General features: G+C 44.9%; 1 protein-coding gene, 1 long non-coding RNA gene, 5 other non-coding genes and 4 pseudogenes across 14 annotated transcripts, besides 12 other annotated features; 5 read left to right on the top strand and 6 right to left on the bottom strand.

The window, feature by feature from the left end:
• Nucleotides 1–25887: 25887 nt before the first annotated feature.
• LOC112268228 (translation initiation factor IF-2-like) lies at nt 25888–26912 on the top strand (annotated as a pseudogene).
• On the top strand, nt 26474–26547 carry TRN-GTT9-1 (tRNA-Asn (anticodon GTT) 9-1). The gene has a single exon. It is a non-coding gene; the product is annotated as a tRNA-Asn (tRNA).
• Nucleotides 35709–36250: an enhancer, noted in NCBI's record as "NANOG-H3K27ac-H3K4me1 hESC enhancer chr1:145969331-145969872 (GRCh37/hg19 assembly coordinates)". NCBI's record gives its function as "activates a minimal SCP1, AML or CMV promoter by ChIP-STARR-seq in naive and primed H9 embryonic stem cells {active_cell/tissue: H9 hESC(naive and primed)}" and the evidence as "EXISTENCE:reporter gene assay evidence [ECO:0000049][PMID:30033119]".
• Nucleotides 35709–36254: a biological region, named in NCBI's record as "NANOG-H3K27ac-H3K4me1 hESC enhancer GRCh37_chr1:145969331-145969872".
• Nucleotides 36075–36254: a silencer, noted in NCBI's record as "silent region_1261". NCBI's record gives its function as "represses an Ori minimal core promoter by ATAC-STARR-seq in GM12878 lymphoblastoid cells {active_cell/tissue: GM12878}" and the evidence as "EXISTENCE:reporter gene assay evidence [ECO:0000049][PMID:35858748]".
• On the top strand, nt 36148–36311 carry RNVU1-31 (RNA, variant U1 small nuclear 31). Its single transcript, NR_189289.1, has one exon. It is a non-coding gene; the product is annotated as an RNA, variant U1 small nuclear 31 (small nuclear RNA).
• Nucleotides 36415–36464: an enhancer, noted in NCBI's record as "active region_1609". NCBI's record gives its function as "activates an Ori minimal core promoter by ATAC-STARR-seq in GM12878 lymphoblastoid cells {active_cell/tissue: GM12878}" and the evidence as "EXISTENCE:reporter gene assay evidence [ECO:0000049][PMID:35858748]".
• On the bottom strand, nt 42199–42270 carry TRQ-CTG3-1 (tRNA-Gln (anticodon CTG) 3-1). Its single transcript has one exon. It is a non-coding gene; the product is annotated as a tRNA-Gln (tRNA).
• A 16303-nt stretch (nt 42271–58573) lies between these two features.
• On the bottom strand, nt 58574–72594 carry LOC105371288 (uncharacterized). Of its 4 annotated transcripts, none has more exons than XR_001737728.2 (6): nt 69544–72594; nt 68544–68641; nt 64596–64911; nt 62812–62896; nt 59776–59965; nt 58574–58728 (listed from the first exon to the last, which is right to left on the bottom strand). It is a non-coding gene; the product is annotated as an uncharacterized LOC105371288 (long non-coding RNA). The 4 variants fall into 4 exon arrangements; XR_007066562.1 differs by having other exon boundaries at nt 59776–59991; nt 62812–63015; nt 64596–64867; XR_922089.3 differs by having other exon boundaries at nt 62812–63015; nt 64596–64867.
• RNU1-154P (RNA, U1 small nuclear 154, pseudogene) lies at nt 70235–70401 on the top strand (annotated as a pseudogene).
• Nucleotides 75874–75973: an enhancer, noted in NCBI's record as "active region_1608". NCBI's record gives its function as "activates an Ori minimal core promoter by ATAC-STARR-seq in GM12878 lymphoblastoid cells {active_cell/tissue: GM12878}" and the evidence as "EXISTENCE:reporter gene assay evidence [ECO:0000049][PMID:35858748]".
• NBPF20 (NBPF member 20) lies at nt 76325–212028 on the top strand. 5 transcript variants are annotated; one of them, NM_001397211.1, is made up of 143 exons: nt 76325–76605; nt 77030–77148; nt 78497–78614; nt 81172–81440; nt 89038–89179; nt 96364–96518; nt 96621–96830; nt 98610–98712; nt 99547–99761; nt 100797–100869; nt 101334–101539; nt 102828–102879; nt 106787–106950; nt 107993–108044; nt 108682–108854; nt 109574–109625; nt 110226–110398; nt 111108–111159; nt 111812–111984; nt 112699–112807; nt 113438–113610; nt 114330–114381; nt 114982–115154; nt 115864–115915; nt 116562–116734; nt 117449–117557; nt 118186–118358; nt 119078–119129; nt 119738–119910; nt 120620–120671; nt 121316–121488; nt 122203–122311; nt 122942–123114; nt 123834–123885; nt 124490–124662; nt 125372–125423; nt 126068–126240; nt 126955–127063; nt 127692–127864; nt 128584–128635; nt 129244–129416; nt 130126–130177; nt 130816–130988; nt 131703–131811; nt 132440–132612; nt 133332–133383; nt 133992–134164; nt 134874–134925; nt 135576–135748; nt 136463–136571; nt 137200–137372; nt 138092–138143; nt 138752–138924; nt 139634–139685; nt 140330–140502; nt 141217–141325; nt 141954–142126; nt 142846–142897; nt 143505–143677; nt 144387–144438; nt 145077–145249; nt 145964–146072; nt 146701–146873; nt 147593–147644; nt 148253–148425; nt 149135–149186; nt 149839–150011; nt 150726–150834; nt 151465–151637; nt 152357–152408; nt 153017–153189; nt 153899–153950; nt 154611–154783; nt 155498–155606; nt 156235–156407; nt 157127–157178; nt 157787–157959; nt 158669–158720; nt 159369–159541; nt 160256–160364; nt 160989–161161; nt 161881–161932; nt 162541–162713; nt 163423–163474; nt 164119–164291; nt 165006–165114; nt 165743–165915; nt 166635–166686; nt 167297–167469; nt 168179–168230; nt 168875–169047; nt 169762–169870; nt 170499–170671; nt 171391–171442; nt 172050–172222; nt 172932–172983; nt 173642–173814; nt 174529–174637; nt 175266–175438; nt 176158–176209; nt 176810–176982; nt 177692–177743; nt 178390–178562; nt 179277–179385; nt 180016–180188; nt 180908–180959; nt 181560–181732; nt 182442–182493; nt 183152–183324; nt 184039–184147; nt 184778–184950; nt 185670–185721; nt 186330–186502; nt 187212–187263; nt 187924–188096; nt 188811–188919; nt 189548–189720; nt 190440–190491; nt 191098–191270; nt 191980–192031; nt 192680–192852; nt 193567–193675; nt 194279–194451; nt 195161–195212; nt 195863–196035; nt 196750–196858; nt 197462–197634; nt 198344–198395; nt 199032–199204; nt 199919–200027; nt 200656–200828; nt 201548–201599; nt 202208–202380; nt 203090–203141; nt 203794–203966; nt 204681–204789; nt 205418–205590; nt 206310–206361; nt 206974–207146; nt 207856–207907; nt 208552–208724; nt 209439–209547; nt 210159–211923. In NM_001397211.1, exons 7-143 carry the CDS (start codon nt 96656–96658, stop codon nt 210400–210402), a joined length of 16938 nt encoding a protein of 5645 aa, NP_001384140.1. In that variant the 5' UTR covers nt 76325–76605; nt 77030–77148; nt 78497–78614; nt 81172–81440; nt 89038–89179; nt 96364–96518; nt 96621–96655; the 3' UTR covers nt 210403–211923. The 5 variants fall into 5 exon arrangements, 3 of the variants coding, with proteins under 3 accessions (NP_001384140.1, NP_001265196.1, XP_047301971.1); NM_001278267.1 differs by lacking the exons at nt 76325–76605; nt 77030–77148; nt 78497–78614; ... (2 more) ...; nt 96364–96518; nt 199919–200027 and adding exons at nt 96150–96246; nt 108194–108206 and having other exon boundaries at nt 107993–108067; nt 199032–199111; nt 200736–200828; nt 210159–212028; XM_047446015.1 differs by lacking the exons at nt 76325–76605; nt 77030–77148; nt 78497–78614; ... (113 more) ...; nt 208552–208724; nt 209439–209547 and having other exon boundaries at nt 210159–212028.
• Nucleotides 85573–86232: an enhancer, noted in NCBI's record as "OCT4-NANOG-H3K27ac hESC enhancer chr1:148357173-148357832 (GRCh37/hg19 assembly coordinates)". NCBI's record gives its function as "activates a minimal SCP1, AML or CMV promoter by ChIP-STARR-seq in naive H9 embryonic stem cells {active_cell/tissue: H9 hESC(naive)}" and the evidence as "EXISTENCE:reporter gene assay evidence [ECO:0000049][PMID:30033119]".
• Nucleotides 86233–86894: an enhancer, noted in NCBI's record as "OCT4-NANOG-H3K27ac hESC enhancer chr1:148356511-148357172 (GRCh37/hg19 assembly coordinates)". NCBI's record gives its function as "activates a minimal SCP1, AML or CMV promoter by ChIP-STARR-seq in naive H9 embryonic stem cells {active_cell/tissue: H9 hESC(naive)}" and the evidence as "EXISTENCE:reporter gene assay evidence [ECO:0000049][PMID:30033119]".
• PFN1P3 (profilin 1 pseudogene 3) lies at nt 93512–94293 on the bottom strand (annotated as a pseudogene).
• Nucleotides 214035–214244: a silencer, noted in NCBI's record as "silent region_1260". NCBI's record gives its function as "represses an Ori minimal core promoter by ATAC-STARR-seq in GM12878 lymphoblastoid cells {active_cell/tissue: GM12878}" and the evidence as "EXISTENCE:reporter gene assay evidence [ECO:0000049][PMID:35858748]".
• LOC101060170 (uncharacterized) lies at nt 214087–219577 on the bottom strand (annotated as a pseudogene).
• Nucleotides 214089–214162, bottom strand: TRN-GTT2-7 (tRNA-Asn (anticodon GTT) 2-7). Its single transcript has one exon. It is a non-coding gene; the product is annotated as a tRNA-Asn (tRNA).
• Nucleotides 220096–220435: a silencer, noted in NCBI's record as "fragment chr1:148241842-148242181 (GRCh37/hg19 assembly coordinates)". NCBI's record gives its function as "represses an EF-1alpha promoter that drives an FKBP-Casp9 reporter gene in an ReSE screen in K562 erythroleukemia cells {active_cell/tissue: K562}" and the evidence as "EXISTENCE:reporter gene assay evidence [ECO:0000049][PMID:32094911]".
• Nucleotides 220096–221061: a biological region, named in NCBI's record as "NANOG-H3K27ac hESC enhancer GRCh37_chr1:148241215-148241940".
• Nucleotides 220337–221061: an enhancer, noted in NCBI's record as "NANOG-H3K27ac hESC enhancer chr1:148241215-148241940 (GRCh37/hg19 assembly coordinates)". NCBI's record gives its function as "activates a minimal SCP1, AML or CMV promoter by ChIP-STARR-seq in naive H9 embryonic stem cells {active_cell/tissue: H9 hESC(naive)}" and the evidence as "EXISTENCE:reporter gene assay evidence [ECO:0000049][PMID:30033119]".
• Nucleotides 220603–220892: a silencer, noted in NCBI's record as "silent region_1259". NCBI's record gives its function as "represses an Ori minimal core promoter by ATAC-STARR-seq in GM12878 lymphoblastoid cells {active_cell/tissue: GM12878}" and the evidence as "EXISTENCE:reporter gene assay evidence [ECO:0000049][PMID:35858748]".
• On the bottom strand, nt 220649–220812 carry RNVU1-14 (RNA, variant U1 small nuclear 14). Its single transcript, NR_104075.1, has one exon. It is a non-coding gene; the product is annotated as an RNA, variant U1 small nuclear 14 (small nuclear RNA).

Here is a 225646-nt window from a genome sequence, read left to right as displayed (position 1 = left end):
GTTTCCCCGTGTTGGCCGGGTTGGCTTTGAAATCCTGACCTCAAGTGATCTGCCTGCCTTGGCCCCACAAAGTGCTGAGATTACAGGTGTGAGCCACCACACTGGCCTGCATTAGCTTTTTAATGTGCTGCTGGTTCAGTTTGTTAGTATTTTATTTAGAATTTTTGTGTCTGTGTTCATTAGGGATATTGGCCCGGGGTTTTCTTTTTTCATTGTGTCTTTGCCAGGTTTTGGTATCAGAATGCTGCTGGCCTCATGGAATGGGTTAGGGAAGAGTCCCTCTTCGATTTTTTGGAATAATTTCAGTAGGATTGGTACTAGCTCTTCTTCGTGTCTGGTGGGGTTTGGCTGTGAGTCCATCTGGTCCAGGGCCTTTTCTGATTGGTAAGTTTTTTATTTTTCATTATTTTTTGAGACAGGGTCTCACTGTGTCACCCATACTGGAGTTCAGTGGCATGATCACGGCTCACTGCAGCCTCGACTTCCCAGACTCAGGTGATCCTCCCACCTTAGCCTCCTGAGTAGCTGGACCTACGGGTATGTGCTACCACACCTGGCTGTTTTTTTTTTTTTTTTTTTTTTTTGAGAGATAAGGTTTCGTCATGTTGCCCAGGCTGGTCTTGAACTCCTAGGCTCAAGCGATCCGCCTGCCTTTGCCTCCCAAAGTGCTGGGATTGTAGGCATGAGCCATGGCCCTGGCCAGGTTTTTTATTACTGATTCAATTTTGGAACTCGTCATTGGTCTGTTCAGAATTTCAGTTTCTTCCTGGTTCAGTCTTGTGAGGTTGTATGTTTCCAGGAATTTATCTGGAATTTTAGGTTTTCTAGTTTGTGTGCATAAAGGTGTTTGTAATAGTCTCTGAGGGTTCTTTGTATTTCTGTGGGATTGGTGGTAATGTCAGTTTTGTCATTTCTGATGGTGTTTATTTAGATCGTCTCTCTTTTTTTCTTTATTAATCTAGCTAGTGGTCTATCAATTTTATTTTTTGAAAGAACCAACTTTTGGTTTCGTTTATCATTTATTTGTATGGATTTTCACATCTCAATTTCATTCAGTTCAGCACTGATTTTGGTTATTTCTTCTGCTGGCTTTGGGGTTGGTTTGTTCTTGTTTTTCTAGTTTCTCTAGGTGTGATGTTAGGTTGTTAATTTGAGATCTTTCTAGCTTTTTGATGGAAGTGTTTAGTGCTATAAACTTTCCTCTTAATACTGCTTTAACTGTATCCTAGTGATTCTGGTATGCTGTATCTTTGTTTTCATTAGTTTCAAAGAACTTTCTGATTTCTCCCTTAATTTCATTTTTTACTGAAAAGTCATTCAGGAACAAGTTGTCTCATTTCCATGTAATTGTATAGTTTTGAGAGACCTTTTTAGTATTGATTTCTATTTTAATTGCACTATAATCCGAGAGTGTGGTTGGTATGATTTTGGTTTTTTTGCCTACGCACTTCTCAAAAGAAGACATATATGCAGCCCAATAAGCATATGAAAAAATGCTCAGGATTACTAATCGTCAGAGAAATGCAAACCAAAACCACAGCGAGATACCATCTCACACCAGTCAGAATAGCTATTATTAGAAAGTCAAAGAATAACAGTTGTTGGCAAGGTTGTGGAGAAAAGGGAATGCCTATACACTGCCGGTGAGAATGTAAATTAGTTCAGCCACTGTGGAAGGCAGTTTGATTTCCCAGAGAACTTAAAACGGAACTACCATTCTGCCCAGCAATCCATTACTGGGTATATACCCAGAGGAATATAAATCGTTTTACCAAAAAGACACATGCACTTGTATGTTTATTGTGGCACTATTCACAAGAGCAAAGACATGGAATCAACCTAGATGCCCATCAGTGGTGGACTTAATAAAGAAAATGTGGTACATATACATCATGGGATACTATACAGCTATTTAAAAAAAACAAAACCGAAATCATGTCCTTTGCAGCAACATGGATGCAGCTGGAGGTCATTATCCTAAGTGAATTAAAGCAGGAACAGAAAGCCAAGTACCACGTGTTCTCACTTAAAAGTGGGAGCTAAACATTGAGTACACATGGGCATAAACATGGACACGAGGGCTTACTTGAGGTGGTGAGGGTAAGAGGAGGATGAGGGTCAAAAAACTGCCTATCTTGTACTATGGTCAGTTGCTGGGTGACGAAATAATCAGTACACCAAATTCCAGTGACACAGTTTATCCATGTAACAAATGTACATATGTGCCCCCAAACCTAAAATCAAAAAAAATATGTATAGAAAACAAAGAGCAAAATGAAGGACCTAAAACCTAAAAACCATTTATAGTCAATATATAAAAAGGCTTAATACCCCAGTCAAAATCAGATATGGATAAATTTTATAAAAACAAAGTAAACAAAGAGGGTACTGACTCTTGTGATAGTTGGATACCAAGAACCATCCCTCACTGGGGCATGCTGTGGCTCACACCTGTTATACCAACACTTTGGGAACCCAAGGCAGGAGAGGATTGCTTGAGCCCAGGAGTTTGGCACTAGCCTGGGCAACAAAGTGAGACCCTATCTCTACAAAAATTAAAAAAATTAGCCAGGGGTGGTGGTGTGTGTCTGTGGTCCTAGCTACTCAGGAGGCTGAGTCGGGGAAGATTGCTCAAGCCCGGGAGGTCGAGGCTGCAGTGAGCTGTGATTGTGCCATTACACTCCAGTCTGGGTGACAGAGCAAGAGCTTATCTCAAAAAAGAAAAAGACTCCATGATTTAATCTAATCAACTTCAAAAACCCAACTCATTCCTCCACACGCCCTGTGCCTTGGCCATAGCATTTACCTCACCATTCTCCTATGCATTATCTATTTTTAGACCTCTGTCTCCCTTTGTTTAAAATGTTCTCCCAGCCTGGATAACATAGCAAGACCCTGTCTCAACAAAAAAAATAAAAATTAGCTGGGTATGGTGGCATGTGCTTGTAGTCCTAGCTACTTGGGAGGCTGAGGTGGAAGAATTACTTGAGCCCAGGATATTTGAGGTTACAGTGAGCTATGGTTGTGCCACTGTACTCCAGCCTGGGCAACAGAGACCCAGTCTGGATGAGAGAGAAGAGAGAGGGGAGAGAGGAGAGAAAAAAGAAAAGAAAAGAAAAAGAAAGAAAGAACCCATCATCTATGAGTGCTGTCCTCACTGAACACCAGAGGCTGGGTATTGAGTTTACATCAGCTTTTAATGAGCTCTCACTAGGTTTCTTCACCCATTCAATGGGAAGGTCTGCTTCAGAGCCATAATTGTGTTCAACGGGACTAGGTTGCAAGGTTTAATAACTCTTCTCTTCTTTTTAAAATTTAATTACTTTATTATTTCACCTTTTTTTTTAAAGCCACATGTAGGCTGAATTCATTTAATTTGACAGAATAACACTCCTTACTGCTAATCCTGATCAATTTTAGCTTTGTGTGTCTTTGGGTTGGATCCACTCAGATAAGAGGACAAAAGAGGGCCGGGCATGGTGACTAGTGCCTGTAATCCTAGCACTTTGGGAGGCCAAGGTGGGCGGATCACCTGAGGTCAGGACTTCAAAACCAGCCTGGCCAACATGGTGAAACCCCTGTCTCTACTAAAAATACAAAAATTAGCCTGGCGTGGTGGTGGGCGCCTCTAATCTAAGCAATTTAGTGATTTGAGCTGGGCTCGGGAGGCTGAGGCAGGAGAATCGCTTGAAAACCCAGGAGGCGGAGCTTGCAGTGAGCTGAGATCGTGCCATTGCACTCGCAAAAAGAGCGAGACTCCATCTCAAAAAAAAAAAAAAAACCATTCAAAAAGAGGACAAAAGGTTCATTTGGAAAGAGGACATTAAGAAATAAGGAGAAATCATGAAGGGAATTTTAAAATGAAAACATATTTAGTGGCATTGTTTTCTGTTAGGTTTCAAAAAAGTCTCCATTCCAAGTGAGTATTGGTTTAGGAATTTCTTTCTCCTTATTAAAAGTGTTTTCCTATTTACAGTGAAAATAACTTTAGTAAAATTTTGTGAGTACTAAACTTGGATTTTAAAATCAGAGATTTCGATTATATAGTCTGGAGCCTCAGGATTTTAAGTTTCTGTAGGATTGGGTAAAATGCCATTGTAGATTTTTTGGTCATCAGATTATAGAATAAATACTTAAAGTAACTTCAGATTATTATTTTCAAAACCATAGCAGAAACTCCTACCTTACCTATCTTATTGAGAGACAATGTGAAGCCAAGACTAATGGAGTTAGTATGCCACATTGATGATGAATGACTGGGTAGTACACCACAGAGGGCTGTGTCATGGAGCGTAAAGGTGTTATTCCATTCCTACACCCTACCATCCGTCTTTCCCCATTAAATCAAGGTCAGGGAATGTTACCTTATGTGATTAAATCTGGTAGAGTCATCATTAAACAGGTGAGATAAATCATATGCAGAGTAACCTACTTTTGGTATTGATGAGACTAGGGTGGTTCTTAAGTATTTTATGGAGATCAGGGTATCTTCCTAAATCCAGATGAAGAGATCAGGTTAAGGACTGCTCGCTTTCAGGCTCCACCTGAAGAAACTATGTAGTAGGCTTCTCTCCCTCTATCTTCTTATTTTATCATCTTCTTTGATCTAATAAAATGTTTTCCTTATCAATAAGTAATGTTATCTAGGTGCTAGAGAAGGCATTCATCATTGTATTGTACTTGCAATAACTCTAATACAGGAAAATGTTCAAACCACCCATAATAAAAGTAGCTAAAAAGCAGATTTCTTAAAGACTTTGTGACCGTTTAAGCTCAACTGACCTTTCTAAGTTGCATGATTCTTAGAAAGGTCCCAGAGAGATGTCTATCTGGTGCTATATAGCAGTTGCTAATTAAATGTTTTTTAATTGAATGATTTATATGAGTTGAACACCCAGTAATTATATTTAAAAAGTGATGACTTCAGTGTTTTGACGCCTTTAAAAGGCTACAGTGGTACAAAATGTAGGTGCTACCATGTGAAATTTGAACGTACAGTGAAGTACATATATTCACTGCAATATCTAGAAATAAATATGTATTCTTATAGGTAGAGGCTAGTTTATCCTTGTAATTCTACTGATAAATATAAATGTATATATTGGGGAAATTTGTGGGACTTTTTCAGTATAAGGAAGAAAAAAATCTGAAAATTGAACTCACTGCAGAAGAAATTTTTTTGTATTTTCGGGGGAAGTACCAACTAGATGTGCTAACACTTTGTATTTCTTTATGTTTAGTTGCCTCTTTTTTTTTTTTTTAAACGGAGTTTCCCTCTTTCACCCAGGCTGGAGTGCAGTAGCACAATCTCGGCTCACTGCATCCTCTGCCTTACAGTTTCAAGTGATTCTCCTGCCTCAGCCTCCCGAGTAGCTGGGATTACAGGCGCCTGCCACCATGCCTGGCTAATTTTTGTATTTTTAGTAGAGACGAGGGTTTCACCATGTTGGCCAGGTTGGATCTCTTCACAGCCTACTGAGCAATAAATGAGATAGCCTAGAGCAGTGGTTTTCAATTTCAGGTAGTTTTGTTTCCCAGGGAACATTTGGCAAAGTCTGTAGACAATTTTTTATCTTTTTTTTGGAGACAGAGTCTGACTTTGTTGCCCAGGTTGGAGTGCAGTGGCGTGATCACGGCTCACTGCGGCTTCCACCTCCTGGGCTCAAGCAATCCTCCCACCTCAGCCTCCCAACTAGCTGTACCACCACACCCGGCTAATTTTTTAATTTTTTGTAGAGACAGAGTCTCACTGTGTTGCCTAGGCTGGTGTCAAACTCCTGGCCTCAAGCAGTCCTGCTTCGGCCTCCCAAAGTATTGGGATGGTAGGTGTGAGCCACCACACCCAGCCTGTAGACATTTTTGATTTTTGTAACTAGGGGCTAGAGGAGGGTTGCTACTGTCATGCAGTGGGTGGAGGCCAGAGATGCTGCTGAACATGCTGCAGTGCACAGGATAGACCCCTCAAAACAAAGAATTATATTGGGCCCAAAAAGGTAAGAGGGCTGAGGTTGAGAAACCCTGGGATAGATAGAGGGATAGTCAGTGTCATCTTGTGCTAATTGTGTTTAAGGTTTTGTTTTGGTGTAGGTTTGATTTTTAATTTTGGGATCCCAGTGAATTTTCAGTAAGAAAATTGAGACCGTATAATTTTAGGCAAACCTCTGATGGGAGAGAGGGTTTAGAACAGGAACTAGGGCTCAGTTAGTGGCTGCAATTCCATTATAGCAGTATCTATTGGAGTTACTTTCTGTCTTTGGAATTACTGAGACCAGAGGAATTGGATTACCCCTCTCAAGTTACATACTGTAAGAGCAACTTATAAAAGAAAACTATCCACATTTTTTTGTCAGTTGGGAATTAATTGAGATAGAAACACTGCATGTAATTTAGTAAGACAGCTGGAAATCCCAGTTTGAAAACAAAATGAAAAGCAGACAACAAGCCTAACTTTTAGTTTTACTTTCTGTGTTTCTCTTATACCTCTCAGAAGTTTCATAAGCTCCAGAAATTTTGTGTTTAACCTTTTAGTTTCTTCAAATTCTTGGTTGAGAGGGTATATTGGAGTTATTAATCTTTGTTCTAAAATTCTTCGGGTGACTTCTCGCTGAGTCATCTGACCGTCTCAGTTTACCTAAGTATATCCCATTGTAAAATGATACTTAGGTGCACGTATTGGAAGCTTGAATGAGGAATGGAGCTGTATAATCCTAATTGAAAGGCAGTGTAAGAATCGTGAGCAATCCTTATTTGCAGAGAAATAGGGCCATTACCGTATTAGAAGCATTTTAGGTTGTTGTTATAGTTTCACATACAGAAGTTTAGGTGCTGAAAAATTATTCTTTTTTAGAAATTTCTTTTTTCAATTGTTTGCTGTTCAGAGTTTCTCAGAGGTCCCCAGATGCATGTATATCAGTTAGAAGTAGGACAGGTATGGTGGCTAACACCTGTAATCCCAGCACTTTGGGAGGCAGAGGTGGGTGGGTAACTTGAGCTCAGGAGTTTGAGACCAGCCTGGGTGATATGGCGAAACCCCATCTCTTAAAAAAAAATTTAAAAAAGAAGTGAGTTGGCGCCAGTGATTTTTAAACCAGGCATACTTTTCTTGTATGATAAGTAGACTGTTGGTGACTCTTTTCCCAAAACAGACCAGTTAGATTTTGTTTTTTGTTTTTTTTTGAGACCTGAAGCCTCACTCTGTCGCCCAGGCTGGAGTGCAGTGGTGCAATCTTGGCTCACTGCAACCTCCGCCTCCCACGTTCAAGCAATTCTTGTGCCTCAGCCTCCCGAGTAACTGAGATTATGGGTGTGCGCCACCACACCTGGCTAATTTTTGTATTTTTAGTAGAGGCGGGGTTTCACCATGTTGGCCAGGCTGGTCTCAAACTCCTGACCTTGCAAGTGATGCGCCTGCCTCGGCCTTCCAAAGTGCTGGGATTACAGGTGTTAGCCACCACGCCTGGCCAGACCAGTTAGTTTTGTCTTCCTTGAAAATCTGTTAGGACAGATTAATCTCTCTCCTTGATAATTTGAACAAGTGTCACAGGAAACTTCTTAGTAGACAAGGTAATGTCTACCTCCTTGCCACTCACTTTGATGTTGTACAGATTTGAATAGACTTTTAACCCATAGTACCATCTTCCAGAAGTTTCATCTTGCTTACCTTTCACCATGCTTAGAATTTACATTCTCAAAAGAAAAAACAGTTATAGTTACATGCTCTTTCTTACCTTTTGCTGGATTAACTGAGACCTGCAGGTATCCTACAATGATGCTGATCTTCTAGCCCGTTAATTCTCAGACCTCTCAGATTCAGTGCCCTCTTCTTATAAGTATTTTGAAATACTCTCTTTAGTGAAATGAAATCCACAGGTAATACAGCTTTTCTACATATATGTGTGTGTGTGTATATATATATATATATATATGTTTTTTTTTTGTTTTTTTTTTTTTTTTTTTGTGAGACAGAATCTCTGTCAACCAGGCTGCAGTGCAGTGGCGTGATCTTGGCTCACTGTATCCTCTGCCTCCTGGGTGCTTCAAGCGATGCTCGTGCCTCAGCCTTCCAAGTAGCTGAGATTACAAGCGTGCATCACCACACCTGGCTAATTTTTTTGTATTATTATTTATTCTTTGTAGAGACAGGGTTTCACCATGTTGGCCAGGCTGGTCTCGAACTCCTGGCCTCAAGTGCGCCCACCTCGGCCTCCCAAAGTGCTGGGGTTATAGGCGTGAGCCACCACACCCGGCCCTACATATATAATTAAAAAAATTATCTTGCAGTAAGATAAAGGATAAATAGAAAATATTTCTGACAGATTAGCTTGACATGACAGCTACCTGAGTAGACTGCTATAAGGGTATTTGCAACTTAAATACCAGGAGAAGCAAACCAGTACAGTGAACAATTCTTTGCAAATGTACAAATAAAACTCAAGTACAACTTCTTTCTTCTTCTTCTTTTTTTTTTTTTTTTTTTTTTTTTTTTTGGTAGTGATGGGGTCTCACTTAGTTGCCCAGGCTGGTTTTGAATTAGGCTCAAGCTGTCCTCCTCCTTGGCCTCCCAAAGTGCTGAGATTACAAACGTGAGCCACTGCATCTGCCCCAAAGTACAGTTTTCTCTTACTTTATTCAGCAGTTGCTTTTCTGGACATTTAGTACATATTAAAATTATGGACTGGGCACGGTGGCTTACGCCTGTAATCCCAGCACTTTGGGATACCAAGGCGGTTGGATCACTTGAGCCCAGGAGTTGGAGACCAGCCTGGGCAACATGGTAAAACCCTGTCTCTACAAAAAATTTTTTTAAAAATTAGCCGGGCTTGGTGGCACGTGCCTGAAGTCCCAGCTACCTGGGAGGCTGAGGTGGGAGGATTACCTGAGCCCAAGAGGTCAAGGCTGTAGTGAACCGTGATCACACCGCTGCACTCCAGCCTGGGTGACAGAGTGAGACCCTGTCTCAAAAAAAAATAAATAAATAAATAAAATTATGCAGAAGGACTTGGTGCTTATACGTAGAATGTAATTAGGTTCTAGGCTTTGGTAATTATACAGATTTTAAAAATCCAGTTAACTATTCATAAGGAAGTTTGAGAATAAAGACATTTTTTCTTTGTGCTGGACTTGCCTATGCTTTCCTGGCCTCTGCCAATTGAATGTCAGTAACACTTTTTTTTTTTTTCTGCAACTTTTATTTTAAGTCCCGGGGCACATGTGCAGGATGTGCAGGTTTTGTTATGTAGGCAAACCTGTGCCATGGTGGTTGGCTGCACAGATCAACTCATCACCTAGCTATTAAGCCCAGCATCCATTAGATATTCTTCCTGAGGCTCCCTCAACAGGCCCCAGTGTGTGTTGTTCCCCACCATGTGTCCTCCTCATTTAGCCCCTACTTACAAATGAGAACGTGTGATGTGTGGTTTTCTGTTCCTATGTTAGTTTGCTGAGGATAACGGCTTCCAGCTCCATCCACATCCCTGCAAAGTAATCACTCGTCCTTTTTATGGCTGAATGGTATTCCATGGTGTATATGTACCACATTTTCTTTATCTAGTCTCTCACTGATGGGCATTTGGGTTTATTCCATGTCTTTGCTATTGTGAATAGTGAGAAGCACTTCTTAACTGCTGTGACAACCAAAGCACTTCCATAGATGTCCCAACTATCCCCTAGATGATTGTGTTGTCCTCATTAAGAATGACCTCTAGTCATACAGGAAAACATTTTTCTGTTTTATCATTCACTCTTCTTTTTTTTTTCTTGCTTATTATTCACTACTTTAGCACAGCCTTTTAGTCTAAAAGACAAAGATTTACTTGGCCTTTAGACAATTCCTATATGTCTTTAAATTTCTTATTTCCTCACCACTCTTATTATTGATGTTTTCTTTTTCATAAGTGTTAGGACAGTGCCTTGGTACATAGTAGATACTCAATTAGTATTTGTTGAATGAAGGAAACTTAACTGTAGGCTTTTTCTTCTTGCCACTTTCTGCTTTTTGTACCTGTTGAAAATGATGGAGGTACCAGTGTTCATAAAAACCTTGAAAACAGGCTGGGTGCAGTGGCTCATGCCTGTAATCCCAGCACTTTGGGAGGCCGAGGCAGGCAGATCACTCGAGGTCAGGAGTTCAAGACCAACCTGATCAACATGGTGAAACCCCGTCTGTACTAAAAATACAAAATTAGCCAGGTATGGTGGCGCATGCCTGTAATCCCAGCTACTCGGGAGGCTGACGCAGAAGAATTGCTTGAACCTGGAAGGTGGAGATTGCAGTGAGCCAAGATCGCACTACTGCACTCCAGCCTGGGCAACAAGAGTGAAAGTCTTGTCTCCAAAAAAAAAAAAAAAAAAAAATTAGCTGGGTCTGGGTGCAGTGGCACACGCCTATAATCTCAGCACTTTGGGAGGCTGAAGCGGGCAGATCACCTGAGGTTGGGAGTTTGAGACCAGCCAGCATAGTCTGGAATTCAGCCAGTATGTGTGTGACCAGTGGTGGGTGTTGGGGCCTTCCAAACCCTTTCCCCCCAACCTTGACAAAAACATCAGTACTTTCCCCAAAAAGGCCTTCAGAACCCAGGGACCCCGGTTCGGAAAGCTGGACTCTTGGCACTATACCTGGGATACTCCCGGAGACCTGGGTGATAATTGAGCTTCTTTCCTCATATACCTATTTCGAATTCCTGGAAAACTCCGAAGATCAGATCTTGCTTTTTAACTTCTTATGCCTTACAGAGACCAAAACAAGAGCAAAGAAATGGACATTGCACTCCAAGATTTTTTCCCTTCACCATGCCCTGGTTGGCCACCCAAGGAGGCCAGTTCAGGGAAAAACAGTTCCATTCGATTCCATTCGACTTTAGTTAGATGCTAGGATATTACTCCTTTAGCTAATATAAAGCATTGTTTTGCTGTTTGCCTTTGTCTGATACCCATGTTTTCACTCTCATTCTTTTGTTTCCAATAAGCCTGGTACAGATTTGCACCACTCTTTTTGTTGTTATTGTTGTTGTTTGTTTTCTTTTCTTTTTAAATGTTTTACTTCCAGTTTTACTTTAAATTTAGGGGTACATGTGCAGGATGTGCAGGTTTGTTCCATAGGTAAATGTGTGTCATGGTGGTTTGCTGCACGGATCATCCCATCACCCAGGTACTAAGCCCACCATCCATTAGCTCCTCTTTCTGATGCTCTCCCTCTTCCCAGCCCCACCTTCTGGCAGGCTCCAGTGTGTGCTGTCCCCACCCCCATCCTATCTGTCCACATGTTCTCATCATTCAGCTCCCGCTTATAAGTGAGAACATGTGGTATTTGGTTTTCTGATCCTGCATTAGTTTGCTAAGGATAATAAGCACTGCTTTTAATATTTAACCCTTTTCTGTCCATTAAACTGTTAGAGCCAGCATTTCCTTTTCTATCCAATCTGAGAGATTTAGATTCATTACAATTAGCAGTAATTAGTGTTATGTTGGAGATGATGGGCATAGTCTCATTCCCAGCATCTCATTGTATGATTTCTCTGTTTTTGCTTTGTTTTTTAAAGTCTCTTCCTGCCTTTCTTATCTAGACTGGTCTGTCTGGGTGAACTTTCTGTTTTCAAAATTCCATGTCCTTAGCACAGGGCACAGTATGGTGGCTGCTCTGAGCAAGGCCCTTACTGTCTCTCCTTTTCTCTGTTTATCGCATTCCCATTCCCTTGTCCACTTCCAGAAACTCGTTCTGAGATGTTTAGTATATGCTCTTTTATCCCACACTTTCTCTGCGTATTTCAATAAGGGGATGTCTTTGGAAAACATACATTGTTCTTGAACAATGTGTTAACCATAAAATGTGAGTTGGTTCCCCAAACCCATTCCAGCCTCTTTACTCCATTCTGTGTACTAGCTTCTCAATTTTTCTATTCTAACAGTAAAGTTTATGTAAAAATGGGTGAGGGGAAAGAGTCAAGCCAATTTAAAATGAACAAAACACTTGAACAGTGTTTGTTCACAAAAGAGGATTTCTTCATGTCCAAATGTCAAAAGAAAGAATTATCAGCATCGTCACTCATTCAGAAAACACAAATTTAAAATGCCGTGATACACCATTACACGCCCATCAGAATGGGCAACATTTAAGAGACAGGGAAAACCACTAGCTTATAAGAGTGCGGAGCAAATGTATTCCTTGTTGCTGGCAAGAGAATATGATAGTGCAACCATTCTAAAAGAGTGTCTGATAGTTTCTTTCTAATAAAGTTAAAAATATGCCTGCTCCATGACCTGGCCATTCCATTACCAGGTTTATACTCAAGAGAAATGAAGGCACAGGTCCATAAAAAGGCCCATAAACACCTTATTCACAATAGCCAAAAGTAGAAATATTCCAATCTTCCATCAATGGTATTGTATTCATCAATAACATCAAAAAGTTGAGATACATGCCATAAAATGAATGTATCTCAAAACCATTGTTGCATTCAAAAAAGAAACAGAATCAGTATATTCCTTTACGTGAATTTCAAGAAGAAGCAAAAGTAACCCATGGAGATAGAAATCAGAATGTTGATTGCCTAAGTGGGGATGGGGTGAGGACTGACTGGAAAGGGGCTCTGATGACTTTTTGGGCTGGTGAAAATGTCCCGTAACTTGATCTGGGTGATGGTTTCTTACGTCAAAATGCACTGGGCTGTGCACTTCAGATTGGAACACTTTGGTCTGTGTGGATTATACTTCAGTCATTTACTGATAGCAAAAATACATAAACAAATAAATAAATAAAAACAAATAACATTTGGGTGTTGGGGAATGACATTAAGTTTAGATTTTATTGTATTCTTTAGGCTTTACTTAAAATTCCCAGTTGGAGTGCAAACTAGCCTCATGTCCTCTCGCTTGTTTCTGATTCGGCCTTAAAAGGCCCCACGGATGTTTGAAATATCTGAACCAGAAAAACGGTTATGGCCACATCGTGGTAATAGTGGAGGATTCCAATAAGGCTGACTGAGAGGGAGCACCTCACCTTTTGGGTGCTGCACTTGCTCAGAGAGGGGGCAAAAGCCCAGCCTTTCAAGATGACTGGACCCCAGCATGCAAGGTAGGGGTTCCTTCTATTCTCACCACTGCACAGAGCTCCGAAGGCACTGGTAAGTTGTAACCTCTCTAGTCGCAGGTAAAAGCGCAGCCTAGGCAGAGGTTGGAGTCTAAAGGAAAGGAGGAGTGCCACGCCCCAGGAGGGACACTGCCATGACTGGGATTCCACCCTTGGCCGCGATGCAGAGTACTAACCAATATACCATCACAGGAAGCCGCCTGCTTTCTTCTTTAAACTTAATATAGGGCTGCTTCGGCCTAAGGGTCCCCATGATTTTCCTTCTTTCTTGGTGTCTCTCCATTTTTCCTGGCGTTCTCCCCACTCTGCTACAGTAGAAAAGATGATTTTTGTCTCTCAGGGATCCGGTCCTTACCGCTGAACAAAGCTACTGGGAAGTTTCCTCGCCAGGGTCGCCGCCTCTGCCGACTTCCTTGCTCTCCTCCTTGCAGTTACCCGTTGGACCCACCCAGTGCCCCGCTCCCGCCCTAGTGCCCCAGGCACCCACCCAAAAACAGCGCAGCTGAGCCCCCGCAGCTCCATCGCGCAGAAGGTTTACTGGAGGCCTCAGCCCGTTGTCTGCCCCACGGGATGCCAGGAAATCCATCGGAATAAACGCTTTTTAAAAAGAATTTACCGCCGGGCGCGGTGGCTCACGCCTGTAATCCCAGCACTTTGGGAGGCCGAGGCAGGCGGATCACGAGGTCAGGAGATCGAGACCATCCTGGCCAACACGGTGAAACCCCGTATCTACTAAAAAGAAAGAAAGAAAGAAAGAAAGAAAGAAAGAAAGAAAGAGAAAAAAAATTAGCCGGGAGTTGTGGCGGGCGCCTGTAGTCCCAGCTACTGGGGAGGCTGAGCCAGGAAATGGCGTGAACCCCGGAGGCGGAGCTTGCAGTGAGCCGAGTTCGCGCCACTGCACTCCAGCCTGGGCGACAGAGCGAGACCCTGTATCAAAAAAAAAAACAAAAAAAACAAAACAAAACAAAAAAAAAACTTACTTTCCCTTCGCGACCAGCCTGGGCAACACGGTGAAATCCCGTCTCTACAAAAAATACAAAAATTAGCCCATCGTGTGGCGCACGCCTGTAGTCCCAGCTCCTTGGGGCGCTGAGGCAAGAAAATCGCTCGGCCCCAGGAGGTCGAGGCTGCAGTGAGCCGTGTTTGCATCACTGCACTCCAGCCTGGGCTACCAAGTGAGACCCTGTCTCACAAACAGAACAAAACAAAACTTCCCCATGGAAAAACAGTTCATGATTTCTATTTTCAGAGCTCTTCAAAAGACTAAAAACTGAATGCGACGATGGATTAATTCAAGTCCTAGTCGTGCGCTCTGGTGAGTGCCATACCCTGTTTCCCGCGAGGGGACCCACGAGCGACCCTCACCATCATCACTGCCCTGGTGGAGCCCCCGTGCGGGACACAGGATCCGAAGATGGCAGCGGAAGCTCCGCAGCGGCCCCGAAAGCGACTGGGCAGGGTGGGCACAGGCTCCCTCAGTGGGTGAAGGCGGCGCAAAGAACGCGAAGATGCATCCCAGGAGCCCACCGAGCGTTCAGCTTCCCCTGAGCCTCGAGGCGGCGGCTCGGGTCGCGGACGAGGGCGTTTCCTCGGGCTTCTGAAGCAGGCGAGGGGCAGGGCGGGCGAAGGCCATTCGGCTGTCCTTCGTGCTCTAGAATATCCCAACGCGCAGGTGTCCAACACTACAATTCACCGCTCTAATCTCTCCGGTTTTCCAAGGACCTGGAACTTGCACAGTCGTCCTGCCAGGAGGGCCCCTGAAGATTGAGGGGATGGGGAGTTTGCTGAGTGCACCCTTCCTATAGCGCCCAGAAGAAGGCACGGAACGTGTACCTGCAGCGCAATTCGTTAGAGCATTCTGCTGTTAATAGAAAGGTTGGTAGTTCCAGCCGGGGCCCTGGGGCTTTATTTTAACCTGTTTCTGTTGATGGGACAACCAACTCCTGATTGATCACAAGACACACATGTCCCCACTTCCTATCCACCTTAAGTCTGAGGCTTGGCAAGGGCCACCGCGCGTTATACCTATCAAACTCAGGAATCCCATAGACCTTAGAAAGGATCTCACCTGTGGTGTGATAAAAATCTTCCTTGCTCCCATGACTTGGGTCAGTTAGGTGGACATTTTGTGCTTCAAGTTTTTCATGTTTAATAATAGGAGGCCTATTACAGTAGTATCCTATCCCCAGGATGTGCCTGGGTTTACTGATTGCTCTATCAATAATGTGACCAGTGGAATCAGTCATCCTCATGGTGATCATCGCCAGTGTTTGTGAGAACAGCATTTCTTCTTGAGTTTGTGCATGATTTATTTAACCCTTTTCAAAATGTTTTTGAAGTGAGGTGCGTTTCATAGTTTTAGGATTACAAATGATGCTGCAATCACCATCATTCTTGTACACATATCTTCGGTCACTTGTGCAGATATTTCTATAGTGTGGACAACAGGATGTGCTAATTTTACATTATAGAATTTATTTAATGTTTCCAATTTGAGTACATTCTGCAAATTTATCTTTCGTGGGAGCGGTACCAAATCGTATTCCAATTTGTTTCTCAGTTCTGTTAATGTCCCCTTTGTCATTTACTTGCCGGCACAACAAACTTTCTACACATGGATGTATGATATTCCAGCCTTGGTCACCCAGGTTGGCATGCAGTAGTGCAAACATGGCTCACTGCAGCCTCGACCTCCTGGGGCCGAGCGATTTTCTTGCCTCAGCACCCCAAGGAGCTGGGACTACAGGCGTGCGCCATACTATGGGCTAATTTTTGTATTTTTTGTAGAGACGGGATTTCGCCGTGTTGCCCAGGCTGGTCGTGAGGGGAGAGGCACCCTCCTGGCTTAACTGAGGGGTTGTACAACAGAAGGACATGGTGGACATTGCACACAGAAACTCTGTGACATAGGATGAACTGCTAAACTTCTAAGATATTTTAAAGTCCTCCAACATCTGTGATTGTTTTCTGTGATGACTAAGTCACACTGGTCCAGAGAAGATGGGCCACAGCGACCTCTTGGAAAGCTTTCTGTCAAGTCCCTTACACAAGGGGAGCAAAATCACAAAGGTCCCAGGCAATTTTTTTCTTCTCCCCTTTCCTCTTTTCTTCATAAATCTTGGTTTTTCTTTTATTTGCCAAAACCAATCTAATGCCCTTTCTCCCTCCTATACAATGGTAAATTACCATGCAGATAGCTGTCCCTGTATTATTATTTGATAGATTTTTTCAGGGGCTATGTCCATAACAATTAGCACATCTGAGAAACATCACTGGAGCCAACAGAACCCTCCACCCAACGGGCATCTTGTGTAGACCTGAACCCTCAGAGCTATTAGCTCCTGTTTCCTTGCTTCTTTTAATGAATATCATGAATAGAAATTGAGCTCTTTGGCTTTTAATCACTAAGTATGGCTGTAGTACATGTCTCTGTCTCCCTCTATGTCTTCTCTCTCTCTCTCTCTCTCTCACTGTTTCTTTCTCATTTTTGCATTATTATTTTCTGTCATCAGTGGCACCAATGTGGGTTTCTGGTTTTGATGTTATGGAGTGAACTTCTGGGGACAATCTCTGTTAGGTGGTGGTTGACAAGGATCCATTCCCTGATTGGCAGTACATGACAGCTAATCTAGTCTGTGAGTCTTTCTTGATTGTCCATTATCCTAAAGATTCTGGTCTTTCCTGACATTTGAGACTGCAGCAATGAGAAGGTTTTCATATCTTGTCTATCTGATGTTTGGTAAAAGTCTTAGGGACACATTAGCTGTCAATATCTGCAAGAATGGCATCTCTGTAATAAGGATGATCTTAATACACACTATGCCACACCCCATTTCATAGGAACTCTTGGCTCCAGGAAAGTGCTATACCTAAATGGATCTTAGCACAGGAAAGAAACTAAATTCCTAGCATGTGAGGGGAACCTTTCTTTGATTGGCATATTCAAGTTTTTCACAGCTGAAAAGTATCAAATTAATCTCCTCTAAGGATTGTGTAAATTACAGCACAGGAAGGAGAAAAAAGACAATTATAACATCCCAAATAGGCAACTGAGTCAGCAACATGAGCACTTGTGATAATTATACGAATCAAGACCTCATAATTTCCTGGAATTTAAGCAAGTCCAGCCCTTAGTAAAAATGGATGAAAAGCAATGACCTGTAAAAGTTGTCAGAATGAAAAATGGAGTCACGTATGCCAAATCCTAACAAAATTCAATCAGGAGATCATAAAGGAGGGGTGCTCACACACACATGCCTGTGATAAAAACTATTACAAGAACTCTCTGAAAACCATAACTTTGCACAAAGGCCACCACAACCTTACCCAAAGAATCTCTCTGCAATGACATCTGCCCAGCAACTGCCTATTCATCCTTGGACTGATGCCACCCTTGTGATTATTCCTTGTGGCCAAGGATAATTGTTTCAAAACAACTATGTAACCTTCCTCATTTTCGCTGTTAAAGGTTCCCCTTCTCAGCCTGCCTGGTTGTGCCTTTGGGTCCTCATACGATAGTGCGCATATCCTGGATTGAAATCCTCTGTTTATCCCCAAACATTCACTTCTTTGGAGAACCACTCTCTCTTGGTTGTTCTTTTAGGTTGGCAACTTCGTACTCTGGAAAAGAGAATAACCTGCTAGACTCAAAAGTGTATCACAGAATTACTGAGATTTTTGGCAGAGGGGCCCTTCAGGTATCCAAGGGTGCTTAATGATTCCTTTTGTTTCCCTCACTGATAAGCATCCTTGATAGACACCACTGCCTCTGTTTCCACTTTAAATGATATTACTTATGACATTTAGATGCTTTAGAATGCCCAGTATTTTAATGGATTTTTTTCATATATAAATACACAGTATTTTCTCAGGAAACAAAGTAGAATACTTTGTCTTCCTCTGGAGGGTATAGACAAATCGAGTATCTGATCAATATAAAGGAGGTACTGCCCCAATTGTCTTATTATTACTATATGATTATTATTAATTTTCAGAGACGGGGTCTCTATTCCTCACCCAGGCTGGAGTGCAGTGGCATGATCTAGCTCACTGCTGCCTTGAACCCCTGGACTCAAGTGCTCCTCCTGCCCCAGCCTCCTGAGTAGCTGGGACTGCAGGCACATGCCACCATGCCTGCCTAGTGTTTTTATTTTTCATAGTTACGGGGTCTCACTGTGTTGCCCAGGCTAGCCCAATTAGCTTAAGAACAGTAATAACCATGTGTTTAAATTTACAATAAGAAAACTAAGACTTTTTATGAAAAAAACCCCACCTTTTTCTATGTATGCTTTAAATGTGATGTTTCTCTGAGGGAAAAATCCTGCTGCTGAGTTTCCCAAGAGGAAAAACAAGCTGCAGGTCAGCCGAGACAGAGATGGGGTTGAGGTGATCTGTGCCTCTGGTGCCTGCCAGGGGCAGAGGGGAATTCATCTTCAGAGACAGAGAACACGACTCAGTCCTTTCATAATTTTTCACAGAGACCCACCATTCAGTCATAGTATTCTAGGCATATAAAGAAGCAGAGGCAAGAGAAAACAAACTCAAAACAGGAAACAGTAGGTTTTTCACAGATGATGGAGACATCGAGGTTATAAGACAGTACCATTCAAATGATATGATTTAGATGTTCAGAAGAATGGAAGAGACGGTAAAAATTTTCACCAGAAAATAATAACCTATTTTGAAATAAAATGGAAATTATACAAATAAAATACGGTAATGGTAGAAATAACATAGAGATGTAATAAATACTTATAATTGGAAAGAAAATCTATTAAAGTTAGAAATAAAATGCAATAGTTATTATTTTAAAAAGTCAATAGATTGGTGTAATGGCAGTTTGGATCCATGTGAAGATGGATTACTAGCCTGAAGATAAGTAAGCGGAGACTTTCCAGACAAGCGGAGAGAGAGCTAGCAGGAAGGAAAACTAAGAAACAAGTGTGTGTGTATATATATATATATATATATATAAGTTATGTCATAAATGCTTAAAATAAATTGTCACTAATGTCCTGGAAGCTGGAGGAGACAGAAAATGGGACAGAAGCAATACTGAAAAGAAATAGTTGTTACCTATGGACAATTAAGAGAAACAAACCCAACGAGGCATCAAGCCACATGTGCAAGAAGAGCTATGAACTCCAAGCAGCATAAGGACAAACAAACGACACCTAAGCATGTCATCAGGACACTGCTGAACGCCCAAGGCACATGGGAAAACCAGAGCAGCCCCCAGAGGGGGAAATTCCTATTGTGTCCAAAGGTCAGGTGCTAAATTCACAGCAGTGAAAAAGTAAGACATCATAGAGTTCTAAAATACTACCATTTTCAACTGACTGCTGGCTCCTAACCCAAGACTACAGATCTTTCAAGTGAAGGTGAAGTGCAGACCTTTCTGGAGAAGCAGCACATGCTAACTAAGGGAAATGCAAAAATGTGAAATATCCCCGGGGAATGTGGAAAGGGAACGAAGGAACGCAGGGCGATGTGTAGGTTTAATGTGTGGCTCAGTCAAATAGTACGTTTTACTAATCCAATGATCATAATGATGTCCATGTGACTTAAAATATATGGTGCCTTAAAATTAATGAGAGTAACTTGAGAATCACAAGGAGGGTAAATGGAATTAAGATGTTCCAGACTTCTAGCATTGTGTAGGAAGAGTAAAAAGGTCTAATTTACTCCAAACTTTATTATACAGATTTTACGTATGTATATAAGTAAAAAATATATCTCAGGGTTAAACCAATACTAAAACAAGTATTCATTTTGGGATTTCGGCAGTTTAAAAATAATTAACATTATTTTTATATTAAAAATGTAAATGTAAAAAGTGTACCATGAAGCTTAATAAATGTATAGACCCTTGTAAGTATCAACTAGACCAAGCCACATAGAACATTTCCATCAACCCAGGAAGTTTTCCATCAAAGTACCTCAAAGAGGGAGCCACTGTTGAGTCCTGATGCTTCATATAAATGGAATTACACAGGAGTATCAGACAGGTACATTAAGATAAATTTGTTTTAGATGTTCAAAGGATACTTTTATAGGAAACTTTTGCTAAGTATAGTGTTTGGAGGGTTTTACCCATGTTACTGTGTTTTTTCATACTTTTCCTACTTTTTTTTTTTTGCTTGTTTTTGTTTGCTGTGCATGAGGTCATTTTATGACTATATAACAGTAGGTATTAAATTCTTCTGTTGATGAAGACTGTGTTGTACCCAGTTTTTCCTTAGTATAAAAATAAGGTTGCTATGAGCATTTTTTGTAGAAGCCTTATTGGATGTATATGTTCATTTTTCATGGGTAATGAATGAAAGTAAATTTGCTTCCTTATAGGGTAGGCTTAACTCTGCAAGAAACTGCCAAATATTAGAAAAGGTGTTGTGCTAAATTGCAGTCCAACAAACACCGCACAGCAATATCGTACACGCTCTGAATGAGGAAGAAGGAGAGGCGGCAACTTTCAAAATCAGGTTTTCTGTGTTTCCTTCCATTTTCTCGCAAGCCTTTAATGACATTTTTGAAGGTGGCTATGGGGACATCAAGTGTCATCACCAGCCTATTCAAGTCTTGCCACAGAGCCATGGAGATATACCCCAGGGAAGCCCAGCCAAGTGTCAGGCTTATAAACATCAGGCAGGAATAGATACCTACGAAATGAAAAGGGTCAGGTGATCCCTCCCTCTCCTCCCATGTCTGTGCCTCTCTTTGCAGCTGCCTTGTCCCTAAAAATCATCGCTCCACTTATTTTGTCGAAGATAAAGCCAGACATTAGTTAAAGCAGAGAAAACAGATTTTATTCAGTAACTACTGATAGTAGAGAACGGGGCTGAGCTGTGTTCCCATTTGTACAGAGGTGATGGCATTATAGGGGGAGAGGGAGGTAGGGGAGAGGGCAGGGGGCAGGGCACAAGTGAAACATTGTGAATGTCTGCCTCATCAGGCCAGCTGTGTCTGCTAGCTGACAATATTAGAAGATAGGATTCTAACCTCCCACAGAGACTGGAAGACAGAGGCTCAGTCCTTCCTGAGAACTACAGCTCAAAGGAATGGCTTTCAGATCCTAGGGAAAGACACACTGGAGTCCCTAGGAGATACAAACACATCTCAAAGGGATGGAGGAAGGATTCCCTTCTTAGTAAGTGCTATACAAAAGGGAGATCCTGAACCTACCATCATCAGCAGGTATTGGCTGGAACTAAAGTAAGTTCCTCTGGCAGCCTTGAGCTTTCTGGGGTAGGCATTGTCATGGGAGCCTACAGTCACCCTCCGGACAAAGCCTTATGTCCCAGAAGCCATGATAGATCTCTTAGCCCAGAGATTTAAACTGAGTCATTGTGTGCTGAGTTTGGTGTTTCTCACTTTCCATCCCCCCATTCCATGGCTTAGATTTTAGTCCACTCTGTCAGATGTACAAGGCCACGGGCCATTTTCAGTGGCTTTCAGGCAGCCCAGGCATATCTATTGAGACCTGAATGAAAATTTAAAAAAATTAAAAAACCCCATGAGATTGAGAGTGGGCCCCACAATAGGTATCCATTACCCATATTCAAGGAGATGGACATGAATATTTCTAGGCTTTATCAAAATGGAAAGTGGCTTATGGAGTCAGGATGAAATTCAAACTTACATTAGCACTGCATATAGCTTATTGATATATTTTTATATCAAAGCCATGACAAAATGACAATCCACAAGTGCAAAGGTATGTAGGGGTTGGGGAGAGACTCCATAAGGTCAAAATTAACCTCACTCTATTTATTTATTTTTATTTTTAATTTTTTTGAAATGGAGTTTCACTCTTGTTGCCCAGGCTGGAGTGCAATGGCGGGATCTTGGCTCACTGCAATCTCCACCTCCCGGGTTCACATGATTCTCCTGCCTCAGCCTCCCGAGTAGCTGGGATTACAGGCATGCGCAACCATGCCCGACTAATTTTTTGTATTTTTAGTAGAAATGGGGTTTCACCATGTTAGCCAGGCTGGTCTCAAACTCCTGAGCTCAGATGATCTGCCCGCCTCAGCCTCCGAAAGTGCTAGGATTACAGGGGTGAGCCACTGTGCCCGGGCAACCTTACTTTCAATGAAACTGTTACATGTTGCTTCTGTAAGAGAAAGGAAGACAATGTTGGGCTGGAATACATTAATTGTCATGGGATAAACAGGCAGGACATGATGCTACATTTGTTAGTCACTTTTATTGAGAGTATTTGTGAAGATGAATTTTTCTGTCAGTTTGAACGGGCCATGGGGTGCCCAGATATTTGGTTAAACATTATTTCTCACTGTGTCTCTGAGAGTGTTTCTGGATGAGATTGACATTTGAATCGGTAAACTGAGTAAAGCAGATTGCCCTCCCCAGTGTGAGTGGGCCTCATCCAACCCACAGAAGGCTTGAATAGAATGAAAGGCTAAGAAAGAAGTCTCTGCTCCACTGTCTTTGAGCTGGGACATCAGTCTTCTGCCTTGGGCCTTGGACTTGGTAGAGAACTATATTCCACTCTCCTGGGTCTAGAGCTTACTCAGTGTAGACCTTGGACTTCTCTGCTTCCATAATCACATTAGCCAATGTAAATCTCTGTGTGTGTGTGTGTGTGTATGTGTGTGTGTATGTCTGTGTGTATCCTGCTCGTTTTCTTTTTCTGGAGAACTCAGACTAATGTAGTAATATATACCACTTGCCAGTCTTTGTCTCTATGCTTTTAAAAGGTGTGTAATAAATAAATAAAACCCTGGAGGTTTCTCAAAGAAGAACAGCAAAGGAAATGAATTCTGACAGGTTTTGCACTGAGGACATTCAGGTGTGAGGAAAACATGAAAACCACTATGCTAGGGAAAGCAAATGCTGTTGAGAATGTCTCACAAACACAACTTACACGTCAGTAGGTAGGTTTGACCCTCAGAGTGGGCACATTTTACTCTAAGTGCACTTTCGGTGAAACTTAAGATGAATCTAGGACTCTCACGATGGACATATTTCTCTCTGTGTGTATACATATATCTATAGAGAGAGAGTGTGTGTATATATTATATATATATAATATATATACACAGAGAGAATGTGTATATATATATTTTTTAATATATATATATATACACACACATATATATATATACACACACAGAGAGAGAGAGAGAGAGAGAGAGAGTCTTACTATCTAATCCAGGCTGGTCTCCAACTCTGGGCCTCAATCGATCATCCCGCCTCCCCCTCTCAAAGTGCTCAGATTACAGGCGTGAGCCACCTCATCCAGCCCATTTTCATATTTTTAATTTAGTTCAACCATTGTGCAAGACACTGTGGCGATTTCTCAAGGATCTAGAATCAGAAACACCATTTGACCCAGCAATCCCATCACTGGGTATATACCCAAAAGATTATAAATCATTGTACTATAGAGACACATGCACACGTATGTTTATTGCAGCACTATTCACAGTAGCAAAGACGTGGAACCAACCCAAATGCCCATCAATGATAGACTGGATAAAGAAAATGTGGCACATATACAGCATGGAATACTCTGCAGCCATAAAAAAGAAGGAGTTCATGTCCTTCACAGGGACATAGATGAAGCTGGAAACCATCATTCTCAGCAAACTAACACAGGAACAGAAAACCAAACACCGCATGTTCTCACTCATAAGTGGAAGTTGAAAAATGAGAACACATGGACACATGGAGGGGAACATCACACACTGGGGCCTATAGGGGGGTGGGGGGCAAAGGGAGGGATAGCATTAGGAGGAATACCTAATGTAGATGGTGGGTTGATGGGTGCAGCAAACCACCATGGCACATGTGTACCTATGTAACAAACCTGGACGTTCTGCACATGTATCTCAGGACTTAAAGTATAACAATTTTTTTTAAATTTAAGTACACATTCCAAAAATTATATAACAAGTACAGGAAGCCTCCTTTATGCCAGTTTTACAAAAACAGAAAAGATGATATATCAATGACAAGGCATCAAAGTGGCAACATAAAGTAGTGAGAGAGAGAAAAAAAGTTATTTTGGAATTCTATGCCACAATGAAAAATCTCTAAAAAATGTGACTGAAATAAGGACATTTAAAGACATACACATGCGCAGTGGCTCACACATGTATCCCAGCACTTTGGGAAGCCGAGGCGGGCGGATCACTTGAGGTCGGGGAGTTGGAGACCAGCCTGGCCAACATGGCAAAACTTCGTCTCTACTAAAAATACAAAAATTAGCCAGGTGAGGTGGCACATGCCTGTAATCCCAGCTACTCAGGAGGCTGAGGCATGAGAATCACTTTTACCCAGGAGGTGGAGGTTGCAGTGAGCCCAGATCATGCCACTGTACTCCAGCCTGGGTGACAGAGTGAGACTCCATCTTAAAAAAATACAAATAAAAATAAAGACATACAAATAAATGAAAGCATTCACCGACCCACACTACAAGAAATGTTGAAGGAGTCCTCCAGGCCTAAGGATAAGGATACCAGACAGAAATCTGAACCTACACAAATAAATGGAGACGACTGGAAATCGCTATGTATGTACTTAGATGTTGGGGTTTATAACATGTCTAAAATCAAATGACATGGCAACACTAGCATAAAGGCCAGAAGGGAAGGTATAATGTCACTTGAGGGCAGACTGATAAAGATATATTCTAGAAACCTTAAAGCTATCACTGACATAACAAAAGAAAGAATTATAGCTAATAAGCCAAAAAAGGAAAGAAAATGGAATGATATAAAAAAACATGTAATCACTATGCTGGAGCAGCTGCTCTCCAGGCCTCTATCCTATAGAAATACACCAGTGGCCAATGAGAAGTGTACAAGAATGATGACTGCAGCATTGTTTGTAATCATAAAGTAATAGAACCAACGTAATTTCTTTCTTTCTTTCTTTCTTTCTTTCTTTTTTTTTTTTTTTTTTTTTTTTTTTTTGAGACAGAGTCTCCCTTTGTCGCCCAGGCTGGAGTGCAGTGGCGCGATCTCGGCTCACTGCAAGCTCTGCCTCCCAGGTTCACGCCATTCTCCTGCCTCAGCCTCCCGAGTAGCTCGGACTACGGGCGCCCGCCACTACGCCCGGCTAATTTTTTGTATTTTTCAGTAGAGACGGGGTTTCACTGTGTTAGCCAGGATAGTCTCGATCTCCTGACCTCGTGATCCGCCCGCCTCGGCCTCCCAGAGTGCTGGGATTACAGGCGTGAGCCACCGCGCTCGGCCAAACCAACGTAATTTCAAAGATACATGAAAAGGTTTTATTTATTAAACAAACACAACAATTTAACAAACAAACAATGGAAGCAAGTCCTTATGCCAAAAGGAACACAGAGGGTCATGATGATGCTACTCCTCCAAGGATGTCAGGGTTCCCAGACGCCTAGTTTTCGGTCTAATTTTTCTGGAAGATCTTATTCTTGGGGAGTTACAGATTCTCACGTTTGGGGCTCTTTCAGGTTCTATCTCCGTTTTCCCCTCAATTCCTCCCCATTCTGCTACAATAAAAAAACAATTCTCACCTCCGGAAGATCCCGCCTCTGCCTCCGCACGAGCCTTTCAGGTCTAGATGTCTGGTCCACCGCTCTCCGGCTTCTTTCCCCGCTTTTGCTTTTCCCTTCCCCCGCTCCCGCCCTCCAGCCCCACGACCCGACCACTGTCCAGCTGAGCCCCCGCGGCTCCACTGCGCAGAAGGTGCACTGGAAGCCCTGCCCGTTGCCCTCCCCGCGGGGTGCCGAGAAATCAATCTGAATAAACGTTTCGTAAAAAGAACTTCCCCCATGGAAAAATCTCTCATGATTTCCATTCTCAAGGCTCTTCAAAGGACTAAAAGATAAAGGCGACGACGGATTCATTCAACAAGTCCTAGTCGTGCGCCCTGGTGAGTGCCAGACCCTGCTCCCCGCGAGGGGATCCACGAGCGACCCTCACCACGATCCCTGCCCTGGTGGAGCCCCGGTGCCGAACGCAGGATCCGAAGAAGGCAGCGGAAGCTCCGCAGCGCCCCGAATGCGACTGAGCAGGGAGGGCACAGGCTCCCTCACTGGGTGAAGGCTGTGCAAAGAACGGGAAGAGCCATCCCGGGAGCCCACCAGGCGTTCAGCTTCCCTTGAGCCCCCTGGCTGCTCGAACCCGGGTCGCAGACCGGGGCGTTTCCAGGGGCTTCTGAAGCAGGCGAGGGGCAGGGCGGGCGAAGGCCATTCGGCTGTCCTTCTGGCTCCAGAATCTCCTAACGCGCAGGTGTCCAACGTGACCAGCGCGATTCACCGCTCTAATCGCTCCGGTTTTCCAAGGCCTTGCTCAGTCATCCTGCCGGACGAGCCCTGAAGCTGGAAGGCACAGGGGAAATTTGTTGAAGGCGCCCTTCCCATAGCGCACAGTAAAAGCAGTAGTTCTTGTCTCTGTGGCGCAATCGGTTAGCGCGTTCGGCTGTTAACTGAAAGGTTGGTGGTTCGAGCCCACCCGGGGACGCTTGCTCTAGCTTTTAAAGCGTTCGTGTATTATCAATCACTAGAGAATCTCCCCCGTTCGTGTATTATCGATCACTAGAGAATCTTCCCTTTTTCTTCCCATAGTCCTAAGTCCTATAGGTTCCAGGCCAGCCAGGGATGCTTACTGCAGGGAAGGTTTTATCTTCTCAGGATTCTAGGCACAGTTAACAGAGATCCCTGTCAAGGGCCATTCCCCACACTCCCCACACCCTCGCCTCACAGATCCGATTCAGACAGAGAATCTCCTGAAATGTCATGCTGTCTTGTGCCTGTGTACAAGAAACAGAGACCAAATGAGTCACTTCTGGTGCCGACAAAATCCTCATGCTGCCCCTTATAGGCTTGGATGGGTTATATGCCAACCTTAATTTTTTCATTGTTAATAGGAGGCCTAGAGAGATATCCTATCCCCAGGATGGGCCTGGATTTACTGGTTGCTCTATCAATAATATGGATAGAAAGTGGAATCATTCATCATCATAATGATCCTCTTCATCATTTTTGAAAACAGCATTTTTTTATCAGTCAGTTTGTGCATGATTTATTTAACCGTTTTCAAAATGTGTTTGAAATAAGGTTGGCTTCATGGTTTTAGGATTTCAGAGAATCCTGAAATCGTCATTCTTGTACACATATCTTTGGCCACTGATAGTTCTATAGTAGCGTAGAGAACTGGATGTGCCACTGCTATATTACAGGCTTTTTAATTTTAATTTTTAGTTTTTGTGACAGGGTCTCATTCTGTCTCTAAGGCTGGAGTGCAGTGGCCTGATTGCGTCTCACTGTAGCCTCAACTTCTCAGGCTCAAGCGATCCTCCCATCTCTCAGCCTTCCAAGTAGCTGAGACTGCAGGAGTGGGCCATCATGCCCTGCTAATTTTTATTTGTTTTGTAGAGAAGGGGTTTCACCATGTTGCACAGGCTGGTCTCCAAACTCCTGGGCTCAAGCAGCTCCGCGGCCTTGCAAAGTGCCAGGATTTACAGGCATGAGCAACTGCAATGGGTCTTATGTAATGCCTCTAACTTCAGCACTTTTAGCAAATTTATCTTCTGCGGGAGAGGTATCAAATCATATTCCAATTTATTTCTCAACTCTAATACTGTCCCTTTCTTCATTTACTTGCTGGCACAACAAACTTTCTCCCCCTTCCCCTGCTTTTTTTAGACTAGGTCTCACTCTGTCACCCAGGATGGAAGGCAGTGGCGTGATCTCAGCTCACTGCAGCCTCCACCCCCTGGGCTCTAGTTATCCTCCCACCTCAGCCTCCAGAGTAGCTGGATCTGCAGACATGCACCACCGCATTCAGCTATTTTTTTTTTTTTTTTTTGTAGAGATAGGGCCTTGCTATGTTGCCCAGGTTGGTCTCCAACTCCTGGGCTCAAGAGATCTATGTGCCTCAGCCTCCCACAGTGCTGGGATTTCAGGCGTGAGCCACTGTGCTAGCCATGAGCCCATGATATTCTAATAAGGGGACAGGTGCCTTCCTGGCTTAACTAAGGGGATGATACAACAGAAGGACATGGTGGACATGACACATAGATATTCTGCTGCATAGGATGGACAGCTAAACTTCTAAGACATTTTATTTTATTTTATTTTTTGAGACAAGGTCTTTCTCTGTTGCCCAGGCTGCAGTGCAGTGGCACAATCATAGTTCACTGTAGCCTGAACCTCCTGGGCTCCAGTGATCCTCCCACCTTAGCCTTCCAAGTAGCTGGGACTGCAGGTATGCACCATCATACTTGGCTATTAAGAAAAATAATAATTCTGTAGAGATGTGGTCTCACTAAATTGCCCAGGCTGGTCTCCAACTGCTGAGCTCAAGTGATCCTCCTGCTTCAGCCTCCCAAAGAGCTGTGCTGAGATTACAGGCATGAGCCACCATGGTTGGCCCTGTTTCTTTTTAAAATTTAATTAATTTATTTTGAGTCAATATTTTATTTTCTCTGGAAAGATAAAGGGAACAAGTTTTTTCCAGAAACACACATATGGTATGGGCCCAGTGATACCCTGATCCACCCCTTAGGCTTCAATTACCCATTTTAAAGTAGTTCATAAGCTGACTCGTTGGAATTCAGACAAAATGATAGCATGGGGAAAGCAGTGTATTGAAAATCATCGCCTACCATTGTGCAAAAGGTTTATTCTTGCTGTACTTTCTGTTCTGTCCCAAACATAATCCTGGAAAACCCCTTCATGTGTCACAGGGACATTGCATCTTTAGGACCTTTTGAGACATGGCAGTTAGACTTTATCCAGCTGTCTCCATCTCAGGGTCACAGATACTTTCTGGTGCTAATTTATATGTGCTGTCGCTGGAGTGAAACATTTCTGTGCCAATGAGCCACAGCCCAAGCAGCTGGTAGACTGTGATTAGAGAAAATCATTCCTCATGGGGAGTGCCATCTGATCTCCATAGCAACTGAGGAACACACCTTATCAGTCAGATAGTTGGATCCATTTGTAACGTTTGACCTATGTCCCAACATTTCCATTGTGCCTATCACCCCTAATCCTCTGGACTAGTGCAACTTAATAATGATAAGATAAAAACTCAATTGGCAAAGCTAACAGAAGTTTTTAACCTTCTCTGGCCAAAGATCCCCCACTGTTTCTGGAAAACTTTCACTCCCTCCCTTTGAAATTAGAACAGGAAGACCCATGCAGTGGTTAGATGAAGGGGCTTATGAACCTGCACTGCACTTCTTAAAGGTAACATTCTCCATTATTTCTAAGGTCTCACAAAACTTCTTATGAAGAGCTCCAAATTAATAAAGGATGCCTTTCATAATGAGCTGATGGGAGATGAAAATATCAAAAACTATGCCTATAAACTGGAGATGTCGCTTACTGGAAACAACATCAAATAAAATACTCCCTCCAAGTCCACTGGAGGGCACCACGTAGGTATTATTAATATTAATTTATTTTTTTGAGATGGGGTCTCACTCTGTTGCCCAGGCCGGAATGCAGTGGCGTAATTATGACTCAATGTAGCCTTTATCTCCTGGGGTCAAGCCATCTTCCTGCCTCAGTCTCCCAAATAGCTGGGACCAGAGGTGTGGGCCACTGCACCTGGCTCACATCAGGTATTATTGCCTCATCTCTGTGGCAGTAAATATAAGGGCATTGACACACAGATTCATGTTTCTCATATCTAAAAGGCAACCCTACCAGAGTGGACATCTGTCAGTGGAGGTTTTCACTTAAAGGTGACCTGCCATCTTCCTGACGAAGATGGCAAGTAGCTGACATCTGTTGTAGCCCACTTCCACCCAAGATACTGGCCTGTATAACCAGCTGTTCACAATTCCAGTGCTCACTGCACCTGGAAGAGTTAGTCTCTTTTTCTCTTGACTGGAATACATACACCATCAGGGCTCCTTTAAGTTGTAGGGGTCGTATCCTATTGGTTTTGGTAAAATCACCCTATATGTATATTCTCTAAAGATATGACACACTAGTCCTATTGCACGTACATGTATATACATATACATACATACATAGCAAAATGCCTATGATCAGATTTCTGTTTTACTGTCCTTAATTAATTTGATTACATCAGGGAGGGATAATTCTCTGATCAGAATCTCACAAACCATTGCCACTGTGGGAAATGTGACAAGGTGCTGGGTTTGCCACCTTAAACCACCAACCACTTTTGACCATAATGACCCATTGGTACATCCTGTGCCAAATTTCACCTGTATTCCTCCTGATTGAACTCACGATGCAACTCGGGGTTACATCAAGCAAAACCTGTTTATCGAACCTGTCTGACTCATCCTAACCTTCCTGCCGTACGTCTCAGTTTAACCCATCATAATTGTACTGTCAAAATAACTGCCTGTAATCCCAGCACTTTGGGATATCGAGGCAGGAGGATCACTTGAGCCCTGGAGTTTGAGACTATCTTCCTGGGCAAAATGGTGAAACAATTTCTACAAAATATACAAAAATATACAGTTGGGTGCATGGTGGCACCCAACTGTAGTCCCAGCTACTCAGGAGTATGAGTTGAGAGGATGACTTGAGCCCAGGAGTTCGAGCCTGCAGTGAATCCAGATGACACCACTGCACTCCAGACTGGGCAAAAGAGTGAGACCCTGTCTCAGAAAGTAAATAAATAAGCTGGGCGTGGTGGTGTGTGCCTAACTCCAGCACTTGGGAAGCTGAGGTAGGATGATTCATTGAGCCCTGAAGGTCAAGAGGTCAAGACTGTACTGGGCTGTCATGTTGCCACAGCATTCCAGCCTGGGCAACAGTGAGACCCCGGTTGCAAAAAAAACCAAAGATCAGAAAGAAAACCAACAAAAAATTGTTGTCTCACTCTGAAATGACAGTGGTAAACACCATGATGCTATTGGAAAGTTAAGAGAAAAACACTCCCTCCTGCTATCAGGATCCAACCTGCCCTCTTGCTCTAACATGTCTGACCCATGCATGGTTTAAATGCCGAAAGCTGATGTACCCAAATTATACTACACTTACCTGTTGTGCACCAGCATTTATTTGGTCTGTGGAGGAGATCACCATCCATGGCCCTTAAATGTCTAAAGACATGGAATGATGAAGTGCAATGTCTTTTAGGATATTTGGTCATGCCTATATATATATATATAGCTCTGAAGAAACCCAACATTGGATGAGTGGGGAGGCCGAGGCGGGTGGATCACCTGAGGTCAGGGGTGCAAGACCAGCCTGGCCAACACTGTGAAACCCCGTCTCTACTAAAAATACAAAAATTAGCTGGGTATGGTGGTGTTCACATGTATTCCCAGCTACTCAGGAGGCTGAGGTAGGAGAATCACTTGAACCTGCGAGGCAGAGGTTGCAGTGAGCCAAGATCATGCCACTGCACTTCAGCCTAGGAGACAGAGCGAGACTCCATCTCAAAAAAAAAAAAAAAGAATTGGATGAGCGTCCTCAAACTTTTCACTAGGCATGCCCACCACTCTATTTTATTAATAGATGGAGATCCTATTGGGAGAAAACTTGCTAATTACCTGCCTGACCATTAAGAAAGTAGCTCCATACATTTTTGGGGGAGCACGCTTTTGCTTTGATGGGATGTTGTTTCCCGTGGTTCGAAATCCTTCTTTAACCTTAGGTAACATTGCTGATAAAAACCGGGCATGGGAGCTCTGGCCTATAATCCCAGTGACTCAGAGGCTGAGGTGGAAGGATCACTTAAACCCAGGAGTTCCAGGCTGCAGTGACCTATGATGGCGACAGTGCACTCCAGCCTGGGCGACAGAGCCACTCCTTCTCTCTGAAAGAAAAATAAAGAGTCCAGGCTTGGGGGCCTATGCTTGTAATTCCAGCACTTTGAGAGGCTCAGCTGGGAGGATTGCTTGAGCTCAGGAATTTGTGACCATTCTGAGCAAGATAGCGAGACCCTGTCTTTCAACAAACAAACAAAACAATCAAACAAACAAAAACAAAATTAGCCAGGCATAGTGGTGCATGTCTGTAGTCCCAGCTACTCGGGAGGCTGAGGTGGGAGGATTGCTTGAGCGAGGGAGGTTGAGGCTGCAGTGAGCTGAGACTGCACCACTGCACTCTAGCCTGGGCAACACAGCAAGACTGTGTCTTAAAAAAAAAAAAAAGAAGAAAGACAAAAGAAAGAAAGAAAGAAAGAAAGAAATATTGCTGATGAAACTGTAGCCTCTTTCACAGCTCAACAAAAAGCTATTTATTCACTGGCTAAGATTGTACTAGATAATTGCATTACTTTAGATGATATATATTTTCAAAGACAATATTATTCTTATTTAAAAATGGTTAGAACCTGGGCACGGTGGCTCATGCCTGTAATCCCAGCACTTTGGGAGGCCGAGGCAGGTGGGTCACCTGAGTTCAGGAGTTCGAGATCAGCCTGGCCAACATGGTGAATCCCCATCTCTACTAAAAATACAAAAATTAGCTGCACACAGTGGCGTGTGCCTGTAGTCCCAGCAACTTGGGAGGCTGTGGCAGGAGAATCACTTGAACCCAGGAGGCAGAGGTTGCAGAGAGCCGAGATTGTGCCACTGCACTCCAGCCTGGGAGACAGAGAGTCTGTCTCAAAAAACAAAACAAAACAAAAACAATGGGTAGATACAGCAGCACTTACAAGAGTTCATAAAAGGAATTGTACATTGTCAAGTGATAGTGTGGAGAGAGCAGCCCCCTGCCCACCTGGTTGTGATCTCTGCATAACGCTTGCCCACAACCACCTTCTCCACTTAGTACAACGCAGCCCAGAACACCAAGGGGAGAGCCCCAGCAACAGCAGCCTCCGCAGCCCGCTTTAGATGATAGATTTAGCTGAGCAGGGAGGTGGATGTGTGGTGTTTACAACCTCTTGTTGCATATACAAAAATAAATACTCCCATGACATAGAACCTCATCTAGAAAAAATTAGAAGTCATTTGGCTACAAGAAATCATGAAAGAAGAACTGGGATGTCATGTTTTCCCTGATGTTTTTTCGTTGGCTCCCTAATGGAATAGGTTCCCTTACTGTTCTGGCATACGGATTCTCTTTGTGATTCTCATTCTTGTGTGAATTATATCTGTGCTATTCAAATTATTAATGTTATATATTTCCTGTTTTACTTCTGAGAAAACTGATTTTATGGTATCTGAAGACGAGAGATGATTAAACAAGTGACAGCTGTAGATTTAACTGAAGTCTCTCTCTCTTCTTTTCTTTTCTTCTTTTTTTTTTTCTACTCTGTGACGTACTTTCAATTGGGCTTTGGGGCGCTCTTAAAAATTCCTCAGTGAGGCAGCTCCTTTCCTCCCCTGCCCTCACCGTGGGAAAGACTATCCGGGAATGAGTGTTCCTGGCAAAGAGGGACACCTTGGCTGAGCTTTTGATCATCAATGCTTTAAAGAAGAAAGATTTTTAAAAGAATTTTTATCTGAGGAATGTGAGCCACTTCACATGATCAGAGAGACATTAAATCAAGACAGCAACCACTTTCTGCTTCCTTCCTTTTGAGCTATGTATTCATCTGTTGAAACTGCTTGCTATCACCCCAGGTAGCTGTAAATTAATCTAATAATGCCACACCAAACACTGTATCCCACACCCTATAACAAGGGATAGCCAAGCTCTCATCAATGCTATTTCTGAAAACCAATGAGAATTCCTGACAGGCACCTTTCTGTCAGCCCATTGTGCATCCCCCCTTTTGACCTTTAAAAACCTGCTTGTGACAAAGGCCAAAGGGAGCTCAGATCCAAGGTTCTTTTGGTGTGAGTCTTCCAGGCAGCTGTCTTCATGTTGGCTCAAGTAAACTCTAGATTCTATTTTGTGCTTCAGCCTCTTTCTTTTAGGTCAACATGTTCAGCAACAGTAGAATAAATAAATAAATTGGCCTATATTCATACAAAGGAATACACACAGAAACAAATAACCACATGAATAACATGAAAAATTCATAGATGTAAGACTGAGTGAAAGAAGTCAAACCTATGCCTCTGCTCCTGAGACCGACTTTGCAAAAATTATAACTGGGAGAATTATCACAGCGAAAGAGATCTGACCTAACTGCTTCTGTCTTGCTTCCAGCATCCAAGCTGTCCTTGTTCATTCCTGGGCACAGGCCAAAATAACTTTGAGAGGAACTTAGTTTATGGTTTAGCTGTGAAACAAAGATGATAACAGCCCTTTCCCAAAACAAATCCCCTTCCTGCCTGGGGAGTAGACTGCCTTTTCAGGACTAACAAATTAGCCACAAGATTAGAAATGATGGTTTAGGATCATGCAGCCTCCAACTTATGAGATTCTAAACCTCCCTGAATTGTGCCTGGGGATCACATCACTATTGTAAAACCTAAGACCAGTGCGTGAGGTATTTTGTAGCCCTGCACTTGATGCATCAGCTGGCACCACCCAGATGGATAAACCAGCTCATCTGATCTTGTGGCCCCCACCCAGGAACTGACCCAGCTCAAGAGGATGCTTTAGCTCCCTTTGAGTTCATCTCCGACCTGACCAATCAGAACTCCCAACTCACTGGCCCCCAGCCACCAAATTATCCTTAAAAATTCGGGTCCCAGAATACTCAGGAAGACTGATTTGGGTAATAATAAAACTGGTCTCTCACACAGCTGGCTCTGGGTAAATAACTTTCTTTATTGCAATTCCCCTGTCTTGATAAATTGGTTCTGTCTAGGCAGCAGGCAACATGAACCCATTGGGCAGTTATATTCCCCCAAAACCCACTATACACTTTATGATTCAGTTTATATGAAAGCAAAGGACAGGAAAAACTTGCCTGATAGATTTGGAGTCTGTGGAGTATTGTCAGAGTTTGGTGTTGTATTCTACAGATTAAAAGTAATCTGTTAAGCACCTCAAATAAAGTTTCCCCCAAATATATATATATTTTTTCCAAATTTGGACCACTTTGTTTCTGTCTTTGCAGAACATAAAGTGCTAACATGAGGTAAGTGCTAAGGTCTGGAGAAGGCCGTGGAAGAGATGACAAACTCCAGCATCATGCCTGAGTGTCCAGTGTGCTCTGCTGGGGCAGCATATTTGTACATTGCTGTATTTGAAAGAACCCTACAAGATTCCTGAAATTGGACCACCGTCCTTATAACACTACTAGTGGTAAAACAAGTAAGGATGGCTGGTTTGCAGTCATCTGAGCAGCCTCTCTAGTTTCATAGATATGGTTTCTCTGATATCGAACGGCTTCCAATTTCAAGTAGAATGCTACATCACAAGGATAATGATGTGAAGTGAACCAGTTTCTTGTGTAATCCTCCATGTTTTAGTCTGCGCATTACAAGCCATTATTTGAAGAAGGGTGGACAGGCTCCAGATTTCTGCCAAAGAGGTCCTCGGCAACACAGGCTAAGAACTGGCTTCTGGGCAGTCGTGATGGCTCACGCCTGTAATCTCAGCACTTTGGGAGGCCGAGGTCGGCGGATTACCTGAGGTCAGGAGTTCGAGATCAGCCTGGCCAACATGGTGAAACCCCGTCTCTACTAAAAACACAAAAATTAGCCGGGCTTGGTGGCGTGTGCCTGTAATCCCAGCTATGTGGAAGCCTGAGGCAGGAGAATCGCTTCAACCCGAGAGGCGGAGGTTGCAGGGAGCCGAGATCATGCGACTGCACTCCAGCCTGGGCGACAGAGCGAGACGGCGCAAAACAAAAAACAAACAAAAAACTACAACAGAAACACCCGCTTCTTTGGGGAAGACCATGGGCGGGGAAGAGAGGGAAAGGAGGCAGAGGCAGACATCACTGCCCCCGCAGGCTCTGGCACCATGTTGGTCGGCTGAGTGGCGGAGGGTGGGGCAGAAAAGCAGACCGGGACGAGGAAGGCGCTGTCGGTGACATCACGGATAGGGCGACTTCTATGTAGATGAGGCAGCGCAGGGGCTGCTGCTTCGCCACTGGCTGTTTCACCACGAAGGAGCTCCCGTGCCGTGGGAGCGGGTTCAGGACCGCTGGTCGGACCTGAGGGTCCCAGCTGTGTGTCAGGGCTAGGAAGGCTCGGGGGTGCGCGGGGCAAGTGACCATGTGTGTAAAGGGTGAGGTATATGGGGCTGTGACAGGGCAGAAGTGTGTGAAGTCATACTTACCTGGCAGGGGAGATACCATGATCACGAAGGTGGTTTTCCCTGGGCGAGGCTTATCCATTGCACTCCGGATGTGCTGACCCCTGCGATTTCCCCAAATGTGGGAAACTTGACTGCATAATTTGTGGTAGTGGGGGACTGCGTTCGCGCTTTCCCCTGAATTTTTGTAATGAAAAAATAGACGGCAAGGGTTATTCTTAAAACTGCAGTTTTGTAGCTTGGGTGGCATGTTAAGTGTTCTCCTTACAGTCGCAACGATGGGAAACAGAAAGTAACGTGTTATCCTCTCCGCCGCCGTGAGCTCTTTTAACACTAGCTAAGTGGCCGCAGGGCTCTTCTCTTTCCTTTCCACTTGGGGCTGCTTTTTGCAGATCGCTTCATAGTCTCCAGTCTTTTGGGTTCTCATGCTCTGTGAAAACCTTCGTGTTTTTTCATAGCCCCCAGAGTCACCCTTCACACAGCCTCTGCTTCTAACCGCAGCCTCCGCAGGAGTTTGTAGGATGTCTGTGCTAGCGGGGAATGTGTTCTCACCTCCTAGAGCCAGGGAAGAAACTACGCAGTCGGGTGCTGTTCTTTGGGATGAAAGCAGGGTCCCCGTTCGGTTGTTAACATAACACGCTTGCTTTCTGTAGGGGAAGGGAGGTCTCTCCCGGCGCCCAGGTGCCCTTGCTCATGTTCACCGAGGCCTGCAGGTCAGAACCGCAGTCTCACCTGTCGCCAGAATGTGCTGCGATCTACCCCAACTACCCGAACTACCCAGCAATAAAATAGGACACATTACGGAAACATGAAATAGCGTGGATCATCTCAAAAACATTATGCCGAGTGATGAAAAGAGTGCACCCTGTGTGGCGGCATCAAGGTGAATTTCTACAACAGTTAAAACTAACCTGTATAGTGACAGAAACTACATCATTGACTGCTGGCCTCAGGGGGAGGGCGGAACTGACTGCAAAGGGCACAAGAGGACCTTTTAGAGTAATAGACACGTCATCAAACTTGAAATGGATGCATTGTACCAAAGTCAACTCACACCTTAATCAACCTGATTGTAAAAAGGAATAAGAAAACCACTCCAAATCTTAATGTCTTCTACTTAATTTAGTGTACGTTTATCCTTAGAAGATTCCTTTAGAAAAATATCTCTCTAACTGTAATCGGGAGTTGAGGAATTCCTTCGTTTCTGTTTCTGTCTCTTTGTCTGCAGTTAAGTTCATGCACTATTAAATGGAATGTTTGTAAAATAAAAATAGAGTCTCAGCTAAATTTTATAAAGGCATACATATATGCGTCTTTATTATTTTATTATTTTTTCAGGTATATATATCCTTCTTTATTATTTTTTCTTCCTTTTTCTTTTAGGGACAGTCTAGCTAAAATATACATTCTTCTCCCTGTAGATGTACCACAAGACTGTAACTCCAGGGTTGCCCAAATGTTATGAGAAGTTATTTTTGAACGTAAGGTTTTCAAAAATTTTACATATGTTTACATCTTCTCTACTGTTAGTATGGTCTATGCTTAGCATGTGTAGTTTAACAATGATTTGGAAGAAAAATATGTAGGTATGTTAACAGTAGTTAATTCCAGGAGGTGGGAATATGGATGACTGGTTATCTTCCGCTTTATGAATTTTTTATATTTTTAAATGGAAAATTCTCAATGACCTGGAAGTTAAAGAACAGATTAGATATGGAAGGGGTGTAGGGTAGGTGAGAGGAAAATGTAAAGGGAAGGACAAACCCAGTTCTGGCAGGACCATGTTTAAGTTGAAGGTTTCTGGGGAGAAGTTGTTGGGATAAGAAGGATACGAAGGAGGCAGGAGAATCATGAAAATATTTAGGACAGTGTATTTATTGCCTGTCTTATCATTCCTCCTCCTTTTGTGTTTCTTCCAAAGAAATACACAGACTTATATTTCTTTTCAAGCATGCTTACCATTTGTGTTTCTCTTTTATTAATGTAACTGCCTGGTAGGTTTATCTTGCCCATTGCCCAGGTAAGCCAATGGAGCTGAGAACAGCAGGCTTTCTAAAATAGAGAAAGAATTTAATAAATGCAGAAGCAGCTGAGGGACCACGACAGGGGTTTATTATTACTCAAATCTGCCTCCCCCAAAATTCAAAGACTAGGGTTTTTTTTTTCTTTTTTCTTTTTCTTTTTTTTTTGGATAGTTTGGCAGGCAAGGGGCTAGGGAATGTGCAAAGCTGATTGGTTGGGTTGGGGATGAAATCACAGTGTCAGAGCTTGTTCACTGCACTGAGTCAGTCCCTGAGTGGGGGCCACAGGACCAGATGAGCCAGTTTACCGGTCTGGGTGTGCCAGCTAGTCCATCATAAGGCAGGGTCTGAAAAATACCTTGAACACCAATCTTAGGTTTGACACCAATAATCTTATATACAGGCACAGTTGGGGAGCTTAGGAATCATGTGGCTTCTGGCTGCATGGCTCCTGAGCAATAATTTCCAATCTCGCACCTAATTTGTTAGCTTTGCTAAGGAGGTCTGATCCCCAAGATAGGAAGGAGTTTGTCTCAGGAAGACATCTTTGTTTCAGACTTAGACTTGGAACTAAACTTCTCTCATAGTTAGCCTGGCCTATGCCCAGGAGTGGACAAAGGCAGCTCAGAGGTTAGAAGTAAGATGCAGTCAGTTAGGTCAGATTTCTTTCACAGTCATAGTTTTCCTATGTCAGGTTTTTCTCACTGTCATAATTTTTGCAACGGTGGTTTTGTTAGGAGCAGTATAAATGCAGTGGTTCTGAGAATGTCTTCTGGAGACAGGCTGCCTTCACTTCAAATTCCTGCTTTCAAATCCTCCTTTGCTGGCTGAGTGACCCTGGACAGGTCACTTAACGTCTTTGTGCATCTCACATGGAAGATGAAGGTGATAGTGTGACCTCGGCCTGAGGTAAGGACTGAATGAGTAAACACATGCACATAATCAACTGTGCCTGACATGTGGCACTTTGTGTTGCAGACACAGCTGATGATGTGCATGTGTTACTCATGTGCATGTTAGCTCTTGTATTTTGCCTGCAACACTGCACAAAGAGCAGATGTGACGAAAACCAGTTGTATTGAAGTTACAGCAGTGATACTTTCCAGTGGCCGTGCACCCTCCCAGGGAGACTGCAGCAATCTTCTCACCAGCAGTAACCTCCTGGGCTGGGAGATCCCAGGAAGGCCCCTCAATCTCCAGCAGGTTTGACCCTCAAGGAGCTTCGGGGAATGAACTAGAGAAGTATTTCTATCTGGGAGGAACTGGGAGTTTATTAGCTCATGTGTTCAGCTCATCCAAAGGGGAATAATGATTCAATTTCTTGCTTCAAATCTGCCCCAGTAAAATTCTTATAGTTTTGCCCAGGTGCAGTGGCTCATGCCTGTAATCCCAGCACTTTGGGAGGCCGAGGCGGGCGGATCACCTGAGGTCAGGAGTTCGAGACCAGCCCGGCCAACAAGGTGAAACCCCATCTCTACTAAAAATACAAAAAGTAGCCGGACGTGGTGGCAGGCACCTGTAATCCCAGCTACTTGGGAGGCTGAGGCCGGAAAATGGCTTGAACCCGGGAGGCGGAGGTTGCAGTGAGCTGATATCGTGCCATTGCACTCCAGCCTGGACAACAGAGTGAGACCCTGTCAAAAAAAAAAAAAAACATATAGCTTTACAGTGGAAGACATTTGTACATGTCGGGGAGGAAATATGACTTTTTCTCACCCAGCCTAGGTTCGCTGCTGAGACCCTCACAGCAAAACACAGACTAACAAGAGAAGAGCATACAGATTTATTTAATGTAAATTTTACATGACAGGAACGCCTTCCAAAGGAAATGAAGGCCCATGGAAACAGCTAAACCTCAGTTTTTGTTTTTGTTTTTTTAACAGTAGGTTTATTCAAGAATGAATAGTCATGGAGAAGTATGATAAGTCAATAAAAGTATGATCTAACAGTAACAAAGTGGGGGAAAGGTAGCCAGGCCTCTGCGTTCAGGCTCTTCTCTGTGTCCCTGTGTCTTCAGAATCAAGGATGCACCTTTCCTCTGGGTACAGAGAGGGCACCTCTCACATAAGAGTCTTATACTGGACTTCAGGGAGGAAGGGCAGGGGGAGGGTGACAGTGACCTTCCTGCTTCTGTGGTTTACTCATATTCCTTTAGCATAAAATATTCAATACCCCAAGATGTTATACTTTGGAGTAGCATGTCCTGAATCCCATCATGCACATGCAGCAAAACCCAGAATCTTTGAAGAGTGATGACTACAAAATATTTAAATTCAAAATACAAATGATGGCCAAGTGGGGTGGCTCATGCCTGTAATCCCAGCAGGGAGGTGTAGGGAGGCCCAGGCAGGCGGATCACTTGAGTTCTGGAGTTCGAGAGCTGCCTGGCCAATATGGCGAAACCCCATCTCTACTAAAAATACAAAAATGAGCCCAGCACGTGGTGCACACCTGTTGTCCCAGCTACTTTCAGGGGGTGGGGAACGGGCGGGCTGGCGATCAACTGAAACAATATCATATTTAAGAATGATTCTTTTTTCCTATAGGGCTAGTCAAGTGAAGCAGTGGAAGTGGAGAAGGAACAAAGAAACCTGTAACTGGTTGTGATCAAATATTTGTGAACAGGAATGAATTTTTATGCACTATACACTGTTATCAAAGTTACATATGCTGCAAAGCTGGTGGTGAACAGCAGTGCCCTGGTCCCTTCCTACACTTATCTGTAGGGATAACAATTTTTAATGCACGCAACCCACCTCTACATAAATATTGTTACTCTTTGACTGTCCAATTTTCCATCCCAGGTCCTGCAGTTCTGCCTGCAAGGGGAAACGGAGTTTGTGTTTCCTTACCTGCCAGTCCACTCCAAGGAGCCAAGAAGGCGTCAACCCCCCTCAACCCCGGCTCGTCCTCCAAACTGAGCCCCTCAAAGACTGCGGTATTTTTCAGTCCTTTGTAACCGCTCTCAGCCCCAAAATATGAAAATGAGAGCGATGGTCCTGAGCGCCTGGAGTGACATCTTAGTTCGCTCCCAAGACCCATCAGGAACCTCATCCCAAGTGCTCTGAAGAGCAGGAGAAAACATTTTTAACTAAGGCGTCTTCTCCTTGGGGCAGGGTCCTGACGGGAGAAGGGGGAGCCCCATCTTCAGAGACTCGCCCCTCAGAGCTGCTCAGGTTCCTCTTCCCCGTGGCCCTGAGGGAGCTCGGCCGGGGCGACCCAGGATCAGAACCCGCGCTCCCAGCCCGCGCGCTTGAAGACGCCGCCGCGCGGAACTCTCTTTCTGGCTGAGATCTTGGGACGAAAGAATGAGATTTCCCGGAGTCAGGTTCCAAAGCTTAGTGAAACAGCGACTTTTAGGGCCCGCAATAGAGACGCAGGAGCTAGAAATTCGGCATAAAAATCTGAATATGAAGAACAGAGCAAATTAACATTCGGAATAGGATGGGCCATCTGAATAAAGCAGTGCTACTGCCAAGTTAGGTCTGGAACCATCGATCCTAAACTGAGACACACTCTCCAATGACTGAGCTAACCCCATCAGAATTTCTCACGCCACCGTTTACTTACCAAAAAGACAATGGGTGCCATTAGGAGATTCCCGAGTGAAAGGAATCTCGGGGTGTAGGATAGAGGGGCAGCAGCCTTTTTAGTGGAGGAGACCTGTCAGCCCGAGGCCCAGGGTCGCTCTGAGAGGGGGTGGGGACTTCCTGGGTCGCTGGGTCCCTGGCGGGGGTGTCCGGGCCTCCGATTGCTGGGTGCCAGGAGGCTCGCCCAGGAAGGGGACCCTGCAGGCTCGCTGATCCCGACTGGATGACTCGGCAATTTCCCTGTGGTCCGGGCCACTGCGAGAACCCGGTTTCTGGGACCCCGAACACCGAAGAGGGAGACGAAGAGGGGACGAGGAGCGCGGGGTACATCGCGAGGCTCAGACAGCGGGAGCAGAAGGGACACGGAGGCCCACAGCGCAGAGTTTCTGAACGTCAGCGGAATCCCCATTCCATTTAGGGAGTAAAACACAACATTGCCGTCCTAATTAAACAGAAAGGTTCCACCGAGACTCGAACTCGGATCGCTGGATTCAGAGTCCAGAGTGCTCACCATTACACCATGGAACCTCATCGTGCAAGTTTGCCGGAAGCGTCTGAATTCCCAATAAGTAGCAATAGTTCCCACTCAACCATGTCAAGGCATTTCTATTATCCCACAAGCAACACTCGAGGAAGGTGGACCTGCAGGAAGGAGCCATCCTTCTTACTTTCTCTCTGCCCTCTCCTTTGATCGACTTCCATCATTTCATTTGCACCTCGGAAAATGAGGCAAAATCCACTGTGAGTTTAGGGCCAGAGAAGAGCCCTTGAAGCCTCGGTCATAGAGTTTCCTGTGCCACAGTGAAATTTCTTTCTTCCTTTCTTTCTCTCTCTCTTTCTTTGTCTCTCTTGTTTCTTTCTTTTTCTTTCTTTCTTTCTTGTCTTTCTTTCCTTCTTTTTTCTTTCTCTTTCTTTCCTTTCTTTCTTTCCCTTTCTCTTTCTTTCTTTCATTTTCTTCCTCCCTCCCTCCCTCCTTCCCTTCTTCCCTCCTTCCTTCTTTCCTTCCTTCCTTCCTCTCTCTCCCTCCCTTCCTCCCTCCCTTCCTCCCTCACTTTCTTTCTTTCTTTCTTTTCTTTCTTTCTTTCTTTCTTTCTTTCTCTCTCTTTCTTTCATTGAGACAGAGTCTCCTTCTGTTGCTCAGGCTGGAGTGCAGTGCAGTGGCAGTGGGCGATCTCCCCTCACTGCAACCTCTGTCTGCTGGGTTCAAGTGATTGTAATCCGCAGTAGCTGGGATTACAAGCGTGGGCCACCATGCCTGGTTAAATTTTGTATATTTAGTGGAGATGAGGTTTTGCCAGGTTGGCCAGGCTGGTCTTGAACTCTTGACTTTCAGTGATTTGCCCACCTTGGGCTCCCAAAGTGCTGGGATTACAGGCGTGAGCCACTGCGCCCAGACCGGAGATGAAATTTCTGCAAAATTTCTGTTATTTTCTTTATGCTTTCCCTGTTTTCTGTTTGCCCAAGGAGGCCAGATGATTATCAAAACAGGACGTGGGACTTCCTGGGCACCTTGCCCCCTTCCTCCCTTAGTATATAACAGAAGACAGCAATCAAGTGAGATTGGGAAGCAGGGAATCCCTTATTTTTTTATTCATATTCTTCTATGTTTGTTTGTTTGGTTGGTTTTAAAAAAATTTTCTCACCAGAAATGGAGATATGTTGGATTTAAAATAAATGCGATCAGCCATATTTTATATTTCTATAAAACACTGAAACCAGGCCATACTCACCTGCTATGACTCAAAATCAACCATATACTGTCGAGGTCAGGAGGCAGGGCCCTGACATTTAAGCACAGTGTGTTTTCTCAGAATTGGCCAAGTTGATGCCATTCCAATTTCTCAATATCTCATGACCCATTAATTGCAGTGTTTAAAAGTGTACATGCATCGTTACTGAAAGCCCAGGAGTTCCGTCTAGGCCCTGCTGCTCAGCTCACAGAAAGCCAATCATTGAGACATTGAGTATTGCCGAGGAAGAAGGCTTTAATTGGGTGCTGCAGCTGAGGAGATGGGAGATCAGTCTCAAATCAATCTCCCTGATCAACTAAAACGAGGGGTTTATACAGCAGGGAAGAAACGTAACTGTGTGTGGGAAAAGAGGAACTAGGGAAGGGTGAGGAAGCACTCATGATGAGTGAAGGGACTGGCAAGTCATTGTCTGGATGCTGTGATCTGCTGAGTTTCAGGTCTATGATGCTTTTTGAGAGGCTGAGGGTCCTTTCCTGAGGAAGGAACTCAGATAAAACAAATGTAAGTTTCAAGCTTTAAGACCAGAAGGGTCCATTTTTAAGTCTATCCAAAAACACTGTATGTGGGACTATTGGGTCGATTTCAGTCCCCACTTTCTATTTGTCAGTTCCTCAATCATGGGGAATCTGGTCATGCATCTTTCTGGCTTTGTCATGAGGAGAAGGGGCATCCTGAGCAGCTCCACACCATGGGTGACCGCATGGCCACCCAGGAATCAAACATTCATCTAATACTGTAGTTTCTCCTGAAACACAATCTTCCTCTGTCCAGTTCCCCATTTCCACTAAAGACAAAACACAGCAGGACCAACCTACCTGCAAAAGAAGCTTCAGTCCCATATACTTGGCCTGATTACCCACACAAAGTGCAGCAAGAATCCTTGTCCATATAGGCTCTCCTAAATGGGCTTTGCTGGAACATTTCACAACACCATTTCAGGCAAAGCCCTGAGAAGATTACCAGTTCCTCCACCTGTGTCCTGTTATAAAAGAAAACAGAATCTTATTGAACTTATGCAAACAAACACATCATCATGAGTTAAGAATATTCAGTTTACAAATTCTGGAGAAATTCGGCAGAGAGAGAAAAATATGCCTCAAATTCTGTTTAGAAGACTATTCTACTCAATTGTTGCAGGCTATAAATAGCTCAAAATGACAAAAGTTCTCCAGGCTTTGAAGAATAAACAATGTTTTAAACAAACAAACAAAGACCATAAAAACTTACTTCAGTCCTCCATTAGTTCAGTCCATACAATCAGCTCCTGCTCTGCTTCATAGTGGGCTAGCAATCTTTATGAACATATCAGCCTTTCTATTAGTGCCCTGGGTGAAATTTTCTTTTTACTTCAATGGCACAATCTCCAAAGTTATCAGAAACCTGCATCCAAGAGTCCTTTTCGTGGACTTCCCCAAAGAAGCAAGGCCTGGACTGTAACTGATTATAAGTCACTTTTTGAGAAGAATCAAAGCAAAACAACAATTGTGGATAACAAAAGCCTTAAGACAGCCATGGTTATAGACACAGTTGACAAGGGAATTCTGTTGCTTCTGTGGCACACACAATTTAACATAATAATCATAATTATTACTGACAGCATAGCAGAACTCTAGGAATCTCATACTATCCTGGAACACACATTAACAACACATCTGTGTCAATAGAACCCAAAGGAAGTGAAACACCACCTCAGATTTGACAATGCTTCTTGCAGAATTCTACATAACAAATAAGCCTAAGAAGCCTAATATATCTCTCTTGGACTTCAAGAACCTAATATCCAAAAAGTTAATTTGAGGCCCAAAAGGCTCAATATGAAAATTTTACTCTTAGAAAGTTAGCCAAAGTTTTGAGAGACTTGATATCACAAAATAGAATCACAGGTCACCTTAAAATAGTCAATCATTTAGGCAAAAGGTAAACAAAAATATTTTATTTTATTAATATTAATAATTTTTATTTTTTAAAATAAAATTTAAAATAAATTTTTAAAAAATTTTTCAAAATAATTAATAATTTTTATTAATATTACACAAACATTTTGATCAAGAGAAAACCAAATTTTGCCTTTGTGTGATGTATTAAAATGTTAAAGCTAATTTTAATGAAACCTTATACACAAATTTAATTATAATCAGTTCAACCATAAGGTAAGAGTTTCAAAAACCTTTCATGACCTTTTATACTTTTCTATGAAAAAGCAGATGAATGCTCAAGAAAACCCTGTTATTCTGACACACGGGCCCAGTTGCTGGCCTTGCATCAGTGTGTTTCTGAGTGTAAAGTCTAATTTATAGAAAAATCTCTGAATTTGAGAGGCCAGGGTGGGTGGATCACTTGAACTTAGGAGTTTGAGTCTAGCCTGGGCAATATGGTGAAACATTGTGTCTACCAAAAAAAAAAAAAAAAAAAAAAAAAGAGAAAGAGAGGAAGGAAGGAAGGAAAAGAAAAGAAAAGAGAAGAGGGAAAGAAAAGAAAGTCTCTGAACTAAACTTATCTCTCAGACTCCAGCCTTAAAATTCTCATGTGCCCACCTCTTCTGTCCAGAGGAAGAGGGGGCATGAGGTGGAAAAGGGTGCATGTGGGATTGTTGGGCCTAGAGGGATGGAATGGTTTCAATTTCTGGTTCTGTGTCTCATGGAAGCAGTTCATTTTGATTGTCATCTTCCCCAGGGTCTGAAGACGAGGCATTCATTGGCATCAGTATTCAAGATTTAGCAGAAGTATGTGCCTTTTTCAGACCCAGGAGTCTAAGCCCTGTAAGCTAATAGCACAAGGATTAGTTCACAGGACATTTGTACTGCAGAAAGTTCTATTTCTCTCTCTCATGTCACTGTGATCTGCTGTCCAGTAGTTACTGCCTGCAGCACTTCAAACCATTGTATTAAAGTGGTTAGGATATTCCTTGCATGTAACTAGTTGCCAGCATTCTAATGACAGAACTGTGATCGAAAGCATCAAAAATGTGACAGAACCTATGCCAAACTTTTCAAAGTAAGACAATTAAATTTTCTCTCCATCATTTAACAAAATGCTAAATGCAAATATCACTTTTAGAAATTCAGTATGAGGATAAATAATCTCCTTTTATTTAAATACTATACAACAAAACAAGAACAAAGTGAGAGTAAACACACTGTCATTTCTTTTCAGCTATTTTATTTATTTATTTTGAGACAGAATCTCCCTCTGTCACCCAGGTTGGGGTACAGTGGCAGGATCTCAGCTCACTGCAGCCTCCACCTTCGAGTCCAAGGTTCAATGGATTCTCTTGCTCAGCCTCCCGAGTAGCTGGAATTACAGGTGGGCACCACCATGCCCAGCTGATTTTTGTGTTTTTAGTAAAGACAGGGTCTCACCATGTTGAACTCCTGGCCTTCAGTGATCTGCCCACCTCGGCCTCTCAAAGTGTGGAATTATAGGAATGAGCCACAACACCCAGCCTTCTTTTCAGCTATTTTAAAAGAGCATAATCACATATTTCCAAGATTCGTTTCTAGATACAGTACTGATTACTGATTAGGTCACTTCCACCATTAAAATCTTCAAACCAGTGCAACAATTGTACATGTTTTGTTTTCAAGTACACACATGAAGACCCAACAGTGATACAAGGCTTGGGATCAAAAATCACTAGAAATTCTCACAACCTGTTTGTATTACCACTTCTTCCAAGTGAATGTCACTTAATTTTAATAATGGTAAACACAACTTAAGGAGGTTGAGAGAAATCCAATCAATATAATATCTGTAAGGACAAGGCCGAGTCGGGTGAGGCGGCGGCGGCTGCGGCGGTGGGGCCGGGCGAGGTCTGCTGCGGTCCCGGCGGCTCCGTGGCTGCTCCGCTCTGAGCGTCTGGCGCGCCCCGCGCCCTCCCTGCCGGGGCCGCTGGGCCGGGGATGCACGCGGGGCCCGGGAGCCATGGTCCGCTTCGGGGACGAGCTGGGCGGCCGCTATGGGGGCCCCGGCGGCGGAGAGCGGGCCCGGGGCGGCGGGGCCGGCGGGGCGGGGGTCCCGGGTCCCGGGGGGCTGCAGCCCGGCCAGCGGGTCCTCTACAAGCAATCGATCGCGCAGCGCGCGCGGACCATGGCGCTGTACAACCCCATCCCGGTCAAGCAGAACTGCTTCACCGTCAACCGCTCGCTCTTCGTCTTCAGCGAGGACAACGTCGTCCGCAAATACGCGAAGCGCATCACCGAGTGGCCTCCATTCGAGTATATGATCCTGGCCACCATCATCGCCAACTGCATCGTGCTGGCCCTGGAGCAGCACCTCCCTGATGGGGACAAAACGCCCATGTCCGAGCGGCTGGACGACACGGAGCCCTATTTCATCGGGATCTTTTGCTTCGAGGCAGGGATCAAAATCATCGCTCTGGGCTTTGTCTTCCACAAGGGCTCTTACCTGCGGAACGGCTGGAAGGTCATGGACTTCGTGGTCGTCCTCACAGGGTAGGCAAGCTGAGGCCAGGAGGCCCAGCGTGTGCGGCCCGGGCGTGTGCTCTCTGAAGCTCAGTTGCGCCGTGGAGCTGGGGCAGCTGCAGTCCCTTCACTGGGGTCCCCTCACAGCCCTGCTGGAGATGAACGAATGTGAGACAGTCTGTTTGCCACCCTGTGTGCTATGGGGGTGCTTCTCCCAGAGGTGCCAGTGCTGTATTTCTCGCTGACGGAAGGATCACAGTGACCTGTCCCCAGGAGGCGCTGGCTTGCAGAGCGCACAGGCCAGGGGCCACCAGCTTCCATGGCTGGCCTGAGCCAGCATGGTGCCTGTTGGAGGTGGCTTTGCTGCCCAGGTGAGGGGCTTCCTAGCGAGGAGGAGGGCTGGACTTCTGGCCTCACCCAAGCCTGTGGTCTGGGAGGGGCACTTGGCGGTTTGAATTCTGTGCCTGCCTGAGACGCTCACCTGTGGTGTCCACCTCGCTCAGAGCCCTTGTGCTGCCTGGGATGAGGCTGTGTGTGTCGAGTGCTTTCACAGTTCCTGTGCCAGGAAGGTGCTTCGGCAGTTTCTCCTCAACCACTTACCCTAACAACAGCTTGTGATTGCCAAAGTAACCAGCACATCTAGAAGATGGACCCAAGGGGCCTGGATGGGAGCTCAGGTCCAGTGCTCTGCACCCCACCCTCCAGGGTGTTAACTCCCCAACCTGTGCAGTGGGCACTGTGAGGTCCCCTTTCCTGCTTCCCTGACTGGCAGGCGGAAGGCTGGGCTGGGCTGCTGTGGCTCTGGTGTGGAGAGTGGTGGCTGGGGAGTGAGTGCTTGGGGAGTTGCCCCCACAGAGCCTGTTAGCGCTTCAGTGTCAGAGGCCCTGTGCTGGGCCAGAGACCACTGTCTGCTCTTTTCTGAGCCTTATGGTTCCGAGGCTCAGAGCCCAGATGGAAGAGGAGGGAGCAGGCCCCACAGCAGGCGAGAGCTCTCCTTCCAGAGCCCCATCCTCACCCAGTGACTGCCCCAAGATGCCTGGTGCACAGGAGGGTATATGGAGGGGTGTTTGGGCTGGTGGCAGAGGAGGAAGGAGATGGCTGTGGAGTCCTCGAGTCTGGGGCTCATGCCTTCAAGGTTCTGTGTGTGTGAGGAAGAAGCAGTCGGCTACATGGCCTCTGGTCTCTTGGGTGAGGCCCTCAGAGGGAGCCTCGCATTGCCTGCCTGGATCCCGGGGTGCTGCCCCCATCTGCTCTGCCTGCTCCTGAGCCTGGGGCTGGCCCCTGCTGGATGAGAGCAGCATGTACAGAACTGGGCTTGGGGGTGTCGCATGGAAGGCTCAGCCCCCAGAGCTGTCTGGGCTTGGGAGTGTCACACGGAAGGCTCAGCCCCCAGAGCTGTCTGTGATGTGCTGGGCACAGCAGCATTGAGGTGGATTCTGTGCCTTTCTGCAGCACGGCCCTGGGGTAGAATTTATGGAAGGCCCTGTGGGGGTCTGTGGCTCCACGGCCCTGGGGTAGAATTTATGGAAGGCCCTGTGGGGGTCTGTGGTTCCGCTAGCAATGCCCGTTGGGGGCTGGGGTGGGAGGTGGCTGGTGGAGAGTGTGGCCTCTCAGAGGACTGGGCGCTCCCACATCCAGTGGGCACTCCCAGAAGCAGCCCAGGAGTCATGGTAGCTGTTTACCCCTCTCTCTCCCTGTGGACCCAAGTCCCTGAGGACAACGGTGCCTTATTTTTTTCAGGAGGTCCCTAGAGCCTCACTTGGAGTGGGCACCCAGGAGGGGCAGTGTGCCTCTGCTGAAGTAATGAATTGTTGGGGTGTAAGCAGTGCTGGGGGGTGCGGGCCAGCGGGCAGCTGGGTAGAGGCGGCAGGACCCGGCCTCATGGGGCGCTGTCCATGGTGCTGAGTGTGTCGGCCCTTGAGGGCCAGGAGAGGAGGCAGGAGGAGTTGTACCAAGCCCTGGGCAGGACCCCTGGATCTCCCAGCACACATAGACTGGGTCCAGGGCTGCTCCTCCTTCCCCTCCCCTTCTTCCCCCTCCCCCTCCTCTTCCCGCCTCCCTCTTCTGTTTCTCTTCATCTCTCTCCCTCTCCCTCCTCTCCCATCTTTCCCCCTCCCCCTCCCTCCTCCTCCCACTTTGCCTGTCTAGCCCTTTGTCTCCTCTCCACGCTCTCTGTCTCTGGCCCTCTTGGTGTCTTGGTGTCTCTCTGCCTCTCCCTCTTTTCTTCTGCCCCTCTTTCCCTTGGCTTGGGCACGTCTCTGCTCGCCTGTGTCTGCAGCAGGGCCTGGGCGTTGCTGGGGTGGCTCCCAGGTTCCTCTGCCTCCACACGTCTTCCCTCCAGGCAGCCTGGGTTGTGCAGGGAACCCCGGGTTGGAGGTGATCTGTGTCCCACGGGGCCACATGCTGGCTCCAAGTCACAGGAGGGAGCCGCTTTGCTGCTCTCGTGTGGGGCACCTGGGGACACGTGAACCCCTGTGTGCGTATCTGTGTGTGGAGGGGGCTGGGTCTGCTGTGGGGCGAGTGCTGGTCCATGGGGAGCCCAGGGAGGAACCCTCACCTCACCCTTGTGAGCCAAGGGCCTGTGGGTAGTGGGCGGTATTTCTCATTAGTTTGTTGTTTTTAATTAGAGTTGATTTAATTGGTGCTCAGAGGGTTGGAGGGAGAGGCAGACACCCTGGCCTGTTGCTTGGCAAAGCCTTGAGCACCCTCAGAGGCCAGCTGGGGCCGCTCTGCTCCTGAGGCTGGTGTGGAGCTATGGAGGAGGCCCTGGGTCCATGCCTCCTGCTGCCTGGAGAGGCTCTGAGCCTCCGTGTTCTCACCTGGGAGGGAAGGCGGGCGCTCTGTCCCCTTGTCTCCGCTTTGCTTCTCTCCCAGGACTTTGGGGCACCCTTTGTTAGCCTGCGTGAGTGCGTCTGGGCTGTGGGGGGGCTGTAGTCGGCTGTAATGCTGCCGAGCTCCTGCTGCCCTGGGGAGCAGCTGTGGGGCCTGGGCTGGGGTACTGTGAGGATCATCAGAGTGTGCTTCTGAGAAACCCTAGGCCTGTGAGGGCTGCTGGCAGCTTCCTGCTCTTGTGTGTGCCCAGGGCCTCCAGGCCCTCAGTTCCCAGCCATGCTCTTGACTGGGTCAGCCCATGTGTGGCCACCTGGAGCTCCTCTGACTCGCTTGGGCCGGGGTGAGGTCACAGTGGCTGGGTCCCTGCCACAGGACTCTGCCTCCTTTCCAGGAGGGCTCCTGGCGCCTGGCCGTCTCCTGTGGTCGTCTGAGTGGATCATTTGCCAAGAGAGATTCTGGGCCCAGGAGTGAGGCTTCCCTTCCCCGCTTCCAATAACACCGTGCTACCAGGGTGGGGTCGGGGCTGAGCCGGCTCCCCACACAGAGTGGGCCTGGGGTGAGGACAGGGGTCCGGTTGTGTCTGACATGGGGGCCTCCAGCAGTTCACTCCAGCAAGAGCCCCACTGAGTGCTAGGGCGCAGCTCTTAAGGACCTCAGGCCACGGGGAGGAGGTGGGAGGAGGCGGGAAGGCCGCCACTTCCCTGCCTCCGTCTGCCTTCCCGTCCATGCCCCATCCACCATCCTGCCCTCTGCTCAGCTCTCTGGCCCTGTGTCTGTCCAGCCAGGTGGGCAGCCCTGCTGCCAGCCCTCCCTCCACCTGTTCATCATTCATTCATTCAGTGTTCATGGAGCCTCTGCCAGGTGCTGAGGACTCAGGAGTGAAGGAAGACAGCTGAACCTCTGCCCGGTGGCCCATGTTCTGGGGACAAGACACCTCCCGGGCCTGGTCTCTTTGCAGCCTGGTGTGGTGCACAGCGGCATAGGCGTGCCCCAGAGAGCAGTCGGCGGGTGGACGGATGACCAGAGAGCAGTCGGCGGGTGGACGGATGAGTGGATGGTGATGAGTTGCGGCATGGGCGTGCCCCAGAGAGCAGTCGGCGGGTGGACGGATGAGTGGATGGTGATGAGTTGCGGGCTTTTTTTCCCCACATGTGAAATGAGATAAAGCATGCAGGTTGCAGGCCTGGAGGTGCCACTTTGCATAGGGTCTTCAGAGGAAGGACTGGAGAGCGTGAGGGGTGAGCCATCTAGCAGCCTGGGAAGAGGTATGGCTGGAGGTGGTGATTCGAGGGACATGGGTGTCCCAGTCATCTTCAGAGCTTGAGACCACCCAGGATCCCCAGGGAATGGGAAGTGTGGAGGAAGAGCTGCCCTGTGATGGAGACCAGGGCACCTGGACTTACAAGTGGCAGCTGGCGGTGAGGTTGGCGGAGCAGCGGAGGTGTGCCTGGCGTAGACGGTGTTCTGGGAAGGAAGAGCATGCAGAGGCCTCTGCAGAGGCCACGAGAGGACCCAAGGCTGTGCACTGCGCCCCGTGGGTCTGAGGCAGGAGCTGGTCCAGCCATGTGGTGGGGGTGAGGGCTTGCTGGGAATGGGAGGAGAGGGGTTGTGGTGGGCACCTGTAGGCAATGCTTGTCTTTTAGAGAGTTTTGCAGCAAAGTGAGGCAGAGTGACAGGGGCAGGGGCAGGAGGGAGATGGAGGCCAGGAGAGTTTTATGAAGTTGGGGGTTTACAGCCCGTCCATGCCACGTGCATAGTCCAGGAGGGAAGGACAAGTGGACAGTGTGGACAGAAAGGGGACAGCCCTGGAGCCGTGAGGGAAGCAGAGTCCAGGACCTCCGGGAGTGCGGGCCTGTGCATCTGCATAGACCAGCAGATGCAGGAAGGGTGGCGTGGAAGTCCTCTAACTGTGTCCAAGTTTCCACTGAATTTGGAAGCACGTCCATCAGCCAAGGTGGGGTGCGAAGTGAGACAGAGGGAGAGGGAGCGAGTGAGTGAGTGCGTGGACTAGAAGCCCCTCCATCCGCTGCCCCAGCCTCTCACTCCCCCTGCCCCACCCTCCATCCACCCCTTCTTTGTCCCCTTGTCATCCATTCACTCATTCCTTAGGAAGGGGCTCGTCGAGCGCAGCTACTACCTCCTCGTCCCTGTTCCAGTTGCTGGGGACACAGTAGTGCACAACACAGGCCGTTCCTGCCCTCTCAGAGGCTGCGTCCTCCTGGGCGAGGCAGGCAGTGAGTGTTGCAGGGCAGTCGGGGTGTAGTGTGTCCTTCCACTGGGGTGGGGTGGCCCCTGGGGAGCAGCTCCAGCAGGGGAGAGGCTGGGAGGGTGGTGGGGGCAGGGGGGCCTTGGCTCGGGCGTTGGAGGGCTCTGAGCACAGGTGTGGCCCAATTGACTCGTGATGGGTGCTGGGGGCACAGTGTAGACGGTAGGGAAGGAGAGTGGGAGCCGGAAGCAGTGATCCAGGTGGGAGTGGTGAGGGTTTGTACCAGGGAGTGGCGCTGGAGAACGTGGCAGGTGGGCTCTGACACCCAGAAAAGGTAGAGCCCACGGGAAGCCCCGTGGTGCCTCCGGAGTCTGTCACCCATCGGCGCAGGTGCCTTTCCCCTTCCGTGCCCCAGCCAGTCTCACGTGCGTCCATGCTCCCAGTCCTGTCCCCACGTCACTGCCTCTGCCCTCCCGGGCCCCTCAGGAAGCCCCTGTCAAGCCTCTGGCCCTGTGGGGCTGGTTGCACCTGGGGGTCAGGGACATGGGCAGGGTGACAAGTCAGGGCCCCCAGAACCCCAAAGCCCTGGGCGTCCCCACCCCTGTTGTGGCTCCAGTCTGGTGCTACCCTCCATGGCCCTTGGGGACATCAGAGAAACACATCCTGGCTCAGGCAGGTGGCTCTCCGGGGGAGCTTTCCAACCACGGCTTCTTGTTTTAGTCTAAATTAAACTGGGATTTCTTTCCAGGACATGTAATTAGAGCCCAGCTTTCTCCCTGGACCCGGCCTCCTGTGGGTTGAAGAGAGGGTGTGTGGGTGTGTGGCCGCTGCACCAGGAGGCAGTCTGGTCAGCGGAGCTCAGGGGCCGAGGCACTGCTGACCCTGAGCTTCCTGGGCAACCACTGTGGCCTCCTGTTCTTTTGGGCTTTGTGGACGCAGGCCAATTCAGATGGTGGCAGGCACTTCTCAGGGAGAAGCCAGGCCCAGCTCAGGGCCCCACAGAGGGTCCCCATGGGCAAGGAGGGTCCACCCAGGGGAGCAGCAGCCCATGTGCAAGTGTGCGGCTCAGGGATGACCTGATGCTGTGTCTGAACACAGGTGACAGCCCAGAGACGCTGCCTTCCCACAAGGCGACCTGACGCTGTGTCTGAACACAGGTGACAGCCCAGAGACGCTGCCTTCCCGCAAGGCGACCTGACGCTGTGTCTGAAAACAGGTGACAGCCCAGAGACGCTGCCTTCCCGCAAGGCGACCTGACGCTGTGTCTGAACACAGGTGACAGCCCAGAGACGCTGCCTTCCCGCAAGGCGACCTGACGCTGTGTCTGAACACAGGTGACAGCCCAGAGACGCTGCCTTCCCGCAAGGCGACCTGACGCTGTGTCTGAACACAGGTGACAGCCCAGAGACGCTGCCTTCCCGCAAGGCGACCTGACGCTGTGTCTGAACACAGGTGACAGCCCAGAGACGCTGCCTTCCCGCAAGGCGACCTGACGCTGTGTCTGAAAACAGGTGACAGCCCAGAGACGCTGCCTTCCCGCAAGGCGACCTGACGCTGTGTCTGAACACAGGTGACAGCCCAGAGACGCTGCCTTCCCGCAAGGCGACCTGACGCTGTGTCTGAACACAGGTGACAGCCCAGAGACGCTGCCTTCCCGCAAGGCGACCTGACGCTGTGTCTGAAAACAGGTGACAGCCCAGAGACGCTGCCTTCCCACAAGGCGACCTGACGCTGTGTCTGAACACAGGTGACAAGAGACACTGTGCCCGAGGGGCCAGGACACGTTGGAGCATGGACCGAGCTGGGTGTGTCCATGCTGTGACGGGACTCTTCTGCCACAGGCTCTGCTTCAGCCTGGGGTCCTTGGACTGCAGCCCTGCGGGAGGTGCAGCACCCCGACCTCCAGTGCCGGGTCGGGCTGGGGTTTGCCAGACATTCTCTCCCTTTCCCTACCAGAGGCTGGAAATGGCCTTTGTAGGCCCTGACCCTCCCTCCCTCACCCCTAGTGTGGCTGGAACCGGTGGAGCGGGGGCTGAGTTCTGACAAGTCCCTGGAAAGCAGGGAGAGCCCCCGTGTTCTGGGGCTGGGGCTGGGATCACTCCAGGCATTGCCTGACTGGGGGCTCCACAGCCCCCCTCGTGTCAGTGAGAACCCACCAACTCCACCCCACAATGCAGGGCCCTGGCCCACGTGCAGTCCATGTGGTGTGGCTGTGAGGACCAGGTGGGGCGGTGGCGGGTGGCTGCTGATCTAGGACCCTGTGACCAAGCTCTGGTGCCCCTTCCTGACAGTGGCCTCCCATCGGGCCTCCATGTCCGTGGGGACAGGCCTGGCAGCCATGCTGGGGATGTAACAGCCTGAGGAGGTGCTGCTCTGATAGGGTGGGATCCTGGCCCCCTCTTCAGCACACGCCCCTGGCTGGGTCCTTATGGAGGGCCTGGCCCATGCCCCCGCTCTCTTTCTCTGTGTCTCCCCCCTCCCTCTCTGCCTCCTTCCTGCATTTCAGGGTTCTTAACACTCTCCTGGACTGGGGGGCAGAACTGGGCCCACTGAGAGCCCCCAGGGTCCCCTGATTCTGTGCGGGGTGAGGGTCCACACTGCCCGGGCGTGAGACCTGGGGCTTGGCTGTGCTGTGCTTGGGAGGCTGACCCTGGCCTTGGGCTCCAGTCCTGTGGGGTCTTCTCTGGGGTCTCCGCGTCTCCATGTGTGCTCTGCTGCCTGAGGAGCCCAAATCCAGAGACTCCCTGGATAGAAGCAGCATGGGGCTGGCTCACTGGATGGGCATCGGGCCAGCGTTGCAGACGCCTGGGGCCTCTCATATGCCCGCCTGGCATAGCCGACCCAAGGGAGGGTTGGCCTCTCTGCGGATCTTTCACCATGGGGACTGGAGAGCTGAAGGAGCCCAGGGCTGCCCTTGGATACCGCAGACTTTCCCAGGGGGACGGGGGACATGGGTGGGAGATAAGGAAGGGAGGTTTCAGCTCAACCCAGAGAAGGACTTTCATCATTCATGGGGGTCTGGGCTGCTGTCCTCAGGCAAGTGGGGACTGGACCAGGTGGTCTGTTCTTCACTCATATGTCCCTGATATGGGCCAGGTACTTGCTGGGCACGATGGAGCCAGGGCCCTTCCCCCCAGGGTGCGTGTTCTGCCAACGGCAAAGTCCCCATGCCCCAGGATCCACTCTGTGCTCCAGGCCTCTCCTCTCGACGGTGACTGCAGGCCGGGCTCCAGGGATGGGCGGTTCTGCAGGTGTGCAGAGTCCCTCTTACGCAGGTGTGCACAGAGTCCCCCTTACACGCCTTTCTCTTCAGGGGTCCCACCAGGAGGGTCAGTCGGAGGCTTGATTTCCTGCCCCAGCAGCTGGAGGGGTGGGGGTCCAGGGAGAGTGTGGTGGGGACAGTGAGCGGCAGAGCTGGAGGCCGTGAGGCTGGGGTGAGCTGTGTGAGAAGCCTTGAAGGTCACAGTTTGGGGAGTCTCAGCCCAGGACCCAGCTCTGAGGGGACAGTGCGGGAGGGATGGGGCAGGTAGGCAGGGCGGCCTGGGGACCTGGGACTGGCCATGCTCGTCTCTCTCCGTGGTGCTGATCTTTCCAGCTCTGCCTGTGGGTGGGGGATGGAAGGGAGGGACACAGCTGTGTGGTGTCGGGGGCACACGCCCACTCCTGGGACCATGGCTGGCCTGTGCGTGGCCAGGCAGGTTGGGCTCTCGGGGCGCATGGCTACTTTGAATTTTGGGTCTGTGGCTGTTGGGCTGATGGAGCACAGCCAGGGATCTGAGATGGGCTCTAAACTTGCTGTCAGTATTTAAGAAGGAACTTTCACGCAAAAAAAAAAAAAAAAAAAAAAAGGACAAGGCCAATCTTTCTGAACGTGGAAACTTTGTACCCACATCACAGTTTTTCCTCATTAGAGGAAAGGGTCTGCAACCAACTCAAATGATTGGTCGAAACCAACTCACATTACTGATTGCACTGAATGTGTATCAAGCCTCAGGCCATGGATACCTGGGTCCTAGTGTTCCTGTGACATCCCCTTGGGGTAGCGGAACACTACCTTTCAATGATGGGAAGTCTTGGGCAAGAGCAAGTCTCCTCCCCTTGTCCAATACAGACAGTTTTTCTGTCTAACCCTACCTCAGCAGTTGCCCTATCCCTGGGGCCAAGGGTTGGACGAGTTCCTAGCTCCAACATCAGTGGTAGATGCCTTTTGTTTTATGTGAGAAGCAACCAGGTTTTGTGCCTGTACTCTGGTGGTGGTCGATCATGTGATCATGACTTTTATGCCTACGCCACTGTGGCAAGCTTGAGAAATCCTCTTTCCCTGTTACATGTGTCTTGTCAGCACTAAGGATGTGGGAGGAAGGACCCAGCAAATGGGCAAAACCATGCTATGTATCTGGGACTCTCAGAGTTTCTAATCTGTCACAATAGTTCACACTTGGCCTTTAAGAAATGATGAAATCTTCAGTGATTTTCTCCAATGAACATTTATGGCTGCCATCTTTTCCTTCCATTATCTGTCAAAGATGAACTGCTTCATGTGTTTGTCCTTCTATAGGGGGTTTTCTCACGCTTTGGACTTCAGCTGACTCAGGGGCCTTGCAACTTCAGCTCTCTGGTGGGATCAAAGCACGTATGATTTTGCAGACCATACAGCTTTTTCTTGTCATTAGAGTGGGAACAACTGTCTCTTACAGCTTTCTGCATCTTAAACAACTGTTGAATCACATGTCTGTTTTAAAAAATCCTTATCTTTTCCTCTATATCTGGATTAATTTCCCTTCAGGATACTACACAAATTCTGTTAGCTGATCACTTCTTTTGAGGCTATGAGGTAGACATAGTGAGCATCTTGACGATCCCTGCAAATGAGTCTATTCATTAGGTGCTCACGGGAAACCTGGGCCCAGACCAGTAGTGAGACACACAACTGTCACCCACAGCTCTAGTTGAATTTTTGTCATGAGGCTCTTTCTCCTCAGTCAGCATACAAGTCTTAGAACAAGTTTGAGATTGGGACTATCTTAAAATAGGCTTCCTGAGTGGCTAGTAAGATTTGCTGGGACTCCAATTTCTGGTCAAATGTGAGCCAGCAGAGTAAAGACAACATTCTTGACCCAGGAGAAGGCAACAGTACATGGATACACCATATTTTTCATCAACCTCAGAATAATTACCTCAATGAATATTTAAATTAGTGATTGAAATACTTGTTTTCCCAAGCGTGTGATGCTGAAAATTGGAAAAGTTGCCTTGGTTGTCTAAATGATTGTGCGCTCAGATTGAATTTGAGTGTACACAAGGTGCAGTCTCCATTGGAAAAGATTCTAAGAACTGGATGTGGGTAGAGGATGCAATTATGGAACTTGGTATCTTTCCCACTTTCTTTTCTTTCTTCCCATTTCGACTAGTCTTGTAATGCTAGGCCCAGGCATCAATATACACACAACTAAAAAAGGCAAAATCAGTGCAAAAGACACAATATCTATACAATGAAATCAAATGGTGCCTATTGCTAAAGTTACTTTAACTTCTCATCATGTAGCCCAATAAGGTGAATGCTGCCCACCTACCAAGGGTGTTAGTCAGCTCAGGCTGCCATAGAAAGATACCAAAGGTTGGGTGGTTTAACAGCAGACTTTTATTTTCTCAATGTTCTAGAGGCCAAAAGTCCAAGATCGATGTGCTGGTAGAGTTGGTTTCTGGGGAGGCCTCTCTTCCTGGCTTGCAGAAGGCCACTTTCTTGCTTTGTGCTCCCATAGCCTTTCCTCTGTGCCTGTGTGGAGAAAGAGAGAGATTCTTTGATGCCCTTCCTCTTCTTATATGGACACCATTCTGACCAGATTAGGGCCCCACTTGTATGGTCTAATTAACCTTAATTACCTCCTTAAAGACTCTATATCTAAATACAGTCAAGTTGGGGGTTAAGCTTTCAACATATAAATTCAGGGGAAAACAATTCATTTTATAACACCAAGCAATAGGGACGAGCCTAAGATTCCTTTTTTTTTTTTTTTTTTTTTTTTGAGACAGAGTTTAGTTCTTGTTGCCCAGGCTGGAGTGCAGTGGCATGATCTAGGCTCACTGCAACCTCTGCCTCCCGGGTTCAAACGATACTCCTGCCTCGGCCTCCCAAAGTGCTGGGATTACAGGTGTGAGCCACTGCGCCTGGCAATCCTATGATTCTTTACCTATTAAATCCTATGACATTTGCCTGGTGGTGGGGCCAGGAAGAAGTTAGCAAGGCTGCTATTATTGCTCATTCTACAATTAGGAAAGCACACCTGAGCCGAAGTGCCTGGCTTATGGGAAAGAGTGCGGGTCAAACAGGTATGAAATAAAAATAGGGGAAAATGGTAGTAAACAAAAGCAGTGCTCTTACGTGAGTCATGCATCCAGGAAGGATTAAAATTGTGCAATTTCATGGAAATCCTATTATCAGGAGAATGACTTTACAAGTTTTATTAACTGGGGGGGGCGGGGTGAAAAGGATGGTGTCGATTAAGGACAACACCTGATTGCCCAGCATAATGTGAATTCTTGACTAAACAGCTATAGGATGTGAAGGAAAGATCAGCAGTCAAAGAAAACTCAAAGATTTTTAGACTGAGCATATGGAAGGGTGGTGTTTCCATCCACAGAGGTGAGAAAATAGCATGTGCTGCAGGTTGTAGGAAGAAAAACAGAGATCAGCTCAGGGCCCCAAAACCTTGCTAGAGTTTTCCATTCACCCTGTCCCCATTTCTACATCCCCTTGAGATTTTTGTGAGGCTGAATGCAGAGGTGCTTGGCCACTTCTCCCCCTGGGCACCAGTCCTCTCACCTCCTCCTGACAGCGTCTTCCATGGCCCTGTCTCTGATGACCATCTCCCAACAAGATGTCATCCTGCAAAGGTGATCTGAGCCATAGCTGGGGCAAGGCCATCCACTCCTTGACTTGTGTGGCCTTGGTGGGCCCCAGGAGCACTTCACCGCTTCTCAGGGTAGTAGATCTTTTGTTTGGAACTCTTCTTCTGAGGAAAACAGGGAGGGAAACAGCCTGAGGGGTGGAAAGGGAGGGCTGTACCAGGGAGCCTAGGAAAGTTGAGCCTAGGCTCTCAATGCAAAGAACATTTACCACCTGAGAAGTTCTACTCAGTTACTATTGTTAGTTTAGAATCTCATCAATGAAAATGGTATAGAAATTTGCCTTCTTCCTGGTTATATGTGCACCTACATAATATCCTTAATTTTGCCTCTTGGCTCACAAGCCTAGAATATTTCCTATCTCCCTGGCCCTTTACAGAAAAAGTTTGCTGAACTCTATAGACAACAATGCCCCACACTTTACAGAAAAAGACACCCAGGAATGTCTTTTACTAATTTTCATTTGTTGGACATTTTTCCTGGTCACCAATAAGTTCCCTTTCTTGGCTTGTAATGATTAGTCTGTGGTTGGTTGTCATTTGCAATGACACAATATATACTGGGACCTCAAAGCAGAAAAAGTGTAGAAGAAAACCTAGGAAATATCATTCTCAACATCAGCCGTGGCAAAGAATTTATGGCCAAGTCCACAAAAGCAATTGTAGCAAAAACAAAAATTCACAAGTAGGACCTAATTCAATGAGAGAGCTTCTGCACAGTAAAAGAAACCATCAACAGGGTCAACAGACCACCTACAGAATGGGAGAAAATGTTCACAAACTGTGAATCTGACAAAGGTCTAATGTCCAAAACCTATTAGGAACTTTAAAAAATCAGCAAGAAAAAAAATAATCCCATTACAAAGTGGGCAAGGTGACATGAACAGGCACTTCTTAAAAGAAGACATACAAGCAGCCAGCAAACACAGGAATAAATGCTCATCATCACTAATAATCAGAGAAATGCAAGTCAAAGCTACAATGAGATACCATCTCACACCACTCAGAATGGCCATTATTAAAAAGTCAAAAACCAACAGATGCTGATAAGGCTGTGGAGAGAAAGCATATAAACACTTGGAGTGAATGTAAATTAGTTCAGTCTCTGTGGAAAGCAATTTGGAGATTTCTCAAAGAACCTACAACAGAGCTGTTTTTCAACCAGTAATCTCATTACTGGGTATATACCCAAAGGAATGTAAATCATTAAAACAAAAAGACACATGCGCTCCTATGATCACCACCAGGCTATTCACAATAGCAAAGACATGGAGTCAAACTAGGTGCCCATCAATGGTGGATTAAATAAAGAAAATGTGGTACATACACAACATGGAATACTGCACACCCATAAAAAAGAATGAAATCATGTCTTTTGCAATAACATGGATAGAACAGGAGGCCATAATCTGGAAGAAACTAATGCGGAAACAGAAAATGAAATACTGAATGTTCTCACTTAGGAATGGGACCTAAATATTGAGCTCACATGGACATAAACTTGAGAACTATAGACACTGTGGACTACCATGAGGTAGGTAGGGAGGGAGGGAGAGTGGGTTGAAAAACTAGCTATTGGGTACTATGCAAACTATCTGGACCCAATATACCCATGTAACAATGCTACACTTGTACCCTTGGTACACAACAAAAAACTGAGATTTTAACAAGAACAAAAATTATAGTACACTAAAAAAATTATTGCACAGAAAGTAAAATAATCATGGATTTTAAAAATTAAATATTACAAATAAAGATCTAAAATCAATAATCCAAACTTACACTTTAGGAAACTCAAAGAAAACAAGAGCAAATTAAGTCCAAAGTGAGTGGAAGACAAGAAACAATAAACACTAGAGCAGAAATCAAGGAAATTGAAAACCAGAAATCAATAGAAAAAAGTCAAAAAAACCTGAAGAGTGTTCTTTGAAAGGACCGATAAAATTGATAAACCTTTAGCTGGTGAACCAAGAAACAATGAGAAGATACAAATTACTAATATGAGAAAGAAAACAATGACCCTCACTTCTGATCTCGTGGACATTAAAAGCATAGTAGAGGACTATTATGCACAATTCTCTGCTCACAAATTTGATAACTTCGATGAATTGGATCAACTACTTGAAAGATAAAGTTGACCAAAACTCTACAAGGAGAAATAGATACACTAAATAGGTCTCTATCTATTGACGAAATTGAAGCAACAATTAATAACCTTCCAGAACAAAGCGCCAGGTCTAGATGGTTTCACAACCAAACACTTAAGGAAGAAACTATATCAATTCTCTCTAGAAAACAGAAGCCGAGGGAACACGTCTTAACTCTGGTCTAGGAGGCAAGCTTCACCCTAGTAGCAAAACCAGACAAACGATTTTGAACCAGGATGTTGAACTAGCCTGGACTGCTGACCAGCTCCTGAAACTCAATCCTGGAAGAACTGTAGAAGCGAGAAGAAAACATGGCTTACGGGAACTGTAAAAAATGGTAAACCGGCCGGGCGCGGTGGCTCACGCCTGTAATCCCAGCACTTTGGGAGGCCGAGGCGGGCGGATCACGAGGTCAGGAGATCGAGACCATCCCGGCTAAAACGGTGAAACCCCGTCTCTACTAAAAATACAAAAAATTAGCCGGGCGTAGTGGCAGGCGCCTGTAGTCCCAGCTACTTGGGAGGCTGAGGCAGGAGAATGGCGTGAACCCGGGAGGCGGAGCTTGCAGTGAGCCGAGATCCCGCCACTGCACTCCAGCCTGGGCGACAGAGCGAGACTCCCTCTCAAAAAAAAAAAAAAAAAAAAAAAAAAATGGTAAACCTCCTGTAGAGACCAAGGCAGTATTGACCCGGTGTGTGTGGAAGGTTAATGTTCACCGACAGCAGAGAGAAAACAAGATGGAGAAAAGTATTTTCGGTTCTGCTCTTGCGTCTCTCTCCATGGCTCTGGGCCAGCTGCGCTTCTTACCCCTTCCCGAAAGAGATTTGTCAGCGGCTCTTAACCCTCCAATGCGGTAGCTGCGATGTGACATCGGGAACCCATATAGGCTTCGCTGAGGAAAAGAGTAGATGAAAACAGGGGTGAAACCGGATGATCGCGGGGCTTTCCTCTTCAGAGTGTCCTCCTCAGGCCTCCAGAGCTAATGATTGCCATGGCCTCCCCACCACACTGCTTAAAGAGAAGTATTAAAAAGAATCCTGTGGACGGAAGATTTGCCTGGTGGAGTGTAAAACAAACAGGGCTGATAGAAATGAGTTTTGGGGACGTGCTGCTCTCCACTTGGGGCCCATTCTTCATTTTGCCGAGACCACCAAAGACTGGGCCTTCCTCGACAGGAAGGTCAGAGGCCCCTCTCCGCAGCTCCCCTCATCTGCACTCGGGTTCCTCCTCACATGCCTCCCCTTTCCCTGGGCCCCAGTTCCCCACCACTGCTTGTGTCCGCCCCACCCCACAGCTTCTCTCCTTTCGGGGAGTCTCGCTCTGTCACCCAGGCTGGAGTGCAGTGGCGTGATCTCGGCTCACTGCAAGCTCCGCCTCCCGGGTTCACGCCATTCTCCCTCCTCGGCCTCCTGAGTAGCTGGGATTACAGGCGCCCGCCACCACCCCCGGCTAATTTTTTGTATTTTTAGTAGAGACGGGTTTTCACCATGTTAGCCAGGATGGTCTCGATCTCCTGACCTCGTGCTCCGCCCGCCTCAGCCTCCCAAAGTGCTGGGATTACAGGCGTGAGCCACCGCGCCCGGCCGGGAATGTCATTTCTTGAGCCGCACTCCATCGCGAGATGTGGTCTAATGGTCTATCCAAGGTCCAAGTAGAGAATCAGTGACCAGGTACCTCTTTGTATTGCAGGGATCCGACAGCAGAGACGATAAAGTCGCGCCGGTTTTAGGGCCAAATACGTAGAAACGCAGAGACCAAGCAGACCCACTGGCTGCTTCAAAGACAGTCTCTGCAAAGTCTCGGCTTAGATAAATTCCTCTCCGGGGCCCGGGCTCACGCCTGTAATCCCACCACTTTGGGAGGCCGAAGCTGGTGGATCATGTGAGGTCAGTAGTTCAAGATCAGCCTAGCCAACATGGTGAAACCCCGTCTCTACTGAAAATACAAAAATTAGCAGGAAATGGTGACACGTGCCTGTAATCGCAGCTACTTGGGAGGCTGAGGCATGAGAATCTCTTGAGCCTGGAAGGTGGAGGTTGCAGTGAGCCAGGATCGTGCAACTGCACTCCAATCTGGGGGACAGACAGAGACTCTGTCTCAAACGAACAAACAAAAATAAATAAAAGAAAAATAAATTCCGCTACGGAAAGAACCCAAGGACTATACAGTAGTTCCCCCCTTCCCCTCCTTTTTTTTCTTTATTAGCGCGGCACAGTAAGTAAATGTAAAAACCACAGGGCACAAAGACAGGACGCTGCATTTGCCGGAAATGGAATCCAGGTCTCCCGGGTGGGAGGCGAGAATTGTACCACTGAACTGCCAACGCCTCCTGACCCCGAGCTGTGCAGCCTTGGAAAGAGTTAAGACACAGACTTGGGAACAGGAGTCAAGATTTTCACCGTGTTCTCTTTGCAAGATGTGACAAACAAAAAAGACACCTAGAGCAATGGCTCGCAGTGGAGAATTGCCATCAGGCAATACCACAAAGTTATGGCTTCACATTAAAAGAGCTGACTTGAAAAAGCCTTATTCTGAGTAGGCTCTGAAGCAACTGCATAACAAACCTCTGTAGGAAAATATCAGAAACTCACCCAGCTTCTTGTCTCTGGTCCTGTATCCAGTGTGAGCCTGTGGAAAGTTCTTGCCTCGCTTGTTGATGTCTTCTCTTTGCCTCCCTGTTGCTTGGTTCCTCCCAAACCCTTTCTTCCCAACCTTGACACGAACATCAGTACTTTCCCCAAAAAGGCCTTCAGGACCCAGGAACTCGAGTATGAAAAGCTGAACTCCTGGGACTGTGCCTGGGATACTCCAGGAGACCAGGGTGATAATTGAGCTTCTCTCCTCCTACACCTCTTTTGAGTTCCTGGAAAACGCCAGGGATCAGATCTTGCTTTTAACTTCTTATGCCTTACAGAGACCAAAACAAGAGGGAATAAATGGACGTTTCACTCCCAGAATTCTTCTCTTCACCTGGCCCTGGTCGGCCACCCAAGGAGGCCAGTTCAGGGAAAAACAGTTCCATTTGATTCTAGGTAGATGCTAGGATATTACTCCTCTAGTTAACATAAAGCGTTCTTTTGCTGTTTACTTTTGTCGGATATTCATGTTTTCACCCTCATTCTTTTGTTTCTAATGAGCGTGGTATAGATTTGCACCGTCCTTTTTGTTGTTGTTGTTTATTTTCTTTCCTTTTTACATTTTTTATTTCCAACTTTTATTTTAAGTTCAGGGGTACATGTGCAGGATGTGCAGGTTTGTCTCATAGGTAAACCTGTGTCATGGTGGTTTGATGCACAGATCATCCCATCACCCAGGTACTAAGCCCAGCATCCATTAGCTACTCTTCCTGATGCTCTCCCTCCTCCCAACCCCCACCCTCCAACAGGCTCCAGTGTCTGTTGTCCTTGCCCCCTAACCCCATTTATCCATGTGTTCTCGCATTCAGCTCCCAGTTATAAGTGAGAACACACGGTGTTTGGTTTTCTGTTTCTGTGTTAGCTTGCTAAAGATAATGTGCACTGCTTTTGACCCGGTGTGGTGGTTCACATCTGTAATCTCAGCACTTTGGGAGGTCGAGGTGGGTGGATCACGAGGTCAGGAGTTCGAGACCAGCCTGGCCAATATGGTGAAACCCCATCTCTACTAAAAATACAAAAATTAGCTGGGCATGGTGGCACGTGCCTATAGTCCCAGCTACTCGGGAGGCTGAGGCAGAAGAATCCCTTGAACCTGGGAGGTAGAGGTTGCAGTGAGCCGAGATCTGGCCACTGCACCCTAGCCTGGTGACAGAGCGAGACTCTGTCTCAAAATAATGATAATAATAATAATAATAATAATAATAGGCTGGGTGCAGTGGCTCATGCCTGTAATCCCAGCACTTTGGGAGGCCGAGGTGGGCGGATCACCTGAGGTCAGGAGTTCGAGACCAGCCTGACCAACATGGAGAAACCCCTTTTCTACTAAAAATACAAAATTAGCTGGGTATGGTCGCACATGCCTGTAATCCCAGCTACTAGGGAGGCTGAGGCAGGAGAATTGCTTGAACCTGGGAGGCGGAGGTTGTGGTGAGCTGAGATCACACCATTGCACTCCAGCCTGGGCAGCAAGAGTGAAACTCTGTCTCAAATAATAATAATAATAATAATAATAATAATAATAATGTGCACTGCTTTGAATATTTAACCCTTTTCTGCCATTGAACCATTAGAGTCCGCATTTCCTTTTCTATCCAATATGAGAGACTTAGATCCATTATAATTAGCAGTAATTAGTGTTATGTTGGAGATGATGGGCATAGTTAGTCTCATTCCCACCACCTCATTGTATGATTTCTGTGTTTTCGCTTTGTTTATAAAATCTCTTCCTGCCTTTTTTTTCTTTTCTTTCTTTTTTTTTTTTTTTTGAGACGGAGTCTCGCTCTGTTGCCCAGGCTGGAGTGCAGTGGCATGATCACGGCTCACTGCAAGCTCTGCCTCCCAGGTTCATGCCATTCTCCTGCCTCAATCTCAGGAGTAGCTGGGACTAAAGGCACCCGCCACCACGCCTGGCTATTTTTTTTGTATTTTTAGTAGAGATGGGGTTTCACCATGTTAGCCAGGATGGTCTCGATCTCCTGACCTCGTGATCCGCCCGCCTCGGCCTCCCAGAGTGCTGGGATTACAGGCATGACCCACCGCGCCCGGCCTCTTCCTGCCTTTCTTAAGTAGACTGTTCTGTTTGGGTAAATTTGTTGTTTTCCCGTAGTGTTTTTGAAATTCCATATCCCTGATTTGTTAATATATTCTCTTAGATCTCAGGTGCACAGGAAGAAGGTAATCATGTACCTTAGCTCAGGGCACATTATGGTGGCTGCTCTCAGCAAGGCCCTTACTGTCTTTCCTTCTTTTCTCTGTTCATCCCACTCCCATTCCCCTGTCCACTTCCAGACACACATTCTGAGGAGTTTAGCATATGCTCTTTTATCCTACACTTTCTCTGCATATTTTAATAAAGGGATGTCTGGGGAGAACACACATTGTTCTTTGGGGGTGAGGGGTGTTAACTTTATTTTATTTTATTTTATTTATTTATTTATTTTGAGACGGAGTCTCGCTCTGTCACCCAGGCTAGAGTGCAGTGGCCCGATCTTGGCTCACTGCCAGCTCCACTTCCCAGGTTCACGCCATTCTCCTGCCTCAGCCTCCTGAGTAGCTGGGACTACAGGTGCCCGCCACCACGCCTGGCTAATTTTTTGTTTGTATTTTTCGTAGAGACGGGGTTTCACCATGTTAGCCAGGATGGTCTCGATCTCCTGACCTCGTGATCCACCCACCTCGGCCTCCCAAAGTGCTGGGATTACAGGCATGAACCACCGCGCCTGGCCTAAAACAACTTTAAAATGTGAATGGTTTCCAAAAACCCATTTCATCCTCTTTACTCCATTCTGTGAACTATCTTCTCAACTTTTCTATTCTAATACAAAAGTTTGTGTATAGGCCGGGCGCGATGGCTCACGCCTGTAATCCCAGCACTTCGGGAGGCTGAGGGGGGCAGATCACGAGGTCAGGAGATTGAGACCATCCTGGCTAATATGGTGAAACCCCTGTCTCTACTAAAAATACAAAAAATTAGCTGGGTGTCCTGGCACGCACCTGTAGTCCCAGCTACTCTGGAGGCTGAAGCAGGAGAATCGCTTGAACCCAGGAGGCGGAGGGTGCAGTGAGCCAATATCGCACCACTGCACTCCAGCCTGGGCGACAGAGTGAGACTCCATCTAAAAAAAGAAAAAGAAAAAAAAGATAGAAAGCAAGCAAGCAAGCAAGACAAAACCAAAATATCAGAGATGATAAATTCGCTGGATGGGATTAACAGCAGATTAGACGTTGCAGAAGAAATGATCAGGGAATATGGAACCATGAATAATTGAAAATATGCAAAATGAAACTCACAGACAAAAGATTTTTTTTTAAATGAAAAGATTATCAGTGAACTGTAGGGCAGATTTAAGAGGCCTAATTTATGAGTAATGTGAGTCCCTGAAAAGGAGCGGGGAGGAAAGGAAGCATTTATTTTCTTTCTTTGTTATTTTTATTACGAGTGGGGTTTCAGCATGTTGCTCAGGCTGGTCTCCAATTCCCGGCCTCACTCAACACCTCCTGACTCCTGAAGGTGTGAGCCACTTTTCCCAGCCAATTTTTGAAGAAACAATAGCTGAAAAGTTCCCAACCATAATGAAAATTATAAATCCAGTGACCCAAGGAGCTGAGGAAACCAAAGCACAAGAAACATGAAGAAAACCACTGCTAGATACCTCATAATAACATTGCTGAAATCCAGCCAGAAGAAAAAGACATTGTACCTACACAGGAACAAAGATGAGAATTGCCATCAACTTTCTTTCTGCTCTCGCCGGCCCCCACTGGGAGCAGCAATGCAATGGGAGCAGACAGAGAAGCAACATCTTTAAGGTACTGAGGGCAGAGGAAGTTAACCTAGAATACTCTGCCAGAAAAAATAAATTCCCAAAACTGGAAGTGAAGTAAGGACATTTAGAGACTTACATAAGCTGACCGAATTCACTACCAGCTGACCCACACTACAGAAACGTCAAAGGAGTCTTCCGGGCAGAAGGAATCCAATACCAGATGAAAATCCAGATCTACATGAGGAAATGAAGAACACCAGAAATAGGTAACTATACTAGGTATTTTCTTATTTTGTAAATTTCTTTTGTAAAAGTTTGACCATTTAAACAAAAGCAATAACAATGGGTTGTGGGTTTATAACATGCGTAAAAGCAAAGTACATGTCAGCAATAACTTCAAGGCCAGAAGGCGAGGTTTAATATCACTTGAAGGTTGACTGTGATCAGTTAAAAAGGTTTGCTATAAGCCCTAAGGGAATTACTAAAATAACAAAAGAAAGAGTTATAGCTAATAAGCCAACAGAGGAGAGAGAATGGAATGATATAAAAACCGTGTGAACACTATGATGGAGTAATTGCTCTTCCTATAGTAATTGCACCTCTATCCTATAGAAATACACCAGTGGCTGAAAACGCCGAAAATGCCCGTACAAGAATGACTAGAACATTATATGTAATCATAAAATCACAGAACCAATTTAACTTCAAAAGCGTATGGAAAGGGCTAAATGAATGACAGTAAACAAACAAACAAACAAACAAACAAAATAGAAGGCCGGGCGCGGTGGCTCAAGCCTGTAATCCCAACACTTTAGGAGGCAAAGGCGGGCGCATCACGAGGTCAGGAGATTGATACCATCCTGGCCAACATGATGAAACCCCCGTCTCTACTATAAATACAAAAATTAGCTGGGCGTGGTGGCGCGTGCCTATAATCCCAGCTACTCGGGAGGCTGAGGCAGGAGAATCGCTTGAACCAGGGAGTCGGAGGTTGGAATGAGCCGAGATCGCGCCACTGCACTCCAGCCTGGTGACAGAGAGAGACTCCGTCGAGAGAGAGAGAGAGAGAGAGAGAGAGAGAGAGAGAGAGAGAGAGAGAGAGAGAGAGAGAGAGAGATCCTAGAATCCTAGCGGACCTTGATTTACGTCCTCATGTCGTATGGGAGACACGGAGGAGAGGCGGGTAAAGTTGGTCTTGCTCTGCCATTCCATGAGAGAATGTGCTGGGTAGAAGAAAGTTGCCAGCGGTTTAAGCATTTTTAAAATGCAAGAAACGCTCAGTAGAACGAGCTTGAACCAGCCAACTCCAGACTTGGAAGCAAGCACACCACCCGACTGCGACAGACGGACAGTCGACCCTCGCTCCGGCATCACCATGCAGAGCAAGCGCCCATCCAATGCTAGGCGGAGCCACCGTCTTTTGCAGAACAATTGTGCAGGTTCCAAAGCCTCGGAAAACCGGAGAGGCGCATCTTGCCGGCTACGGTTGAAACCCGTTCACTGGGTGATTCTGAAGCTAGAAGGGCAGCCGAACGGCCTTTCCCCCGTCCTGCCCCTCGTCCACTGTAAGCTCAGGGGGGAGCGGGACCCAGGGAGGTGAAGTGCACAGACTCGGCAGAGGCGGCGGGCAGAACCGCGGGGGTGAGAGGGCGTGGTGGCTGTGGGGCGGGAGCCGCTGCTGAAAGGAGGCCTGGGTTGTTGGGAGGGTGACTGTCCGTGGAATCTTTGGCGGAGGGTGGTTTGGAAGAATGGCGAGGGGAGAGCAGAGGAGAAGGTGGTGACCCTGATCGTCCGCCAGGGGAGAGTAGGCTGTGCTGTCCCTCCTCTCCCCTTATGTGGCGGGGGACATACAGTGGTCAGGAAGGGGGTTCTCCCCGGAGGAGGCTAGTCCACCACACTTCGGCTCCGCTGACCCCTGCGATTTCTCCACATGCGGGGCCCTCGTCCGCGGTGGTGTTTGCGCTATCCGGCGGCTGGGTTCGCGCACTCACTCTCCTGACATGCCTTGGCTCACCGCCGACGCGGATATCGCCGCCAGGGACCCTTCCCGCCCTCCTACGAATCTTGAGTGCGCTTCCTTGGTGTTCTCACCGAAGCTTACGAACAGACAGATGTGAGCTCTCTGTCTCTTACACGCTGAATTTGGCTATAGCAAAAAAGCCTTGACCAAGAGCTTGGGTCTCCTTCGGACCTGCACACGACTCCCCAACTCCCGCCTGCAACGGCGGCTCTTGGATCCCGGGCAGGCAGCGTCCACCCAGCGTGGAACCGTGGCAGCCGCAGCCCCCGCAGGTTGGAGGGCAGACACTAGCAGGAGAAAGGCCACAAGGCCTGCGTGGTGGGAAAGCATGGGAGACGTCGCTTTCCTACCGGGCGAGAAGGTCTCCCTACAGTCTTTGGAGACAAGATGGAGGGAGGCACCCCTTCCAGGAACAAGGCGGCTGCTCCTGAGGCCTGGCTCCGCACGGAGGCTCCTGGGTCCCGCGCGCCCTCTCCCTACCCGCTGTAGCCAGAGCTGCTTCACACATCTCAACCGGCCTCGTCAGGGGAGGGGTTGGTGGATTGGTCCTTTCATCATTTTATAACGTCCCTCTCTCTCTCTGATTAGTTTCTTTGTTCTGAAATATACTATATCTGGCATTAATATAGCCAGTCTTACTTTCCTTTAGCTAATGTTTGCATGATATATCTTTTTCCATCCTTTTGATTTCAACTTGCCTGTATCATCATATTTGAAGGTAGTCTCTTTGTAGCCAGGATGTAGTTGGGTCATGTCCATTAACCTACTCTGCCAATCTCTGTCTTGTAATTGGTGTACTTAGCCCATTGATATTTAATGTGATGATTGATATGGTAGGGCTTAAGTCTGCCATTTTATTTTTCCTTTTCTGTTTGTTCTCTCTGGTTTCATTTTCTGGATATGCTTTATTTTTCTTACCTGCTGTGGTGACTTAAGCATCTTTGAGAATGGTGTTTTGCCTTATCCATAGTATTTTTTAGTATATGTGTTTGTATAGCCCTCTTGGTTTTTCCAGGTATATATATATATTCATATGTCTGTGCATCTATATCTGACCACACAGTATACTGGTGTCATTGTTTCACCAGTTGAGTGAACAATAGACAAGCAACCTCCTATGTAGGTCTCTTTACCCTTCCAGTTTATAATTGTTTCCAACATTTTCTGTATGTAGAGTTAGAACCACATCGGATGGTGCTATGATTTTTTTCTGAAACCGTCAGGCATAGTTTAGAAAACACAAGAGGAGAAAGAAGGCCTATTTTGCTCACTGTTTTTTAAAAATTTTCTTTCTGACGTCCCAAGTTTCCTTCTTTAATCATTTCCTTTCTGTCTGGAGAACTCCCTTTTGCTTTTCTTTTAAGGCAGAACTGCTGGTCAGAGATTCCCTTAGCTTTTCTTAATCTGAAACTGTTTTGATCTTCCCCTTAATTCCTGAAAGATGTTTCTGTTGGACAGAGGAGTCTGGGCTGACAATTATTTTCTTTCACGGCTTGAAAAGCACTGCACAACTTCTTTCTGCCTCCATGGTTTCTGATGAGAAATCCATCATCACCAGAATTGTTTTTCCTTTCTAGGTAAGGTGTCACCTTTCTGTGTTGTTTTCCAGATATTTTCCTTGTCTTTCTTTTCCAACATTTTATTTTTTCATGTCTTGCCATAGACCTCTTTGGGTTTTTTCCTATTTGGGGTTCTAACAGCTTATTGAGCCTGTAGGTTTATGTCTTTTGCCAAATCTGGGTAGCTTTCAGCCGTTTACTTCTTTGAGTATGTTTTCAGCCTTGTCTTCTTCCTCTTCCCCTTCCAGACACTGATAGCAACATGAAAGTGAGAACTTTTGAGGTAGTTTCACAGGTCCCTGAGGTTCTGTTCACTTTCTCCCCCAGTCTATTTTTTCCCTGTTAGGATTCTGTAATTTCTGTTTTTCTCATCTGCAGTATATGGATTTGTTTGCTTCGCACCATCCATTCTGCTGCTGAGCCTATCTGCTGGACTTTTTATTTTAGTTGTTGTATTTTTCACTTCTAATACTTCCATTTGGTTCTCATTTATGTCTTGTATTTATTTGCTGAGTCTTTCTACTTGTCCATTTGTTTCAAGTGTGCTTATAAGTACCACTAAATCATTTTCATCAGGCTTGCCTGCTTTAAACTCTTTGTCAGACAATCCCAACACCTCTCTCATCTCATTGCCAGTGTGTAATTGCTGTCTATTTTCATTCAGTATGAGATTTTCCTAGTTCTTGGTATGATGAAGGATTTTCAATTGAAACTTGGACTTTTGGGTGTTATGCTATCAGAGTTTCAATTTTATTGAAACCTTCTGTTTTGACTACCTTTTTTTTGAGTCTGTTTCTGCAGGGGAAGAGGAGTGGTGCCATCTCATTGTAGCCAGATGTGTGTAGAAATCCAGGTTTCTCATCTGACTGACCTCTGTTGACACCCTGAGTGGAGGAGCTGCTAAGGTAGGAGAGGGAGTTCCAGCAGCCCACTGCTCCTCCACTGCTACCTCCCTGGCTGGGTGGGTAGGAAAGCTACCTCCACTGCTTTCCATGTGGCCTCCAGTGACACCACAGGACAAGAGCAGCCTTGTTACTGCTGGGTGTTGATGAAAGTCCTGACTCTGCACTAGGACTCCTCTGATACCAGCCTAGCAGACAGAGGGAGAGGTGCCTCATGACCATCTAATGAAGTCTAGGCTCCAAATGTAGTTTCTATTGACAGGGAGGTAAACATATTATCACCTGGCAGGGATGATGATGACAGCCCCAGCTTCCTCCTCTAACATCTGTCATTGACATTGTTTTTCCCCTCTAGGTAAGATGTCATCTTTCTCTGTTGCTTTTGAGGTATTTTCTCTGTGTTTAGTTTCCAGCATTTTAGTCATTGTGTGTCTCATGATAAATAAAATGCTGGAACCTAAAGAACCCCTGGGCAAGGTGGGGGTTTAGCATATGTCATTATACCTGTGCAAGTGTGAAACCCGAAGCCCCTCACTGGGATTTTGCTAGCTTTTATGTTGATGCAGCCACAGCTTTTCTTCCACGGTGCTTGACCTGAGGAAACTGATGATCGTATATAAGTGTCTTGTCTTGCTAGACTGCCTCTTTGCTGATCCTTTGCCTAGAGAGAGCAGGATCGTATTGGGGTTTGTTGGATCTGTAGCCGTTGGTATTTCTGGGTTGCCATCTCCTTTGGCTCTACATCTAGGATCTAGTGGGGGCATGGAGGAATCCTGGGAACCCATCTCCTGGCTTTCTGTGGGTCTTGAGGAAGCCAGATGGCCTCCTATCTTCCCTTTGCCCTTCAGTCTTCCTATGTTTGTTTTATATACAATGCCCAAGGTTTTTAGATGTAATGAGCAGGAAGAATAGGGCAAAGTTCATCTATTCCACCTTCCCAGTGTATGCCTTTGATTTCCTTGTCTTGCCTTATTGATTTGGGTAGGATAGTCATGTGAAATATCAGTGGTGAGCGTGGTCTTCCCTGCTTAGTTCCCAGTCCTAGAGGGAAAGCATGTAGTCTTTCACCGTGAGTAGGATGTTAACTGTGAATTTTTTTGTAAGTGGTCTTTATCAAGCTGACAAAGTCCTGTATTCCTATGTTTCTGATACTTGTAAAACATTCCGTTTCTTCCCTTCTTTCTATTTTGTCTTATTTCTTTTTTTGTTTGTTTTGTTTTTTTGAGACGGAGCCTCGCTCTGTCACCCAGGTTGGAGTGCAGTGGCGTGATTTCGGTTCACTGCAAATTCCGCCTCCCGGGTCCAAGCAATTCTCTGCTTCAGCCTCCTAGTAGCTGGGATAACAGGCGCCTGCCACCATGCCCAGCTAATTTTTGTATTTTTAGTAGAGACGGGGTTTCGCCATGTTGGCTAGGCTGGTCTCGAACTGTTGACCTCAGGTGATCTGCCCACCTCGGCCTCCCAAAGTTCTGGGATTACAGGCATGAGCCAAAGAGCCTGGCCTCCTTTCTTTATTTCTATCACGAATAGATGTTGAATTTGTCAAATGATTTTTCTTCATTGACTGATAAACGTTTTTGTGGTCTGGTTTTGGAGTTGGGGTAATCATAGATTTACAGAAATAGTTGAGAGGTGTTCCTTCATCTTCTATTTTCTGGAAGAGATTGTATAGAATTGACGTTAATTCGGCTGGGCGCGGTGGCTCACGCCTGTAATCCCAGCACTTTGGGAGGCCGAGGCAGGCGGATCACAAAGTCAGGGGATCGAGACCATCCTGGCTAACACGGTGAAAACCCGTCTCTACTAAAAATACAAAAAATCGGCCGGGCGTGGTGGCGGGCACCTGTAGTCCCAGCTACTCCGGAGGCTGAGGCAGGGGAATGGCATGAACCCAGAGGGCGGAGCTTGCAGTGAGCCAAGGTTGCACCACTGCACTCCAGCCTGGGAGACAGAGCAAGACTCTGCCTCAAAAAAAAAAAAAAAAGGAATTGATGTTAATTTTTCTTCAACCGTTTGGTAGAATTCTCCAGTGAAACCATCTGGACCTGGAGCTTTCCTTTCTGGAAATTTTAAAATTAGGAATCCAATTATTTTATAGTTACAGAGCTACTCAGATGACCTATTTTGCTTTAGGTAAGTTGTGGTAGTTGATACTTAAGATGAATTTGTCCAATTCATCTGGGTTGTCAAATATATGTCAAATATTATTGATCTTTTCAAAGAGACAGCTTTATTTTCACTAGTTTCCCCTTTTGTTGTTTTTTGTTTTCAATGCCATTGATTTCTGCTGTTATCTTTATTATTTCCTTCCATTTGCTTTAGGTTTTTTTTTTTTTTTTTTTTTTTTTTTTGTAGATTCAGTCTCATTCCCATGGCGCAGGCCGGAGTGCAGTGGTGCGATCTCAGCTCACTGCAACCTCCACCTCCCGGGTTCAAGCGATTCTCCTTCCTCAGCCTCCAGAATAGCTGGGATTACAGGCGGGTGCTACCACGCCCAGCTAATTTTTTTGTATTTTTAGTAGAGACGGGGTTTTGCCTTGTTGGCCAGGCTCGTTTCGAACTCCTCACCTCAGGTGATCCACCCACCTTGGCCTCCCAAAGTGCTTGTATTACCAGCGTGAGCCACCGTGCCTGGCCTGCTTTAGGTTTCTTTTACTTGCCTATTTCTTGTTTCTTGAGGGGGGAGCTTAAGTGTATTCATTTGAGACGTCCCCTCTTTTTTTTTTTTATCCCTTTTTAAAACTTTTCTATACAATTATTATTGTAGGAAGTTAGGCTTGGGCCCGCAAACTATGGAAGGACAGAATATACTAGGCCGCTGCTTTAATAGCTGGTGCCTGCTTGTCGCCCACCCCCACTCCCCCACCTTAGTTGCCTATTTCTTGGTATTTCCTAATCTTGTTGAAAAAGAAGAAGTTTTTCTTTTTCTCAAAGGCTTCAGTGGAAGCCCATCTGCAAAATCTGTTATTAATTTAAATTAGAAAATAACTACAAGTGCCATTGACATGCTGGTTATTGTTTTTTCGAGTGACCTAAGGTCACCTCTCAGGGGAGCTGGGGGTTGCCTTCCGATGTCTGCGCGTCTGCACCGCATGCCGGGGCCTGGAAGTCAGACTCGGGGGCGGTGCTGCAGCGCCAGCCTGCACTCCTAAGCCCGGGGTCGCTCCGGGCCCCCGAGGGGGTGTGTCTTCTGCCCCTTTAACCTGGCAGGGGCGGTTCAAGTGGCCCTGGAAATCAGCGATTTGCAGGGTCAAGTGCTGGTGCCTTGAAAGAGAGGCGGAGCGGAGAGAGGGATTTCCCGGTCTCTGCTGCTCTCCGTCCATCCGCTCCCTTAATCCTTTTCTTGGCCCGCGCGAACCCGCTGTGCGGCAGAGGCGGCCAGGTACCTTTAAGGCCCCGCTGCGCCTGCGCCTGCGCCTGCGCCTTGGGCTCTCTTGACGCGCCCGGCGAGACCCTGAGGATCCAGCTGGCCGCAGGCTATGGGCTGGGCGGCGGTTGAGACAGCGGCGATATTGGGAGGGGTAGGTGAGGGTCGCGAGGCTGCGTGAGCTTCTGAGTGAACGCGGTGCTTTTGGGAACGCGGGACGGGCGACCTGTGGCGCCAGGAGCGGGCCGAGGCGCGGCGGCGCGGCTGCCGTCTGGATGGGAAGTTACGGTTTACAGCGAAGTCCACCCAGCGTTTCCGAGGTGAAGGCGCCGCGCCAGGCCGGGCGGGCGGTGAGTCCGGGACCCGCGGGTACACAGCTGGGTCGAGCTGCGGCTGTCGCAAGCTTTGTTGCGAGCGACGGAGGGCGAGGCGGGGTGGGGGGTTGGGGGGGGCGTGTGTTCCGGCCCCGCCGGGGCTTAAGTTCCATGCGTTGGATTCCTCACTTGCCGCTGCCGCCCGCAGCCCTCATCTCTTGGGCGCTGGGGAAGAAACTCGCTGGCGGGTGTTCTGTGGCATCCCAGGGGGTGGAGGGACGAGCAGCTTCGGGGGCACGTCCTCGTGTATCCTGTGGAGGACCCTGACCCCGCACCCCACCCTCGAGGCCAGACATCGGTTGCCTCTGGGGACCTGAGAGGCGAGACCACTCGCGCCCCTGGGTTGCAAAGTTGGGGTCTTTATTGGCCTCCGGGATTCTGCTCCTGGCGGTTTCTCCAGGCTGGTGATGGGCAAGCCGGGTGTACCAAGTCCATGATGCACATGAGGAGCATTTGTAGCCATCACTGAATCACCTCATGACTAGCGGGACAAGCCTCAAATTCACCGCAGGATTTCCGGTAGGTTGGATTGTGGGGTTGGTGTTTGCACTCCAAAGAGGTGCTGTGATTTCCCTGTGTCTGTCTGTCTTTCTGGCTTGTTAGATCTTCTCATTTGGCGTCCTTTCTCCGAAGAGTTAACCAAGACGTTTGGCATGGTTTCCTTGCTTTCCTCCTATCTTTTGCTGCTAGAGCTGCTTTCGAAAAGAAGTCTTTTCTTGCAGTGATACCTTTTCTTTGGGTTACAGTGTTGTTCATCCTTTCTTTGCCGAAAGAATGAATCCCAGTGCTTCACGAAGTTAAAGAAAAGATCTGCTGGTAGTGTTTAGTTTTTGTTCTGAGCTGATATGTGTTAGTAGCTTTTTGTTTTTAAATTTTATTAGTAAAATTTCACCAGTGAACCAGAAGCTCTTTTTTTCTATTGTGAAATGCTAGCTTTAAGATTTCTGAGAACTTTGTGTCAAAGAAATCTTTGAAAAGTTACTGAAGTATACAGAGAGGTTCACAATTTTAAATGTGCAGGTGGTCCGGGCGCGGTAGATCACACCTGTAATCCCAGCACTTTGGGACGCCAAGGTGGGCGGATCACTTGAGCCCAGGATTTCCAGACCAGCCTGGGCAACGTGCCAAAACCCTATCTCTACTAAAATTACAAAAGTTAGCTGTGTGTGGTGGTGTGTGCCTGTAGTCCCAGCTACCTGGTAGGCTGAGGTGGGAGGATCACCAGAGCCCAGGAGGTTGAGATTGCAGTGAGCCGTGATCATGGCAGTGCACTCCCGCCTGGGTGGCAGAGTGAGACCCTGTCTCCAAAAAAAAAAAAAAAAAGTACAGGTAATGAATTTTTACCAAGTGAACCACCACAGATCAAGAAATAGAGCATTACTAGACTGGGGTATATTTGTAGGAGTGGCATTGTTGGTTTTAGAGGTATATGAATGATAAAACTTAGTATTACATATTGTTGAATGTTTTCCCAAAGTGATTGTACCATTTAGCAGGGATATTCTGGTTACCCCACATCCTTGCTGATGCCTGTCAGTTAAAAATTATTTTGCCATTCTAGTAGGGGTGCAGTAATGTATCAGTGTGATTTCATTTTGCATTTTCCTGGTATTGAGATTGAGTATCTTTTATTGTCATTTGTGTGTCCTCTTTTGTGAAGTGCCTGTTAAATCTTTTTATCCAGTTTTCATTGATATGTTTGTTTTTCTGTTGATTTGTAATACTTTTTTCCGGATATGTGTCCTTTCTACGATATATATGTATTGCATTTCCCTTTTTTCAATCTGTAGCTTGCCTTTTCGCTCTTTTAATGGTGCTTATTCATGAATGGAGATTCTCTAACTTTTTTTTTTCTTTTTGAGACAAGATCTCACTCTGTTGCCCAGGCTGGAGTGCAGTGGCACAATCACAGCTGACCGCAACCTTGACCTCCCAAGGCTCAGGTGATCCTCCTGCCTCAGCCCCCAGGTAGCTGGGACCTACAGGTGAGCACCACCACACTCAGCTCTTTTCTGTATTTTTAGTAGAGATGGGGTTTTGCCACATTGCATAGGCTGGTCTGGAATTCCTAGGCTCAGGTGAGACATCTGCCTCGGCCTCCCAAAGTGTTGGGATTACAGGCATGAGCCACTGCACCCAGCCTGAGATTCTTAATTTTAATGAAATTATACTTTATCAATCTTTTCCTTTATGGTTACTGCTTTTTGTGTCCTGTTTAAGAAATCAATGCCTAACCTAGGAGTATGAACACATTTTTCTGTGTTAACCTTATAGCAATTTTATTTTAGTTTTTGCATTTCTTTTTTTTTTTCAGACAGGGCCTCACTCTATTGCCCAGGCTAGAGTGCCGTGGCAGGATCTCAGCTCACTGCAACCTCCACCTCCTGGCTCAAGCGATCCTCCCACCTCAGCCTCCTGAGTAGCTGCGACTATAGGAGTGTGCCACCATGCCTGGCTTAATTTTCATATTTTTTGTAGAGATGGGATTCAACATGTTTCCCAGGTTGGTCTCAAACTCTTGGGCTCAAGTAATCTTCCCACTTAAGCCTCCCAGAGTGTGGGGATTACAGGCATGAGCCACCCCACCCGGCTATGATTCACTTTTTACTACGTGGATGTGTCTGCTTGATCCAGCACCATTTATTGAAAAGACTATTCTTTTCCTTCTGCACTGTTTGGCACTTTTTTTCTTAAATCGGATGACTGCATGGTCATCCAATTTATGAAATTAGTGTGGGTCTGTTTCTGTTTCTGGACCAACCTGGGCAATATAGTGAGATCCCATCTCTACAAAAAATAAAAATAATAAATAAATGAGTAAAATTTAAAAAATAAGTGCATAGAGCAGATGGAGTCATAGGTGATAATTTATAAATGATTGTCAGTTTCTTGGCTACATACGGGTGTTGGTAATTCAGATGTGTTGGGCATTCAGGGAAAATGTATTAAGGGAAGTATGTGGTGTTCACAGTGATTGCTAGATGTTCATTGTGACTTGAATTAGATGTTATTTGAGCCTCACAGAGCTACAGTTTTGACTCTTTATTTATTTATCTTTTTACAGTTTTTACAATCTTCCTGTCAAGGCAGTAACTCTTTTATACTTCATTGTTCTTAGGTATACTTAATTACCAGGAAAACTTTATGGATCGTACCTAAATAAGCGTTAAGCCATTTAAAGGGCCGACGTGATATGATGTAAACAATAGTATTCTACATAATAGTTTTAGGACTACATCGAACCATTTTTTTTTTTTTCTTGAGACAGTGTCTCGCTCTGTTTCCCAGGCTGGAGTGGAGTGGTATGATCATGGGTCTCTGCAGCCTTGACCTCTCAGGCTCAAGCAGTCTGCCCACCTCAGCTTCCTTAGTAGCTGGGTCTACAGGCATGCACCACTATGCCCGGCTAATTTTCTATTTTTTGTAGACAGGGTTTTCCTGTAGTGCCCAGACTGGTTTCAAACTCCTGGGCTCAAATGATCCTCCCACCTTGGCATCTCAAAGTGTTGGGATTACAGGCATAAGCCATCACCGCTGGCCATTTTAGTTTTAATAATTTTTATGTTTTTCTAATTTAAAAGATTTGCTAAAATCTCTTACAGCTATTATTTATGAATATAGTATTCATTGTTGTTATTATGATTATTTTGTATGTGTTCAATCTCATTTTCAACATAAGCTCCTGGAAATTTGAGATTTTGTCTCTTATTCACCACTGTATTCTCAGTACTTGACCTTGCCTGGCATGAAACAGATATTGAATAAATATTTGTTAAATGAATGAATGAATGAACATACTAATACCATATTCAACAATCTCCAAGTGTCACAGTTTTCACCATGTAACAAATAAAATAGCTTGTATACAGCAGAGTCACAGTCAACCTGACATAAAAGGAAATGTCAATGAAAAATAAACCTTTGTATGTGTTGCTGCTAAGATTTTGGGGCTTTTGTTACTGTAGCATAACCTAGCGAAAGCTCAGCGAGACAGCCTGTAGAATATACGTGTACAGATAGACCAGATAGACCAGTAGATGCGATTCCAAAGAAGCATTAACTACACCCACACACTCTTAATTCCCTAACAGAAAGAATCGAATTCTTGTTCACTAAGATCTGCCTCAAGTATTACTTGGTGAAAACTTCCCTGGCTACTCAAGTATTTAGTCAGGACTCTTTATTTTTTTTTCCCCCAGGCTGGAGTTCAGTGGTGCCATCATAGCTCACTAACCTCTAATTCAAGGCTCAAGGAATCCTCCTGCCTCAACCTTCCGAGTAGCTGAGACTACAAGTGTGTGCCACCATGCTGGGCCAATTTTTCATTTTTTATTTTCAGAGATGGGGTCTTACTATGTTGCCGAGGCTGGTGAGGACTGTTGATTACATATGACAGGAACCCAAACAATTCTAGTTCCCCACCACCTTTCAACCTGCTCCTCCCTGGGTCTTCCCAGTCTCCGTAAACGGCAGCTCCATCCTTCAAGTTGCCGAAGCCCCAAATCTCAATATTAACCATGATTTCTCTCTTTTATCTCATAGGCAATCTGAAAGCAAATCCTGTTTAGATGCAGGCGAAGGTTCCTGGTGACCCAGGCTCTCACCTTACCGTCCCTTACCGTCCTCCTGAGGGTGTCCTGGAGCTTCAGTGCTGTGTGTTCTTGGCCTCCACGCTGGGGGTGCCACCAACTCCCACTGTCCAGGGCTTCCAGTGGACTCTCCGAGGTACTGATGTAGAAACTTCCCCATTCGGTGCACCAAGAGCAACCTCACACGGTGTGGGCCGAATGAAGAGCTGCCAGATCCCACAGGTAAAAACCCTGAGGCATTGCCAGCTCGATGGAGTCAGAGAGTCCTTTTTCTATTATGACTCAGATGTGAAGGGAAGATGCCAAGGGCCCTAAACATCGCAGGGCCTTACCTGGCATGAAACAGATACTGAATTAATATTTGTTAAGTGAATGAACAAATATTCACAGCGTGTGCCACCCTCGACCTGCAGTGCCGTTGTCAGGTGGAAGTGATTTTACTTCAGGAGAGGACAGTGTTCTCTCCAGGACTTTTCCTTAGTAGCTAGATCTGCATCCCACTCCTTGCTCTTCCCCTCTTACCCCCCATTCTCTGCCCCCATTTCCGTCTCTTGTTTCCACCCTGCCGTCCCCTTTCACCTGCTTTCTCCTCTTCAGCTTTCATGGCTCACCCCCTCCCTGTCCACCCGCATCCCCCAGGCTAAGGCCCTGCACTGTCCTGGGTGGGGAGATGTGTGTGGTTTTAGGCAGTGCCCTCTAGATGTGTCCAGGATGGGGAAACATGGCTCAGTTGCCAGTATAATGGGTTAAAAGAGAGGCCACTTTTGAAGGCCGTTCCCATCTCCCATTCCAGAATCCTGTAGGACTTAGAATTTATGGGCCACAGTGGAATTCTTGGTTCCCCAGGACCTTGTGGTGGACGCCTTCTTTCACTGAGCATTCATGGGGTGACTATTAGGTACCATGCCCTGCTCTGGGCTAGAGACCCCATAATGAGTAAATCTCAGGTCACTACCCCATGGAACCCACCACTGCAGGCATTGAGAGGGGGAGAAAGAAAGGGGCATGGCCTGTTTGTATCCTTCTCACGTGGCCGTCCACCAGGTCCTGGGGGAGTGGGAGCCAGTGCGAGGAGGGAAGTCCAGTGAGAATGACAAATGGACGATGTCAGACCCAGGGGCTGAGGCCCCCACCTGCAGCTGGGCAGCTTCTGGAGTGGACAAGGAGCAGCAGGAAAGGTTGCGGCCTGGTGTTCTGGGATCCACTGTCTCATCTCATTCTTTTGGGCACCAGAACTTATCCAAAGACAAGACTCAGTGTCTCTGGCAACAGTGGGCCAGAGGAATTATGTGTTTCAGAGGAGGAAGAAGGGGTTGTACCCCATGGAAACAGTATATAGTTTTACAGTAGTGCGTCTGTCTCCAATAACTAGTTAGCGTGTTCCTGTTAATGGAAAATACTGGTGGTGTAAGTTCCCCTGGATGTTCTCATCTTCATGTAAATTTGTTCATTTCCTTCCTTCCTTCCCTACTTCTCTCCTTCCCTACTTCTCTCCCACTCTTTTTCTCTCTCTCTTTATTCTTTCCCTCCCTCCTTCCCTTCCACCCTCCCTCCCTTCCTTCCTTCCTTCCTTCCTCCCTTCCTCCCTGCCTCCCTCCCTCCCTCCCTCCCTTCCTTCCTTCCTTCCTCCCTCCCTTCCTCCTTCCTTCCCTCCCTCCATTCTTTCCTTTCTTCCTTTCTTCTTTTCTTTTTCTTTGTCTCTCATGCTCTCTCTTTTTCTTTCCTTTTTGTTCTACTTTTTTAAATAGACCACACTGCACTGAAATCTACATTACTTACCAAAACCTCTGGAGCTGCTTCTGTCTTGTAGGCAGGGAGCTCGTCCTGTAGCCCTTAGGTCCTCCCAGCCTCCTCCTCCTCTGATTTGTGGGTGCCACTGGGGCAGCTGCTGAGTCTCAGTGGTTCCTAGTCATCACCAAGTTCTGCCCACCTAGATGGTTTGCACCTGTCCTTACCAGAACCCTGCACTGTCTAGATGACTGAGGCTGCTTCTGCCTAACTGATCTGCTATCTGTGTTCCGGGGGCACCCCAGGGTTAGAGGTAAATGGCACAGGCATTGAAATCTCCAACTGCTCTGACTCCAGGTTGGTGCACTTCAATGCCAAGTACTAACCACACAATAACAGGATGCCACCAAAACCTTGGTATGGGGCTGCTGCATCCTAATTAAAAAAAAGTAATAGATGTTATTTTTTAGAACAGTTCTAGGTTTACAGAAAAATGGAGTGGATAGTACAGAGAGTTCTCCTAGGCTCCCCTGTCCTCCAGCACACAGTTTCCCCTATTAGTATGTTGTATTAGTGTGGTCCATTCGTTACAATTGATGAACCACTATTGATACATCATTATCAACTAAAGTCCATAGTTTACACTAGAGTTCATTCTTTGAGTTTCACAGATTATGGGTTTTGGCAATTATGTAATGTCCTAAATCCCCAATACAGCATCATGCAAAATAGTTTCACTGCTGAAAATTCCCTGTACTTCACCATTTCGTGCCTCCTCCTCTCCTCCACCCCTGACAACCACTCATCATTTTACTACTTCTATCTTTTTGACTTTCCAAGAATGTCCTAGAGTTGGAATTACAGTATGTAGGTTTCCAGACTGGCTTCTTTCTAGCATTATGTACTTTAAGTTCCTCCACGTCTTTTCATGACTTGACAGCTTGTTTTGTAAAATCACTGAATCAGATTTCATTGTATGGCTACAACACAGTTTGTTTATTCATTCACTTGGTGAAAGACGTCTTGGGTACTTCCAAGTTTTGACAATTATGATAAAATTGCTGCAAGTACTTATGTGCAGGATTTTGAATGAACTTAAGTTGTCCAAAGTGACTGTACACTTTTGATTTCCACTAGCTATGGAGAGTTCTGGTTGTTCCTCATCTTTGACAGCATTTGGTGTGTTCACCGTTTTGTGTTTTAGCCATTCTGATAGGTTTACAGTGATATCTCGTTGTTTTAATGTGCAATTCCCTCACAACAAATGATTTTGAGCATCTTTCTCATATGCTTATTTGCCATCTGTATATCTTATTAATGAGGTGTTGAGATCTTTCACCTTTTTTTTTTTTTTTTTTTTGCTTTGTGTTGTTTAGTTCTCAGAATTCTTCATATATTTTGGCAGCAGTTTTTCCATCAGATTATTTTGTAAATATTTTCTCCCAGTCTGTGACTTGCTTTTTCCATTCTCTTAACAGTGTCTTTCACACAACAGAAGTTTTTAATTTTAATGAGGCTCAACTTAATTTTTTTTTCATTAGTAGATTGTGCTTTTGGTTTTGTATCTAAGAAGCCATCATTGAACCCAGGATCCCTCAGATTTTCTCCTATTTTATCTCTTAGGATTCTTATGGTTTTGCACCTTACATTTACGTGTAAGATTTATTTTATAAAGGGTATATAACATGCATACCTGGATTTATTTATTTTTTTTGCATGTGGTTGTCCAGCTGTTCTAGCACCACTAGTTGGAAAGGCTATCTTTGCTGTTTTAAATTGTCTCTAAACCTCCATGGAAGATCAGTGGACTGTATGTAGGCCTGCTTCTGGGCTCCGTATTCTTTTCCATGCATCTATATGTGTGTGTTTTCTCTTTTCACCAACTTCACACTATTTGGGTTACTGTAGCTTAATGTAAGTCCTGAAGTTGGTAGTGCCAAACCTCAGGGAGTTTTTCTGAACTTCATCATGAGAACCTGGTTGAGATCATTGTAGTAACACTTGGAAATGTGTGAGATTCCCCCTTAGTCTGGTCTTCAAGGAGTTTTTAATGTTCTAGCCAGGCTACCCTCAGCTTCTAGTAATCTGTCAATACCATTTAAGTGCTCCTCCCACTTGCTGTCCCCAGTAGCTTCTCTTCCCTGTGAGCTGTGACTCCTTGTGTGTTAGCCTGTGTTTCTCATTTTTAAGGTGGCAGTTTTCCCTGTGACCTCAATTCTCTGATCCACCCTAGAAGGGTTGACTTTCAGTTTGTTCAGCCTTTTTCTAGCTGTGAGGACAAGTGATGACTGCCTAGCTCTTTCCATGTTGAAATAGAAACCCAAAAGTTTGTTTAAAGAATTACTTGTTATAAAAGTCCCCCATTGTTAATGTACAACTCAATGATGTAAGTTGATTTATCGAATTGTGCAGCCATCAGCAGAGTTCTACTTCAGCATATTTTGTCACTTCCCAAATTCCCTTGAACCTGTTTGTAGTCATTTCCTAATCCCTGGTCCCCATGACTGGGTCTGAATAGAATAAACATTTGGAAAGCAGATTTCATTATATTTACATTTTCCTGTGTTTGGGACTTTATATAGTGGACTATTGTGTTCGTTTTGTGACAAGTAGAGAAGAGATTGCATTCTAGGGATGGTTTTTGGGGAAACATAATAGTAGTCCTGTTTATGGCTCTCCTTGAATTGGTTCATCTGTGCTGGTGACTGGTATTTGTTACCAAACCTTGTCTGGTGAGCACAAGAAAAGGAATTTTTTAAAATCTGCTATTAAAATTGAGATGATACATTTTCACATAATAATATTTGGAGTTAAGTAGTGAACCGTCTTTATTTTATCTTTTTTTTTTTGGAGATGGAGTTATTTCTCTTTTCCTTGGGCTCAAATGCAACGGCGCCATCTCAGCTCACTGCAACCTCCACCTCCTGAGTTCAAGTGATTCTCCTGCCTCAGCCTCCTGAATAGCTGGGATTACAGGCGCCTGCCACCGCACCTGGCTAATGTTTGTATTTTTGGTAGAGACAGGGTTTCTTCATGTTGGCCAGGTTGGTCTCTAACTCTTGACCTCAAGTGATCCACCTGCCTTGGCCTCTCAAAGTGCTAGGATTACAGACACGAGCCACGGCCTGACCTGAACTGTGGGGAAAAGAAAGAGAGATCAGATTGTTACTGTGTCTGTGTAGGAAGAAGTAGACATAAGAGACTCCATTTTGTTCTGTACTAAGAAAAATTGTTTTGCCTTGAGACGCTGTTAATCTGTAACCCTACCCCCAACCCTGTGCTCCCTAAGACATGGGCTGTGTCAACTCAGGGTTAAATGGATTAAGGGCTGTTCAGGGTGTGCTTTGTTAAACAAATGCTTGAAGGCAGCATGCTTGTTAAGAGTCATCACCACTCCCTAATCTCAAGTACCCAGAGGCACACTACACTGCGGAAGACTGCAGGGTCCTCTGCCTAGGAAAGCCAGGTATTGTCCAAGGTTTCTCCCCATGTGATAGTCTGAAATACAGCCTCGTGGGAAGGGAAAGACCTGACTGTCCCCCAGCCCGACACCCGTAAAGGGTCTGTGCTGAGGAGGATTAGTAAAAGAGGAAGGAAGGCCTCTTTGCAGTTGAGATAAGAGGAAGGCATCTGTCTCCGGCTCGTCCCTGGGCAATGGAATGTCTCGGTGTAAAGCCCGATTGTATATTCCATCTACTGAGATAGGAGAAAACCGCCTTAGGACTGGAGGTGGGACATGCTGGCAGCAATACTGCTCTTTAAGGCATTGAGATGTTTCTGTATATGCACATCAAAAGCACAGCACTTTTTTCTTTACCTTGTTTATGATGCAGAGACATTTGTTCACGTGTTTACCTGCTGATCTTCTCTCCACTATTATCCTATTGTCCTGCCACATCCCCCTCTCCGGAAATGCCCGATAATGATCAATAAATACTAAGGGAACTCAGAGGCCAGTGCCGGCATGGGTCCTCCGTATGCTGAACGCCGGTCCCCTGGGCCCATTTTTCTTCCTCTGTACTTTGTCTCTGTGTCTCTTTCTTTTCCAAGTCTCTCCTTCCACCTAATGAGAAACGCCCACAGGTGTGGAGGGGCAACCCATCCCTTCACTGAACCATTTTTATTCTTCCAGAAATGTGATTGATAACAGTAAAGCCACACTCCTCAAGTGCCTGAAATACCCCTCATTGTCTTCTTCAGGTGGCAAGGGCTCTGGAACAGCCACATAAAGGTGAGGGCAATATTTTTACTGTAGTTCTTTCATTGATTGGTTGATTGATTTTTTTCTCTTAGAGGGTTAGCATACATTTATCTGAAATTGAAATTCAAGAGGAGAGACAGGCACCTGTACTAGTTTTCTCTTGCTGCCTATTATCACATTACCACAAACCAGTGGTTTGAAACCACAGAAGTCTGGAATGAAGTGGCCGGGTTCTCTGATCAGAGTCATGTGAGGCTAAAATCCGGGAATGGGCTGGCTGTGTTTTTTTCCTAGAGCTCAAGCTATTTTTCCAGGTTCACTACAGATAATGAAAGAGTTCCTATTCTTGTTTGTGGGGGACTGAGGGCCCTTTTTCTGTGCTGGCTGTCAGCGGGGAGACAGTCTACTCTGACTCCAGAGGCCACATGCTTTCCTCCTTACCTGTCTGTTTCATCTTTCAACCAATAACAACTCATGGAGTCCTTCTCAAGCTCCCACCTTCTCTGACTTCATCTTCTCCAACCAGCCACACAAAGCTCTGTCATGTATGGAGTGATGTGATTAGATCCAGTTCATGCGGTAACCTCACCATCTTAAAGTCATATAACTGGCATATAACAACATAGTCACAGGAATGGTGTCTCATCACCTTAAGAGGCTTTAGAGACAAGGGTGTGGCATGTTTGGGGACCATTTCAGAAATTCCATCTACCACAGTAGGACACTCACATTCCCCCATCTGCAAAGTGCATTTACCCTCTCCCCTGAGGTTTCCAGATTTCATGTCATTAAAGCATTAGTTCAACATGAAAAATGTCATGTAGACCACATCAGATCAAAAGTTTAAAATCCCATCTAAAACATCCACACCAGGTGTGAATGAGGCTTCCGAGAGTGTCCATTAAGTGCAGATCCTTGACATAATTCCCTTACCTCTGTCGACCTGTGAAACTGAACAAACAGCTTATCTGCCCCTAATGTGAAATGATGGGACAGACATAGAATAACCACTACAGTGATTCTAGTTCAAAATGAGGGAACATGGAGGGGATAAAGAAGTCAATAACCCAAAATAGTTTGGAAATGGAGCTGGGCAAAATCCAGCAGGAGTTTCTTAGTTAGGATCCACAGCCTGGGACTGACCCTCTGTCCTGTGGGTCTTTGCCTCTGGGCTCTCTGCTCTGCATTTCTTGAAACCATTATTATTTATCATTTTTCTCACACTCTTTTGCGTATGGCTCCTATTGCACTCAAAATGTTTTTGAGATTCATCCATCTTGTTTTGTGTGTCAAAAGTTTGTTCCTTTAGCCGTTCCATGGAATGAATGTATCACAGTTTATTGATCCATTCTTGTATTGATAGATATTTGAATGTTTCCAGTTTTTCCTATTATGAATAAAACTGCTATGAACATTCTTGTATAAATCATTTTCTGGACATATGTTTTAATTTCTCTTGGATAAATGCTTAGGAATTAGTGAGTCATAGAATAGGTAGTTGTTTAGTTCTGTAAGAATATGCCAGACATTTTTTCCCAAAGTGTTTATACTATTGTACATTCCAACCATTAATGTATGAAGGTGAGAAAGCTTTTGCTACTTCCAAAGAGGCTTCTCTATATACATGTAATTTTTTCTAACTGGAGACAGGCTGATGACTTCAGGGACATGAGCATGGGATACCTGTCATCACCACCACCATAAAGTTGGGATTCAGGAAGGAGGTTAATCATATAAAGAATCCTGTGACCAGTATGAGCTTCTCTCAGGCCACACAGGGCACTCAAGTGAACAGGGCATGGGGGCCCTGGGGTCATGGTAAGAAAGTGTCTCATTGGTAAAACCTTTTCCTCTGGGGAGGTAAATAAATGATTTGTTTCTTCTTGGTAGCCCTTGAAGATAAGGATGGTCAAACAAAATAATATCATACCTGGAGAAACTCAGATCTTGGTAAGATTTACTGGTTGGGAATCCAAAGTTAATGCCAAGAAGCAGCCGCCAGTTGGGATCAAATGTGAGCCTATGGATCAAGGTGCGTACTCAAACACAGAGAGCTTTGTGAAAGATGCTACCAGTAGTTTTTCCAGGGCAGAGATGGGTCCTTTATTTTTCTCTCTAATCTAGCCCATATGCTTAGCTGAGTTTTCTTCGTATCACTTTAAATGATGATGTCCCTTGTTCAACAATTTTCTAAACATTCTTTAGATAATAATTTTATGGGCATTCTTTACTGCATTAGGCTTAAATTTAATGCATCTTAAGGTTTTATTGCAAAATATTGCCTTGTTTCCTTTTTAAGATGATACAGTTTATAATATGCAAATTTGTTGTGTCCCCTCCCTTTATGTACATAGAAAATGAGCAAACAGGTGGCCATGAAACAGATGGTCATAGAATTGGTTCAGTGGTTGTGAGTGCAGCAACCCAAGGGTGTCTTAATCTGAAATACCACCAGGAATGTCTGGACACAGTAGACAAAGGTTTTTCAACTGGACGCCTTAGGATACATGCTTCCAAAAACAAAGTAGCCGAAAAGAAACCAGAGTCACAGAATATCAGAGCCAGAGGAACATTTGGAGGTAATTCAGTACCTCCTCCTTTTCAACCTACAGGGGAGATAGTGGAAGAGAAGCAGGGATGGGTCTGCCTTCTGTGCCCACAATTCATTGGAGATTGTTGTGGTGAAGAATTTCTTTTATGATGAAGGAGAAATAAACTCCCATCAGCTTTAATTCAGGCAGGTTTATTGAAAAGGTGAAGAAGCATCTTGCAGAAGCAAAGCATGGCTGAGGCTTGTGGGCTCTGTCTGGACAAATGAGCAGCCGACAGTGGCTGATGCTGCCCCTGACTCTGGGGCCGTGCGGTCTGTGGTTCTCTGTGAGCATCTCTTCTATTCTCTTGCACCTTCCCTCAGCCTGGCAGTCTCTGTGTACTCTTCAACCCATAATTGAGCGAGGCTGTACCAGCCCCAATGCCATGTAGCACTTTATGTCAAATTAGAAAGGCATGAGCATTTGGAAAATGAAATAAGAATACAATTTCATTTAAAGTAACATCTAAATACATGTTGTGTTTATAAATAAATTCAACAGACTGGGCACCGTGGCTCACACCTGTAATCTCAGCACTTTGGGAGGCCGAGGTGGGCAGATCATGAGGTCAGGAGATGGAGACCATCATGCCTAACACAGTGAAACCCCATCTCTACTAAAAATACAAAAAATTAGCTAGGCATGGTGGCATGTGCCTGTAGTCCAGCTACTTGGGAGGCTGAGGCAGGAGGATCACTTGAACCTGGGAGGCAGAGGTTACAGTGAGCCGAGATCGCATCACTGCACTCCAGCCTGGGTAACAGAGCAAGACTCTGTCTCAAAAAAAAAAAAAAAAAAAAAAGGAAAGTCAACAAAATTTATGTAAGGCCAGTAGGCCAGTACACCAAAAACTACAAAAAATTGCTTTGAGAAATTATGAAAGAACTAAATTAGTGGGGAGATAAACCTTGTCATGGATCAGAAGAGTTGTTATGTTTAAAAAGTCAGTTCTTCGTAAATTGATCTCCAGATCCAATGCAATTCTAATAAAAATTCCAACCGGCATTTTGGTAGAAATTTACAAGCTGATTCTACCATTTATATGGTAATGTCAATGATCAAGAATAATAAAATAGCAATATTATAAAAGAATAATGGTGAATGAATTCACTACCTATTTCCAGAATTACTCTACAGCTATGAAAATCAAGATTATGTGTTTTGTTGAAAAAAAAATGGAATATATATCAGTGGAAGAGAAGAGAGAATCCAGAAATAGATACTCACATGTATGTCTAATTGATTCTTAGGACATATATATATGTATACACACACACACACACAAACGTGTGTGTGTGTGTGTATACATATATATATTCACCGTTTTGAAGATTATTATCTCCAAATAGGGAATATATATATATATATATATACGTATATATATACATATACGTATATATATGTGTGTGTATATATATATATACGTATATATATATATGTATATATATATACACAGACAGGCACACACACACACACACACACACACACATATATATATATTGCAGTCTGATAAGATAAACAGCACATTGAAACAATTTCTCAAAAGACTTAGATACTTCAGAAAAGAAGATACATGGGGCCGGGCGCGGTGGCTCACGCCTGTAATCCCAGCACTTTGGGAGGCCGAGGCGGGCGGATCACGAGGTCAGGAGATCGAGACCATCCCGGCTAAAACGGTGAAACCCCGTCTCTACTAAAACTACAAAAAATAGCCGGGCGTAGTGGCGGGCGCCTGTAGTCCTAGCTACTTGGGAGGCTGAGGCAGGAGAATGGCGTGAACCCGGGAGGCGGAGCTTGCAGTGAGCCGAGATCCCGCCACTGCACTCCAGCCTGGGCGACAGAGCGAGACTCCGTCTCAAAAAAAAAAAAAAAGAAGATACATGAATGGTCAATTAGCATAGGAAAAGATGCTCCACTGTTTAGTCATCAGGGAGATCAATCAGTGCAACAATGAGATACCAGTACATATCCATAAGAATGGCTAAAATTAAAAAGGCTGAAAATAGCACCTGTTGGTGAGGATATAAAGCACTTGGAAGTCTTATACTTGTAGGAATGAAAAATGGTATGGCTCCTTTGAAAATCTAACAGTTTCTTAAAGGTTAAACGTAACACAAATCAGATAGACAGTCATTCCATTCCTAGGAATTTACACACTGTGTCTGCACAATGATCTGTATGTGTGTTTCCAGACCAACCTGAGGGGCGGGATGCTGTTTCTCGTGGCTCCGTAACGAGACACAGATGAACTGGGGAGGAAGAGAGTTTTGACTTCTGCAACTGGTTACAGGGAAACGGCCTGGAAATTATCACCAGACCAACTCAAAATTGGAAAGTTTTCCTGAGCTAATGTACCTTCTAAGCTATATGTGTATGTGGAAGTGTGCATTCATCTAAATACATAAATGATTAACTTCTTTTAATCTATAAGTCTGAGTCCTGAAGACCTTCCTCTGGAACCTCAGTTAAATTCAGTTAATCTAAATGGGTCTAGGTGCTGGGGGCCCTTATCTTGTCTCCTGCTAAATCACAGAGGTTTGGAGAGTCCCTTCAGATCTCCAATAAACTTGTTTGTGGAGGCCTGGGGAGTTTCTTCAGACCCCCAATAAAACTCGTTTAATACTAAATGGCTCCTGTTAAGAATGCCTTCGTTATTTCGTCATGCTTTAAGGCCCAGGAAAAACCTAGGCAAAACTCTTGGTGGGCTTTTGTTACATTCCAGCCTTTGTATAAGGGCACTGGCTTCTTTTTTTTTTTTCCTCTTAATATTTAATTGAACCACTCAGTCGGTACTGAAACAGTTGTTAGGGAGGCCTGTGTTAGTGAGACCTGGCCTGCCACGTATGGATGCTCATGATAGTTTCTTCATAATAGCCCAAACGCGGAATGATAGAAATGTCCAATAATAAGTGAAAGTACAAACATACATGGTATAGCCACACGAAGGAATACTACTCAGTATTTACGAGACATTACAGATGGATTTTAAAATTACATTGATGCATGAAAGAAGGCAGACACAAAAGAACACAGGTATCATTTCATTTATAGAAAATGGTTAAAAATGCAAACGGACCTGAAGTGACAGTGGCTCCTTGGGGCTGAGGGTTGAAAGGCTGATGAACTGCAAAGGGGTACAAGAAACTTTGGGGCATAGGGAATTTCCTCTATCTTGGTTGTGGCAGTAGTTCCGTTAGTGTATCCATTTGTAAACGTGCATTGAATTACACATTTTAAAGTGGTGCAGTCTGTTGTACCGAAATTATGCCTTTATAAAGTTGATTTCATCATCTTAATTTCTCCATACTAGCAATTAGCAGCTAGAAAATGAAATTCAATAAAACATAATAGAGATTAATAACCAGAATCATTACATGCTTAACAATACATGCAATGAAGCAGGTACGAGGCCCCTAAAAGCAATTGGTGAGAAAAATTAAGGCTAAATAAATATATATCATGTTTATTGATTGGAAGACTCAATTTTGTTAGCATATTACATCAACACAATTCTGATTAATATTTCTAGTAGGAGATTTTAGAGAAATTTGAAAGCTAGTTTCAAAATGTATTTGAAAATCAAAGAACCTAGAATAAGCAAGTCGGTCTTGAAGAAGCAATAAGTTGGAGGACTTACTCTGCTAGATTTCAAACCTGATTTTAAAGCTACAGTAATTTTAAAACAGTAGTAATGGTGTAAGTATTCATAAATATATCAAAGTGAAAGAATACAGATTCAAACAATATGCCCACATATGTACAGTTATTCATTTTTTTTAGTAGAATCTTTTTTATTCATAAGAAATCCATCAAAACAAAAAAGTTTTCCAGCCACACACAGGAGGGGTATGGGTGGGGGAAGGTGTCTGTCCATCTATCCCTGGCCCCCAGCCCATGTGGTTTTGGCAGCAATAAGGTGTGTGGGGTAATGACTCCTGAAATTAAAATGGTGTGTGTATGTGAAGGAAAGGCAGGCAAAGCTGTGGGGAGCGGTGGAGTGGAAGGAACAAAGCAGGTCAGTACTGGGAACGCTGAAGGTGGGAGGCCATTTCATAACATTACTTGCTGATGAAATTGCCATGGATACCTTCTTTGCCCATCAGCAGGCCTAGCGTCTTGGCAGTCATGGTGACAATGACGTTGAAGGTGGGGGCTCCACCGATGCTCTTCATACGAAGATCCGTGGTCAATTCCCCATCCTGCAGCAGTGAGTCCAGGACCACAGTATATTTCTGGCCCCCCAGTGTCAGCCCATTCATGACAAAGCTTGACCAGTCTTTGCCAACCAGGACACCAACCTCAGCTGGCGTGATGTTGAGGAAGGTTTTCCCTGGGACGGCGGCCCAGATGGAAGGTGGGTCCTTGTTGCCCACAATGGCCGTGTCCTAACAGGTCCCGTCCGCCACGAGGCTGTAGATGGAGGTGTCCACCTGGCCGTTGCGTTGCTGCAGGGGCTCTTCTGGTCACTGCTGCTGGGGCCGCCTGGGCTGGCGGGTGGGGGAGGCGGAGAGCTCGATGCAGGTGCTGTCCTCCTCGCCACGACTCTGCTAGCTGTGCAGTAGCCCTCGCTCCGCCACTTAAAAAAGAAAAATATATATATATAATATATATATACACGTGTTATATATAGTATATTATGTATATACACGTATTATATATATACACGTATGTATATACACGTATATATATTATATATATTCATGTGTTTGTATATATATTATATATACGTGTATACACGTATATACATGTATACATGTATACGTGTATACATGTATATATGTGTATAATATATATACACGTGTATATATATTATATATATATACGTGTGCCATGTTGGTTTGCTGCACCCATTAACTCGTCATTTACATTAGGTATTTCTCCTAATGCTATCCCTCCCCCAGCCCTCACCCCATGACAGGCCCTGGTGTGTGATGTTCCCCGTCCTGTGTCCAAGTGTTCTCATTGTTCAGTTCCCACCCATGAGTGAGAACATGCTCGCACCGCCGCTTCTAAATGTTTTAAAAACAAAGACACCAATGCCCTTCATTGGGGAAATGAAAGACTTTTAAGTAAAACGATTTTGAGTGAAATAATATTTGTTGTTTTAAAAAGTTAATATTAACCACTCTCCATCATATGTTGAAATTATCTTAAGATGTGAAAGTTAAAATTAGAAACCTTGTAAAGGAAAAATAGGAAATAGTTTCATGAACTTGACACAGGAAAATATTTCTTAGACTAGATACTGTAGCACTCACCACAATAAGAAATCAAGCGAATTGCACTTCATTTTTAAAAAGCTTCTCCTTATTATGTTGTTGTTTAACAACTTAAACGCTATCTCTAGACCAGGAATAATTATTTGCTATATAATACAGCAAAAAATATGTATGTATAAATGGACTCATTCAAAATATATAAAGAACTCCTATTACAAAGAAATTGACAAACAGCCCAGTATATCAATGAATATAAAAATTTGAGAAGATATTTTCCATAAGAAGATATCTAAATGAACATTAGGCATGAGAAAACCAAATTTTATGATATCACTACACACCTGGCATAGTTTAAAAGACTGAAAATATTAAGTGTGTGGGAATGTAGAGCAACTGGAAATGGCCTACATCTTTCATAGAAATGTAAAGCAATACAAATACTTTGCAAAACTCTGTCCAACATTTTCTACCCATTCACCAAGCAACTCCATCCCTAGCTATAGATACCCAGGAAAATAAGTATGTATCTTCACAGAAATAATTGTATGAGAATATTCATAGTTACTTATGCACAGTAGTTATCAAGTAAACCTGTCTCCCATCAGAAAAATGGATATAAAATTGTGTGATAATCATACAATCAATAGGATATTACTTGGCCAAAACAAAATGAAACAAGGGAAAAACACAATCAAACAAATTAGTGGCATATATACCCACCTGAGTAAAGAGAAGTCGGCCGGGCGCGGTGGCTCACGCCTGTAATCCCAGTACTTTGGGAGGCCGAGGCGGCAGATCACGAGGTCAGGAGATCGAGACCATCGTGGCTAACACAGTGAAACCCCGTCTCTACTAAAAATACAAAAAAAAAAAAAAAAAAAAAAATTAGCCGGGCGTGGTGGCGGGTGCCTGTATTCCCAGCTACTTGGGAGTCTGAGGCAGGAGAATAGCGTGAACCTGGGAGGCAGAGCTTGCAGTGAGCCTAGATCGCGTCACTGCACTCCAGCCTGGGCGACAGAGTGAGACTCTGTCTCCAAAAAAAAAAAAAGAAAAAGTCAAAACAAGAGAACATACTAAATGATTCCATTTTTTTATTTATGACTTCATGACTACCATTAAGAAAATATAACCTGTTGGGAAACTGTTTCTGCCTTGATGATGTTGTACAGACAAGAGATAAACAGTGAGGAATATGCTTAGATGTATTGGGAAAGACACGGGTCTGTGGCATTGTCACAAGGGTACACGAATACTGAGAGTGAATGCTGAAGGAATGATCCCCATTGGTGGTGACCCTCAGGTGAGACTAGGGTGCCTGTGTTTCAGCAAAGCCTGGGCAATTGGAATGCAGGGCTCCTAAGATTCCATGACACCCCCACCTTCTAATTCTGTTATTGCAACTGCAGACGGTTACCTGGCACGCTGGCCACAATCTACCTCACTCTTATCAGAGTCTGAGCTACTGGCAGTGCTTTCAGCTCTGAGTTGAGGCACCTTGAACCTTGTTTTTGTGGTGAAGGATCCTAAAGTGCTGTGGGGAGTGATCACATTTTTCACAACAGTAAGGTAAGAATTTCAGTTACTGACATCCCTCAGTCCTGATTAAACCTATTTGATTTCACCAGTTTTTAACCCATCATATGTTTGGGTTTCTTCTCCCCAGTCCCTGACTCCACCTCTTCTGCCACAAACGTCAGCATGGTGGTATCAGCCGGCCCTTGGTCCAGCGAGAAGGCAGAGATGAACATTCTAGAAATCAACGAGAAATTGCGCCCCCAGTTGGCAGAGAACAAACAGCAGTTCGGAAACCTCAAAGAGAGATGTTTTGTAACTCAACTGGCCGGCTTCCTGGCCAACCAGCAGAAGAAATACAGTAAGATCTATAGGCTCACCATCATGAAAGTGATGAATGATGTCCTGTCTTCTGAGACACTAAATGCTCTCTCCATCAAAAATAATTTCATCCTTCTTGTACTTGTAGGAAAACAGAAATGGGTATTTTAACATTTTGTTAGTTGGAAGACAGAGGTACCAAAGTATTTAGCAACTTTCCATGTTTGCAATCAGATGGGGGTGGGACTAGAGTTAAACTGCCATTTATTGATTTCTAACACAGGCACAGAACGACCTGTTTTCTCCAAGAGGCTCAATCATGTTTTCAAGAATCCTCTCTGTACCATATAAGATCCTGCAGACAAATAACATGTAGTCTGTTGTTCTAAATGTCTAGGACTAGTGAACTTTTATTCAGTTCAAGTTTCTGTTGAGGCCCAACAGGCAAAGCTGTGTTCTAGTGACTCTGAGGGAAACTTGGTGATAGTAGCCAGTACCTGCTCTGAGGGGCTTCAAGAGGAGTCTGCTCCTAATAGAACCTGTGCTATCTATAAGTGACAGCATCAAGAGCAGGGAGTAGGGGCCGTGCAACGTGGCTCACTCCTGTAATCTCAGCACTTTGGGAGGCTGAGGCGGGCAGAGCACGAGGTCAGGAGTTTGAGACTAGCCTGGGCAACATGGAGAAACCCCATCTCCACTAAAAATACAAAAAGTAGATGGGCGTCGTGGTGGGCAACTGTAATCACCACTAATCGGGTGGCTGAGGCAGAAGAATCCTTTGAACCCAGCAGGCAGATGTTGCAGTGAGCCAAGATTGCACTATTGCACTCCAGCATGGGTGACAGGGCAAGACTCGTCAAAAAACAAACAAACAAAAAGATAAATAAATCAAAAATAAAAATAAAAAGCAGAGAGTAGCTTGGTGAGAGCGAAGTCCTGTTTCCTGGTGCACAGGCTCTTGTTCCTAAAGAGGAAGAAAGATCACACCCGAGAATGTGTGGAAGCAGCAGTGCAGTGTGCAAAGCAGGGACCCTCAGCCTGTCTCCTGGGCTCCATCCATGTTGCTTGTCTTGTCTGTCCCTCAGTTTCCTCATCTGTTCAGAGGGTACTACAATAATACCTACCTCTGTAAATTGCTGCAGTGAATTACATGAGCTATTTCTTGTCAATCTCCTAGAACATTTATTGGCACACAGTGAACACTATTTATTAGTTCTTCATTCTGCTGTTTCTAAATTAACACAAACTTTATTAACATTTGGGCATATTTCCTTCATGGCCTTAAGGTGTTATGTGTCACACTTTATGCTTCAGATATGATTCTTAAAATCATAACTGAAGATATGATTTAAAAATCAAAGATTTTAAAAATCTTTCACATACTTGTCCTTGAAATTCCCAGTAAAAGGGAAACCATCAGTCCCATAGTCCTAGGGGCCTTCCCGACTGTACAAGAAATCACTACTTCATGCCCCAGTGCAGTGTTTTAGAGGAGAGGCTGCAAGGCTTGGGAAAGTGGCCCCGCATTCAGAGTCAGACCTCACGGACTGTGAATTCTGACTCCACTTCGTTGTGGTTGAATCATCTTGTCAACTTCCTTGATGTGCCCTTGAGGTTCTCTTTCTTCATCTCTAAATTTTGGAGGATCAGATGCCAGAAAGTCAGGAGACTGAAGAGTAAAGATGTGGAAATCCCTGTCTAGACCCTGGTACTGGGGAGAGTTTTGTCCTTGGGATGGACCTGGCTCCTGCCCTGTAGGCAATGACCACAGCAGCATGTCCAGCCTTCCACTGAGGCAGGCGTGTCTGTCTTTTCTCAGAATATGAAGAGTGCAAAGACCTCATAAAATCTATGCTGAGGAATGAGCGACAGTTCAAGGAGGAGAAGCTTGCAGAGCAGCTCAAGCAAGCTGAGGAGCTCAGGTGAGGGGACCCCATGGTGGCAGGCAGGGGGGCAGGTGTGTAAATCTCTGAAATACAGCAGCTCGGTGGGGAGACGTAAGAGCTAAGCTGGGCCAGGGGAAGGGCAGGAATTGCCATGGCAGGCTCGCTACACATAAATATTTATCAAACAGAGAAGAAGGATAATAAAAATGTATGGGTTGCAGTTGTTTCTCAGAGCCTTGTTTTCTCTTTTTCAAACAAGTAATTGTTGATGTGAAATTTACATAACACAAAATTAACCAAAGGAGTGTGAACCACACAGCAGCATTCAGTATACTCAAAATGGTGTGCCATCACCACCCCACTTACCCTTAGTGACAATCACCTCCTGACTGACTGCGGCTTCTCATTCTTTCACTCAATCAATGTTGCCTTCTCGACCCTGTCATTCTTTTCTTCTTTCGTCTTTTCAATTCGCCCCATCTGCACCTGGCCTCATTTCTGTACATAGCTTTGTATCTAGTGGCCGCAAGATGCACTATGTGTATTTTCACATGGAAATGTCCATGGCCAGAGTGAGGAACTGAAAGGATGTCTTTTTGAAACGGAATTAGGAAGACACCTACTTTTGTTTACAGAAGGGAAAGATGAATGGAACATCATCGAGGATCTTGCAAGAGCCCTCTCTGATACAGAGGAAGCCTGTAAACCATTTTCTATTCTTTCTCTTGGCCACAGACATTCCTTTAAACATGTGCTGACCTTCTGCTTCGAGGTCTCCTTGAGGACATTATCTCAGAAATCTCTGTTGCAATATTTGAGCGGATCACTGAACCTTTCCACTCTTAAATTTTCTCTACCGTCTCACCTTAGGCAATATAAAGTCCTGGTTCACGCTCAGGAACGAGAGCTGACCCAGTTAAGGGAGAAGTTGCGGGAAGGGAGAGATGCCTCCCGCTCATTGAATGAGCATCTCCAGGCCCTCCTTACTCCGGATGAGCCGGACAAGTCCCAGGGGCAGGACCTCCAAGAACAGCTGGCTGAGGGGTGTAGACTGGCACAGCACCTTGTCCAAAAGCTCAGCCCAGGTAAGGTGGCCATAGGCCCTGATGACCCAAAATCCCAGGCTTATGAGAGACTCCAGACCTCCATACTTTCACAATGACAGTTGTATCAATGGTGTTTTTTTCCACTAAGCTTATGTGGCCATGACATGACCAGGACTTCTTGGGTAAGAACGGAGATGGGAAACCCATGGGGTTGGAGGTCACAGTATTGCAAGTGTCCCTCCTCCCTTGATGGAAGGTGGTCTTTGGAGCAAGAGGCAGCATCTGTCTAGTTTTAAAGGACAGGAAGGAGGCTGCGATGGGAGCAGGCTTGTTAGAGTGAAAGAGCACTAAGAATGAAGGTTCCCAGGCTGTCTTTTCGGCAATATTCTTAGTAACTGTCAGAGAGTGAATGACTTGTCCTTCCTGAGTTTCTCTCTCTCCGTGGCAGACAAATTGTCTCTTGCAAGGGTCTGAAGCATTCAAATGTGGGAACACTTACAACTGCTTTCCAAAATGAGATGAAGGCCCTCGCCGTGTGATGTTGGAGAAGGCACTTTATGTGGGGGCGTTTTGTGGTAGGAAGTGCTTCAGACTGGAGCACTCCCCATGGATAGAATGTCCCTGAAGAACACAGCAGAAGCCACTTGGAGGCTTGAAATCTTCTGATGCATAGAGGACTGTGGGACAAGTTTGTCTGCTTCTAAGAGAAAGAATGAGGTTTGAAATGCAAACCGTGACAGGACACCAAGCCTGTGCCTGGGAATCAGATCTGGCAGGATGGGGGAGACAGCTGCCAACGTCCAGAGAGAGGCTGCACAAGCCTCCAGTGATATGGGAAGCAAAAGGTCTTTTCAATATTTGGCCACATCTTGATGGTGGCCCTCCAGATCAGAAATGCATTGCCTGATGGATCAGGAAACCATGCCAGGGCATTCTGTTAAAGATAAAACATGAGAGTTTTCAGTTGAACGGTGACCCATGCCTAGATGTTCATGTCTCTGTTGCACATTGGGCTGACTGTGCTTGCAGACTGTGAAGTGGGAAATATCTGAACGAACACTTCTGTATTTACAGAAAATGACAACGATGACGATGAAGATGTTCAAGTTGAGTTGGCTGAGAAAGTGCAGAAATCGTCTGCCCCCAGGTAACACTGAATACTCAGGAACAATTAATGGATGGTAACATATGAGGAATATCTAGGAGGCACACCCTCTCTGGCATCTATGATCGGCCAAAAACCCACATTTGCTTGGCCACAGTATGTGAAATATAACCCAGCTTAGACACAGGGTGCGGCAGCTGTCATGTTTCTCTGTGTGTGCCGAGTGTCACGTCTGCACCGTACAGGGATAGCTGAGTCTTCATCCTCCTCAGCTCCTATCTGTCCAGTGCAATGAACAGCAGCTGCTCTCTTCCTCTCTGGTTCCCATGGCAGCCATGCTCTGTTGCAGAGAGAACAGGATTGCATGTTCCCCCTTAATGGGAACCTCCATTTTGCTTTCTGGGACCACTCTCTTAATGCCGCCTGTCAAAACCAGCTAGGACTCCCTGGGGTCCAATCCCTCTGTGTTTAATCTTCTGTCATCTCTGTCCCACCTGGCTCATCAGGGAGATGCAGAAGGCTGAAGAAAAGGAAGTCCCTGAGGACTCACAGGAGGAATGTGCCATCACTTATTCAAATAGCCATGGCCCTTATGACTCCAACCAGCCACATAGGAAAACCAAAATCACATTTGAGGAAGACAAAGTCGACTCAACTCTGATTGGCTCATCCTCTCATGTTGAATGGGAGGATGCTGTACACATTATTCCAGGTAGCCTCTGTTTTCCTTGTGTCTCATACCTCTCTCTAGGCTGAGGAAGATAAACTCTGAAGACAGGCTCTATAAACACAAATTCATTTGAATAAAAAACTGTGATGGGTTTCTAAACAGATATCAGGGACTTTTTTTGTCCTTCTCAGCTAATGTCATGACTTTGTCTGCCAGTCCCCAGTATCAAGTTACTCAACCCCAGGCAAGTGTGACAATCTCATAGTCACCTGAGTGCAGGAGGTGCACAGGCAGTATCTGTCAGGCCTACTAGCTTCGATTCAGTATCTCTTGTCATCTGTGATTAAGTCCTCTGTCCCTGAACAATGTCCATGGAATTTCTATGCCTGTTTAAGGAAGCTGGCAGCCTTGCCTTTGTATTTGGAAATATTGTTCCCCCGGCTTCACTGCTCTCAGCTTTCATCTGGATCTCCTTTAAGTCAGCTTGCTTAGCTGCACAGTCACCCTGAAATCAGGACAGAAACTTTTCTTCTTTACTTTGCTGATATATTTCCATAAAGCAAGGCTGGACCCTGGTTCTCCACCCTGTCAATGCAATGGCTGATCCAATGTTTCTTTGTAGCATCGTGGATTTTTTTTTTTTTTTTTTTTTTTGTGATGGAGTCTTGCTCTGTCACCCAGGCTGGAGTGCAGTGGCACCATCTTGGCTTGGTGCAACCTCTGCCTCCCAGATTCAAGTGATTCTCCTGCCTCAGCCTCCTGAGTTGCTGGGACCACAGGTGCACAACATCACATCTGGCTAATTTTTGTATTTTTAGTAGAGACAGGGTTTCCCCATATTGGCCAGGGTAGTCCTGAACTCATGACCTCAAATGATTCACCTGTCTTGGCCTCCCAAATCACAGATTCTTTTTAAAGCAAGAGTTGTTCAAATTTATCTATCAGTCGTGTTTCATGTATAGATGCCTCTAAACATTTAATGTCCATGTTACCTGGTGATATAAGTCCGTATCGCAGCAGCACTCTTAGAAAATTGTTTGACCAATTTTTGGAGATTTTTTTGGGGAAAAAATTTTGTTTAACTTTGACTCAGGCAGGGAATATGGCATTATGGTCTACACGTAGAGGGAGATTTTGGCCTGTGGGTCTGGAAAGCAGGGTTATCTAATTCTCACCAAAGTTAATCTAGGACACCCTAGAATATTCCTGTCAGAATCCTTATTCTTGCACTGAGAATAGTTATGTCCTTGTGCTATGACTGGACAGTGATTTGTTCATATGTGAAGTATGAATTGCTTAATGTGACCTGCTTCTCTGAATTTATTTACAGAAAATGAAAGTGATGATGAGGAAGAGGAAGAAAAAGGGCCAGTGTCTCCCAGGTAATGTTGTGGAATTGTTGGCTGTTAATTCAGTAGTGACATCTGGAGATTGTAGATTTAGGGAAAATGAGGAAGTGATGAATAGAACTATTTCTTCCATTCACCCAGCTACAAATTGTGCTGATTTACAATGTTGTATGTTATTTGTAGCACTTGTATTGGTTTTAATTTCATAGTCCTCTCAAGATAGGAACTTGCCATCAGATGAGCCAGGTGAACTAGCCAAACAGGGTTTTCTTGTTGATCTTTTCAAAAAACCAGCCCTGGATTCATTGATCTTTTGAAGGGTTTTTTGTGTCTCTATCTCCTTTAGTTCTGCTCTGATCTTAGTTACTTCTTGTCTTCTGCTAGCTTTTGAATTTGTTTGCTTTGCTTCTCTAGTTATTTTAATTGTGATGTTAGGGTGTCAATTTTAGATCTTTTCTGCTTTCTCTTGTGGGCATTTAGTGCTATAATTTTCCCTCTACACATTGCTTTAAATGTGTCCCAGAGATTCTGATATGTTGTGTCTTTGTTCTCATTGGTTTCAAAGAACATCTTTATTTCTGCCTTCATTTTGTTATTTTCCCAGTAGTCATTCAGGAGCAGGTTGTTGAGTTTCCATGTAGTTGTGCGGTTTTGAGTGAGTTTCTTAATCCTGAGTTCTAATTTGATTGCACTGTGGTCTGACAGTTTGTTGTGATTTCCATTCTTTTACATTTGCTGACGAGTGCTTTACCTCCAACTATGTGGTCAATTTTGGAATAAGTGTGATGTGGTGCTGAGAAGAATGTATATTCTGTGGATTTGGGGTGGAGAGTTCTGTAGATGTCTTTTAGGTCTGCTTGGTGGAGAGCTGAGTTCAAGTCCTGGATATCCTTGTTAAGCTTCTGTCTCATTGATCTGTCTAATATTGACAGTGGGGTGTTAAAGTCTCCCATGATGATTGTGTGGAGTCTAAATCTCTTTGTAGGTCTCTCAGGACTTGCTTTATGAATCTGGGTGCTCCTGTATACGGTGCATATATGTTTAGGATAGTTAACTCTTGTTGAATTGATCCCTTTACCATTATGTAGTGGCCTTCTTTGTCTCTTTTGATCTTGGTTGGTTTAAAGTCTGTTTTATCAGAGACTAGGATTGCAACCCCTGCCTTTTTTTGTTTTCCATTTGCTTGGTAGATCTTCCTCCATCCCTTTAGTTTGAGCCTATGTGTGTCTCTGCATGTGAGATGGGTTTCCTGAGTACAGCACACTGATGGGACTTGACTCTTTATCCAATTTGCCATTCTGTGTTTTTTAACTGGGGCATTTAGCCCATTTACATTTAAGGTTAATATTGTTATGTGTGAATTTGATCCTGTCGTTATGATATTAGCTGGTTATTTCGCCCATTAGTTGATGCAGTTTCTTCCTAGCGTCAATGGTCTTTACAGTTTGGCATGTTTTTGTAGTGGCTGGTACCGGTTGTTCCTTTCCATGTTTACTGCTTCCTTTAGGAGCTCTTGTAAGGCAGGCCTGGTGGTGACAAAATCTCTCAGCATTTGCTTCTCTGTAAAGGATTTATTTCTCCTTCACTTATGAAGCTTTGTTTGGCTGGATATGAAATTCTGGGTTGAAAATTCTTTTCTTTAAGAATGTTGAAGATGCTGGAGAGGATGTGGAGAAATAGGAACACTTTTACACTGTTGGTGGGACTGTAAACTAGTTCAACGATTGTGGAAGGCAGTGTGACAATTCCTCAGGGATCTAGAACTAGAAATACCATTTGACCCAGCCATCCCATTACTGGGTGTGTACCCAAATGATTATAAATCATGCTGCTGTAAAGACACATGCACACATATGTTTATTGTGGCACTATTCACAATAGCAAAGACTTGGAACCAAGCCAAATATCCAGCAATGATAGACTGGATTAAGAAAATGTGGCACATATACACCATGGAATACTATGCAGCTATAAAAAATGATGAGTTCATGTCCTTTGTAGGGGCATGGATGAAGCTGGAAACCATCATTCTCAGCAAACTATTGCAAGGACAAAAAACCAAATACCGCATGTTCTTACTCACAGGTGGGAATTGAACAATGAGAACACATGGACACAGAAAGGGGAACATCACACACTGGGGCCTGTTGTAGGGTGGGGGGAGGGAGGAGGGGTAGCATTAGGAGATATACCTAATGTTAAATGATGAGTTAATGGGTGAAGCACACCAATGTGGACATGTATACATATGTAACTAACCTGCACGTTGTGCACATGTACCCTAAGACTTAAAGTATTATATATATCTGTATATATATATATATATACATACACACAAAAAATAATAAAGGAAAACTATACATATGGAAAAAAAAAAGAATGTTGAATATTGCTCCCACTCTCTTCTGGCTTGTAGGGTTTGTGCCAAGAGATCTGCTGCTAGTCTGATGGGCTTCCCTTTGTGGGTAATCCGACCTTTCTCTCTGGCTGCCCTTAGCATTTTTTCCTTCATTTCAACCTTGGTGAATCTGACAATTAAGTGTTTTGGGGTTGCTCTTCTCGAGGAGTATCTTTATGGTGTTCTCTGTGTTTCCTGAATTTGAATGTTGGCCTTCCTTGCTAGGTTGGGGAAGTCCTCCTGGATAATATCCTGAAGAATGTTTCCCAGCTTGGTTCCATTCTCCCCGTCACTTTCAGTACACCAATCAAATGTAGATTTGGTCTTTCCACATAGTCCCATATTTATTGGAGGCTTGTTCATTTCTTTTTACTCTTTTTTCTCTAAACTTCTCTTCTCGCTTCATTTCACTAATTTGATCTTGAATCACTGATACCATTTCTTGCACTTGATCGAATTGGCTACTGAAGCTTGTGCATGCATCACGTAGTTCTCGTGCCATGGTTTTCAGCTCCATCAGGTCATTTAAGGTCTTCTCTACACTGTTCATTCTGGTTAGCCATTCGTCTAATCTTTTTTCAAGGTTTTTAGCTTCCTTGCGATGAGTTCGCACATCCTCCTTTAGCTCAGAGAAGTTTGTTATTACCGACTTTCTGAAGCCTACTTCTGTCAGCTCATCAAAGTCATTCTCCATCCTGCTTTGTTCCATTGCTGGCGAGGAGCTGCGATCCTTTGGAGGAGAAGGGATGTCAGGTTTTTGGAATTTTCAGCTTTTGTGCTCTGGTTTCTCCCCACCTTTGTGGTTTTATCTACCCTTGGTCTTTGATGATGGTGACCTACAGATGGGGTTTTGGGGTGGATGTCTTTTTTGTTGATGTTGATGTTATTCCTTTCTGTGTGTTAGTTTTCCTTCTAACAGTCAGGTCCCTCAGCTTCAGGTCTGTTGGAGTTTGCTGGAAGTCCACTCCAGACCCTCAAACAGGGATTTCTTGGTGTTGCCTATTCTCTCCGATGTGTTTAAATCCAGGGAGAGGTGTATACATGCTTTTTTCCTATTTGTTGGTAGTATGTTGGCTAGTATTTTTGCAAGAAAAGAAATTGAAAAAGTAAATATATTATATCAAAATATTGGGAAAATGGGGCCCTTAATACACAAGATCTGTGTCTGCACTGCGTCAAGAACTCTCTTCACTTGAATGCTGCATGTAAAATTCAACCCAATTTATGCAAAGTAGTTGAAGCCCTGTGTCAGTTCTCTGTGCTGCAAGTCATGATGGTAGTTTACAGGGAGAGTCTGGGTGCCCTGAGTTGGCTCATCTGTGGCAAATGTACTGAGCACATGCTGCCCATTTTTGCTCTGTCCCCAGAGCAGTCACCCTCCACCCTGCATTTAGAAGGATAGTTTTATTTCTCTTGAAGGAAAAATGCCTTTGGTTTCTGTGACCACTCCATTCTGTCTCCCATCAGATCATCTGGGAGGTTTTGTTGTCTAATGTCTGTTGGTTAAATCTTCTATCATCCCTGTCCTGCCTGGCTCATCAGGAATCTGCAGGAGTCTGAAGAGGAGGAAGTCCCCCAGGAGTCCTGGGATGAAGGTTATTCGACTCTCTCAATTCCTCCTGAAATGTTGGCCTCGTACCAGTCTTACAGCAGCACATTTCACTCATTAGAGGAACAGCAAGTCTGCATGGCTGTTGACATAGGCAGTGAGTACTACACTGTGAAGGTGATAAAGCTCCAGTTCATGGCCCAGGTAGACCCCATAATCTTTGGGCCTTGTGCCCCTTGTTGGGCTGAGATTTGCCATCACCGTGGGCTGAACCTATATATCAATGTAGATTTCAATCACTCTGGAGTCGAGTCTGAAGCACAGGCATGGGGTGGGTCAGTGAGCTTTGCTCTCTTCCTAGTCTCAGGCCATGCCCGTGCCAACCTGGACTGATTGTCACGACATTGAACTCAAGGCAGGTGTGGCAAACTCACACCAAACTATGCAGCACATGCCCAGGAGTTGTCTGTCAGCTCAGCTCATCTGAATTAAATGTCTCTTGCCAGCTACAAAATTCCTTATGAGTTTTGTTCCCAAAGCATGTCTGTGTGGTTCTTTACCCGCCCAAGGCCAGTGTCACCCTTGTCTACCTCTCAGTGAAAGATGTGACCCAGGTTTCACTGAATTTATTCCCATTTTCTGTGTCTTCTAAGTTCGCTTGTTTTAGCTCATCTGTCCATCATGTTCCTGGTATGTTTTCTAGATAAATGGCTGACTTTTCACCCACAAAAGCCATAATAGCTGATGCTTCTGTGTAGAACCAAGTTTCATTTTGACTCAAGAGCTGGTACATTGCACCCCTTCATCAAATCTCTGTGTCCACAATCTCATAAACTATCAAATTCTGGGTATTTGATGAGAGAAAGCTTAATATTGAAGTGTCTCTCCTATGAGGTGTTAGAACTATTTGCCTACAATTTATTGGGGAAAAAATTTCTCATTTGTGTACAGAAGCCTAGGACAGAGCACATAGGGAAGATAACATTCCAACACAGGGGAATTTTGCCCAAGGCTCATGAAAGAACCCAAGCCAGTTTTCTCAAGACTTGACCTCAGGCCTACTGGAATATTTCTCTCAAAGTCTCCTGTTCTCACACTGACAAGACTGATGTCCCTGTGTTAGGATTGGACAGAGGAATGTTTCTGTGTGCAAGGAAGAACTGCTTAATGTAAGAGGGCCCATCTGAATTTATTTGCAGGACATCGGTGGGATCAAGTGAAAAAGGAGGACCAAGAGGCAACAGGTCCCAGGTGAGTCTGAGAAATTGTGGAGAGTTAATTTGATGTTGACACCTGGAGATGCCAAGTCCAGGGAAAACAGTACATGCTGAAAATAATGATTTTGTCTTGTCAGACAAGTCTGAATTATGCCTACTACATTGCTTTCTGGTTCTCATTAGAGTACATGTTTAGGTTTCCATTTCTTCCTACCCTTATCATTTACTAACCTAGTGAAAGTTGACCATAACTCAAAAGCTGTATTCTCATGGTAACTGCAGGGAAACTTGAGCACATTTTATGCAAAATTATTGAGGACATGCTTTTCATGATCACTGTTCACAGTGTGTCCTGAGAGCACAAATACAGAGTGTCCTTTGACTCCCTCATCAGTGTGTCACCTGACCAATTCACTGAGCTCGCTCTGTGTGTGTGTGTGTGTGTGTGTGTGTGTGTGTTTGTGTGTGTGTGTGAGTGTGTGTCTCTCTCTTTCATCCTTTTCTACCTGGCCCTAGTCTATCCCAACATAAAGGCAATAATTTCTTACCTCATTAATGGATCTGTCCTTTTTCTTTTCAAACTCTTCCTTACGTTAGCCATGAAATCTAGCTGGGGCTGTGTGGTTTCTGATTCCCCCTGGCTTATTCTTTACTTTTTCCCACTTTTCCAGGCTCAGCAGGGAGCTGCTGGATGAGAAAGGGCCTGAAGTCTTGCAGGACTCACTGGATAGATGTTATTCAACTCCTTCAGGTTGTCTTGAACTGACTGACTCATGCCAGCCCTACAGAAGTGCCTTTTACGTATTGGAGCAACAGCGTATTGGCTTGGCTGTTGACATGGATGGTGAGTACCTTTCTATGAAGGTGATAAGGATCCACTGAGTCTTCTGGTTAGGGTCATATTCCTACTGCAAGTGGCCCTTACTGAGCTGAGAGATGTCATTGCCACAGGGAGGTCCTATAGGCACATGTAGGTTGAATGAAACTCTAGTTCCACTTGGAAGCCCAGACAAGGGATGGGTCAGTGAGCAAGGCTCTCTTCCTAGTCTCAGGCCATGCCTGTGGTGCCCTAATCCTACTCTCATGACGTTCGACCTGGGCAGATGTGACAAATTCACACAACTCTGATTTTGTCTCAATTTTGTAGATCTTGTAGATTTCATCCTTCACTCTAATTTCAGCGTCTAAAATCCTCGCTACCATGAACAATCTGAGTATTTGATGAGACAGGGCTGAATAGTGCAGTTTTTCTCCTAGCAACCATTTGGGGGCATTTGCTTTAAATCGATTGGAAAAATATGGCATAACCATTTGCACAAACTTGGGACAAATGATATTGGGATAACGATCTACCAGAATAGGGAATTTTACCCACAGTTTCTGGGACAAAAACCAAGGAATCTCTATGGTGATCAGCCTTCAGGCCTCCTGAAGACTATCTCTCACAGTGTCCTATTCTCATGCTGAGGAGCCTGAAGTCCCTGTGTGAGGATTAGACAGTGGATTGTTATGTGTGTAGGAGAACCAGCTTAATATGTCTGTCCATGTCTGAACTTATTGCAGAAATTGAAAAGTACCAAGAAGTGGAAGAAGACCAAGACCCATCATGCCCCAGGTAACTTTGAGCAATTATGGATGCTTAATTCTGTGTTGACACCTGGAGATGCCAGGTCCAGGGAAAACAAGAGTGTGTTCAATTTCATGTTTTCAACGAAGGTTGAATTACTCCTCCTGACATTGCTGTTGGTTTTCATTGCAGTAGATGTTTAGGTTTCCATTTCTTCCTCCCCTTATCATTTACTAACTTACTATAGGTTGACCATACCTCAAAGGCTGTATGGCAACTGCATGGAATCTTGAGCAAGTTTATGGAAAATTATTGAGCCCACTCTTTTCATAATCACTGTTCGCTGTGTGTCCCGAGGGCACTAACTCAGAGTGTCCTTTGACCCCTTCATCAGTGTGTCACCCGGCCAACTCGCTGAGCTCACTTTCTCCTCTCTCTCTCTCTCTCTCCCTCTCCCTGTCTTTCTCTTTCATTCTTTTCTACCTGGCCCTGGTCTATCCCAACATAAAGGCAATAATTCATTACCTCATTAATGGATCTGTCCTTTTTCTTTTTAAACAGTTCCTTATGTTAGCCATGAAATCTAGCTGGGGCTGTGTGGTTTCTGATTCCCCCTGGCTTATTCTTTACTTTTTCCTACTTTTCCAGGCTCAGCAGGGAGCTGCTGGATGAGAAAGAGCCTGAAGTCTTGCAGGACTCACTGGATAGATGTTATTCGACTCCTTCAGGTTATCTTGAACTGCCTGACTTAGGCCAGCCCTACAGCAGTGCTGTTTACTCATTGGAGGAACAGTACCTTGGCTTGGCTCTTGACGTGGACAGTGAGTACCTTACTGTGAAGGTGATAAGCCTCCACCTGGTCTTCCAGATAGGGGTGATATTCCTGTTCCAAGTGGCCCTTACTGACCCGAGAGATGTCATTGCCGCAGGCAGGACCTATGGGCGCATATAGGTTGTAATGAAACTGTAGTCTCAGTTGGAAGCCTAGACATGAAATGGGTCAGTGAGCAAGGCTCTATTCCTAGTCTCCAGCCATGCCTGTGGCAAGCTGAGCCCGCTCTCAGCACATTGGACCCAGGCAGATGTAAAAAATTCACAGAAGTATGATTTGGACTGAAGGGTTTGTAGATTTCCTCCTTCATTCTAATTTCAGTGTCTAAAATTCTTGCATCCATGAACGAGCTGGGCATTTGATGAGACAGGGCTGAATACTGCAGTTTTCCTCCTAGAAATCATCTGGGGCATTTTCTTTGAACTGATGGGAACAATAAGGCATAACTGTTTGCACAAACTTGGGATAAATGATTTTGGGATAACGATCTACCAGAATGGGGATATTTCACCCTTGGTTCTGAGATGCAAACCAAAGAATATCATGACCAGCTTTCAGGCCTCCTGAAGTATCTCTCTCACATTGTCCTGTTCTCATGCTGAGGAGCCTGAGATCCCTGTGTGGGGATTAGACAGTGGACTGTTATGGGTGTAGGTGAATTGGCTTATTTTGTCTGTCCCTGTCTGAATGTATTGCAGGAACTAAAAAGGACCAAGAAGAGGAAGAAGACCAAGGCCCACCATGCCCCAGGTAACTGAGCAATTGTGAACAGCTACTTCTGTGTTGACATCTGGAGACTCCTGGTTCAGGGAAAACAGAGCGGGCTGACATTATCGATTACATCTTTTCCAGCAAGCCTGAATTATTCCTACTAACATTGCTGTTGGTTTTCATTGCAGTAGATATTTAGGTTTCCATTTCTTCCTCCCCTTATCATTTACTAACCTACTGTAGGTGGACCAGACTTCAAAAACTGTATTCTCATGGCGACTGCATGGAAACTTGAGCACATTTTATGGAAAATTATTGAGCACAGTCTTTTCATGATCCCTGTATGCTGTGTGTCCTGAGGGCACTAACTCAGAGTGTCCTGTTACTCCCTCATCAGTGTGTCACCTGGACAATTCACTGAGCTCGTTCTCTCTCTGTGTGTGTGTGTGTCTGTGTGTGTGTCTGTGTGTGTGTGTGTGTGTGTGTGTGTGTGTCTATCTGTCTTTCTCTTTCATTCTTTTCCATTTGGCCCTGTTCTGTCCCAACATGAAGGCAATAATTTGTTACCTCATTAATGGATCTATCCTTTTAGTTTTTTAACCACTTCCCTATGCTACCCATGAAACCTAGTTGGGGCTCTGTTGTGTCTGATTTCCCCTGGCTTATTCTTTACTTTTTCCTCCTTTTCCAGGCTCAGCAGGGAGCTGCTGGAGGTAGTAGAGCCTGAAGTCTTGCAGGACTCACTGGATAGATGTTATTCAACTCCTTCCAGTTGTCTTGAACAGCCTGACTCCTGCCAGCCCTATGGAAGTTCCTTTTATGCATTGGAGGAAAAACATGTTGGCTTTTCTCTTGACGTGGGAGGTGAGTACCTTTCTATGAAGGTGATAAGGATCCACTGAGTCTTCCATATAAAGATCATATTCCTGCTCCAAGTGGCCATTACTGAGCTGAGAGATGTCATTGCCACAGGGAGGACCTATAGGCACATGTAGGTTGAATGAAACTCTAGTTCTACCTGGAAGCCCAGGCAAGGGATGGGTCAGTGAGCAAGACTCTCTTCCTAGTCTCAGGCCATACCTGTGGCGCCCTGATCCTATCCTCATGACATTGGACCTGGGCAGATGTGACAAATTCAGAGAACTATGATTTTGACTCAAGGGTTTGTAGATTTCCTTTTTCACTCTAATTTCAGTGTCTAAAGTCCTCACAACCATGAACAATCTGAGTATTTGATGAGACAGGGCTAAATATTGCAGTTTTTCTCCTAGAAATCATTTGAGGGTATTTGCTTTAAGTTGATTGGAAAAATATGGCATAACTGTTTGCACAAACTTGGGACAAATGATATTGGGATAACGATCTACTAGAATAGGGACATTTTACCCACAGTTTCTGGGAGAAAAACCGAGGAATTTCTATCATGACCAGCCTTCAGGCCTCCTGAAATATATCTCTCACGGTGTCCTATTCTTATGCTGAGGAGCCTGAGGTCCCTGTGTGAGGATTAGACAGTGGATTGTTATGTGTGTAGGGGAATCAGCTTAATGTGTCTGTCCATGTCTGAATTTATTGCAGAAATTGAAAAGAAGGGGAAGGGGAAGAAAAGAAGGGGAAGAAGATCAAAGAAGGAAAGAAGAAGGGGAAGAAAAGAAGGGGAAGAAGATCAAAACCCACCATGCCCCAGGTGACTTTCAGCAATTGTGGATGCTTAATTCTCTGTTAACACCTGGAGGCAACAGATTCAGGGAAACCAGAGTGTGTTTGATGTCATGTTTTCAACGAAGGCTGAATTACTCCTACTGTCATTGCTGTTGGTTTTCATTGCAGTAGATGTTTAGGTTTCCATTTCTTCCTCCCCTTATCATTTCCTAACGTACCATAGGTTGACCATACTTCAAAAGCTGTACTCTCATGGCCACTGCATCGAATTTTGAGCATATTTTATGGAAAACTATTGAGCTCACTCTTTTCATGATCACAGTTTGCTGTGTGTCATGAGGGCACTAACTCAGAGTGTCCTTTTACTCCCTTACCAGTATGTCACCTGGCCAATTCACTAGGTCACTTTCTCTCTGTCTCTGTCTCTGTCTCTCTCTCTCTGTCTCTGTCTCTCTCTCTCTCTCTGTCTTTCTCTTTCATTGTTTTCTACCTGGCCCTGTTCTATCCCAACATAAAGGCAATAATTTGTTACCTCATTAATGGATCTGTCCTTTTTCTTTTCAAACTCTTCCTTACGTTAGCCATGAAATCTAGCTGGGGCTGTGTGGTTTCTGATTCCCCCTGGCTTATTCTTTACTTTTTCCCACTTTTCCAGGCTCAGCAGGGAGCTGCTGGATGAGAAAGGGCCTGAAGTCTTGCAGGACTCACTGGATAGATGTTATTCAACTCCTTCAGGTTGTCTTGAACTGACTGACTCATGCCAGCCCTACAGAAGTGCCTTTTACGTATTGGAGCAACAGCGTGTTGGCTTGGCTGTTGACATGGATGGTGAGTACCTTTCTATGAAGGTGATAAGGATCCACTGAGTCTTCTGGTTAGGGTCATATTCCTACTGCAAGTGGCCCTTACTGAGCTGAGAGATGTCATTGCCACAGGGAGGTCCTATAGGCACATGTAGGTTGAATGAAACTCTAGTTCCACTTGGAAGCCCAGACAAGGGATGGGTCAGTGAGCAAGGCTCTCTTCCTAGTCTCAGGCCATGCCTGTGGCGCCCTAATCCTACTCTCATGACGTTGGACCTGGGCAGATGTGACAAATTCACACAACTCTGATTTTGTCTCAATTTTGTAGATCTTGTAGATTTCATCCTTCACTCTAATTTCAGCGTCTAAAATCCTCGCTACCGTGAACAATCTGAGTATTTGATGAGACAGGGCTGAATAGTGCAGTTTTTCTCCTAGCAACCATTTGGGGGCATTTGCTTTAAATCGATTGGAAAAATATGGCATAACCATTTGCACAAACTTGGGACAAATGATATTGGGATAACGATCTACCAGAATAGGGAATTTTACCCACAGTTTCTGGGACAAAAACCAAGGAATCTCTATCGTGATCAGCCTTCAGGCCTCCTGAAGACTACCTCTCACAGTGTCCTATTCTCATGCTGAGGAGCCTGAAGTCCCTGTGTGAGGATTAGACAGTGGATTGTTATGTGTGTAGGAGAACCAGCTTAATATGTCTGTCCATGTCTGAACTTATTGCAGAAATTGAAAAGTACCAAGAAGTGGAAGAAGACCAAGACCCATCATGCCCCAGGTAACTTTGAGCAATTATGGATGCTTAATTCTGTGTTGACACCTGGAGATGCCAGGTCCAGGGAAAACAAGAGTGTGTTCAATTTCATGTTTTCAACGAAGGTTGAATTACTCCTCCTGACATTGCTGTTGGTTTTCATTGCAGTAGATGTTTAGGTTTCCATTTCTTCCTCCCCTTATCATTTACTAACTTACTATAGGTTGACCATACCTCAAAGGCTGTATGGCAACTGCATGGAATCTTGAGCAAGTTTATGGAAAATTATTGAGCCCACTCTTTTCATGATCACTGTTCGCTGTGTGTCCCGAGGGCACTAACTCAGAGTGTCCTTTGACCCCTTCATCAGTGTGTCACCCGGCCAACTCGCTGAGCTCACTTTCTCCTCTCTCTCTCTCTCTCTCCCTCTCCCTGTCTTTCTCTTTCATTCTTTTCTACCTGGCCCTGGTCTATCCCAACATAAAGGCAATAATTCATTACCTCATTAATGGATCTGTCCTTTTTCTTTTTAAACAGTTCCTTATGTTAGCCATGAAATCTAGCTGGGGCTGTGTGGTTTCTGATTCCCCCTGGCTTATTCTTTACTTTTTCCTACTTTTCCAGGCTCAGCAGGGAGCTGCTGGATGAGAAAGAGCCTGAAGTCTTGCAGGACTCACTGGATAGATGTTATTCGACTCCTTCAGGTTATCTTGAACTGCCTGACTTAGGCCAGCCCTACAGCAGTGCTGTTTACTCATTGGAGGAACAGTACCTTGGCTTGGCTCTTGACGTGGACAGTGAGTACCTTACTGTGAAGGTGATAAGCCTCCACCTGGTCTTCCAGATAGGGGTGATATTCCTGTTCCAAGTGGCCCTTACTGACCCGAGAGATGTCATTGCCGCAGGCAGGACCTATGGGCGCATATAGGTTGTAATGAAACTGTAGTCTCAGTTGGAAGCCTAGACATGAAATGGGTCAGTGAGCAAGGCTCTATTCCTAGTCTCCAGCCATGCCTGTGGCAAGCTGAGCCCGCTCTCAGCACATTGGACCCAGGCAGATGTAAAAAATTCACAGAAGTATGATTTGGACTGAAGGGTTTGTAGATTTCCTCCTTCATTCTAATTTCAGTGTCTAAAATTCTTGCATCCATGAACGAGCTGGGCATTTGATGAGACAGGGCTGAATACTGCAGTTTTCCTCCTAGAAATCATCTGGGGCATTTTCTTTGAACTGATGGGAACAATAAGGCATAACTGTTTGCACAAACTTGGGATAAATGATTTTGGGATAACGATCTACCAGAATGGGGATATTTCACCCTTGGTTCTGAGATGCAAACCAAAGAATATCATGACCAGCTTTCAGGCCTCCTGAAGTATCTCTCTCACATTGTCCTGTTCTCATGCTGAGGAGCCTGAGATCCCTGTGTGGGGATTAGACAGTGGACTGTTATGGGTGTAGGTGAATTGGCTTATTTTGTCTGTCCCTGTCTGAATGTATTGCAGGAACTAAAAAGGACCAAGAAGAGGAAGAAGACCAAGGCCCACCATGCCCCAGGTAACTGAGCAATTGTGAACAGCTACTTCTGTGTTGACATCTGGAGACTCCTGGTTCAGGGAAAACAGAGCGGGCTGACATTATCGATTACATCTTTTCCAGCAAGCCTGAATTATTCCTACTAACATTGCTGTTGGTTTTCATTGCAGTAGATATTTAGGTTTCCATTTCTTCCTCCCCTTATCATTTACTAACCTACTGTAGGTGGACCAGACTTCAAAAACTGTATTCTCATGGCGACTGCATGGAAACTTGAGCACATTTTATGGAAAATTATTGAGCACAGTCTTTTCATGATCCCTGTATGCTGTGTGTCCTGAGGGCACTAACTCAGAGTGTCCTGTTACTCCCTCATCAGTGTGTCACCTGGACAATTCACTGAGCTCGTTCTCTCTCTGTGTGTGTGTGTGTCTGTGTGTGTGTCTGTGTGTGTGTGTGTGTGTGTGTGTCTATCTGTCTTTCTCTTTCATTCTTTTCCATTTGGCCCTGTTCTGTCCCAACATGAAGGCAATAATTTGTTACCTCATTAATGGATCTATCCTTTTAGTTTTTTAACCACTTCCCTATGCTACCCATGAAACCTAGTTGGGGCTCTGTTGTGTCTGATTTCCCCTGGCTTATTCTTTACTTTTTCCTCCTTTTCCAGGCTCAGCAGGGAGCTGCTGGAGGTAGTAGAGCCTGAAGTCTTGCAGGACTCACTGGATAGATGTTATTCAACTCCTTCCAGTTGTCTTGAACAGCCTGACTCCTGCCAGCCCTATGGAAGTTCCTTTTATGCATTGGAGGAAAAACATGTTGGCTTTTCTCTTGACGTGGGAGGTGAGTACCTTTCTATGAAGGTGATAAGGATCCACTGAGTCTTCCATATAAAGATCATATTCCTGCTCCAAGTGGCCATTACTGAGCTGAGAGATGTCATTGCCACAGGGAGGACCTATAGGCACATGTAGGTTGAATGAAACTCTAGTTCTACCTGGAAGCCCAGGCAAGGGATGGGTCAGTGAGCAAGACTCTCTTCCTAGTCTCAGGCCATACCTGTGGCGCCCTGATCCTATCCTCATGACATTGGACCTGGGCAGATGTGACAAATTCAGAGAACTATGATTTTGACTCAAGGGTTTGTAGATTTCCTTTTTCACTCTAATTTCAGTGTCTAAAGTCCTCACAACCATGAACAATCTGAGTATTTGATGAGACAGGGCTAAATATTGCAGTTTTTCTCCTAGAAATCATTTGAGGGTATTTGCTTTAAGTTGATTGGAAAAATATGGCATAACTGTTTGCACAAACTTGGGACAAATGATATTGGGATAACGATCTACTAGAATAGGGACATTTTACCCACAGTTTCTGGGAGAAAAACCGAGGAATTTCTATCATGACCAGCCTTCAGGCCTCCTGAAATATATCTCTCACGGTGTCCTATTCTTATGCTGAGGAGCCTGAGGTCCCTGTGTGAGGATTAGACAGTGGATTGTTATGTGTGTAGGGGAATCAGCTTAATGTGTCTGTCCATGTCTGAATTTATTGCAGAAATTGAAAAGAAGGGGAAGGGGAAGAAAAGAAGGGGAAGAAGATCAAAGAAGGAAAGAAGAAGGGGAAGAAAAGAAGGGGAAGAAGATCAAAACCCACCATGCCCCAGGTGACTTTCAGCAATTGTGGATGCTTAATTCTGTGTTAACACCTGGAGGCAACAGATTCAGGGAAACCAGAGTGTGTTTGATGTCATGTTTTCAACGAAGGCTGAATTACTCCTACTGTCATTGCTGTTGGTTTTCATTGCAGTAGATGTTTAGGTTTCCATTTCTTCCTCCCCTTATCATTTCCTAACGTACCATAGGTTGACCATACTTCAAAAGCTGTACTCTCATGGCCACTGCATCGAATTTTGAGCATATTTTATGGAAAACTATTGAGCTCACTCTTTTCATGATCACAGTTTGCTGTGTGTCATGAGGGCACTAACTCAGAGTGTCCTTTTACTCCCTTACCAGTATGTCACCTGGCCAATTCACTAGGTCACTTTCTCTCTGTCTCTGTCTCTGTCTCTCTCTCTGTCTCTGTCTCTCTCTCTCTCTCTGTCTTTCTCTTTCATTGTTTTCTACCTGGCCCTGTTCTATCCCAACATAAAGGCAATAATTTGTTACCTCATTAATGGATCTGTCCTTTTTCTTTTCAAACTCTTCCTTACGTTAGCCATGAAATCTAGCTGGGGCTGTGTGGTTTCTGATTCCCCCTGGCTTATTCTTTACTTTTTCCCACTTTTCCAGGCTCAGCAGGGAGCTGCTGGATGAGAAAGGGCCTGAAGTCTTGCAGGACTCACTGGATAGAAGTTATTCAACTCCTTCAGGTTGTCTTGAACTGACTGACTCATGCCAGCCCTACAGAAGTGCCTTTTACGTATTGGAGCAACAGCGTGTTGGCTTGGCTGTTGACATGGATGGTGAGTACCTTTCTATGAAGGTGATAAGGATCCACTGAGTCTTCTGGTTAGGGTCATATTCCTACTGCAAGTGGCCCTTACTGAGCTGAGAGATGTCATTGCCACAGGGAGGTCCTATAGGCACATGTAGGTTGAATGAAACTCTAGTTCCACTTGGAAGCCCAGACAAGGGATGGGTCAGTGAGCAAGGCTCTCTTCCTAGTCTCAGGCCATGCCTGTGGCGCCCTAATCCTACTCTCATGACGTTGGACCTGGGCAGATGTGACAAATTCACACAACTCTGATTTTGTCTCAATTTTGTAGATCTTGTAGATTTCATCCTTCACTCTAATTTCAGCGTCTAAAATCCTCGCTACCGTGAACAATCTGAGTATTTGATGAGACAGGGCTGAATAGTGCAGTTTTTCTCCTAGCAACCATTTGGGGGCATTTGCTTTAAATCGATTGGAAAAATATGGCATAACCATTTGCACAAACTTGGGACAAATGATATTGGGATAACGATCTACCAGAATAGGGAATTTTACCCACAGTTTCTGGGACAAAAACCAAGGAATCTCTATGGTGATCAGCCTTCAGGCCTCCTGAAGACTATCTCTCACAGTGTCCTATTCTCATGCTGAGGAGCCTGAAGTCCCTGTGTGAGGATTAGACAGTGGATTGTTATGTGTGTAGGAGAACCAGCTTAATATGTCTGTCCATGTCTGAACTTATTGCAGAAATTGAAAAGTACCAAGAAGTGGAAGAAGACCAAGACCCATCATGCCCCAGGTAACTTTGAGCAATTATGGATGCTTAATTCTGTGTTGACACCTGGAGATGCCAGGTCCAGGGAAAACAAGAGTGTGTTCAATTTCATGTTTTCAACGAAGGTTGAATTACTCCTCCTGATATTGCTGTTGGTTTTCATTGCAGTAGATGTTTAGGTTTCCATTTCTTCCTCCCCTTATCATTTACTAACTTACTATAGGTTGACCATACCTCAAAGGCTGTATGGCAACTGCATGGAATCTTGAGCAAGTTTATGGAAAATTATTGAGCCCACTCTTTTCATGATCACTGTTCGCTGTGTGTCCCGAGGGCACTAACTCAGAGTGTCCTTTGACCCCTTCATCAGTGTGTCACCCGGCCAACTCGCTGAGCTTACTTTCTCCTCTCTCTCTCTCTCTCTCTCTCCCTCCCTCTCCCTGTCTTTCTCTTTCATTCTTTTCTACCTGGCCCTGGTCTATCCCAACATAAAGGCAATAATTCATTACCTCATTAATGGATCTGTCCTTTTTCTTTTTAAACAGTTCCTTATGTTAGCCATGAAATCTAGCTGGGGCTGTGTGGTTTCTGATTCCCCCTGGCTTATTCTTTACTTTTTCCTACTTTTCCAGGCTCAGCAGGGAGCTGCTGGATGAGAAAGAGCCTGAAGTCTTGCAGGACTCACTGGATAGATGTTATTCGACTCCTTCAGGTTATCTTGAACTGCCTGACTTAGGCCAGCCCTACAGCAGTGCTGTTTACTCATTGGAGGAACAGTACCTTGGCTTGGCTCTTGACGTGGACAGTGAGTACCTTACTGTGAAGGTGATAAGCCTCCACCTGGTCTTCCAGATAGGGGTGATATTCCTGTTCCAAGTGGCCCTTACTGACCCGAGAGATGTCATTGCCGCAGGCAGGACCTATGGGCGCATATAGGTTGTAATGAAACTGTAGTCTCAGTTGGAAGCCTAGACATGAAATGGGTCAGTGAGCAAGGCTCTATTCCTAGTCTCCAGCCATGCCTGTGGCAAGCTGAGCCCGCTCTCAGCACATTGGACCCAGGCAGATGTAAAAAATTCACAGAAGTATGATTTGGACTGAAGGGTTTGTAGATTTCCTCCTTCATTCTAATTTCAGTGTCTAAAATTCTTGCATCCATGAACGAGCTGGGCATTTGATGAGACAGGGCTGAATACTGCAGTTTTCCTCCTAGAAATCATCTGGGGCATTTTCTTTGAACTGATGGGAACAATAAGGCATAACTGTTTGCACAAACTTGGGATAAATGATTTTGGGATAACGATCTACCAGAATGGGGATATTTCACCCTTGGTTCTGAGATGCAAACCAAAGAATATCATGACCAGCTTTCAGGCCTCCTGAAGTATCTCTCTCACATTGTCCTGTTCTCATGCTGAGGAGCCTGAGATCCCTGTGTGGGGATTAGACAGTGGACTGTTATGGGTGTAGGTGAATTGGCTTATTTTGTCTGTCCCTGTCTGAATGTATTGCAGGAACTAAAAAGGACCAAGAAGAGGAAGAAGACCAAGGCCCACCATGCCCCAGGTAACTGAGCAATTGTGAACAGCTACTTCTGTGTTGACATCTGGAGACTCCTGGTTCAGGGAAAACAGAGCGGGCTGACATTATCGATTACATCTTTTCCAGCAAGCCTGAATTATTCCTACTAACATTGCTGTTGGTTTTCATTGCAGTAGATATTTAGGTTTCCATTTCTTCCTCCCCTTATCATTTACTAACCTACTGTAGGTGGACCAGACTTCAAAAACTGTATTCTCATGGCGACTGCATGGAAACTTGAGCACATTTTATGGAAAATTATTGAGCACAGTCTTTTCATGATCCCTGTATGCTGTGTGTCCTGAGGGCACTAACTCAGAGTGTCCTGTTACTCCCTCATCAGTGTGTCACCTGGACAATTCACTGAGCTCGTTCTCTGTGTGTGTGTGTGTGTGTCTGTGTGTGTGTGTGTGTGTGTGTGTGTGTGTGTGTCTATCTGTCTTTCTCTTTCATTCTTTTCCATTTGGCCCTGTTCTGTCCCAACATGAAGGCAATAATTTGTTACCTCATTAATGGATCTATCCTTTTAGTTTTTTAACCACTTCCCTATGCTACCCATGAAACCTAGTTGGGGCTCTGTTGTGTCTGATTTCCCCTGGCTTATTCTTTACTTTTTCCTCCTTTTCCAGGCTCAGCAGGGAGCTGCTGGAGGTAGTAGAGCCTGAAGTCTTGCAGGACTCACTGGATAGATGTTATTCAACTCCTTCCAGTTGTCTTGAACAGCCTGACTCCTGCCAGCCCTATGGAAGTTCCTTTTATGCATTGGAGGAAAAACATGTTGGCTTTTCTCTCGACGTGGGAGGTGAGTACCTTTCTATGAAGGTGATAAGGATCCACTGAGTCTTCCATATAAAGATCATATTCCTGCTCCAAGTGGCCATTACTGAGCTGAGAGATGTCATTGCCACAGGGAGGACCTATAGGCACATGTAGGTTGAATGAAACTCTAGTTCTACCTGGAAGCCCAGGCAAGGGATGGGTCAGTGAGCAAGACTCTCTTCCTAGTCTCAGGCCATACCTGTGGCGCCCTGATCCTATCCTCATGACATTGGACCTGGGCAGATGTGACAAATTCAGAGAACTATGATTTTGACTCAAGGGTTTGTAGATTTCCTTTTTCACTCTAATTTCAGTGTCTAAAGTCCTCACAACCATGAACAATCTGAGTATTTGATGAGACAGGGCTAAATATTGCAGTTTTTCTCCTAGAAATCATTTGAGGGTATTTGCTTTAAGTTGATTGGAAAAATATGGCATAACTGTTTGCACAAACTTGGGACAAATGATATTGGGATAACGATCTACTAGAATAGGGACATTTTACCCACAGTTTCTGGGAGAAAAACCGAGGAATTTCTATCATGACCAGCCTTCAGGCCTCCTGAAATATATCTCTCACGGTGTCCTATTCTTATGCTGAGGAGCCTGAGGTCCCTGTGTGAGGATTAGACAGTGGATTGTTATGTGTGTAGGGGAATCAGCTTAATGTGTCTGTCCATGTCTGAATTTATTGCAGAAATTGAAAAGAAGGGGAAGGGGAAGAAAAGAAGGGGAAGAAGATCAAAGAAGGAAAGAAGAAGGGGAAGAAAAGAAGGGGAAGAAGATCAAAACCCACCATGCCCCAGGTGACTTTCAGCAATTGTGGATGCTTAATTCTGTGTTAACACCTGGAGGCAACAGATTCAGGGAAACCAGAGTGTGTTTGATGTCATGTTTTCAACGAAGGCTGAATTACTCCTACTGTCATTGCTGTTGGTTTTCATTGCAGTAGATGTTTAGGTTTCCATTTCTTCCTCCCCTTATCATTTCCTAACGTACCATAGGTTGACCATACTTCAAAAGCTGTACTCTCATGGCCACTGCATCGAATTTTGAGCATATTTTATGGAAAACTATTGAGCTCACTCTTTTCATGATCACAGTTTGCTGTGTGTCATGAGGGCACTAACTCAGAGTGTCCTTTTACTCCCTTACCAGTATGTCACCTGGCCAATTCACTAGGTCACTTTCTCTCTGTCTCTGTCTCTGTCTCTCTCTCTCTGTCTCTGTCTCTCTCTCTCTCTCTGTCTTTCTCTTTCATTGTTTTCTACCTGGCCCTGTTCTATCCCAACATAAAGGCAATAATTTGTTACCTCATTAATGGATCTGTCCTTTTTCTTTTCAAACTCTTCCTTACGTTAGCCATGAAATCTAGCTGGGGCTGTGTGGTTTCTGATTCCCCCTGGCTTATTCTTTACTTTTTCCCACTTTTCCAGGCTCAGCAGGGAGCTGCTGGATGAGAAAGGGCCTGAAGTCTTGCAGGACTCACTGGATAGATGTTATTCAACTCCTTCAGGTTGTCTTGAACTGACTGACTCATGCCAGCCCTACAGAAGTGCCTTTTACGTATTGGAGCAACAGCGTGTTGGCTTGGCTGTTGACATGGATGGTGAGTACCTTTCTATGAAGGTGATAAGGATCCACTGAGTCTTCTGGTTAGGGTCATATTCCTACTGCAAGTGGCCCTTACTGAGCTGAGAGATGTCATTGCCACAGGGAGGTCCTATAGGCACATGTAGGTTGAATGAAACTCTAGTTCCACTTGGAAGCCCAGACAAGGGATGGGTCAGTGAGCAAGGCTCTCTTCCTAGTCTCAGGCCATGCCTGTGGCGCCCTAATCCTACTCTCATGACGTTGGACCTGGGCAGATGTGACAAATTCACACAACTCTGATTTTGTCTCAATTTTGTAGATCTTGTAGATTTCATCCTTCACTCTAATTTCAGTGTCTAAAATCCTCGCTACCGTGAACAATCTGAGTATTTGATGAGACAGGGCTGAATAGTGCAGTTTTTCTCCTAGCAACCATTTGGGGGCATTTGCTTTAAATCGATTGGAAAAATATGGCATAACCATTTGCACAAACTTGGGACAAATGATATTGGGATAACGATCTACCAGAATAGGGAATTTTACCCACAGTTTCTGGGACAAAAACCAAGGAATCTCTATCGTGATCAGCCTTCAGGCCTCCTGAAGACTATCTCTCACAGTGTCCTATTCTCATGCTGAGGAGCCTGAAGTCCCTGTGTGAGGATTAGACAGTGGATTGTTATGTGTGTAGGAGAACCAGCTTAATATGTCTGTCCATGTCTGAACTTATTGCAGAAATTGAAAAGTACCAAGAAGTGGAAGAAGACCAAGACCCATCATGCCCCAGGTAACTTTGAGCAATTATGGATGCTTAATTCTGTGTCGACACCTGGAGATGCCAGGTCCAGGGAAAACAAGAGTGTGTTCAATTTCATGTTTTCAACGAAGGTTGAATTACTCCTCCTGACATTGCTGTTGGTTTTCATTGCAGTAGATGTTTAGGTTTCCATTTCTTCCTCCCCTTATCATTTACTAACTTACTATAGGTTGACCATACCTCAAAGGCTGTATGGCAACTGCATGGAATCTTGAGCAAGTTTATGGAAAATTATTGAGCCCACTCTTTTCATGATCACTGTTCGCTGTGTGTCCCGAGGGCACTAACTCAGAGTGTCCTTTGACCCCTTCATCAGTGTGTCACCCGGCCAACTCGCTGAGCTCACTTTCTCCTCTCTCTCTCTCTCTCTCCCTCCCTCTCCCTGTCTTTCTCTTTCATTCTTTTCTACCTGGCCCTGGTCTATGCCAACATAAAGGCAATAATTCATTACCTCATTAATGGATCTGTCCTTTTTCTTTTTAAACAGTTCCTTATGTTAGCCATGAAATCTAGCTGGGGCTGTGTGGTTTCTGATTCCCCCTGGCTTATTCTTTACTTTTTCCTACTTTTCCAGGCTCAGCAGGGAGCTGCTGGATGAGAAAGAGCCTGAAGTCTTGCAGGACTCACTGGATAGATGTTATTCGACTCCTTCAGGTTATCTTGAACTGCCTGACTTAGGCCAGCCCTACAGCAGTGCTGTTTACTCATTGGAGGAACAGTACCTTGGCTTGGCTCTTGACGTGGACAGTGAGTACCTTACTGTGAAGGTGATAAGCCTCCACCTGGTCTTCCAGATAGGGGTGATATTCCTGTTCCAAGTGGCCCTTACTGACCCGAGAGATGTCATTGCCGCAGGCAGGACCTATGGGCGCATATAGGTTGTAATGAAACTGTAGTCTCAGTTGGAAGCCTAGACATGAAATGGGTCAGTGAGCAAGGCTCTATTCCTAGTCTCCAGCCATGCCTGTGGCAAGCTGAGCCCGCTCTCAGCACATTGGACCCAGGCAGATGTAAAAAATTCACAGAAGTATGATTTGGACTCAAGGGTTTGTAGATTTCCTCCTTCATTCTAATTTCAGTGTCTAAAATTCTTGCATCCATGAACGAGCTGGGCATTTGATGAGACAGGGCTGAATACTGCAGTTTTCCTCCTAGAAATCATCTGGGGCATTTTCTTTGAACTGATGGGAACAATAAGGCATAACTGTTTGCACAAACTTGGGATAAATGATTTTGGGATAACGATCTACCAGAATGGGGATATTTCACCCTTGGTTCTGAGATGCAAACCAAAGAATATCATGACCAGCTTTCAGGCCTCCTGAAGTATCTCTCTCACATTGTCCTGTTCTCATGCTGAGGAGCCTGAGATCCCTGTGTGGGGATTAGACAGTGGACTGTTATGGGTGTAGGTGAATTGGCTTATTTTGTCTGTCCCTGTCTGAATGTATTGCAGGAACTAAAAAGGACCAAGAAGAGGAAGAAGACCAAGGCCCACCATGCCCCAGGTAACTGAGCAATTGTGAACAGCTACTTCTGTGTTGACATCTGGAGACTCCTGGTTCAGGGAAAACAGAGCGGGCTGACATTATCGATTACATCTTTTCCAGCAAGCCTGAATTATTCCTACTAACATTGCTGTTGGTTTTCATTGCAGTAGATATTTAGGTTTCCATTTCTTCCTCCCCTTATCATTTACTAACCTACTGTAGGTGGACCAGACTTCAAAAACTGTATTCTCATGGCGACTGCATGGAAACTTGAGCACATTTTATGGAAAATTATTGAGCACAGTCTTTTCATGATCCCTGTATGCTGTGTGTCCTGAGGGCACTAACTCAGAGTGTCCTGTTACTCCCTCATCAGTGTGTCACCTGGACAATTCACTGAGCTCGTTCTCTCTGTGTGTGTGTGTGTGTCTGTGTGTGTGTGTGTGTGTGTGTGTGTGTGTGTGTCTATCTGTCTTTCTCTTTCATTCTTTTCCATTTGGCCCTGTTCTGTCCCAACATGAAGGCAATAATTTGTTACCTCATTAATGGATCTATCCTTTTAGTTTTTTAACCACTTCCCTATGCTACCCATGAAACCTAGTTGGGGCTCTGTTGTGTCTGATTTCCCCTGGCTTATTCTTTACTTTTTCCTCCTTTTCCAGGCTCAGCAGGGAGCTGCTGGAGGTAGTAGAGCCTGAAGTCTTGCAGGACTCACTGGATAGATGTTATTCAACTCCTTCCAGTTGTCTTGAACAGCCTGACTCCTGCCAGCCCTATGGAAGTTCCTTTTATGCATTGGAGGAAAAACATGTTGGCTTTTCTCTTGACGTGGGAGGTGAGTACCTTTCTATGAAGGTGATAAGGATCCACTGAGTCTTCCATATAAAGATCATATTCCTGCTCCAAGTGGCCATTACTGAGCTGAGAGATGTCATTGCCACAGGGAGGACCTATAGGCACATGTAGGTTGAATGAAACTCTAGTTCTACCTGGAAGCCCAGGCAAGGGATGGGTCAGTGAGCAAGACTCTCTTCCTAGTCTCAGGCCATACCTGTGGCGCCCTGATCCTATCCTCATGACATTGGACCTGGGCAGATGTGACAAATTCAGAGAACTATGATTTTGACTCAAGGGTTTGTAGATTTCCTTTTTCACTCTAATTTCAGTGTCTAAAGTCCTCACAACCATGAACAATCTGAGTATTTGATGAGACAGGGCTAAATATTGCAGTTTTTCTCCTAGAAATCATTTGAGGGTATTTGCTTTAAGTTGATTGGAAAAATATGGCATAACTGTTTGCACAAACTTGGGACAAATGATATTGGGATAACGATCTACTAGAATAGGGACATTTTACCCACAGTTTCTGGGAGAAAAACCGAGGAATTTCTATCATGACCAGCCTTCAGGCCTCCTGAAATATATCTCTCACGGTGTCCTATTCTTATGCTGAGGAGCCTGAGGTCCCTGTGTGAGGATTAGACAGTGGATTGTTATGTGTGTAGGGGAATCAGCTTAATGTGTCTGTCCATGTCTGAATTTATTGCAGAAATTGAAAAGAAGGGGAAGGGGAAGAAAAGAAGGGGAAGAAGATCAAAGAAGGAAAGAAGAAGGGGAAGAAAAGAAGGGGAAGAAGATCAAAACCCACCATGCCCCAGGTGACTTTCAGCAATTGTGGATGCTTAATTCTGTGTTAACACCTGGAGGCAACAGATTCAGGGAAACCAGAGTGTGTTTGATGTCATGTTTTCAACGAAGGCTGAATTACTCCTACTGTCATTGCTGTTGGTTTTCATTGCAGTAGATGTTTAGGTTTCCATTTCTTCCTCCCCTTATCATTTCCTAACGTACCATAGGTTGACCATACTTCAAAAGCTGTACTCTCATGGCCACTGCATCGAATTTTGAGCATATTTTATGGAAAACTATTGAGCTCACTCTTTTCATGATCACAGTTTGCTGTGTGTCATGAGGGCACTAACTCAGAGTGTCCTTTTACTCCCTTACCAGTATGTCACCTGGCCAATTCACTAGGTCACTTTCTCTCTGTCTCTGTCTCTGTCTCTCTCTCTGTCTCTGTCTCTCTCTCTCTCTCTGTCTTTCTCTTTCATTGTTTTCTACCTGGCCCTGTTCTATCCCAACATAAAGGCAATAATTTGTTACCTCATTAATGGATCTGTCCTTTTTCTTTTCAAACTCTTCCTTACGTTAGCCATGAAATCTAGCTGGGGCTGTGTGGTTTCTGATTCCCCCTGGCTTATTCTTTACTTTTTCCCACTTTTCCAGGCTCAGCAGGGAGCTGCTGGATGAGAAAGGGCCTGAAGTCTTGCAGGACTCACTGGATAGAAGTTATTCAACTCCTTCAGGTTGTCTTGAACTGACTGACTCATGCCAGCCCTACAGAAGTGCCTTTTACGTATTGGAGCAACAGCGTGTTGGCTTGGCTGTTGACATGGATGGTGAGTACCTTTCTATGAAGGTGATAAGGATCCACTGAGTCTTCTGGTTAGGGTCATATTCCTACTGCAAGTGGCCCTTACTGAGCTGAGAGATGTCATTGCCACAGGGAGGTCCTATAGGCACATGTAGGTTGAATGAAACTCTAGTTCCACTTGGAAGCCCAGACAAGGGATGGGTCAGTGAGCAAGGCTCTCTTCCTAGTCTCAGGCCATGCCTGTGGCGCCCTAATCCTACTCTCATGACGTTGGACCTGGGCAGATGTGACAAATTCACACAACTCTGATTTTGTCTCAATTTTGTAGATCTTGTAGATTTCATCCTTCACTCTAATTTCAGCGTCTAAAATCCTCGCTACCGTGAACAATCTGAGTATTTGATGAGACAGGGCTGAATAGTGCAGTTTTTCTCCTAGCAACCATTTGGGGGCATTTGCTTTAAATCGATTGGAAAAATATGGCATAACCATTTGCACAAACTTGGGACAAATGATATTGGGATAACGATCTACCAGAATAGGGAATTTTACCCACAGTTTCTGGGACAAAAACCAAGGAATCTCTATGGTGATCAGCCTTCAGGCCTCCTGAAGACTATCTCTCACAGTGTCCTATTCTCATGCTGAGGAGCCTGAAGTCCCTGTGTGAGGATTAGACAGTGGATTGTTATGTGTGTAGGAGAACCAGCTTAATATGTCTGTCCATGTCTGAACTTATTGCAGAAATTGAAAAGTACCAAGAAGTGGAAGAAGACCAAGACCCATCATGCCCCAGGTAACTTTGAGCAATTATGGATGCTTAATTCTGTGTTGACACCTGGAGATGCCAGGTCCAGGGAAAACAAGAGTGTGTTCAATTTCATGTTTTCAACGAAGGTTGAATTACTCCTCCTGATATTGCTGTTGGTTTTCATTGCAGTAGATGTTTAGGTTTCCATTTCTTCCTCCCCTTATCATTTACTAACTTACTATAGGTTGACCATACCTCAAAGGCTGTATGGCAACTGCATGGAATCTTGAGCAAGTTTATGGAAAATTATTGAGCCCACTCTTTTCATGATCACTGTTCGCTGTGTGTCCCGAGGGCACTAACTCAGAGTGTCCTTTGACCCCTTCATCAGTGTGTCACCCGGCCAACTCGCTGAGCTTACTTTCTCCTCTCTCTCTCTCTCTCTCTCTCCCTCCCTCTCCCTGTCTTTCTCTTTCATTCTTTTCTACCTGGCCCTGGTCTATCCCAACATAAAGGCAATAATTCATTACCTCATTAATGGATCTGTCCTTTTTCTTTTTAAACAGTTCCTTATGTTAGCCATGAAATCTAGCTGGGGCTGTGTGGTTTCTGATTCCCCCTGGCTTATTCTTTACTTTTTCCTACTTTTCCAGGCTCAGCAGGGAGCTGCTGGATGAGAAAGAGCCTGAAGTCTTGCAGGACTCACTGGATAGATGTTATTCGACTCCTTCAGGTTATCTTGAACTGCCTGACTTAGGCCAGCCCTACAGCAGTGCTGTTTACTCATTGGAGGAACAGTACCTTGGCTTGGCTCTTGACGTGGACAGTGAGTATCTTACTGTGAAGGTGATAAGCCTCCACCTGGTCTTCCAGATAGGGGTGATATTCCTGTTCCAAGTGGCCCTTACTGACCCGAGAGATGTCATTGCCGCAGGCAGGACCTATGGGCGCATATAGGTTGTAATGAAACTGTAGTCTCAGTTGGAAGCCTAGACATGAAATGGGTCAGTGAGCAAGGCTCTATTCCTAGTCTCCAGCCATGCCTGTGGCAAGCTGAGCCCGCTCTCAGCACATTGGACCCAGGCAGACGTAAAAAATTCACAGAACTATGATTTGGACTCAAGGGTTTGTAGATTTCCTCCTTCATTCTAATTTCAGTGTCTAAAATTCTTGCATCCATGAACGAGCTGGGCATTTGATGAGACAGGGCTGAATACTGCAGTTTTCCTCCTAGAAATCATCTGGGGCATTTTCTTTGAACTGATGGGAACAATAAGGCATAACTGTTTGCACAAACTTGGGATAAATGATTTTGGGATAACGATCTACCAGAATGGGGATATTTCACCCTTGGTTCTGAGATGCAAACCAAAGAATATCATGACCAGCTTTCAGGCCTCCTGAAGTATCTCTCTCACATTGTCCTGTTCTCATGCTGAGGAGCCTGAGATCCCTGTGTGGGGATTAGACAGTGGACTGTTATGGGTGTAGGTGAATTGGCTTATTTTGTCTGTCCCTGTCTGAATGTATTGCAGGAACTAAAAAGGACCAAGAAGAGGAAGAAGACCAAGGCCCACCATGCCCCAGGTAACTGAGCAATTGTGAACAGCTACTTCTGTGTTGACATCTGGAGACTCCTGGTTCAGGGAAAACAGAGCGGGCTGACATTATCGATTACATCTTTTCCAGCAAGCCTGAATTATTCCTACTAACATTGCTGTTGGTTTTCATTGCAGTAGATATTTAGGTTTCCATTTCTTCCTCCCCTTATCATTTACTAACCTACTGTAGGTGGACCAGACTTCAAAAACTGTATTCTCATGGCGACTGCATGGAAACTTGAGCACATTTTATGGAAAATTATTGAGCACAGTCTTTTCATGATCCCTGTATGCTGTGTGTCCTGAGGGCACTAACTCAGAGTGTCCTGTTACTCCCTCATCAGTGTGTCACCTGGACAATTCACTGAGCTCGTTCTCTCTCTCTCTGTGTGTGTGTGTGTGTGTGTGTGTGTGTGTGTGTGTGTGTCTATCTGTCTTTCTCTTTCATTCTTTTCCATTTGGCCCTGTTCTGTCCCAACATGAAGGCAATAATTTGTTACCTCATTAATGGATCTATCCTTTTAGTTTTTTAACCACTTCCCTATGCTACCCATGAAACCTAGTTGGGGCTCTGTTGTGTCTGATTTCCCCTGGCTTATTCTTTACTTTTTCCTCCTTTTCCAGGCTCAGCAGGGAGCTGCTGGAGGTAGTAGAGCCTGAAGTCTTGCAGGACTCACTGGATAGATGTTATTCAACTCCTTCCAGTTGTCTTGAACAGCCTGACTCCTGCCAGCCCTATGGAAGTTCCTTTTATGCATTGGAGGAAAAACATGTTGGCTTTTCTCTCGACGTGGGAGGTGAGTACCTTTCTATGAAGGTGATAAGGATCCACTGAGTCTTCCATATAAAGATCATATTCCTGCTCCAAGTGGCCATTACTGAGCTGAGAGATGTCATTGCCACAGGGAGGACCTATAGGCACATGTAGGTTGAATGAAACTCTAGTTCTACCTGGAAGCCCAGGCAAGGGATGGGTCAGTGAGCAAGACTCTCTTCCTAGTCTCAGGCCATACCTGTGGCGCCCTGATCCTATCCTCATGACATTGGACCTGGGCAGATGTGACAAATTCAGAGAACTATGATTTTGACTCAAGGGTTTGTAGATTTCCTTTTTCACTCTAATTTCAGTGTCTAAAGTCCTCACAACCATGAACAATCTGAGTATTTGATGAGACAGGGCTAAATATTGCAGTTTTTCTCCTAGAAATCATTTGAGGGTATTTGCTTTAAGTTGATTGGAAAAATATGGCATAACTGTTTGCACAAACTTGGGACAAATGATATTGGGATAACGATCTACTAGAATAGGGACATTTTACCCACAGTTTCTGGGAGAAAAACCGAGGAATTTCTATCATGACCAGCCTTCAGGCCTCCTGAAATATATCTCTCACGGTGTCCTATTCTTATGCTGAGGAGCCTGAGGTCCCTGTGTGAGGATTAGACAGTGGATTGTTATGTGTGTAGGGGAATCAGCTTAATGTGTCTGTCCATGTCTGAATTTATTGCAGAAATTGAAAAGAAGGGGAAGGGGAAGAAAAGAAGGGGAAGAAGATCAAAGAAGGAAAGAAGAAGGGGAAGAAAAGAAGGGGAAGAAGATCAAAACCCACCATGCCCCAGGTGACTTTCAGCAATTGTGGATGCTTAATTCTGTGTTAACACCTGGAGGCAACAGATTCAGGGAAACCAGAGTGTGTTTGATGTCATGTTTTCAACGAAGGCTGAATTACTCCTACTGTCATTGCTGTTGGTTTTCATTGCAGTAGATGTTTAGGTTTCCATTTCTTCCTCCCCTTATCATTTCCTAACGTACCATAGGTTGACCATACTTCAAAAGCTGTACTCTCATGGCCACTGCATCGAATTTTGAGCATATTTTATGGAAAACTATTGAGCTCACTCTTTTCATGATCACAGTTTGCTGTGTGTCATGAGGGCACTAACTCAGAGTGTCCTTTTACTCCCTTACCAGTATGTCACCTGGCCAATTCACTAGGTCACTTTCTCTCTGTCTCTGTCTCTGTCTCTCTCTCTGTCTCTGTCTCTCTCTCTCTCTCTGTCTTTCTCTTTCATTGTTTTCTACCTGGCCCTGTTCTATCCCAACATAAAGGCAATAATTTGTTACCTCATTAATGGATCTGTCCTTTTTCTTTTCAAACTCTTCCTTACGTTAGCCATGAAATCTAGCTGGGGCTGTGTGGTTTCTGATTCCCCCTGGCTTATTCTTTACTTTTTCCCACTTTTCCAGGCTCAGCAGGGAGCTGCTGGATGAGAAAGGGCCTGAAGTCTTGCAGGACTCACTGGATAGAAGTTATTCAACTCCTTCAGGTTGTCTTGAACTGACTGACTCATGCCAGCCCTACAGAAGTGCCTTTTACGTATTGGAGCAACAGCGTGTTGGCTTGGCTGTTGACATGGATGGTGAGTACCTTTCTATGAAGGTGATAAGGATCCACTGAGTCTTCTGGTTAGGGTCATATTCCTACTGCAAGTGGCCCTTACTGAGCTGAGAGATGTCATTGCCACAGGGAGGTCCTATAGGCACATGTAGGTTGAATGAAACTCTAGTTCCACTTGGAAGCCCAGACAAGGGATGGGTCAGTGAGCAAGGCTCTCTTCCTAGTCTCAGGCCATGCCTGTGGCGCCCTAATCCTACTCTCATGACGTTGGACCTGGGCAGATGTGACAAATTCACACAACTCTGATTTTGTCTCAATTTTGTAGATCTTGTAGATTTCATCCTTCACTCTAATTTCAGCGTCTAAAATCCTCGCTACCGTGAACAATCTGAGTATTTGATGAGACAGGGCTGAATAGTGCAGTTTTTCTCCTAGCAACCATTTGGGGGCATTTGCTTTAAATCGATTGGAAAAATATGGCATAACCATTTGCACAAACTTGGGACAAATGATATTGGGATAACGATCTACCAGAATAGGGAATTTTACCCACAGTTTCTGGGACAAAAACCAAGGAATCTCTATGGTGATCAGCCTTCAGGCCTCCTGAAGACTATCTCTCACAGTGTCCTATTCTCATGCTGAGGAGCCTGAAGTCCCCGTGTGAGGATTAGACAGTGGATTGTTATGTGTGTAGGAGAACCAGCTTAATATGTCTGTCCATGTCTGAACTTATTGCAGAAATTGAAAAGTACCAAGAAGTGGAAGAAGACCAAGACCCATCATGCCCCAGGTAACTTTGAGCAATTATGGATGCTTAATTCTGTGTTGACACCTGGAGATGCCAGGTCCAGGGAAAACAAGAGTGTGTTCAATTTCATGTTTTCAACGAAGGTTGAATTACTCCTCCTGATATTGCTGTTGGTTTTCATTGCAGTAGATGTTTAGGTTTCCATTTCTTCCTCCCCTTATCATTTACTAACTTACTATAGGTTGACCATACCTCAAAGGCTGTATGGCAACTGCATGGAATCTTGAGCAAGTTTATGGAAAATTATTGAGCCCACTCTTTTCATGATCACTGTTCGCTGTGTGTCCCGAGGGCACTAACTCAGAGTGTCCTTTGACCCCTTCATCAGTGTGTCACCCGGCCAACTCGCTGAGCTTACTTTCTCCTCTCTCTCTCTCTCTCTCTCTCCCTCCCTCTCCCTGTCTTTCTCTTTCATTCTTTTCTACCTGGCCCTGGTCTATCCCAACATAAAGGCAATAATTCATTACCTCATTAATGGATCTGTCCTTTTTCTTTTTAAACAGTTCCTTATGTTAGCCATGAAATCTAGCTGGGGCTGTGTGGTTTCTGATTCCCCCTGGCTTATTCTTTACTTTTTCCTACTTTTCCAGGCTCAGCAGGGAGCTGCTGGATGAGAAAGAGCCTGAAGTCTTGCAGGACTCACTGGATAGATGTTATTCGACTCCTTCAGGTTATCTTGAACTGCCTGACTTAGGCCAGCCCTACAGCAGTGCTGTTTACTCATTGGAGGAACAGTACCTTGGCTTGGCTCTTGACGTGGACAGTGAGTACCTTACTGTGAAGGTGATAAGCCTCCACCTGGTCTTCCAGATAGGGGTGATATTCCTGTTCCAAGTGGCCCTTACTGACCCGAGAGATGTCATTGCCGCAGGCAGGACCTATGGGCGCATATAGGTTGTAATGAAACTGTAGTCTCAGTTGGAAGCCTAGACATGAAATGGGTCAGTGAGCAAGGCTCTATTCCTAGTCTCCAGCCATGCCTGTGGCAAGCTGAGCCCGCTCTCAGCACATTGGACCCAGGCAGATGTAAAAAATTCACAGAAGTATGATTTGGACTGAAGGGTTTGTAGATTTCCTCCTTCATTCTAATTTCAGTGTCTAAAATTCTTGCATCCATGAACGAGCTGGGCATTTGATGAGACAGGGCTGAATACTGCAGTTTTCCTCCTAGAAATCATCTGGGGCATTTTCTTTGAACTGATGGGAACAATAAGGCATAACTGTTTGCACAAACTTGGGATAAATGATTTTGGGATAACGATCTACCAGAATGGGGATATTTCACCCTTGGTTCTGAGATGCAAACCAAAGAATATCATGACCAGCTTTCAGGCCTCCTGAAGTATCTCTCTCACATTGTCCTGTTCTCATGCTGAGGAGCCTGAGATCCCTGTGTGGGGATTAGACAGTGGACTGTTATGGGTGTAGGTGAATTGGCTTATTTTGTCTGTCCCTGTCTGAATGTATTGCAGGAACTAAAAAGGACCAAGAAGAGGAAGAAGACCAAGGCCCACCATGCCCCAGGTAACTGAGCAATTGTGAACAGCTACTTCTGTGTTGACATCTGGAGACTCCTGGTTCAGGGAAAACAGAGCGGGCTGACATTATCGATTACATCTTTTCCAGCAAGCCTGAATTATTCCTACTAACATTGCTGTTGGTTTTCATTGCAGTAGATATTTAGGTTTCCATTTCTTCCTCCCCTTATCATTTACTAACCTACTGTAGGTGGACCAGACTTCAAAAACTGTATTCTCATGGCGACTGCATGGAAACTTGAGCACATTTTATGGAAAATTATTGAGCACAGTCTTTTCATGATCCCTGTATGCTGTGTGTCCTGAGGGCACTAACTCAGAGTGTCCTGTTACTCCCTCATCAGTGTGTCACCTGGACAATTCACTGAGCTCGTTCTCTCTGTGTGTGTGTGTGTGTCTGTGTGTGTGTGTGTGTGTGTGTGTGTGTGTGTGTGTGTGTCTATCTGTCTTTCTCTTTCATTCTTTTCCATTTGGCCCTGTTCTGTCCCAACATGAAGGCAATAATTTGTTACCTCATTAATGGATCTATCCTTTTAGTTTTTTAACCACTTCCCTATGCTACCCATGAAACCTAGTTGGGGCTCTGTTGTGTCTGATTTCCCCTGGCTTATTCTTTACTTTTTCCTCCTTTTCCAGGCTCAGCAGGGAGCTGCTGGAGGTAGTAGAGCCTGAAGTCTTGCAGGACTCACTGGATAGATGTTATTCAACTCCTTCCAGTTGTCTTGAACAGCCTGACTCCTGCCAGCCCTATGGAAGTTCCTTTTATGCATTGGAGGAAAAACATGTTGGCTTTTCTCTCGACGTGGGAGGTGAGTACCTTTCTATGAAGGTGATAAGGATCCACTGAGTCTTCCATATAAAGATCATATTCCTGCTCCAAGTGGCCATTACTGAGCTGAGAGATGTCATTGCCACAGGGAGGACCTATAGGCACATGTAGGTTGAATGAAACTCTAGTTCTACCTGGAAGCCCAGGCAAGGGATGGGTCAGTGAGCAAGACTCTCTTCCTAGTCTCAGGCCATACCTGTGGCGCCCTGATCCTATCCTCATGACATTGGACCTGGGCAGATGTGACAAATTCAGAGAACTATGATTTTGACTCAAGGGTTTGTAGATTTCCTTTTTCACTCTAATTTCAGTGTCTAAAGTCCTCACAACCATGAACAATCTGAGTATTTGATGAGACAGGGCTAAATATTGCAGTTTTTCTCCTAGAAATCATTTGAGGGTATTTGCTTTAAGTTGATTGGAAAAATATGGCATAACTGTTTGCACAAACTTGGGACAAATGATATTGGGATAACGATCTACTAGAATAGGGACATTTTACCCACAGTTTCTGGGAGAAAAACCGAGGAATTTCTATCATGACCAGCCTTCAGGCCTCCTGAAATATATCTCTCACGGTGTCCTATTCTTATGCTGAGGAGCCTGAGGTCCCTGTGTGAGGATTAGACAGTGGATTGTTATGTGTGTAGGGGAATCAGCTTAATGTGTCTGTCCATGTCTGAATTTATTGCAGAAATTGAAAAGAAGGGGAAGGGGAAGAAAAGAAGGGGAAGAAGATCAAAGAAGGAAAGAAGAAGGGGAAGAAAAGAAGGGGAAGAAGATCAAACCCCACCATGCCCCAGGTGACTTTCAGCAATTGTGGATGCTTAATTCTGTGTTAACACCTGGAGGCAACAGATTCAGGGAAACCAGAGTGTGTTTGATGTCATGTTTTCAACGAAGGCTGAATTACTCCTACTGTCATTGCTGTTGGTTTTCATTGCAGTAGATGTTTAGGTTTCCATTTCTTCCTCCCCTTATCATTTCCTAACGTACCATAGGTTGACCATACTTCAAAAGCTGTACTCTCATGGCCACTGCATCGAATTTTGAGCATATTTTATGGAAAACTATTGAGCTCACTCTTTTCATGATCACAGTTTGCTGTGTGTCATGAGGGCACTAACTCAGAGTGTCCTTTTACTCCCTTACCAGTATGTCACCTGGCCAATTCACTAGGTCACTTTCTCTCTGTCTCTGTCTCTGTCTCTCTCTCTGTCTCTGTCTCTCTCTCTCTCTCTGTCTTTCTCTTTCATTGTTTTCTACCTGGCCCTGTTCTATCCCAACATAAAGGCAATAATTTGTTACCTCATTAATGGATCTGTCCTTTTTCTTTTCAAACTCTTCCTTACGTTAGCCATGAAATCTAGCTGGGGCTGTGTGGTTTCTGATTCCCCCTGGCTTATTCTTTACTTTTTCCCACTTTTCCAGGCTCAGCAGGGAGCTGCTGGATGAGAAAGGGCCTGAAGTCTTGCAGGACTCACTGGATAGAAGTTATTCAACTCCTTCAGGTTGTCTTGAACTGACTGACTCATGCCAGCCCTACAGAAGTGCCTTTTACGTATTGGAGCAACAGCGTGTTGGCTTGGCTGTTGACATGGATGGTGAGTACCTTTCTATGAAGGTGATAAGGATCCACTGAGTCTTCTGGTTAGGGTCATATTCCTACTGCAAGTGGCCCTTACTGAGCTGAGAGATGTCATTGCCACAGGGAGGTCCTATAGGCACATGTAGGTTGAATGAAACTCTAGTTCCACTTGGAAGCCCAGACAAGGGATGGGTCAGTGAGCAAGGCTCTCTTCCTAGTCTCAGGCCATGCCTGTGGCGCCCTAATCCTACTCTCATGACGTTGGACCTGGGCAGATGTGACAAATTCACACAACTCTGATTTTGTCTCAATTTTGTAGATCTTGTAGATTTCATCCTTCACTCTAATTTCAGCGTCTAAAATCCTCGCTACCGTGAACAATCTGAGTATTTGATGAGACAGGGCTGAATAGTGCAGTTTTTCTCCTAGCAACCATTTGGGGGCATTTGCTTTAAATCGATTGGAAAAATATGGCATAACCATTTGCACAAACTTGGGACAAATGATATTGGGATAACGATCTACCAGAATAGGGAATTTTACCCACAGTTTCTGGGACAAAAACCAAGGAATCTCTATGGTGATCAGCCTTCAGGCCTCCTGAAGACTATCTCTCACAGTGTCCTATTCTCATGCTGAGGAGCCTGAAGTCCCTGTGTGAGGATTAGACAGTGGATTGTTATGTGTGTAGGAGAACCAGCTTAATATGTCTGTCCATGTCTGAACTTATTGCAGAAATTGAAAAGTACCAAGAAGTGGAAGAAGACCAAGACCCATCATGCCCCAGGTAACTTTGAGCAATTATGGATGCTTAATTCTGTGTTGACACCTGGAGATGCCAGGTCCAGGGAAAACAAGAGTGTGTTCAATTTCATGTTTTCAACGAAGGTTGAATTACTCCTCCTGATATTGCTGTTGGTTTTCATTGCAGTAGATGTTTAGGTTTCCATTTCTTCCTCCCCTTATCATTTACTAACTTACTATAGGTTGACCATACCTCAAAGGCTGTATGGCAACTGCATGGAATCTTGAGCAAGTTTATGGAAAATTATTGAGCCCACTCTTTTCATGATCACTGTTCGCTGTGTGTCCCGAGGGCACTAACTCAGAGTGTCCTTTGACCCCTTCATCAGTGTGTCACCCGGCCAACTCGCTGAGCTTACTTTCTCCTCTCTCTCTCTCTCTCTCTCTCCCTCCCTCTCCCTGTCTTTCTCTTTCATTCTTTTCTACCTGGCCCTGGTCTATCCCAACATAAAGGCAATAATTCATTACCTCATTAATGGATCTGTCCTTTTTCTTTTTAAACAGTTCCTTATGTTAGCCATGAAATCTAGCTGGGGCTGTGTGGTTTCTGATTCCCCCTGGCTTATTCTTTACTTTTTCCTACTTTTCCAGGCTCAGCAGGGAGCTGCTGGATGAGAAAGAGCCTGAAGTCTTGCAGGACTCACTGGATAGATGTTATTCGACTCCTTCAGGTTATCTTGAACTGCCTGACTTAGGCCAGCCCTACAGCAGTGCTGTTTACTCATTGGAGGAACAGTACCTTGGCTTGGCTCTTGACGTGGACAGTGAGTACCTTACTGTGAAGGTGATAAGCCTCCACCTGGTCTTCCAGATAGGGGTGATATTCCTGTTCCAAGTGGCCCTTACTGACCCGAGAGATGTCATTGCCGCAGGCAGGACCTATGGGCGCATATAGGTTGTAATGAAACTGTAGTCTCAGTTGGAAGCCTAGACATGAAATGGGTCAGTGAGCAAGGCTCTATTCCTAGTCTCCAGCCATGCCTGTGGCAAGCTGAGCCCGCTCTCAGCACATTGGACCCAGGCAGATGTAAAAAATTCACAGAAGTATGATTTGGACTCAAGGGTTTGTAGATTTCCTCCTTCATTCTAATTTCAGTGTCTAAAATTCTTGCATCCATGAACGAGCTGGGCATTTGATGAGACAGGGCTGAATACTGCAGTTTTCCTCCTAGAAATCATCTGGGGCATTTTCTTTGAACTGATGGGAACAATAAGGCATAACTGTTTGCACAAACTTGGGATAAATGATTTTGGGATAACGATCTACCAGAATGGGGATATTTCACCCTTGGTTCTGAGATGCAAACCAAAGAATATCATGACCAGCTTTCAGGCCTCCTGAAGTATCTCTCTCACATTGTCCTGTTCTCATGCTGAGGAGCCTGAGATCCCTGTGTGGGGATTAGACAGTGGACTGTTATGGGTGTAGGTGAATTGGCTTATTTTGTCTGTCCCTGTCTGAATGTATTGCAGGAACTAAAAAGGACCAAGAAGAGGAAGAAGACCAAGGCCCACCATGCCCCAGGTAACTGAGCAATTGTGAACAGCTACTTCTGTGTTGACATCTGGAGACTCCTGGTTCAGGGAAAACAGAGCGGGCTGACATTATCGATTACATCTTTTCCAGCAAGCCTGAATTATTCCTACTAACATTGCTGTTGGTTTTCATTGCAGTAGATATTTAGGTTTCCATTTCTTCCTCCCCTTATCATTTACTAACCTACTGTAGGTGGACCAGACTTCAAAAACTGTATTCTCATGGCGACTGCATGGAAACTTGAGCACATTTTATGGAAAATTATTGAGCACAGTCTTTTCATGATCCCTGTATGCTGTGTGTCCTGAGGGCACTAACTCAGAGTGTCCTGTTACTCCCTCATCAGTGTGTCACCTGGACAATTCACTGAGCTCGTTCTCTCTGTGTGTGTGTGTGTGTCTGTGTGTGTGTGTGTGTGTGTGTGTGTGTGTGTGTCTATCTGTCTTTCTCTTTCATTCTTTTCCATTTGGCCCTGTTCTGTCCCAACATGAAGGCAATAATTTGTTACCTCATTAATGGATCTATCCTTTTAGTTTTTTAACCACTTCCCTATGCTACCCATGAAACCTAGTTGGGGCTCTGTTGTGTCTGATTTCCCCTGGCTTATTCTTTACTTTTTCCTCCTTTTCCAGGCTCAGCAGGGAGCTGCTGGAGGTAGTAGAGCCTGAAGTCTTGCAGGACTCACTGGATAGATGTTATTCAACTCCTTCCAGTTGTCTTGAACAGCCTGACTCCTGCCAGCCCTATGGAAGTTCCTTTTATGCATTGGAGGAAAAACATGTTGGCTTTTCTCTCGACGTGGGAGGTGAGTACCTTTCTATGAAGGTGATAAGGATCCACTGAGTCTTCCATATAAAGATCATATTCCTGCTCCAAGTGGCCATTACTGAGCTGAGAGATGTCATTGCCACAGGGAGGACCTATAGGCACATGTAGGTTGAATGAAACTCTAGTTCTACCTGGAAGCCCAGGCAAGGGATGGGTCAGTGAGCAAGACTCTCTTCCTAGTCTCAGGCCATACCTGTGGCGCCCTGATCCTATCCTCATGACATTGGACCTGGGCAGATGTGACAAATTCAGAGAACTATGATTTTGACTCAAGGGTTTGTAGATTTCCTTTTTCACTCTAATTTCAGTGTCTAAAGTCCTCACAACCATGAACAATCTGAGTATTTGATGAGACAGGGCTAAATATTGCAGTTTTTCTCCTAGAAATCATTTGAGGGTATTTGCTTTAAGTTGATTGGAAAAATATGGCATAACTGTTTGCACAAACTTGGGACAAATGATATTGGGATAACGATCTACTAGAATAGGGACATTTTACCCACAGTTTCTGGGAGAAAAACCGAGGAATTTCTATCATGACCAGCCTTCAGGCCTCCTGAAATATATCTCTCACGGTGTCCTATTCTTATGCTGAGGAGCCTGAGGTCCCTGTGTGAGGATTAGACAGTGGATTGTTATGTGTGTAGGGGAATCAGCTTAATGTGTCTGTCCATGTCTGAATTTATTGCAGAAATTGAAAAGAAGGGGAAGGGGAAGAAAAGAAGGGGAAGAAGATCAAAGAAGGAAAGAAGAAGGGGAAGAAAAGAAGGGGAAGAAGATCAAAACCCACCATGCCCCAGGTGACTTTCAGCAATTGTGGATGCTTAATTCTGTGTTAACACCTGGAGGCAACAGATTCAGGGAAACCAGAGTGTGTTTGATGTCATGTTTTCAACGAAGGCTGAATTACTCCTACTGTCATTGCTGTTGGTTTTCATTGCAGTAGATGTTTAGGTTTCCATTTCTTCCTCCCCTTATCATTTCCTAACGTACCATAGGTTGACCATACTTCAAAAGCTGTACTCTCATGGCCACTGCATCGAATTTTGAGCATATTTTATGGAAAACTATTGAGCTCACTCTTTTCATGATCACAGTTTGCTGTGTGTCATGAGGGCACTAACTCAGAGTGTCCTTTTACTCCCTTACCAGTATGTCACCTGGCCAATTCACTAGGTCACTTTCTCTCTGTCTCTGTCTCTGTCTCTCTCTCTGTCTCTGTCTCTCTCTCTCTCTCTGTCTTTCTCTTTCATTGTTTTCTACCTGGCCCTGTTCTATCCCAACATAAAGGCAATAATTTGTTACCTCATTAATGGATCTGTCCTTTTTCTTTTCAAACTCTTCCTTACGTTAGCCATGAAATCTAGCTGGGGCTGTGTGGTTTCTGATTCCCCCTGGCTTATTCTTTACTTTTTCCCACTTTTCCAGGCTCAGCAGGGAGCTGCTGGATGAGAAAGGGCCTGAAGTCTTGCAGGACTCACTGGATAGAAGTTATTCAACTCCTTCAGGTTGTCTTGAACTGACTGACTCATGCCAGCCCTACAGAAGTGCCTTTTACGTATTGGAGCAACAGCGTGTTGGCTTGGCTGTTGACATGGATGGTGAGTACCTTTCTATGAAGGTGATAAGGATCCACTGAGTCTTCTGGTTAGGGTCATATTCCTACTGCAAGTGGCCCTTACTGAGCTGAGAGATGTCATTGCCACAGGGAGGTCCTATAGGCACATGTAGGTTGAATGAAACTCTAGTTCCACTTGGAAGCCCAGACAAGGGATGGGTCAGTGAGCAAGGCTCTCTTCCTAGTCTCAGGCCATGCCTGTGGCGCCCTAATCCTACTCTCATGACGTTGGACCTGGGCAGATGTGACAAATTCACACAACTCTGATTTTGTCTCAATTTTGTAGATCTTGTAGATTTCATCCTTCACTCTAATTTCAGCGTCTAAAATCCTCGCTACCGTGAACAATCTGAGTATTTGATGAGACAGGGCTGAATAGTGCAGTTTTTCTCCTAGCAACCATTTGGGGGCATTTGCTTTAAATCGATTGGAAAAATATGGCATAACCATTTGCACAAACTTGGGACAAATGATATTGGGATAACGATCTACCAGAATAGGGAATTTTACCCACAGTTTCTGGGACAAAAACCAAGGAATCTCTATGGTGATCAGCCTTCAGGCCTCCTGAAGACTATCTCTCACAGTGTCCTATTCTCATGCTGAGGAGCCTGAAGTCCCTGTGTGAGGATTAGACAGTGGATTGTTATGTGTGTAGGAGAACCAGCTTAATATGTCTGTCCATGTCTGAACTTATTGCAGAAATTGAAAAGTACCAAGAAGTGGAAGAAGACCAAGACCCATCATGCCCCAGGTAACTTTGAGCAATTATGGATGCTTAATTCTGTGTTGACACCTGGAGATGCCAGGTCCAGGGAAAACAAGAGTGTGTTCAATTTCATGTTTTCAACGAAGGTTGAATTACTCCTCCTGATATTGCTGTTGGTTTTCATTGCAGTAGATGTTTAGGTTTCCATTTCTTCCTCCCCTTATCATTTACTAACTTACTATAGGTTGACCATACCTCAAAGGCTGTATGGCAACTGCATGGAATCTTGAGCAAGTTTATGGAAAATTATTGAGCCCACTCTTTTCATGATCACTGTTCGCTGTGTGTCCCGAGGGCACTAACTCAGAGTGTCCTTTGACCCCTTCATCAGTGTGTCACCCGGCCAACTCGCTGAGCTTACTTTCTCCTCTCTCTCTCTCTCTCTCTCTCCCTCCCTCTCCCTGTCTTTCTCTTTCATTCTTTTCTACCTGGCCCTGGTCTATCCCAACATAAAGGCAATAATTCATTACCTCATTAATGGATCTGTCCTTTTTCTTTTTAAACAGTTCCTTATGTTAGCCATGAAATCTAGCTGGGGCTGTGTGGTTTCTGATTCCCCCTGGCTTATTCTTTACTTTTTCCTACTTTCCAGGCTCAGCAGGGAGCTGCTGGATGAGAAAGAGCCTGAAGTCTTGCAGGACTCACTGGATAGATGTTATTCGACTCCTTCAGGTTATCTTGAACTGCCTGACTTAGGCCAGCCCTACAGCAGTGCTGTTTACTCATTGGAGGAACAGTACCTTGGCTTGGCTCTTGACGTGGACAGTGAGTACCTTACTGTGAAGGTGATAAGCCTCCACCTGGTCTTCCAGATAGGGGTGATATTCCTGTTCCAAGTGGCCCTTACTGACCCGAGAGATGTCATTGCCGCAGGCAGGACCTATGGGCGCATATAGGTTGTAATGAAACTGTAGTCTCAGTTGGAAGCCTAGACATGAAATGGGTCAGTGAGCAAGGCTCTATTCCTAGTCTCCAGCCATGCCTGTGGCAAGCTGAGCCCGCTCTCAGCACATTGGACCCAGGCAGATGTAAAAAATTCACAGAAGTATGATTTGGACTCAAGGGTTTGTAGATTTCCTCCTTCATTCTAATTTCAGTGTCTAAAATTCTTGCATCCATGAACGAGCTGGGCATTTGATGAGACAGGGCTGAATACTGCAGTTTTCCTCCTAGAAATCATCTGGGGCATTTTCTTTGAACTGATGGGAACAATAAGGCATAACTGTTTGCACAAACTTGGGATAAATGATTTTGGGATAACGATCTACCAGAATGGGGATATTTCACCCTTGGTTCTGAGATGCAAACCAAAGAATATCATGACCAGCTTTCAGGCCTCCTGAAGTATCTCTCTCACATTGTCCTGTTCTCATGCTGAGGAGCCTGAGATCCCTGTGTGGGGATTAGACAGTGGACTGTTATGGGTGTAGGTGAATTGGCTTATTTTGTCTGTCCCTGTCTGAATGTATTGCAGGAACTAAAAAGGACCAAGAAGAGGAAGAAGACCAAGGCCCACCATGCCCCAGGTAACTGAGCAATTGTGAACAGCTACTTCTGTGTTGACATCTGGAGACTCCTGGTTCAGGGAAAACAGAGCGGGCTGACATTATCGATTACATCTTTTCCAGCAAGCCTGAATTATTCCTACTAACATTGCTGTTGGTTTTCATTGCAGTAGATATTTAGGTTTCCATTTCTTCCTCCCCTTATCATTTACTAACCTACTGTAGGTGGACCAGACTTCAAAAACTGTATTCTCATGGCGACTGCATGGAAACTTGAGCACATTTTATGGAAAATTATTGAGCACAGTCTTTTCATGATCCCTGTATGCTGTGTGTCCTGAGGGCACTAACTCAGAGTGTCCTGTTACTCCCTCATCAGTGTGTCACCTGGACAATTCACTGAGCTCGTTCTCTCTCTCTCTGTGTGTGTGTGTGTGTGTGTGTGTGTGTGTGTGTGTGTGTCTATCTGTCTTTCTCTTTCATTCTTTTCCATTTGGCCCTGTTCTGTCCCAACATGAAGGCAATAATTTGTTACCTCATTAATGGATCTATCCTTTTAGTTTTTTAACCACTTCCCTATGCTACCCATGAAACCTAGTTGGGGCTCTGTTGTGTCTGATTTCCCCTGGCTTATTCTTTACTTTTTCCTCCTTTTCCAGGCTCAGCAGGGAGCTGCTGGAGGTAGTAGAGCCTGAAGTCTTGCAGGACTCACTGGATAGATGTTATTCAACTCCTTCCAGTTGTCTTGAACAGCCTGACTCCTGCCAGCCCTATGGAAGTTCCTTTTATGCATTGGAGGAAAAACATGTTGGCTTTTCTCTCGACGTGGGAGGTGAGTACCTTTCTATGAAGGTGATAAGGATCCACTGAGTCTTCCATATAAAGATCATATTCCTGCTCCAAGTGGCCATTACTGAGCTGAGAGATGTCATTGCCACAGGGAGGACCTATAGGCACATGTAGGTTGAATGAAACTCTAGTTCTACCTGGAAGCCCAGGCAAGGGATGGGTCAGTGAGCAAGACTCTCTTCCTAGTCTCAGGCCATACCTGTGGCGGCCTGATCCTATCCTCATGACATTGGACCTGGGCAGATGTGACAAATTCAGAGAACTATGATTTTGACTCAAGGGTTTGTAGATTTCCTTTTTCACTCTAATTTCAGTGTCTAAAGTCCTCACAACCATGAACAATCTGAGTATTTGATGAGACAGGGCTAAATATTGCAGTTTTTCTCCTAGAAATCATTTGAGGGTATTTGCTTTAAGTTGATTGGAAAAATATGGCATAACTGTTTGCACAAACTTGGGACAAATGATATTGGGATAACGATCTACTAGAATAGGGACATTTTACCCACAGTTTCTGGGAGAAAAACCGAGGAATTTCTATCATGACCAGCCTTCAGGCCTCCTGAAATATATCTCTCACGGTGTCCTATTCTTATGCTGAGGAGCCTGAGGTCCCTGTGTGAGGATTAGACAGTGGATTGTTATGTGTGTAGGGGAATCAGCTTAATGTGTCTGTCCATGTCTGAATTTATTGCAGAAATTGAAAAGAAGGGGAAGGGGAAGAAAAGAAGGGGAAGAAGATCAAAGAAGGAAAGAAGAAGGGGAAGAAAAGAAGGGGAAGAAGATCAAAACCCACCATGCCCCAGGTGACTTTCAGCAATTGTGGATGCTTAATTCTGTGTTAACACCTGGAGGCAACAGATTCAGGGAAACCAGAGTGTGTTTGATGTCATGTTTTCAACGAAGGCTGAATTACTCCTACTGTCATTGCTGTTGGTTTTCATTGCAGTAGATGTTTAGGTTTCCATTTCTTCCTCCCCTTATCATTTCCTAACGTACCATAGGTTGACCATACTTCAAAAGCTGTACTCTCATGGCCACTGCATCGAATTTTGAGCATATTTTATGGAAAACTATTGAGCTCACTCTTTTCATGATCACAGTTTGCTGTGTGTCATGAGGGCACTAACTCAGAGTGTCCTTTTACTCCCTTACCAGTATGTCACCTGGCCAATTCACTAGGTCACTTTCTCTCTGTCTCTGTCTCTGTCTCTCTCTCTGTCTCTGTCTCTCTCTCTCTCTCTGTCTTTCTCTTTCATTGTTTTCTACCTGGCCCTGTTCTATCCCAACATAAAGGCAATAATTTGTTACCTCATTAATGGATCTGTCCTTTTTCTTTTCAAACTCTTCCTTACGTTAGCCATGAAATCTAGCTGGGGCTGTGTGGTTTCTGATTCCCCCTGGCTTATTCTTTACTTTTTCCCACTTTTCCAGGCTCAGCAGGGAGCTGCTGGATGAGAAAGGGCCTGAAGTCTTGCAGGACTCACTGGATAGATGTTATTCAACTCCTTCAGGTTGTCTTGAACTGACTGACTCATGCCAGCCCTACAGAAGTGCCTTTTACGTATTGGAGCAACAGCGTGTTGGCTTGGCTGTTGACATGGATGGTGAGTACCTTTCTATGAAGGTGATAAGGATCCACTGAGTCTTCTGGTTAGGGTCATATTCCTACTGCAAGTGGCCCTTACTGAGCTGAGAGATGTCATTGCCACAGGGAGGTCCTATAGGCACATGTAGGTTGAATGAAACTCTAGTTCCACTTGGAAGCCCAGACAAGGGATGGGTCAGTGAGCAAGGCTCTCTTCCTAGTCTCAGGCCATGCCTGTGGCGCCCTAATCCTACTCTCATGACGTTGGACCTGGGCAGATGTGACAAATTCACACAACTCTGATTTTGTCTCAATTTTGTAGATCTTGTAGATTTCATCCTTCACTCTAATTTCAGCGTCTAAAATCCTCGCTACCGTGAACAATCTGAGTATTTGATGAGACAGGGCTGAATAGTGCAGTTTTTCTCCTAGCAACCATTTGGGGGCATTTGCTTTAAATCGATTGGAAAAATATGGCATAACCATTTGCACAAACTTGGGACAAATGATATTGGGATAACGATCTACCAGAATAGGGAATTTTACCCACAGTTTCTGGGACAAAAACCAAGGAATCTCTATGGTGATCAGCCTTCAGGCCTCCTGAAGACTATCTCTCACAGTGTCCTATTCTCATGCTGAGGAGCCTGAAGTCCCTGTGTGAGGATTAGACAGTGGATTGTTATGTGTGTAGGAGAACCAGCTTAATATGTCTGTCCATGTCTGAACTTATTGCAGAAATTGAAAAGTACCAAGAAGTGGAAGAAGACCAAGACCCATCATGCCCCAGGTAACTTTGAGCAATTATGGATGCTTAATTCTGTGTTGACACCTGGAGATGCCAGGTCCAGGGAAAACAAGAGTGTGTTCAATTTCATGTTTTCAACGAAGGTTGAATTACTCCTCCTGATATTGCTGTTGGTTTTCATTGCAGTAGATGTTTAGGTTTCCATTTCTTCCTCCCCTTATCATTTACTAACTTACTATAGGTTGACCATACCTCAAAGGCTGTATGGCAACTGCATGGAATCTTGAGCAAGTTTATGGAAAATTATTGAGCCCACTCTTTTCATGATCACTGTTCGCTGTGTGTCCCGAGGGCACTAACTCAGAGTGTCCTTTGACCCCTTCATCAGTGTGTCACCCGGCCAACTCGCTGAGCTTACTTTCTCCTCTCTCTCTCTCTCTCTCTCTCCCTCCCTCTCCCTGTCTTTCTCTTTCATTCTTTTCTACCTGGCCCTGGTCTATCCCAACATAAAGGCAATAATTCATTACCTCATTAATGGATCTGTCCTTTTTCTTTTTAAACAGTTCCTTATGTTAGCCATGAAATCTAGCTGGGGCTGTGTGGTTTCTGATTCCCCCTGGCTTATTCTTTACTTTTTCCTACTTTTCCAGGCTCAGCAGGGAGCTGCTGGATGAGAAAGAGCCTGAAGTCTTGCAGGACTCACTGGATAGATGTTATTCGACTCCTTCAGGTTATCTTGAACTGCCTGACTTAGGCCAGCCCTACAGCAGTGCTGTTTACTCATTGGAGGAACAGTACCTTGGCTTGGCTCTTGACGTGGACAGTGAGTACCTTACTGTGAAGGTGATAAGCCTCCACCTGGTCTTCCAGATAGGGGTGATATTCCTGTTCCAAGTGGCCCTTACTGACCCGAGAGATGTCATTGCCGCAGGCAGGACCTATGGGCGCATATAGGTTGTAATGAAACTGTAGTCTCAGTTGGAAGCCTAGACATGAAATGGGTCAGTGAGCAAGGCTCTATTACTAGTCTCCAGCCATGCCTGTGGCAAGCTGAGCCCGCTCTCAGCACATTGGACCCAGGCAGATGTAAAAAATTCACAGAAGTATGATTTGGACTGAAGGGTTTGTAGATTTCCTCCTTCATTCTAATTTCAGTGTCTAAAATTCTTGCATCCATGAACGAGCTGGGCATTTGATGAGACAGGGCTGAATACTGCAGTTTTCCTCCTAGAAATCATCTGGGGCATTTTCTTTGAACTGATGGGAACAATAAGGCATAACTGTTTGCACAAACTTGGGATAAATGATTTTGGGATAACGATCTACCAGAATGGGGATATTTCACCCTTGGTTCTGAGATGCAAACCAAAGAATATCATGACCAGCTTTCAGGCCTCCTGAAGTATCTCTCTCACATTGTCCTGTTCTCATGCTGAGGAGCCTGAGATCCCTGTGTGGGGATTAGACAGTGGACTGTTATGGGTGTAGGTGAATTGGCTTATTTTGTCTGTCCCTGTCTGAATGTATTGCAGGAACTAAAAAGGACCAAGAAGAGGAAGAAGACCAAGGCCCACCATGCCCCAGGTAACTGAGCAATTGTGAACAGCTACTTCTGTGTTGACATCTGGAGACTCCTGGTTCAGGGAAAACAGAGCGGGCTGACATTATCGATTACATCTTTTCCAGCAAGCCTGAATTATTCCTACTAACATTGCTGTTGGTTTTCATTGCAGTAGATATTTAGGTTTCCATTTCTTCCTCCCCTTATCATTTACTAACCTACTGTAGGTGGACCAGACTTCAAAAACTGTATTCTCATGGCGACTGCATGGAAACTTGAGCACATTTTATGGAAAATTATTGAGCACAGTCTTTTCATGATCCCTGTATGCTGTGTGTCCTGAGGGCACTAACTCAGAGTGTCCTGTTACTCCCTCATCAGTGTGTCACCTGGACAATTCACTGAGCTCGTTCTCTCTGTGTGTGTGTGTGTGTCTGTGTGTGTGTGTGTGTGTGTGTGTGTGTGTGTGTGTGTGTGTCTATCTGTCTTTCTCTTTCATTCTTTTCCATTTGGCCCTGTTCTGTCCCAACATGAAGGCAATAATTTGTTACCTCATTAATGGATCTATCCTTTTAGTTTTTTAACCACTTCCCTATGCTACCCATGAAACCTAGTTGGGGCTCTGTTGTGTCTGATTTCCCCTGGCTTATTCTTTACTTTTTCCTCCTTTTCCAGGCTCAGCAGGGAGCTGCTGGAGGTAGTAGAGCCTGAAGTCTTGCAGGACTCACTGGATAGATGTTATTCAACTCCTTCCAGTTGTCTTGAACAGCCTGACTCCTGCCAGCCCTATGGAAGTTCCTTTTATGCATTGGAGGAAAAACATGTTGGCTTTTCTCTCGACGTGGGAGGTGAGTACCTTTCTATGAAGGTGATAAGGATCCACTGAGTCTTCCATATAAAGATCATATTCCTGCTCCAAGTGGCCATTACTGAGCTGAGAGATGTCATTGCCACAGGGAGGACCTATAGGCACATGTAGGTTGAATGAAACTCTAGTTCTACCTGGAAGCCCAGGCAAGGGATGGGTCAGTGAGCAAGACTCTCTTCCTAGTCTCAGGCCATACCTGTGGCGCCCTGATCCTATCCTCATGACATTGGACCTGGGCAGATGTGACAAATTCAGAGAACTATGATTTTGACTCAAGGGTTTGTAGATTTCCTTTTTCACTCTAATTTCAGTGTCTAAAGTCCTCACAACCATGAACAATCTGAGTATTTGATGAGACAGGGCTAAATATTGCAGTTTTTCTCCTAGAAATCATTTGAGGGTATTTGCTTTAAGTTGATTGGAAAAATATGGCATAACTGTTTGCACAAACTTGGGACAAATGATATTGGGATAACGATCTACTAGAATAGGGACATTTTACCCACAGTTTCTGGGAGAAAAACCGAGGAATTTCTATCATGACCAGCCTTCAGGCCTCCTGAAATATATCTCTCACGGTGTCCTATTCTTATGCTGAGGAGCCTGAGGTCCCTGCGTGAGGATTAGACAGTGGATTGTTATGTGTGTAGGGGAATCAGCTTAATGTGTCTGTCCATGTCTGAATTTATTGCAGAAATTGAAAAGAAGGGGAAGGGGAAGAAAAGAAGGGGAAGAAGATCAAAGAAGGAAAGAAGAAGGGGAAGAAAAGAAGGGGAAGAAGATCAAAACCCACCATGCCCCAGGTGACTTTCAGCAATTGTGGATGCTTAATTCTGTGTTAACACCTGGAGGCAACAGATTCAGGGAAACCAGAGTGTGTTTGATGTCATGTTTTCAACGAAGGCTGAATTACTCCTACTGTCATTGCTGTTGGTTTTCATTGCAGTAGATGTTTAGGTTTCCATTTCTTCCTCCCCTTATCATTTCCTAACGTACCATAGGTTGACCATACTTCAAAAGCTGTACTCTCATGGCCACTGCATCGAATTTTGAGCATATTTTATGGAAAACTATTGAGCTCACTCTTTTCATGATCACAGTTTGCTGTGTGTCATGAGGGCACTAACTCAGAGTGTCCTTTTACTCCCTTACCAGTATGTCACCTGGCCAATTCACTAGGTCACTTTCTCTCTGTCTCTGTCTCTGTCTCTCTCTCTCTGTCTCTGTCTCTCTCTCTCTCTCTGTCTTTCTCTTTCATTGTTTTCTACCTGGCCCTGTTCTATCCCAACATAAAGGCAATAATTTGTTACCTCATTAATGGATCTGTCCTTTTTCTTTTCAAACTCTTCCTTACGTTAGCCATGAAATCTAGCTGGGGCTGTGTGGTTTCTGATTCCCCCTGGCTTATTCTTTACTTTTTCCCACTTTTCCAGGCTCAGCAGGGAGCTGCTGGATGAGAAAGGGCCTGAAGTCTTGCAGGACTCACTGGATAGATGTTATTCAACTCCTTCAGGTTGTCTTGAACTGACTGACTCATGCCAGCCCTACAGAAGTGCCTTTTACGTATTGGAGCAACAGCGTGTTGGCTTGGCTGTTGACATGGATGGTGAGTACCTTTCTATGAAGGTGATAAGGATCCACTGAGTCTTCTGGTTAGGGTCATATTCCTACTGCAAGTGGCCCTTACTGAGCTGAGAGATGTCATTGCCACAGGGAGGTCCTATAGGCACATGTAGGTTGAATGAAACTCTAGTTCCACTTGGAAGCCCAGACAAGGGATGGGTCAGTGAGCAAGGCTCTCTTCCTAGTCTCAGGCCATGCCTGTGGCGCCCTAATCCTACTCTCATGACGTTGGACCTGGGCAGATGTGACAAATTCACACAACTCTGATTTTGTCTCAATTTTGTAGATCTTGTAGATTTCATCCTTCACTCTAATTTCAGTGTCTAAAATCCTCGCTACCGTGAACAATCTGAGTATTTGATGAGACAGGGCTGAATAGTGCAGTTTTTCTCCTAGCAACCATTTGGGGGCATTTGCTTTAAATCGATTGGAAAAATATGGCATAACCATTTGCACAAACTTGGGACAAATGATATTGGGATAACGATCTACCAGAATAGGGAATTTTACCCACAGTTTCTGGGACAAAAACCAAGGAATCTCTATGGTGATCAGCCTTCAGGCCTCCTGAAGACTATCTCTCACAGTGTCCTATTCTCATGCTGAGGAGCCTGAAGTCCCTGTGTGAGGATTAGACAGTGGATTGTTATGTGTGTAGGAGAACCAGCTTAATATGTCTGTCCATGTCTGAACTTATTGCAGAAATTGAAAAGTACCAAGAAGTGGAAGAAGACCAAGACCCATCATGCCCCAGGTAACTTTGAGCAATTATGGATGCTTAATTCTGTGTTGACACCTGGAGATGCCAGGTCCAGGGAAAACAAGAGTGTGTTCAATTTCATGTTTTCAACGAAGGTTGAATTACTCCTCCTGATATTGCTGTTGGTTTTCATTGCAGTAGATGTTTAGGTTTCCATTTCTTCCTCCCCTTATCATTTACTAACTTACTATAGGTTGACCATACCTCAAAGGCTGTATGGCAACTGCATGGAATCTTGAGCAAGTTTATGGAAAATTATTGAGCCCACTCTTTTCATGATCACTGTTCGCTGTGTGTCCCGAGGGCACTAACTCAGAGTGTCCTTTGACCCCTTCATCAGTGTGTCACCCGGCCAACTCGCTGAGCTTACTTTCTCCTCTCTCTCTCTCTCTCTCTCTCCCTCCCTCTCCCTGTCTTTCTCTTTCATTCTTTTCTACCTGGCCCTGGTCTATCCCAACATAAAGGCAATAATTCATTACCTCATTAATGGATCTGTCCTTTTTCTTTTTAAACAGTTCCTTATGTTAGCCATGAAATCTAGCTGGGGCTGTGTGGTTTCTGATTCCCCCTGGCTTATTCTTTACTTTTTCCTACTTTTCCAGGCTCAGCAGGGAGCTGCTGGATGAGAAAGAGCCTGAAGTCTTGCAGGACTCACTGGATAGATGTTATTCGACTCCTTCAGGTTATCTTGAACTGCCTGACTTAGGCCAGCCCTACAGCAGTGCTGTTTACTCATTGGAGGAACAGTACCTTGGCTTGGCTCTTGACGTGGACAGTGAGTACCTTACTGTGAAGGTGATAAGCCTCCACCTGGTCTTCCAGATAGGGGTGATATTCCTGTTCCAAGTGGCCCTTACTGACCCGAGAGATGTCATTGCCGCAGGCAGGACCTATGGGCGCATATAGGTTGTAATGAAACTGTAGTCTCAGTTGGAAGCCTAGACATGAAATGGGTCAGTGAGCAAGGCTCTATTACTAGTCTCCAGCCATGCCTGTGGCAAGCTGAGCCCGCTCTCAGCACATTGGACCCAGGCAGATGTAAAAAATTCACAGAAGTATGATTTGGACTGAAGGGTTTGTAGATTTCCTCCTTCATTCTAATTTCAGTGTCTAAAATTCTTGCATCCATGAACGAGCTGGGCATTTGATGAGACAGGGCTGAATACTGCAGTTTTCCTCCTAGAAATCATCTGGGGCATTTTCTTTGAACTGATGGGAACAATAAGGCATAACTGTTTGCACAAACTTGGGATAAATGATTTTGGGATAACGATCTACCAGAATGGGGATATTTCACCCTTGGTTCTGAGATGCAAACCAAAGAATATCATGACCAGCTTTCAGGCCTCCTGAAGTATCTCTCTCACATTGTCCTGTTCTCATGCTGAGGAGCCTGAGATCCCTGTGTGGGGATTAGACAGTGGACTGTTATGGGTGTAGGTGAATTGGCTTATTTTGTCTGTCCCTGTCTGAATGTATTGCAGGAACTAAAAAGGACCAAGAAGAGGAAGAAGACCAAGGCCCACCATGCCCCAGGTAACTGAGCAATTGTGAACAGCTACTTCTGTGTTGACATCTGGAGACTCCTGGTTCAGGGAAAACAGAGCGGGCTGACATTATCGATTACATCTTTTCCAGCAAGCCTGAATTATTCCTACTAACATTGCTGTTGGTTTTCATTGCAGTAGATATTTAGGTTTCCATTTCTTCCTCCCCTTATCATTTACTAACCTACTGTAGGTGGACCAGACTTCAAAAACTGTATTCTCATGGCGACTGCATGGAAACTTGAGCACATTTTATGGAAAATTATTGAGCACAGTCTTTTCATGATCCCTGTATGCTGTGTGTCCTGAGGGCACTAACTCAGAGTGTCCTGTTACTCCCTCATCAGTGTGTCACCTGGACAATTCACTGAGCTCGTTCTCTCTCTGTGTGTGTGTTTGTCTGTGTGTGTGTCTGTGTGTGTGTGTGTGTGTGTGTGTGTGTGTGTGTGTGTCTATCTGTCTTTCTCTTTCATTCTTTTCCATTTGGCCCTGTTCTGTCCCAACATGAAGGCAATAATTTGTTACCTCATTAATGGATCTATCCTTTTAGTTTTTTAACCACTTCCCTATGCTACCCATGAAACCTAGTTGGGGCTCTGTTGTGTCTGATTTCCCCTGGCTTATTCTTTACTTTTTCCTCCTTTTCCAGGCTCAGCAGGGAGCTGCTGGAGGTAGTAGAGCCTGAAGTCTTGCAGGACTCACTGGATAGATGTTATTCAACTCCTTCCAGTTGTCTTGAACAGCCTGACTCCTGCCAGCCCTATGGAAGTTCCTTTTATGCATTGGAGGAAAAACATGTTGGCTTTTCTCTCGACGTGGGAGGTGAGTACCTTTCTATGAAGGTGATAAGGATCCACTGAGTCTTCCATATAAAGATCATATTCCTGCTCCAAGTGGCCATTACTGAGCTGAGAGATGTCATTGCCACAGGGAGGACCTATAGGCACATGTAGGTTGAATGAAACTCTAGTTCTACCTGGAAGCCCAGGCAAGGGATGGGTCAGTGAGCAAGACTCTCTTCCTAGTCTCAGGCCATACCTGTGGCGCCCTGATCCTATCCTCATGACATTGGACCTGGGCAGATGTGACAAATTCAGAGAACTATGATTTTGACTCAAGGGTTTGTAGATTTCCTTTTTCACTCTAATTTCAGTGTCTAAAGTCCTCACAACCATGAACAATCTGAGTATTTGATGAGACAGGGCTAAATATTGCAGTTTTTCTCCTAGAAATCATTTGAGGGTATTTGCTTTAAGTTGATTGGAAAAATATGGCATAACTGTTTGCACAAACTTGGGACAAATGATATTGGGATAACGATCTACTAGAATAGGGACATTTTACCCACAGTTTCTGGGAGAAAAACCGAGGAATTTCTATCATGACCAGCCTTCAGGCCTCCTGAAATATATCTCTCACGGTGTCCTATTCTTATGCTGAGGAGCCTGAGGTCCCTGCGTGAGGATTAGACAGTGGATTGTTATGTGTGTAGGGGAATCAGCTTAATGTGTCTGTCCATGTCTGAATTTATTGCAGAAATTGAAAAGAAGGGGAAGGGGAAGAAAAGAAGGGGAAGAAGATCAAAGAAGGAAAGAAGAAGGGGAAGAAAAGAAGGGGAAGAAGATCAAAACCCACCATGCCCCAGGTGACTTTCAGCAATTGTGTATGCTTAATTCTGTGTTAACACCTGGAGGCAACAGATTCAGGGAAACCAGAGTGTGTTTGATGTCATGTTTTCAACGAAGGCTGAATTACTCCTACTGTCATTGCTGTTGGTTTTCATTGCAGTAGATGTTTAGGTTTCCATTTCTTCCTCCCCTTATCATTTCCTAACGTACCATAGGTTGACCATACTTCAAAAGCTGTACTCTCATGGCCACTGCATCGAATTTTGAGCATATTTTATGGAAAACTATTGAGCTCACTCTTTTCATGATCACAGTTTGCTGTGTGTCATGAGGGCACTAACTCAGAGTGTCCTTTTACTCCCTTACCAGTATGTCACCTGGCCAATTCACTAGGTCACTTTCTCTCTGTCTCTGTCTCTGTCTCTCTCTCTGTCTCTGTCTCTCTCTCTCTCTCTGTCTTTCTCTTTCATTGTTTTCTACCTGGCCCTGTTCTATCCCAACATAAAGGCAATAATTTGTTACCTCATTAATGGATCTGTCCTTTTTCTTTTCAAACTCTTCCTTACGTTAGCCATGAAATCTAGCTGGGGCTGTGTGGTTTCTGATTCCCCCTGGCTTATTCTTTACTTTTTCCCACTTTTCCAGGCTCAGCAGGGAGCTGCTGGATGAGAAAGGGCCTGAAGTCTTGCAGGACTCACTGGATAGATGTTATTCAACTCCTTCAGGTTGTCTTGAACTGACTGACTCATGCCAGCCCTACAGAAGTGCCTTTTACGTATTGGAGCAACAGCGTGTTGGCTTGGCTGTTGACATGGATGGTGAGTACCTTTCTATGAAGGTGATAAGGATCCACTGAGTCTTCTGGTTAGGGTCATATTCCTACTGCAAGTGGCCCTTACTGAGCTGAGAGATGTCATTGCCACAGGGAGGTCCTATAGGCACATGTAGGTTGAATGAAACTCTAGTTCCACTTGGAAGCCCAGACAAGGGATGGGTCAGTGAGCAAGGCTCTCTTCCTAGTCTCAGGCCATGCCTGTGGCGCCCTAATCCTACTCTCATGACGTTGGACCTGGGCAGATGTGACAAATTCACACAACTCTGATTTTGTCTCAATTTTGTAGATCTTGTAGATTTCATCCTTCACTCTAATTTCAGCGTCTAAAATCCTCGCTACCGTGAACAATCTGAGTATTTGATGAGACAGGGCTGAATAGTGCAGTTTTTCTCCTAGCAACCATTTGGGGGCATTTGCTTTAAATCGATTGGAAAAATATGGCATAACCATTTGCACAAACTTGGGACAAATGATATTGGGATAACGATCTACCAGAATAGGGAATTTTACCCACAGTTTCTGGGACAAAAACCAAGGAATCTCTATGGTGATCAGCCTTCAGGCCTCCTGAAGACTATCTCTCACAGTGTCCTATTCTCATGCTGAGGAGCCTGAAGTCCCTGTGTGAGGATTAGACAGTGGATTGTTATGTGTGTAGGAGAACCAGCTTAATATGTCTGTCCATGTCTGAACTTATTGCAGAAATTGAAAAGTACCAAGAAGTGGAAGAAGACCAAGACCCATCATGCCCCAGGTAACTTTGAGCAATTATGGATGCTTAATTCTGTGTTGACACCTGGAGATGCCAGGTCCAGGGAAAACAAGAGTGTGTTCAATTTCATGTTTTCAACGAAGGTTGAATTACTCCTCCTGATATTGCTGTTGGTTTTCATTGCAGTAGATGTTTAGGTTTCCATTTCTTCCTCCCCTTATCATTTACTAACTTACTATAGGTTGACCATACCTCAAAGGCTGTATGGCAACTGCATGGAATCTTGAGCAAGTTTATGGAAAATTATTGAGCCCACTCTTTTCATGATCACTGTTCGCTGTGTGTCCCGAGGGCACTAACTCAGAGTGTCCTTTGACCCCTTCATCAGTGTGTCACCCGGCCAACTCGCTGAGCTTACTTTCTCCTCTCTCTCTCTCTCTCTCTCTCCCTCCCTCTCCCTGTCTTTCTCTTTCATTCTTTTCTACCTGGCCCTGGTCTATCCCAACATAAAGGCAATAATTCATTACCTCATTAATGGATCTGTCCTTTTTCTTTTTAAACAGTTCCTTATGTTAGCCATGAAATCTAGCTGGGGCTGTGTGGTTTCTGATTCCCCCTGGCTTATTCTTTACTTTTTCCTACTTTTCCAGGCTCAGCAGGGAGCTGCTGGATGAGAAAGAGCCTGAAGTCTTGCAGGACTCACTGGATAGATGTTATTCGACTCCTTCAGGTTATCTTGAACTGCCTGACTTAGGCCAGCCCTACAGCAGTGCTGTTTACTCATTGGAGGAACAGTACCTTGGCTTGGCTCTTGACGTGGACAGTGAGTACCTTACTGTGAAGGTGATAAGCCTCCACCTGGTCTTCCAGATAGGGGTGATATTCCTGTTCCAAGTGGCCCTTACTGACCCGAGAGATGTCATTGCCGCAGGCAGGACCTATGGGCGCATATAGGTTGTAATGAAACTGTAGTCTCAGTTGGAAGCCTAGACATGAAATGGGTCAGTGAGCAAGGCTCTATTCCTAGTCTCCAGCCATGCCTGTGGCAAGCTGAGCCCGCTCTCAGCACATTGGACCCAGGCAGATGTAAAAAATTCACAGAAGTATGATTTGGACTGAAGGGTTTGTAGATTTCCTCCTTCATTCTAATTTCAGTGTCTAAAATTCTTGCATCCATGAACGAGCTGGGCATTTGATGAGACAGGGCTGAATACTGCAGTTTTCCTCCTAGAAATCATCTGGGGCATTTTCTTTGAACTGATGGGAACAATAAGGCATAACTGTTTGCACAAACTTGGGATAAATGATTTTGGGATAACGATCTACCAGAATGGGGATATTTCACCCTTGGTTCTGAGATGCAAACCAAAGAATATCATGACCAGCTTTCAGGCCTCCTGAAGTATCTCTCTCACATTGTCCTGTTCTCATGCTGAGGAGCCTGAGATCCCTGTGTGGGGATTAGACAGTGGACTGTTATGGGTGTAGGTGAATTGGCTTATTTTGTCTGTCCCTGTCTGAATGTATTGCAGGAACTAAAAAGGACCAAGAAGAGGAAGAAGACCAAGGCCCACCATGCCCCAGGTAACTGAGCAATTGTGAACAGCTACTTCTGTGTTGACATCTGGAGACTCCTGGTTCAGGGAAAACAGAGCGGGCTGACATTATCGATTACATCTTTTCCAGCAAGCCTGAATTATTCCTACTAACATTGCTGTTGGTTTTCATTGCAGTAGATATTTAGGTTTCCATTTCTTCCTCCCCTTATCATTTACTAACCTACTGTAGGTGGACCAGACTTCAAAAACTGTATTCTCATGGCGACTGCATGGAAACTTGAGCACATTTTATGGAAAATTATTGAGCACAGTCTTTTCATGATCCCTGTATGCTGTGTGTCCTGAGGGCACTAACTCAGAGTGTCCTGTTACTCCCTCATCAGTGTGTCACCTGGACAATTCACTGAGCTCGTTCTCTCTGTGTGTGTGTGTGTGTCTGTGTGTGTGTGTGTGTGTGTGTGTGTGTGTGTGTGTGTCTATCTGTCTTTCTCTTTCATTCTTTTCCATTTGGCCCTGTTCTGTCCCAACATGAAGGCAATAATTTGTTACCTCATTAATGGATCTATCCTTTTAGTTTTTTAACCACTTCCCTATGCTACCCATGAAACCTAGTTGGGGCTCTGTTGTGTCTGATTTCCCCTGGCTTATTCTTTACTTTTTCCTCCTTTTCCAGGCTCAGCAGGGAGCTGCTGGAGGTAGTAGAGCCTGAAGTCTTGCAGGACTCACTGGATAGATGTTATTCAACTCCTTCCAGTTGTCTTGAACAGCCTGACTCCTGCCAGCCCTATGGAAGTTCCTTTTATGCATTGGAGGAAAAACATGTTGGCTTTTCTCTCGACGTGGGAGGTGAGTACCTTTCTATGAAGGTGATAAGGATCCACTGAGTCTTCCATATAAAGATCATATTCCTGCTCCAAGTGGCCATTACTGAGCTGAGAGATGTCATTGCCACAGGGAGGACCTATAGGCACATGTAGGTTGAATGAAACTCTAGTTCTACCTGGAAGCCCAGGCAAGGGATGGGTCAGTGAGCAAGACTCTCTTCCTAGTCTCAGGCCATACCTGTGGCGCCCTGATCCTATCCTCATGACATTGGACCTGGGCAGATGTGACAAATTCAGAGAACTATGATTTTGACTCAAGGGTTTGTAGATTTCCTTTTTCACTCTAATTTCAGTGTCTAAAGTCCTCACAACCATGAACAATCTGAGTATTTGATGAGACAGGGCTAAATATTGCAGTTTTTCTCCTAGAAATCATTTGAGGGTATTTGCTTTAAGTTGATTGGAAAAATATGGCATAACTGTTTGCACAAACTTGGGACAAATGATATTGGGATAACGATCTACTAGAATAGGGACATTTTACCCACAGTTTCTGGGAGAAAAACCGAGGAATTTCTATCATGACCAGCCTTCAGGCCTCCTGAAATATATCTCTCACGGTGTCCTATTCTTATGCTGAGGAGCCTGAGGTCCCTGTGTGAGGATTAGACAGTGGATTGTTATGTGTGTAGGGGAATCAGCTTAATGTGTCTGTCCATGTCTGAATTTATTGCAGAAATTGAAAAGAAGGGGAAGGGGAAGAAAAGAAGGGGAAGAAGATCAAAGAAGGAAAGAAGAAGGGGAAGAAAAGAAGGGGAAGAAGATCAAAACCCACCATGCCCCAGGTGACTTTCAGCAATTGTGGATGCTTAATTCTGTGTTAACACCTGGAGGCAACAGATTCAGGGAAACCAGAGTGTGTTTGATGTCATGTTTTCAACGAAGGCTGAATTACTCCTACTGTCATTGCTGTTGGTTTTCATTGCAGTAGATGTTTAGGTTTCCATTTCTTCCTCCCCTTATCATTTCCTAACGTACCATAGGTTGACCATACTTCAAAAGCTGTACTCTCATGGCCACTGCATCGAATTTTGAGCATATTTTATGGAAAACTATTGAGCTCACTCTTTTCATGATCACAGTTTGCTGTGTGTCATGAGGGCACTAACTCAGAGTGTCCTTTTACTCCCTTACCAGTATGTCACCTGGCCAATTCACTAGGTCACTTTCTCTCTGTCTCTGTCTCTGTCTCTCTCTCTGTCTCTGTCTCTCTCTCTCTGTCTTTCTCTTTCATTGTTTTCTACCTGGCCCTGTTCTATCCCAACATAAAGGCAATAATTTGTTACCTCATTAATGGATCTGTCCTTTTTCTTTTCAAACTCTTCCTTACGTTAGCCATGAAATCTAGCTGGGGCTGTGTGGTTTCTGATTCCCCCTGGCTTATTCTTTACTTTTTCCCACTTTTCCAGGCTCAGCAGGGAGCTGCTGGATGAGAAAGGGCCTGAAGTCTTGCAGGACTCACTGGATAGAAGTTATTCAACTCCTTCAGGTTGTCTTGAACTGACTGACTCATGCCAGCCCTACAGAAGTGCCTTTTACGTATTGGAGCAACAGCGTGTTGGCTTGGCTGTTGACATGGATGGTGAGTACCTTTCTATGAAGGTGATAAGGATCCACTGAGTCTTCTGGTTAGGGTCATATTCCTACTGCAAGTGGCCCTTACTGAGCTGAGAGATGTCATTGCCACAGGGAGGTCCTATAGGCACATGTAGGTTGAATGAAACTCTAGTTCCACTTGGAAGCCCAGACAAGGGATGGGTCAGTGAGCAAGGCTCTCTTCCTAGTCTCAGGCCATGCCTGTGGCGCCCTAATCCTACTCTCATGACGTTGGACCTGGGCAGATGTGACAAATTCACACAACTCTGATTTTGTCTCAATTTTGTAGATCTTGTAGATTTCATCCTTCACTCTAATTTCAGCGTCTAAAATCCTCGCTACCGTGAACAATCTGAGTATTTGATGAGACAGGGCTGAATAGTGCAGTTTTTCTCCTAGCAACCATTTGGGGGCATTTGCTTTAAATCGATTGGAAAAATATGGCATAACCATTTGCACAAACTTGGGACAAATGATATTGGGATAACGATCTACCAGAATAGGGAATTTTACCCACAGTTTCTGGGACAAAAACCAAGGAATCTCTATGGTGATCAGCCTTCAGGCCTCCTGAAGACTATCTCTCACAGTGTCCTATTCTCATGCTGAGGAGCCTGAAGTCCCTGTGTGAGGATTAGACAGTGGATTGTTATGTGTGTAGGAGAACCAGCTTAATATGTCTGTCCATGTCTGAACTTATTGCAGAAATTGAAAAGTACCAAGAAGTGGAAGAAGACCAAGACCCATCATGCCCCAGGTAACTTTGAGCAATTATGGATGCTTAATTCTGTGTTGACACCTGGAGATGCCAGGTCCAGGGAAAACAAGAGTGTGTTCAATTTCATGTTTTCAACGAAGGTTGAATTACTCCTCCTGATATTGCTGTTGGTTTTCATTGCAGTAGATGTTTAGGTTTCCATTTCTTCCTCCCCTTATCATTTACTAACTTACTATAGGTTGACCATACCTCAAAGGCTGTATGGCAACTGCATGGAATCTTGAGCAAGTTTATGGAAAATTATTGAGCCCACTCTTTTCATGATCACTGTTCGCTGTGTGTCCCGAGGGCACTAACTCAGAGTGTCCTTTGACCCCTTCATCAGTGTGTCACCCGGCCAACTCGCTGAGCTTACTTTCTCCTCTCTCTCTCTCTCTCTCTCTCCCTCCCTCTCCCTGTCTTTCTCTTTCATTCTTTTCTACCTGGCCCTGGTCTATCCCAACATAAAGGCAATAATTCATTACCTCATTAATGGATCTGTCCTTTTTCTTTTTAAACAGTTCCTTATGTTAGCCATGAAATCTAGCTGGGGCTGTGTGGTTTCTGATTCCCCCTGGCTTATTCTTTACTTTTTCCTACTTTTCCAGGCTCAGCAGGGAGCTGCTGGATGAGAAAGAGCCTGAAGTCTTGCAGGACTCACTGGATAGATGTTATTCGACTCCTTCAGGTTATCTTGAACTGCCTGACTTAGGCCAGCCCTACAGCAGTGCTGTTTACTCATTGGAGGAACAGTACCTTGGCTTGGCTCTTGACGTGGACAGTGAGTACCTTACTGTGAAGGTGATAAGCCTCCACCTGGTCTTCCAGATAGGGGTGATATTCCTGTTCCAAGTGGCCCTTACTGACCCGAGAGATGTCATTGCCGCAGGCAGGACCTATGGGCGCATATAGGTTGTAATGAAACTGTAGTCTCAGTTGGAAGCCTAGACATGAAATGGGTCAGTGAGCAAGGCTCTATTCCTAGTCTCCAGCCATGCCTGTGGCAAGCTGAGCCCGCTCTCAGCACATTGGACCCAGGCAGATGTAAAAAATTCACAGAACTATGATTTGGACTCAAGGGTTTGTAGATTTCCTCCTTCATTCTAATTTCAGTGTCTAAAATTCTTGCATCCATGAACGAGCTGGGCATTTGATGAGACAGGGCTGAATACTGCAGTTTTCCTCCTAGAAATCATCTGGGGCATTTTCTTTGAACTGATGGGAACAATAAGGCATAACTGTTTGCACAAACTTGGGATAAATGATTTTGGGATAACGATCTACCAGAATGGGGATATTTCACCCTTGGTTCTGAGATGCAAACCAAAGAATATCATGACCAGCTTTCAGGCCTCCTGAAGTATCTCTCTCACATTGTCCTGTTCTCATGCTGAGGAGCCTGAGATCCCTGTGTGGGGATTAGACAGTGGACTGTTATGGGTGTAGGTGAATTGGCTTATTTTGTCTGTCCCTGTCTGAATGTATTGCAGGAACTAAAAAGGACCAAGAAGAGGAAGAAGACCAAGGCCCACCATGCCCCAGGTAACTGAGCAATTGTGAACAGCTACTTCTGTGTTGACATCTGGAGACTCCTGGTTCAGGGAAAACAGAGCGGGCTGACATTATCGATTACATCTTTTCCAGCAAGCCTGAATTATTCCTACTAACATTGCTGTTGGTTTTCATTGCAGTAGATATTTAGGTTTCCATTTCTTCCTCCCCTTATCATTTACTAACCTACTGTAGGTGGACCAGACTTCAAAAACTGTATTCTCATGGCGACTGCATGGAAACTTGAGCACATTTTATGGAAAATTATTGAGCACAGTCTTTTCATGATCCCTGTATGCTGTGTGTCCTGAGGGCACTAACTCAGAGTGTCCTGTTACTCCCTCATCAGTGTGTCACCTGGACAATTCACTGAGCTCGTTCTCTCTCTCTCTGTGTGTGTGTGTGTGTGTGTGTGTGTGTGTGTGTGTGTGTGTGTGTCTATCTGTCTTTCTCTTTCATTCTTTTCCATTTGGCCCTGTTCTGTCCCAACATGAAGGCAATAATTTGTTACCTCATTAATGGATCTATCCTTTTAGTTTTTTAACCACTTCCCTATGCTACCCATGAAACCTAGTTGGGGCTCTGTTGTGTCTGATTTCCCCTGGCTTATTCTTTACTTTTTCCTCCTTTTCCAGGCTCAGCAGGGAGCTGCTGGAGGTAGTAGAGCCTGAAGTCTTGCAGGACTCACTGGATAGATGTTATTCAACTCCTTCCAGTTGTCTTGAACAGCCTGACTCCTGCCAGCCCTATGGAAGTTCCTTTTATGCATTGGAGGAAAAACATGTTGGCTTTTCTCTTGACGTGGGAGGTGAGTACCTTTCTATGAAGGTGATAAGGATCCACTGAGTCTTCCATATAAAGATCATATTCCTGCTCCAAGTGGCCATTACTGAGCTGAGAGATGTCATTGCCACAGGGAGGACCTATAGGCACATGTAGGTTGAATGAAACTCTAGTTCTACCTGGAAGCCCAGGCAAGGGATGGGTCAGTGAGCAAGACTCTCTTCCTAGTCTCAGGCCATACCTGTGGCGCCCTGATCCTATCCTCATGACATTGGACCTGGGCAGATGTGACAAATTCAGAGAACTATGATTTTGACTCAAGGGTTTGTAGATTTCCTTTTTCACTCTAATTTCAGTGTCTAAAGTCCTCACAACCATGAACAATCTGAGTATTTGATGAGACAGGGCTAAATATTGCAGTTTTTCTCCTAGAAATCATTTGAGGGTATTTGCTTTAAGTTGATTGGAAAAATATGGCATAACTGTTTGCACAAACTTGGGACAAATGATATTGGGATAACGATCTACTAGAATAGGGACATTTTACCCACAGTTTCTGGGAGAAAAACCGAGGAATTTCTATCATGACCAGCCTTCAGGCCTCCTGAAATATATCTCTCACGGTGTCCTATTCTTATGCTGAGGAGCCTGAGGTCCCTGTGTGAGGATTAGACAGTGGATTGTTATGTGTGTAGGGGAATCAGCTTAATGTGTCTGTCCATGTCTGAATTTATTGCAGAAATTGAAAAGAAGGGGAAGGGGAAGAAAAGAAGGGGAAGAAGATCAAAGAAGGAAAGAAGAAGGGGAAGAAAAGAAGGGGAAGAAGATCAAAACCCACCATGCCCCAGGTGACTTTCAGCAATTGTGGATGCTTAATTCTGTGTTAACACCTGGAGGCAACAGATTCAGGGAAACCAGAGTGTGTTTGATGTCATGTTTTCAACGAAGGCTGAATTACTCCTACTGTCATTGCTGTTGGTTTTCATTGCAGTAGATGTTTAGGTTTCCATTTCTTCCTCCCCTTATCATTTCCTAACGTACCATAGGTTGACCATACTTCAAAAGCTGTACTCTCATGGCCACTGCATCGAATTTTGAGCATATTTTATGGAAAACTATTGAGCTCACTCTTTTCATGATCACAGTTTGCTGTGTGTCATGAGGGCACTAACTCAGAGTGTCCTTTTACTCCCTTACCAGTATGTCACCTGGCCAATTCACTAGGTCACTTTCTCTCTGTCTCTGTCTCTGTCTCTCTCTCTGTCTCTGTCTCTCTCTCTCTCTCTGTCTTTCTCTTTCATTGTTTTCTACCTGGCCCTGTTCTATCCCAACATAAAGGCAATAATTTGTTACCTCATTAATGGATCTGTCCTTTTTCTTTTCAAACTCTTCCTTACGTTAGCCATGAAATCTAGCTGGGGCTGTGTGGTTTCTGATTCCCCCTGGCTTATTCTTTACTTTTTCCCACTTTTCCAGGCTCAGCAGGGAGCTGCTGGATGAGAAAGGGCCTGAAGTCTTGCAGGACTCACTGGATAGAAGTTATTCAACTCCTTCAGGTTGTCTTGAACTGACTGACTCATGCCAGCCCTACAGAAGTGCCTTTTACGTATTGGAGCAACAGCGTGTTGGCTTGGCTGTTGACATGGATGGTGAGTACCTTTCTATGAAGGTGATAAGGATCCACTGAGTCTTCTGGTTAGGGTCATATTCCTACTGCAAGTGGCCCTTACTGAGCTGAGAGATGTCATTGCCACAGGGAGGTCCTATAGGCACATGTAGGTTGAATGAAACTCTAGTTCCACTTGGAAGCCCAGACAAGGGATGGGTCAGTGAGCAAGGCTCTCTTCCTAGTCTCAGGCCATGCCTGTGGCGCCCTAATCCTACTCTCATGACGTTGGACCTGGGCAGATGTGACAAATTCACACAACTCTGATTTTGTCTCAATTTTGTAGATCTTGTAGATTTCATCCTTCACTCTAATTTCAGCGTCTAAAATCCTCGCTACCGTGAACAATCTGAGTATTTGATGAGACAGGGCTGAATAGTGCAGTTTTTCTCCTAGCAACCATTTGGGGGCATTTGCTTTAAATCGATTGGAAAAATATGGCATAACCATTTGCACAAACTTGGGACAAATGATATTGGGATAACGATCTACCAGAATAGGGAATTTTACCCACAGTTTCTGGGACAAAAACCAAGGAATCTCTATGGTGATCAGCCTTCAGGCCTCCTGAAGACTATCTCTCACAGTGTCCTATTCTCATGCTGAGGAGCCTGAAGTCCCCGTGTGAGGATTAGACAGTGGATTGTTATGTGTGTAGGAGAACCAGCTTAATATGTCTGTCCATGTCTGAACTTATTGCAGAAATTGAAAAGTACCAAGAAGTGGAAGAAGACCAAGACCCATCATGCCCCAGGTAACTTTGAGCAATTATGGATGCTTAATTCTGTGTTGACACCTGGAGATGCCAGGTCCAGGGAAAACAAGAGTGTGTTCAATTTCATGTTTTCAACGAAGGTTGAATTACTCCTCCTGATATTGCTGTTGGTTTTCATTGCAGTAGATGTTTAGGTTTCCATTTCTTCCTCCCCTTATCATTTACTAACTTACTATAGGTTGACCATACCTCAAAGTCTGTATGGCAACTGCATGGAATCTTGAGCAAGTTTATGGAAAATTATTGAGCCCACTCTTTTCATGATCACTGTTCGCTGTGTGTCCCGAGGGCACTAACTCAGAGTGTCCTTTGACCCCTTCATCAGTGTGTCACCCGGCCAACTCGCTGAGCTTACTTTCTCCTCTCTCTCTCTCTCTCTCTCTCTCCCTCCCTCTCCCTGTCTTTCTCTTTCATTCTTTTCTACCTGGCCCTGGTCTATCCCAACATAAAGGCAATAATTCATTACCTCATTAATGGATCTGTCCTTTTTCTTTTTAAACAGTTCCTTATGTTAGCCATGAAATCTAGCTGGGGCTGTGTGGTTTCTGATTCCCCCTGGCTTATTCTTTACTTTTTCCTACTTTTCCAGGCTCAGCAGGGAGCTGCTGGATGAGAAAGAGCCTGAAGTCTTGCAGGACTCACTGGATAGATGTTATTCGACTCCTTCAGGTTATCTTGAACTGCCTGACTTAGGCCAGCCCTACAGCAGTGCTGTTTACTCATTGGAGGAACAGTACCTTGGCTTGGCTCTTGACGTGGACAGTGAGTACCTTACTGTGAAGGTGATAAGCCTCCACCTGGTCTTCCAGATAGGGGTGATATTCCTGTTCCAAGTGGCCCTTACTGACCCGAGAGATGTCATTGCCGCAGGCAGGACCTATGGGCGCATATAGGTTGTAATGAAACTGTAGTCTCAGTTGGAAGCCTAGACATGAAATGGGTCAGTGAGCAAGGCTCTATTCCTAGTCTCCAGCCATGCCTGTGGCAAGCTGAGCCCGCTCTCAGCACATTGGACCCAGGCAGATGTAAAAAATTCACAGAAGTATGATTTGGACTGAAGGGTTTGTAGATTTCCTCCTTCATTCTAATTTCAGTGTCTAAAATTCTTGCATCCATGAACGAGCTGGGCATTTGATGAGACAGGGCTGAATACTGCAGTTTTCCTCCTAGAAATCATCTGGGGCATTTTCTTTGAACTGATGGGAACAATAAGGCATAACTGTTTGCACAAACTTGGGATAAATGATTTTGGGATAACGATCTACCAGAATGGGGATATTTCACCCTTGGTTCTGAGATGCAAACCAAAGAATATCATGACCAGCTTTCAGGCCTCCTGAAGTATCTCTCTCACATTGTCCTGTTCTCATGCTGAGGAGCCTGAGATCCCTGTGTGGGGATTAGACAGTGGACTGTTATGGGTGTAGGTGAATTGGCTTATTTTGTCTGTCCCTGTCTGAATGTATTGCAGGAACTAAAAAGGACCAAGAAGAGGAAGAAGACCAAGGCCCACCATGCCCCAGGTAACTGAGCAATTGTGAACAGCTACTTCTGTGTTGACATCTGGAGACTCCTGGTTCAGGGAAAACAGAGCGGGCTGACATTATCGATTACATCTTTTCCAGCAAGCCTGAATTATTCCTACTAACATTGCTGTTGGTTTTCATTGCAGTAGATATTTAGGTTTCCATTTCTTCCTCCCCTTATCATTTACTAACCTACTGTAGGTGGACCAGACTTCAAAAACTGTATTCTCATGGCGACTGCATGGAAACTTGAGCACATTTTATGGAAAATTATTGAGCACAGTCTTTTCATGATCCCTGTATGCTGTGTGTCCTGAGGGCACTAACTCAGAGTGTCCTGTTACTCCCTCATCAGTGTGTCACCTGGACAATTCACTGAGCTCGTTCTCTCTGTGTGTGTGTGTGTGTCTGTGTGTGTGTGTGTGTGTGTGTGTGTGTGTGTGTCTATCTGTCTTTCTCTTTCATTCTTTTCCATTTGGCCCTGTTCTGTCCCAACATGAAGGCAATAATTTGTTACCTCATTAATGGATCTATCCTTTTAGTTTTTTAACCACTTCCCTATGCTACCCATGAAACCTAGTTGGGGCTCTGTTGTGTCTGATTTCCCCTGGCTTATTCTTTACTTTTTCCTCCTTTTCCAGGCTCAGCAGGGAGCTGCTGGAGGTAGTAGAGCCTGAAGTCTTGCAGGACTCACTGGATAGATGTTATTCAACTCCTTCCAGTTGTCTTGAACAGCCTGACTCCTGCCAGCCCTATGGAAGTTCCTTTTATGCATTGGAGGAAAAACATGTTGGCTTTTCTCTCGACGTGGGAGGTGAGTACCTTTCTATGAAGGTGATAAGGATCCACTGAGTCTTCCATATAAAGATCATATTCCTGCTCCAAGTGGCCATTACTGAGCTGAGAGATGTCATTGCCACAGGGAGGACCTATAGGCACATGTAGGTTGAATGAAACTCTAGTTCTACCTGGAAGCCCAGGCAAGGGATGGGTCAGTGAGCAAGACTCTCTTCCTAGTCTCAGGCCATACCTGTGGCGCCCTGATCCTATCCTCATGACATTGGACCTGGGCAGATGTGACAAATTCAGAGAACTATGATTTTGACTCAAGGGTTTGTAGATTTCCTTTTTCACTCTAATTTCAGTGTCTAAAGTCCTCACAACCATGAACAATCTGAGTATTTGATGAGACAGGGCTAAATATTGCAGTTTTTCTCCTAGAAATCATTTGAGGGTATTTGCTTTAAGTTGATTGGAAAAATATGGCATAACTGTTTGCACAAACTTGGGACAAATGATATTGGGATAACGATCTACTAGAATAGGGACATTTTACCCACAGTTTCTGGGAGAAAAACCGAGGAATTTCTATCATGACCAGCCTTCAGGCCTCCTGAAATATATCTCTCACGGTGTCCTATTCTTATGCTGAGGAGCCTGAGGTCCCTGTGTGAGGATTAGACAGTGGATTGTTATGTGTGTAGGGGAATCAGCTTAATGTGTCTGTCCATGTCTGAATTTATTGCAGAAATTGAAAAGAAGGGGAAGGGGAAGAAAAGAAGGGGAAGAAGATCAAAGAAGGAAAGAAGAAGGGGAAGAAAAGAAGGGGAAGAAGATCAAAACCCACCATGCCCCAGGTGACTTTCAGCAATTGTGGATGCTTAATTCTGTGTTAACACCTGGAGGCAACAGATTCAGGGAAACCAGAGTGTGTTTGATGTCATGTTTTCAACGAAGGCTGAATTACTCCTACTGTCATTGCTGTTGGTTTTCATTGCAGTAGATGTTTAGGTTTCCATTTCTTCCTCCCCTTATCATTTCCTAACGTACCATAGGTTGACCATACTTCAAAAGCTGTACTCTCATGGCCACTGCATCGAATTTTGAGCATATTTTATGGAAAACTATTGAGCTCACTCTTTTCATGATCACAGTTTGCTGTGTGTCATGAGGGCACTAACTCAGAGTGTCCTTTTACTCCCTTACCAGTATGTCACCTGGCCAATTCACTAGGTCACTTTCTCTCTGTCTCTGTCTCTGTCTCTCTCTCTGTCTCTGTCTCTCTCTCTCTCTCTGTCTTTCTCTTTCATTGTTTTCTACCTGGCCCTGTTCTATCCCAACATAAAGGCAATAATTTGTTACCTCATTAATGGATCTGTCCTTTTTCTTTTCAAACTCTTCCTTACGTTAGCCATGAAATCTAGCTGGGGCTGTGTGGTTTCTGATTCCCCCTGGCTTATTCTTTACTTTTTCCCACTTTTCCAGGCTCAGCAGGGAGCTGCTGGATGAGAAAGGGCCTGAAGTCTTGCAGGACTCACTGGATAGAAGTTATTCAACTCCTTCAGGTTGTCTTGAACTGACTGACTCATGCCAGCCCTACAGAAGTGCCTTTTACGTATTGGAGCAACAGCGTGTTGGCTTGGCTGTTGACATGGATGGTGAGTACCTTTCTATGAAGGTGATAAGGATCCACTGAGTCTTCTGGTTAGGGTCATATTCCTACTGCAAGTGGCCCTTACTGAGCTGAGAGATGTCATTGCCACAGGGAGGTCCTATAGGCACATGTAGGTTGAATGAAACTCTAGTTCCACTTGGAAGCCCAGACAAGGGATGGGTCAGTGAGCAAGGCTCTCTTCCTAGTCTCAGGCCATGCCTGTGGCGCCCTAATCCTACTCTCATGACGTTGGACCTGGGCAGATGTGACAAATTCACACAACTCTGATTTTGTCTCAATTTTGTAGATCTTGTAGATTTCATCCTTCACTCTAATTTCAGCGTCTAAAATCCTCGCTACCGTGAACAATCTGAGTATTTGATGAGACAGGGCTGAATAGTGCAGTTTTTCTCCTAGCAACCATTTGGGGGCATTTGCTTTAAATCGATTGGAAAAATATGGCATAACCATTTGCACAAACTTGGGACAAATGATATTGGGATAACGATCTACCAGAATAGGGAATTTTACCCACAGTTTCTGGGACAAAAACCAAGGAATCTCTATGGTGATCAGCCTTCAGGCCTCCTGAAGACTATCTCTCACAGTGTCCTATTCTCATGCTGAGGAGCCTGAAGTCCCTGTGTGAGGATTAGACAGTGGATTGTTATGTGTGTAGGAGAACCAGCTTAATATGTCTGTCCATGTCTGAACTTATTGCAGAAATTGAAAAGTACCAAGAAGTGGAAGAAGACCAAGACCCATCATGCCCCAGGTAACTTTGAGCAATTATGGATGCTTAATTCTGTGTTGACACCTGGAGATGCCAGGTCCAGGGAAAACAAGAGTGTGTTCAATTTCATGTTTTCAACGAAGGTTGAATTACTCCTCCTGATATTGCTGTTGGTTTTCATTGCAGTAGATGTTTAGGTTTCCATTTCTTCCTCCCCTTATCATTTACTAACTTACTATAGGTTGACCATACCTCAAAGGCTGTATGGCAACTGCATGGAATCTTGAGCAAGTTTATGGAAAATTATTGAGCCCACTCTTTTCATGATCACTGTTCGCTGTGTGTCCCGAGGGCACTAACTCAGAGTGTCCTTTGACCCCTTCATCAGTGTGTCACCCGGCCAACTCGCTGAGCTTACTTTCTCCTCTCTCTCTCTCTCTCTCTCTCCCTCCCTCTCCCTGTCTTTCTCTTTCATTCTTTTCTACCTGGCCCTGGTCTATCCCAACATAAAGGCAATAATTCATTACCTCATTAATGGATCTGTCCTTTTTCTTTTTAAACAGTTCCTTATGTTAGCCATGAAATCTAGCTGGGGCTGTGTGGTTTCTGATTCCCCCTGGCTTATTCTTTACTTTTTCCTACTTTCCAGGCTCAGCAGGGAGCTGCTGGATGAGAAAGAGCCTGAAGTCTTGCAGGACTCACTGGATAGATGTTATTCGACTCCTTCAGGTTATCTTGAACTGCCTGACTTAGGCCAGCCCTACAGCAGTGCTGTTTACTCATTGGAGGAACAGTACCTTGGCTTGGCTCTTGACGTGGACAGTGAGTACCTTACTGTGAAGGTGATAAGCCTCCACCTGGTCTTCCAGATAGGGGTGATATTCCTGTTCCAAGTGGCCCTTACTGACCCGAGAGATGTCATTGCCGCAGGCAGGACCTATGGGCGCATATAGGTTGTAATGAAACTGTAGTCTCAGTTGGAAGCCTAGACATGAAATGGGTCAGTGAGCAAGGCTCTATTCCTAGTCTCCAGCCATGCCTGTGGCAAGCTGAGCCCGCTCTCAGCACATTGGACCCAGGCAGATGTAAAAAATTCACAGAACTATGATTTGGACTCAAGGGTTTGTAGATTTCCTCCTTCATTCTAATTTCAGTGTCTAAAATTCTTGCATCCATGAACGAGCTGGGCATTTGATGAGACAGGGCTGAATACTGCAGTTTTCCTCCTAGAAATCATCTGGGGCATTTTCTTTGAACTGATGGGAACAATAAGGCATAACTGTTTGCACAAACTTGGGATAAATGATTTTGGGATAACGATCTACCAGAATGGGGATATTTCACCCTTGGTTCTGAGATGCAAACCAAAGAATATCATGACCAGCTTTCAGGCCTCCTGAAGTATCTCTCTCACATTGTCCTGTTCTCATGCTGAGGAGCCTGAGATCCCTGTGTGGGGATTAGACAGTGGACTGTTATGGGTGTAGGTGAATTGGCTTATTTTGTCTGTCCCTGTCTGAATGTATTGCAGGAACTAAAAAGGACCAAGAAGAGGAAGAAGACCAAGGCCCACCATGCCCCAGGTAACTGAGCAATTGTGAACAGCTACTTCTGTGTTGACATCTGGAGACTCCTGGTTCAGGGAAAACAGAGCGGGCTGACATTATCGATTACATCTTTTCCAGCAAGCCTGAATTATTCCTACTAACATTGCTGTTGGTTTTCATTGCAGTAGATATTTAGGTTTCCATTTCTTCCTCCCCTTATCATTTACTAACCTACTGTAGGTGGACCAGACTTCAAAAACTGTATTCTCATGGCGACTGCATGGAAACTTGAGCACATTTTATGGAAAATTATTGAGCACAGTCTTTTCATGATCCCTGTATGCTGTGTGTCCTGAGGGCACTAACTCAGAGTGTCCTGTTACTCCCTCATCAGTGTGTCACCTGGACAATTCACTGAGCTCGTTCTCTCTCTGTGTGTGTGTGTGTCTGTGTGTGTGTCTGTGTGTGTGTGTGTGTGTGTGTGTGTGTGTGTGTGTCTATCTGTCTTTCTCTTTCATTCTTTTCCATTTGGCCCTGTTCTGTCCCAACATGAAGGCAATAATTTGTTACCTCATTAATGGATCTATCCTTTTAGTTTTTTAACCACTTCCCTATGCTACCCATGAAACCTAGTTGGGGCTCTGTTGTGTCTGATTTCCCCTGGCTTATTCTTTACTTTTTCCTCCTTTTCCAGGCTCAGCAGGGAGCTGCTGGAGGTAGTAGAGCCTGAAGTCTTGCAGGACTCACTGGATAGATGTTATTCAACTCCTTCCAGTTGTCTTGAACAGCCTGACTCCTGCCAGCCCTATGGAAGTTCCTTTTATGCATTGGAGGAAAAACATGTTGGCTTTTCTCTTGACGTGGGAGGTGAGTACCTTTCTATGAAGGTGATAAGGATCCACTGAGTCTTCCATATAAAGATCATATTCCTGCTCCAAGTGGCCATTACTGAGCTGAGAGATGTCATTGCCACAGGGAGGACCTATAGGCACATGTAGGTTGAATGAAACTCTAGTTCTACCTGGAAGCCCAGGCAAGGGATGGGTCAGTGAGCAAGACTCTCTTCCTAGTCTCAGGCCATACCTGTGGCGCCCTGATCCTATCCTCATGACATTGGACCTGGGCAGATGTGACAAATTCAGAGAACTATGATTTTGACTCAAGGGTTTGTAGATTTCCTTTTTCACTCTAATTTCAGTGTCTAAAGTCCTCACAACCATGAACAATCTGAGTATTTGATGAGACAGGGCTAAATATTGCAGTTTTTCTCCTAGAAATCATTTGAGGGTATTTGCTTTAAGTTGATTGGAAAAATATGGCATAACTGTTTGCACAAACTTGGGACAAATGATATTGGGATAACGATCTACTAGAATAGGGACATTTTACCCACAGTTTCTGGGAGAAAAACCGAGGAATTTCTATCATGACCAGCCTTCAGGCCTCCTGAAATATATCTCTCACGGTGTCCTATTCTTATGCTGAGGAGCCTGAGGTCCCTGTGTGAGGATTAGACAGTGGATTGTTATGTGTGTAGGGGAATCAGCTTAATGTGTCTGTCCATGTCTGAATTTATTGCAGAAATTGAAAAGAAGGGGAAGGGGAAGAAAAGAAGGGGAAGAAGATCAAAGAAGGAAAGAAGAAGGGGAAGAAAAGAAGGGGAAGAAGATCAAAACCCACCATGCCCCAGGTGACTTTCAGCAATTGTGGATGCTTAATTCTGTGTTAACACCTGGAGGCAACAGATTCAGGGAAACCAGAGTGTGTTTGATGTCATGTTTTCAACGAAGGCTGAATTACTCCTACTGTCATTGCTGTTGGTTTTCATTGCAGTAGATGTTTAGGTTTCCATTTCTTCCTCCCCTTATCATTTCCTAACGTACCATAGGTTGACCATACTTCAAAAGCTGTACTCTCATGGCCACTGCATCGAATTTTGAGCATATTTTATGGAAAACTATTGAGCTCACTCTTTTCATGATCACAGTTTGCTGTGTGTCATGAGGGCACTAACTCAGAGTGTCCTTTTACTCCCTTACCAGTATGTCACCTGGCCAATTCACTAGGTCACTTTCTCTCTGTCTCTGTCTCTGTCTCTCTCTCTGTCTCTGTCTCTCTCTCTCTCTCTGTCTTTCTCTTTCATTGTTTTCTACCTGGCCCTGTTCTATCCCAACATAAAGGCAATAATTTGTTACCTCATTAATGGATCTGTCCTTTTTCTTTTCAAACTCTTCCTTACGTTAGCCATGAAATCTAGCTGGGGCTGTGTGGTTTCTGATTCCCCCTGGCTTATTCTTTACTTTTTCCCACTTTTCCAGGCTCAGCAGGGAGCTGCTGGATGAGAAAGGGCCTGAAGTCTTGCAGGACTCACTGGATAGAAGTTATTCAACTCCTTCAGGTTGTCTTGAACTGACTGACTCATGCCAGCCCTACAGAAGTGCCTTTTACGTATTGGAGCAACAGCGTGTTGGCTTGGCTGTTGACATGGATGGTGAGTACCTTTCTATGAAGGTGATAAGGATCCACTGAGTCTTCTGGTTAGGGTCATATTCCTACTGCAAGTGGCCCTTACTGAGCTGAGAGATGTCATTGCCACAGGGAGGTCCTATAGGCACATGTAGGTTGAATGAAACTCTAGTTCCACTTGGAAGCCCAGACAAGGGATGGGTCAGTGAGCAAGGCTCTCTTCCTAGTCTCAGGCCATGCCTGTGGCGCCCTAATCCTACTCTCATGACGTTGGACCTGGGCAGATGTGACAAATTCACACAACTCTGATTTTGTCTCAATTTTGTAGATCTTGTAGATTTCATCCTTCACTCTAATTTCAGCGTCTAAAATCCTCGCTACCGTGAACAATCTGAGTATTTGATGAGACAGGGCTGAATAGTGCAGTTTTTCTCCTAGCAACCATTTGGGGGCATTTGCTTTAAATCGATTGGAAAAATATGGCATAACCATTTGCACAAACTTGGGACAAATGATATTGGGATAACGATCTACCAGAATAGGGAATTTTACCCACAGTTTCTGGGACAAAAACCAAGGAATCTCTATCGTGATCAGCCTTCAGGCCTCCTGAAGACTACCTCTCACAGTGTCCTATTCTCATGCTGAGGAGCCTGAAGTCCCTGTGTGAGGATTAGACAGTGGATTGTTATGTGTGTAGGAGAACCAGCTTAATATGTCTGTCCATGTCTGAACTTATTGCAGAAATTGAAAAGTACCAAGAAGTGGAAGAAGACCAAGACCCATCATGCCCCAGGTAACTTTGAGCAATTATGGATGCTTAATTCTGTGTTGACACCTGGAGATGCCAGGTCCAGGGAAAACAAGAGTGTGTTCAATTTCATGTTTTCAACGAAGGTTGAATTACTCCTCCTGACATTGCTGTTGGTTTTCATTGCAGTAGATGTTTAGGTTTCCATTTCTTCCTCCCCTTATCATTTACTAACTTACTATAGGTTGACCATACCTCAAAGGCTGTATGGCAACTGCATGGAATCTTGAGCAAGTTTATGGAAAATTATTGAGCCCACTCTTTTCATGATCACTGTTCGCTGTGTGTCCCGAGGGCACTAACTCAGAGTGTCCTTTGACCCCTTCATCAGTGTGTCACCCGGCCAACTCGCTGAGCTCACTTTCTCCTCTCTCTCTCTCTCTCTCCCTCTCCCTGTCTTTCTCTTTCATTCTTTTCTACCTGGCCCTGGTCTATCCCAACATAAAGGCAATAATTCATTACCTCATTAATGGATCTGTCCTTTTTCTTTTTAAACAGTTCCTTATGTTAGCCATGAAATCTAGCTGGGGCTGTGTGGTTTCTGATTCCCCCTGGCTTATTCTTTACTTTTTCCTACTTTTCCAGGCTCAGCAGGGAGCTGCTGGATGAGAAAGAGCCTGAAGTCTTGCAGGACTCACTGGATAGATGTTATTCGACTCCTTCAGGTTATCTTGAACTGCCTGACTTAGGCCAGCCCTACAGCAGTGCTGTTTACTCATTGGAGGAACAGTACCTTGGCTTGGCTCTTGACGTGGACAGTGAGTACCTTACTGTGAAGGTGATAAGCCTCCACCTGGTCTTCCAGATAGGGGTGATATTCCTGTTCCAAGTGGCCCTTACTGACCCGAGAGATGTCATTGCCGCAGGCAGGACCTATGGGCGCATATAGGTTGTAATGAAACTGTAGTCTCAGTTGGAAGCCTAGACATGAAATGGGTCAGTGAGCAAGGCTCTATTCCTAGTCTCCAGCCATGCCTGTGGCAAGCTGAGCCCGCTCTCAGCACATTGGACCCAGGCAGATGTAAAAAATTCACAGAAGTATGATTTGGACTGAAGGGTTTGTAGATTTCCTCCTTCATTCTAATTTCAGTGTCTAAAATTCTTGCATCCATGAACGAGCTGGGCATTTGATGAGACAGGGCTGAATACTGCAGTTTTCCTCCTAGAAATCATCTGGGGCATTTTCTTTGAACTGATGGGAACAATAAGGCATAACTGTTTGCACAAACTTGGGATAAATGATTTTGGGATAACGATCTACCAGAATGGGGATATTTCACCCTTGGTTCTGAGATGCAAACCAAAGAATATCATGACCAGCTTTCAGGCCTCCTGAAGTATCTCTCTCACATTGTCCTGTTCTCATGCTGAGGAGCCTGAGATCCCTGTGTGGGGATTAGACAGTGGACTGTTATGGGTGTAGGTGAATTGGCTTATTTTGTCTGTCCCTGTCTGAATGTATTGCAGGAACTAAAAAGGACCAAGAAGAGGAAGAAGACCAAGGCCCACCATGCCCCAGGTAACTGAGCAATTGTGAACAGCTACTTCTGTGTTGACATCTGGAGACTCCTGGTTCAGGGAAAACAGAGCGGGCTGACATTATCGATTACATCTTTTCCAGCAAGCCTGAATTATTCCTACTAACATTGCTGTTGGTTTTCATTGCAGTAGATATTTAGGTTTCCATTTCTTCCTCCCCTTATCATTTACTAACCTACTGTAGGTGGACCAGACTTCAAAAACTGTATTCTCATGGCGACTGCATGGAAACTTGAGCACATTTTATGGAAAATTATTGAGCACAGTCTTTTCATGATCCCTGTATGCTGTGTGTCCTGAGGGCACTAACTCAGAGTGTCCTGTTACTCCCTCATCAGTGTGTCACCTGGACAATTCACTGAGCTCGTTCTCTCTCTGTGTGTGTGTGTGTCTGTGTGTGTGTCTGTGTGTGTGTGTGTGTGTGTGTGTCTATCTGTCTTTCTCTTTCATTCTTTTCCATTTGGCCCTGTTCTGTCCCAACATGAAGGCAATAATTTGTTACCTCATTAATGGATCTATCCTTTTAGTTTTTTAACCACTTCCCTATGCTACCCATGAAACCTAGTTGGGGCTCTGTTGTGTCTGATTTCCCCTGGCTTATTCTTTACTTTTTCCTCCTTTTCCAGGCTCAGCAGGGAGCTGCTGGAGGTAGTAGAGCCTGAAGTCTTGCAGGACTCACTGGATAGATGTTATTCAACTCCTTCCAGTTGTCTTGAACAGCCTGACTCCTGCCAGCCCTATGGAAGTTCCTTTTATGCATTGGAGGAAAAACATGTTGGCTTTTCTCTTGACGTGGGAGGTGAGTACCTTTCTATGAAGGTGATAAGGATCCACTGAGTCTTCCATATAAAGATCATATTCCTGCTCCAAGTGGCCATTACTGAGCTGAGAGATGTCATTGCCACAGGGAGGACCTATAGGCACATGTAGGTTGAATGAAACTCTAGTTCTACCTGGAAGCCCAGGCAAGGGATGGGTCAGTGAGCAAGACTCTCTTCCTAGTCTCAGGCCATACCTGTGGCGCCCTGATCCTATCCTCATGACATTGGACCTGGGCAGATGTGACAAATTCAGAGAACTATGATTTTGACTCAAGGGTTTGTAGATTTCCTTTTTCACTCTAATTTCAGTGTCTAAAGTCCTCACAACCATGAACAATCTGAGTATTTGATGAGACAGGGCTAAATATTGCAGTTTTTCTCCTAGAAATCATTTGAGGGTATTTGCTTTAAGTTGATTGGAAAAATATGGCATAACTGTTTGCACAAACTTGGGACAAATGATATTGGGATAACGATCTACTAGAATAGGGACATTTTACCCACAGTTTCTGGGAGAAAAACCGAGGAATTTCTATCATGACCAGCCTTCAGGCCTCCTGAAATATATCTCTCACGGTGTCCTATTCTTATGCTGAGGAGCCTGAGGTCCCTGTGTGAGGATTAGACAGTGGATTGTTATGTGTGTAGGGGAATCAGCTTAATGTGTCTGTCCATGTCTGAATTTATTGCAGAAATTGAAAAGAAGGGGAAGGGGAAGAAAAGAAGGGGAAGAAGATCAAAGAAGGAAAGAAGAAGGGGAAGAAAAGAAGGGGAAGAAGATCAAAACCCACCATGCCCCAGGTGACTTTCAGCAATTGTGGATGCTTAATTCTGTGTTAACACCTGGAGGCAACAGATTCAGGGAAACCAGAGTGTGTTTGATGTCATGTTTTCAACGAAGGCTGAATTACTCCTACTGTCATTGCTGTTGGTTTTCATTGCAGTAGATGTTTAGGTTTCCATTTCTTCCTCCCCTTATCATTTCCTAACGTACCATAGGTTGACCATACTTCAAAAGCTGTACTCTCATGGCCACTGCATCGAATTTTGAGCATATTTTATGGAAAACTATTGAGCTCACTCTTTTCATGATCACAGTTTGCTGTGTGTCATGAGGGCACTAACTCAGAGTGTCCTTTTACTCCCTTACCAGTATGTCACCTGGCCAATTCACTAGGTCACTTTCTCTCTGTCTCTGTCTCTGTCTCTCTCTCTCTGTCTCTGTCTCTCTCTCTCTCTCTGTCTTTCTCTTTCATTGTTTTCTACCTGGCCCTGTTCTATCCCAACATAAAGGCAATAATTTGTTACCTCATTAATGGATCTGTCCTTTTTCTTTTCAAACTCTTCCTTACGTTAGCCATGAAATCTAGCTGGGGCTGTGTGGTTTCTGATTCCCCCTGGCTTATTCTTTACTTTTTCCCACTTTTCCAGGCTCAGCAGGGAGCTGCTGGATGAGAAAGGGCCTGAAGTCTTGCAGGACTCACTGGATAGATGTTATTCAACTCCTTCAGGTTGTCTTGAACTGACTGACTCATGCCAGCCCTACAGAAGTGCCTTTTACGTATTGGAGCAACAGCGTGTTGGCTTGGCTGTTGACATGGATGGTGAGTACCTTTCTATGAAGGTGATAAGGATCCACTGAGTCTTCTGGTTAGGGTCATATTCCTACTGCAAGTGGCCCTTACTGAGCTGAGAGATGTCATTGCCACAGGGAGGTCCTATAGGCACATGTAGGTTGAATGAAACTCTAGTTCCACTTGGAAGCCCAGACAAGGGATGGGTCAGTGAGCAAGGCTCTCTTCCTAGTCTCAGGCCATGCCTGTGGCGCCCTAATCCTACTCTCATGACGTTGGACCTGGGCAGATGTGACAAATTCACACAACTCTGATTTTGTCTCAATTTTGTAGATCTTGTAGATTTCATCCTTCACTCTAATTTCAGCGTCTAAAATCCTCGCTACCGTGAACAATCTGAGTATTTGATGAGACAGGGCTGAATAGTGCAGTTTTTCTCCTAGCAACCATTTGGGGGCATTTGCTTTAAATCGATTGGAAAAATATGGCATAACCATTTGCACAAACTTGGGACAAATGATATTGGGATAACGATCTACCAGAATAGGGAATTTTACCCACAGTTTCTGGGACAAAAACCAAGGAATCTCTATCGTGATCAGCCTTCAGGCCTCCTGAAGACTACCTCTCACAGTGTCCTATTCTCATGCTGAGGAGCCTGAAGTCCCTGTGTGAGGATTAGACAGTGGATTGTTATGTGTGTAGGAGAACCAGCTTAATATGTCTGTCCATGTCTGAACTTATTGCAGAAATTGAAAAGTACCAAGAAGTGGAAGAAGACCAAGACCCATCATGCCCCAGGTAACTTTGAGCAATTATGGATGCTTAATTCTGTGTTGACACCTGGAGATGCCAGGTCCAGGGAAAACAAGAGTGTGTTCAATTTCATGTTTTCAACGAAGGTTGAATTACTCCTCCTGACATTGCTGTTGGTTTTCATTGCAGTAGATGTTTAGGTTTCCATTTCTTCCTCCCCTTATCATTTACTAACTTACTATAGGTTGACCATACCTCAAAGGCTGTATGGCAACTGCATGGAATCTTGAGCAAGTTTATGGAAAATTATTGAGCCCACTCTTTTCATGATCACTGTTCGCTGTGTGTCCCGAGGGCACTAACTCAGAGTGTCCTTTGACCCCTTCATCAGTGTGTCACCCGGCCAACTCGCTGAGCTCACTTTCTCCTCTCTCTCTCTCTCTCTCCCTCTCCCTGTCTTTCTCTTTCATTCTTTTCTACCTGGCCCTGGTCTATCCCAACATAAAGGCAATAATTCATTACCTCATTAATGGATCTGTCCTTTTTCTTTTTAAACAGTTCCTTATGTTAGCCATGAAATCTAGCTGGGGCTGTGTGGTTTCTGATTCCCCCTGGCTTATTCTTTACTTTTTCCTACTTTTCCAGGCTCAGCAGGGAGCTGCTGGATGAGAAAGAGCCTGAAGTCTTGCAGGACTCACTGGATAGATGTTATTCGACTCCTTCAGGTTATCTTGAACTGCCTGACTTAGGCCAGCCCTACAGCAGTGCTGTTTACTCATTGGAGGAACAGTACCTTGGCTTGGCTCTTGACGTGGACAGTGAGTACCTTACTGTGAAGGTGATAAGCCTCCACCTGGTCTTCCAGATAGGGGTGATATTCCTGTTCCAAGTGGCCCTTACTGACCCGAGAGATGTCATTGCCGCAGGCAGGACCTATGGGCGCATATAGGTTGTAATGAAACTGTAGTCTCAGTTGGAAGCCTAGACATGAAATGGGTCAGTGAGCAAGGCTCTATTCCTAGTCTCCAGCCATGCCTGTGGCAAGCTGAGCCCGCTCTCAGCACATTGGACCCAGGCAGATGTAAAAAATTCACAGAAGTATGATTTGGACTGAAGGGTTTGTAGATTTCCTCCTTCATTCTAATTTCAGTGTCTAAAATTCTTGCATCCATGAACGAGCTGGGCATTTGATGAGACAGGGCTGAATACTGCAGTTTTCCTCCTAGAAATCATCTGGGGCATTTTCTTTGAACTGATGGGAACAATAAGGCATAACTGTTTGCACAAACTTGGGATAAATGATTTTGGGATAACGATCTACCAGAATGGGGATATTTCACCCTTGGTTCTGAGATGCAAACCAAAGAATATCATGACCAGCTTTCAGGCCTCCTGAAGTATCTCTCTCACATTGTCCTGTTCTCATGCTGAGGAGCCTGAGATCCCTGTGTGGGGATTAGACAGTGGACTGTTATGGGTGTAGGTGAATTGGCTTATTTTGTCTGTCCCTGTCTGAATGTATTGCAGGAACTAAAAAGGACCAAGAAGAGGAAGAAGACCAAGGCCCACCATGCCCCAGGTAACTGAGCAATTGTGAACAGCTACTTCTGTGTTGACATCTGGAGACTCCTGGTTCAGGGAAAACAGAGCGGGCTGACATTATCGATTACATCTTTTCCAGCAAGCCTGAATTATTCCTACTAACATTGCTGTTGGTTTTCATTGCAGTAGATATTTAGGTTTCCATTTCTTCCTCCCCTTATCATTTACTAACCTACTGTAGGTGGACCAGACTTCAAAAACTGTATTCTCATGGCGACTGCATGGAAACTTGAGCACATTTTATGGAAAATTATTGAGCACAGTCTTTTCATGATCCCTGTATGCTGTGTGTCCTGAGGGCACTAACTCAGAGTGTCCTGTTACTCCCTCATCAGTGTGTCACCTGGACAATTCACTGAGCTCGTTCTCTCTCTGTGTGTGTGTGTGTCTGTGTGTGTGTCTGTGTGTGTGTGTGTGTGTGTGTGTGTGTGTGTGTGTCTATCTGTCTTTCTCTTTCATTCTTTTCCATTTGGCCCTGTTCTGTCCCAACATGAAGGCAATAATTTGTTACCTCATTAATGGATCTATCCTTTTAGTTTTTTAACCACTTCCCTATGCTACCCATGAAACCTAGTTGGGGCTCTGTTGTGTCTGATTTCCCCTGGCTTATTCTTTACTTTTTCCTCCTTTTCCAGGCTCAGCAGGGAGCTGCTGGAGGTAGTAGAGCCTGAAGTCTTGCAGGACTCACTGGATAGATGTTATTCAACTCCTTCCAGTTGTCTTGAACAGCCTGACTCCTGCCAGCCCTATGGAAGTTCCTTTTATGCATTGGAGGAAAAACATGTTGGCTTTTCTCTTGACGTGGGAGGTGAGTACCTTTCTATGAAGGTGATAAGGATCCACTGAGTCTTCCATATAAAGATCATATTCCTGCTCCAAGTGGCCATTACTGAGCTGAGAGATGTCATTGCCACAGGGAGGACCTATAGGCACATGTAGGTTGAATGAAACTCTAGTTCTACCTGGAAGCCCAGGCAAGGGATGGGTCAGTGAGCAAGACTCTCTTCCTAGTCTCAGGCCATACCTGTGGCGCCCTGATCCTATCCTCATGACATTGGACCTGGGCAGATGTGACAAATTCAGAGAACTATGATTTTGACTCAAGGGTTTGTAGATTTCCTTTTTCACTCTAATTTCAGTGTCTAAAGTCCTCACAACCATGAACAATCTGAGTATTTGATGAGACAGGGCTAAATATTGCAGTTTTTCTCCTAGAAATCATTTGAGGGTATTTGCTTTAAGTTGATTGGAAAAATATGGCATAACTGTTTGCACAAACTTGGGACAAATGATATTGGGATAACGATCTACTAGAATAGGGACATTTTACCCACAGTTTCTGGGAGAAAAACCGAGGAATTTCTATCATGACCAGCCTTCAGGCCTCCTGAAATATATCTCTCACGGTGTCCTATTCTTATGCTGAGGAGCCTGAGGTCCCTGTGTGAGGATTAGACAGTGGATTGTTATGTGTGTAGGGGAATCAGCTTAATGTGTCTGTCCATGTCTGAATTTATTGCAGAAATTGAAAAGAAGGGGAAGGGGAAGAAAAGAAGGGGAAGAAGATCAAAGAAGGAAAGAAGAAGGGGAAGAAAAGAAGGGGAAGAAGATCAAAACCCACCATGCCCCAGGTGACTTTCAGCAATTGTGGATGCTTAATTCTGTGTTAACACCTGGAGGCAACAGATTCAGGGAAACCAGAGTGTGTTTGATGTCATGTTTTCAACGAAGGCTGAATTACTCCTACTGTCATTGCTGTTGGTTTTCATTGCAGTAGATGTTTAGGTTTCCATTTCTTCCTCCCCTTATCATTTCCTAACGTACCATAGGTTGACCATACTTCAAAAGCTGTACTCTCATGGCCACTGCATCGAATTTTGAGCATATTTTATGGAAAACTATTGAGCTCACTCTTTTCATGATCACAGTTTGCTGTGTGTCATGAGGGCACTAACTCAGAGTGTCCTTTTACTCCCTTACCAGTATGTCACCTGGCCAATTCACTAGGTCACTTTCTCTCTGTCTCTGTCTCTGTCTCTCTCTCTCTGTCTCTGTCTCTCTCTCTCTCTCTGTCTTTCTCTTTCATTGTTTTCTACCTGGCCCTGTTCTATCCCAACATAAAGGCAATAATTTGTTACCTCATTAATGGATCTGTCCTTTTTCTTTTCAAACTCTTCCTTACGTTAGCCATGAAATCTAGCTGGGGCTGTGTGGTTTCTGATTCCCCCTGGCTTATTCTTTACTTTTTCCCACTTTTCCAGGCTCAGCAGGGAGCTGCTGGATGAGAAAGGGCCTGAAGTCTTGCAGGACTCACTGGATAGATGTTATTCAACTCCTTCAGGTTGTCTTGAACTGACTGACTCATGCCAGCCCTACAGAAGTGCCTTTTACGTATTGGAGCAACAGCGTGTTGGCTTGGCTGTTGACATGGATGGTGAGTACCTTTCTATGAAGGTGATAAGGATCCACTGAGTCTTCTGGTTAGGGTCATATTCCTACTGCAAGTGGCCCTTACTGAGCTGAGAGATGTCATTGCCACAGGGAGGTCCTATAGGCACATGTAGGTTGAATGAAACTCTAGTTCCACTTGGAAGCCCAGACAAGGGATGGGTCAGTGAGCAAGGCTCTCTTCCTAGTCTCAGGCCATGCCTGTGGCGCCCTAATCCTACTCTCATGACGTTGGACCTGGGCAGATGTGACAAATTCACACAACTCTGATTTTGTCTCAATTTTGTAGATCTTGTAGATTTCATCCTTCACTCTAATTTCAGCGTCTAAAATCCTCGCTACCGTGAACAATCTGAGTATTTGATGAGACAGGGCTGAATAGTGCAGTTTTTCTCCTAGCAACCATTTGGGGGCATTTGCTTTAAATCGATTGGAAAAATATGGCATAACCATTTGCACAAACTTGGGACAAATGATATTGGGATAACGATCTACCAGAATAGGGAATTTTACCCACAGTTTCTGGGACAAAAACCAAGGAATCTCTATCGTGATCAGCCTTCAGGCCTCCTGAAGACTACCTCTCACAGTGTCCTATTCTCATGCTGAGGAGCCTGAAGTCCCCGTGTGAGGATTAGACAGTGGATTGTTATGTGTGTAGGAGAACCAGCTTAATATGTCTGTCCATGTCTGAACTTATTGCAGAAATTGAAAAGTACCAAGAAGTGGAAGAAGACCAAGACCCATCATGCCCCAGGTAACTTTGAGCAATTATGGATGCTTAATTCTGTGTTGACACCTGGAGATGCCAGGTCCAGGGAAAACAAGAGTGTGTTCAATTTCATGTTTTCAACGAAGGTTGAATTACTCCTCCTGATATTGCTGTTGGTTTTCATTGCAGTAGATGTTTAGGTTTCCATTTCTTCCTCCCCTTATCATTTACTAACTTACTATAGGTTGACCATACCTCAAAGGCTGTATGGCAACTGCATGGAATCTTGAGCAAGTTTATGGAAAATTATTGAGCCCACTCTTTTCATGATCACTGTTCGCTGTGTGTCCCGAGGGCACTAACTCAGAGTGTCCTTTGACCCCTTCATCAGTGTGTCACCCGGCCAACTCGCTGAGCTTACTTTCTCCTCTCTCTCTCTCTCTCTCTCTCCCTTCCTCTCCCTGTCTTTCTCTTTCATTCTTTTCTACCTGGCCCTGGTCTATCCCAACATAAAGGCAATAATTCATTACCTCATTAATGGATCTGTCCTTTTTCTTTTTAAACAGTTCCTTATGTTAGCCATGAAATCTAGCTGGGGCTGTGTGGTTTCTGATTCCCCCTGGCTTATTCTTTACTTTTTCCTACTTTTCCAGGCTCAGCAGGGAGCTGCTGGATGAGAAAGAGCCTGAAGTCTTGCAGGACTCACTGGATAGATGTTATTCGACTCCTTCAGGTTATCTTGAACTGCCTGACTTAGGCCAGCCCTACAGCAGTGCTGTTTACTCATTGGAGGAACAGTACCTTGGCTTGGCTCTTGACGTGGACAGTGAGTACCTTACTGTGAAGGTGATAAGCCTCCACCTGGTCTTCCAGATAGGGGTGATATTCCTGTTCCAAGTGGCCCTTACTGACCCGAGAGATGTCATTGCCGCAGGCAGGACCTATGGGCGCATATAGGTTGTAATGAAACTGTAGTCTCAGTTGGAAGCCTAGACATGAAATGGGTCAGTGAGCAAGGCTCTATTCCTAGTCTCCAGCCATGCCTGTGGCAAGCTGAGCCCGCTCTCAGCACATTGGACCCAGGCAGATGTAAAAAATTCACAGAAGTATGATTTGGACTGAAGGGTTTGTAGATTTCCTCCTTCATTCTAATTTCAGTGTCTAAAATTCTTGCATCCATGAACGAGCTGGGCATTTGATGAGACAGGGCTGAATACTGCAGTTTTCCTCCTAGAAATCATCTGGGGCATTTTCTTTGAACTGATGGGAACAATAAGGCATAACTGTTTGCACAAACTTGGGATAAATGATTTTGGGATAACGATCTACCAGAATGGGGATATTTCACCCTTGGTTCTGAGATGCAAACCAAAGAATATCATGACCAGCTTTCAGGCCTCCTGAAGTATCTCTCTCACATTGTCCTGTTCTCATGCTGAGGAGCCTGAGATCCCTGTGTGGGGATTAGACAGTGGACTGTTATGGGTGTAGGTGAATTGGCTTATTTTGTCTGTCCCTGTCTGAATGTATTGCAGGAACTAAAAAGGACCAAGAAGAGGAAGAAGACCAAGGCCCACCATGCCCCAGGTAACTGAGCAATTGTGAACAGCTACTTCTGTGTTGACATCTGGAGACTCCTGGTTCAGGGAAAACAGAGCGGGCTGACATTATCGATTACATCTTTTCCAGCAAGCCTGAATTATTCCTACTAACATTGCTGTTGGTTTTCATTGCAGTAGATATTTAGGTTTCCATTTCTTCCTCCCCTTATCATTTACTAACCTACTGTAGGTGGACCAGACTTCAAAAACTGTATTCTCATGGCGACTGCATGGAAACTTGAGCACATTTTATGGAAAATTATTGAGCACAGTCTTTTCATGATCCCTGTATGCTGTGTGTCCTGAGGGCACTAACTCAGAGTGTCCTGTTACTCCCTCATCAGTGTGTCACCTGGACAATTCACTGAGCTCGTTCTCTCTCTGTGTGTGTGTGTGTCTGTGTGTGTGTCTGTGTGTGTGTGTGTGTGTGTGTGTGTGTGTGTGTGTGTCTATCTGTCTTTCTCTTTCATTCTTTTCCATTTGGCCCTGTTCTGTCCCAACATGAAGGCAATAATTTGTTACCTCATTAATGGATCTATCCTTTTAGTTTTTTAACCACTTCCCTATGCTACCCATGAAACCTAGTTGGGGCTCTGTTGTGTCTGATTTCCCCTGGCTTATTCTTTACTTTTTCCTCCTTTTCCAGGCTCAGCAGGGAGCTGCTGGAGGTAGTAGAGCCTGAAGTCTTGCAGGACTCACTGGATAGATGTTATTCAACTCCTTCCAGTTGTCTTGAACAGCCTGACTCCTGCCAGCCCTATGGAAGTTCCTTTTATGCATTGGAGGAAAAACATGTTGGCTTTTCTCTTGACGTGGGAGGTGAGTACCTTTCTATGAAGGTGATAAGGATCCACTGAGTCTTCCATATAAAGATCATATTCCTGCTCCAAGTGGCCATTACTGAGCTGAGAGATGTCATTGCCACAGGGAGGACCTATAGGCACATGTAGGTTGAATGAAACTCTAGTTCTACCTGGAAGCCCAGGCAAGGGATGGGTCAGTGAGCAAGACTCTCTTCCTAGTCTCAGGCCATACCTGTGGCGCCCTGATCCTATCCTCATGACATTGGACCTGGGCAGATGTGACAAATTCAGAGAACTATGATTTTGACTCAAGGGTTTGTAGATTTCCTTTTTCACTCTAATTTCAGTGTCTAAAGTCCTCACAACCATGAACAATCTGAGTATTTGATGAGACAGGGCTAAATATTGCAGTTTTTCTCCTAGAAATCATTTGAGGGTATTTGCTTTAAGTTGATTGGAAAAATATGGCATAACTGTTTGCACAAACTTGGGACAAATGATATTGGGATAACGATCTACTAGAATAGGGACATTTTACCCACAGTTTCTGGGAGAAAAACCGAGGAATTTCTATCATGACCAGCCTTCAGGCCTCCTGAAATATATCTCTCACGGTGTCCTATTCTTATGCTGAGGAGCCTGAGGTCCCTGTGTGAGGATTAGACAGTGGATTGTTATGTGTGTAGGGGAATCAGCTTAATGTGTCTGTCCATGTCTGAATTTATTGCAGAAATTGAAAAGAAGGGGAAGGGGAAGAAAAGAAGGGGAAGAAGATCAAAGAAGGAAAGAAGAAGGGGAAGAAAAGAAGGGGAAGAAGATCAAACCCCACCATGCCCCAGGTGACTTTCAGCAATTGTGGATGCTTAATTCTGTGTTAACACCTGGAGGCAACAGATTCAGGGAAACCAGAGTGTGTTTGATGTCATGTTTTCAACGAAGGCTGAATTACTCCTACTGTCATTGCTGTTGGTTTTCATTGCAGTAGATGTTTAGGTTTCCATTTCTTCCTCCCCTTATCATTTCCTAACGTACCATAGGTTGACCATACTTCAAAAGCTGTACTCTCATGGCCACTGCATCGAATTTTGAGCATATTTTATGGAAAACTATTGAGCTCACTCTTTTCATGATCACAGTTTGCTGTGTGTCATGAGGGCACTAACTCAGAGTGTCCTTTTACTCCCTTACCAGTATGTCACCTGGCCAATTCACTAGGTCACTTTCTCTCTGTCTCTGTCTCTGTCTCTCTCTCTGTCTCTGTCTCTCTCTCTCTCTCTGTCTTTCTCTTTCATTGTTTTCTACCTGGCCCTGTTCTATCCCAACATAAAGGCAATAATTTGTTACCTCATTAATGGATCTGTCCTTTTTCTTTTCAAACTCTTCCTTACGTTAGCCATGAAATCTAGCTGGGGCTGTGTGGTTTCTGATTCCCCCTGGCTTATTCTTTACTTTTTCCCACTTTTCCAGGCTCAGCAGGGAGCTGCTGGATGAGAAAGGGCCTGAAGTCTTGCAGGACTCACTGGATAGATGTTATTCAACTCCTTCAGGTTGTCTTGAACTGACTGACTCATGCCAGCCCTACAGAAGTGCCTTTTACGTATTGGAGCAACAGCGTGTTGGCTTGGCTGTTGACATGGATGGTGAGTACCTTTCTATGAAGGTGATAAGGATCCACTGAGTCTTCTGGTTAGGGTCATATTCCTACTGCAAGTGGCCCTTACTGAGCTGAGAGATGTCATTGCCACAGGGAGGTCCTATAGGCACATGTAGGTTGAATGAAACTCTAGTTCCACTTGGAAGCCCAGACAAGGGATGGGTCAGTGAGCAAGGCTCTCTTCCTAGTCTCAGGCCATGCCTGTGGCGCCCTAATCCTACTCTCATGACGTTGGACCTGGGCAGATGTGACAAATTCACACAACTCTGATTTTGTCTGAATTTTGTAGATCTTGTAGATTTCATCCTTCACTCTAATTTCAGCATCTAAAATCCTCGCTACCGTGAACAATCTGAGTATTTGATGAGACAGGGCTGAATAGTGCAGTTTTTCTCCTAGCAACCATTTGGGGGCATTTGCTTTAAATCGATTGGAAAAATATGGCATAACCATTTGCACAAACTTGGGACAAATGATATTGGGATAACGATCTACCAGAATAGGGAATTTTACCCACAGTTTCTGGGACAAAAACCAAGGAATCTCTATCGTGATCAGCCTTCAGGCCTCCTGAAGACTATCTCTCACAGTGTCCTATTCTCATGCTGAGGAGCCTGAAGTCCCTGTGTGAGGATTAGACAGTGGATTGTTATGTGTGTAGGAGAACCAGCTTAATATGTCTGTCCATGTCTGAACTTATTGCAGAAATTGAAAAGTACCAAGAAGTGGAAGAAGACCAAGACCCATCATGCCCCAGGTAACTTTGAGCAATTATGGATGCTTAATTCTGTGTTGACACCTGGAGATGCCAGGTCCAGGGAAAACAAGAGTGTGTTCAATTTCATGTTTTCAACGAAGGTTGAATTACTCCTCCTGATATTGCTGTTGGTTTTCATTGCAGTAGATGTTTAGGTTTCCATTTCTTCCTCCCCTTATCATTTACTAACTTACTATAGGTTGACCATACCTCAAAGGCTGTATGGCAACTGCATGGAATCTTGAGCAAGTTTATGGAAAATTATTGAGCCCACTCTTTTCATGATCACTGTTCGCTGTGTGTCCCGAGGGCACTAACTCAGAGTGTCCTTTGACCCCTTCATCAGTGTGTCACCCGGCCAACTCGCTGAGCTTACTTTCTCCTCTCTCTCTCTCTCTCTCTCCCTCCCTCTCCCTGTCTTTCTCTTTCATTCTTTTCTACCTGGCCCTGGTCTATCCCAACATAAAGGCAATAATTCATTACCTCATTAATGGATCTGTCCTTTTTCTTTTTAAACAGTTCCTTATGTTAGCCATGAAATCTAGCTGGGGCTGTGTGGTTTCTGATTCCCCCTGGCTTATTCTTTACTTTTTCCTACTTTTCCAGGCTCAGCAGGGAGCTGCTGGATGAGAAAGAGCCTGAAGTCTTGCAGGACTCACTGGATAGATGTTATTCGACTCCTTCAGGTTATCTTGAACTGCCTGACTTAGGCCAGCCCTACAGCAGTGCTGTTTACTCATTGGAGGAACAGTACCTTGGCTTGGCTCTTGACGTGGACAGTGAGTACCTTACTGTGAAGGTGATAAGCCTCCACCTGGTCTTCCAGATAGGGGTGATATTCCTGTTCCAAGTGGCCCTTACTGACCCGAGAGATGTCATTGCCGCAGGCAGGACCTATGGGCGCATATAGGTTGTAATGAAACTGTAGTCTCAGTTGGAAGCCTAGACATGAAATGGGTCAGTGAGCAAGGCTCTATTCCTAGTCTCCAGCCATGCCTGTGGCAAGCTGAGCCCGCTCTCAGCACATTGGACCCAGGCAGATGTAAAAAATTCACAGAAGTATGATTTGGACTGAAGGGTTTGTAGATTTCCTCCTTCATTCTAATTTCAGTGTCTAAAATTCTTGCATCCATGAACGAGCTGGGCATTTGATGAGACAGGGCTGAATACTGCAGTTTTCCTCCTAGAAATCATCTGGGGCATTTTCTTTGAACTGATGGGAACAATAAGGCATAACTGTTTGCACAAACTTGGGATAAATGATTTTGGGATAACGATCTACCAGAATGGGGATATTTCACCCTTGGTTCTGAGATGCAAACCAAAGAATATCATGACCAGCTTTCAGGCCTCCTGAAGTATCTCTCTCACATTGTCCTGTTCTCATGCTGAGGAGCCTGAGATCCCTGTGTGGGGATTAGACAGTGGACTGTTATGGGTGTAGGTGAATTGGCTTATTTTGTCTGTCCCTGTCTGAATGTATTGCAGGAACTAAAAAGGACCAAGAAGAGGAAGAAGACCAAGGCCCACCATGCCCCAGGTAACTGAGCAATTGTGAACAGCTACTTCTGTGTTGACATCTGGAGACTCCTGGTTCAGGGAAAACAGAGCGGGCTGACATTATCGATTACATCTTTTCCAGCAAGCCTGAATTATTCCTACTAACATTGCTGTTGGTTTTCATTGCAGTAGATATTTAGGTTTCCATTTCTTCCTCCCCTTATCATTTACTAACCTACTGTAGGTGGACCAGACTTCAAAAACTGTATTCTCATGGCGACTGCATGGAAACTTGAGCACATTTTATGGAAAATTATTGAGCACAGTCTTTTCATGATCCCTGTATGCTGTGTGTCCTGAGGGCACTAACTCAGAGTGTCCTGTTACTCCCTCATCAGTGTGTCACCTGGATAATTCACTGAGCTCGTTCTCTCTCTCTGTGTGTGTGTGTGTGTCTGTGTGTGTGTGTGTGTGTGTGTGTGTGTGTGTGTCTATCTGTCTTTCTCTTTCATTCTTTTCCATTTGGCCCTGTTCTGTCCCAACATGAAGGCAATAATTTGTTACCTCATTAATTGATCTATCCTTTTAGTTTTTTAACCACTTCCCTATGCTACCCATGAAACCTAGTTGGGGCTCTGTTGTGTCTGATTTCCCCTGGCTTATTCTTTACTTTTTCCTCCTTTTCCAGGCTCAGCAGGGAGCTGCTGGAGGTAGTAGAGCCTGAAGTCTTGCAGGACTCACTGGATAGATGTTATTCAACTCCTTCCAGTTGTCTTGAACAGCCTGACTCCTGCCAGCCCTATGGAAGTTCCTTTTATGCATTGGAGGAAAAACATGTTGGCTTTTCTCTTGACGTGGGAGGTGAGTACCTTTCTATGAAGGTGATAAGGATCCACTGAGTCTTCCATATAAAGATCATATTCCTGCTCCAAGTGGCCATTACTGAGCTGAGAGATGTCATTGCCACAGGGAGGACCTATAGGCACATGTAGGTTGAATGAAACTCTAGTTCTACCTGGAAGCCCAGGCAAGGGATGGGTCAGTGAGCAAGACTCTCTTCCTAGTCTCAGGCCATACCTGTGGCGCCCTGATCCTATCCTCATGACATTGGACCTGGGCAGATGTGACAAATTCAGAGAACTATGATTTTGACTCAAGGGTTTGTAGATTTCCTTTTTCACTCTAATTTCAGTGTCTAAAGTCCTCACAACCATGAACAATCTGAGTATTTGATGAGACAGGGCTAAATATTGCAGTTTTTCTCCTAGAAATCATTTGAGGGTATTTGCTTTAAGTTGATTGGAAAAATATGGCATAACTGTTTGCACAAACTTGGGACAAATGATATTGGGATAACGATCTACTAGAATAGGGACATTTTACCCACAGTTTCTGGGAGAAAAACCGAGGAATTTCTATCATGACCAGCCTTCAGGCCTCCTGAAATATATCTCTCACGGTGTCCTATTCTTATGCTGAGGAGCCTGAGGTCCCTGTGTGAGGATTAGACAGTGGATTGTTATGTGTGTAGGGGAATCAGCTTAATGTGTCTGTCCATGTCTGAATTTATTGCAGAAATTGAAAAGAAGGGGAAGGGGAAGAAAAGAAGGGGAAGAAGATCAAAGAAGGAAAGAAGAAGGGGAAGAAAAGAAGGGGAAGAAGATCAAAACCCACCATGCCCCAGGTGACTTTCAGCAATTGTGGATGCTTAATTCTGTGTTAACACCTGGAGGCAACAGATTCAGGGAAACCAGAGTGTGTTTGATGTCATGTTTTCAACGAAGGCTGAATTACTCCTACTGTCATTGCTGTTGGTTTTCATTGCAGTAGATGTTTAGGTTTCCATTTCTTCCTCCCCTTATCATTTACTAACTTACTATAGGTTGACCATACCTCAAAGGCTGTATGGCAACTGCATGGAATCTTGAGCAAGTTTATGGAAAATTATTGAGCCCACTCTTTTCATGATCACTGTTCGCTGTGTGTCCCGAGGGCACTAACTCAGAGTGTCCTTTGACCCCTTCATCAGTGTGTCACCCGGCCAACTCGCTGAGCTCACTTTCTCCTCTCTCTCTCTCTCTCTCCCTCCCTCTCCCTGTCTTTCTCTTTCATTCTTTTCTACCTGGCCCTGGTCTATCCCAACATAAAGGCAATAATTCATTACCTCATTAATGGATCTGTCCTTTTTCTTTTTAAACAGTTCCTTATGTTAGCCATGAAATCTAGCTGGGGCTGTGTGGTTTCTGATTCCCCCTGGCTTATTCTTTACTTTTTCCTACTTTTCCAGGCTCAGCAGGGAGCTGCTGGATGAGAAAGAGCCTGAAGTCTTGCAGGACTCACTGGATAGATGTTATTCGACTCCTTCAGGTTATCTTGAACTGCCTGACTTAGGCCAGCCCTACAGCAGTGCTGTTTACTCATTGGAGGAACAGTACCTTGGCTTGGCTCTTGACGTGGACAGTGAGTACCTTACTGTGAAGGTGATAAGCCTCCACCTGGTCTTCCAGATAGGGGTGATATTCCTGTTCCAAGTGGCCCTTACTGACCCGAGAGATGTCATTGCCGCAGGCAGGACCTATGGGCGCATATAGGTTGTAATGAAACTGTAGTCTCAGTTGGAAGCCTAGACATGAAATGGGTCAGTGAGCAAGGCTCTATTCCTAGTCTCCAGCCATGCCTGTGGCAAGCTGAGCCCGCTCTCAGCACATTGGACCCAGGCAGATGTAAAAAATTCACAGAACTATGATTTGGACTGAAGGGTTTGTAGATTTCCTCCTTCATTCTAATTTCAGTGTCTAAAATTCTTGCATCCATGAACGAGCTGGGCATTTGATGAGACAGGGCTGAATACTGCAGTTTTCCTCCTAGAAATCATCTGGGGCATTTTCTTTGAACTGATGGGAACAATAAGGCATAACTGTTTGCACAAACTTGGGATAAATGATTTTGGGATAACGATCTACCAGAATGGGGATATTTCACCCTTGGTTCTGAGATGCAAACCAAAGAATATCATGACCAGCTTTCAGGCCTCCTGAAGTATCTCTCTCACATTGTCCTGTTCTCATGCTGAGGAGCCTGAGATCCCTGTGTGGGGATTAGACAGTGGACTGTTATGGGTGTAGGTGAATTGGCTTATTTTGTCTGTCCCTGTCTGAATGTATTGCAGGAACTAAAAAGGACCAAGAAGAGGAAGAAGACCAAGGCCCACCATGCCCCAGGTAACTGAGCAATTGTGAACAGCTACTTCTGTGTTGACATCTGGAGACTCCTGGTTCAGGGAAAACAGAGCGGGCTGACATTATCGATTACATCTTTTCCAGCAAGCCTGAATTATTCCTACTAACATTGCTGTTGGTTTTCATTGCAGTAGATATTTAGGTTTCCATTTCTTCCTCCCCTTATCATTTACTAACCTACTGTAGGTGGACCAGACTTCAAAAACTGTATTCTCATGGCGACTGCATGGAAACTTGAGCACATTTTATGGAAAATTATTGAGCACAGTCTTTTCATGATCCCTGTATGCTGTGTGTCCTGAGGGCACTAACTCAGAGTGTCCTGTTACTCCCTCATCAGTGTGTCACCTGGACAATTCACTGAGCTCGTTCTCTCTCTCTGTGTGTGTGTGTGTGTCTGTGTGTGTGTGTGTGTGTGTGTGTGTGTGTGTGTGTCTATCTGTCTTTCTCTTTCATTCTTTTCCATTTGGCCCTGTTCTGTCCCAACATGAAGGCAATAATTTGTTACCTCATTAATGGATCTATCCTTTTAGTTTTTTAACCACTTCCCTATGCTACCCATGAAACCTAGTTGGGGCTCTGTTGTGTCTGATTTCCCCTGGCTTATTCTTTACTTTTTCCTCCTTTTCCAGGCTCAGCAGGGAGCTGCTGGAGGTAGTAGAGCCTGAAGTCTTGCAGGACTCACTGGATAGATGTTATTCAACTCCTTCCAGTTGTCTTGAACAGCCTGACTCCTGCCAGCCCTATGGAAGTTCCTTTTATGCATTGGAGGAAAAACATGTTGGCTTTTCTCTTGACGTGGGAGGTGAGTACCTTTCTATGAAGGTGATAAGGATCCACTGAGTCTTCCATATAAAGATCATATTCCTGCTCCAAGTGGCCATTACTGAGCTGAGAGATGTCATTGCCACAGGGAGGACCTATAGGCACATGTAGGTTGAATGAAACTCTAGTTCTACCTGGAAGCCCAGGCAAGGGATGGGTCAGTGAGCAAGACTCTCTTCCTAGTCTCAGGCCATACCTGTGGCGCCCTGATCCTATCCTCATGACATTGGACCTGGGCAGATGTGACAAATTCAGAGAACTATGATTTTGACTCAAGGGTTTGTAGATTTCCTTTTTCACTCTAATTTCAGTGTCTAAAGTCCTCACAACCATGAACAATCTGAGTATTTGATGAGACAGGGCTAAATATTGCAGTTTTTCTCCTAGAAATCATTTGAGGGTATTTGCTTTAAGTTGATTGGAAAAATATGGCATAACTGTTTGCACAAACTTGGGACAAATGATATTGGGATAACGATCTACTAGAATAGGGACATTTTACCCACAGTTTCTGGGAGAAAAACCGAGGAATTTCTATCATGACCAGCCTTCAGGCCTCCTGAAATATATCTCTCACGGTGTCCTATTCTTATGCTGGGGAGCCTGAGGTCCCTGTGTGAGGATTAGACAGTGGATTGTTATGTGTGTAGGGGAATCAGCTTAATGTGTCTGTCCATGTCTGAATTTATTGCAGAAATTGAAAAGAAGGGGAAGGGGAAGAAAAGAAGGGGAAGAAGATCAAAGAAGGAAAGAAGAAGGGGAAGAAAAGAAGGGGAAGAAGATCAAAACCCACCATGCCCCAGGTGACTTTCAGCAATTGTGGATGCTTAATTCTGTGTTAACACCTGGAGGCAACAGATTCAGGGAAACCAGAGTGTGTTTGATGTCATGTTTTCAACGAAGGCTGAATTACTCCTACTGTCATTGCTGTTGGTTTTCATTGCAGTAGATGTTTAGGTTTCCATTTCTTCCTCCCCTTATCATTTACTAACTTACTATAGGTTGACCATACCTCAAAGGCTGTATGGCAACTGCATGGAATCTTGAGCAAGTTTATGGAAAATTATTGAGCCCACTCTTTTCATGATCACTGTTCGCTGTGTGTCCCGAGGGCACTAACTCAGAGTGTCCTTTGACCCCTTCATCAGTGTGTCACCCGGCCAACTCGCTGAGCTCACTTTCTCCTCTCTCTCTCTCTCTCTCCCTCCCTCTCCCTGTCTTTCTCTTTCATTCTTTTCTACCTGGCCCTGGTCTATCCCAACATAAAGGCAATAATTCATTACCTCATTAATGGATCTGTCCTTTTTCTTTTTAAACAGTTCCTTATGTTAGCCATGAAATCTAGCTGGGGCTGTGTGGTTTCTGATTCCCCCTGGCTTATTCTTTACTTTTTCCTACTTTTCCAGGCTCAGCAGGGAGCTGCTGGATGAGAAAGAGCCTGAAGTCTTGCAGGACTCACTGGATAGATGTTATTCGACTCCTTCAGGTTATCTTGAACTGCCTGACTTAGGCCAGCCCTACAGCAGTGCTGTTTACTCATTGGAGGAACAGTACCTTGGCTTGGCTCTTGACGTGGACAGTGAGTACCTTACTGTGAAGGTGATAAGCCTCCACCTGGTCTTCCAGATAGGGGTGATATTCCTGTTCCAAGTGGCCCTTACTGACCCGAGAGATGTCATTGCCGCAGGCAGGACCTATGGGCGCATATAGGTTGTAATGAAACTGTAGTCTCAGTTGGAAGCCTAGACATGAAATGGGTCAGTGAGCAAGGCTCTATTCCTAGTCTCCAGCCATGCCTGTGGCAAGCTGAGCCCGCTCTCAGCACATTGGACCCAGGCAGATGTAAAAAATTCACAGAAGTATGATTTGGACTGAAGGGTTTGTAGATTTCCTCCTTCATTCTAATTTCAGTGTCTAAAATTCTTGCATCCATGAACGAGCTGGGCATTTGATGAGACAGGGCTGAATACTGCAGTTTTCCTCCTAGAAATCATCTGGGGCATTTTCTTTGAACTGATGGGAACAATAAGGCATAACTGTTTGCACAAACTTGGGATAAATAATTTTGGGATAACGATCTACCAGAATGGGGATATTTCACCCTTGGTTCTGAGATGCAAACCAAAGAATATCATGACCAGCTTTCAGGCCTCCTGAAGTATCTCTCTCACATTGTCCTGTTCTCATGCTGAGGAGCCTGAGATCCCTGTGTGGGGATTAGACAGTGGACTGTTATGGGTGTAGGTGAATTGGCTTATTTTGTCTGTCCCTGTCTGAATGTATTGCAGGAACTAAAAAGGACCAAGAAGAGGAAGAAGACCAAGGCCCACCATGCCCCAGGTAACTGAGCAATTGTGAACAGCTACTTCTGTGTTGACATCTGGAGACTCCTGGTTCAGGGAAAACAGAGCGGGCTGACATTATCGATTACATCTTTTCCAGCAAGCCTGAATTATTCCTACTAACATTGCTGTTGGTTTTCATTGCAGTAGATATTTAGGTTTCCATTTCTTCCTCCCCTTATCATTTACTAACCTACTGTAGGTGGACCAGACTTCAAAAACTGTATTCTCATGGCGACTGCATGGAAACTTGAGCACATTTTATGGAAAATTATTGAGCACAGTCTTTTCATGATCCCTGTATGCTGTGTGTCCTGAGGGCACTAACTCAGAGTGTCCTGTTACTCCCTCATCAGTGTGTCACCTGGACAATTCACTGAGCTCGTTCTCTCTCTCTCTGTGTGTGTGTGTGTGTGTGTGTGTGTGTGTGTGTGTGTCTATCTGTCTTTCTCTTTCATTCTTTTCCATTTGGCCCTGTTCTGTCCCAACATGAAGGCAATAATTTGTTACCTCATTAATGGATCTATCCTTTTAGTTTTTTAACCACTTCCCTATGCTACCCATGAAACCTAGTTGGGGCTCTGTTGTGTCTGATTTCCCCTGGCTTATTCTTTACTTTTTCCTCCTTTTCCAGGCTCAGCAGGGAGCTGCTGGAGGTAGTAGAGCCTGAAGTCTTGCAGGACTCACTGGATAGATGTTATTCAACTCCTTCCAGTTGTCTTGAACAGCCTGACTCCTGCCAGCCCTATGGAAGTTCCTTTTATGCATTGGAGGAAAAACATGTTGGCTTTTCTCTTGACGTGGGAGGTGAGTACCTTTCTATGAAGGTGATAAGGATCCACTGAGTCTTCCATATAAAGATCATATTCCTGCTCCAAGTGGCCATTACTGAGCTGAGAGATGTCATTGCCACAGGGAGGACCTATAGGCACATGTAGGTTGAATGAAACTCTAGTTCTACCTGGAAGCCCAGGCAAGGGATGGGTCAGTGAGCAAGACTCTCTTCCTAGTCTCAGGCCATACCTGTGGCGCCCTGATCCTATCCTCATGACATTGGACCTGGGCAGATGTGACAAATTCAGAGAACTATGATTTTGACTCAAGGGTTTGTAGATTTCCTTTTTCACTCTAATTTCAGTGTCTAAAGTCCTCACAACCATGAACAATCTGAGTATTTGATGAGACAGGGCTAAATATTGCAGTTTTTCTCCTAGAAATCATTTGAGGGTATTTGCTTTAAGTTGATTGGAAAAATATGGCATAACTGTTTGCACAAACTTGGGACAAATGATATTGGGATAACGATCTACTAGAATAGGGACATTTTACCCACAGTTTCTGGGAGAAAAACCGAGGAATTTCTATCATGACCAGCCTTCAGGCCTCCTGAAATATATCTCTCACGGTGTCCTATTCTTATGCTGAGGAGCCTGAGGTCCCTGTGTGAGGATTAGACAGTGGATTGTTATGTGTGTAGGGGAATCAGCTTAATGTGTCTGTCCATGTCTGAATTTATTGCAGAAATTGAAAAGAAGGGGAAGGGGAAGAAAAGAAGGGGAAGAAGATCAAAGAAGGAAAGAAGAAGGGGAAGAAAAGAAGGGGAAGAAGATCAAAACCCACCATGCCCCAGGTGACTTTCAGCAATTGTGGATGCTTAATTCTGTGTTAACACCTGGAGGCAACAGATTCAGGGAAACCAGAGTGTGTTTGATGTCATGTTTTCAACGAAGGCTGAATTACTCCTACTGTCATTGCTGTTGGTTTTCATTGCAGTAGATGTTTAGGTTTCCATTTCTTCCTCCCCTTATCATTTCCTAACGTACCATAGGTTGACCATACTTCAAAAGCTGTACTCTCATGGCCACTGCATCGAATTTTGAGCATATTTTATGGAAAACTATTGAGCTCACTCTTTTCATGATCACAGTTTGCTGTGTGTCATGAGGGCACTAACTCAGAGTGTCCTTTTACTCCCTTACCAGTATGTCACCTGGCCAATTCACTAGGTCACTTTCTCTCTGTCTCTGTCTCTGTCTCTCTCTCTGTCTCTGTCTCTCTCTCTCTCTCTGTCTTTCTCTTTCATTGTTTTCTACCTGGCCCTGTTCTATCCCAACATAAAGGCAATAATTTGTTACCTCATTAATGGATCTGTCCTTTTTCTTTTCAAACTCTTCCTTACGTTAGCCATGAAATCTAGCTGGGGCTGTGTGGTTTCTGATTCCCCCTGGCTTATTCTTTACTTTTTCCCACTTTTCCAGGCTCAGCAGGGAGCTGCTGGATGAGAAAGGGCCTGAAGTCTTGCAGGACTCACTGGATAGAAGTTATTCAACTCCTTCAGGTTGTCTTGAACTGACTGACTCATGCCAGCCCTACAGAAGTGCCTTTTACGTATTGGAGCAACAGCGTGTTGGCTTGGCTGTTGACATGGATGGTGAGTACCTTTCTATGAAGGTGATAAGGATCCACTGAGTCTTCTGGTTAGGGTCATATTCCTACTGCAAGTGGCCCTTACTGAGCTGAGAGATGTCATTGCCACAGGGAGGTCCTATAGGCACATGTAGGTTGAATGAAACTCTAGTTCCACTTGGAAGCCCAGACAAGGGATGGGTCAGTGAGCAAGGCTCTCTTCCTAGTCTCAGGCCATGCCTGTGGCGCCCTAATCCTACTCTCATGACGTTGGACCTGGGCAGATGTGACAAATTCACACAACTCTGATTTTGTCTCAATTTTGTAGATCTTGTAGATTTCATCCTTCACTCTAATTTCAGCGTCTAAAATCCTCGCTACCGTGAACAATCTGAGTATTTGATGAGACAGGGCTGAATAGTGCAGTTTTTCTCCTAGCAACCATTTGGGGGCATTTGCTTTAAATCGATTGGAAAAATATGGCATAACCATTTGCACAAACTTGGGACAAATGATATTGGGATAACGATCTACCAGAATAGGGAATTTTACCCACAGTTTCTGGGACAAAAACCAAGGAATCTCTATGGTGATCAGCCTTCAGGCCTCCTGAAGACTATCTCTCACAGTGTCCTATTCTCATGCTGAGGAGCCTGAAGTCCCTGTGTGAGGATTAGACAGTGGATTGTTATGTGTGTAGGAGAACCAGCTTAATATGTCTGTCCATGTCTGAACTTATTGCAGAAATTGAAAAGTACCAAGAAGTGGAAGAAGACCAAGACCCATCATGCCCCAGGTAACTTTGAGCAATTATGGATGCTTAATTCTGTGTTGACACCTGGAGATGCCAGGTCCAGGGAAAACAAGAGTGTGTTCAATTTCATGTTTTCAACGAAGGTTGAATTACTCCTCCTGATATTGCTGTTGGTTTTCATTGCAGTAGATGTTTAGGTTTCCATTTCTTCCTCCCCTTATCATTTACTAACTTACTATAGGTTGACCATACCTCAAAGGCTGTATGGCAACTGCATGGAATCTTGAGCAAGTTTATGGAAAATTATTGAGCCCACTCTTTTCATGATCACTGTTCGCTGTGTGTCCCGAGGGCACTAACTCAGAGTGTCCTTTGACCCCTTCATCAGTGTGTCACCCGGCCAACTCGCTGAGCTTACTTTCTCCTCTCTCTCTCTCTCTCTCTCTCCCTCCCTCTCCCTGTCTTTCTCTTTCATTCTTTTCTACCTGGCCCTGGTCTATCCCAACATAAAGGCAATAATTCATTACCTCATTAATGGATCTGTCCTTTTTCTTTTTAAACAGTTCCTTATGTTAGCCATGAAATCTAGCTGGGGCTGTGTGGTTTCTGATTCCCCCTGGCTTATTCTTTACTTTTTCCTACTTTTCCAGGCTCAGCAGGGAGCTGCTGGATGAGAAAGAGCCTGAAGTCTTGCAGGACTCACTGGATAGATGTTATTCGACTCCTTCAGGTTATCTTGAACTGCCTGACTTAGGCCAGCCCTACAGCAGTGCTGTTTACTCATTGGAGGAACAGTACCTTGGCTTGGCTCTTGACGTGGACAGTGAGTACCTTACTGTGAAGGTGATAAGCCTCCACCTGGTCTTCCAGATAGGGGTGATATTCCTGTTCCAAGTGGCCCTTACTGACCCGAGAGATGTCATTGCCGCAGGCAGGACCTATGGGCGCATATAGGTTGTAATGAAACTGTAGTCTCAGTTGGAAGCCTAGACATGAAATGGGTCAGTGAGCAAGGCTCTATTCCTAGTCTCCAGCCATGCCTGTGGCAAGCTGAGCCCGCTCTCAGCACATTGGACCCAGGCAGATGTAAAAAATTCACAGAAGTATGATTTGGACTCAAGGGTTTGTAGATTTCCTCCTTCATTCTAATTTCAGTGTCTAAAATTCTTGCATCCATGAACGAGCTGGGCATTTGATGAGACAGGGCTGAATACTGCAGTTTTCCTCCTAGAAATCATCTGGGGCATTTTCTTTGAACTGATGGGAACAATAAGGCATAACTGTTTGCACAAACTTGGGATAAATGATTTTGGGATAACGATCTACCAGAATGGGGATATTTCACCCTTGGTTCTGAGATGCAAACCAAAGAATATCATGACCAGCTTTCAGGCCTCCTGAAGTATCTCTCTCACATTGTCCTGTTCTCATGCTGAGGAGCCTGAGATCCCTGTGTGGGGATTAGACAGTGGACTGTTATGGGTGTAGGTGAATTGGCTTATTTTGTCTGTCCCTGTCTGAATGTATTGCAGGAACTAAAAAGGACCAAGAAGAGGAAGAAGACCAAGGCCCACCATGCCCCAGGTAACTGAGCAATTGTGAACAGCTACTTCTGTGTTGACATCTGGAGACTCCTGGTTCAGGGAAAACAGAGCGGGCTGACATTATCGATTACATCTTTTCCAGCAAGCCTGAATTATTCCTACTAACATTGCTGTTGGTTTTCATTGCAGTAGATATTTAGGTTTCCATTTCTTCCTCCCCTTATCATTTACTAACCTACTGTAGGTGGACCAGACTTCAAAAACTGTATTCTCATGGCGACTGCATGGAAACTTGAGCACATTTTATGGAAAATTATTGAGCACAGTCTTTTCATGATCCCTGTATGCTGTGTGTCCTGAGGGCACTAACTCAGAGTGTCCTGTTACTCCCTCATCAGTGTGTCACCTGGACAATTCACTGAGCTCGTTCTCTCTCTCTGTGTGTGTGTGTGTGTCTGTGTGTGTGTGTCTGTGTGTGTGTGTGTGTGTGTGTGTCTATCTGTCTTTCTCTTTCATTCTTTTCCATTTGGCCCTGTTCTGTCCCAACATGAAGGCAATAATTTGTTACCTCATTAATGGATCTATCCTTTTAGTTTTTTAACCACTTCCCTATGCTACCCATGAAACCTAGTTGGGGCTCTGTTGTGTCTGATTTCCCCTGGCTTATTCTTTACTTTTTCCTCCTTTTCCAGGCTCAGCAGGGAGCTGCTGGAGGTAGTAGAGCCTGAAGTCTTGCAGGACTCACTGGATAGATGTTATTCAACTCCTTCCAGTTGTCTTGAACAGCCTGACTCCTGCCAGCCCTATGGAAGTTCCTTTTATGCATTGGAGGAAAAACATGTTGGCTTTTCTCTCGACGTGGGAGGTGAGTACCTTTCTATGAAGGTGATAAGGATCCACTGAGTCTTCCATATAAAGATCATATTCCTGCTCCAAGTGGCCATTACTGAGCTGAGAGATGTCATTGCCACAGGGAGGACCTATAGGCACATGTAGGTTGAATGAAACTCTAGTTCTACCTGGAAGCCCAGGCAAGGGATGGGTCAGTGAGCAAGACTCTCTTCCTAGTCTCAGGCCGTACCTGTGGCGCCCTGATCCTATCCTCATGACATTGGACCTGGGCAGATGTGACAAATTCAGAGAACTATGATTTTGACTCAAGGGTTTGTAGATTTCCTTTTTCACTCTAATTTCAGTGTCTAAAGTCCTCACAACCATGAACAATCTGAGTATTTGATGAGACAGGGCTAAATATTGCAGTTTTTCTCCTAGAAATCATTTGAGGGTATTTGCTTTAAGTTGATTGGAAAAATATGGCATAACTGTTTGCACAAACTTGGGACAAATGATATTGGGATAACGATCTACTAGAATAGGGACATTTTACCCACAGTTTCTGGGAGAAAAACCGAGGAATTTCTATCATGACCAGCCTTCAGGCCTCCTGAAATATATCTCTCACGGTGTCCTATTCTTATGCTGAGGAGCCTGAGGTCCCTGTGTGAGGATTAGACAGTGGATTGTTATGTGTGTAGGGGAATCAGCTTAATGTGTCTGTCCATGTCTGAATTTATTGCAGAAATTGAAAAGAAGGGGAAGGGGAAGAAAAGAAGGGGAAGAAGATCAAAGAAGGAAAGAAGAAGGGGAAGAAAAGAAGGGGAAGAAGATCAAAACCCACCATGCCCCAGGTGACTTTCAGCAATTGTGGATGCTTAATTCTGTGTTAACACCTGGAGGCAACAGATTCAGGGAAACCAGAGTGTGTTTGATGTCATGTTTTCAACGAAGGCTGAATTACTCCTACTGTCATTGCTGTTGGTTTTCATTGCAGTAGATGTTTAGGTTTCCATTTCTTCCTCCCCTTATCATTTCCTAACGTACCATAGGTTGACCATACTTCAAAAGCTGTACTCTCATGGCCACTGCATCGAATTTTGAGCATATTTTATGGAAAACTATTGAGCTCACTCTTTTCATGATCACAGTTTGCTGTGTGTCATGAGGGCACTAACTCAGAGTGTCCTTTTACTCCCTTACCAGTATGTCACCTGGCCAATTCACTAGGTCACTTTCTCTCTGTCTCTGTCTCTGTCTCTCTCTCTGTCTCTGTCTCTCTCTCTCTCTCTGTCTTTCTCTTTCATTGTTTTCTACCTGGCCCTGTTCTATCCCAACATAAAGGCAATAATTTGTTACCTCATTAATGGATCTGTCCTTTTTCTTTTCAAACTCTTCCTTACGTTAGCCATGAAATCTAGCTGGGGCTGTGTGGTTTCTGATTCCCCCTGGCTTATTCTTTACTTTTTCCCACTTTTCCAGGCTCAGCAGGGAGCTGCTGGATGAGAAAGGGCCTGAAGTCTTGCAGGACTCACTGGATAGATGTTATTCAACTCCTTCAGGTTGTCTTGAACTGACTGACTCATGCCAGCCCTACAGAAGTGCCTTTTACGTATTGGAGCAACAGCGTGTTGGCTTGGCTGTTGACATGGATGGTGAGTACCTTTCTATGAAGGTGATAAGGATCCACTGAGTCTTCTGGTTAGGGTCATATTCCTACTGCAAGTGGCCCTTACTGAGCTGAGAGATGTCATTGCCACAGGGAGGTCCTATAGGCACATGTAGGTTGAATGAAACTCTAGTTCCACTTGGAAGCCCAGACAAGGGATGGGTCAGTGAGCAAGGCTCTCTTCCTAGTCTCAGGCCATGCCTGTGGCGCCCTAATCCTACTCTCATGATGTTGGACCTGGGCAGATGTGACAAATTCACACAACTCTGATTTTGTCTCAATTTTGTAGATCTTGTAGATTTCATCCTTCACTCTAATTTCAGCGTCTAAAATCCTCGATACCGTGAACAATCTGAGTATTTGATGAGACAGGGCTGAATAGTGCAGTTTTTCTCCTAGCAACCATTTGGGGGCATTTGCTTTAAATCGATTGGAAAAATATGGCATAACCATTTGCACAAACTTGGGACAAATGATATTGGGATAACGATCTACCAGAATAGGGAATTTTACCCACAGTTTCTGGGACAAAAACCAAGGAATCTCTATGGTGATCAGCCTTCAGGCCTCCTGAAGACTATCTCTCACAGTGTCCTATTCTCATGCTGAGGAGCCTGAAGTCCCTGTGTGAGGATTAGACAGTGGATTGTTATGTGTGTAGGAGAACCAGCTTAATATGTCTGTCCATGTCTGAACTTATTGCAGAAATTGAAAAGTACCAAGAAGTGGAAGAAGACCAAGACCCATCATGCCCCAGGTAACTTTGAGCAATTATGGATGCTTAATTCTGTGTTGACACCTGGAGATGCCAGGTCCAGGGAAAACAAGAGTGTGTTCAATTTCATGTTTTCAACGAAGGTTGAATTACTCCTCCTGATATTGCTGTTGGTTTTCATTGCAGTAGATGTTTAGGTTTCCATTTCTTCCTCCCCTTATCATTTACTAACTTACTATAGGTTGACCATACCTCAAAGGCTGTATGGCAACTGCATGGAATCTTGAGCAAGTTTATGGAAAATTATTGAGCCCACTCTTTTCATGATCACTGTTCGCTGTGTGTCCCGAGGGCACTAACTCAGAGTGTCCTTTGACCCCTTCATCAGTGTGTCACCCGGCCAACTCGCTGAGCTTACTTTCTCCTCTCTCTCTCTCTCTCTCTCTCTCTCCCTCCCTCTCCCTGTCTTTCTCTTTCATTCTTTTCTACCTGGCCCTGGTCTATCCCAACATAAAGGCAATAATTCATTACCTCATTAATGGATCTGTCCTTTTTCTTTTTAAACAGTTCCTTATGTTAGCCATGAAATCTAGCTGGGGCTGTGTGGTTTCTGATTCCCCCTGGCTTATTCTTTACTTTTTCCTACTTTTCCAGGCTCAGCAGGGAGCTGCTGGATGAGAAAGAGCCTGAAGTCTTGCAGGACTCACTGGATAGATGTTATTCGACTCCTTCAGGTTATCTTGAACTGCCTGACTTAGGCCAGCCCTACAGCAGTGCTGTTTACTCATTGGAGGAACAGTACCTTGGCTTGGCTCTTGACGTGGACAGTGAGTACCTTACTGTGAAGGTGATAAGCCTCCACCTGGTCTTCCAGATAGGGGTGATATTCCTGTTCCAAGTGGCCCTTACTGACCCGAGAGATGTCATTGCCGCAGGCAGGACCTATGGGCGCATATAGGTTGTAATGAAACTGTAGTCTCAGTTGGAAGCCTAGACATGAAATGGGTCAGTGAGCAAGGCTCTATTCCTAGTCTCCAGCCATGCCTGTGGCAAGCTGAGCCCGCTCTCAGCACATTGGACCCAGGCAGATGTAAAAAATTCACAGAAGTATGATTTGGACTGAAGGGTTTGTAGATTTCCTCCTTCATTCTAATTTCAGTGTCTAAAATTCTTGCATCCATGAACGAGCTGGGCATTTGATGAGACAGGGCTGAATACTGCAGTTTTCCTCCTAGAAATCATCTGGGGCATTTTCTTTGAACTGATGGGAACAATAAGGCATAACTGTTTGCACAAACTTGGGATAAATGATTTTGGGATAACGATCTACCAGAATGGGGATATTTCACCCTTGGTTCTGAGATGCAAACCAAAGAATATCATGACCAGCTTTCAGGCCTCCTGAAGTATCTCTCTCACATTGTCCTGTTCTCATGCTGAGGAGCCTGAGATCCCTGTGTGGGGATTAGACAGTGGACTGTTATGGGTGTAGGTGAATTGGCTTATTTTGTCTGTCCCTGTCTGAATGTATTGCAGGAACTAAAAAGGACCAAGAAGAGGAAGAAGACCAAGGCCCACCATGCCCCAGGTAACTGAGCAATTGTGAACAGCTACTTCTGTGTTGACATCTGGAGACTCCTGGTTCAGGGAAAACAGAGCGGGCTGACATTATCGATTACATCTTTTCCAGCAAGCCTGAATTATTCCTACTAACATTGCTGTTGGTTTTCATTGCAGTAGATATTTAGGTTTCCATTTCTTCCTCCCCTTATCATTTACTAACCTACTGTAGGTGGACCAGACTTCAAAAACTGTATTCTCATGGCGACTGCATGGAAACTTGAGCACATTTTATGGAAAATTATTGAGCACAGTCTTTTCATGATCCCTGTATGCTGTGTGTCCTGAGGGCACTAACTCAGAGTGTCCTGTTACTCCCTCATCAGTGTGTCACCTGGACAATTCACTGAGCTCGTTCTCTGTGTGTGTGTGTGTGTGTCTGTGTGTGTGTGTGTGTGTGTGTGTGTGTGTGTGTCTATCTGTCTTTCTCTTTCATTCTTTTCCATTTGGCCCTGTTCTGTCCCAACATGAAGGCAATAATTTGTTACCTCATTAATGGATCTATCCTTTTAGTTTTTTAACCACTTCCCTATGCTACCCATGAAACCTAGTTGGGGCTCTGTTGTGTCTGATTTCCCCTGGCTTATTCTTTACTTTTTCCTCCTTTTCCAGGCTCAGCAGGGAGCTGCTGGAGGTAGTAGAGCCTGAAGTCTTGCAGGACTCACTGGATAGATGTTATTCAACTCCTTCCAGTTGTCTTGAACAGCCTGACTCCTGCCAGCCCTATGGAAGTTCCTTTTATGCATTGGAGGAAAAACATGTTGGCTTTTCTCTTGACGTGGGAGGTGAGTACCTTTCTATGAAGGTGATAAGGATCCACTGAGTCTTCCATATAAAGATCATATTCCTGCTCCAAGTGGCCATTACTGAGCTGAGAGATGTCATTGCCACAGGGAGGACCTATAGGCACATGTAGGTTGAATGAAACTCTAGTTCTACCTGGAAGCCCAGGCAAGGGATGGGTCAGTGAGCAAGACTCTCTTCCTAGTCTCAGGCCATACCTGTGGCGCCCTGATCCTATCCTCATGACATTGGACCTGGGCAGATGTGACAAATTCAGAGAACTATGATTTTGACTCAAGGGTTTGTAGATTTCCTTTTTCACTCTAATTTCAGTGTCTAAAGTCCTCACAACCATGAACAATCTGAGTATTTGATGAGACAGGGCTAAATATTGCAGTTTTTCTCCTAGAAATCATTTGAGGGTATTTGCTTTAAGTTGATTGGAAAAATATGGCATAACTGTTTGCACAAACTTGGGACAAATGATATTGGGATAACGATCTACTAGAATAGGGACATTTTACCCACAGTTTCTGGGAGAAAAACCGAGGAAGTTCTATCATGAACAGCCTTCAGGCCTCCTGAAATATATCTCTCAAAGTGTCCTATTCTTATGCTGGGGAGCCTGAGGTCCCTGTGTGAGGATTAGACAGTGGATTGTTATGTGTGTAGGGGAATCAGCTTAATGTGTCTGTCCATGTCTGAATTTATTGCAGAAATTGAAAAGAAGGGGAAGGGGAAGAAAAGAAGGGGAAGAAGATCAAAGAAGAAAAGAAGAAGGGGAAGAAAAGAAGGGGAAGAAGATCAAAACCCACCATGCCCCAGGTGACTTTCAGCAATTGTGGATGCTTAATTCTGTGTTAACACCTGGAGGCAACAGATTCAGGGAAACCAGAGTGTGTTTGATGTCATGTTTTCAACGAAGGCTGAATTACTCCTACTGTCATTGCTGTTGGTTTTCATTGCAGTAGATGTTTAGGTTTCCATTTCTTCCTCCCCTTATCTTTTACTAACGTGCCATAGGTTGACCATACTTCAAAAGCTGTACTCTCATGGCCACTGCATCGAATTTTGAGCATATTTTATGGAAAACTATTGAGCTCACTCTTTTCATGATCACAGTTTGCTGTGTGTCATGAGGACACTAACTCAGAGTGTCCTTTGACTCCCTTACCAGTATGTCACCTGGGCAATTCACTAGGTCACTTTCTCTCTCTCTCTGTCTCTGTCTCTCTCTCTCTGTCTTTCTCTTTCATTGTTTTCTACCTGGCCCTGTTCTATCCCAACATATAGGCAATAAATTTTTTTTTTACCTCATTAATGGATCTATCCTTTTTCTTTTCTAACCACTTCCTTATGTGACTTCTGAAATCTAGTGGGGCTCTGTGGTTTCTGATTTTCCCTGGCTGCTTCTTTAGTTTTGTCTCCTTTTCCAGGCTCAACGGCGTGCTGATGGAAGTGGAAGAGCCTGAAGTCTTACAGGACTCACTGGATGGATGTTATTCTACTCCGTCAATGTACTTTGAACTACCTGACTCATTCCAGCACTACAGAAGTGTGTTTTACTCATTTGAGGAACAGCACATCAGCTTCGCCCTTTACGTGGACAATAGGTTTTTTACTTTGACGGTGACAAGTCTCCACCTGGTGTTCCAGATGGGAGTCATATTCCCACAATAAACAGCCCTTACTAAGCCGAGAGATGTCATTCCTGCAGGCAGGACCTATAGGCACGTGAAGATTTGAATGAAAGTACAGTTCCATTTGGAAGCCCAGACATAGGATGGGTCAGTGGGCATGGCTGTATTCCTATTCTCAAACCATGCCAGTGGCAACCTGTGCTCAGTCTGAAGACAATGGACCCACGTTAGGTGTGACACGTTCACATAACTGTGCAGCACATGCCGGGAGTGATCAGTCAGACATTTTAATTTGAACCACGTATCTCTGGGTAGCTACAAAATTCCTCAGGGATTTCATTTTGCAGGCATGTCTCTGAGCTTCTATACCTGCTCAAGGTCATTGTCATCTTTGTGTTTAGCTCATCCAAAGGTGTTACCCTGGTTTCAATGAACCTAACCTCATTCTTTGTGTCTTCAGTGTTGGCTTGTTTTAGCTGATCCATCTGTAACACAGGAGGGATCCTTGGTTGAGGATTGTATTTCAGAACCACCAACTGCTCTTGACAATTGTTAACCCGCTAGGCTCCTTTGGTTAGAGAAGCCACAGTCCTTCAGCCTCCAATTGGTGTCAGTACTTAGGAAGACCACAGCTAGATGGACAAACAGCATTGGGAGGCCTTAGCCCTGCTCTTCTCAATTCCATCCTGTAGAGAACAGGAGTCAGGAGCCGCTGGCAGGAGACAGCATGTCACCCAGGACTCTGCCGGTGCAGAATATGAACAATGCCATGTTCTTGCAGAAAACGCTTAGCCTGAGTTTCATAGGAGGTAATCACCAGACAACTGCAGAATGTAGAACACTGAGCAGGACAACTGACCTGTCTCCTTCACATAGTCCATATCACCACAAATCACACAACAAAAAGGAGAAGAGATATTTTGGGTTCAAAAAACGTAAAAAGATAATGTAGCTGCATTTCTTTAGTTATTTTGAACCCCAAATATTTCCTCATCTTTTTGTTGTTGTCATGGATGGTGGTGACATGGACTTGTTTATAGAGGACAGGTCAGCTGTCTGGCTCAATGATCTACATTCTGAAGTTGTCTGAAAATGTCTTCATGATTAAATTCAGCCTAAACGTTTTGCCGGGAACACTGCAGAGACAATGCTGTGAGTTTCCAACCTCAGCCCATCTGCGGGCAGAGAAGGTCTAGTTTGTCCATCACCATTATGATATCAGGACTGGTTACTTGGTTAAGGAGGGGTCTAGGAGATCTGTCCCTTTTAGAGACACCTTACTTATAATGAAGAAGTACTTGGGAAAGCGGTTTTCAAGAGTATAAATATCCTGTATTCTAATGATCATCCTCTAAACATTTTATCATTTATTAATCCTCCCTGCCTGTGTCTATTATTATATTCATATCTCTACACTGCAAATTTTGGGTCTCAATTTTTACTGTGCCTTTGTTTTTACTAGTGTCTGCTGTTGCAAAAAGAAGAAGACATTCTCTGCCTGAGTTTTAATTTTTGTCCAAAGTTAATTTTAATCTATACAATTAAAACCTTTTGCCTATCACTCTGGACTTCTGGATTGTTTTTTACATTCAGTGTTATAATATTTGATTATGCTGATTGGTTTTGGTGGGTACTGATGCGAATTAATAAAAACATTTCATTTCCATGTTTATTTTCTAATCTCTTCCACATTGTAGGCTATGTTTACCATATGTAGCAGAATGTATTTACATTTCTTGGTTCTAGTCATTTGTATTCTTCGTGAGTGTGAGTGTGTGTGTGTCTGTGTGTCTGCGTGTGTGTCTGTGTGTGCCTTTGGCATTTAGGAAGGGTTGTATAGCTCATGTTAAATATTGCACTAAAAATGTTTTTGATGGTTTTCCTCCCTTTTAACTAGACACACTTCTAATATTTGGTTTATAGTTTTAAATTATAACTTTCAGCATCAAATATTTCCATACAACAGTCAATTACATGATGTGTTTTCTTTTTCCTACCTCCTTTACCTGCCACTTCTCATAATAGTATTTGAACCTAAACATATACCGGTGACATTCTGTGATTATCATCTTGCCCCTACCTTGGTTTTGGTTTTTGGTGCAGTTCCAGGCTCTTGGTGTCTTTGTTTGGGACACCAAGAGCCTGGAACTGCACGGCACCAGCTGGTAAGAATTAGGCTTTTTTGGCCGGGCGCGGTGGCTTATGCCTGTAATCCCAGCACTTTGCGAGGCCAAGGCGGGCGGATCACGAGGTCAGGAAATCGAGACCATCCTGGCTAACACGGTAGAACCCCATCTCTACTAAAAATAAAAAAAATTAGCCGGGCGTGGTGGCAGGCGCCTGTAGTCCCAGCTACTCGGGAGGCTGAGGCAGGAGAATGGCCTGAACCCGGGAGGCGGAGCTTGCAGTGAGCCGAGATCACGCCACTGCACTCCAGCCTGGGCGACAGAGAGAGACTCTGTCTCAAAAAAAAAAAAAAAAAAAAAAAAAAGGCTTTTTTTTTTCCCTAAGGGTTAACAACAAACCAGCCCTTTGGAAAGACTTGCTTCACCACTGTTACCAACCAACGGCCTGATGCTTTCCCTCAGTTTTGTGATTTTGACAAAACAAGCAAGCAGCATTCCCTCCTGATAAGAGACCACCGACCTAGGAATGATTCTGGCCAGACTAGAGAGGATGCACAGTGAGGGTTTTCATGTCCTCTGCTTCAGCTTTTGATGTCAGAGGGCCACAAACTCCACTCTCAGATGATTGCTAATGCCACCATTTTATGAACATGGACCCCATGGAGAGGCACGAAGCTCAATTGCACTTCTGCACATTTTTCCTCCTATAAATATTGCTATTGGAATATTATTTGGTACGGCTCCCGTGAAAGATACATTTGCAGAATGTACTCAAATTAGAAGCATCATGTAAAGCCTATAATGTAGCAATAGTGCATCAACTTCCCTACACTATAGAAATATCTGCGGTGTAGACATTTCCACAATGACCAGATATGTGTACAAGAAAGGTGGCTGCAGCATTCTTTGTAATCCTAAAACAATGAAACCTACCTCATCTCAAAAACTTTATTTTTTTATTTTTATTTTTTTTTTGAGATGGAGTCTCGCTCTGTTGCCCAGGCGGGAGTGTAGCAGTGCAGCCTCCATTGGTGCAGCCTCCACTGCAGCCTCCACCTCCCAGGTTCAAATGATTCTCCTGCCTCAGAATCCCAAGTACCTGGGATTACAGGCACATGCCACCATGCCTGGCTAACAAAAACATTTTGAAAAGGGTTAAATAAATCATGCACAAACTGAGGAAAAATACTCTTCAAAAATGATGGAGAGGATCACTATGATGATGAATGATTCCACTGGTCACATTATTGATAGAGCAATCAGTAAATCCAGGCACATCCTCGGGATATTACTGACCTCCTATTATTAACATATGAAAAAATGGAGGCATGTAAATTACTCATTTAAGCGTATAACGGACTGAATTAGAATTTTATCACACCAGAAGTGGGTTCCTAGGTCTCTGTTTCAGGATTCCTGAGTTACACACGTATAAACCCAGGATTTCAGGAGATACCCGGTTAAGAATCCGGTTGGGGAGGTGGGCTGGCCCTTGACATGGATAAGTCACAAATTAGTGGCTTAGGACTCCAGGAAGATAAAATCTTCCCCATTTATCTAGTGATTGACAATGCATGAATACTTTAAAAGCTCAAAGAGGCGTCCCTGGGTGGGCTCGAACCACCAACCTTTCGGTTAACAGCCGAACGCGCTAACCGATTGCGCCACAGAGACAGGTACTGTTAGTTCTACTGGGCGCTATAGGAAGGGCGCACGCACGAAACTTCCTCCGTCCCTTGCATCCTCAGGGCCCGCCCGGCAGGAGGACTGAGCAAGGCCTTGGAAAACTGGAGAGATTGGAGCGGTAAGTCGCGCTGGTCACGTTGGACACCTGCGCGTTGGGAGATTCTGGAGCCAGAAGGATAGCCGAATGGCCTTCGCCCGCCCTGCCCCTCGCCTGCTTCAGAAACCCCCGGAAACGCCCCGGTTGAGACCCCGGCCCGAGCCGCCTGGGGGCCCTAGGGAGGCTGAACGCCCGGTGGCTCCCGGGATGGCTCTTCCCATTCTTTGCGCCGCCTTCACCCAGTGAGGGAGCCTGTGCCCTCCCTGCCCAGTCGCTTTTGGGGCCGCTGCGGAGCTTCCGCTGCCATCTTCGGATCCTGTGTTCCGCACGGGGGCTCCACCAGGGCAGGGATCGTGGTGAGGGTGGCTCGTGGGTCCCCCTCACGGGGAGCAGGGTCTGGCACTCACCAGGGCGCAGGACTAGGACTTGTCGAATGAATCCATCCTTTTAGCTTTTAGTCCTTTGAAGAGCCTTGAGAATGGAAATCATGAGAGATTTTTCCATGGGGAAGTTCCTTTTACAAAGCATTTATTTACGTTGACTTCTTGACACCCCGCGGGGCGGCAACGGGCAGGGCCTCCAGTGCACCTTCTGCGCCGTGGAGCCGCGGGGGCTCAGCTGGGCGGTGGTCGGGTCCTGAGGCCGGAGGGCGGGAGCAGGGGAGGGGAAAAGCAAAAGCGGGGAAAGAAGCCGGGGAGCGGTGGACCAGACGTCCAGACCTCCTGAAAGGCTGGCGGGGAGGCACAGGCGGGATCTTCCGGAGGTGAGAATTTTTTTTTATTATAGCAGAATGGGGAGGAATTGAGGGGAAAATGGAGATAGAACCTGAAAGAGCCCCAAACGCCAGAACCTGTAGCTCCCCAAGAATAAGATCTTCCAGAAGAACTAGACCCAAAACTAGCCGTTGGGGAACACCGAAATCCTTGGAGGAGCAACATCCGCATGACCCTCTGTGTTTCTTTAGGCAAAAGGACTTGCTTCCATTGTTTGTTCAATTGTTTGTGTTTGTTAAATAAATAAAACGATTTTCATGTATCTTTGAAATTACTTTGGCGCTACTATTTTATGATTGCAAATAATTCGGCAGTGATCATTCTTGTACACTTCTCATTGGCCATTTGTGTATTTCTATAGGGTAGAGGCCTGGAGAGCAGTTGCTCCAGCATAGGGATTACACAGTTTTTGTTTGTTTGTTTATTTATTTATTTATTTATTTATTTTTGAGACAGAGTCTCGCTCTGTCACCCAGGCTGGAGTGCAGTGGCGCCATCTCAGCTCTCACTGCAACCTCCGCCTCCCGGGTTCAAGCGAATCTCCTGCTTCAGCCTCCCAAGTAGCTGAGATTACAGGTCCGCGCGAGCCACCACATCGGGCTAATTTTTGTATTTTTAGTAGAGACGGGGTTTCACCATTTTGGCCAGGCAGGTCTCAAACTCCTGACCTCAAGTGATCTGCCTGCCTTGGCCTCTCAAAGTGCTGGGATTACAGGCATGAGCCACCGCACCCAGCGATTACATGTTTTTTTTTTATATATCATTCTATTTTCTTTCCTTATTTGGCTTATTAGCTGTAACTCTTTCTTTTGTTATGTCAGTGATGGCTTTAGGGTCCCTAGAATACATCTTTATCCGTCTGCCATCAAGTGACATTATACCTCCCCTTCTGGCCTTTATGCTAGTGTTGTCAGGGAATTTGATTTTGGACATGTTATAAACCCCAACATCCAAGTACGTACATAGCGATTTTCAGTCGTCTCCATTTCTTTGTGTAGGTTCAGATTTCTGTTTGGTATCCTTATCCTTAGGCCTGGAGGACTCCTTTAATATTTCTTGTAGTGTGGTTCGGTGAATTCTGTCATTTTTTTGTATGTCTTTAAATGTCCTGATTTCAGTCACATTTTTGAAAGATATTTCAATTTGGCATAGAATTCTAGAATAACTTTTTTTCTCTCAGTACTTTAGGATGTTGCCACTTTGACGCTTTGTCATTGACATATCTTTCCTGTTTTTGTAAACTTGGCATAAAGTGGGTTTCCTGTACTTGTTATATGATTTTTGGATTGTGTATTCAAATTAAAAGTATTAAATTAAAATTAAAATGGCCTGGGCGAGGTGGCTCACACCTGTAATCCCAGCACTTTGGGAAGGGGAGGCAGAGGATCGCTTGAGACCCAGAGTTGGAGACCACCCTGGGCAAGATAGCAAGACCCTGTGTGTGTGTGTGTGTGTGTGTATACACATAAATATGTATATATATTATATGTATGTATGTATATATAAGTCCTACAGTCACCTTAAGTTCCACCAACAGTGCGCTTAAAGTAAAATGTGCCCAACCTGAGGCTCAAACCTACCTGCTGGCACGCAATTTGTGTTTGTGAGACAATCTCAACAGCATTTGCTTTTTCTAGCATAGTGGTTTTCCTGTTTTCCTCACATGTGAATGTCTTCAGTGCAAAACCTGTCAGAATTCATTTCCTTTGCTAAAATGTTTTAAAATAACTCTTACTTCAAGTAAGTGCATTAAAAATAAACTTCTCAGTTGCATCCCTGGAATCCATGGAAAGTCCAGGAGAGACAATCAAGTGCTACAGGATCAAGCCCAAACAGAACAGGACTAGGCATGGCTTCCTCACTAGGAGCCAGGCCAAAGTCATCTCCTTTGGTCTCCAATGGAGGCCAGAACTCGGTTCACCTGCAACGGGAGGACCTGGCCCAGAAGAGGTGGCCTTCATCTTCATGGTGCCTTCAGATAGGAAATCTAGGATTTCTTTTCTTCTCTTTGATCTACTTCCAACTCTCCCTTTCTATTTATTTATTTATTTATTTATTTATTTGAGACAGAGTCTTGCTGTGTTGCCCAGGCTAGAGTGCAGCGGGGCAGTCTCAGCTCACTGCACCTCCGCCTCCTGGGTTCTAGAGATTCTCCTGCCTCAGCCTCCTGAGTAGCTGGGATTACAGGCGCCCGTCACCGTGCCCGGCTACTTGTTGTATTTTTAGTAGAGACAGGGTTTCACCATCTTGGCCAGGCTGGTCTCGAACTCGTGACCTCGTGATCCACCCACCTCGGCCTCCCAAAGTGCTGGGATTACAGGCGTGAGCCACCGCATCTGGCCCTCCCTTTCTATTTCTTCAAGACCTTTTTCGGATCCCTCCTGCGCAGGACCTAAACGGGCGGTGCCCTTACCCACTGGTCCCTCCCTGCCTGGTGTCTTCGGAGCCCTAGCTCACCCGGAACGTTACTGCCCGCCGGTGACAGCGAGAGGACCAAAGAGGGCAGCGGGTGCGGTGGGAACCACAGAGTCACCGCGCACCTGCGCCTCGCAGGCTCCTCGCAAATTGAATAAACGCCCCCTGAAGCTTCTCTTCAAGTCACAGGGAAGGGGAAGGTGGCTGCCGACCCGGCGGGAGAAGCCGGCCCTGCCCCTGGTCCTTGAAGACAGGTTTGGCCAGGCTGATTTTGACTGGTAGGCCCAAAGAAAAGCCTCAAGGGCAGACCAAACTCCGACAGGCTCCGAGATTAAGGCTTTCAAACGTCTGATCGTTTTCAGCTTGGTCAGTAAAATCGATCCCGCCTTTATCAGGAGATTCCTTTGTCAAAGTTCAGAGACCTGGGGTTCCCGCTGCTTGCCACACAGAAAACCAATCACTGAGACGGTTATTGCCAAGGAAGAGGCTTTAATAGGGTGCTGCAGCGGAGGAGATGAGAACTCAGTCTCAAATCCATCTCCCTGACCAACCAAAACTAGAGGCTTAGATGGCAGGGAAAGAATGTGACAATGTGTAAGAAAACAGGAACTAGACCAGGCGCGGTGGCTCACGCCTGTAATCCCAGCACTTTGGGAGGCCGAGGCGGGCGAATCACGAGGTCAGGAGATCGAGACCATCCTGGCTAACACGGTGAAACCCCGTCTCTACTAGAAATACGAAAAGAAATTAGCCGGGAGTGGTGGCGGGCGCCTGTAGTCCCAGCTACTCGGGAGGCTGAGGCAGGAGAATGGCGTGAACCCGGGAGGCGGAGCTTGCAGTGAGCCAAGATAGCGCCACTGCACTCCAGCCTGGGAGGCAGAGGGAGACTCTGTCTCAAAAAGAAAAAAGAAAAAAAAAGAAAAAAGAAAAGAAAGAAAACAGGAACTAGGGAGGGGCAAGGAAGCAATCAGGATGAATGAGGGGTCCGGCATCTCATTGTCTGGGTGACTTTCAGTTCTTTGATATCTTTTTTGAGAGGCCTGAAGGAAGGAACTCAAATAAAACAAATATCGAGTTTCAAACTTTCAGATCAGAAGGGTCCATTTCTATGTTTATCCAAAAATCTACGTATGGGACTATTGGGTGGGTTTCAGACCAAGAAAGAGTGTGCATATCAAAGTCTGCGGTTAACCAAAGAGAAAACATAATTTTCCGACCAATAGGATGTATGGGGGTCAAAGAACGACCAGCCTACAGTACTGTTTATTGGCCTGAGCATACGGAAGGATGAAGTTGCACCAGCGAAATGGGATTAAGCTGCAGGTGCGGGCTGGGCGCGGTAGCTCACACCTGTAATCCCAGCACTCTGGGAGGCTGAGGTGGGTGGATCACTTGAGATCAGGAGTTTGAGACCAGCCTGACCAACATGGTGAAACCTCGTCTCTAATAAAAATACAAAAATTAGCCGGGCGTCATGGCGGGCACCTGTAGTCCCAGCTACTAGGGAGGCCGAGGCAGGAGAATTGCTTGAACCCGGGAGATGGAGGTTTTAATGAGCCGAAATTGCGCCACTGCCCTCCAGCCCAGGCAACAGACCGAGACACCTTCTCAAGCAAAAATAAAAACAAAAAGCTGCAGGTGGAAAAAAAAGTCTGGATTTTGGTTCAGAGCCCCTGGGGCCTTCCTCAGTAGTTTTCTCTTTCCTTGAAAAAGGAAGCTTGTCTCAGTCTCTGCATCTCTCTGAGTCCTTTTGGAGATTGAGGATGGTGAGGTCTCAGTGCTTGGCCCCCTTCTAACTCTGGGTACCTCCCCTCCCGTGGGTCAACCTGGTCCAGTGCACAGGCCCCAGCTCCGACGACCATCTCCCCCCTACCCTTTGCTCCCAGCAAAGGCCATTTCTAGGTCAGTCGTGAGGTACAGCCAGGACAGGGCAGCTCGCTCCGAGATTTTTGGCTCTCGAAGGCCTTGAGCGCTGTGGTTCTGCAGAACGCTGTCTGCCTCTGGTGGAGGAACTGACACCCGCTGGAGAAAGTGTGGAGGGAAGCGAGGGCTGCACCTGCACGCAGGAGCTGAGGCAAGCGGCGGTTCCCAGCTCTCAGTGCAAAAGACATTTGTCATCTGAGAGGCTGGACTCAGTTATTATAATTTTCAATTTTGTCAATAAAAACCGAATGGAAATTTGTTTTCTTACTTGTAGAAACCTCCTCACAAGACCTCCCATCTTACATTCCAGGGAGACTTAGCAGGGTATTCCGCCAAGACATAGGTTAGACTGCGGTTCTGAACTGCAGACCTCGATGCCCTGCGCCGGGGCACCAGGGCATGGGCAAAGCCCTCCCCCTACACAAAGCAAGGGTGTTATGCCTACAACCGAACGGGGACACTAAGAGCCCCCAACATGCACGGTTTTCATTCCAAAGAAAACCACCAGTTCTGAGTACAACTTCCACCTGGCTCTATTAACTGAGTACACGTTTCCCCAGCACAGAAATCCTACAAACTCCCGTGAATGCTGTGGTGAAAAGCAGGAGCTGCCAGGGCAAGATGGATCGCACCTGTAATCCCAGCACTTCAGAAGGCTGGGCGGACCACTTGAGCCCAGGAGTTGGAGCCCAGCCTGAGCAGAATGGTGAAACCGCTACGAAAAAAGAAAAAGAAAGAGAAAGAAAAGAAAAGAAAAAAAAAAAAAGAGAAAAAACTAGCCGGGTGTGGTGGCGTGCGGTTGTCCTACTCGGGAGCCTGAGATGGGAAGATCGCGCCACTTCTCCAGCCTGGACGGTACAGCGAGACTTGTCTTAGGGAGGGGGGGAAAAAACAACAACAAAAAAACAGAGGCTAAGAGGTAACTCCGAGGATGACAGAAAACACCAGAGTTTTTAAGAGATGTTAGAAGCCCTGGGAGCACTGAACAAACCAGAAAGCTCCCGACCCTTGATCCCTGAGCTCCACCTAGCAAGTACCGCGGCAGCTAACCTGGGAGAACAACCCAACCAACAGAGACTGAAATTCGCCTCCCAAGAGAGCAAGTGGATAGTTCTAAGCTGTCCCCAAACATGGCCTCACAAAGGAAAACTAACCGTTGCGAACGGAAACAACTGACCGGACAGAACACAGCCACAAAACACGAGCCCGCACCCTGAATTACAAAAACACTTACGGCTCACCTACTATTCGCACCACAGAAGCACCAAGAGAAAGCGCGAACGTAGTTCCCTACTATCACAAATTATGCACTCGAGTTTCCCACACTTGGGGAAATCGCAGGGGTCAGCACATCCGGAACGCAATGGATAAGCTTCGCCCTGAGAAAAACCACCTTCGTGATCATGGTATCTCCCCTTCCAGGTAAGTATGAGCTTTTGCACCTCCGCCCCGCCACAGCCTCACACGCTTCACCCTTTACACGCACGGTCACTTGCCCCGCGAACGCCCCCCCCCCCACCCCACCCCCCCACCGCCCACAGCCCTCCTAGCCCTGACACACAGCTGGGACTCTCAGGTCCGACCAGCGGTCCTGAACCCGCTCCCACGGCACGGGAACTCCTTAGTGGCGAAGCAGCAGCCCCTGCGCTGCCTCATCTACATAGAAATCGCCCTATCCGTGATGTCACCGACAGCGCCTTTCCCAGTCCCCGTCTGCTCTTCCGCCCCACCCTCCGCCGACTCAGCCGATCAACCCGCTGCCGGAGCTGGCGGAGGAAGTGACGTCTGTCTCTTTCTCCTTTTCCTCCTGCCATTGTCCTTTGGGGAGGTGTGCAGAGATCCCGCGTCTGGTCTCCCCCTAAGACTGTGGTACTTGATCTGTGTCCTGCAGAGAACCCTTCTGGCGGCCAACAGGAAGCTTGTGCACCCTTCTTCAGATAATGTCTTTTAATGCGCAGACTTGAACGTTTAGGATTACAAGGAAAACCGGTTCCTTTCAAACCTGTTTATCTTTGTGATGTAGCATTCCGTTTCAAGTTGAAAGCCGTTCAATGTCAGAGAGAAAACATATCTATGAAACCAGAGAGGCTGCTCAGATGGGTTGCAAACTAGCCATCCTTACTGGTTTTACCACTAGAAGTGTTACAAAGACAGTTGTCCAATTTTATGAATCTTGAAGGGTTTTTTGTTGTTGTTGTTGTTATTTCAAATACAGTGTAATACAAAAATATGTGGCCCCCGCAGAGACGATTGGACACTCTCAGGCATGGTGATGGAGTTTGTCATCTCTTCCACGGCCATCTCAGAACCTTAGTGCTTACCTCATGTTAGTATTTTATATTCTCCAAAGACACAAAGATAATCCCAATTTGACAAAACAAACAAAAAAACATCTAGGGCATGTCTTATTTGAGGCGCTTAACAAATGACTGGATCATCTCCCTTGTATATAACCCAGAAAACACTGTGAAGTAGAGCAAAATTGGAAAGCCCAAGTCAAAGACCATTTGCAAATTTCAAGTAGATTCCAGTCTGTTGCTCAAATCACAAAACATGAAATGGAGGGGTCTCCCTTGGAGACCATAAAGTCTGTGACATGGTGGCCAGTTGGGTCACTGGAAAACATGGCAAAATATTGAAAATGAGGGATTAGGTGAGAGTGTAGCAACTGAACACTAAATGCTTGATCCAGGTGCCATTCCTGGATACTGACAGGGAGACACATTGTCCAGGTAATACTGGAAAAATACTTTCTATAGTGTAAACCACAAATAAAATTCCAAGCCCCTCAACTATTTGAATGCACCCCTCCTCTCAGCCAGGGTCATTCCAAAGTTAACCTGAAAAACTGGTTCAGACCATGATGGGAAGTAGGGGTCAGATATGCCTCATTATACCCTCCTTCCTTTGGAATTCAGGCACAACTGACCAGCACATCCGACCAGGCCCAACTGACATTACAACAGCGATCTCAAGACTTTTTGTAGCAATAAGACACCAAACTCCAGGCTGACTCTAGTGTAGCATTACATGACAGATAGCAGGCCCTGAAAGAAATACAAATATTTTACCCTAAAATACATTTTTTATCATATTTTGAAATGTCCCTACAAAGTTGTCTCTTGTGGGGAAAGTCTACATGCTACAGGGAATCCCTTTCCAGGCCTTTTCCCTAATCTAGGCACCTTTTTAAGTCTGATAAGAAACATTTACAATCAATTCTCTCTGAAGCCTGCTACCTGGAGGCTTCATCTGCATAATAAGAACAACCCCTTAACACAGAGACTGCCTTCTATGGATTCCAGGTCTTTAGATAAACTCTTTCAACCAATTGCCAGTCAAAGTATCAGAAAATAACGGCTGGTAACTATGTAATTATGCATATATATGAGTAGAATTTTGGGGGTGGGCACAGTGGCTCATGCCTGTAATCCCAGCACTCCCTCAGGAGGCTGGCAGATTGCCTGAGTCCAGGAGTTTGAGACCAGCCTGGGAAACATGGTGAAACCCCATCTCTACAAAAAAAAAAAAAAAAAAAAAAATTAGCCAGGCATGGTGGTGAGCACCTGTGGTCCCAGCTACTCAGGAGGCTGAGGTGGGAGGGTTACTTGAGCCTGGGAGGTGAAGGTTGCAGTGACCCAAGCTTGCAACACTGCACTTCAGCCTGGATGACAGAGGAATGGGCCTTCACTAGACACTGAACCTGCTGGCAACTTGATCTTGGACTGACCATCCTCCATAACTTGAGCAATAAATTTTTGTTGTTTATAAGTTACTCACTCTGTGGTATTTTGTTATAGCAGCACAACTGGATTAGGACATCAACCTGACCTTAAGAAATCATCTCATTCAGTCTTGGCTCTGGTGGGAAACAAGGGGCACACTCGGATGTGTGATTTAAAGAGAGTTGTGTTTTTTTTTTTTTTTTTTTTTGAGATGGAGTCTCGCTCTATTGCCCAGGCTGGAGTGCAGTGGTGCCATCTCGGCTCACTGCAAGCTCCGCCTCCCGGGTTCACGCCATTCTCCTGCCTCAGCCTCCCGAGTAGCTGGGACTACAGGCGCCCGCTACCACACCCGGCTAATTTTTTGTATTTTTAGTAGAGAGCGGGTTTCACCACGTTGGCCAGGATGGTCTCGATCTCTTGACCTCCCAAAGTGCTGGGATTACAGGCGTGAGCCACCGCGCCCGGCCTAAAGAGAGTTTTATGAAGAGAATATTTATAAATATAATATGGACAGGATCAAAACAACCCAACCAAGGACTGAGAGGCGCTCAGAATCTGGAATCAGCAGAGAAGTTGTATTGCCTCTAGGACTGGATTGTTGTATAAGTCTGTTCAGGTTGCCATAACAACCTGGACAGGACCGTAGTCCTGTCCAGTGATCCTCCCCAAGACAACCGTTCTCTCTAGTAACTATGGTTTTCCTTTCTCATTTCAATTGCCACCTCAATTGACTGAAATGTGAACACCAACTCCCGCACTTAAACGTTGAAGCCCTAACACCCACTGTGATGATTTATGCAGCTGGGGCCTTTGAAAGGTAATCAGGATTAAAAGAGGTTATGAGAGTGGTGTCCTCATGCTGAGATTAATGCCATTACAAGAAGAGAGACACTAGAAAGCTTGCTTGTCCGCCTTCCCCCTGGTGCACGAAGAAATGGTCACATGGGCACACAGTGAATCTACAGCCACTTACAGGCCATAGGAAGAGACCTTAGAAAGGAATCCGCTTTGCTACCACCTTTATCTTGGACTTCCCAACTTCCAGAAGTGTGAGAAATACATTTCTATAGTTTAAGCCACTTGGTGTATGGTATCTTGTTATGGCAACCTGAACAGACTTATACAACAATTAAGTTGCCTTTCCACTGATGGACTTAGACACAATCTCTTTCCCAAAAAAGAGCTATATTTAGCTACTTTTCTTTTGCATATTGTTCCATTTGCAGCCACACTATTTGTCTTCCCCCACACCACTTCTATCACCAGGAATCCATTTTCCTTGTTTTCTTTTTAATATCGGGAGCCTCTGCTCACTGCACTGCATAGTCCTTGGGGCTTTTTTTAAACTTTATTTTTAACAATCATTTGAGCAGAAAGTAGCCAATTCAGTTCTTTAATTTCCCATTTTATTCTTGGTTTGAAACTGACCTGATTGTGTCCCTTTTGTTATGACCAGTTACTTAGAAGCCATACAGCCCACAAGGTGCCCTTGGGTATAAATCCAACTTCTTCATTTTAATGGTGAGAAACCAAAAGCCCACGTTTCCTGATTTCTGGCCCAGCACTGGAACTGTTTTCATGGCACGTCAATTCATCATACATTTTAATAGTGATATTTTATATTTGCATAATTTTATTGCCTTTGCAATGGGCTTTCACATCTATCTTCTCATGTGTATATAGTTTAAAGGCCATTTTTACCCACTATCTCCTAATCATATCGACCACAGCCTCAGGAAATGTCTGCTCTATTATTTCACTTGCCTGTCTGGGTTCTTGGGCGACAGCATAGAATCCTGCACTGTGTTTTCCCTCACGCTTTCTCACTCTCTGCAGAACAAATTTTTGTTACATGCCTTATTATCATGGTAATATTGGCCTTCAGTCCTGTATAGAAGCATTAAAAATGTGCGTAATGTATATCCTTTTAAAATGTTATCCTAAGAAGCATCTTTTGGAGTTAAGGAGAGTTAGATGAATAAAGAAAGAATACAGTTTCTCCTAAACAAACCCACTAAGAAAATCATGGAAAGAATTATGACAACTATGAAAATGAAGGAGGTATACTTTGTCAACAAAAGCAAAATAACCAAGCTACTCTTAGACATAATCTCACGTTATCTTTCTGTAGTGCTCTAGCATTTTCTAAGCCTTTCACACACTGTTATCTCTTTTTTTCTTTCTCCTTCTAGAAATTAATTATGACTTTTCCTTTCAAAAATGAAGGACTTTTTTTTTTTTTTTACTCTTTTCATTTTTTCCTGAGACCATATGTCAAAGGGAATGTGAGGAACAACTTTGGTGTGGTAATAGCCAAATTCCTCCAGGTCTGCTCCTCAAGCTTGCAAAGTCAAGACTGGCAGAAGTGGTGATTTTTACCTGGGTATCCTGAGAACCTTGCACAGTCTTTATCACATGCAGGTGTTCAGAGTGTGCAAATAAACGAAGAAATGTGAGATTGTGATGATATTTTCATGGCATGCTTTTTTTCCACACTTCCTCATGCAGCCCAACATCCTCTACACTGTGTTGTTCACTT

This window comes from Homo sapiens, chromosome 1 (genome assembly GCF_000001405.40).
Source record: "Homo sapiens chromosome 1, GRCh38.p14 Primary Assembly".
Classification (NCBI taxonomy): domain Eukaryota; kingdom Metazoa; phylum Chordata; class Mammalia; order Primates; family Hominidae; genus Homo; species Homo sapiens.
The sequence above is the reverse complement of the archived record's forward strand: the minus strand, read 5'-3'. Positions and strand labels throughout refer to the sequence as shown.

Coding starts and splice junctions, on each gene's coding strand:
- NBPF20 (NM_001397211.1), top strand. CDS start 96,656: ATGGTGGTATCAGCCGGCCCTTGGTCCAGCGAGAAGGCAGAGATGAAC. Junction 148,426..149,134: donor CTTGGCTCTTGACGTGGACA/GTGAGTACCTTA, acceptor AATGTATTGCAG/GAACTAAAAAGGACCAAGAA. Junction 197,635..198,343: donor CTTGGCTCTTGACGTGGACA/GTGAGTACCTTA, acceptor AATGTATTGCAG/GAACTAAAAAGGACCAAGAA.